The following is a 288,358-nucleotide window of genomic DNA, read 5'->3' as shown; positions in this document are numbered from 1 at the left end:
AATGAGTACTCATTATTTAAATGCTCAATGCATGCCTTCTAATCCTATGTGCAAAATTTAACTTGTTGTTGCAAAATAAGTTTGGAAAAGAATACAGATATGAGGAAAAATGGCAGAGAAAAAGTGTAAAGGAGTGCTGATAATATTTTGATTAATTTTTGTAGCTGAAAGAAATGTAGTCAGTTTTCTGGATCAGCGGAGTTATTTATTCTGGTAGTGAGTAGATAGCAATACCAGCTCTCCCCTACTCCAAGGTTTTGCTGGATACACTCTTTCATAGAATATTCCGTGGAAACAACTTGAGTTAATTTGCGTTCTGCAGTCCTTCACTGCAGCTCCTGCAACTGGACTTTTGTTTACTTTGGTACAGGAAAACTCAAAGCTTTGGGTGTTTTGTTGTGTTGTGCATCTCTTTCAGTGTGGAATTTTAGCACAGTTCATCATCTGGGTAACCTGATCAGTAGGCTTTGCAGTTAATATGAAATTAACTTTTTAAGTCTTATATTAAATAAATTGTTTTGGACTACAGCAAATGTCATGTTAAAAGAGAGAAAGAAATGTGAGGAGTTATGATCTGCTGTTATAATAACTGGCTTTGAATTAGAGAGCCAAAGAATGAACTGTGTGTGTTCTATTATGCAGAAACATTTGGCACTTGTCACCGAATAAATAAGATGTCATCTAAGTGCTTTGCCCTGATGTGGCTACTGAACACAAGTATTGTAAGTAAATGGTAGAGGAAATGATCTGAGTTGAAAAATAGGACATGTAAAAGACCACCAGAATTTTCACCTGGGTTGTCAAAGACAAGCAAAAAATTTAAGTACCGCTTACATTTGCCATCTAAGCAGTGAATGAGGAGGAAGACAATCACGATGCCCTTAACTTCTAACTACATCTGGTTCTGTCACTTGTTATGCTTCACAGTTTTTAATTAAGCTAATTGTTAAGGAACTTCATCATGCCAATACACTATGAAGCCGGACAGAGGATGGAGCCTTCCAACAAATGTGAAATGCATGAAGGATGAATGTTAAAAAAAAAGTCTGAAAATATGTAAGAATCTGTTAGTGATGCAGAAGCCAAATATGTAATGCCAGGAAAGAAGAGACACGTGATAAAAATCCAGATTGAAATAGGAAACTGGAATACACAGCTGAAGATTCAGAATTAATGTATAAAAGCGTGACATAGCTAGCATTTGCTGAGAACTGAATTCAGGAGGACCAATTTATGCTTAAGAGGCCTACAGTGCTCTGAAACTACACGGTTAAAGGACAAGAAAGATGATAGGCATATGATGGAGACATGCATGGGTTGAAATTTTGATGCAGACCTGCTCATACTCCGGTAACAGGAAAATTAACTGCCATGCCAAGTAAGAAGCAAAATTGGCCCCACTGCTGTGCAGAAGTTAGAAGTGATGACATAGAAAAAGATTGTGCCAGTCCCATCACTGGTTCTTGTTAATCCATCAGTACAGCAGTATATAAAGTTCTCTAGAGTACTGGGACATTCAGTTTGTCTTTTTCACTTTTCTAGGGAGTTGTGCTATATCAAAACATGACACTGGGAGAAGCTGGAAAGCCACTTGGTAGTTCCAGGAAGTTTAATATACACTGGGTCCAGGAGACTAAGCCTCTAACATTTTTCAAAGTCAGGACAATATGCTGGGAAAGCTTGATACCACTTTAAATTTTTTAGGAAAAGTTCTTTCACCTTTCATCTCTGTAATTAAAAACCTTTTCAGCTTGACTTTCTTTCTTTGAGAATGGGAGAGGACAAGATAGAAGGAAATTACATGAGTCTCTACTGCAGCATGTTATAGGACAACTTATACTTGACTTGCCATGAATGAGCTGAAAATCCAGATAGTGAAGCGATTTGTTTTGAAAGTGTGATTTGCTGAAAAATGTGTTGCCTTTGCTTGAAAGACCACAAATAAACCAATTATGCTAATTCTGAAGAAGACTGCATCCTAATGTTGAACTTGAAGACAACATATCCAAAGTGGATTATGTTAGGCATATGCTTTATGCCTGAGGCCTGCTCAAGAACAAATGTCCTGCACTGCTCACCTCTGAAGTACTGATTAGTGAACAAAACCCTTTGCAGAAGAAAGCGTCTAAATGTCTCCATTCCCAAGAGAGTTTGTATTTTTTTTCATTTTGATGCACAGTACAATAGAGTGAATTAAAGTAATTTTCATTTCTGTAGCTGGATGTCACTGCCTTTAAATGAGATACTGACAGTTAGATGGCTTTGATTGCTGCCAGCTGTCAATGCCCCTAAGGAAAGCCCAGATACTTCTACAGTGGAAGATGAACAAGAAGCCTGCTGATCAGACACATCGCAAGTTGTGTCAGAGGATTAGCAAGTTAAATAAAATAGATGTGTGTTTATGCTCTTCTAGTCATAAACAGGCTGTTAGGAGTTCTCTTTTTTTTCCCCCCTTACCAAGAAGGAAATACATATATTTCCAGTATGTGAACTGGTTTTTGTAGTTTGTTCTTGCTTTATGGAATACATGTCTCTAGACAAAGAGGAAAGGAGCTAAAATAACCATTTTCCTGTTGTTCAAATGTCTGTCTAATTTACTTGGATAAGTACCATTTAAATAGACAACAAGAGTAAAAGTGGCTTGCTCGTTGCTGTTACTTGTAGGAAATAGATACATGGGCTAAATTTTCAAAACCAAACACTCAAAACTTGAAATATGTAGTTCATTAATCAAATGCCTGCTGTGCAGTACAAGTCAGGTACTTGTGTTGCACATAGTCTGTTACCTTGTATTAGTTTATGTATGCATAATTTAGACATACACACCAGATTTTGCCTAATTTTGTAAAATGTAGTCTGTATGTTTTGTGAGTCCTCTTCTGTTTCTTCTTATTACACCTGCTTACTGTTAGTGTTCAGCAGAAAATTAGCTGAAAGCAGTAAAAATGGAAGTGAAGACTAGCAGTACAGTTTCAAAAGTCCAAGAGCAATTGTAAAAAGTTTAAATCTATATCTGTTCACTGTCAAGTGGCTGAGAATATAAAGTGGTTTTTTGGGTTGGTTTATTCTCCTTTATAGCCTTCAGTGTTAGCCAAGTGACATGTTGTAAAAGTCTGTGGAGCTGATTAGTGGTGGATGTAGATGTATAATCTCAACAGGGGTACTTCCTGGGAGGACATGTCCAACCTTAACAATCTTAATAAAGAAACAAATAATATTAAATTATATTACATGGTAAGGGAATGTGAAGTTTTTATGTTTTACTCCTCAAAGAAAAAAAAAAAACCACATTTTTTCTTTCTTGACAAAGAGCTACATTTAATGGAAATTAGCATAAATCAATATGAGAATTACATGAACACCAAAGTGTCTAAAGTCTGTAAAAATTCTTAATATATCCTACTGTGCCTTCTGGGACACCAACCACTTCAAAGTTGTTTGTTTGTTTGTTTGGTTTTTTTTTTCCCTGAGTTTATTAAAAGCTTCTGAGGCACTTTTAATGACAGGTAGTCATTAGGTAGCAGACACAGTAGGGAGTCCTGTAGTATAATACATCTTATTTGTCAGTTGTCTTCCTACTTGGAGAGACATTCTGGATAAGTAAGGAGGCTAATCACCAAGGCCCCCTGCCCTTTCATGAGGCAGTTCTTAAATCTCTTTCAAGAGGAAGAGAAATCCTAGACAAACTGAAAAGCAGAGACCAGTCAACCAACAGCAGTCGTGTAAGAAGGGAGCTAGAGAAAGGTTAAGAGCCAGGCCTATCAGGTGTGTATCTGAAGGGAGGGAGAGAGGGCATCAAGAGGCTCTTCTCTCAGTGGTGCCAGGCAATAGGGGATAAGAGGCAATGAGCAGAAAGTTCCACCTCAATATGAGTTTAAACTTTTTTTACTGTGCAGGTGACCAAGCACTGGAACAGATGGCCCATAGAGGCTGGGGAGTCTCCCTCATGGAGATAGTCAAGAATTGTCTAGACACAACTCTGAATAACAAGCTCTAGCGCACCCTGCCTGAGGAGGAAGGTTGGACTAGATGACCTCCCATTGGGCCCTTTCCAACACTAACCATTCTATGATTCTTTGATTTTGTGTGATTTCATATTCTTCACAGGCAGGTGGTCTATATGCTTTTCTTAGTGATCTAACTTAGGCCTAGCTATGTGCTAAGGCATGAGAGACCAAGGCAATATAGACTAAGAATAGAAGTTCTTAGATGTGTTTTGTTTTATTAGTTTTTCTAAATGTGAAGGATGTGAATACATTACTGGAATGGGATATAGGAACCTGTTCAGTTTTTCCTCAGATACAGATCCATGGTGACTCTGAAAAAGTAAGCGGAGGCTGTAAAAACCAGTTGCAAAGGCTGTGTTTACACCTCTCTAGAGTGGTTAATTTTAATGTCATTCCTAGCTTTCTAGTTAAGGGAACAACTGACATGTGCTGTGTCTGTCTTCCCCAAATGCACATTCCTTTTCTGTGAGTACCCAGAAGTAGATGAAGGGCTGGTATGTGTGTGCAGTCCAGCCATGGCAGTCAGTGAATGCCTGGACGAGGGAAGGCTTCTCACTGTAGATGTACTGTGAATGTAATTTCCCTAACAAGTAATGACACATTACATAAATTGCCTTCTGAGCTTCATGAAGGTTGATTCTCTTTTACCTCTGCGATGTCCTGCTAATGTGGGCACCTGACTGAGGCTGGGTGAAAGGAATTCCCTCCTCCTCTTTTGTGCTTTGAACCTCTTCAGTGTGGTGCCTTTTTTAATCTTCCCTCTTGCTTCCTTTTGCTTTGAAGGGAGCTTTTGTTCAGTATATTCATCAAGGTATTCTCTTTTTTTTTTTTTTTAGGCCTTATTATTTAAATGTCTGACAACTTCTAAACTTTAGTGCTCTGATCTTTAGAACAGCACAGCGAAGTAGGAGGGCTCACCACTGCCTTGGAGAAAAAGAACTGAGGACTAAAGTAGCTCAAATGACCTCTCAAAAGCCACACACTGAATCTGTGATGAGTAAAGACTGTAGTTCTAAGTGCCATACCTGCCCCGAACCATGTGTATGTGCGAGAGGTGTGCGCTCCCCAGCAAACTCCAAGCTGTAGCAGCCAGGGAGTTGGGCGCCCTGGGTCCAGACAGGGTTATCAGGTGGGCAGAAGGTCTGTGCTGGTATTTGGGAGAACCTCTGAGTGTGGGACACCCATGGGACAAGTGTGTGAGTGCTGAATGTGTGCAGTGAACGCCCATCGAGACCAGCCAGTCAGGGGCCTGTGGGATGAGAAAGGGGAACGAGATGTGGGAAGGGGTGCCAGGTGGGCAGAGGGGCCATGCAAGTGCTCAAGGGATCCATAAATATGCGCGTACTTGTGCAGAGCTAAGGAAGTGTGGATTTGATGAGGGGACAGTGAGGGGGATTGAGAACTGGCTGAATGGTAGGTCTCAGTGATCAGTGACACCAAGTCTAGCTGAAGGTCTGTAGCTTGGCAGTGAGCCTCAGTACTCAGTACTGAGTCCAGTCTTGTTCAACTTATTCATCAAAGACATAAATGAAGGGACAGAGCACGCCCTCAGCAAGTTTGCAGATGATACAGAACTGGGGGGTGTGGCTGACACACCAGAAAGCTGTTCTGCCATTCAGTGGGACCTGGACAGGCTGGAGAGTTGGGCAAAGAAGAAGCCAATGAAGTCCAGCAAAGGCAAGCTCAGGGCCCAGCACATGGGGAGGAATTACCCCATGCCCCAGTATGGGCTGGGCGCTGATGTGCTGGAAGGCAGCTCTGTGGAGAATGACCTGGGCGCCCAGGCAGACAATAATCTATCCATGGGTCAGCAGTGTGTCCTTGTGGTCGAGAAGGCAAATGGTTGCCTTCCTCGGCTGTATTAGGAAGCGCATTTCCATCAGGTGCCCTCAGCTCAGCCCTGGTGCAGCCACATCTGGAGTGCTGTGTCTAGTTCTGGGCACTCTACAAGAGAGACTGGAGAGGGTCCAGTGGTGGACAATTAATGTGATTAAAGGACTGGAACATCTCTCTGCTGAGGGAGCTGACACTTTTTAGCCTGGAGATGACAGGGGGCAGATCTTACCAATGTATATAAATATTTTAAGGAAGGGTGTAAGGAGGACAGAGCCAAGCTCTTTTGAGTGGTTGCCAGCAACAAAACAAGGAGCAACAGAAAGAAACAGAAACACAGAAAGTTCCGTCTGAATATGAGGAAAATCTTCTTTACTGTGAGGGTGGCAGAACACTGGAACATGGTGCCCAAAGAGGTTGTGGAGTTCTCCTTCCCAGGTGTTCAAAACCCGCCCGGACATGATCTTGTGCCACTTGCTGTAAGGTGCCTCTTCTTTAGAAGGGGCTGGGATTAGATGATCTCCCAGTGTCTCTTCCAACACTAATCATTCTTTGATTCCAAGAACGTGGGCAGTGTGGTGTCTGTCCTGTACTAGTGACCTTCTGCCTCTGCAGCCCAAGAGGAGGATATGTGTCCCTGTGTGCCTGTGCCTGCTGTGAGTCCTGAATGGGGGGGCTGCTGGGGGCAGTACCTTCTCTGTGGCTCTCTGTGTGACTGGCTTTCTCTGGGAATGTGTGTGTCCACGTGTGTCTGTGTGTCTCTGGGATATGTAGTCAGCTTTGCTTCTGGCTGAACCTGCAAAGAAGAAAGTTTCAGTCATGTCCCTCAGCCTGGACAGAGACCCTGGGTTCCCTGGGCTGCGCTCCAGTGGCCAGACAGGAGGAATCCCCAGGCCTGGAGCTTCTAGAGCTGGTTAACTCTTCTAGGAGCTTAACATTATGCCTATGAAACACTGCTTTAGCTGGATACTCCCCAAAACTAACTCTCCCCACCCCCCTCCCCCCACTGTCCTTTAAAGTTAGAAAAGTATTATAATTATGGAGACACCGACCACCAAGATTAAGAGGAATATTTTCAGTGACTAGTTTTTTTGGTTTCCTCCACTTAAAGGAAGAAAAAGTTTGTCATAAATTACTTTCATTGGGTTTGAATCTTGTCATAATGTTGTAGTTAATAAAGCTGGAGACCCCCTAGGGCACATGAGGGCCTTAGAGCCCTGTAAATAAGGAATTTAAAAATGAGGGATGAAAAATTATTTGACATGTTTTAAAATTTGGCTTCTGATATGGTTAATATTACAGAGTAGATGTAACATGCCACAGAGGTCACAACTTACTGCCTGAGGTGAGCTAACTGAGCAGAAATCACAAGCAGAGATTATACCCACAGAAACAGTTTATTACACAGAGTTGAAGGGCATTGGCTAAGCTAGAGAAATTTATGCTGTGGTTTAACCATCACTTTAGACTCCTGAAGCTGACAAAAGAGACATTCAGCCTTCCCTGGATTACTTTTCCTGCTGCTGTGCCCACACAAACAGCTGTGCTGGACAAAGAGAGGTGATGGCAGAGGAGCAAGCAAAATAAATGTTCAATTTTTAACTTGGACAAGTTTTTCTGCCTAGTTTACTGCCTGCAAAACACAAACTTTTATGTTGGCACAAGTGAGAAGTTAAAAGGATGGGAATGAATGGCTGAACAAGGGAACCATAATGGATCTCTTTATTTAGCAGGCCTATGCTACATGAAGATTACTGCAGAATTATGACTTTGTAATTGCTTTGTGGATAAGTAAGAAACTGGGTTTCCTAATAGTTTCATAGCATAGTTTCCTAGTTCACAGCATAATTCAAGAATGGCTTCTGATGGTTACCCAGTCCCAACTCCTGATATTAGCAGAGCACTTCCATGGTCATTGAAGTGACTCACAGCCTTCCCCAGTTGGGTTTTGTTTGTTTCCATGGTGGAAATGGTACAAGGCCTTCAGACAGGCTGTTTCCAACTCCTAAGCCATCTTTGGAAATATTTTTTTTTCCTTCTGTCCTGTTGGAGTTTATTTTGACAACATATCTCATCTGGGGGAGCCCTGACCTGATCACTGCATTTCAAATGCAGCCTCCATAGTGCTGACTAAAAAGGAATAATTGACTTTCTTGACCTGCTGGCTAAGCTTTTGCTGGTGCAGCCCAGTATGTGTTAACCTTTGTCACAACAGGGTGCATGGCTGTCTCACATTGAACTTACAGGCCACCAAGATAGCTTCCCTGCTGGTCCTTCTCTGCAGAGATGTTTTCCAGCCCTGTCTGTCCTGTTGCATGGAGTTTTTTCTCTTACTTTGCAGATTACTAGCATGTGAGTATGTTGGATGAAAATAGCAAAGTGATTCAGAAAACTTTAAACAAGCCACACTGAATTTCCTGTTTTCTAGAGTGTGTCCTAGTCTTTTGAGGTCCTCAAAAATCTGCAGTTTGTTGTCTTTCCATACCTTGCTCAGTCTACTGGGGTTAACCTTGCCACACTTGCTTTCTACACATCCAGGATCCTCCTCTTTGCAAGTTAAGAGTAAACATAGTAACAATAGTAACAACGAAACTTCTAAAAGTTGAGAATATAGAAGAGAAAGGAAAAGGACAAAGCAGAAACATGGGATGCTTAACTTTGCAATTTTTAGGATCCTGGCATACATAATAGATTGCATAAACAATCAAAACAGAGACTAGGAAACTAGGATGTGTTACTAACATTAGAATAGTGCTGCCATGTCAGATAAAGCTCTTTTAAAAGTATATTTTCTTCCCGTTGTAATGATTTTGCTTTTGAAATTACGCTGTATGAAATTCTGTTTAATCATTACAAGTGTGACTATCCCTGCACTGTTCAAATGCTTTCTCCTACTTCATTTTATTTCTTATCAGGAGCAGCACTCCAAACACTTGTCTCAGTGTTCATATCAAAGAAGACAAAATCCAGACCTCTGAAGGACTGAATTGCTTTATGCATTTTTGTTCATCACAGAGAACAATCCCAATACTTTCAAGTGCACTAGGTGTACTTGTAGTGCCTTGGCAATTGCAAGGAAATTTTTTCTACTTTTAATGTTCTGCTTTGCTCATTCTTTCCTCCATTGTCATAACTGAATTCATAAAACAGTTTGGTTTGTTTTTTTTTTTTGTTTTATAAATGGAACATTCTTCAGGAAGAGATTGAGAATGTGTGCACAGAAATCATTGAAGAGTCACCTGTATTGAAAAAAACCCTTACTTTCAATAATGAAAAATAATAAATTGTGCAATTACATGTAAAAGGTAAATTTATTGTTTACTCACCTCAAAAATACGATTTCACCAAGCAAAGGAATTTAGGAGTAACTTATGTCACATTCTTTTACTTTTGTAATAATTTAAAAATAGAGACAAACCTAATTAATATATCATTTTAAGTGTGAAGCAAATGGGATGATAAGGTTCAAGAGTGAAGGTTAGATTCAGTAGGTGCTCTTTATCCTACAATACAGTAGCTCTGAGAAAAAATCTATTGTGTTCCTTTTCTCAAGTTCTTGCAGAAGGTTCTGAGGGTATTTTGCTATTATATCTGTCTCAAACACACTAAGAGACTACTTAGTCGTTATATCCACCCCAAATAGCAGCAGATTATTAGACCTGGATTTAACAGGGTGAGACTAAGCTGCAGCAGTTTGGGAAATGATAACAGTTAGAAAAGTTTGTATGTCTGGGGTTCTTTGTCTGTGAAGACCTCCCACTCATTTTGTTCCCACGTTTTCTTTCCAGCTATATAGAATAAAATGTGAAAAATAATAAATGCAAAATTTTTTTTCAGAATAAGTATAACCAGTTTCGTGAATAATTCATTTCTGTCTTGTATGACTTCATTATGTCATGTATAACTAGCACTTTGTACTGTGAGGCTGAAAAGTTACAAAAAGTGTTTAACAGTGCAGCATAAATTCATAACTTGTAATTTGAAAAGTGACATGATATTGCACAAGTCTCTGCATTCTCAAACATGCTTTCTCAGATAACTTATTTAAGATTTTAAAATTACAAGACTTAGAGATTTTTTTTCAGTCATAGAGGTCTGCTTTTATTTAAAAAAAATATTTATTTCATAATATTTACTGGCCCAACAGCTCTCATAAAGGAAGGACTTTCAGCTATTGGTCTTAATTCTGCAAGATAATTAAAACCATAGCTAAATATTTCATCAGTTATGTCAGATACCTGATACATCATGGTATACCCGTCTTCTAAGTGAGGAGTCTCTGGCACTACTCACAAAAATATTGTTTCCTAATTGCCTAAAGGAGTCAGTAGCACAGCTGCGAGTTTGCTGTGGTTTGAAGCCCAAAGAGTGACATGGCCTATCTGGTACCTGCACATTTGGTTAGTTGGTTGGTCGTTCCAGTGAAAAGAAGATAAAAGTTTTGTTCAAGAGTACAAAGGTTTTGTATTTGCAGCTGCAACCGTTTGTTTGTGTTTATATTAATATTCTTTCACTCAGTTTCATAGGTGCTCACCAGAGAATGTGTTTTGGGAGAAAGTGTTCCTAGGTGGATGGTAAATAAGCATATGGGTCAGTTTGTCTTAGGATGTCCTCCTACAGAATAAGGAAAGAAAGCAAGCCAGCCTTCTTCTTCTTGCATCTCTCAGACTATGCAAATGAGTTACAAGTTCCTACCATCAATCCATTGTAATCATAGAATTGTTTATACTGGAAAAGATCCTAAAGATCGAGTCCCACTCAGCACTGCCAAGTCCACTGCTAAGTCATGTCCCTTAGCAGCTACATGCCTTTTAAAGATCTCCAGGGATGGGAACTCAATCCCTTCCTTAGCCTTTATACTCACAGTAGAATCCCCAGGGTTGTAATGACAAAGGGCTTTCTTTCTCACCCAAATAGTAGAGGGAAAAAAAAAAAAAAAGCCAAGATAAAGAAGGATAAAGGTGTCTGCACTTAGACACCAGAATTAGGTGCCTGAAATTTCCCTGTAGAAGTTTTTTTGAAAGCCAAACTTCTCTCAATTGAATAGAGATAGAACCTGAGGATTTACTTTAATATTGCTTCATTCTAACTTTTGCATTTGTAGCAGGTGCAGAGTAAATCTCATACTTTGTTTTTTTTTTTTAACAGTGTGAAATACACTTTTCTAAGATTGCTATTCATGGTTACTAACAGTTGCTCCTCTGTACTGTTTAGAAATACCTACACTCAGGGTCAACAGTTTCATTACCTAGTCATAAATTCAGCTAAGAGCTGTATGTACAGATCCTCACTGACTTGACAGTGCGTCCAATAAGGAACAGAATCAGGATTAATTGTCTCACCACTCTAGTGTCCTTCAATCTCAGTGCTCCAAGCAAACTTAAAAAAAACTTTCTGGTTTTGTTTTAATTGCCTCATTTTTTCCATTACAATCTGGAGGCGAGGAGAATCATAGGCATTGATATGAATTTCTTTTTCTGGTAAATAGGATTTGTTTTGCATTTTAAACTGTTGAACAGGGTCTTTTTCTTTCAAGCACATGTTTTTCCCTTTAAGCATACCATTATGTATATATCTCACGAATGCAGAGAAAAGATCACTACACAGAAATGGGACATGAATGACATTTTGCTATCCTGTATCATCGTGGTTTTAAAAATAATATGTTTGTTCAGATTTTTCTTTGCACAAACTGTGATCCAAGAGCAAGGCGACCTCATGACAACCAACAATTTCAGGCAGAACATCTCAGAAGCAGTCTTTAAAGGATGAAGCCTCAGGCAAGTTCTGTTTCCTATAATGTCAGAAGAAAAGTTAATACAAAGTGAGTCTTCAAATGAACAGAAACTAATTTGATACTTGGCAGTAGCTAAGGAAGAGCTTATTTCTTCTTTAACTTTTTTGTTTTGCTTTTCCTCTTCCCACAGAGAGATTTTGTAGTTTTCCATACTCCTTTATCAAACATTTAAGGCAGAAGAGTCTAGATAAGACAAGTGATTCATTGAGTCAGACTTCCCAGGTGAAAAGAGTCTGTTAAAACTACATATGAAGAATGCAGATAGGAATTTTATATTCACCTATTCCCTACAACAGCCTGGCATGTGAGATTATGCAGGGATGCAAATTTGCTCTCTAAATTCCATTTTCACAGTCTTTGAACCAGCAGTAATACTGGGAATGCAACTACTGCTCTTCTCCATTCAGTATGCAGGTCACTATAAAATTGCTGGTTCAGAACCTCCTCATCTGACCTGCCATCACCTCTTCATGTCAAAAAAACTTGCTAAAGACATCAGTTCTAAACCTGAAGAGGACAAATAGATGACTGCCATTATCCCTTTGTGGAGGGGTTAGCAAAATGCTTCCTTAGAACACCTGACCTTGCAATGTCATTGCAACAAATTAATTCTGGCCTATAGGTAACTTATTTGTGTAGAAGTTGCCAGAAATTGGATGATTTATCAATCTCATCCTTCATTTGCAATTGTAAATAGAGTATTGAGTAGGCAAGTTCTATTTTCATCATACAAATTGACTGTCTGGTACAGAATTATTCAAATACTAATCCTAATTTGCACCCAGTGCAATACTATTCAAGTCGAGGGGTAAAGTTGGTTTTTTGACCTCACACAGAAATTGACCCATTTATTTTTCATTGTGTTCTCTTTGAAGCTTTGTTTATTAGAAAGTAAAGACTGCAGATAGCCTGCACTTGTAATTCCAAAGACAAAGAAGAAAATTTGAAGTCCTTTTCTGAGGCAGTGTTCTACAATTGAGTTCTGTGATCTTCATTGCTGAGGTGTGGTTGCCACCCACTAATTGATCTTACTCCTAGTCCAAGTTTTAAAACAATGTAAATATCACATGGTCCACACAGACCTTGGAGCCTTCTTCATCCTGCTGTGTTGCTGGAAGGATCTCTGGCTTTAAAGATGTAGTTGCATAAAAGAAAGAGTTTGGAATTGATTACCATGTTTTTTTAAGCAAACATATTTAACATTTTACTGCATCTTCTTTCCTGTCACCTTAGTTATTCTCCCTCAGAGAGATTTCTTCTAATCTGTAATACATAGATTCATTATTTACTTGAAAAATTTTTTAAAAAGCACCTTATTTTTTCTCGAATTAACCCCTCTAGAAGGGATTTTTCTAGGTAACACTTGCAAATTCAGCTCACTAACATTCCTTAATTCCTCCAAAGACTTATTTCTTTTACTGCGAAGTCTACAAATTTGTGAAAACTGTTGGACAGTTTGTATTTTAGAACCTTGCTGGTTTGGTTGATGAAAATTGTTTCAATAGTTTCAAATTTTTCATGCAACAAACTGCCTATATCATTGTATCACAAAATGGTTTGGGTTGGAAGGAACCTTAAAGACCATCTAGTTTCAATCCCCCAACCATGGGCAGGGATGCCAACCACTAGATCAGGTTGTTCATAGTGCCATCAACCTGGGGCATCCACAGCTTCCCTGGGCAGCCTGTTCCTGTGCCTTACCACCATTGCAGTAAAGAATGTCCTCCTAATATTTGATCTAAATCTCTCCTCTTTTAGTTTAAAACCTTTCCCCCTTGTCCTATCGCTGTCTGCCTGTGTGAAAAGTTGCTCTCCACCTTTTTTATAAGACCCTGTAAGTACTGAAAAGCTGCAATGAGGTCTTTCCAGAGTCTTCTCCAGATTGAGCAAACTCAACTGAACTCTCTCAGCCTGCCTTCATAGGAGAGGTTCTTCATGTCCCTCCTCTGGTTCTGCTTCAACAGATCCATGTCTTTCCTCTGCCCAGACTTCAACATGGTTCTCCAGGTGGGGCTCCATGAGGATATAGCAGAGGGGCAGCATCACCTCCTTTGACTTGCTGGCCATGCTCCTTTAGATGAAGCCCATGGCATGGTTGGCTTTCTGGGCTGCAAATGCTCATTGCTGTCTGCTGTCCAGCTTTTTATCCACCAGAAAACCATGTCTCTTAAAGCTTTATATGACACTTTCCTCTGGATTTTTTTGTTTTAATATTTTTTAATACTGCCTTTCCCAGTGTGATAATCTGTGACTCTGTATAATAATGACTTAGGAAAACACAATGCCATGTGGATGGGTTTTATTATGTAAACAACACAGCTGGCTAATCTTGTTCTTTTTTGCATGATTTTCACATGCAATAAATATATACATAAAAAACAAAAAGGTGGATTTTATGTATTGTTCAAAGATTAATCCTTATCCCAGCAGTTAAATACAAGTCAGTAAGATGAAGGAAGACACAAGTAAAATGGCAAAGGTGAAGTCTAGCACCTGAATTCCATTTTTTCCTCTTCCTCACTTTACCTGGTGCCTCTTACAACATGTCCCCTAAAATAGTGTCCCACCCACCCACCTCTTTTCCCTCTGTTTCCATTATGGATTTTGATTTGAACTGTAATATACATGGACTCACTGCCATAAAGCAAATAAATGGAATGCTATAGAGAGGTTGCCTACCACTTCACAGCTTTTCTTGTTCGTGAATTTGTATCTTAAATTTATTGTTTTAATATCTCAAAGTCCAACAGCTTATTAACTGCTCTGACACTCAGAATACACTTTTTTTGATCATGTGTCACTCATTCTAATGACTTTGTTTTTTGAAGGACCACTAAATCTTATGAGCAGAGGTTTAATTTCCTCCTTTGAAAGAAAAGGAAAAAAAATGACTAAAGTACTTGATGTTGGCTCTATGGCAACGAGGTATTCATCTCTATTTCTGTCTGTTGAGATGCTTTTCAGGCTAATAATTGGGAATTGATCATTGTAAAAATCTATATTACAGCAACAAAAATGACATATGCATTGCACTGATAGGATTTTAATATTGAAATCAATTTTTCATAATAATATTGCATAGGGATGCATGAACTTTTCACACTAAAAATGTATTTTGAGAGTTTCAAGAATACTTAGTATTTCTAATTATTTCACTTAAATTTCAATTCCCCCACTTGAATTGTTTAGTTAATAACTGCTGGAATTTTAAAATTACATTCTCTCACATTTTCTTCATTATTATTATGAGAATTTTATCTTCCTTGGGCATTTATATTTCTGTAGGTAATAAGCATAGTCAGTTGCTGCAAATCTCCTGATTCTGAGCTGGTTTCTGCTGTTTTTCGTACTCTAAAATTAATTACAAAAGTTCAGTAGTAGAGCGGTTGGTAAGAATCAGGTGTTGGAGTAGGGGCAGAACTGAGAAATTCAAAATGTGGAGGATTAATTGAAGGAGGAAGAACCCGAAGAAGGACCTGAGCCACAGAGATTGAAAAGCTATTTCCTATAGTTACAGGTATAAAAGTATTTCAGGTTCAGCAGGAGAACAGGATAAGGTGGCCTTTGTGGTAGGGTGGTGTCCATCAGATGGAGCTCTTATCTCTGGTCTGCTAGGGTTCGTTTCCACCAGAAGTTTACAACAACTGGGAAAACTTTCTAAGTCTTGATTTTCTCTGCAGTAAGTGGTGGCAAACAGGCTAGCAGCAGCCCTGGCAAAGCATAACACTAGCAGAGAGCATACATGTGCAGAGAAGTCTGGGTCTGTACCGTAGCTCTCTGTAGAGACAGAGCCATCCTCACTGGCTGAAAAGTGCTAGAAGGGGTGCTGCTCTCCACAGGACTCATTTGGTCTGTATATAGTTCCAAGTCGACTCTTGCTACGTGTGGACCTTTGGAATCAACCTGAAGCATCTGCTGCTCTTCAATTTGTGCGAACCAAAGCTGTGTTTCTACCTCAGTTTTCCTAGAAGTGTTGAAACAAGAAGATAAATTCAACCCTCCCTAAAGTTTTGATGCTCAAGAAAAAGAGGTAGAGCTAGGATGACCCTCCTAGAAGGTATTTTGAGGAGTGGGCTTTGAATCTATGTGAGGCAGGCTTTGCATTTTCAATCTCTCTTCTGTTGTTCTTATATGTGTACTATTGGACACCATGGATCCTACAGGGAATGGGAGCGGGGAGACTGATTCTGTCCTTTAGACTTGAGTAGAGATGCCTGTCACGTACACTGGTGTCATTGTGTACGGGGTGTCCATGGGGGGGTGCTGGCAGCAGGGGCTGCAGGGCAGCCACTGCAAGGAGTGTCCAGGGCTGCCCCATGCTGGACACAGCCGGTTCTGGGCCCTGCAGCCATGGGAGTGGCATCTCAGGGAAAAGGTATTTTAAAAAGGGCCAAATGCTGCACATGCAGTGAGGACTGGGGGGAAAACATGAGAGAAATGTCAGCCCTGAAGACAGAAAAATGAGAGAGGGAGGAGAGAAAAAAAGAGGTGCCCCAGGACAGGAGCAGAGGTTCTCCTGCAGCCCCTGGAGGAGACCATGGTGGGGCATGGGAAAAGTGTGAGGAGGAAGGAGTGATGTAGTGAAGCTCTTATGGATTGACTCCAACCCCCCACTCCCAACCTCTGCATCACTCAAGGAGGAGGAGGAAGGAAAGGAGCTGGGAATGAAGGAGTGATGTGGAACCTGCAAAAAAAGGCAGCTTTGTGAGGAGGGTTTTTACTTTTTAAAAGTGTTTTTACTTTTGACCATGTTTTTTACCATTCTATTCAATTGTTATAACATTAATTTTCCACAAGTCAAATCTATTTTGCCTGTGACAGTAAATGGGGGACAATTTTCCTGTTCTCATCCCAACCCATGAGCCTTCTCATTATATTTTCTCCCCTGTCCAGCTGAGCAGGGGGCTGAGTAAGCAGTTCGGTGGGAGCTTGGCTGTTAACCACTGCTGACCCACCACACCTACAAGACAGAATTAGATGTGGTCTCTAGTTCTGTCACTGACTGATTGTCCATAACTTTTTCCTCTGTCTAAAAGAGATGCAAAGATACTTCCATTGCAGCAGCACCACAGGCATTAAGCATCTATAGTCTGTAAAGTGGCACCTCCTTGTTACTCTTCATAATTATGCAGTGAGCACATAGAATGTAGTGAGTTGAAGGTATTTCATTAAACAACCAGCAATATCACAAGCACAGACTTAAGGAAGAAAATATTTAAAGTAAAAATGTGCCAGAATATGCCCCTTGGTTAATGTGTTTTATGACTATTGACAAAATTATTAGCCACTTAAGAGCAGTACATTCATTTTATTAATAAGAATTAATACAAGCTATTGATACTAATTAATGATGTCATTGCAATTCAGATGACCCCTCTTCCTTTTTAATGTTCAACTGAGCCATGATTCCCAAGGCATTTTAAGACACTCACAAGATTAATTGTTTATAGGCGCAATTGCTATTTGTTCTGACTAGCAATGGCCTATTGACTTTCTGAGACAATGACATAAGATCAATGAGGATTTGGAGCAGATGAGTAAAGTAAGCCCACAGACACTGATGTCTTGAGTGACATAAATGTTGCTTATTGACATGGGGTTTTGGTAAGTTTTAGGAAGTAGAAACATAAGAACTGTACTTCTTTTCCTTTTTTATTTTCCTTTTTGAAATAGTACATTTGAGGAGGACATGCTGTTGGAGATCCTGTAAAAGAAACACAGTGAAGGCACACAAAGACAAATGACAAAGACAGGGAATAGGATGGTGCTTAAAAGGCAGTAGTTGAAGCTAGGGACACAGTGCAAAAAGAATATGCCGAAGCAGCCTGGGTTTCATTACAGTCACAATTTCACTCCTAAGTCTGAAAGGATTCCTAACACCCATGTGTTTCTTCTGTATCATCTGTTTGCACAGCTTGAGATACAGCTTATCCCTCCCCACTGCTGTTCAATTCCCCTGCCCACAGCCCTTCCTTGTTCTGCTACCTTCATGTCCCTTGGAAAATTCCTCTTTCCTATCTGTTAACCTAAGAATCCTTTTTCAGGATGTACCTCTCAGCATCAGGTAGGTAGTATGAGAGGTGCTGGAACCTATTCTGAGTGAAAAACAGGGAAAAGGGGAGCCTGTAGAGCTCCTGTATCTACTACAAAGGAACTTATTATTTAAAGCAGTGAGGCTGTGTTAGCAAGTCACTTGCCTTTGTCTTGTTTTGAGCTACCTTAGGACTCAAAGGTAGCTTTGAGTTGACTGCTGCACTGTGTAATCTGGGCAAGCCCTGTCCAGTCCCTCAGCTGAGCACAGGGAGAGTCTCAGTGTGCTGTGCACACACTGTGCAACAGCCATGATTGCACAGTTCTGGTGTCAGCAAGTGGTTCTTCCTTATGCTAGCTGAGTGAAGAGAGACAATAACAAACTGTTTGAATTTGTACAGTTCTCTCCTAGATGTAAAAATGTGTTTGAGTGTCTGTTAACTACAGGGTTCAAACATATTTGCTATTTGGCATGTGGACAAATAAATGGCAAAGCCAAAAAGGAAATATGAATTTTTTTTCTGAAGCAAAGTCATCCTCTTAACCACCTGTAATTATTTATCTAATGAATATTTCAAACAATAATAGGCTTAATTTTGAGAGTTCTATAAAGGTTATTTGTAAAGAAAAATATTTATAAACATTGTGGTTTTGGAAGTGTGAATGTATTTAAATGAAAGGTATGCATTTACAATCTCAATACCATTAAATTTTGCTGTGTAAGAATAAATATCCAGTTGCAATGTGTCAAGCACATAAATGAGAAGGATTGTCATGCATGTGAAACAACTGCATTGTTCTTCTGTTTCTGAAGTAAATGACAAAAATCACAGAGTAATTTGCATAACTTGGAGATTAGAAATGTATCTCTTTATTCTTATTAATATATTTGCCCTTCTTAATTATAAAGATTTGAATCTTATTTTAAAATAATTTCCTACAAAATATTCTTGGGGATAGAAGCTGCATGTTAATTCCAAATGGATAATTTGCCTAACCCTACAAAAGAGATAAATTACTTCTGTTTAATAATACCCAATTAAAAAAAAAAAAAAAAGGATTTAGGATATCTGTCAAAAATACTGATGCCTGTGTAGGAAAAGGGGACTCACGTCTAATGTAGCTGGTTTTGTCTGTCATGCATATACTTTTACACACAAAATTTGCATTTCTGTTGATTTCATTTACAATTTACTGTATTTTAAAAAGTATAGATAACTTAGAATTTTAGATAAACTTTTCCCATATTTTTGTAAAACTCTTAGTTTAGCTCAGTTCTCCTGTCAGTTCTTCTGTAACACAGAACACAGAGTCTGTAACACAGGGATCTTGACTGATTCACAGAGTCACAGAATAGTTTGGGTGGGAAGGGACCTCTGGACATCATCCAGTTCAATCACCAGGTCAGGGTAGGGGCAGCTACAGAAAGTTGCCCAGGTCTATGTCCAGGCACAGCGTAAAGATCTGCTCAGGTGGAAACCTCATAACTTCTCTTGGCCACCTATGCCAGTAAAAAATTGTAAAAAAAGAATTTTTTACAGTAAAAAAATTGTTGGTTTGTGTTCCAATGTAATTTTACGTGTTCCATCTTGTGCCATTGCTTCTTCTTAGTCACTGCTTAGAAGAACCTCTCATCTTTATTCCTGTCCATCAGGTATTTAAATACATAGGTAACACCCCTCTGATCCTTCTCTTCTCTGGGCTGAGCAGACCTGTCTTCCCAAAATATCCTCATATGAAAGATGCTCTAGTCCCTTAAAATTATTTGTTTTCTTTCACTGAACTCATTCCAGCAAATTCCTGTCTTGCACTGGGGATCTCAATGGTCCAGATGTGGCCTCACCCGGGCTGAGTTGCGGGTACAATAGATTCACTGGTAGATTCGTCTGATGGGTTCCAATATGTTGCAGATAGCTGGGGACAGCATCTCTGATTTGGGAGGAAATCTTAATGTTGTTTTGAGAGAAGAAAGTTAATGCTTTGAATGGGTGAAAGCAGGACACATCCAGACATCAGTGCAACAAAATAGGATGAACATGCCCATTCAGTGAAGGAAATGAGTGGCAAAAAAAGCTTCTAGAGAGGCCTCCGTGCTCCCAGGAAGACCTGTCTTCCACACAAGGAAAACCATTTTATATGTCTAGATGGTCAATAAAAACAAAACATGTGGTGTGTCACAGCAAGTATCAACAGGTAAATGTTGGCACAGTGTAGAAGATAGTCTGCCCTTTAAATAACACCATTTCTGCTCTGTACCCTACACAGAGTTCTGTGAACATTGCACTCAGCTATTTTTTTTCTACGAACTATGATGACATTAAAATAAAACCAGATTTTCTTTACAGTTTGAGCTCAATACTTCCCATCGGGGTAATATGTTTATTCATGATATTGTCTCTGAATCAAAGCAGAAAACTGGGGTTGAAGAAGCTTCATCCTCCTCCTGGCAAGGGACAATTGGTTGTACATGTAGACTGCTGTAATAGATGGGAAGTAGTTGTAAGAAACCTAACAAAATAGGAAGTACAGGCAAGAAATAAAAATGAGTAACTACTAAATTTGTCATTCTTAGGGGAAAAAATTCAAGTACACAACATTTGCAAGCAGCAGTTTTATTCAGAATCCCCAAGGTACAGTAGTACTATTGAAAATGTCTCACTTAGGCAAGCTTCACTGCTTTTAAAAGGCAGAAAAAGTCAGTGAACATCTGGCTGAGATCTATTATCAACATAATCCTTACACTGCTTTTGTCCCCTCATTCAGTTATCTGGAGGCTCCATCTTCTTAGCAGTATCTCTTTATCTTTGGTCTCCATAGGCTTTTCCATATTCTAGTGACAAAAAGGACCTGGCTTCAAATGCCAGTATTTAACGATAAAAACTAAGTGTGGGTGTATATCCTTGAATTTCAATGTGGCTGATAGTTAGAAACTGGAATATCAGAAATAACAATGGGAACTGGGATATTAACAGTAATATCATTTAGTTGATTTTATGATCTTAATTTACCCAGGATTTACAGAGGGAGCTATATGCCAATGATTAAATAGATCTCTTTGCTGTCTTATAAAAGTATTTACTTTGTATTTACAGATAGTATCTACTTAGTATGGGGTTCTGTATCAGATATGTCCTCATATTTTTCTTTCAAACAATCCTTCCTTTGCTAAAGAATGTAATCATGATCTAGTGGTGTCTGCATGATCAAATTTTAATCTAGTTAGTTTTGTTTATTCAGCTATTATAGCCTATCAAAATGAGATCTCGAGTAGAGCAATTATTCTGAAAGAAGAGTGTGTAGCTTTTTAAAACTGATATTGCATATATTCTACTTGTTATTTGGAATTTTTATTAGCTTGGGCATCTGCCTGGACTTGACAAGGATGATAATGAATCAAATGACACAATAAATAATCCTGCTATTTGATGGAGATGAGAAAAACAAAATAGCCATAATTAATTCCTAAAGAACAATAACAACTTTAGTCTTTTTCCCTGTGGGATGTGTGTATGTGTGTGTAAATTGCTCCTTCTTCTGCAGTCATTTGCACTCACAGTGTGAAATTATTTGGGATTACTGAGAAGCACTGATTCAGAATGAGCCAATATGGTGATGATTGTGCTAGCTGTGCCTCATGCTGCCAGTCCCTTGCTAGCCGTGCTGGCCTGGTGCTGCCAAGGCTACCTGACAGCACCCTGTACTTGCCACTCTTCCATGAGAAGAACCATGCGCATTATTGTGTTTAGAACAGAAAATGTAAAAATAAGCCCTTCACCTAATTGTTCTAATTTTTCTTATGTGTATGAGCATAAAACAATCAAACTATTTCTGCAAGCAGGGAAATTAAAAAAAAAAGTATTTTAAGTGTTTAGGATGTTGGATACAGTAATGGCAGATACCACAGAATTACACAGGTGCATAAGGTGAAATAAAATGCATGCAGAAATGAACAATGGACAGCAGTATGGATTTTGGATCTTTCACTTCCAGACTTTGCCTTTCACAGTTTTTCTTCAGTAAAGTCATTGGATAAATTTACCCTGAATTTGCATTCCTAATGATGATGAAGTTTTTTGTTGACTGCTCATGCCTGTCTGTGGTAAGAATTTTTTTTTCTATCCTTTAAGGAAAGCAAATCCTGCTAAATAGTATCTGCCAAGTCTTAGCATTTTTTATGTTATTGGAAAAATCCTGTAGGGATTAAGATATGAAAACTTTTATTTGAACTCTTTTTCTGTGCTGCATTTTGTCACTCATCTCTCTCGACTGCATCACTATTTTGTGTGATGTATAATGGTATTGCTTTCCCTGACAAAGCAAAAGAAATCAAAACTGAGGAAAATAGCAAATATGTCACATCCTTGAGGCAGAGCTGAAGGAAAACCTTTCAGAAACAAGTTGGCAGCATTTAATTATTCTAGGTCCTTCAAGATAAAATCCATCATATTTTTATGTTCTGAGGTTATGAATGTCTATTTGTTGAGTGCACATGAAAAGAAAGCTTTTGGATTTAGCATGAAAGGACAGAGATTTAAGAATGTCCTGATCAATGTGCTGAGATTGTTTGATGCAAGTCCAGAAAAAACATCAGCTGTACGATTGATGCAGCCTATACAGTGACTGGTGAGACAAATTGTTCTGCTGGCCAAAGAGAAGTTTGGGTCAGAAAGGTCTACCTCTGACATATTTTCTTATGATATTTCATTTTCAGCTTTGCCAACCACTTGACAAGTTAAACTCCGTTTGTACTGTTATAAAATAGTGAGTTCAAAATGAAGATCTGGAACCATAGGCAGATTTGGGCCATTACTTAAAGTATTACAAACTTGCAGTATCTTAGACTATTGTAACATATTGAGGTCAAATAATTTTCATGAGGACAAATGGTCATCCCTATTGCACATAGCTTGCACACTGGCCATGGGTAGGTGCCACACTTTTCAATTCTAGATAACATCTATAAAAATATTTTGTACTGTAATGTATTGTTTGGGTGAATTCCAGTTGGGGAAGTTTGAAGTCAGTAAAAAGCAGTTACAGTATAATTGTAAATAGAATTTGTACTTTGTGGTAAGTACTTTGAGTGTGATTCCTGGCGTCTTGTCTCCTGGTTTTGTTCATCAGATACAAATTTTGAGAGAACAGAGACCTCTTCTCCCACATCACAGGATGACTACATGAGCCTTCCTGTCTCTTTGTATTTGTGGGTGAAAACTGTTTTACCTTCTGAGCTGTGTTTTGTTACCTTTCCTTTGCCACATGGGAAATAGTGAGTAAGAAAAGAAAAGGTAGCACCTGATTGGTCCTAATCCAAAGATCTCCTACACTGACTGTACTCAAGCAAGGCAAGTTGGTTCCTGCAGATTTTCAGTCTCTGAGGGTTTGCTTAATTATTATGACATCTGACCCTTTTCTCATCAAGTTTAGATTTCCTTTCTACACATTCAGGGACCTTCATGCCCTTCTTTGCATATACTCATTGGCTTTTATGCTACTTTTTAAGCTTCTCCCTTTGCCATAGCCATTTTCTTGCTTTCCTCTCAGCCGAACTGCATGCCAAATCCCATGTCCTTCACAGCATACAGAATAACTCTTTTAAAAATGGGTCAGAAGGCTCTGATGACCTTTTCTTCCTCCAGTTCAGTTGTTTCATAGGTCATACCAAAAATCAGCAGATATCTAATGCCTAGACACAACAGCATTTAGAGGAATATCTAGTTCATTAAGATACATTAAGAAAAGCAACAGAAAAATGTTTTTTCATAATTTACATGTTTCTGTTAAGTTTTGGTTCTTGGTTGTTGCTGCAGAGATGTCCTGTCCTCTGTTTGGTGCCTACTGCACATTGAAGTCTCTTGTGAGCCCCCAAATGGCAGAGCAGTCCAGTGCTTCCCTGTGTGCCTGTCTCCATGCTGGCACAGCAGTGACAGATGTGGCAGCTCATCTCTCAGAGAGAATGTCTCTGACTTGTAGCACCTTGCAATTTAAAACCATTTTAGAATTACCTTGCACTGAAAAGTGGAGCACCCTCCTCTTGCCTATGAATCTCTGTGTGAAAATTGCCTTGTCAGACAGTACACGTACTGAACTCAGGTGCTTCCTGCTCTTTATGCTGGGTTGGTCCGACAAGGTCCAGCAATGAGGAATTGTGGATGGAAGAGTGATTTTTTTTTTTTTCTGTTTATGCTATTTCTGTAATAGAGCTTAGTTAATAGGTTTTGCAGTGACAAGGTTTATGAAGGTAAGGCAGGGAAATGTGACATTGCTATGGCTCTGCAGTGTCATTTGAGACCTGTAGGATACTGCTCTAATGTCAGTCACTATTACGAATCCCAACTACAATTGAGGATCTCCTGTGAGTTCTGTATCACATCTGCTAGCCTTTGGCTGATGTCTTTGAGACCTTAGGGCATCCATCTGAAATGAAGCTTAGCAGCTTCACATGGGTACCAAGTTAACCTTTGTTATCTGAAGTGAGACCTTGTGTATCCAGTGCATAGGTGGTCACCTCTATTTTGGTATCTGTAGTCTGGACCTGAGTCCTGCCCCATATGTCTTGTAGCCAATTTACACGTCAATTTAGGGGTTACTTGGAGAAATTACACTCTCTGAATCTGTGTCCTGCATCCAGAAGACTCAATATAAGACAGTGAAGCCAAGGGAGAGAAGCAGGAGCAAGAACACATGGAGTGGCCCACTCCAGCTGGCTTCTCTCCATGCAGCTGTGTGAAAGCTGAGTCCTAGGGCAATGCTGGCCTACGTGAAGGTGGGCAGTGGTGTAAACAAGTGACAGTATATGTGTCTTGGAGCTACAAAAAAACCCCTAAACCATTGGAAAGTATGGGAATGGTTGTGCCTTCTTCCAATACAACTATCTTGGCCTCTCAATAGGACTTCAAAAAGATATTTGGCTACCTCTTCCCACTCTCCCCTGGGGCAAACAAATGTGCTATCGCATCTGCTTGAATAAACACACTTTCAGTAAGACAACCAAAAGTTAGAAATGGAGAGGTTATTTGGGTTATTTGGTTGATTTTTTTTTCTTGTTTAAGGGCATACAAAAAAAATGCAAGCTCATAAAGTATATTTAATTGCCAATTTGAACTGTACAACATAGTCCTAGTCCATAGCTAGTCCTACCATGAGTTTCTTTAGGCTGACATTTCCAGGTGATTGCCTGCTGCCACGAAACCCACTGGCTGTATTTCAGTATTCAGTGCTTTCTTTTATATAACACTGTGACTTAATAACTGAAACACCACCATTTTTTCCATGCTTATAGGCTGCTGAAAACTCAGATTATTCTTCAGCATGAGCTCTGATCATTCTTCTAGACAGTATGTTTTCAGATGCCATCTTTAATTTGTGATATTAATACTGAACTTGATCACTGTTCAGTGGTTTTACTGAAGTATTTACATATAGATTGGTGAAGTATTTGTTCTAGAGTACTGAAAGCTTTCCCGGCCAAACTGGAATCATAAACTTAACCATAGTATCTGTATGACATGCATATGATTTTTGCTTATGAAATTGCCTTGGAGGTTTACTTTTAAAGCAAATTGAGTGCATTTCCTTGGCTTCATACATTTAGCTCTGAACTACGTGGGGAATGACTCAGCAAGTGAGTGTTTTGAATGAGCAACAGTGAGTGTATTCTGAGAATTGGTTTTTTTCCACATCACCACCCTTTTAAGAAAGATGAACTATTTCAGTGAGTATTACCAAAAAATTACATTTTAAAATGATGAAATAATTAGTTGAGACCTACGTTACTTTAATATGGAAAAAGAAACCTTTCCCAGAGTAATAGCTTAGTTACATAAGGTACCCTTTCATTTTAAATTAAAATGGAAAGATAGACCTGTTATACAAAACTTGGACCACTACTATTAATTATCTAATTTCAAGATCACCTCTGGCTGTTAAAAAGATTTATATTAATCTGTACTTGATAGATTCAGATGGATTAAAGGAGTGAAGGAGAGCAATAAAAAGAGAACGTCTTCCCGTCTTCATTGTTAGATGACCTTGTGCCATGGTACGTTTAAATTGCTTACTTCCTATAACTCTATAAAGTTCTGTGTTTTCATTTCTGGATTAGATTGAAGTGTCAACTGTTTTTGATGAATTGCTCTAGTAATATATGTTCATGTTCTTCTTTGCTCTTTTTTATTTATATATGTCCAGTATAATTTAGTTCACCTAAAAAAGGTTTTAGGAAAGATTTTTTTTTTTAATTACAGTTTTAGCAAAGTATTTTTTTTTTTCAAATGCCTTTATTGTTGTCCTGAAAAAATAAAGTGTATGTTCAGCTGTTTATAAAACCTCAGATGAAAGGTTTATGTCAAATGTCCTGGTTTTCCATGTTCTGAAATTCAGAATATTTTGTAGAAAAAAAGAAAGTTGTGGAAAAAAAAATAAAATAAAAAGGACAAGTCATTGCAGTTAGTACTTTAAACCTTTAGCCTTTGACTTGATCTGGGTGAAACTGCTGAAATAAGGTCTCCCTGCTAGAGCAAAGGGTTAGCCTTACCTTCAGTACTGGGGTCTTATTTATTTATTGCTGAAAGGTGAAGAGGGGAGCAGAGAGCTTTAAGTGCTTTACTTCCATTATTGAAGATTCTCACTGATGCAGAACTTGAAAGCAAATAAAATCAAGACACATTTATATACCGTATGTGTGCTACTGACTGGAATTATAAAGGGCATACATACACTGGTTTATAGACTCACATCAGAAGGGACAGAAGTATCTCTAGTCAAGTGCATTTTGTGCTGATTAAGTGAGATTAATAAAGTTATGTTATACCATTAAGTCTGCATATTTTTCATGTGAAAGTTGCACAAAGAGCAACAGCTTCTCTATACGTTAGATAGTCCTGATATCTTCAGCTGTGATTAACATTTTATGTGTAACCAAAAGAACAAAGTAATTTAGTATAACAATCAATAAATGATCAGTTTGTATTTCTTCTTAACTCTGGGATTTTAAAGAAAGATACTTGTGCTGTTTTCAGGATTTGTTTTGTCTTAAAGAAGACTCCAATCTGAGATAAATGCTTATTTTTCTGAAAAAAACAGAGTGAACTCAGAGATGTCTGAGCACAGGAAATCTGTGGTTGCAACTGTGAAAAATACTAAACAAATCTAATAAAAACCTTCAAATATTTTATATATTCTTTACATATTTCCTCATTTTAGGAGCTGTCATGAGGGAATTAACTGCACTATACCATACAGGGGAAGTGGGACCAAATGATATCTGGTGTGTGTGGTTCTCAGCTTTTCCCCCAGCAGCTCACAGGAGTGTGAGCACATGCTACAGTGAGAATAAAAACAACTGTAAGTTACAAAGTGTTAAGTATCAGAAGTTTTATATCAGTGCTTACTGAATCTCATGAATATCAAGAGCTTTTTGTATCTTTGTCAAACCAGTCTATGCTTTCTCTTGTGGCTTTAAGCAGCTTCTCTGACTATTATATTTCTGTATCCCACTGTGTGCTGTGTGCACATCTCAAACAGAACTGGAGCTGCAGATGTAGTTCCACTACAAATGGTGATAAGGAAGTACCTGTCCTCCTATCTGTTGTTTCCAAATACAGCATTTGATTGACTGGATCAGTTCCTCCAACTGTACGGCATTTCTCCAGTGGCCAGCTGTCATTTAACACTGTTGTTACTGGCTTTGGCTGTGTTGTATTTTTCCTTCCAAAACAATAGAGAATCTTGAATGAAGAAGATGTGATAAAATTTGCTCACAGAATGAGACATCTACACAGAAGTAATGAAAGTAACACTGTCCTGTGCAGTTTATTACTGTGGTTCAAACACAGGAGTAAATTAGGAGATACAGCCTTCTGCTTTTAGCAAATGATTTTCTATTGTGGACTTCACTCATTAATATTAGAAGCAGTGTGCTTTTGCTGGCTATTTGTCTATTGTTTTGTTTCTTCTTCCAATTGTTTTTAAATTACAACCATAGCTTTCTGAGAGAAACATGTTGCCATGGAGAAAAAACATAGCAAGTGTTGGCTCTAGGAACACCACTTTAGGCAGCTCAAAAACCAATTGCTCCATTCCTGAGAAAGGAGTTGATAAAGTCCTGTAAAACTCTACCAAGCAGATGTGAAAGATGGTAGTTGCTAATGCTGGAAGCTATAATGCTGCCAAGATAGTATTGAGTCCTCTGATCTGAACCACGCTACCTTGTCTTATTCTGGTAGTATGAGCTTAGATTATTAGCTGGGGAATAGAGATGGGAAGAGGCCAAGGACTGGCTTGGGGAGGAAGATCTGCAAAGATTTCCTCTGTTGTTAGTGAAAGGACAGATAAAGTGTCCCTAAAAGGATTTTCATCACAAGGACCCATGTCAGCTGTCTGAAGTAATAGAGAGGAGCACTCTCTGGTGTGGTAGCTTATCTATAGGTAGTTATCATTTTTCAGGATGCTTCTTGGGATGTTTTTGGCTCAGGCAAACTGTCTATCCAAAAATTACACCCCAAATTACACTCAAGCTATATTTCCCATTTTACTGCTCAAATTGGCCTGAAAGTACAAATGAGTCCTTCTAGAATTGTCTAGACCTTCAATCTCACTGCCTGTTATAATTTCTGATTTCCAGCTTGTGAAAAAGGAAGGTGGAATGGCAGTGAGAGAAGCAACTGCCTAAGCAACTTGCAGTATCTGCTAGGGATGATATGTGGTTACCTTTCACTCACCTGCGATGAACTGGGAAAGGTGGCTGTGAGATGGTGATAGAAGGATTGTCTTTCTTCCAGAGTGTAGTAAATGGAGAAAAATTTGTCTAAAAACAGGTGTTTCCAATTGTTTTATTGTTTTCAACCTTTCAGGAATGGTAAATTCAGCCATGACGAACAGAGCTTGAACCAATGTATGCTATCTTGCTGCTTTGGTTTCACCCTGAAAACCTTCTGCTTTCTGTGCAGAGTGTTCATTACATCTTCTAGGGATATACTCTGATATTAGTGTATTTCTGATTTAATCATCTGCTTGCACTTTTTGTATCCTTGTCTTCATTTATCTTAAATTTATTGTGTCAATTTTCTGTTCTCTCTCTGCACCTGAAATTTTATGCTGCTTATTTATTTATCGCTTTTTATTTATCTTTCAATATCTTTTTCAATCCTGTTTTTATTTGCTATGGTCTTTTTCTCACCGTAGTGCACATATTGTTGGATAATACGTACCACCCTTGGATATGCTGTAATTGCTTTCTGAACAGTTTCCATTTCCTATGTGTCCTTCCCTCCTCCCACACTTCCCATTAGGTGCTTAACCCACTGGATTGCCTCCAGCACTTCCCCATTCTTCTATGTTCAAAGTCCTTGGGGGCTTTTTATTCCTCTTGTAGGTTCAGTCTGCAGTAATGAATCCAACTGGATTATGGTCATTAGTGAGTCCTCCACCTCTGTGTCCTAACAGCTGCACAGTTGAAAGTCAGAACTTTGGTCTTTTTTGCCACCTTTTAATACATTGAGGATATAGTACATGACTGTTGCTTGATTTATTTCTCTCATTGTGTCCCTGTTCCTGTGTGTCTGGGTAGCTGAAATCTCCTCTTATTAGTTTTGACATTTTTCTGTATCTCATATGCTTCTTGTTCTTTCTGATCCTATTTTTTTCTGGTTTATATCCAGTCCGTACTGCCACCCTATTGCCTCGAATTTTGAGCTATGATGATCCTTTCAAACAGCCGCAAAAACTTTTGGCTTCTTCAAAGTTTTTGCCTGTTGGAAAGAAAGAGTTTTGAACCAAGCCATTACTACCTTAGCAGGGCACACTCCCCTGCCTGCAGCTCCCTCTCACAATGTTCACAGTGCTCTGGTGCCAAATCAAGCAAATTAAGCACATGCTCAAGTTCAGTCACATGAGGAGCAGCATTAACCCACCAGGACTACTTACTTACATGCTTAAGGCTGGCACAGGACTAAACTCTTTGTTAAATCAAATGTTGGAGCTGTAATTTTTATGCAGCTTGGATAATGAAGGCTGTACGTCCTGACACATGAATGGTGCACAGTAACTCATTCTGCTAGATATGTGGGTGTGGAGGTAGAGAATTCTATCCCACATCTACATCTTAATAGAGAGCATGTCTGTGTGCATTTGTGTGCACACACAATTGCAGGCAGCACGGCACTGTGTTTGAGAATATCAAGCACATTGTAAAAGCAAATGTAAAGAATCTAGACCTCATTCATTGCCTGTAGATGCAGTAAAAAAATTCCCATTGAGTTTAGTAGGCACAGTTTAGGGAGTAAGACCAACACTGCAACAGCATTTATCAAACAGCTCCATACCATGGACATATCTCTTACTGCAGTCGACTCTCCTATGCCTTACACTCTATGTACATACTTTACAGGGAGTGGTAGGTTGACTTAGTTTCCTTCTTCTGGGTTATGTTAATGCCCGAAAAAATATTTAATTAAGCATTTATAAATTGTCTAATTTTTCTAAACTTTATCCTATCTCCTGCTCAGAGTCTTTAAACATTACAGTGATAATCCTACTGAGCATTTAGATAATTACGTACCAACGCTTTCTATCATAGATGACTAAGCAAATAGTGGGTTTTCCTATTGTAACTTAGTTGCAGGGTGAGCATTGTCAAAATTAATACCCATATGAGACAAGGATATTTATTATAATCCGTGTCTTGTAGTTTTCAATAATGTTTTAAAGAAAATTAAATCACCGCTGAAAACTGAACACTCAGGGTGAAATTGCATATTGTCATAGCCATGATGTGTCACATTCATTTTGTTACAAATGAATATATCAGCTTAGATTTATTTTAGCATGGCTTATGCTTTCCAAATTCAAGTTTTAAAGGTTCACTCTGAAGAGTCTTTCAGCAAAATGCATCTGGAGAGACAGTTGGATCTCATTTATAAGCCTCCCTCCCTTTCTGCCTTATGCCATAATAAATGTTCTCAACTATAAGATTTTAGATGAGATCAATTGTACTTCCTGCTTATCCCCTTTTCTACTGGCAATTTAAAAAAAAAAAAAGATTATTTCTTTTTCACGGCTTTTAAAAAGGGAGGACTTACTTGATCCATTTTTAAAAGTAGATAATTTAATAATCTTGAATTACTGCTTGAATTCCATCTGTAGGTTGGCATTTATTACAACAAGCAAAACTAAGAGAACTGCTCACATCACAGCTTCTTTCTTTCACTGCCAAGAACTCTTTGCCATATCAAACAAATTTGCTTCCAAACTTTTCTTTTTTAATATGTTGTAGTTTTTAATGGTTATCTTTGACAGGTGACTGCACAAACTGAAGTCCTAGAATGAATTAAGAGCTCTAGATTCAAAGTATTAATTTTTTTTAATACTTCTGGATTGGGGAAAACTTTTAAATATTTATCTTTAGATTAAATTGCTTAAAATATGTACTATTTTTTTAAAGTGAAGTAATTCACATCTCATGACATAGTGAATAAGAAAATCCAGATGCAGACATTTAATATTTGCCAGCCTTAGTAAGGTTGTAACAAAGAGAAGGAAACATCAGATATTTTGGGACACACCATAAGAGATTTCATGTCCAGAGAGGTCACTAAGAAGCTCACTGTAGTGTGTCTGACGGGATGGAGTTATGTTCTTGCAGCAGCCTGTAGGGCCCTGTGATTTTCATCTGTGGCTAAACCAGCACAGATCACACGCCGGTGTGTTGGCTACGGCTGAGAAGCGCTCCTGCAGCAGCAAGGCCCTCTCTTGTTCCTTGTCTCTCACCTCCTCCCCATTTCCCCAAAGGCGTGTAGCTGAGGCTGGGCAGGAGGTTGGGAGGGGACACAGATCAGGAACAGCTGGCCCCAGCTGACCAAACTGACCAAACCAAAATGGAAAACATTGAAAGCCCACATTTTTCTGTGATTCCTGCGTAATCCCACGAAAACTTGTGGAAGTGTTGTAACAAAACAAAATAGCCTAGAATGGAAGGTGACATAAAAAGCAAACAAATATCCACCATATTTGTTTTGCTCCTCAAATGCCAATGCCCTATATATATATATATATGTATTCCTCAACTTCCAATAAAGTGTGAAATGCTAAGAAAGTAATGAAAGATTTTATAAAGATTTTTAAAAATATTAAAATATAAAATATTTTAAATATAATAAAGATTTTTTAAAAATATATCCCCAATGGCAGCAATGTGTCTGTGCTTAGTATGTGATGCCATCACTGACTGATTATGCTTTTTAAATTAATAGTTAACCATAACTCAACATATAACCACATAACATATTCTCTAAACTGGAGAGGGAAAATCTCTATTATATGACTACAGGGTTCATTTTCTCAGGCCTTCAGCAGTCTGAATGCTCTTTAGCCCTTCTAGCAAATATCCACAATTCTGTTTGCACATTCATTCCAGGAGGACTCTGCCCAAGTAAGTGAGGCTCCTGAAAGAAAGTGATTTTGTCAAGTTCTGACAAAATGTTAGCTAAGAGTTGGTGTGCAGTGCCACTTTATCATGAATTGGGAGGTGGCAGCAGGCTTTCTAAGGGAAAGTCTGAGGTTTAGCTACACAATGAGCTTTCTGAGATATACAGATATACAGCATAGCAATGGCAGGAGGGGACAATCAACTTCCTTCATTCCTAGGTCAAAGCATTTTCCCTCTGCTCATATAAATAAAGAATCTCTCTCTTGCAGTTGAGTGCCATAATGGAAAAACATCTCAGTGTTTTCACCTAATCACATAAATCAGTATAATATACATCTCTCTTGGCTGAAATGTCAACTTTCTGCAAAATCAAATCTATTTCATGTTTCTGATCATAATACAAAATTAAGTGAATTTCATGTCAATGAGACTGCAGGTGCAGAATATCTCTCATCTAGATAGAACCACAGCCACAGTTTTTAAGGCAGATTCATCAGAAATCAATGTCATGGAGGTAATGGTGGTGTAATAACATCCAGCAGGTGGCCTAGAGAAGGAACTGCAAGGCATGGGGAAACTTCTATAAATTACCATCCTCTCTAATGAGAAGAAAAGGTGAAGAGGAAACAGAGAAGAGGAATCTTGCTGCATGTGTCTTTCTGTTGAAAACCTGCTGCCAGGAGTTCTATTTGATTTGCTACCAGTAGTTGCAGTAAATGAAAGTGCTAGAGCAACCATGGCGAGTGTGTGTGGGGGAACTGTCTGTTAAAGAAATACATTTAAGTGATATTAAATAGAATTTAGTGTAAGAAGTTGTAGAAGCAGTTTCTGCTAAGCAGATCAGGAAAATACTCCTTGATAAAATCCTACAGCGTATTTCCCTAATTTCCTTTCATGTAAGGGTATATGACTTGGCATCTCTTGATAAAAAGATGAATGAGTGTGAGTGTTGAGTGTTCACAAGGTCATTAGTCATTTTTAGAGAAAGATTAAAATATGGGTTTTTTCTTAAGAGAAGGTAGAAATACTTATGCCACCTCTTCTGCCTGGTGTTTGCATGCAACTGATACCCTTAATGCTCAGGGAACCCCCCCTGAAGTGGGTGAGTGTCCAGCTGGGGGGTTACTCCCACAGGGAGAGCAGGGCACAGGAGCTGGCTCTGTGCAGAGGCTGTCACTTCAGACACAGCATTGCATGATCACAACTGCACTGCTTCCAGGGTCAGCACTAGTAAGTCAAAAGCAATTTTAGCTACTTCTCCATGGCTGATTGATCAATTCATGACTCCTACAAGCCCAAGCCTGCTCTTTAGAGTGAACCGAGAGTCCTGGGGTGCCTGTTTCAGAGGCAATTAACTGTCCCTCGGCAGAATCAGCCGGGCTCATTTGCTCTGGCTCAGTCCCAGCACCCTGCTGAGCACCACAGAGCCAGCCTCACGGCTTTGCATCATTCCTCCCAGGGCACTGAATTCCAGGAGGCTTATTAACTCCCTCAGCAGCACTTTGGGAGCAGACAGAGCCAGCTCAGATCTGCGGTCGTGTGCCAGAAACCATTGATCAGAGGGTGCTACAGGGCACAGCAAGGAGTCTGAGTCTCTTCTGTTCTCAGCTCCATATCATGCTGAATGCTGGCTGACTTCAGTGGTGCTTCTTCAGTATCCCAGCACTGTATTTTCTACTAATCATATTTTGGGGGATCAGCATTAGTGTGGCTTGATTTACCTCAGATAATGGAGAATTCAGTTGTAATATTTTTGGAGCTCGCCTCATTGGCAGATGGAAGAGAGAATTTTTCCAAGGGTGGTTGTTGGGTGGCTTTGTGACCTTATAGTGATCTCAGCCCTAAAGCCTATCAAGTGGGAAATATGACTGGATTATGTTAACTGTACGTAGACCATACAGCCCAGTACTAAGGCTGTGCTATTTAATCCGATATTTAAGAAGCCTGCTGCTGTTATCAGAGACTGCATATGAGAATCATCTCCAGGAGTGATCAAAGGCACATCTGAGGTGGACACAGAGCAGATAAAATAATTGTCCCACCCTCCTTTTAGATACTGAACACCCTGCAAGAGGAGGCAAGAACTGTCTGAGCTGGGTGTGAAAGATAACAAATCTTCTGCTTTGCATTAGGTGGATGCAGGTGTTAAAAAATTAAGTAAGGTATTGTATCAGCTTGTATCAGCTATTCTGTGCAGCTCCAGCATACATCAAAGATCTGTAGGCCAAGAAGTAAAAGTGTATCCTTCTATTGCTTTTTTTTTTGCTGCCTTGTGTTAAGGGAATAATCCTTTTGTGTCCTGCCAGCTCATGAAAGCACAAAGAATGAATTTATGTGCTTGTGAAAAAACCCTTCTGATAATACTTTCTGAAACCTTAAAATGAGCTCCCAAATTGGTCTTTTATGTGAGTAAGTGCTGTCAAAGTTACAGAAGTGCTTTCTGGAGCAACTGTTCTGTAGAAACCTGTCGTAGTAAACACTCTCTTATTTCTGTTGCTTAGTTTTTATGTTGTTATGTGCAATAGGGAAGATAATAAGAAAAACAAAATAATAGCTACTAGAACAATTATGACATTTAAGAAAAAGGAAAACAGCAGTGAAAATGTAGCTAAGGAAGCTTATTTGGTCTCTGTACTTTCTAGAAAATACCCAGTCTATGCATTACTCTGTGAAAGCAGTCACAACAGTTGAATTGTTGTCAGAAACTCCCTATTACTATGGAAAAAAATGGGAACAAAATAGTTGCATTAAACTGAGACGCAAACCCAATTTCTTTCCCAATACAGGACTAGAAAAAGAAAATCCCACTTTTTTTTTTTTTTTTTTTTTTTTTTTTTTTTTTTTTTTTTTTTTGTCTCAACCTCACAGCAGGGTTTGACTCATAGTTGGGAATAATTTGATAATCTAAATCAAATAACCATCAACTTCCTGATTTATTTGCCACAGTATTTTTAATTTGTTTGTTGCACTATCTCAGTTTTAGTTTAATAAGTAATGGTCTTTACATTTTAATGTGTTTATTAAATCTTTATATTGCAGTCTAAATTTCTTCTAATATGCAATAAGGAAAACTGTAGAGAGTCATTTGTTCTTTCAAATTGTATCTGTTTCAGCATGTCAAGACTAAAATATATCAGCTATAGTATTTGTGTACCCATTATTTCTCATCCTTATAATGAAAATGTTCAAAAAGAAAGGAACTGAGAGAAAGGAATTCTCAGTCTGGGGAGAAGAGAAAAAATTTTCAGTGAAAAATAAGATATCAGCAGACAAAGAGTTAACTCAAATGGCTTTGAGGAAAATCCCCTCTCACAGAAAATAGCCAATATATTGGAGTTGCTGAGATGACAGTGTTTGATTTGACAGGGTACATAGAACCAGAATTACAGAATGATAGAACAGTTGGGTTGGAAGAGACCTTAAGGATGGCATGGGCAGGGGCACCTTCCACTAAATCAGGTCTCAGGTCAATCTGACCTGGCCTTGAACACTTGCAGGGATGGGGCATCCATAGTTTCCCTGTCCAGCCTGTTCCACTGCCTCATCACCCTCACAGTAGAGAATTTCTTCTTCAAATCTAATTGCAATCCCTCTTCTTTTAGTTTAAAACCATTAAAACCATTTCCCCTTGTCCCATCAATAGCTGCCCACGTTAAAACTCACTGTCCCTCTTTTTCAGAATACTCTTCAGCTACTGGAAGGTGCTATGCTCTGAAGTTTCCTCAGAGCATTCTATTTTCCAGGCTGAACAGCCTCAGCTCTGTCAGCCTGTACTCATAGTAGAGATACTCCGGCCTTCTGACAACCTTTGTGGCCTTCCTGTGAACCCTCTCTAACAGGTCCACGTCTTTCTTGCACTGAGGACTCCAGATTTGGACATGGTATTCCTGGAGGGGTTCTTGCAAGGGCAGAGCAGATATTTCAGCAAAGTTGCATGGAAAACATAGATGTAGAAATGGACCTTTCCCAACAGCTAGTAGGAGTTTGTTACCATTATCTTCGGCAGGTAAATATTAATGACAGCTAGGGTGCATGTTACTGACCAGCAGTGGATGTCTCTGAGAAATGTGCCTTTATGTATTGTGTGCAAGGTGTGGCACAGGTGTGATTCCTTGCAGTTAGTGCCAGCTGACTGATGGCTCTGTGTGTGTTGGTGCCATCCATCTGGATAATGAACTGGGTTTTAGAGAATTGCCCCGAGGCTTCTCCATGTCAGTCCTTATTACTAACAAGTGAATCTGCTACAAGTGAATCAGCTGTTAGCCAAGCTTTGCCAGTTTGGACCACAACGGGTCCAACAGTGCTGCTGGGCTCACTGGCACCTCCCACAGCACTGCCGTTGGTCATGGAAAAGCCCACACAGAAGCCATGGAAATGGTGGAAACCTGTTACAGAGCACAGCTGCCACAAGTCCTCATGATCACAGAATCAGAGAATAATGAGGTTGGAGGAGACAGCTAAGATCATTGAGTCCAACCTATGACCTAACACCTCAACTAGACTATAGCACCAAGTGCCACGTCCAGTCTTTTTTTTAAACATATCCAGAGACGGTGATTTTACCACCTCCCTGGGAAGAGCATTCCAGTACTTTATTTTTCTTTTGGTGAAAAATTTTTTCCTAATATCCAGCCTATACCTTCCCTGACATAGCTTGAGACTGTGTCCTCTGGTTCTGTCAGTTGCTGCCCGGTGGAAGAGACCGACCCCCACCTGCCTACAACCTCCCTTCATGAAGCTGTATAGAGCAATAATTTCACCGGTGAGCCGGCTCTTGGCCAGGCTAAACAACCCCAGTTCCTTCAAACGTTCCTCATAGGGCTTGTGTTCCAAGGTGATGAGGGGGGTTCCCTGCTGTTTCCTTCAGCAATGGCCCTTTGCTTTTGGTTTGGGTTTTGTTGTTAGTTTTGGGGTGTGTTTTTGGTTTTTTGTTTGCTTGGTGTTTTTTTTTTTGTTTGTTTGTTTGTTTTGGTTTGGGTTTTTTTTTGTTTGTTTGTTTGTTTGTTTTGTTTTTTTGGCTTTTTTTGGTTTTTTTTTTGGTGAGGGGGTGAGGCAGAGATGGTTTTTACACTTCAGGCATTGCTGGAGCTAAAAAAAAATTAAAATTCACAGCTGTCCAATATTGGAGAGCATCAAACATATTTCAGCATTGGCTACTTGAGTAGGCTGAAGAATAATGTAAAAAGGAAAATAACTAAGTGAAGAGAAAGTCAGGAGAAGGTTGTTCAAAGAATGACCACAAGGAAACCTCTTACCTTTTCTGAAGATATGTTTCTAGAACCTGTTTCTCTGGTAGTTGAGTGTTTTTGTTTGTTTTCTCTCAGCAGGGCTAAAGGTCGATCAGTTGATGATCTCTGCAGAAGCTTTACCTGTCTTCATCTTCCTGTAAACCAAGACTATTGTAATAATATATCTGATAGTAGTTTCTTAGTATACAGGAATGGTTAGTCAGTTGTTATTACAGACCAAAGAAATGTAATTAAAGTCAAACTGAAATGAAAATCTGAAAGTTGAGTGCTGCATTAACCTGCCATGCTAGCCCAGATCCTGAATGCAATCTTAAAATTAAAAAGTGTCATTTGTCTGGCTGTAATTATATTTGACTAATAGTAGAAATTTATTCTTGGTCTCATTCATTTTGGATTACCCCTATTTGTAAAATGAGTAATTGAAAGGACCTTGATCAAGGAGTATTTTTAAATTGTTTGCTTTTTAATGAGAGAAGAGAGATCAAACAGTAAGCTAGCTGTACCTTAGAGAAATTAATCTGTTAAGGGAGTGCAATGATTAGGGAGATTTTATCTGTGGAGAGGAGAGAAATCTGAAACTGCTCATTCAGATTCCAGTCTACTTCACCTGTGCCACTTAGTTAGGCAAAAGCTTGACTTTAAATTTGTACACAGGAGAAAATCTGCATTAATATAAGCTGACTAAAAGTGGGGGAATTTTCTGTTTTCTTTATTGTTTCTTATAAATTTTTGTTTGAGTTAGGGCTAATAAATTGTGTCCGTGCAAACAACAAACACATACATTCACGTAACAAGAGCAGAATATTCTCAGTGTTCCACGGACACGTGCAATTAGTTGGCCCATTAGCACTTTTATCATGTGAGTGATAAAAGAGCTGTGTTAGGTCAAAATGCAGATTTCACCATTTGATGCTCCCGTGGGGGAGCATCAAATGGTGAAATCTGCATTTTGACCTAACAGGGCTCTGAGTCACTCACCCAGAGAGAGAGCTCCCTCTTTCCCTCAACTGCTCTTGCACATGTCTTTAATATCAATCCTCTCCATGGCCCACTCGTATTGTATGTTATATTTTATGAGTATATCTTCCAGCCATGGGAATTTACAATTAAAATAATCTTCACGTTGAGGACATTTCTGGTACTAGCTCTGTCCTGCATTATCCTACTCCTTTTTAAGCCTCTTAGATGTGAAACTGAAATGGTTAGTTATATGTGGTAAAACAAGGAAAATCTATTTTTATTTTCAAATGATGAAACTTTCTGGTGCATTGGCTGGGACTAAACTTGAGGGTGGTAAATTTTCAGCATGGTATGTAGGGAGTTAGCTACACGACTCATTAACATTAATTCCCATCTGTAAATAATTTTGAAATACTTTAACCAGCAGGGGAGCTATTTCATCTTTTATACTTAGCTGATTGTAAAAATGTATGCTGAAACCATCTGGCCTTAGTGCTTTGTTGGACTTCAAGCTTTTAATAGCCAGTCTGATTTCCTTCGCTGAATTGGGGTTTTCTAATCCCTGGCTCAATTCTCCTTCCAAACTAGGCAATACTGTGTTGCTATTTGTTTGTCAATCAATCCCTATCTCACCAATTGAGGTGAATAACAGAGTTGCTATAAAAACTTAGGAAGGCTTTGGGCCTAATTCTCATTCATGCTAAAGTTACTTTACACTACTCCAGTTGCTCATTTACTGGGTGTAAATGCAATTTACTGCCTGAGCAATATAAAGCGACTGTAACGTAAATGAAAATCAAGTCCCCTATGTTCAGAGCAGCTAACAAATTCAAATTGCTGAGTACTATTTTCCCACAGGAGCTAGTGTACTAGAATTTCAATGCATATAAAGAATGCAACAAGCCAATTAAAAATGAAGATATTAAACGAGAAATTGAATGGTTATTTCTAAGGTCTGTTTAGAGACGGTTGATCCAAACAATGAGACTAACTTAGGCTGGCTGTTTCAAATATGCCAACTTCATCTAAAGTTCAGCCCTGCGTGGTGCTTGGAGATTTGCCACAGTACATGGAACAGACTATTTTTATTACTTAGAGAAGGAGGACTACATTTCAGAGGTGCATGCAGGGCTCCCTGACTTCCCTGATAGCATTTCCCTCCCAGGGACTGTCACTGAGATTCAATGATTGTTAACTACTGATGCACAACACTGTGTTTTGGTAATGGTTGAATGAGGGGATAATGGCAGAAGTATCTTGAAACTGTACCTACAACAAATGCCAAAGCAGACACTGCAACCTCACTGCTTTCCCCATTTCTGAAGGCATGGTTTTTACTGCTTAAAATCTTTTAAAGACAGGCTTCCTTACAGCACTCTGTAATGATGGTGAGCCAATGTTGATGGCCTGTAGGAAGGAAGATATTTGATGGCACGTAGACTGTGGAGTGGGCTATTCCATTTAGACAGAGGTCAGCCATCTCCATGTTCTCCTTACACCTCTTACCCCTCTCTTACTCCTGCATATTCATATCAGCATGAACATCCACTTTGATGTGAAGTTCACATTCCTGTCCCTCTCCTCCTTTTCTTGTGGTCTGCTGAAGACTCATCAATAACCCACAAGGAGTTGTTCTATTGAGAAAATCCTAGGCACAAGAAGACTGATTTGTGATTTGCTAATACATTAATCCGTATATACCGTAATTTTCCTCTTTGTTCTCTTCAGTACTTCAGACCTATCAATCTGTGCCTGTTCTTCTCCCACCAGCTGCTAACCAGCTGATTTCAATCCTACCTTCACCTTGCTGAAGAGCACAGGAGATGTAGTGTATATATCATCTTATACAAAGGTTAATAGCCTTCTGTGGTTGCTCAATAACAGTCTGATTGTCTAACCTGGGGCTGTGTTAAGGTGTGCATGCCACAGTCCAGATCCTTCCTTTGCTTCAGCAGCATTCTCAGATACCGTGCTGTCTTTGCAGTACTCCTCGTGACAAGCAGCTCCTGAGGCTCAATTCAGTGAAGGAAAACCCACGTGGTTCCTGTCCTGAAGTAGCAGGTGTGTTCCTGTTGCACAAATAAACATCAACAAGCTTTGTCCATTTAAGAGTGACTTTTGTACTTTTCTAAGGAAGACCTGTGCCTAAAATTACTTCATTGATTTTTAAATGAAATATAAAATTCAGCCTATCGCTCCTATAAGTAGACAACAGGCCTTGGCTTATGGCTGCTAATAAACAGAAACCTCTTATTCTTTGACACTGAGCATTGTGATTTACACCATTGTAATTGATAGTGGAATATTTTCCTAGTTCTCAGTTCAGATAAATCAGTGTAAGACGTAAATTATTCTTGAGATGTTTCTCCTTCTATCGTAACTTTCCATTTTGCTGTGAGAAAAAATATCTATGTAAGTGTTTTAGAGCTAAGTTGATCATCATATATTACTTAGGCAGTTATGATTAGTTTTGCAAATGTTAAAATGCTATAACATTATTTAATGTTGTCGTGAATGTAGGAATTTGTAGGGCCATCTATTCTTGAAAGATGTAGACTTGTAAAGTTGATTTGCATATTCTATGGTAAAGGAGCATTAAAAATTTAATGTTTTAATGAGTTTTATTGCAAAATGAAATACTTTATGTAATTGTGTATTTGGAATATTTGTACTTTGCATTCTTTGAAATTTGTCAGCCTTCACAAAGAATATCTCTGAGTTTTATTTTCATTACTATCATGCATTGGAAACCAGACTCTATTTCAGTTTTAGACACAGAGTAAAAGCTTGTACTGATTTACTGTACAATAGGAAAGAAACCAAATTTTTGCTTGTTGAATACAGTTAATTTTGATTGGAAGATTCTTCAAAAGTGCACAGTAATTCGAGCCTGAGTGTTGTCATTCCTAAGCAGTGCTGGGATCTGTTCCACTGACTGAGAAACACAGGTCCACTCTCAGGCTCTTTCCTTCACATCTTTGCGGTGTTTGAAAAGTAGAGCAGAGTGATGTGAGGAGTGCAAGATGCTTGTGCTGGAGAGGGTGAGGGGCTCCAAATAGACCTCAGAACATCTAAATGCCATTCCTACATTTCACCATTGATGCAAAACGAAACCTCTGATGAGTAAAGCTGAAAGAGCAGACATAGAGACAGAGATTTCCTCACTTTCAGCATGCTTGTGATCTGTTGCCTTACCAGCGGTAATTTTTTTCCTGAGGGAAAGGTGAGACCTATTTCCTACCACTGTCAGAAGCCCTGAAGAATTGCTACAGCATATCTAGAGCTCTGTGGTCTCTGGCTGCCACAACAGGGGATATTTGTCTTGTTGACATTTGAATGATGATTTCTCAGTGTTATTTTCCTTATTGCAACTGTTGCTGCATCGATGCCCTCTATAGGAAAAATCTTTGTCAAAATGGGGCCAGTTTTACTCCAGAAGTGTTAATCTGCCTTGGAAATGCCTCTAAGCCACACACTTCATCACCTGGCTTTTGGAGGCACTCTTGCTTTTTGGCTGCTGTTACTGTACAATAAATAGCAGAAATATTTTATCTGTGGGAAGAGGGCAGTGACTCTCTACATCAATAAGAACATTTGCAGTATGCTGACATGATCAGAAAGAATGCAGTCTAACTAAACCCTTTTTAAATGAGGCTAAAAGTCAGTTATGTTGTCCACAGCCATCCATTCCCACTTGATCTTATCCCTTACTCACTCTAATTTGGTGGTGGTGCATTCCTGCCTGTCATTTCATCTTCCACTACAGTCACCACATAGAAAGGCATTCCTTTGGCTCAACCCAAACCCCCTCAATATACCCTGATTTTCAGACACGAGAACGTCATGACCTATGCACCATTACGCAGCTCAGCATAAAAAGACCATGTGGAAAAGCAGAGAAGCAAACCTAAATAAAGGATTGTGGATAAAGGAATAACCTAAGAGGAAAGAGAGCACCGATTTTCAGACAAGGCTTCCAGAACAGGAATGCTTACACTAAACTACACTTGTTTAAAAATACCAGCAACCTTCAGAGCAAGGACCAAAGCCTCCTCCCCATGTTCCAGCAGAATGCCCAGAACACTTCCTGTTTTAGCAGAAGAAGATTGGGCAGTATGTGTTTTTTTCTTTTTTAATATGTTGTCTTCATAAGAACAGACATGTAAACTTTGAAAAGTTGTTTTATTTCTTTACCACTGACAGGATTATTTATAACAGTTAAAAATAATAATTTAAGAAGAAATAACTGTATCACAGAATGATCAAAATAACTCTAACTGAAAAATATTCTATTTCTGTATGGCAAAATGGCTTTCTTATGACAAATCAGCATTGCTGTTTTGCTTGGGGATGTCACTTCATAAGAAAAACATAACATTCAAATATAGAATGATTTACTTTTAAATTACAAACTGTATGTTTTAGCTTTAAATGAATGTGCAATAATCCTTCATTGCCTCACAAATACATTTTTGTTTTTCCTTCATTTTGTAACTCATAAAATATAACATTTTGGAAATAACACTCTTCTTTTCTCTTACAGCCCTATAATAAGAAGAATAGCAAGACACAATTCCACAGAGATATAGCTTGAGAATTTAAGCAGTTTGAGACCTTTCAGATTGTTTTATTTTCCCCTGAAATTGATTTTGCAATCAGAAATGTCTTTGTTGTAATCTTGTTTATTTTTGAAAAATGTACATGGAATCCTATTTTCCTGAATATGGTGGAAAATAAGAAACAGGAGACACATCTTTCATCTGATAACATTTTACTCTGAATTCTCTTGTTTGGATTGCTCTCTGACTTAATTCTCTTGCTGTTTCCTGTGTTTTCCTTCTGCACATGCACACACAGTAATTTCAACTCTGGTCATCTATTAACACTTAATCTGAATTTAGAATACAAGTCCTATGAGGAGCAGCTGAGGACTTTGGATTTGTCTAGTTTGGAGTGAAGGAGACTGAAAGGTGACCTCATTGCTCTCTGGAGCAGCTTCCTGCAGAGGGGAAGTGGAGAGGGATGTTCTGACCACTTCTCCCTCTGACCCACTGATAGGACAGAAAGGAATAGTTTCAACCTGCACCACAGGAGGTTCAGACTGGATTAGGAAGCCTTTCCTCATAAGAGGGAGGCCAAACACTGGAACAGGCTTCCTAGAGAAGTGGTCCATGCTCTAAGCCTGTCAGTGTTTAAGAGGCATTTGGACAATGCCCTTAATAGCATGCTTTAACTTTTGGTCAGTCCTGACCTGGTCAGTCAGCTGGAATGGAATCCTGGATTATCCTGCTCCAGGGTTCCATTGCTCTCTGCCATTAGTAAAACAGTCAGAAATTGTACTGCATCCTTGTTGGGCTTCAATGAAATAGCTGGCCTTGCTAGCCACATAAGCTTTCTAAAATCTCTGGTCCTGCATCAGCTCAAGACCTAAGAATTATAAGCCATTCAGCTTCCTGCATAACAGCTGAATTGTGACAAAATATTAAATTTAAGCTTTTCAGTTGAGATATTTGCCTTCCTTTTATGTTTTTATGGCACTTGGGGCAACCAACAAGATCAAGATTTGAGTGTGTACAATGCTGATTAATAACAAGTTATGTCGTGCCAAGTTGCAGAAAGAAAAGACTCTCACAGACAAAAATGAGTTATTAAACATGAAATAAAAAGAAATGAGAGTACTCTAACTACAAATTCAGAACCTTTTTGAAGAAGCTCATCTACAAACTTTAACTTCATTTTTAGCATTATGTTGAAATTTTTTGCTTTGGTTTGTAGCAATAGATGAGCCAATGTCATAAATATAGAGGAACGGTTTTTTAAAAGAAATCTTATAAATGGCCGCAGGCAATTTCAGAAGTATAATTCCCATCTGTTTTGATGAAAAACATCTTAGCAGATTTTCAGTTTCCAAGTATTTTTAATGCCATTCTGAAATTGGATAGAAGTTAGATTGAGTTGGTTCTTCACTCAGAATAAAATTACAAATCTATAAGCACATTTTAGATCTGCTAGCTCAAATAATTAGGTGTCACAAGGCAAAACACAAGTCAGTGAAGAAGATGAGTTTTATGGATCAGATGTGTTCATAACCTCTATGGGGGCAATCCACTTGACTGAACACTGCATGTGAATAAGATCCATTAGAAACACTTCCAGATACTGTAAATATATTTTGGAATTTTTAAAGGTATGTAATATTGATGTTGAAATGTCTAATACCATTTGCAATATTCTTTGAATTAAATAGATACAGCTTATATTGGTTCCAAAGTTCAACCATACCACCTCTTACATACTGATTTCCAAATTTAAGAGCCCTGTTTATATTTGTCACTGATGTCTTGAATTGTCAGAATGCCAGCTGAAGCCATGTATGTATTCATGCTTGATTGGAGGAGATAATGGCAGAGAGTCTGAGCTTTAGAAAGAAAGAGGAAGGTTCACAAGGCTGCCTTGGTTCTGCTTGGCAAGTATGATGCCCCAGCAGGTACTCCTGGATAAGACATTAATGTAATTAGGGTTATGTATTCATATCTTGACAAATGCTACTTTGTGCATACATCTTACAGATGGAAAACATGTAGGAGGAACTGGAATTAGTTTTCAGATGTTATTTGGGGTAATTTGAATTAATTTCCAACCCTCTCTGTAATTAAAAATGAGAAATGAGGAAAACTACTAAGAATAACTTTTGAGAAATTAAAAAATTATAAGGCATATATACATGTCTTTTTCTGGAATGTCCAGTTTTACCCACAAAGTGTCAGGAGAAACCTTTCATGTACCTAACTTGAGAACATGAAGTTACATGGCCATATTTTTCTAGAATTGTGACTTTTTGAATACTCTCATTTGATACAGATAAATTAGAGATGCTACAAAGATGATACACTAGTATGGTAGATTAGCCATGGCTAACAATCTCCTACCCTGCTGCTCTCTCCCTGCTCCTCCTCAGTGGGATAGGATGAAAAAATAAGAAGAAAACAACCCATGGGTTAAAATGAGGGCAAGGAGATTGCTTACCAATGACTGTTGTGGGCAAAACAGACTTGATTGAGAGAAAATTAGTTAATATTAACAATTAAAATAGAGTAGGATGATAAGAAAATTAAACAAAAACTAAAGCACTTTCCCACCACCCTCATACCCCCTTTTCTCAGTCTCCACATCATTCTTTCATTCCCATCTTGCTTCTGCCCCCAGCCCGGTGCAGAAAGAATGGGGATTGCACCCAGGCCATAAGAGCTCCTCTTTCTCACACCTTCCTCCCCTTAGATTTGCTCTGCTCCAGCATCTGCCTTTCCATGGACTGCAGTCCTTAAGGGTAAACCTGCTTCTCCACGGACTCTTTGGGGGCTGCAGACTCTAAAGGGAATAGGATCTGAGGCTAATAGTTCTGCAAGGGTTTGAAGATAAAAACTCTCATATAACTTTTTACGTGAGCAAAGCTACAGATGGTGGTGCCATTTTGTGGCCATCTCCGTGGGTCTAGTTTTCAAGAGGGATATAAATTAATGGAGGTGGAAGAATTTTAACACATTGACTCACTGGTATAGTTGGCATTACTTATGGTACTATGGTTTTATTTGCATACATGAAGTTTGTTCATTTGTTTTAAATAAATGAAGACAGAAATTATGGGCAATGAATGACTGTCTAACTCTAGTCTTGGGTAGACCTGTAACAAGGAAGGGTATTATGGAAACCCAGGAGGAAAGACACTTCCGCCTCTGAGAAAAGAAAATGTGTTGAAAATTGGAAAAGGAGATGCTTACCAGCCAAAGGACTTACATAAATGCCCATGAGGAAACAGTTATTCACAGTCACTAAAGATGGCCAATGCCAGAGCTCTGGAAGCACATGTTTTTCACTGGGAGAGGATGTTTCTGCAAGATAAGCAATGGCCATTTGTTCAGTGTGGGATGGTTGTGACTATGCTGCTATTTTGTCTATTGACTTAGAGAAAGTTCAGTTCGGAGAAGTATTTTTACCAGCAATATGGTGGGACATAAGTGCCTAAGGATCAGAATCAGACTGAGATTTCTTTAGCTACAAGGAGAGGTTGTCTTTGTTGCTTGTCCATTCATTTCTTTTAATAGGTGATAGTGCCTCATGAAATCCATGCAATGGCCCTTGTGCAATATCAGTATTATCCTTCCTTTCCTCTTTCAGAGTATGCAGCCATAACGTTGCCCCCCACTGGGCACATGGCAAGGGATATCTTCTGTAGTTGTATTCTACAAAAGAGAGGATGAGATGATATTGTAAGCTATCATCTGCCAGGTTGTAGAATTTAATTTGCAAGACCAAACTTCCACAATATTGTGTTTATGTTGCAGTGCCATTTTCTGTTTAATAGAAACATTCAGAATGCTCTAGTTCCATCTGTTATAAATAGTGAAAGCTGATAAACACTCTGCAAACACAAGATGCAGCTTTGTGGCAAATTATGTTTAGTACAGCCCCCAAACATAAAGCAAGATTTATAATTTTTGCATTGCTCTTTTTTTTTTTTTTTTTTAATTTACTCTACAGTAATTACTCCAGAGCTTTAAGTAGGTGCATAAATAACACTCAAAGTTTTACATTAAGTTATGGTGTGAGAAGATTGGGACAAGTATATGCACACACACACACATTTCACACCTTCAGTTGTAATGCAGTTACAAGTCTTGTTATGGCTGCAGAGTCTTTGATAAAACTACTCGCAAATCCATTTTTTATCGTATCAATAGATTTGAAAGGCAAGTCCACACACTATTATGCATTGTATGGGAAAAACATTTCAGTTTTCAATTAAGAAAATGGAGATGAACCAGATGAGTAAGAAGAGAATTGCAAAGGGCTCTGAGAGGAATAGCCAAAGATAAAACTACTGCTGTTCCCTGCTCCCAGAAGAAGTTGTGTAACAACAGAGCGAGTGAGTCACTGAGTAAGACTGTTAGAATATGTGGGTGAGCTGTTGTAGCAAAAGAAGGTTCCTGGTAATGCTATTTGGGTGTGATCACTTTATAATCTGCCAAGAATGAAAACCAAACCTTTATATACAGTTAAAGAAAAACTAACTTATAATGTGAAACATCTTACACAGTCTACAAAGACACTTGAAAAGACAGAGTTTAAGAAAGTTTATGTCTTCCTTTGTTCAGGCTGTATTCCAGCAGGTGACTGATGCATCCACTCAAAAAGTGGAAGAAAGATTTTTTCTTTGTTTTATTTTTGAAGCCAAGATATTTCAAAGAAATTAACTGGAGAAACCTCACTGCAGCCACTACTAGTCATTAAGACTAGTGAATATTTCATCTGACACAGAAAACATTTGTTTTTCCAGTCAAGTTGCCCAATTTTGATATAGCTGCCCTTTCCAGGACATATTCGCACCACTTAAAACTTCTGGCTGAGTGACCAGATGATCCTATAGACTGGACCTTTTGACAGCTGAGGTAAAACAGCTGCTTTTGGAAAGAGCAGTAAAAAGTTTGGAGATTAGTTTTACACATCCATCTCCTCAATTATACTTGATCTTGGAATAATTAAATGGAGACATATTCTTTATGGCAAGAAGTATATTTCAGAAAACAATTTTTTCCCAGGGTGTCATCTCTATGCAAGACATTTCTTCCATATCCACAGCCTTAGCTGAGCAACACATACTGTACATGTATTCACAGTCTGATATTCTGTTTTCCCCACTGTTTGAAGTATTGACTTCTCCTGTCAATACAGGGACACGGCTTTGATGTGACCCTCAAACTGGAGAGGAAAACAGCAAAGAAAATGTGTATATTCACAATCTACTGGCCAATGTAGTTGTTTAAACCATTAACACGTTTCTCTCTTTTTCCTGCAATAGAGTATGTTTGGTTTCTGCAATAAAAGTGCAGCATTTTAGGAGTCACGTGAAAAGGGGAGATTTCCTTAACCCTTAATGTTTGTCTGTCAGTGCCCTAAGAAAGCCAAGATCCTTGTGCCCAACCAGTCTGTCAGCATCCTGTTATAGGGACCCTTCACTGAGCAATCCTGCTGGATCTGAGGCTGGTTTGACTGACTTATTCAGGGATACACACAGACACCATAATGGAGACTCCTCAGTGAGTCTTCCCCTCTATTCCAGTGTTTCCCCTCTGCCAGTGACTGCCAGCACCCATGAAGGATTCACACCAACAGTTTACAGAATAATACACCTCATTAATATAAAACTGTGACAGGTTAAGGTTCGAGGATTGCCTGTGATGGCATTTGACTGCAGAGACATATTCAAAGCAATGCAGAGACAAACTCTAATCCCCAATAAAATCGTTCAGGTCACACAGAATGTGGTTCTTACCTGTCCCTATGAGTAAGAGGACAGGTTCAGCCCATCAACTGATGCCAACAGTTACTGTGGAGTCTTCACTAACTTTTCCCCACTCTCAATGTATTTTTATAATACTTCTTTATGTTTCAGTGGAGCTTGAATAACTCTAGTCATACAGATGTTTGTTAGTGATTGGTAAAAATTCCCTTGCTTCACTCTTCAAGGTATAGTAAATAAAATTTAGATACTTGCTCTGTGAGAGGTGGTCATACCTTGTGGGCAGGTAGCTTTGGGATGGAGCTGTGTGTTGTATTTAATTAGGCTGTAATGAACCAAGTTTATCTGAGGAGAATGAATTCTCCAGAGCTGCTGGCTTGGCAGCAAGACACCTTCTCCTCTCTCCCCTGACTGACAGCTGCTATGGGGTTTATCAGCTGCAAAATGCCATCCAGTTCCCTTCCCTGTAAGGGTTTCCACTCTGCTCCACCCTCCATTCCATCCCCCTCAGCAGGTGCTTATGGTTGCAAATTCGGTGTGTAGGGAATCTTGGTGGAATAGGTTTTGAGCATACTGATCATATTCCATCCAAGGAGTAGCAGCTGCACTTTGCCATATAATTTCTGTACCGTTACAACTTCTGTTAGGATGTGACTATAACTTCTCTGTTGCCTTTAATTTTACCCCCAGTCATCTTTCCATGTAAGGCATATCAAATCAGAACATATAATCAGAAAGTGTCCTTAATCTGGAATACAGTAAAGTGTCAAGGAAAAAGATTTCTTTCAAACAGACAGAAACCAACAAAAAAGGCAGGCCACTTATCCCTCTGGCCATTATTTCTTTAAATTTTGGTTTGCATTCTTCTTATTCTTTCTTTGTGACCTTTCTCATAAGGACAGGCATTTTCTTATCTTCTTCTTCTTCCTGGAGTCAAGTTAATTTAATTTACTGATCATATCAAAGGCCTTATTCTTATGTATGTGTATTTCACTGGATTAGTTTAACTGGGTGTAAAAGAATGTTAAGTAAAGATAATAGGATGATTCTTTTGAACAAAACAGGTACAAATTAAGTTGTTAACTATATTATATACCTTGCATTGCTTATCATGTCTGATAAGCAAGCTCAATAACATTTAGCTTTGGCACAGCATGTAGCTTCATCAAGAACATTAGTCTTTGGACCAATTTTTAGTTGCAATGAAAAAACAAAAAAGAGGGCTGCTGATTCGAAATTGGTTTTGCGCATGGTTCTGCTTCTTCTCAATGATCTGCTCTACACCTGCCTTGGGGAAAGTCAGTGTTTTATGCAGGGGCTACTACTACATTGCTGGAAATTATGGCATGGTCTAGCATGAAGAACTAAAACTTGTTTTGCAGGACTGTAATTTATGCTAGTTTATCATATCAGGCTGTGGTGTTAAGTGAAGTAGTTTAGTTCATGCAGGGGAGACACGGATGGCCAAGACAAGCACAGTGGATGGGTGGATGAGGTGGACATTCAGCTGTTGTCTGCTGAATAGCATTTTGTTTGTATGAACAAGCACCCTGATAAAAATCTCTGTTCCTGTCAAATACCATACAAGGTCTTGTGCAAAGAAAGGTCTGCGCTTCCAGCCTAAATTACAGCATAGCTTCATTACACCACTGAGTTAGGCCAGCAGACCTAATTAATTAGTCATAGAGTTAGAGTAATGTAAACTGGAAAGAACCTTTCTCTGGAACAGATCTGCTCTGATCCACCCTTCAGAGTAGGTCTGGCAGGTTGATCGGAACACTCAATTGAGCTTTGAGTATTTCTAAGGATGGTGGTTCCTAATGGTGGAGATACCTCTGGCTGCTTACCCTCAGTAGGAGTAATTGTTTTGTCCTCTTAATATTTTACCAGAAATTCCTCTTCCTCATGCTTTCACTCTGCACCTTCAAGGACAGTTCAGCTTCATCTTCCCTACACCCCCCAATGGGCTTTGTAGACAGTGACTTCCCAAGCCTGTTCCAGGCTAAACAAACTCATTTCTTCTAAGCTTGTCCTCATAAGTCATGTACTTCAGGTTTTAATCACTGAAAGTAGATAAATGGTTTATCTAAATTTGTGCATTGAGCACCATATAGAGTTCAGTCCTTGGAATTCAAGTCCTAGATATATAGCAAATTTATCTTTGTGTTCAGCAGACAAAGGAGCCAAAACAAATTACAAGATTTATCTTAGATGCATGTAAATTGGCAGGATAACCTAATATCTAAAGTGTCTGAATTAATTGCTGTGATCCTTAGATAAATTAACAAAGGTGCATTTCTATGCTTACATATGGCACTATTTCAGAGAGGAGTAAGGAATAACATTATTTTCTTCTGTCTAGTCTTTAAAAATATACACCAAATACTTTCAGTTTTTTCAGAATCTTTTTCAATTTGGTAAGGTTTGGAAATCCATACCTTAAAGCCAGAAGTTAATGAGTTTTCATTTAATCAGTTTAGGCAACAGGAAAGTCAGGGGTTATTTGATTTGTTTGTACAGTGGGATGAGACAGATCAGAGAACTGTGGAATCAGTAAGACAACATAAAAAAGTTCTGTAGCTGGAAGAAAAATTCAAGCTAATATAATATACATCATTTTAGCATGATTTACAATCAAAGCAATTTACCTTGAGAATTAAGGAATTTAGCAATGTGAAGACTTTAAATTATGACTGAGTGTCTTTCTGAGAGACATTCTCCAGTCCAGTCAGAAATTATGGGTTAAGAATTACCAGGTGAAGTATTGTGACCTCTATTATGCAATAGCACAGAGTAAACTGTCTGCATAGTTATTTCAAGTTTTAAGTCTGTGGACCTATAAAATGGAATCAATTATGTGCTCCAAGGTCAATCCCCAATGTCTTCCTAAACTGGAAGAAACCCTTTCTTTCTGTGTCGGTACTGTCATCCTCTCCATTTTACAAATTTCTTATCACCTGCATTCATTATTGCAACATCTGTTCCAAAAGATGGATGTATTATTTTGGTACAACAACTTGGGTTTTATCTCCTATTGCAATTAACTAGATTTATTTTAGGGCAGTTTCTGACCACTAAGCATAATGAAAATGAAACCCATTAAATAATCTTGGTGGATTAGAATCCTTAATAACGTTTCACTTTCAGATCCTTTGAACTTACATGTTATTTCTCGAATCTACTGCATATGAAAATCTGCAAAACAAACTAAACTGATACATATAGCTTCAAAAGAGAACAGTGTTCCAAATCTAGGAAATAATTTGTCTCTCTATTATTGGAGACTTGTGGAAGCAGAGAAACATTTAAATCAGCCATAGAAAGCTCAAAGGGCAATTATGAGCTAAAACTTCTGCACTTCATCTTTCAGTTCCTAGTCAGAAAAGCATTAGGTTTCGTTTTGACATGGTATTCTCTAGAAAGCCCTCTCTCCTCCTGCTTTGCAGGACTGGGCTCTTTGTTCCTGGAGCTGTTCCTTCACTGCTGGAGTACCGTACCATGTGCTTTCTTCTACCTCCTTACACAACAGATAGCAGTAAATCCCCAATCTATTATCCTAACCCACCCCCCCCCCCCCCCCTTTTTTTTTTTTTTAATAAAGCACGGAAATAAGCTTTCCTTCAGTAAGTGATCCTTCCTCAGCTTTCCAAAAGCAACAACTAAGTTAAGAAACATAAAATAAATTGCATGCATGTTCTGTAGAAACCCTCTAAACAAATAAAACTGAGAGACACTTTATAGCAGTCATAATTTCTTACTTGCAAGTGTTTCAGAAGACTCCCACAGCAGCAGGTGTTAAGGAAGTATCCATCTGTTCTTGTTTCTCTGCACAGAAGTACATTGAATAGATAAGAGTTTCTAAATGTTCAGGGTTGTCATTAAAATGGGTTAGCTGTGATCGTCACTTAAGGCATTCCTGATATTGAAATTAAAATGAAGACAATCTCTGGTTCTGTTGCAATTTGAAAATGCGATCAATGGTTCCCTGAAGAAACATCCTGTCAACTGAGTGCTTTTTAAATGATCTTCTGAAAACCACTTCAGTATTCCTGTGACTGAACTGGAAATGCTGTATCAGCAACATTACTGTTCTCTGAAAATATGGATCAAACCCCAGCTGTTGCAGATATGTTAATTGATGAATAAAGTTAAGAGATCTGAAGCCTTTATACTACACTTGAAACTTATGTTTCTATTTAAATATTGAAGGCTTTTCAGCTTTCTCCTCCAAATGCAAAAAATCACTTGAGTCACTTCTAAGGAAGGCTTCAGAATCTCTAAACTTGAATGCTACAGTATAAAGACCAGAGGACTGAAGCTTCATCAACACAGCAGTGAAATCAGCATGAGAAAGGGGAGATGGCAAACAAGCTGTGAAAAACAACACATCACTTTTCCTGGAGTTCCTTTGGACAGAAAATATACTGGGCAATAGTTTGAATGAATAGTATGAATGAATCTACGAAACAGCTATAAAACTTCTACAAACTCCAAGGTGTTTTTATACCTTAAGTATTATATAAGCTACTACACTGTCCTATATTCATATCAGAAAACGGATCTTGGCAAGCAGTGTGAAAGTGTTAAGAATGAAAACTCCCTCTCTGCTCTTTCAGCATTGTACCCCACTCAACAGAAGGAAACAAAAGAAAGTTTTTGCATGTAATACACGTAACAATTACAATAGCTTTATAATTAAAGCTAAAATAATACCAACTGAGGTATTAAGGCTTTGCATTAGTTTGAGATTTGCAAAGTCTAGTAGCTTCCACCTAAGAAAATGCTAGCAGTACCTTGCTTGCCAAAGTTTGATCTGTTCATTATGTTTTGACTTTCTATATTTCTCTGATGCTTTCTCCTCTCAAGAAGACACATGCTTTAAGTAATTTTGCTATCGGTATGTGAGTGACTTGGTAGGCAAATATTCTCATACCTCGGTGGAGCAGTTCTGGTAGTCTCAACCACAACTGTTTACAGCTGAATCTATCTCCAAAGCTGCTGAATCTCAGCTTTGCAATCATCAGTCTAAAAAAAAAAAAAAAAAAAAAAAAAAAAAAAATCACACCTTTGCATCTCCCAAAAAATGCTCTCAAACAAGTAATAGCTGGCCAGCCTTCAGCTGGCATGGGATCTTTCCAGATTTTTAGTCCAACCCTAAATGTAGTTATAAATGTAAACTTCACATTGAATTTTTGTGATTTATGATTTTTTTTAACTCATTGGTTGTTATCTTTACTGCAATTGTTGGATCTATAAAACTGTGAGTAGAGGAAAAAGGGTGTTTATTTTAGAAAATTGTTTGTTTGCAATGTTATAGCTGAAAAATGGTAAAATTTTGAGAACAGCATTGTTATTCAGAAAAAAACCCCCAACAAATGGCAAACAAGAAACAACCCACCCTACCACAATATGGACACCAGTGTATGTGATATACTAATTTGTTTGATGGAAAAGTATAGATTGTGTGCTAGGATTGCTTTGGCACTCGGCATTTTGCTAAGCCACCTGCCAGGTTAAGTCACTCTAATCACGTAACCATGGCAATACTGCTGGCGTCAGCGTGAAGAACTGATTTGTGCAGCCAGTAGGACTGGGCACCTTAATGCACTAACTGGAGCTGTTAGGAACTGTTTGGAAATAAATATGTAAAATAGGAATAAAAGGTTCTTTTAGATTGTTTAGTGTTTTGCTTCAGGCAATATTTGTTAACAGCAGGCAGTTGTGTTTATCAGGCTAAGAGAACATGGTTGTGAGCACTGAAATAGATAACAAACTGCTGGTAAATAACTGCTGGTTGATTCTCCTCTGCTGCTTTGCTTTTTGTGCTTTGATGGGAAACAACAGTTTCAGTTTTAGCAGGAAGTGCTAGCCTATCCTTGTTCTCTGCTAAGGTAAACTGGCAATTTACAGCCGTAATCACAGAAAATCTGAAAATAAGAGAAACCCAACAAATTCAAACATTCAAAAAATATTCAAACCCCAAATTTGAATGTTTTAATTAGATTCTATAAAGATGGTCAGAGAGTCGGTCAAAGTGTTGCTACCATGTATTACATCTCTTCTTCCTATCCCTCAGTTGTTTTCCAAATGCATTTCCCACACATGTTTCCTGTCCCTCTCACATTTGCCTTTCATATGCCCCTCAGTTATGTGTTTTCCTAACACCTTTAATTTGCAGCTACACTGCTCCACAAGTAATGGGTTTGGTTTTTTTTTTTCCCAGAGAGGCAATGATCTGATGATATACTGTCTCCAGCATCAATGCTGGCTTAATTAATTTCTACCCCCATGTCAACAAGGTGCAGGACTGCAATGTGAATCAGACCAGAAAAGGAATCCACTTCAAAGTAAAAACTTCAGCATCCCTTCTCTCCAATTTCCCTTTTTTCAGCCAGGTGCCTGGTTCACACAGCAGCCCCACAAGCATATAAGCATATGTAAACATAATTAAAGGAATGCCTCAGTGAATTTTATAGAGGGTGGAACAGAGTACTGATTATTTCTGATTTTGTGTCCAGATGAGGGAAAAAGATAAACTCATAAAATCTGTATTCACTCTCCAAGCCAAAAGCCTCATTTGCAGGAGAAGAAAAAGGGAGTCCTTAGTGACCTCTCTACACATTTTTATGCTGTGTCTACTTTGGTTTGCTTACTAGTAGCATTTCTTGATGCATTATTTTCATGATAAATTATTTTCATTCACATTATTTTACTGGTCTGAATCCCAGTTGACACAGGTAGCCCAAATTGTTGTTCTGTGCTGTGGCCCAATTGTTGCCAATTTTTCTTCATTCTCTCAATTTTTTATGGTTCTCCTCCACAACTTTTTCTTCTAATCTCTCATTCCTCCATTTTTTCCCCTTTTGGTAATTTTTCATGGTGAGTGCCAGTTTTCATTGGTTCACTAATCTGCCAAACAGCACTGTGCTTTCTGGAGTATATTCTTGTCCCTCAGACTGGCAACTGTTGGACTCTGTAAAAAGGACAGCTGCTTCATTAACACATATATTCACTTTTGTACTAAATCATGATTTTTTGTAGGCTGTGAAAAAAGTAAAGTTATGATTTTGTACTGAAATAAAGGAATGAAAACTTTTAAAACAACTGTGGCAAGCAGGAGCTCACTTGAGGATGTGGGGCTATGAATCTTTTTTAGTCCCTGAAGCTCTTCACTTTGCTCTTATGGCCCCATTTCTGTATTGACTCCATTTGAAATGTCTTAGCTAGTTAGGATAAATACGCAAGCCAGGGAAGTTTCAAGTGTATTCCTGCAAATAGTGAGAAATTGTTCAGGGCTCTAGCATCTCTGTTTCTTTTCATCCTTCATCTTTGAGAACAGCAAAATTTAATCAAAAAGTTAGCTGAAACCTAGTTGGAAAAAGAAAATGTTGCTTTTAATAACCTAAAATATGGAAGGCTGATTTAAGGATGATTCTGTAATTTTGTAATTTTCTTCATAATAATGCAGTTACTCAGAAAATAGGGCCCAGTTCTCTCTTGAAAGAAGATTAAAAACCTACCATGAAGATCAGATGATTCACATTCTTTTGGTTTGTTGTGTTTTGCTAATAGGCAGGAAAGAAGGAGCACAAAGGACAGAAAAACCGAAATCAACAGATACAGAAGAGATACATAAATAAATAAGAATTAGAAAAGGAAGGAACTGAACCACTCATAAGTGAAGATCAGCAAACAGCATGCCCAGTTATTGCACTTTATTGTTAGAAGCATTGATTTTGCTGCTCCTTGGAAGTTCTTAAGAAATTTAGTTATCTTTCCAAACTGTACTGCTTTGGGCCTGCAGACTACAAGGGAAGAGCAGTAGTAGGCAGAAGCTGCCACATCTGAACAAGAAAGATGCTTAACACAGGATATTTTCACTGTCAGGAAATAATGAAGAAGCATTCTTGCCTGTTTAGTGGGTATTAAATCATGGATAGAAAGTCAACTGCTTATCTGGAGCCTGGCATAGATTTCCAATAACTCGATTTTCCTCAAGCATAAACATACGACAACACTTGAGGAAAACCACAGAGTGACTCTTTTATAATCCAAAAAGAATCTTTTTAGATTTCCATGAGAAAACAGCACTTATTTATTCAGTCTTTTTCTCTCACCTTGCAATTAAGTCAAGTGCTGACACAGATTACTGGGTAATTTATGCCCCAAACTGTTCAACAGAGATGATGCCTTCTAGTACTGTGGATATACAAAAGAAAACCTTTATGACTTTTAATAGCAAATCCAATATATAGAATTCCTACACAGCCACATACACATGGTGTATAGATAATAGGTTGTGCATGTAATAGGTGGTCATTGTAGTCACTGCTTTGCTGCACAGCTGTGCTCTCCAATCTAATCTGTGTTTATAGTTAAGGACATATCCTGTTTGTGTACTATGCAGGATAATGGTGTCTGTGCCAATGTGGCTCTGACAGGCTGATCTACAGCTTCCATTACCGTGGTGTTCGGGGTGTTGCTGTCCTACCCTAGAGAATTTGGCTTAGTTTTAACAGGGATGTCCATGTGGCTTGACAGGCAACACTATAATGTCCCACCCTGCAGGTTCTTAACATCCAGCTGAAAGCTCCCTGACACTGTGTGAGGTGTCCTCTTGCATGGCACTTACTCCACAAGGCCTTTAGCCTCCACAGTAAAAGTGCTGTCCCTAACTTGTCTACTCACGTATAGGCCACAAACTCTCAGCATGCAGCCAGCCCCTCATGAGCAGCTCTGCCAGCAGTGCTTGTAAGCACTGACGTTAATTTCACCGAGACAAGCTTTCAACTTGAAACCTGGGGGAAGCATGAGGGAAGCAGAGGCCTGCAGAGAGGACCACACATTCCCTGCCTGCTCTCTTCCTATTTGAGGGTGCTGTTCTGTCCTGTACATTGAGGGACTGTATGGCTGGCAGCTGGCCTCAGCAGTGTCTCCACTGTCAATGAGCTTTGTTCAGTTGGATCACAGGTACTGATTTCAGACACCAGGTGACAGCCAATGGGCCACTAACTTCTCCATGTAACACCATGTTCATGGCTCTGGAATAGCAAGCATGTGTTGTCCCACAATAGAAGGAAGCCAGGAGCTGAGGGCAACAGCAAGGCAGGTAGGGCAATGATCCCACCCAGGAGGGCACGATCCCACAGTACCTGAGCAGGTGCCATACTGGGCAGCAGGGTGAGGCAGTATTCAAGGTTACTAGACAAGTCTGTAGTGGTGAAGCAGGTGAGAGGTCAAGTCAGCAAATCAACCCAGTGGTTCAGGATCAGCAAGGCACATGGACAGCACATGCAAACCAAAGACAAGTCTCAAGGATGGAAGCCTGAGCTTCAATGCAGCTCCCAAGCAAAGAGCAGGAGGCCCCCATGAGGCTTTCCATAGCTCCTCCTCACACAGCTCTGTCCCCAGCACCCTGATCCAAGGCTACAGCTGCACCATATCAGATCTGCAATGGAGGATGGGCAACCAAGCCCCAAGGAGTGGAGAAGAGGCTGCAGAGCCTCTTGGTGCACTCAAAACCCTGACAACAACATGCTTATTTCCAGATTTTCATCCAATCCAGAAGGTATCAGTCTCTTAAAAGTAATCTTGTTAGAGACAAGGCACAGCTGTTCAGGGCTGGGATGTTTACTGCAGCCCAGTAAAGTCTGCAAAGCCATATGCTGTTTGATCCTCTGCTCCCTGGCTATTTACCAAGTCAGTGTCCAGAGGGGCAATAGGATGAGCTCTGCCAGAATGGCTGACAAACACCAGCCCTTCTGCTGGCCCATGAGGGGCCCTGAAAGCATCACAATTATATGGAATTACATTCTGCAGTACTTACTGAATCATCATACCCTAGTGATCATTGCAGTGGCTCATCTGCACTTTGAGGTCTGAACTGCTGAGATTTTGATAGGCAGCCATGCACAAAGCCAACAACAGCATCATTGTGTCATATATAAATGCCCCTATCCTGACAGCTACAGTGCCTCACCAAGTGTGATGCTGTCTTTTTGACTGACATAATGTGTGTGAACTATAGTTCAGTGTGAACTATACCTTTAAGATGCCTGACACACACTTGGTGATTTGCATGAGAATGTGGGGAGTGTGGTCAAACTGAAGGGTTCCAGAAGAGGATAGCCAGGTGGCAAAATCAATTAGAGCAGCCTGACAAAAATGTTAGCCTTGGCCTTTAGTGGAAATTATCTCTCCTTGCAACACCATCTTAACTACAGTCTGTGGCTATAGGTGATGGTGTTATGTCTAAGACTTCATAATCCTTTACCACTTCTGTGAAGGATATGTACTTATTGTTTGTCTTTCCTCCATCCTGCTCCTTTCCAAGCCTCTCTCCTTCCTCTCCCCCATGAAGAAAATCTTTACTTCTGTAATTTTCCCTTCTTCTCTTTAGTCTGTGAAAAGTCCATCTCTTCTCCAGCTGCCATGTAATAAAGACTGAGTGCTGAGTACTATCCTTCAGATAAAACATACACAATATTTTAGCTGACATGCAACAATACATGTAGGAAAGCTAATCCTTCTGACTGCAGTCAAATCAGTTCAGGACCCAGTCCATCACAGGACATGGAGAGGTAACCACTTTAGTTGAAACTCCAGCACACTCCTAGAAATACAGTGACGAGAAGGAAAGGCCTTTACATTCAGTGCCCAGTAACTTTCAGCTTCAGATCCAGGATAAGGATCGTCTGCTTTTGTGTTCAGTAAGCAGGCCTGTTCCCTTCAGAAAATGTAATGAAGAAAGCATATTCTATGGAAGACAAAAATTAAAACCTTTCTGCTACTGTGGGGACCTTCTATTAGATCTAGTGTTCAGGGTCTTCATCCCAATGTTGTTGCTTTCAGCACATCAGGCTGGGTTGAATGATGCCATAGCTCATGAGGAGTGTTACAGGTTTTTGCTCTTGCCTGTTTCTGGAAAGTGCGGTCAAAAGTTTCAGTTCCCCAGTTTTGTGGGCCTACTGCTAACCAAGAGGACTGAGCCTGGAACTGGCAGGAGATAAAGGGAGCAAGGAAGAATCAATCCAATGAATCAAGAAACCTGCAGGGCTGCTTCAAAAACTGGCTCTTGCTGTATTGTGCTGTGTGCTAGCTCTGTCTGTTAGAGCTGTCTCACCAGGCATGCTCAAGTAGACCAATGCTTTCAGGTATTTAAAACTACAGAACATTGTGAAATAACCTCTTCTGGCATAGATTAAGTTGTCCCAGGGCACATGGGCAGCAGTCAAACAGAACTGCATTTTAGGCAGTTTGGACAGAAGTCCATGCGAATTTTGTAGACAGTGATGCACTGATTCACCTTGAGCAACAAGCATTTTCCAGAGAAAGCTCTGAAGGTACAGAGCCCCTAACAGGAGTGCAGGGGTTTAGGTCAGTCCCTGTACAGCCCCAGCTACTCTGGTGCTCATGTCATTTATTCTAAAAGTGATCGATATAGAGAATATGCTCTAAGAATGTTTTATCACAAACAGCTGGTACAGAGGGTCTTATCTGTGGGTTTCTGACTGCCTGGCAGGCACTGCATCACCTTCTGTTTTACAGTGGAACTAATTGCTCACCTCGGTGCAGCACAGCCAACAGCAGCTACAAACGACAAAGCTCAGGCAGTGCCCTCTGTGAGCAGAAAAACACCCACTAATGGGGACTTCTCCTGTACAAAAGGAGGCACATGTGAATACATATACACACAAATCTCAGCTTGCATATAATGAATTTGTTAGAGCAGAGGCCTGCAGACCTTTAAGGACGACAGCACCTACATTTTCTTTATACTAGACGGCATTTAGTGCCATGAGGTGCAACAGCTAGCCCTATGCCAGCATAAACTGCTGGCATAATTGCCTGGTGATTTTAATGAAGATTTAAGTAAGCAAAACCTTCCATGTCTTAAACTAACACAAGGCAATGCATAAAGTCTATAATTCTCATTATCTTCTCCTAGGTCATACTCCATCCCTTACTAATTGGTTCTATGGGCATCCCATTTTGAGTTACAATGTTTACAACCTTTTCTTGCTAATCTAATGTGCAGACAGGTCAGACTCCAAATGCAAGGTGTTTTTATTCCCATTTCTTTTCCATAATAAGTTCTCAACTGAAACCACACTTACCCGCTAGTGCTTTTCCATGTCAATGGCTGCTACTGTTGCAACACAGGTTTGACTTGGCCACTGATATTTCAGTGTGACTCCTCTGCTTTACGGTATTGCTCGTCACTAATTCAAGAGTTTCTTTGGTACAGACATACAGTAGGCCAGATTCAAGGCTCTTGGGTTAGTTAGTTCTCCTTGACATTATTCCTTTTGCAGATCATGTTCACCTGGAGCCTTGACATGACATAGGACTGCACAACCTCTGACAATCCACTTTCCCAATTAATAATGCTTCCTCTGCTAATTTTTTGTTGAGGTTTAATGACCATCACAAGGATTAACACTTTCTTATGGCTATATTTATTATTTTGAGATTTTGCTGGCAGAAATCATATGTTAGTCTTCTATTTTCAAGCTGCCTTTTTTTTTTTTTTTTAGATTTTATTTTAGGTTTATGTTAAGACTCATGACCAGGAAAGCTTCAAGGATATCCATAGCATTATGCATTGTTCAGCTGAACTTGAATAATATAGGTTTTGTTTCCTTCATCTGTGTCAACCTTTTAATAATTATCAGCTTAAAGATATACGTGCCTTCTTAAAATCAGCAGCCACACAGGACACCATACCTACTTATGACAAAATCTTTGTCCTAGAGTATATAACCTATAGACACAAAAGAAAATATAATGAATGAGCAGCACAGTGTATGTGCAAAAATCCCGAGTGATTTGTACTCAGTATAGCAAAGAGAGGTTTTCAGGTGGATCAAACAATGAAACCAAAAAAAGCCAACCAAAAAACCCCCTCAACGAAAGCAAAATTGTAAGCGTTGACCTGAAGATGCTGCATAAAAACTGAAACATCTTAAGGATGAAAATAACCCAGGAGGAAAAGTCCACCTTTAACAGACAAACAAAGCAGGCAGACAAGTTTCAAAACCTCAGTGGTGAAAAAAACCATTTGGCATTGACAGGTTACAGATGTAGCTGGATGCACTAATGCAAATGGTCAGTGTTTTCTGCAGAGCAGCTGACCTCACCTGCAGGCAGAAACCCTGAGCACCAAGGCCTTGATTGAAATAAATAGGGCAGGAGATCTTTCTCCTTTATAATGCCTTTAATAAAAGAGATTCAGCTCAGGTGGGGAGAAATCGATGGGTTGCGCCCACACCGTCGTGGTCCCCAAGAGCGGCACGGAGGAGGAGGGTGATGCAGCTCTGTCCGCTGGTCTGCAGGCAGAGCTGGGGACTGCGTCCTCACGGGAGATTCGCAGATTCCTGCTTTTCGGTCCAACACTTCGGGTCCCCTCCCCAGTGAACATCCTTTGAGGTCAGGGTGAGGAGCAAAAAGGATCCAAGCAGGCACTGGACTTCACGCCCATCCTTAGACATCACCTAGGGTCCCCTAATTCTATATTGGCTCGTTGTTTTTAGGGGTTTTCCTAGAAAACGGGAAAATTTTGGAGCAGTGCATTCCTCATCTGCATACGTGGTCTCAGGCCACTCCTATTCTCCTGGGCTGCCGTGTCCAGGTGTAGCTCCCGGGCAAGCATCGGGAGGACAATGGCTAAATCACCAACCATTGACGGGCAATTAAAGAAGAACTCTTAACAATTAAGCTAATTTAACAGCAACCGGTCCAACCGGTTTTAGCTCTGTAACCTTAAACAAAAATAGATAACTTTTTATTCATAACATTGATGAGCATTTTTTTTTAATTCCTGATCTGCTCATGTTCACCTTCTGGCCGTTTCTCTCGATACTGGGAGCACAGACTAAACAGGGGGACAGTGCTCTCACCTTACCTGCCACTGGCACCCGAGGACACTGGACACTTGTAACAGCAATAATGAAATAGTGCTATTCTGTTAAAGTATAAGTCCCTTTAAAAAGGCAGATTAAAAAAAAAAAAAAAAAAAAAAAAAAAAACAACAAAACATTCATATCGGTGCCCAGCATTTTAGAGCAAATAATTAAAGAAAAAAACCCCAAACAACAAACCGCCAAATATAAAAGAAACACAAGAATAGTCTTTCACAAAGAATCGTTAATGTTGGGAAAGACTATTAACAATGAGCCCAAACATTAATGAGCGCTGCCAAGTCTACCACTAAACCATGCCCCTAAGGACCACATCACAGCTTTTCTGAACGCTGGCAGGGACAGTGATTCCACCACTTCCCTGGGCAGCCTATTCTAATGCTTCACTCTTTCTGTGAAGAAGTTTTTCCTGATATCCCATCTAAACCTCCTGTAGCACAACTCGACGCGTTTTCTGACCATCTGCACTCGTCCTACCATTTGTTACTTGATAGAAGAGGCCGACCCCACACGGCAGTGGGCTCCTTTCAGGAAGGTGTCAAGAGCGGGAAGGTCCCGCTGAGCCTCCTCTTCTCCTGGCTAAACATCCCCAGCCCCATGCCCAGCCCCTCCTCATGTGACGTGAGCTCCAGACCCTTCTAAAAATCCCTCCTCACCCGCAACACGAGGGCACGGAGGAGAGCCTTTTCCAGAACAACGCTGCTGTCAATAATACTATTCATAGACGAAACGCGTTTAAACAAAGCCTTCCCCAACACTACACGGCGGCAGGGCCCGAGCCGCAGGAGCGGGGCCGCGCTCCCCGGCTGCGCTGCCCTCACTCCTTCCCTTCCCCGCCATGGCGGCGGCAGCTTCCAAGCAGCCGCCGGTCGCGGGCTTTGTTCGTCTCTGCCTGCGCCGCCTCCGCCCCTTCCTTCCCTCCGCTCCCTCCCTCCCCCCTTCCCTCCCTCCCCCTGGCCGGCCCGAGCACCCGGAGAGGCCCGCGGGGCGGGGGAACGAGCGGGCCCCGCGTCCCTCCTTCCCCTCCGAGCGAGTGCCGGGGGTCTCCGCAGTGCCCGCCGGCCTCGAGTGCTGCGGGCGAGCGGCGGGGGAGGCGCCATGGCCGACCGGGCGCGGGCGGCGCTCTCCGAGTCGGGCTGGTAAGTGGGGCCGAGCTCGGCCGCACCGCCGCCTCCGCCTCCGCCGGTGACTCCGAGCGGCGGGGCGGGGTGGGCAGTGCCCCGTGTTGGAGGCGTGCGGGGCGGGGGGGTGTCCCCGCCCCAGCTCCGCTCGGAGCCCGTCGGTGGCGGGCAGGGGGCTTTGCCGACCCCGGTGCGCTCGGGGCCTGGCGCTGGCTCGCCCTGGAGAGGAGCTCCCGGCCCGTCCCGCTGGCTCTGCGGGGCGGGCCGGCGCCCCTATCCCGGGGCCGCCCCCGAGGTCCCGCGGGATCGGCGGCGGCTTCCCTGCCTGCGCCGGGACCGGCCTCGCCCGGAGGCCTGGTGCCCTCCCGTAGTGCTGTTAATGGCACTGTGCGCCTCTTCAGTAAGGGAGGCAAGATGAAAAAGTGGAGTTAAGGTAGGGTAAATGAACCACACATGAGGCTTGAACTCGGGTACTTGTGTTTTCTACGGAGTCCCAGTCGTGGGGCACACAATATCCATTTTGGAACAACGTGTTTCAACGAGTCGTGCTTTTCAAATACCTGCTGCAAACGCTTATTTGCTAGCCTAGAGGTGAGGCTGCATTGTAGGAAGTCTTTGTTTTGGTTTGGGGCTTTTCCGTTTGTTTGTTTGATTGTTTTGTTGACGTGATTCACTTATTAGTCAATGCTGACTTTTTTCCATAACTACTTGGAAAGTCTTTCACCGAACCTAAAGTTTAGTGGTACTTGCTAAAGCACAAAGCAACATATGCAAAGTTATTTCCAGTGGCATGTTGAGGATATTTCTGTTTTACTGTTTATATTAGTGGTTGTCCTGGATTATGGTTTCATGTATATCTAAGATGGAAAAGGTTAAAGTGGGTAGCCTGTGATTTAGAATAGAACAGGATAATTTACTTCAAAGGGACCTATGACAATCATCTAATCAAGTCGCTGATGACTTCAGCTTTGACCAGATCTTGCTGTGTTATTAAGGACACTGGCCAAATGCCTCTTAAACATTTGACTGGCTTGGGACATTGACCTCAGTAAAGAAATGCTTTCTTATGTCCAGTTTGAACCCTTCCTGACACAGCTTTGAACCATCCCTCTTCATCCTATCACTGAATCCAGGCACAAAAGATCAGGACCTCCCTCTCCACTTCCCCCACTCAGGAGCCTGTAGAAAGAGGGCAATGAGTTTGCCCCTCAGCCTCCTATTCTCCCATGGAGACAAGCCAAGGTCTTCAGCTGCTCCTTACAGGACATGCCAACAGCTTTGTTGCCCTCCTTCGTATTTGAAGACTTTCACATAGTTTTCCAATTGTGTTCACTGTAGTCCAGGTAAGGCCACACCAGTGCTGAGTACAGTGGGATAATCACCCCCTTTAACCCCCTGGTAATTCTGTGTTTTTTGGGCCAGCTTTTGCTACTTTGTGGTAATAGTAACCAAACAGTAATTAGGTGTCCTTTGGTATGCTTCTTGGATAAGTGTATCAAAATCCAGAAATACTGTTCAAAGTGGTTCTGGAGTGCACAATCCTGTGGCTCCTGGCTATTGCTGAAATGAAATAATCATAACTATTTCTGCTACTTTTTATAACATTAGCTTATTTAACGGGAATTTTAGAGTGTGACTTGAAACTTGCCCCTATCCTCTTCTGTACTTAGACCTCTACAAAAATGCAAAAGTTTTCTGTAAAAGTTTTATTTTCTTAGTTTGCTTTTCTTGCTTTCTATTGCCTATTCAAAAATTTTTCACAGTTTTCATCTCTTGAGTTGTTTTACTGCCTTTTCAGCTGAAGCCATTGGTAAATGGCTTTCAGGTTTTTGGCAGTATAAATATGAGGTGCCTCTGAAACAATCTGTCCCTGTGCAGTGTTTGCTGCCCTCCTTGGGGGTATAGACTCTTGGATGGCTGTCAACACTCGTTATTCTTGCCGTTCTGTAGGGTGAGAGCCAGAGGCTGAAAGTTGAAGGGGCAAGCAAGGGCTCATTATCAGGTGCACTGGAATTATGCCTTGACCTAGTTACATTGGGAAGGGTGGTATAAAGGAGAGAGGAATGAATATATATACTTCTGAGGAACGTGGAGTGGAAAAAGAAATAATGGTTTGTAAATCTTGCTTAGCTGTGTTCATGCACTTTAAAAAAGAGTAGTAACCTGAACATCCATGTTTCTAACTGCTTGCTGTTGCTCTTACTTATGATTTTTCTCATATTATTATATCTTAGAGTTATTTAGCACATCTGTGAGTGAGCCTTCAGTGGTGTTTAATGTAGTGTTATGTGTCGGACTATAGTGGTGATTAAATAATTTTTTGTACCAAATTGGAGGTTACTGTTGCTGTCACCTGATATCAGAATGATAAGTTTTCTAGTACAAAAGCAAAACTGAGTTTATGTGTTAAAATCTGTCCCCACTTAAACTGCAGAAGCACTGCATGGCACATCAAGTAAAAAAAACCCGTTGTCCTTGCTTAGCTTAAAATCTGCTAGCTTGTAAAATACTGCCTGTACTGATTGGATTTTACAGTAAGTTTCTTAAACCTTACAAGGTTAGAGAGTTAAGGTAGACATTTATGTCAGTTTCTGCAGCTAGTGTTTACCTTTTATAAATAAAAAATAAAGTTATTTTTCAAGTAGAACAGTAACAAAGTGTAGATAATACTGAACAGTAATTATATATCTATTCCCCTCCTCCAACCAGGTATTGTCAGAGTAATCTGTTATAAGATTGTCTCTGAATTTGTAATGTTTGCCTTCAGTATATCAATTACATTTTTGTCAGCTTCTGAAAGGTAAAGTAGCCCTGCCTAGTAAACATAACAGTGGTAGGTAAAGCTGGGAGACTTTTTTTTTCTTTTTTTTGGTGATGGTGGTGTTTTACAAAAATGAGTAAAGGCCCCTGTAGTTTGAGTGCAGAATTGTAGTTTTTCTGAAGACAGATCCCTGCAGCTCTCATTGGAAGTCTGAATTTTTCGGTGCTTGTTCTTTTTGTTACGCACTGCACTGTTCCTTGGAATGAGATATTGGCTCCAGCTAGGGGAGAGATAAGGTGTTTGTATTACGTGTCAGTGAAAAAGATATTCTGTCTTGGAACAGAAGTTCTGTATTAACTTTTTATTTAATTATCAAACGTGAGGAAGGGCAAGTGGCAGAATTGCCTTTGTGTATTGTTATAGTTACATTAATGAATTTCAGAATCAGTTTTTCAGTGTTCTTATTAAAATATGGGCCTTAATGCAGCATGAATTAGTGAATCCAGTTTTATTACTAGAAGTGAAGTCCAGAAGAACTGCTGAATATGTAAACAATGAGTTGTAAAGGACTTCTTACTGGCTTGCAACAGAATTTTTTGTGCTGTATTTTTTGGTTTTTTTTTGTTTTTAAATTTCCTGGGTGGAATTTCACAAGAGAGTATGACAAGCCAAGATCTCTACAGTGTTCCTAGATCTTTTCAGAACTTGGGAATTTATTACATAGAAATGCCAACATATTGTCAAAAATGAAAAATATGCCATGGCCTACAGCAGATTTAGCCTGTGGTTCACAGATCTCAGGTCTGGTGATTGATCTCTGTAGGAAAGCAAGAGGTGCAAACTGGATAAATAAAGATTTTTTTTAGTACAGCTAAATGTATTTGCAAGTTCTTTGTCAACTAGTGGAGATTTTTTATTGCACTGTGTGATGCCATAGAAATTAGTGACTCTATGGCAAAAAATACCATCTTGTAAAACATAATATGTTTTGAAGATTATGTAAACAAAGCTGTGACTATGAAAAGTTATTCCCAGAGATGAGGAGGAAATGGAATTGTACTAGTTGTTTTGAAACAAAAGAATACTGCTTAACAGTCTCTGAGAAAACCTTTATATTAATGTCATCGTGGTTGTATATTCTTTGTAAGTGGAAAATATCAAGTTGATGTAGAACAGACTTTTAAACTGAGTTTTTGGTATTTCAGCAAGTGAGTGACGTGCTGCATACCGGCTAACTCTGGGTTTAAGATTGGTTTGTTCACATGTGTCCTCTTGTAGGACTAATCATCTGATATGATCCAAGCCCTAAAGCAAAAATAGGTGTATGCCTGGAAACACAAGGAAGTTCTCAAAGGGATGAATCTAGCACCACTTTCTAAGAGCACAGCAAGCATTTGGCAAAGTAGTCAGTTCCAGAATTCTGCAAGATGATCTGCTTTTCCCTCATGTTTTTTTGCTATTCCAATAAAACGTTTTTGGAAATCACAGCTGAAATTGGTTCCTGCATATTGGGCAAGCTCAGGCAGGAGACAAAATTTTCCTTAGACACAAGCATAACACACATCTCGTGTTTCACAGGGGAGATGCATCTGTTTTGAGATTCTTGAGACTTTTTTGTGATGTGCAAAATCTTTGTGAAGTGTGGCTGGTACCATAAAATCTCAAAATACCAGTACAAACCAAAATGCCACATTGTTGCATTTTTTATTTGTTCAGGTGTATCCCTTACTGGCTGATCTGATCAGTTTGCATTCCTGCTGGGTCACCAGTAATGGGTAGTTAGAATCTTAATTCTTCATGTCATTTTCACTCTGGAGGAGTGCAAAAGGTCCAGCATTTTGCATTCTGTTAAGGGAAGCAACCCCAAGAAACTAATTCAGATGCTATTTTTTTCCTTCTTTTTAAAGAAGATGCCAGGTGTTTGAAAAATAACTGTTACTAGCTGGAATTGTTACAACTACGAGAAACAAATTTAGGGCTGTAATTAGAAGTTGAAAAAAAGAATGGTAAAATAAGGAGATTGAAAGAGGTGGGGGACAAACGTTTGGAACACTGCAGTTTGCAGAAGAGAAAACTGAAGTGGCTGAACTTTGTGAGGTTTACATAATCCGCAAGCAGGACATAAAATGAAAGTAGATCTCTTACTCACCAAATCCTACACGGTTATTACTCACTGAATGCTGCAACGCTAGAATTGGAAAGCACTTACTGAAATCAGTAGCAGATTGGTTTAAAAGTGGGTGAAATTTTTGACTAAGGGCCTCAATCAAAGCTTATTTGCTGAAGACAAATGGTTATACTGTGGGTTAGTATGGTTGGTTAAAAGATGAGAAACGAGGCAGATAAATGATTGCTTCATGTTGGAACAATGTTAGCAGTAGGTTTCTGCTAAGATTAAGGGGTTCAGTATATTAAAAAATATTCTTAGGGAGTGACAGTACTGTGGCAGTGTAGTAGTTTGTTAATCTTTGGGGATTGGTAAAATCTGAACTAATTTGGTACTTGCAGCAAACTCTTCCAAAGCCATTGTCCAGTTCTTTCACATGCAAGTGTAGTTCAGTTCTGCCAAATAATGCTCATACAGGGGAATATAATGCAAACCTGTCTACACAGTGATAAGCTCTAAATTTTTTCCTGTTACATATATATATACATGAAAAGGGCAGTGGTCAGACAGCTCTTGGGAATTGTTCACAAAGAATTAAATCATTATTTGGTCATTATGTTCATCATCAGCGGTGTGTCAAAATCATTAACAGTGTGCATTAATGTAATCATCCCAGCACAGCAAGGATTTAATAGATACTGAAAAAGTGGATGAGAGGTGTGGAAGATACTCTGTACTGGAAGATATTCTGTGCTGAGAAACGAAACACTAGGGGGAGAGATGATAGAGATCTATAAAATCCATAGTCATAAAGAAATTATGAGTAGAAAGCAAGAGTAGCTGTTTTTGTTAGGACAAGAATTAGGCCACATGGTGAATGAACTTGCTATGTGATGAAAATTAGAGTAGCTTGTCAAGCAATGTGTAATTAAATTGTGTAACTTATTTGCCACATGATATTGTGGAGCAGAAAAAGTGTGAGTGAGTTAAAATTGTAATTAGGGAAAGCCAGGTAGGGATAGTTGCACTGAATACTGAACTCTACAGTAAAGTTGGACTACCAGCTCTAAAATGGCTGATAGCCAGGAATTACTGTGGACACTTTATGTCTATATACTTGCTGTGGTTTGCATTCTTGTCTTGGATCATCTGCCTCTGGCCACCCTTGACAAAAATGGAACCGTGTTAGACAGCCCTAGACTGCATAAGCTAACACATCATTTATGTTCTTATTTTTATATTGTTAGGTAAGTGTCCTCACAACGTAGTTCTAAAGAAAAGGATTTTCTCCTCTTGGTTGGAGATAAGGGAAGAGGGAATGAGGATTTGGAGAGAAATGAACTGAATTGTTGAAACAGAGTGAAAAGGCAAAGCAAGTGTGACAGTCCCCTATGTACTCCATCTCAGCTGTGATTTCCACTGCCTTGCTGCAGCTCACCCTTCTGGTTTTCATCAGTTGCTGGGAGAGACTCTCTCTGCATCTTTTAATGTGAGATCTCAAATCGATTTATGCACCGTCTTGGGGAACAGACTTCACCTGCTGGTTTCTCTGCAAGGAAGCTAAAGCACTAATATAAGATGTCCTTGATTTATAAAATTGTTGCAACTTAGACTGAAGTTGTTGCTACTGTGAAAAAAAAAAGAGGAAAGAAAAAAGCTTACTCCCAACACATCTAAAGTTAAAGATCTTTAAATTGCTGCAGTTCTCTTTTTAACGCCTGCCTTTTCAGTGTCCTGACTTTTCTTGGTATAGTGTGTCTCACATTGATTCTTTCCAATCAATGCGTTCCCTGGAAATGTGTAGGTTTCCCATAGCTAGTCTCCTTTTTGGAGTTCTTGGAATTTTGAATGTACTGAGTCTTGTTTCCGAAGTTATTTACTTAGCATTGTAATTTGTAGGCTTAGCCTTCTTTATGGGATGCAAATTGTTAGGTTGACTCCGTGACATTCTAGTTTCCTTCTTTCTACCTCTTTTTGTGTTGGTGCTCTTTGAAGAACTCATATTAAACACTGCACATTATCTCCTGTCTGCTGAGTTTCATAAGACTTTCTATAAATTTTTCTAGTTTATATCATCACACAAGCAAGGTCATGGAGTGGAGCTTGTTACACAATTGAGATTTATTGTTCTGGCTTGATTTACCTCTTCCCTCAGAGCAATTTTGTTTCTCGGTGTAGTGTTAATGGGATTTTGGTAGGATTCTACCCTACCACCAATCAGATTTGAGGGAAGGATAGAATTAGTACCATTCTTGATTATTATTTGCCTTTTCCAGCAAACCCAAATGAACTTCCCAATGAAAGGGTGAATTAATAAAAACAGTTGTGTGTTCAAGAAGTCTAAAGTTTTCTGAAGGTCAGTGACTTACCATTTGAGCAAAAGTAGGTTGTTTTAAACTTACATTTCCTGGTAATTTAAATTATTAGTCAGAAAGCCAGTGTCATCTAGAATGTGGAAATTTGAGGCATTTGGAGTAGATGTTGCATATAGATGAACCAGGTCTCAGGAGAAAGACCTTTGCAAAGTCTTTTTGTTCTGAAATCATGTTATAAGACTCTTGAAACAGATTTTTTTTTTATCTCTTCCATTTCTGTGTGCTCACACTCCCCAGAAAGTGAGTACCTGAGCAGCAAGCTGGTGGGAGGGTAGCTGGTGATCTTGGAGTAAGGTACTCTTATCATTCATACCGATAACAGAGTGGGATTCATTAGGATTTTCTATGTGTATATTTTGTGTGTTACTGCTGGTTAAAATACAGCTTTATGTAAATAATACATGTAGGAGTACATAGGAGTAAGAAGCTGTCCTGAAGTTTTAGTTAGAGAGAATTACACTTGGAAACATTGGATATTAAATATCCTATACATCAGGGTTGGTTTTTTTTTTTTTTAATTTTTTAAATTTTTTCTGTGATTGTCATAGCAATAAAATTAAAATAAATTTAAGACTGATTCTCCAAACTATGCATATTGTTCATACTTTCAGGAATAGTACATTTTCTACTTCTTTAGAGCAAAAGGAGCATATTTAATTCCAGTAAGAGTCATTCTAATAGATCTGACAGGAAGAAGGAAAGGCTCTCTAGGGGATGAATAGTATATGCGTGTTTCTAATCACTTTTTATGTACTTAATATAATGCATAGTCATGAGGTGTCAGATTTTAGGAGGACTGGACAGCTCTAGGACTGATGTACAACCTTTGAGCTTCTTTGCACATTTAAGGAAAAAGAAAGTGGTTTAAATAATCTTTGTACCATTGGTAAGTATTTGAAGCATGATGGGTGTTCTTGTAGTGGTGTCATTTTGAACCCTTGACTTTGGGAAATGTAGCTTAGGTTTTGGAAATGACAGTGATGGCATTAACTGACAGCAAGTGAAGACTTACTGGGGAACAGACTGCTGCGCTTGCTTCTTTGTGAGGGAGTGCTGTCTGGGGGTGGTGGTCAAGACTGGCTTTTTCTTCTTGTTTGTCTCCTAGTGCTCCAGGAACAGCTCGAGCTTCTAGTGCTGTGTCATATCCGAAAAAAAGCTGTTGAGGAAAGCCAGAGGAGAAAAAGCCATGTGTGTTAAGACAGCTTCAAGATACTCTCTGTGGCATGGCAGCTGTGTCTTTGGCACGGCCCCAGCCTTAGTATATTTGTGTTCGACTTAGCGCTTTAGGATGGCTGCCAGCATTTTCTTGGGGAGATGTGAGTGAGAAAGTGTTCACAGCTTGTATCTGTGAAGAAAAGAAAAAAAGAATTTTAAGAATTTAGTTACATGAGCAAAATAAACCCTTCACAGTGGTGTGACTTTTGTATGCCAAATTACTGTGGCCTGTTGGCCTGTTATGGAGCAGCAAATCTTCTCAAGGAGCAGAAAGCTTGCAAGAGCTCTTGTCCAGCAGTTTCTGACTGCAGGGGCTGTTTCTAGCATCTGCTGTTTTACAGCAGTGCTGCTTGCTGGAAGCTTATCTTATCAAAGTTTGGAGTTAGTAAGGTTATCTTGGGCGTATCTCTGTGTGTTACCTGGAAAAGTTTGACATTTTTGCATCACAGCTATTACTGTTAGATAAGAGTATGCCTGTGCTATCACTAAATCTCTTCTATTAAGTAGTTGTTAGAGACTCATGTTCACTGTTTTTTTTCAGTCTGCTGAAGTTTCACTGTGTTATATTTTTCTAATGTTGTAAAATACAATGTGTGATCTTAGTGTTGAAATACTTATAGATGCAAATTGGGATACAGCATTAAATCACAGACTAGAAGTGTGCATTATCCAGTACCCTTATGAAAGGCATCAATAATATTCTTCTGTTTAATGAGGATATGAAATCACTTAGCTCTGATATTGATGGCAGTGTACTGAATAGGCAAAATACATCTTTCAACAGGTGGGGTCATCTTGTTTCGTGGTATTGCTTCTTAGAATGATAGAAATGGAAATTACCTTTTTGTGGTTGTGTTCGAGGGTCCCAGGATGAGGGAAGAGATGAGAATATTGACTCCATGTTTCAGAAGGCTGATTTATTATATTATGACACTGTATTATATTAAAGTGCTATACTAAAACTATACTAAAAAGAATAGAAAGAAAGGATCCATCAGAAAACTAGAAAGGAAAGGAATGATAATAAAATCTTGTGACTGCTCACAGCCTTGACACGGGTGGCTGCTGCCATTGGTCATCAACTAAAAACAATTTCACATGCTGGGTAAACAATTCTCCAAATCACATTCCAAAGCAGCAAAACATGAAGAAGCTGAAGCTTTCCAGCTTCTCAGGAGAAAAGATCCTGGCAAAAGGATTTTTCATAAAATATGTCTGTGACACCATTTATTATGGAAGCACATTTCTACTTCTTTTGTTTGATGTAGCTGTAATTTCTATTAGGTTCATTGTACAGTGGTAGTGCAGGAGACTTTAAAAGGCATCAGGGCAGTTAAGTTTACTCAGAGTTTCCAAGTACATAGTTTATTTTTTTACTTTTGTAACTGTGATAGTGTGTCCAAGACAGTTTTAAATACAAAGCAGAAGTGAGCTTTAAACTACTTTTTAGAATTGTAATGCTAATGAACATTACATTTTTCCTGTTAGCACACTTTCTGTTATACAGTTGAAAGTACTAGCGAGTGTGAAGTTTTTGATTTAACTGTTATTTGGAGAAGAGCGGAAGGGGGAAAAACATCAGTGAAGGAGCTGAAGAGAAGGTGGGTGATTTTCAAGGGTCTGGTTCTGACTGTGCAGAGTAGTGATTTCTGAATGAGGCACACTTTGTGTTGAAGTAATGAGCTGCTAAGGAATGCGGAGAGGATCCTTATGTAAAAATATGATCCATCAAGCTGCTTTCATTGAAAACAGAATGTATAATGAGCACAGTCATGATTCTTGGGTTTAAAACTTAGTTAAAGTTGTGTTTTTAAATTCAGATGTAAGGTTTGATACACAGTCATGTGTGTAATACACAGGTAGGTTTTGACAGAGTAGAGAATTGCAGTTCAGCTAGTGTAAGAAATAGCCTGCAATTCTGCCTTTTGGCAAATACTTGCCAAATACCTCTTCAATTTCTCACTTGAGTGCTATCTACAATTTTTGATAAGAAATAACATCAGATTTGTTTGTAACTATGAAAATCAGAGTAAGTGAAGGAAGTGGATGCATCATTGCTTATACTTAATATTTTAAGATAAACAGGTTTGGGTTTGTTTAATAGTTAAATCATTCTTGAATATGTAGCATAAAGTTATTTCAATCAATTTCTGTGTCATTCAATAGTACTAACAGTTTGTGGTAATCTCTTTGTTAATGGCCAAGAAAATCTCTCACTCTGAGTTTGGTCTGAAAAATTTCAGGCGTACGTTTCAGAATTTAATTTTTAAGAATTGTCTAAAATAGAATTGCTATGGAATAGGCAAACGAAGAAACAAGAACTTGAAGGTTTTTGTGCTTGAGGTTAAGTTTTGTAAATCCACTGAGTTTTCAGCCTTGATCAAATAACTGTTGCAGAAATTTTCAACTGATGTTCATTTATGATTTTGGACACTTAGGGAAAAAGATTCTCTATTCATGGTTTTGATATGGAAAAGATTTCATTCGAGAAGGCTAGTTTACCAGTGTGTAATTTTCTCTGGGTTTGGGAATGGGGAAGAAAGGAAAGAGAATGTCTTTCTGAACACTACATTAGTCTCTGTTCTGTTTTCTTAATTCATGTTTTAGTTCCTAACTAAACCATGCTACCATATGATCATAACATGATGAAATGGAAAAAGCTTAATTTAGTCTAGAAGAGTAACTGCTGTTATGTTTTAGCTGTGGTCATATTTTCCTCATGCTGTTGTGCTAGAGATGAACTTAGTGCTTTGTAACTGCATAATTCTACTCCTAAGTGTCTTGCAGTATTTTTAATCTGTTCAGAATAATTACTGTGTGTCAATGTTGTTTGATTCTTATAATAATAACATAATTTTTATCTTTTAATAACCAGAATAACTGTCTGTCCTTCCCCTCCCCCCCAAACTTACTGACAGAACAGAAAGTAATTTTCTGTCAGGTGAAGCATTTCTGTGATTGACTTGGGAAGGAAAGGAAGTGAGAGCTTGAATTAGAGGATCATTCAGAAAAAGCAGGAGAATAAAGAACATGTGTTGTTCTCTGGTTACACATCATCTCGTTGGGAGGTTAGATGAATCTTGAATGCTAAAGCCCTTAACTTAAATCCTTTCTCTTTCTGAGCCTGCAATGCCAAAATACTAAATTGAAAGTATTACTTAAACCAAAGATTATGAAAATAAATCTTTATAGTGAGCTAATTCAGCACCTGATTTTTACCTATTACTCCAAAGAACATTTAGGTAAACAGTATGAATAGTAAGGAATGTAAGGAACAGTATGACAGTAAGGAATATAATTTGGTGTCTTACCATGGCAGATTTTTTTACACTTTATTTATAGCAGTAGTAGTGAAAGGCAATGCATACTTTCTCTTGTGCAAAGTAGTCTTTAAATTTTTACTAACTTTGAAAAAATGTTTTCTCCATTACAACTCTGTGGGCAGAACTATAAACATTGTAATGAAGTAACACAGTTCATTTTTAATGAAAGAATTCAGTCAGGAGAAGTATGCACCTGATAGCATGTTTAGACTGCAGTTATGGATGGTTAACTTGGTTTTGCAGTAGTTTGGATGATCACCTTCACATTTTTTACAGTCCTGTACTGGGATTCAGGATGAGAATACTGTTGATAACATGCTGATGTTTTAGTTGTTGCCAAGCAGTGTTTGCATTGTCAGGGACTTTTCAGCTTCTCAATCCACCCTACCCGTAAGGAGGCTGGTGGTCCCAGGGAGTTGGGATGGGACACAGTCAGGACAGCTGACCCCAGTTGTCCCAAGGGATATTCCATACCTTATGGCATGATGGTCAATATATGTACTAGGGGGAAAGCTGATCAGGGTCTGCTGCTTGGGAAGTGGCTGGGCCTTGGCCCATAAGTGGTGAGCAACTGCATTGTGCTTCACTTATGTATATATTAATTATGAATATAATTTTTATTATTTTTCTTCCTTTTGTGTCCTATTAATCTACCTTTATTTCAACCCACAAATTTTACTTTTTTTTTTTCCCCCATCTCTTTTCCCCATTCAATGGTGGATGAAGGAATGAGGGAGAGGCTGTGTTGTGTTCAGTTACCTGTTTTGTTAAATCACGACACTCCTTTTTTGGCACCCAGTATGGGACATAAGGGTTTTAAAAAGTGGAAGATCTGACTGGAGCACGTTGAAACAAATTTGTTGTAATTGTAGAGTTATAGAATGGCTTGGGTTGGAAGGGACCTTAATGATTACCTGCTTCCATCCAACCCCCTTACCACGGGCAGGGACAAATTCCACTAGACTCTAGATTGGATCGCTCAAAACCACATCCAGCTTGGCCTTGAACGCTTGCAAAGATGAAGCATCCACAGCTTCTCTGCACAATCTCTTCCAGTGCCTCATCACAGTAAAATATTCTTTCTAATATTTTATCTTCATCTACCCTTGGTTTACAGTATTGATTTGTGTGTGTAGAGCTGTGTTGTGTATCGACAGCACTTGCTTTAGATGTCTAAGTGTATATATGTATAAGCGTCTATATGTTGTACAAGTAACAATACTGTGCTGTTGATCACCTCTGGGGGCTGGGTTGAGGTTTTCGTTGTGCTGAATTTTGTAGCGCTGGCTCCCGGTAACATTGTGGTTGTGAGACTGCTGTGGTGCTTGTGCTTGCGCTGCCGCCATCTCTGAGCTTCGGGAGCCATCTACGGGAGCCAGGAATAATTGCACTGTGTCCCTTTCCTCCTCAGACAGTTTTGGCTGCAGGGGAGACACGCCTCCATCTTCCCCCTCCCTCCAGGCTAATTGCAGTAGCTCTGTGGAACTTTTAGTATCCTCAATATGTTCAAACCAGCGTGTTCCTATTGCTGTGTTTCCTGTATATGTTTCAGGTCGTTCAGGTTGAAACAACTATTTAAGAATATGACACAGACATTTCCCCTGAGTTCAGGTAGCTGTGGGTGGTAGAAGGGTGTGTGGGATGGTACAGTGGTCACCTCTAAATTTTGCAATTTCACCCCAAACATGGGCAGGGAGTGTTTGGTTTTTTGGTGAGTGTGGTGTTTATCTACCTGTTGGATAAAACACCACACTCATACTGATGAACTGCAACTTGGATATAACCTTTGGAATATCCCATAGGTGCAGTCGTATTTTTTTAGTTTCAGGAATACATTAATTTCTGTTGCTGTAGAGCTTTTCAAATTAATTGTAAACAAGCCTTTGTGTGTCTTCTTTTACATTTGCAAGAGTGCATGCCTTCATGCTGCTTACCTTTGAGTCACATTTAATATATATGCTATAAATCTAGTTTTAAAGGTCTGTAGAAATGGTTATTTTAACACAAAGTAGAATAAAAGTAAATAGGACACCTTTGCAGGGTTGAAAATACTGCTCTGTATCCAGAATTTTCTGTGCTGAGTTAAAATTGTGCAGTAATAGTAATAAGGATGTGTGTGTTTTAAGCATTGGTGACCACAGCTGTAACAGAAATTACTTTCTGCCTGGTATTTCAGTTTTAGTGTGCTCCATTGTTTCAGTAGTGATCCTCATCTTTCATCCTTTTCTTCTAAGCAGATTGTAACTTCTTTTTTTGTTTGTGCCAGTTTTGATATGTAGGAGGGAGGGATGTGCGTTGGGTATCTTGAAAAGCTAAGGTTTTTTTAGTTAGAGCACTTGAATTGATTCTCTAAGAGCAGTACCCACTATAGCAGCTATTCTTGGCATCTTTGTGTTGGTCATAAAATTCTGTTTAAAATGTTTCAACTGAAGGTATTTTCTTAGCATCTCGCTTTTTGAGTCAGCGAACACTGAGCATGTTAAGCTTTTATTATTTCTGAAATTAATATGAAGTGTCTTGAAGCAGAAGTAGTCCAGGTCTTTGACACTGGTATGGAAGACATGCTTTAATAACAAAATAGTAATTAATAATGTTTCCAAGTTTCATTTTGTAGTTTTATGGTTCAGTGCTGCTTTTGTGTGGTAATAAAGTAAGATTTTACAGCTTGAATTGAGAAATATTAATAGCCTCCTTTATGAGTACGGTTGATAAGCTAAATAAGGTGATTAAAAATGATCAAATTTATACTTGGTCTACTAAAGATTGAGTCTTTTGTTATTTATATGTAAGAATATTCTGTTACATATTCCAGTCTCAATAAGCTAGCTTTTAAGTATTCTTGCTGGGACAAAAGTGTAGAAAAGGTTCCTCTGAGAAAGTATTTTTGGAAATTTAGTATTATAAAGATGCCAGGCTTTGCTTTTTTTTCTCAATATATAAGTAAAAAAAAAGTTTACTTGGCCAGATTCTGAAGAGGCAATCCTAGTCCCGGGCCTTGCTCAGAGCAGAGCTAACTTAAGCCAGGTCACCTTGCTCAAGGTCTTGTCTAGTTGAGCTTTGAATATCTCCGAGGTGGCCTGCTCTAGTGCTTAGCCACTCTTTGGGAAAATTTTTCTCTCTATATCCATTTGAGATTTCCCAGGTTTCAGCCTGTGTTTCTTGCACTATCTTATTTCACTTCACAGCACTCAGAATTGGCTTTGTCTCCTTAAACCATGTTTAGATGGTGGGCAGGGCAACAACAACTTCCTTCTTCTGTCTGCTCTTCTTTGGGATGAACAATGGTGCCCTTAGTGTCTCCTCCTATGAACATGGGCTGCAGCCTCCAAAACACCTCAGTGGCCTGTCTTCAGTTTGGGGATGTTCTCTCATAATGGGGAAACTGGACACAATACATTAGACATGGCTTTGTGCTATGGGGAGAGAAATAATGACATTTTTTGATTTGCTGACTAGAGTCATGCTGTTGCAGCCCAGCAAGTCCTTAGACTTTACCACTCTATGGGGACACTGGTTTGTGTTCAAATTGTTCTGCACCATGGACCCACAGAGCTGCTTTCTGTTCAGCTACTTCGTAATCTCAGTCGTTGGAAGCAGGAGTATGGCTTGGTTCTTATTGTTGAGCTCTGTGATGTTCCTTTTGGACAAGGAATTGCTGTGGTGGTACATCTTGCATAGTTGAATTTTTGCTAGCATCCTCTACACTCTCCCCACCACCCAAAAAAAAAATTCTGTTACTTTTTTTTGATGAAAAGTTGTGCATCTATTTTAAACTTTAATGCGGTCATATTAATAAGGTTTCGACTTGCTTATGCCAGCACAAGCTATGCTGATGTGTAGGAAAAAAAATGTAATGTGCTTCTTCATTGTAGAACATGTATTACACGGAAAGTCAGTACTCTATAATAACCATTACTAGAATGACTTTTTTTGGTCTGACTGCTACCTAAACTTCTGATTTCTCTAATTTCTGAACTGGAGTGTGTGGAGACCAGCACAAAAGAGCTCTTTATTTCAAGTGAAGTAGTATTTTGAGTTGACTTTGCTACAGGTCCAAGAAACTTAAATCATTCTGTTCATGCACACCTTTCCTTTTTAGTTTCTTTGGGGGATGATCTTCAGCTGTCCTTACTGTGTCAATCAAAGTTTCTGTCCCAGAACTGTCTCTAAGCAAGTGCAATAACTTATGTTTGTAGAGGAGCCTGAGAGTGTGACAAATGTGCATAAATGATGCCTCAGAATGTTTTCCCCATCTTTTAACTACTGGGTTTTTTTTCAGTGATTACCTCATGTTTTCTTTCTAGTAAAGTTTTGATGAACTTCTTTTGCATGGATCTGTGCAGTGCTTTCTTGAACCCATGTTAAATTTTAGCAGCCACAGAATAGTGAATAACACCTTTGTATCCTATATGAAGCACCTTCTTCCCAAGTTTGCTCAATTTCCCACCTGCTAACTTAGGGATGATGAGTAGCCAAAACCTTTTTATCTCATTAATGTCATTTTTAACTGTATGGATATGTTAAATACCCTCTTTGGTCTTTTTCATGGTGAAGAAATCTGGTATTTATAGTCTTCAAAAGAAAGGTGTTCTGTTGATCTGCTTTGTTACTGTTGAGTAGAGAAGGGCAGACAGGAGGGAGAGCTTAAGAAAAGCAGATGAGGCAAAGGAGAAAGAAGAAGATGAAGGGAGATATGTATTATTACATTATAGAGGAGAGTACCACATGACTGAGAAAGTGTGATGTGATGCAGTTACGGTATTATTCAACTTTGTAGCCCTCAAAGAAAGTTAATTACCAGCTTATTAAATTAAATACAGTGCATGATAAATTACATCAAAGTTTCAAAACTACAAGTGTGTGGCCTTTGCATGGAACCTTTTAGCCTGTCATGTACTTGTGATTTTGGGTAGAAGAGTTGGGTGTAAGAGTGACAACAGTCATTTGCAGTTACGAGAGGTAGGACTCAGCTTGCACAGTTCTGTGAGAATTGGTGTCTGGATGTGGGTATATTCCTATGCAGAATGAAAAAGTTTAGCATTACCATGCCATCTCTCTATGAAGATGATATACCTGTTTTACTGTTTGACAGATGGAGGGTGTCACCCGTTCCTACTTCTCAGCTGAGAGTTGAATATTGCTTGAGATATCTTATCTCTGCTGGTTCTTGCTTGCCTGCCAGCTCCCATTTTTCTACAGGATGAAGATGCATATTTCACTATGTACTTTTTAGCTTAATATTACTTCATAAATGTTGTGGCACAGACTTGATTTAATTATTTCTTAATCAGAATATTAGAACATAAACTTTGAAACTCTTGTATTGAAGGAAGTGAATAGTCCAGCTTGGAGTCATAGCATCATATGATTACTTGGCTCCATTGATGAAATGAAAAGCAGGTAGAAAATAATCTTTTCAGAACTGTGGACATCCGAAAGTGTGGTTGTCTTCAAGCTCCTAATACTAAACTAATTATTGCAAACTTTCCCCTTCGACTTCCCCCATGATGGGGCTGCTGCACTGCCCTTGGTACTCCCCAGCACCTGTGTACAGTCATGCCTTCATTTCCTTCATGTGGCCTGTCCTACCCCAGAACGCATTTGGCTTCCTCTCACGTCCCTCTGCATTTGGCAAGCACCAGCCTGTGTTATGGCTGGTTTGGAACTAGGCGAGTGCTTCAATTGACCAGTTGATTGCTCCTGCTGGAGATGGATGAAAGCCAAGTTCTGTTTCCTTTTTCCACAATGCAACTGCTAATTTGTATGTCTTGCTCCTACCAGGCAGCTGATTTCTGGGAAACTTAGGGGAAACTTAGGTATCTTTGAGATCTCTGTTTCTTTGTCAGTTTTGGCTAAAATTGGCTTGCGTGATTAGAATTCATCTGTGTGACATGGCTGTTGGACAAACTGCATAATATATAATCATTGTTTTTCTAAGACTAATTGAACGGCATTTAAAAAACTTGTGGATTTGGTCACTAAAACAAAAATGAATAAACTAGATTTCATGTGAAAAGGTTTATCTATTTAATCTTCAAAGTGTTTGCTTCTTCCAAATACTGAATACAAAAGGAGGGGAGAGAAATTTGGCAAAAGAGCCTGTCTCTGCCTTATGCTTTTAGTTTAGCAGCTGGAGTGTTTCAGTCTAGGTAAAATGGATACCAGCTCAGGCCCTGGGGATTTGAGACATGTATTCTGCCTCCTGTGCTTTGTGAATCTGTAATACACACTGTTGTGAATAGTCATTCCTCTTTGATGCCATTCCCCAATTTATATATAATCAAACTTTCTTCAGTTGCCTCAGGATCTCAGGCAAATTATGCCTTAGGCTTAGTGAGTCAGTCTGTGGGTTTGTTTGATTGTTTGTTTTTTTTCCTTTGTGTATATTTTAGCATTTAGAGCAAGTTCGACAGAAAGAAGTGACAAATGGTCAGATACCTAGCCCTGAAATTGTGAGGAGATGCTATGTTTATGCAGTGTTCTAAGATGAATTCTAATTTTTGTGTACAATGATATTTGGTGTTACAATTATCCACTGCAGTTATTCTTTGCTACGACAACTTGCAGCTGTGGTAAAATGTTTTTTAATCCCTTCATGCTTTCAGAAGCAGAAGCTAAGCTCTTCATTCAAGACAGGTTGAAAGTGACCGTTTCTTGAAATATTGAGGTAGATAAAATTTCAGCAGGTGCAGGAAGGATTTTATCAGAATTTGTCCAAAATGAAAATGGCTGAGACGGATGATGTTCTCTTATGATTTATTTTATAGAACATATATGGTTATTGGCAGATAATTATCCTGCAGAACAGAAGAGAATAATTTTTGAAGGGGACTGTCTTCATAAATTCAGCTGAACTTATCTTGATTTATTCAAAATAAGGAAGATTATGGTCCTGAGCATTATTTTTAAAATTTTACTTCTTCCTAACTCTCATGATGAGGTACCATAACTTGTCCTAAGTCCAAGTAGCTGTATTCTATTCTCCCTGGAAATCAGAATGCAGCAGTTGTAAATTTAACTTCTCTATTTTTTCTGATACATTACTTTTGCCCTCTAATACCTCCCTCAGCTGTCAGAGATCAAGAGCAGGTGTGTACTAAGGTTTTTAGCTCTTAATACTTCAGATGAAAGTAGACTGGAATTTAACTATCTGTAAAACTTGTAAGAAAAGCAGAACCTGAAGTGGTTGAGCAGGGTTGGGTGTGTATTAATGAAGGATGGCAGAATTGCTGGTAATTAGAAGTTTCAGTTAAACAGCTGTATGCTGAACAGATAACAAGAGCATGAGTCTCCTCTTAGAATGTTTTCACATTTGCTAACATATTAGATCCAGTCAAATAACCCTAAAGCAAAAAGGGAAAAAGGAAAAGCATTTTTAAAAAGCAGCTAGTTATCTGACCAAATGGCTGTCATACTAGTTACCTGTTCATGACAATAAAGACATGCCTCATGTTGCTCCATTTTTTCTGCATATCCTTTCTGAACTCTGCTGAAAAGACGTCAGAGTGCAGAAAAATTGTCGTAGTTGAAGTAATGTTAAAAAAAAAAACCAAAAAAACAAAAAACCAGAGACAAGTTTACTTATTGTGTTGTTTTCTTCTACTTTTGTTCCTCACCCTTATTTCTCCTCTATCATTATTTTTATCAGTGTCCTTTGCATTTCTGCGTACCAAAGTTTGCAGTTTTCAGTTGTGTGAGGAATTTAAAGAGATGTTTTTGGTCAAGGGAAAGTTGGAGTGTATGAATGCTGCTCATGGCTGGAGGTAAAAATCTCAAGCCTTAGTACCTGTGGAACACCACTCTGTATCCCAAGGCTTGCTCACAAATTACCCCATTTGACCTCACTGATAAAATAGGTGGAACTATGAATACACTCGTAGTTAGTTATGTAAGTTTTGATGATATATTGCAATTTTCCTATAGAAGGTAGAGCTGGAGTTGAGTTAATTCAGACTCATTAAAATTTTCAGAATTAGAAGCAGAATGTATGAATTTAATTCATGTCAAGAATACTTGGATGTGTACTATTGTGCAATTTTGTGAGGTGGGACTCTTCACAGTAAATTTTGTGATTCATTGTTAGCACAGAGATCAGGAATTATCCAGTCTATCCATTAAGAAAACTTCAGAGGAGATACAAGTGTATGTGCAGATAGGCAAAATGTATGGCAAAGACTGGTGAACAACAAGATGGTGCCTGGTTGAGGAAGAAGTCTGTGAGTAAGGAGGGAAGTCTCTGATCAAATTTGTATGGGCAAAGCAACTTTATGAGATCAGCACTGTGGCTATGGCTATTTGACCAGTCTGCATGAAAGCCAAATTTTTTGTTGTCAAACCATTAACTTCTCTTAACTTCTCATTAGTAAGCAGAGTAATAGTATTGCCAAAGTGTAGGTAGTGACTTGATCTTTCAAAGAGTTATGAGTAATATCAAAGAAAAGGGAGCAAATTATATTTGTGGAGAGGAATGGGAAAATGGTCTCATGAGAAGCATTTTCAAAATTTTATTTTTGAGCAGACAATGTCTAGATCCTTAAATCAGTCAAGACAAAATAAATAGTTGACCATAAAGGGTAAGTATAGGCTGAGTGTACAGCAAGACAGAAGCCCTTACTGAGTTGTATAATTAGGCATTCTTGGTTTGTCAGTGGACTATAGAGAGGGAGGAGTGGGGTGCCTTCTGTTGAATCTCTTTGTGAATTATATTGAAAGTGTTCTCCTGTGTTCAGTGGGAATTAAAGAGCTCTGATGTATGACAAATATTTCTGAGGCTTTAAGGTCATGAACAAATTTTGTAGCATGCATAGCTGACTTCATGCCATTAAGAAAATAATTGAATAGTATGGATCAGAATGGTCATTTAAAGGACCTCTAGTCCATCCCCCTGCCATGGGCAGGGACATCTTCAACTAGATCAGGTTGCTCAGAGCCTCATTCATGACTATGAATGTTTCAGGGATGGGACATCTAACAACCTCTCTTGGCAACATGTTCTAGTGTTACCTCACCCTCACTGTAAAAAAATTGCTTCCTTATGTCTAGTTGAATCCCACCTTCTTTTTGTTTAAAACCATTACTCCTTGTCCTGTCACAATAGGGGCTGCTTAAAAACTTGTCCCTATCCTTTTTATAAACCCTTTCACATATTGAAAGGCTGCAATAAGGTCACCCTTCTCTTCTCCATTCTGAACAACCCCAGCTCTCTCAGCCTTTCCTCAGGTGAGATTCCATCCCTCTGATAATTTTTGTGTCCCTCCTTGGAATTGCTCCAGCAGGTCCACGTCCTTCCAGTGCTTAGGACCCCATAGCTGGACGCAGCACTCCAGGTGGGGTCTCAGTAGAGCAGAGGGACACAATCACCTCCTTCAGCCTGCTGGTCCTGCTTCACTTGATGCAGCCTGGGATACCATTGGCTTTCTGGGCTCTGAACATATGTTGCCATCTCATGTCCAGCTTTTCATCCAGCAGCACCCCCAGGTCCTTTCAGCAGGGCTGCTCTCAGTCTCTTCATTCACCTTCCTATACTGATACTGGGGGTTGCTCCAACTCAGGTGCAGGACCATACACTAGGCTTTGTTGAACCTCATGAGGTTGCCACAGGCTATTTTCTTGGGCTTGTCCCTCTGGATGGTGAGTTGACTGCAGTGCTCAGTTTGGTGTTGCCAGAAGAGAAAAATGGTTAAGCCAGATGCCAAGGTGCTTTGCCTGAGTAGACACAGTGAAGTGCTCTTTGTCTGCCTCCCTGTATGTGTTACTGAGTATCTCTGTAACAGTTCACTGACGCTGTCCTCATTTTCAGAGAGTGTCTGAGAAAAGACTGTTTCCCATCAGATAGGGAAGGTTAAGAAGTGAAAGAGTGGGAATTCTGACTAGGAATTAAAGCAGAGCAATGGAGAAAGCTGGAGTCAGGATTTTCAGACATGTGGTTTGCACATTCAGTGCACATCTCTAAATTCTTATCAGAATGATAACTTCTGAGGCCAAAAAAACTGTAGGTGTTTCAAGCAGGGCATTCAAAGTTAAAGCTTGTCTTTTTGATACTTTTAACTAAAATCTAACTGTGCTTAATTCCACTTGTGAAAGAAGATGGCATCTCATCTTATGGAAGCCCTGATGGCATGTTTATTATTTCATATTGTTCACTTGGATCCTGTGATCACAATATCCTTACCAAAAAAAAAGTAGCAAAAAAAGAGCAAAAGACAAAAAAGTTCTAAGGGTGGCATAATATTTTATTTAGTGTGGACTACAAATAGTAGCTATTTAAGATAAGAGTTACAGCATATTATGGTACTGCCTGTGCCCGAAGTGATGTGAGTAAATACACCTAAAAATACTGTTTATGAAACCTGTTTGACATTTAATGTTTATATTTTCTCTCTCTTGGTATTGTCTGTGTCTTTAATGTAATTTTTGTGTAGTAATACACAGGCTTTGAAAACAACATGTAGTTTTTCAGTCTAACATCTTTGATAAAATTACTGAGAGCTTTATTTTCCTATTCCTGAATTTTCTATCTACATGTGAAACTATAGTTATAAAATCGACTTCAGAAACTGCTAGAGGCAGTGCAAAATGGAAGAATTTTTGTGGTGCACATAGGATGAAACAGAGTAGGAATTGTAAGATTTTGCATTATTGATGCTGTGAACTGTCTGCATACCATTTGTTGCAAGTTTGAGTCACACAAAATAGAAGTTTATGGGAGTGTCTGTTAAATGAAGAAATTTAAAGCAAGTTTTTAAAAAGCAGACACCTGAATTTGCAGACTTTCAGAGTCTTACAGTTACATGCATTATTTGCTTGTCAGGGGTTTCTTTTAATGTTGAGGTGGTCATTTACTTTTTGGTGTAAAAATGTTCTACACTGGACTGTGCAAGCATTTTATGGCTATACCTGTGCTGTTGGCTGTTGTGGTGCTGCATGTGCTCAGAGATGATGACTCCCAGAAGGACATAATGCAGTCATCCTGATGTACATTTTCTCCCTTCTGCATATTTCTGGAATTTGTGGCAGCAATTGGTGCTCTAGATATAAAAGTAATTCAGTGTTGGAAGCAGCAGTTTCCCTGAAATCATCCAGATCAATTTGTGTCATATTTCTGAGTCAAGAAAGTCACACATTGAAGGGTGGTATAATGATGGATTAACTTCTTGGGCAAGTCCTCCTCTACAAGACTGACTGTAGTAGCTGTTTCTGTCTTCCTATTAGAGGAAAGAGGAGGAAGCACACGTTTAGTTCCTCTTAAGAAGAACTTTTTCTTTGACATTCAGGAAACTAGGAGATTTCTTAGGATTCTCAGAAGAGTTTGAATGTGTCTATACGTATTTTTAATTGCTGTTTATAAGGACAGAATTTTGTTTTCCCTAATGTCATGATTCTGCCTGTTTTGCAGAAGCTTTATCTTTTCTGACAATACTGAAAGCTCTTCTTGCAGTTGCATTCAAACACTAGGTAAATATTAGTCTGTTGCATTTCAAAATGTAGCACTTGTGCTCTTGTCTTGATGCCTGTTGTCAGGAATGTGTAGTCTTGGAGTTATGGTCCAACAGTAGACACAAGTTTAATTCTCTGTCCAAATTTAATTGCCTAAAATTTAGATGCCTGTGTAGAGCTGGTTACTCTTATATCTCCATTAAATTTACAGAAATAATTGCCTCCAGAAGGCCATTCATCTCTTTCTAAGCTAGGTGTCCAAGATAAGAAAGATAAATAGCTGTGGTGATTGCAAATGGGGCAGTGACTCATTCCGATTCAAATACCCAGCCTACCCTCTGCAGCGAGGGTCACTGAATCTCATCAGAACTGTTCACATGGCACTGGTTAGTTGCAGATTGCTTTTGCCTGTTTTTAACGGTGAAGGTTTTATTTTTCTCTAGATGTATTTTTTTTTTAATATTTATGTATTTATGTATGCATGCTGGAGGTGTCCAAAGAGGAGGAATGAGTCTGGTGAAGGATCTCCGGTAAAAGTCTTAAGAGTGGCTGAGAAAGCAGGGATTGTTCAGCCTGGAGAGGGGGCTCAGGGGAGACCTCATCGCTCTCTACAACTTCCTGAAAGGGGGGGGTCAATCTCTTCTCCCAAGTAATGAGTTGTAGGACAAGAGGAAAAACCTCAGTTTCTTCCCAGGGGAGGTTTAGGATATTAGGAAAAAATTTCTTCACAGAAAGGGTGATTAAGACTTGGAGTAGGCTGCCCAGGAAAGAGGTTGAGTCTCCATCCCTGGAGGTTTTTAAAAGATACATAGATGTGGTACTCAGGGACATGTTTTAGTAGTGGACTTAGCAGTGTTTCATTAATAGTTGTACTTGATGGTTTTAAAAGTCTTTTCCAACTGAAACGATTCTGTAAATTTTTATTTCTTTTTGGAGTGTAAGGCCTCTCTTTGTGCATTTGAAGCTCTGGAGTTTTGGATGCATTCCTGTTGTTTGCCTCACCTTTGGTTTTGGAGGCTCAGTTCAGAGGGGCAGTGGTAGTTCATAAAGTGTTCCTTTTCATCTGAGCCATTTTTATAGTAGTATTTGTTTTCTAGGTTGGTTAGCCGTAGTTAAGATGGATACATGATACAGTCCAGTGATTTTTTTTTTTTTTACTATAGTGGACAATATTAATTGGTTTTGCTTTTTAATTATGTTTTTAATTATGGCATCAAATGCAATATATCACTGTACATAAAATAAATGTGCTTTTCTGTGTGGCATTTCCTTGGAGGATGTGAAGGAAGGTAACAGACTAAGGACTGTGGTTTTGTGTATGTGATCTTTGCAGTATTCTTGAATGCAAGGTGTAATAACTGTGTTACTTCAAATGTTTAGTTGTTGATTAAAAAGACTCCAAATTTGCTCATAAAAATATCCACCTTTTGTCTCTGAATGCTTCCCACCTCAAATTCAATTTTCCCTGCAGTACTTTTGTGAGGCAGAGATGTTGTTATCGCTCTTTTATGGATGGCAGCTGTGGCAGAGGCTTTGCTTTTCCATTGTGAGTGGAGTGGGCAGCGTGCCCATGTGAGCCAAGTGCCAGATCCTGCCGGCGCCAGGGCTCTGCCGTGCTACCTGAGGGCAGGTGCCTAATGCTGGGTGAGACTGAGGGCTGCCAGGTGTCACACAGCACCCTGCCCTGCTGCAAGCTGGTGCTGTCTTTCGTGCTACTACTAGGTGCCTCCACAGACAGCTCTTTAACTTGAGCACATGAAGATTTCAAGGTCCTTGTTCCTGGAGTACCTTAATTTTTGGCATGTTTCTGTAATTTCTGAATACTTCAGTTCCCTGAGGAAGCTAAATCTTCAGTCTGAACTGCCATTTTTTGTATGACTTGTTGATTACGGTGAGCTGGTAAATAAATTTCTTTTTTGAAGTAGAAAACTTTTAAAACTGCAGCTATTTATACAAAGAAAACACTTTTTACAAACATAGGCTCTTTTCATTTGTAAAAAGCATGTTAGCATTCTTTTGTGTTTAGACTTAAAGCATGACAGCTTACTTATTGGGTTTGTCTGGCAAGGTTTTAGTAGCAGAGGGCTACAGGGGAGGCTTCTGTAAGAGCTGCCAGAAGCTTCCCCCATGTGCATAGGGCCAATGTCAGCCGGCTCCAGGACACACCCACTGCTGGCCGAAGCTGAGCCCATCGGTGACAGTGGCAGCACCAGCATTCATCAGAGTTAGAGTAGGGGGGAAAATTACTGTGCCAGAGCAAATGCTCTCTGACTGAGCATTCTCACTCCAGAGAGAGGAGTGAGAATGCGTGACAGAATCAGCTCTCTAAGGTAGATACACATCAACACGGATGCAGTTATTCTCAATCAGCAGCTAAACTTTTAAACTTAAGATCTGTTGGGTGGAGGAGTGAGAGGTGTTGGGAAAGGGAAGTTAGCATCCAGTAGGCAATGGGAGGAAGAGGTGGAAGCAGGGACACTCTTTGCTTGAACATTGTGACTGAGATTTTTAAGATGTATTATTTGATTTATGAAAAAGGTTTTTCTTGGTGTCAGAGAGTTTTGTTTATTTATTGTTTGAATGCCTTTTCTGATGTACTAGCTTAGTTTTGTCTAGGAAGTTTTTCTCAATACACCGAGACTCTCAGATGTGACTACTTCTATGCTTAGCGTGTCTTGGCTTTATGGATTGATAAATCCTCATGAATGCTGGGTCTATGGTAAAATCTAATCTATGGGTAAAATTGGAATACTCTGTTTTGTCATAGCATGATGTTATTTTCTACTTAGTAGAAGGAGATGAATATTAGTATATAGCTGCATATCTCTAGCAATGCAAAGCTGTTGAAGTATGCTGAAAATGAATTTGCGTTTAGTTTATACCCTTGCTGTTTTAGTAGGATGAGAATCGAAACAGACCTTTGCTCTAGCACAGCTTGGACTAATAAGTGAGCATTTTTCTTAATGGGTTGCAGCAGGGCAAGTTAGAACCAGCATATTTCATAAATCTTGATTAAAAAGCTTGACAAATGTATTTTAGAAGGTTGTGAAGTCCCTGTACTTCCAGTTAAAACCAGGCACCTCCTGGAAGTTTGCAGGGTCTAGGATCGGGGAATAGTGCTGAATTGCCTAACAAGCTTAGTGTTTGTACACACTAAAGTATTTTTATTGCAGAAATATATTGCTTTGTTCAATGAAGGAAAGGAATGGATTTACCTTTTGTAGCTAAAGGTGGTTGTAGCTACTTGAACTACCTTCAAGCTGCTCTTTTGATGGCAAAAGCATACCATGTCTCTATAGAAAGGATTGTGACTGCCACTGAGAGGTTCCTGATAATCTTTGCCCTGAATTTCACTACTACAGATAGACAGTTTCCTTTTTTTTTTTCCCTGGGAAAGATATATTCATTCTTCTCTATTGTACTGGTACAGTCGCCTGAATTAGTCATAGCAAAAATTTTGCTGTAGATGCTGCCAGCAGGTACTTGGCTGCCATCCCACAACAAGAACAGACTGCATCCAAGCTCTGATGCCAAATCATGTGTAGGTTAGCCTTTGTAACCCTTCTCAAATCAACACGTGCTGTCTCTGGGGAATAAATCTGGTCTATTTATAGGAATACTCTGTCTGTATTCGATAGCTTGCATGCAAACTATGCAATTAAATCCTCTAGCAGTTGTTGCTGAGAGGTTTCCCCACTGTGAGGCAATGTCTGTGAGAAAATACCCTTGTAGAAAGTAAATCCTTTTTTCACCTTAAGATTCCGCATGATTGAGTCACTGAATAGGGAAGTATCAGTAAGGTGTCTGTCGCTGAAATAGTGTCATGTGCAGGAACAAGTTACAGTTCCTGTCTGTTCACTTTCATCTGGCAAGTGACATGAGTGGCAACACCTAAGTGAAAGATGTTGGGACCTGTGATCTGGGATGTCATGCGAGGAGAGGACAGTGTGAACACTGGCACTGTGAGGTGACATCAGTGAAACTTGAGATGCCATACTTGAATGCCAGCACTTAACACAGAGTAAAGCTCTGGCCATTAGCAATTAGCACAGAGGGAAAGTTTAAAAAGTGGTCTCCAAAATCTTGAGCAATAGGACAACTCTTTTGAGGCAAAGCTTGGTGAAGGTTTTGTGTTGTGATTTTAGTTTTTTCCTTTCTGTAAACTTATATTAATTTGGGGTGAGAAATATTCTTTTCTTTCCAAAAGATAATTCTTTATGTCCTCTTATATTAAAGAAGCATCAGAGGGAACAGGTTAAGACAGGGGTCTTAGTCTATGAAGTACTCTTCCTTTCTCATTTTCTGTCTTTGATCTATTCATCTGCATTCTCTCCATCCAGGATAAAGTTAGAATTATGTGCCTGTAGTTGGGTAACAAGATTACCTCCAAAATGCCTGCTTTTTACTTTATGTAAAATTAAATGATTCACACTTCTGTAAATGTGGCAGCAGAAGAACATTGTGAGAAAAGATTAGCGGGCTTCAGCTATTGTTACTGCTCCTTTAGTTTTTTTCCCTGTAAAAATGAGAATCTTGAAACACTCAGACTAAGATGGTGTTCTGTAAACAGTTTAATAATTTTCAGTGTTTTTGTAGACAAACATAATAGGATGACAAGCAACTGCAAACAGAAATTTAAGAAACAAGGCAAGACAAGTCTTGACAAGGAAAAAAACAATGCTGTCTTGTTCATTTAATGAAGCTTTGGGTGGTTTTTTTTTAGGTACTTAAGGGAAAATGTAGTTTATATATAGCAGACACTGTTGCTTGTGAGATGGGGGATTACTTACAGTATGAGACAATGTCTAACCTGAAGGGTTGCAAACACTTCAGCAGCAAGTCTTTAGAATTTAAAATTAACTTCGAAAAGGGTCTGGAATAGAAGAGAAACAAATGTATTTCAGTAAGCTTAATGCAGATTTTTTTGTGGGTGTAGGTAGGAGTAGTCACCTGCATATCATAAGGGTTCATGAGAAGCAGCTCTGCAGGAAAATATTTTGAGGGTTCTTTTTTTATATTTTGTTATATATGTAGAGAGTATTATGAAGTATCATGCTGTTGAATGGGGTATAAAAAGCAGCTGTCCTGCTTGTTAGTTATGGTGTTTGTAAGATACATTAAAAGGTTCTTTCAGCTTGGTCAGTGCTGTAAGGCATTAGCTGGAGTTGGTGTCCAGTTTGGGTACAGCACTGCATGAAAGCTGTGTGGGTGGGGAGAAGGGGAGAAAAAGAAGTCTAAGTAGAGGACTAGAAAAAAACATTACCTTCTAGGGAAAGGCGAAAGGATAGGGGTAGTTTAGTTGAAAACGAGAAGCCTAAGAAATTCAAGAGTTCAAATATTTGAAAACTATAATATCTTCTCATAGATGTCTATAATACTTGAAGGGTAGTAATGCTTGAGGTGTGGCCCAGGAACGTACATCTGATTTCTGCACCTAATTTTGCATCATCTTCTACCAAGTACCTTTGGATAAATTTATTTTGCTTGTGTGATTAATGTGTGTCCATTTCTGAAAATAAAAATAGCATTGAGTAGATCAATTGCTATATGACTTAAAGGCTAGAACATAAATTCTGTATCTAAGAGTATAATAATACTGCAGTGAGATGGAGAATGGTGTACTTTCAGGGAAATGTATTTATGTTGTGGAACTTCTCTCTCAGAATATTTTGAACTACCCACTTGAATGCTGTCAGGTCATATCTTGGTTTTAAAGCCCTGGTATCTTACATGCCTTCTTGCATATTATTATATAAGATCAGCTTATTTTTTTTTTTTTTTCTGCAGTATTGCAGTTTAAGAATAAGAACTGTGTAAACCTATGGGAAAGAGGAAGATAGAAAAGGGAAATAAATAGAAATAAAAAACTGTGATTAACTCATAGATGTGTTTATGTTGGAACTGCTTTTCTTTTGTCTGAATTTTGATTTGGTTAATGGAATTTACTTTTTCCTGCCATTCTTTCATGTTTCAAATTTTTAAATGTTTCCTTTTGTTTTGGCAGAGAACTAGTTGTTGTCTTATGGTAGACTTGGCTTTCCTATGCAGTGGAATGCCAGAAGCATCGCAGCCTCACTTTGTACCTTGTAATAATAATTTGGGATAAACACTATAATTGCTGTATTTACCTTCATTTTATAAGCTGGAAAAGCACAGTTATAAATTACATGAATTTAGAAGGCAATACCATTAGCTTGAGTGCAGGAGAAAAAGAGAAACAGTACTAAATTCATTTAAAAATGAAATAACCAAGGTGGTTCTGGAACGATGTATTGACAAATCTGTGTTTGTCAAGATGCAAGCCAGAATCTGGCAGTAAGATAATGACTTAATTGTATGGTTTTGTGCCCAACGAACAGGGTTTTTGGTAATTTTTATGTCATCAGGCTACTGCTGGTAATACTTGATCACTTGATAACCTTGCTTTCATCTTTCTCTGCATCCTAATTCTAATTTTGCCGTATTTTGTGCCTTGAGTAAGAGAATGGTTTCTGTGGATGACAGACTTGCATTGGGTCAGGTTTCTCAATGCTGACATCTGATTGGAGACATCAGAGATGGTGATGTTTGGGGTGCTGTGTGTCATCCAACAGCAGACTTCTATTATTTGGTTAATTAAGTGGTAGTGGGAACTTAGTTTGGGATGACTGATGGTGTTGGTAGACTGCAATGAACTGGTGTGTTCCTGCCAGGGACTGAGCAAAGTCACCTTACTTGAAATCTCCAAATATCAATTGCAAAATTGCATTCAGATTCTTAAAAGTTGTTTTTATAAGACTTAGAACTTGTAATTGGGACTCTTGGGGAAGAAGAGAACAAATCAATATTGGTAACAGAAAGACTCAATTCCCTACATTTATCTATGTGATAGTTTCTTACACATCTGGTTTAGTGTTGAAGGGATTACTGATTTTCCATGGCTTCCCAATTCATTCATTAGTTGATCAAAATACATGCTAAGTTTGCTGTACAGTAAATCACCGGTTCATTGTTTCTGTTGTGTGTGCTGAGAGCTGGTCTTAGTTAATTCTTGTCTGGCTTTCTATAAGAAGCTGAGGACTCTAATCTGTTGTATAATCAGCTTGGTTACACAGAGGCCACATGGGTATCAGCTGTTTGCTGTATGTCTTAAAAAGGTTAGTGAGCTGGCGCACTACACTAGAAAAGAATTGTAACATTTGAAAGCATATGCATTGAACCTATGCTGAAGCAGCAGTGCAAACAACACTGCTTGCTCTCAGAAGGATGGAAAGCCTACCACACAGAGTGTTAAATGTATTCTGAACTGGAATTTGGTGTATTTGTCTCTCTTTACCAGTATTAGCAACAGACTTTACATTTCTCTTGTAGTTAAACGTGGAATGTGTATTTTAATTAGGTTATTTGTTAAAAGATCACCAGTTCTATTTTTTATAGACACTAAACAGCTTTTGAGCTAAGGTATGAAAAAACATACAAAAAAACCACTGACCTGAAGGGACAACAACATAACCTATGAAATTGTGCCAGAATTCCAGTAGATTTTAAACCAGTGGAAATAAAAATAAATGTAAGTATGTAAAGCCAGCATGGAAGTAAGAATAAAGTGTGTTAACCAAGGACAGCATAATTCAAGGATTTTTAAAACTAAGCCTATGTTTTTGCATCTTAAAATGTAATATGTTAAATGTAATATGTTCAAGGGTTGCAAATTGCATTGAGTTTTTGAAATATTCTAAGATATTTCTGAAAGTTGTCCTAATTAAAGCTTCTGCTCCAAGAAGGACTCTAGATTAGATCAGCTGTAGCTTTACTTAGCTATGTCTTGGAAGATGTCTGTGGATGGAGATTCTGCAGCTAGTCAGGAGAATATGTGCTGCACAATGTGGTGGAAGTCTGTGTTAAAAATTAAGCAACCTGAAATTTTATAATAGAAAGTTACATGAAGCAACACTGTTACTTAGTAATTATTTGAATTGCTTTGTTTTATAATGTTGTGTCTTGTATTATTTTCAAAACAGATCCTAGTATTCTTTGTGATTTGGACTGAGCCATGACTTACTGTCCTGAATGACGACAAATTTTTCATTAATGATAATTAAATTAGAGCTCAGAACTGTACACATTGTGTGAGTTTTTTTTCTTCTCGTTGTGCAGTGCTTTGTGTTTATTGATGTTGAAATTCACCTGACAGCTTATCCTATGGTCACAGAAAGCAGTAAGCTATAGATTTTTGCATCATCTAGAACTGTATAATCATCACCAATTACCACCTTGCTATCCAGTCCTTCGCCTTAAAATTTGTGGTATTCTGTGTGAACCAGAGGAATATATCCATTGTTAACTAATCCCCTGGAAGAGAGACCATTGTGTTCATACCCTTCCTTTCCCATGTTTTAGTATGTGAGAAAGGATTCTTCTCCCTTCTTGTGCCTTAATTAATTCTTTAAGAACTTTTGGTGAAGGGTCTTGCCAAAGCTATTTCAGCAAGTCTTTCTACCCTCTCCTTCTTGCATCCTTCTGTTCTCCACTCATTCTCTTCATCTTTTAGAGAAGTCTAATAGCTGTGGGTGGGACATCTATCTGCCAGAAATATTGTCTTCCCCCTAAAACCCAAAAGGTTCTCATGCGTCTGCAAATTCTAGTTTTTGTTATAGCTCATATGAGTTTGCACGTGTGTCTATGTAAATCCTAGGATTTCATGTGATCAATATGTCTGATGTTCTATTGTTTTCCATTCTTCTGGTAGAGGTGTTCATTTAAAACATGTCAGCAGTTCTGGATTTCGGCTGCTGTAGAGCTATTGGGTAAACACTTGCTGATCCCAGTGGGGTTTGCTGTCACTGCTGTGTATATTCTAAGGCATTTTATATTGAAATATCAATTTGAGAAACATGCTTAGATATGTATTTGAATGAGAACTTTAGTTTGGTGAACTTCCAAATCTCTGTAGAGATTTAGTTTAGAAAGAATAATTAAGAAAAAAACCTGAAACAACCAAAAACCCAAAGAAAACCAACTTATATAGTATAACTGTTTTTTATCAGTCGTTTTGGCACTCATACATTTGTCATCCTTGTCACCTGTCAAGATTTTTCTGTCTGCTTTGAAAAGTCTTTATTATTAACTTTTAGCAAATTAATCCTCCAGAATATTTTGTTCAGTCTTTCTTTCGACTTCTTTTTGTTTGGTTGATATAATTAACCTCTCTTTTGCCTTTGAAAAGCATCCTTTAATATTTTGGTTTTAAATATAAAATCCAGTACCTCTTTACTGTTTTGTCTATCAGTAATAATGGCCCTTGAATAAAGTTTGGAAAGTCACAAAACCCTGAAACCATGTTTATTTCATCATGAAAAAATAATTTCTTACTGTTTAAATATAATTTTTTATTATTATCAAAGTTTCTGATTTGTCCTGGGCTTTTGATGGTTTTTTGAGTTTGTTTAACCAACTCATTCACCCAGAGATTCTGTATATAACTATATGGTGAAGTGAGAGCTATATACCTTTTTGATCTTCAACATAAAAGAGTGTGTAGCCACTGCAGCAGAATAGGGATCTCAGTTTGACTCAGACACTCCTTGTCTTATATACATGGTGGTGAAATAAGTAACTCCCATGTCTGCATTCTGATGTGATTGATGATTATGGCTGCATTGTGGAGCTTGGTTGGTTACTTCCAGCAGAGAAAGTTATGCTCTGTGTCTGTTGTGTTAATGCAGGGCTCCAGAAGTGGAAATAAAGTAATGAGTGAGATGGGTGAAAGTTCCTTCTAGACTGATGCTAAGCTGGTGATTTCATCTTTTATTTGGGGGAAGTTGTTTGCTTTCTTCTTTTCAATCTCCTTCATTCCCCACTTCCTAACTAGTGCTTTGGATCTTGCCATCTTTAATATGAAAAAAATTATAGTTTTTCAGATACATTTTGAATGTAAATTACCTGTCAAATTATTTATCAGTGGCTTTTGCAGTTTTTTTAAGTTGGAAAATTTAGTGGCTCTTTACTTATGTAGTAGTTACATTTGCATATACTCACAGTGCTGCTAGTGCAGTTTAAAACTGTATCTCAAATAAGACCTAAAATTGCAGCAGTAGAGGTTTTAAAGACCTATCACATGTAGATTTGAGATCTCAATTTGTAGCTTTTTTCCTGACCTTCAGTGATTTCTCACACTGTTTAGAGATGCCAATGAAGAGATAAATATTACTCAGTGAAGTCCATCTAATTTGAGCTTTTTGAAAGCATAAGGAAGTAAAGTTATTGTCTGTGCAGCACTTTCAGAGAGTGCCCTGCTTCATAGCTCCTTGTCAGTCCAAGACAGGCTTTTCCATGTGCATTTCTCGCTTGCCCAGTTATCTGCTTGTAGAAGAACTTAGATGTCCTGAAACCAGCTTCTTGTAGACCTGTGTTGTGAGACATTCTCCAGTTTTAGGATTTCTGACTCTGGGTCAGGGCTTTGCAAATGATTATTTTGAATTCTTTTGTTGGGAACTGAAATATTAAAGGAAGGTTGATTCTGGTTTTCAGTTTTGTGTACATAGCTTAGGTAAAGCACTTTGGTGAATGAAGTATATTGCATATGTGTAAGAGAAAGTGGAGAGTCTGAGGTTTTTGATGGTGATGTTATTAGAGATGTGGTTGTAAGCTTTTTTTTTTGTGTGGTAAACAAGCTTTATGTTTTGTTCAAGAACCAAACTTTCCCTTTTTTTTTTTTAATTGTGAAATACTTGTTAAAGATGTGTTGCCAGTCTCATACTCTAAATATTCCCAGCAGTAGGAATTTTATAGAAGAAAATAGACTTAAAAAGAGCACACATCACTCTATGGGAGGTGTGATTATAAAGACTTTACTTATGCAGCTGTTAAAGTGTCTTAAAATTCGTGTTCTGTGTGCAACAACTTGATGCAGAGTATGCTTAAAACTTGCTTTTTGATACTTCATGTTTGGAACAGAGTAATTTCAGAGAGGCTGTGGGGGGAACCCCAAAATAATACAAGTTCTAGTAATTAAGAAGTGAAGGGTGGTGTGTGGGGTGGATGTAGAGAGGTGTGAGAGTGACTGACTGTCAGGCTAACCCAATAATAGAATTACAGTTCTTGCTGTAATTCATACAATGCTTGCATGTCAAGCATTTTAAAGATTAATGCTAAAACTATCACTGTTTATTCCAGATTTTGTATGACAATAGTCCTTGTCCTTTGGAAATGGATAAGAGGCTGGTTTGATAAAGGTGATTAAAAAAATCATAATAGAAATATGACTTGGAAGCTCTTGAGGGATTGCTGGGGTGCTCTCTGCTTGTGACACCAAGCAGAAATGTCCTTACCACCAAATCCTGTCTCAGGACTTATTGACCCAGGGATAAGACAGCTCTCCTCCCCAGTGTTACTGTAGGAGAGACAGCAAAAGCTCCTTGTTAGGGAGAGCAGTTCCATCTGGGCTCTTTGCCTTTCTGGTGTTGGTAGGAGGGCAAGGAAGTGGCTCCACTCAAGATGGGGTAGGCTGGCTGAGGAGCAGGAGGTTCCAGAAGGAGAAGCACAATGGGTGCTTGCGCTGGGCCTCACCATCAGCGCTGGACTACTGTTGCTTATGCAGTGAAATAATATTTTTAGTGCTTGATATTGCATATGTTTAGAACTGTAGTGCTTCTAAGTTACTAGGCTTTATCCCATTCCTACTGAAAGTGTCAGGTAAAAGTAAGCCAGGAAGAAGCTAATGCACTGGTGGTGTTTAAGTGCTGCACTTTCGATTTTGTTTTCATTTTGGTTTTTCTCCTTTTCTTTGGCACTGAGCATTTGCTGTGCTTTCTTTAGGTCAGGATTTTACTGTCAAAATAGATTTTAGTGCTAATTAACTTGGGTTTGATTTCTCACGTTAAAAAAAAGGTGGGGGCAGTAATGACAGTCATTCTGCTTTTATTATATAGCGTAAAAAAACACCAACCTTTTTTATTTGTTCTAAAAATACATGGACTTTCTTAGTTCATGTTTTTTATTGAAAGTCAAATGTCATAGACATCTGAGAGAGGTGTAGGCCTTAAGTTTTGTCAGCTAAACATCTGAGAACATGAGCTTGTGAATGTATATTTTATGAGTTTCTTTCTGGGGTTTCAGCTTGGCTTGGGTTGGAGTCTGCACTTAAGGAAGCAGTGTATTCCCAGGAGTGAAAAATTAGGTAGCTGAGATGCAAGTTTAACTGCCTGGGGAACCAAGATGATGTAGTGGCTGTGCACCAGTTTTAGAAATGTCAGTAATATTTTAAAGATAGGCTTAAATACTTTGGTGCCTCTTCATCTACATGCTTACCGAGTTGGAACCAAAATTCTGTATTTCTTAGTGTGCTTTTTGGATTATTCAAATTGGCTTTTGCTAGCATAAGTGCATTTAAAACTTAGTGGATTTTTAATAGTGATACAATACAGTCCATTCTGTTATTTTAATATGTTGGGTTTGCATCTTTAAGGAGTGAAATAGAGTAACAGTTTAGATTAAGTTCCGGTAAGGCAATTATCAAAGTAGTTTGACTGTACTAGGAAGAATGGCTGTGGATGGTTCACTGTCAAAACCTGAGGCTACGTGAAAACGTCTTCTGGGTCATGCTTGATTTGATACTATCATGCAAAACCTGGGCGAAGTACTCAGCTCAAACTTGAGATAAAGCTCCTTAAAACTGCAAAGCTGTGAGTGCTCAGGTCAGAGTTCAGAGTGTTGTTAAATTGAAAAAGTGGTAGGAAAACAAAAATACAGTTTATAGCAATAATCATTGGTGTATGTGCAAAACACAGAGGATGATATACCAAATGTATGAGACAAGAACAAGATGTAGAACATAAATCTTTAAATGCAATTGCAAAATGAAATGGCATTTCTTGGTGTGAGAATATTGATAGTAAAATTGCCAAGAATGCCACTTGAATCTAGGTTTGTCATTCCTTGCAGATGTTTGCCTTGTGGGTAAAGGAACAATTGACTCTAAATTTTGCCCATTTAGAAGCTCAGAAGCTGAAGGGAAGAACAGTGTCAGTTGCTTCCCAGTAATAGTTACGCAGGTTAAAGGATAAACTTTATTGGCAATCTGATTTTTGTATTTGGATAATAATGTCTTAAAACGTGCTTTGTTTTTCTTTTTTAAACAGCTGTAGTGGATAGCCCCTTAGTGAAATTTCTAACATTTAATGTAATTTCTTTGCACACCTGAAATTCAGCAAAATACTTTGAAGCCCTATTAAGAGAACGCCCAAGTTTTTGAAATAGCTGGTGCGCAGTTTTTGTGTTATGGAACAACACTGACATCCAGTGGTGGTGTTGTACTACTGCGGTCTTTTAAGCTGCTCTTTGCTTAATTGCTTCAAGTGTTCTCTTTTCTATTGAGGTGTTATCAAGTAAGAAAAATTTGAAAGCTTTTTGCAATTTTTTTTTTCCTTTGAAAATTATACCGTTTTATGGCACGATTGTATAAGTCTGCTTCTGTAGCAAAGATATGTAAGGAACATTCTGATGTTTGCATAAACACAATGAAAATAGCTATATAAAATTTGCTGTAAAACTCAAACATTGATTTGTGTGGTTGGCACTGAATTCGAAGTGGTAGTGCAGTTTGTGTTTGGTAATATCACTGTGATTCTGGAAGAGCTGGGAATCTGAAATGGATAAATTGTATAGAACATATTTATTTATATTAATTTTCCTTTTTTGCTTCTTCCCTTAAAGAAAGCTTCTACTTAATAAGATGTTAATTCTAGATACGGTGGAAGAAAATTACAGAGTATTTATAGAAAAATTATGTGATAGAAAAAGGATGGAAGATTAAAGATTTGTGTTGGTGCATGAACTGTTAATTACAAAGAGAGAAAATATGCTTTTCAAGAAAGCTGCTCATGACAAATAAATATTATTAGGAGAGTTGTTTACCTGGTGGATTTAATTAGAGAATAAGGCTCTCATTTAAAACCTTTCCGTGTGTGTGTGCATGTGTATACACGTGCGTGTTTGTCTGCAGATGAAGTGTTTGATCCAACAGGATAGAGCAGACAAAAAATGCATCTTGCTTTGATATTGCCAATTTCTTCAGTGTTTCAGACATAGGTAATACAGTAGCAGTACAGAAATCTGTCTATTCAGGCCACATCAGGTGTAATTTGTTCTTTATGAAGTAAAGCAGAACATAAAGTGAGATAAGTAGAGGCATAGGCAAGGTTGGTACTGTGGTTATATTCCATAGCAGTGGGAGATACTGAAAAGGAGAATGCACACCTATAATGTACAAAAGTGATTATTAAATTGATGTTATACTTGATATGAAGGAGCAGTGGGAAAACAGCTCTGCCTGTCACTGATGTGTATTTTTGTGTATTACGAAGGAAGAATTACTGAAATCTGTTTTCTTAGAAGGTTGTTGAGAACATTTTGACAGAAAAATTGCAGATTTGGATTTATATGTGAATGGTTCATGTAGAAAATGCTGATTCATTACTAATGGTTTTGTTTTAATGTCTCATTTGAAGGTGGGAATGCAGGTACTTTCTAGGAGATGGTTTTTCTGACAAAAGCTGTTGCTAAGAGGATTGTACTGCTTCATGTCTCAGATGAATGGAGCTGGAGTGGGGGGAGGAATAGGTGACATATCCCTCAGGTTTCAGCAGGCATAATACAGAAGAATTGCATTAGAAACATTTATTTTCCTTTCTCTTCTGATCTTCTTTCTCTTGAGAATGCTTCACAAATAACCATCTCAACCATTTGTGGAAGTTTTATGCCCATTTTGGTTGTAAACTGTGATGGTTTTTTTCCCCCTCTAATTTGTATTAATGTTCCAAGGCCACAGAATCCCTGTGTGACTCCTGCAGTATTATTTGCTAAAATTCCCTTGAAATCAATGTAGTTGTTTTCATAACTTCAATATGTAACTTTTAAGATTGTTTTGAAAGTTATAAGAAAGAAGTGTAGTGAGTACTTTATTTCTTGGAAACTAAAGGTACTTTTAATGTGTCTTAGTTTGGTTACCTACCAGTCCTCATAGTGGGAGGTTATGGGGGAGGTTGTGGGGGATTTTTTGTGTCGCTGTAAGATGTCAGTGGTCAGCCAATGGCTTGCTTTGGACTTCTTGGAGAGCTTTGTGGAGCTTGGCTGCTGCTCCTTATGCTTCTTACCCATTTATTATACCTTTTATTTATTTGCTGCTTCACATTAAGCAGAAGTGCTTAATTCTGAAATGTTTGTTTACAGTAGGAAAAAAGGGAGTTTGTTGATTATGGCAGCAGCATTTCTGTGCCAGGTTATTCTCAGTGTCTCCTTGATTTATAAAGGAATGCTGGGGGAGACGGATTGGAATAGAGGTGTGGAGAGCAAGAAATGACAGACACTGCTTGTACAGCACCAGCACAGCCAGGTAGATCTTGGAAATTGGGAGGCTTCTGGGCACTTCAGCAGAGTGATCTGATTCATGCCTGGTTAGGGATTGCTTCCAACAACTTGGCAATAGGAAATTTGTTGGATTAACGTAATAGGATCACACTGGAGGTCACCTTTTGTTATCTAAGGTCATGGTATTTTGCAAAACGGGCAGAACAGGTAATGCAGATGATGTGAGGCTCTTGAATGAATATAATAGAGACACAGAGCTGCAGGACTGTTCTCTTTGACTCCAGAGCAGGTTTTTACTGCTTTTGGTTTTCTTCAGGGTCAGGTTTATTTTTTTTCTCTTCCTTGATCTAATACAGAGAACAAAGGATTGAGTGGCCCTATGCTGTAAAGGTCCTACCTTCAGCATATCACATGCCTTCATTAAGAACAGATAGAAAAAGGGAATCTGATTCCTGCAGAGTCTGGAAAAAGCTCAGACTTGATAATCCTTATGTTGTTGGGGGAAGGATTATGCCATCTGAAGAGGTAGCTTTATCTATTTTAACTCCCTTTTCATACTTGAGCGAGGTATATGTATTTTTTTCTGTACAAATACATTTATTTTAAAATAAATTTAATAAAAATACTTATTTTTATTTTCTTAAATAATTTGTGGGCCTATAGCAGGAAATACTCAAAGCTAAAATTTAGATAGTTCTTATAGGAGACTGTATAAACAGGAGAAAATAAAATAGTTTATTTAAAATAAGTTTCTTTAAATTTGTTAAGAAAATATAAACATGTTTGGAGTACTTATTGCTATATGAAATATAGCAATATAAGAATGTTATTATGGCAAAATGGAAAAGACTGCCTTGATATATCCTGGTTTCAAGCTTCTGTTACAGCAGGAGAGATCTGTGCTTTGGCTGAATCTGGTGTACAGTTTCTCCTGCTTGCAATTTGCTTCTTGGCCAATTTCTGACCATTTTTTACTAAATCTGTAGTTTTGCATCCTGTTGCACAGAAGCAGCACCTGACACATTACTGGAAAGCTCTTTTTCCTCTGTTGAAGTTCTTTAGCAAAATTCTGCCGACAGAATTGTTGATTAGATCTTTATTCCTTGAAAGTAATTTTGATCCTGATCTTTTGCATTTACCTAATTTATACTTTCATATAATAAGCATCTATAATAAATAAACCAACCAAATCCAAACTATAAAGTATCCCCCCTTACACTGACATTCACAGATTTTGTTTTTTTGAAAATTCTTAAAACAACCAAATCAGTCAGGCTTTTGCTAAAAAGCTTTGATGTTTGCTTAAATCAACCTAACAGATGTCCTCAGTAGTATTTTATGATTGGTGTCTCTGTGAGGTTGGCAGAGATTTTGGTCAGATAGGCAATGTTTTTGCTAAGTGCTGTTGCTTAAATTAGCACAAATCAAAAATTAGTGGTCTATCTCCCATGAGGTTCTGTTTCAAAAGCTTTCCTAAATAATGAGACAAACTAAACTGAAAATTCATATGTAAATTTATACAAAGAAAGTTGTAAACTGAAATTTTTGACTAAACCAGAGTGCTATTTTGACAGCTGTGATTCAGTCTTCTTCACTTTGAGGTGCAAAAGTAAAACATGACTTAGCAGTGAATTTTTGTAATAGCAGAATTAATCTTGTCCTATATAGAGAAAGTTTAATTGTAGGTCAGATTCTTGTTTACTCGTTCTTTAAAAATGTGTTTTTCTTGCTGGAAAATGGCAGCACTTTTGTTGAAGTACTTGGCTTAAATAACTCTGTCAGAGAATTGCAGTCCCTCTAGCTTTAGTAGAATGAAGAATGATTTCATTTGCATTTGGAGCAGTAAAAGAAAAATCCTTCCATGACTTCACCAACAGTCTAAAACTCAGCTTATGGATTTTGTACTCCCTCAGCCCCTGCTGTTCAACTTCTGTTCAGTTTTATGCTGAAGATGGCAGAAGGCAAACTTGTAGAGTTTGATACTGCTCTTTCTAGGAAGTCTGTTGGTGTAATTAAGCCACAGTTGAAGCCTCGAGAGCAGGATAGTGTGTTGGATGTATCTGTTTCCCCTGGCACAGAGTGAGAATGCTGTTCTGCTTTACCTTCTGACTCCAGCTAATGAGAGCTGCTAATGCACAGGAGTTGCATAAATCTTCCCATATCATAGTACTGAAGCTTAGAATTACTCAGCTGGGAAATCCTGTATTCCCATGCAAGGCAACACGTCTTGCTACCTTATTCTTCTCAAGCACTTGTCTTTTATTAAAAAAATAGGATTGTTTCTTCTTCTGTTTCTATATATATGCATGGGGGTTTTTGCCATCTGAATTGTTTCATTATTGGCTTTTCTTCTTTTTGGCGATGGTGGGGACTCAGGATTTGCTAGATTCCAGTGTCTGACATGAACAGATAAATCCCATCAAGTGTCTGGGTTAGAGCACAGCTGGGACCAGTAATTAGTCTTGGAACCATGGCAGGACTGAAAAGGGCAATGTTAAAGTCACCAGGGCTAGAATCAAAAAATTCTGTCAAATGTACTTCCCTTCAAATATTGTGCCTTGTTTGTATGTTACACTGTGTATGTTATTTTCTTCAAAATGAAGTATTTTTTAAAGCACCCGGGAATATTTATTTTATTTAACAATTAGTGTATATTACTCTTTGTTTCTTAAATCATTTTATTATTTGGGAAAAGGTTATTTCTTGGTGAGTAGTTATTTCAGTGTTGAGGAGGAACTGTGTTTCAGACTGGGTGTCTATCAATTATGTAATGGTTGCTGTGATGTATTTGAATAAAATGAAGAGCTGTGAAGGAGAAGGCAGGTTGCCAGCTACGTAAAATTGAAAACTGGAACTGCAAATGGGTTAGATTAGGCAAAGTGAACAACAAATGTCACAATTTCTGATCACTCAAGTTAAAATTATCCTTTTTAAAAGTGATTTTGAAGGTTAGACTAGGCCAGCGCTTTAAAATGGATTCAGGTAATCAATTAAAAATTTAGCGTTCAAAACTTATTGTGTACTTAGAGAATTTTTGCGGAAAGGTACTGATCCTGCACTACCACCATCAGTGTAAGGAAACTACTTACATTGAGTTATTTTTCATGTATTTTTGCATCTATGCTTCACCAGTACAAAAGATAGGAATTAAAGACAATCTCATAGACAGAAGAAATATTTGTCTCATTGATGCATCATGTGATATTCTATTTTTTTTCTTTAACAGGTGTCTTTCAGATGAAGGAATTGAAGCTTGCTTAAGTTCATCTGAAAAAGTTGATACAAATGATATTATCCTAGTTGCCCTTAATGTAAGTTATGGTAGTGAAAATGTTTTTTCTGAGAAATCATGCTAAAAATGATAGATGTAATGGCTCAAGTATAAGTTTGTGTGTCTAATTAAGTGTGCTATTGTCAGTGTAATTTATGTAAAGGAGGGACTTACCTCTCTCCTTGCCTGTATGAATTGTGAGTTTTATTTGGAAAGAACATCTATTCCAAACTGCAGAATGTATAGGACAAAAAATGAACAGATTTAGCAGTAGGAAAATATTTCTTTTGTTTATGAAATGTAAAACTAAAGTCAAACTACCAGCTGTAATATAACCAGAAGTGCTATGTAATGACATGAGTATGAAATTTTAGTATAAGTTTGTTGGGATGAATAAAGCACCCTTACTTTGACTTCTGGACATGGTACTCCTTAAAGCACATTCAGACTACATATCCATTGTTGTCTAAATATTTATGTAACTAAAACCTGGGCTTTTTTCTTTACTATAGAAATCTGGATTAGTACTCATAATTTTGGCAAAAAATTAACAAGGAATGTACAAGATACAGCAACACCTTCAAAGCAATATATCATAACATTTTTGAGGATATGAGAAAAGTGTGCATGTGAATCCCTGTTTTTCAGAATTCTAGTACATAATTGTTGGTAAACATTAATAAGTCTGCTGCGTTTCTTAGTTCATATATTTGCTATTTTATTTTAACATTTTATTAAATCCATACTCAGATGTTTTAAGTGGTTTAATATAAACTGTACTTTATTTTGTTTAATATAAACTTTGTAATAACTATATGTAGTTTCAAGGGCGAAAACAATGTAGTCAAGTGCTTAAGAGAAAAGTATTCTTCCTTGATGAAATTAGAAATAATAAAATAATGAATTATGTGAAAGTTGTTGGGGATTATTTTGTCCACCCTCAAGATTTAATCACTAGATGGTTTAGATGATACTCTGAAAAAGAGAGTCCCCTCTGCTCCTTTCACTTATTCTTTAAAGCATGTCTTCAGTCACTCATGTATGCAGGCACCAGTTCATGTAAGGAGTATGAAAAGAATTAAAGCAAAATTATAATGCAAAGAATGTAATACAAAACATACAGAAGGCAGGCATTTGATTCCTGGACCAGAGCAGCATGTCCCTATGTTTGAGAATGCATTGCTTCTTTATACAAAACCCAAATAGAGTATTTGTGAGTTGCTGGGTATTACCCTGCATGTAATCATATGCTGGAATGAGTACTGACATGATAATTTGTGACTGTGTTGGTATTTCAGGCTTATTTAATAAATAATAAAAATAAACCAGAAATGTTGCACAAGTACTCCAAAGCCAGAATGAATGGCTTATCACTTTTAATCATTAAGTCGGGGTTTTTTTGTACCTAGAAGATTGACTTGTCTGTTGAGTAAGTAGAGGGTAGCAGTGTGTCTTTAATGGAAGGATAACAATGAATTTATGTTCCACTTCTTACAAATTCTTCCGTGACTACTAGAGGCACCTTTCAGGCAGAAGAAATCCAGAAGTCAGCTGACCTTTTTTACCTTTTTTGAATGTGTGTGTGTGAGCTGCTTAAATAAGCATGAAGTAGGCATAAATATATCTTCAGTTCTTCAAATGTTTTTATTTTGCCTAAGAGCTTAAAAAGTATTTGTAAAAGTTGTCTGCCCTTCCCACTACTCTGATGTGAAGCTGGAGATTTCAGCAAGGGCAAGTTCTACCTGAGCAACCCAGTAGCCTTCTGTGATGGGGTGACTGGATCAGTGGACAAGGGAAGGGCTACGGATGTCATTTATCTGGTCTTCTGTAAAGCCTTTGACACAGTCCCTGAGAATATTCTTCTTTCTAAGCTGGAGAAAGATGGATTTAATGAATGGACTGTTAGAGGCATAAGAAAGTAGTTGGACAGTCCCATCCAGAGGGTAGTGGTCAATGGCGCAGAGTCCCAATGGACATCAGTGACAAGTGGTGTCCCTCAGGGATCTGTATTGGGACCAGTGTCACTAAATATCTTCATTAATGACAGATGAAGGGTCCAAGTACACCCTCAGCAAATTTTCAGATGACATCAAGCTGAGTGGTGCAGTTGACACACCTGAAGGATAGGATGCCGTCCAGATGGAGCTGGACAAGATGGGGAAGCGGGTGCATGGGAATGTCACGAGATTTAACAGGACCAAGTGCAAGGTGCTGCAAGTGGGTTGGGGCAAGCACCAGCATCAACACAGGCTGGGGGATGCACAGATGGAGAGCAGCCCTGCTGAGAAGGACTTGGAGGTCCTGGTGGATGAGAGGCTGGACATGACGCAGCCATGTGCACTCACAGCCCACAACAGAAAGCCAGATATGCCCTGGGCTGCATCCGAAGCAGTGTGGGCAGCAGGGTGAGGGAGGGGATTCTGCCCCTTTGCTCTGGTGAGACTCCACCTTCAATGCTGTACCAAGCTCTGGGGTCCCCAGTGCGGAAAGGACATGGACCTGAGGGACATCAGGATGATCAGAGAGATGGACCAGCTCTCCAATGAGTAAAGGCTTGGGATGGTTCAGCCTGAAAAAGAAAAGGTTTAGGGGTGACCTAATTGTGGCTTTCCAGTGCCTGAAGGAAGCTTATGAGAGAGATGGAGAGAGAAACTTTTTAAAGGGACATGTAGTGAAAGAACAAGGGGGAATGCCTTCAGTCTGAGAGTAGGTTTAGGCTGGATATTAGGAGGAAGTTCTTTACTATGTGGGTGGTGAGGCACTAGAATAGATTGCTCAGAGAAGTCGTGGATGCCCCATCCCTGGAAGTGTTTAAGGGTGTGTTGGATGGGCTCTGAGCAATACTGTCTTAGTGGAAGGTGTACCCTGCCCATAGGAGGGGAGTTGGAATTAGATGTTCCTTAAGGTCCCTTTCAACCCAAATTATCCCAGAATGATTCCATGGTACGGATATGGAACACACAGGAACCATTTATAGAAGCCTGCGTGCTATTCAGAGACACACAACTGACAGATGAGTTTCCCCAGTTGTGAACAACTCAGATTTCCTCAGATTGAAAAACTGAATGTGCTTCCTTGTCATTACCTGGCTATCTTGTGTAACAGAGAGGGGATTGGGCATTTATTCCCTCTATATACTCAGTAAATATGCTAAAAGTGCATTCTTATGATTGTTTTCTAATTTGTAATTTACCAGTGTTTCTCACTGAAAACCAGAATAAATCAATTGTTTACAATGTTTCAGATGCTAAAATACAGTCCTGCTCAGTTTTAGATCAGGGTGCCAGAATAGAAGACCGTTGACACATATTAATGGCAAAGTATTGTTCAAGTTCTTGTAATAATTACATTTAGCACATTTACTTTTGAAAGAGTTGTTAATGATCATAATAAGTAAGGATTTGTGCATGTAAAAAAACAGGAACTAAAAATACTTTTCTGTAAGTGCCAGATGGAGAGCAAAGATGGATGTTTTACCTCTATGAAACCTCACAGTTATGTTTAACCATTAAACATTGCATAGCCATTTGGTTTTGTTTATTTAAAAGCACTTTAATCAACATTGAAAATGTAATTAAAACAAGAATATAATTTAAAAAGCAAAAAGATTTCTTTTGTAAACTCTTGAGTTGTTGAATTTTTTGTCACACAAAGGAGTGGATTTCTGTTGAATAAGTAGTTGTCATTATGGAAAAAATGCTATTCTTATTCCTATGTTATTTTTTTTTTAAGTGCATATTTGTAGTTAATATTATCTTGTCTTCTGTAATCATTTCAGACAGATTTAAGAACGATTGGCAAGAAATTCCTCCCCAGTGACATCAATGGTGGAAAGGTGGAAAAGGTAGACAATATTTTTACTTCACTTTTCAGTATTCTGTGATTTCTGTGTTATGACAGCCTTCTGTGACACATTAGTCTAGTTTTGTCATTACTTCAGATACAAAACCCCCCAATGTTTGAATCTATTATAGTGTAAAAATATGAATGTAAGCTCCATAAAAGAGGACTTCCTGGGTATTATTTCACAACTTTGAAATTATTAAATAAAAATCTGAACAATCCTGGCAACTTCATTTGTTGCTGGAAAACCATTTAATTGTTTGGTTTTGAAATTGTATCAGAATTTCATTTTTTCCCCTCATTATCCTGAGAGGGCAACAAAGCAGGTCAGAAATAAATCGAAGTAGCAGTTTGATTCTGATGCACAGTGATATATGTTAATGCTGGGTTACTTGCCTACTGACATCCATGGCTATAGCTATGCACTTTATGTAATTTTCCTATAGCTGTGTATCCCACAAGTCATTTGGATAAAACATATTAGATGGGCTAACACTTTGTGCTAGAGAAGAATATTACATTTGAAACTTGGGTGTACTAGACTTTAATGCATGTTGTGTGTTTAGGTAAAAAATGAAATTTGTCTTCTTCTGTATACCCTTCCTGTTTTGTCCCTTACATGCGATTCAGGGAGTGGGTAGCTTAAGGAATTTTATTTTAAACCTAGTAGTGATTCTCACTTCAGTTCTTTACCCCTTACTTCAAATATTGAGTCTATTACTGATGTGAAAGTCTTGGGGAAACATATTCCTTTACTGTTAAAATTCAGATAGTGGCAAGTTAAGGTGGGTTTGTTTTAAGAAAGCCAGATTGATTGATGAGGGAGGCTGCCAAGAGCTGTTTGGATTTGTTTATCTTGTTGTCTAAATGGAGTAGTCACTGCTGCAAGCACAGACTTCTACAAGAAAAAGCACAAACATTATTGCAATTTATGCAAAGCACACTTGAGAGAGAGTCCATTGCAGGATCATAGATATTAGCTAGGCAGCAGTCAGTGCATGCAGCATATTACTTAGCAAACTAACTTTATGGGAAGAGTTTTATTAACTTTATCTGTATTCACAGATCTTTAGAAAATTATTCAAAAAAAATCCCAAACCAGACACTTGCAAACCATTTCCTGGAGGGTGATAATCCTTCACATTTTGGGAAGAATTACACAGAAAAAACTCTGTTTGAGTAGGACTCCTATTTATAATTTTTACCTCAAGCTATTAGATAGTATGCTGAATCCTTGCTTTCTTAACTGTAATTTCCTTTTTTTTTGAGTAAAATAAGGTGCATCTGACTCCTTAATCAGTGCTGCTGTTTAGCTTTCAATGTCTGAAAATACATTATGTTATAGAGCTACGTGTTTACAAAAAAATGTTTTCTTTAGGGAGAGGAACAACTTTTTAGTATAATCTCTCCACAGAATGTGGTAATTTGTTGTTCAGAAATGTTTCAGTGAAAAATAGAAATTATGTGCTACTATTCTTCCTCTCAGCCAAGACTAATATCAGTATTATTTATTTATATCTTGAGAACCTATGATGTGTTTCTGTCTTGCATAGAAAATATCTTTATTTATTTAAAAAATAACTTTTTATGCCTATTTTAGAATAGGAAAATAGTTGCATAAAAGCTGGGAGAATCCTAGTATGAAACGTGGGTATTTGACCACTATAGATGGTTGTCTTCAACTTCAGTCATTAATACACAGAACTATTTCACTCATTCATTTAATATCTGTGTTTTCTATGGGTTAGAAAAAAATCAATATTACCAGCATTAACCACAAGATGGCCACATTTGCATAGGATTTGGGAAAACGGAATCCTTCCATTTCTGTCTAGATGACTATATACCATAGAGATACATTAAGCATTTTTGAAGGAATTGAAGTGCAAAGAAGACTATAATGTTACAACATATAATTTAATAGCTGTTACATTTAAGGTGTTATTGGTTTTCTTTTGAGAACTTGTGTCATTACAAGGGAAACATTAACAGCAGAAGAAGCATTCAGAAAGGATTAAAGTTGTGATCTCAGAGTTCCTTTCTGAGTACTAGCAAATTGATGGTAAGCAGTTGAAAACATAAGGTGCCAGCAATTTAATTCCTGTTAAAGGTTACTCATATGCTTCCTCATTTCTGTTTCATTTTTTGATTGTGGATTTTTGTTTCCTACAGCCTTTCAAATTTTATTTTTTTCCAAATGATGATTGGATTTGTGGTTCTATTTAAAACTGGTCTGCATTTAAAAAACCTTCCTTCAGTGAGAGTGATTGCTGCATCAGATCTTCTACTGCCACCATAGTAAAAATACTGTGCTCCTGATCTCTTATTTATTAATTTCTCTTTTTTATATATATATACTTACCTACTGGTTATCTGCTCTTATTTTGTGTTCTTCTGGCTACCTATTCTGTTTCTTCAAGGTTAGAAGCTGATGAACTGTGCACTTTTTCATCTTTTTCTGTCATTTTGGAGCTAGAGATCAATTGAGCAGCCACAGACAATTTTTTTTTTTTCAGAGAAATTAAAATGACTTAGCTATAGCTGAAATGTGATAAATGGTTGAGATGATTGGTTTCGGCTTGGGTTTTTCAAGTGGATTTATTTAGCTTTATTTTGGGGGGTTTTGTTTGTGGTGGGGGTTTTTGGTTTTTAGTGGGGCTTTTCTTTGTTTTTGTTTGTTTGGTTTTTTGTTTGGTTTTTTTTTTTAGTTATAATTTTTATTTTTTCTGGCATAGAATTGTGGTGTGTCTAGTAGGGTATCCACTTTTACATAATCAATAGACAAGTGATGTCCCTTCAGTTTGTTATGTTTGGATTGGTCCATTGTTCAAAGAAGCTATGTTTCTAGTTGGTGTTTACAGAGTAGTGGTACTTGAAATTTCCTCTTGATCCAAAGACAGAGTCTTCTCAGCTGTTTTGTTTTGTTCTTTAGAAGACTTTGTCAGTGACACCCTGCAGTGAAATCTTATCTGGACTCCATACTATGTTCAAAGTGACAGTATCTATGTTTTTGCTTGTTTGCCTCCTCAGCTGTTTTCATTCACTTTTATTTTCTAATCGGTATCTCAGAGATGTGTGAAGCGTCACAACTGTTTCTCTGAAAAACCCATTTTTTTCATGTTTTTAGAACACAGAGTTCATGAGTGATAGAAACTCAACATGACTGCCTGATCAAATTACACTTTTCTCTGCCTGGGGGCATGTGTTGATATGTCTAGATATTGCAGTGTGCTTGCTTAACAGTGCTAACAATTTTGTCTTTTCTGTTTGACTTATCTAGCTGGAAGGGCCATGTGTCCTGCAAATACAGAAAATTCGCAATGTTGCTGCACCAAAGGATAATGAAGAATCTCAGGCTGCTCCCAGAATGTTACGTTTACAGATGACTGATGGACACACAAGCTGCACAGCTATAGAATACAGCAGCATGTCAAAAATAAGGTGAACAGCTTTCTTTTCCATGTTCTCCTTTGATATGTAAATGTCCTTGAAATAATGGAAGTGTCCTTAGTAATTTATGAAAAAAAAATTGCTCGACAAAAGAGACTTCTTTTTGGATTTGTATGTAAAGGAGAAATTTAAATTCAGCATGCAAAGGTACATATCAATGTAATTTATAGTTCTTTTTATGCTGAACTATGTAATGGAAGAAAGTGGATTTTTGCATCTACTGAGTTGTAGTTTCACAACAGACAGCAAACTGGGGTTGTGTGTATACTTGGATCAAATTCCCAATTTTTAGTAGTAGCAGATCTTTTGCCTTATCTTTGTAGCAGGAATGTCACAGGCTTGACACTTCTAAGCCAGTGCAACTAATGCTGCTTAACCATGGGCAGGTCTTTTACTTGGATATTTCTTCAGTTAAAAGTGAAGGGCAAGAGAGCTGATTACTGCTGAATATGGGGTTGCTTTATGTGTTTGTTTTTAGCACCCCCATAACCAATCTCTGGTGTTTAGTCTGCAGAGTAATGGTGTGCTCTGCACTCTTGTTCAGGTAAATCTGGTTTAAAAAAAACCCTCTTTCTTCTGTCTTTCTCTGCTAGCTGCAACAGTTAGATATAGATATATATCTAACTTAATTAGATATTCTTCTACTGTTAAACTGTTCCTTTGGAGCAGGAGCCAGCTTGAAGTTTAGAGTGCTGTCAAAACATTTAATGATATTTTAATTTTAGCTTGAGCCAGCAGAACTTGGAATATCATATTCCAATGCAAATATAAAGAGAGCAATAAAGGAAGGCAAACAGAGTCCTGTGTAAGTAGACTCTAGATCAAAATGTTTGAAGATGAATACCCAGTACAAGACATAATTTGAAAGCTTTTTGATAAAATCTCAAAAGTGTTAGAGAGCTAATCACTCTAGTAATGTTGTGAATGCTTCTTTTTATGTAACATTTAAAGATTTAATTTGTGTTATATATAATTTTTTCAGGTCTGATGTTAGACTATTAAACTGCAATGATATCGTGTTTCAGTACGTAGTGTTACTTAAATAAAAATCACAATTTTCTTTTATATTATAGGCTTTTCATGACTATGGCTTCCATTAGGCAAGGGTTTATCCCTTTCCCCTTGCCTAATTTTAATTTTTTTTCCTGTATTTCTTTCATGTCTCTTTTTTGATCTCATTTTTTGCCTTTATCAGAACAATCCAAAATCCATTAACATTGCTAAGGTTGAATGGCACTGGTACTGTAATTGGCTGACTCCATTATGAATTTTCCTCACCGTGTGGTATAAGCCTGTGATTGCAACAGTAACTCTACCCTATTTTGAAGAGATTATTGCCTCTCAGCTGAAAGGTTTTAACTGGCTGTGTCCTATTTCTCACAAGAAGAAGCAGTTTCCAGATTGCACTGCTTGTCATATAGTTCGATTACACATTGGAAGTACATGATTCTTTTATGCTTCTGCTGTTGCTATTGCAAGGGTAGATTCACGTGAGAAGACGATAAGGTGTCTCCATGTGGGAGCTGATGACATAAAGTATTCATATGTTTTTAAATTGTAGAGTAGTGAGAGAAGAAGCACTATGAGATGCATTGTTTTTATGTTTATTCTAGTATACTCCTAACTCCTAGCAATGTGTAGAAAGGTTCCTTTCTGACCACTCTATGTGTCTACTGAGTTAAATGTCTAAAAAAAATATGACATGATGAACTATTTGGAAATACACTCTTAACTGTAAATATGAGGAACCTGCCTCAAATCAGTTGTCTAAGAATATCATCTGCTAATCAAAACAAATCGTAAGCTTAGTTTGGTGTTACAAAATTGGATATTAACCAAACAGACAATTTGCTGGTGTTCATCTCTGTTAGAATCTAATTTGCAGTATGGCATTTTTGTATAATGGATGGGAAGTATTTCAATAAAGCTATTGAAAAGTACTGTGCTTTTTGATGTTAATTTTTTATTATGGCATATATAAATGTTGGAATTACAATAAGAGTAGTTTTTTTGTATGTTTCTTTGTGACAGAATATTAATAAATCTGTTTTAATTTTTTGACTTTGTTTCTACCTCTAGCCTGAACACTCCACCTGGAACAAAAATTAAGCTTTCAGGAATTGTTGAAGTGAGAAATGGATTCTTGCTGTTGGATGACAGCAACACAGCAGTTCTTGGAGGTGAAGTGGAGCATCTTATAGAAAAGTGGGAATTACAAAGGGTGAGGTAACACCACTGGAAATTCTTGTCTTATAAGTTGCATATTACATTTAAACACGTCAAGCTTATTCTGTTGACTGTGAACTTTGTATAATAAGCTTTTAGAACTGTACTGTCCAAATAGTTTTAGGGCTGCAGCCAAATGTATGCAAGTAGGTCTTATAGTATAATATTGCAAATTAAAAAATTACAAGTGATCTTTGCATGGAAACTGATTCCTTTCTGCAGGGATTGAAAACATTAATCAAATATATTAAATTTATGTTGGTAAATAGTCATGGATGGTTGCTTTCTTAAACAGTGTGTTTGGTGCCAAAATATTATGGAGTTCTGCCTTTTACAGTTACTGTCTGCAGACTGTATCTTTTTTGAGGCAAAAATAATAGAATAAATGTACAGAAAGCATTGAAGTTGGTAACCTTTGGAATGAGACCTGTACTCCAAATTCCGTCAGTACTTTAGGTAAATTGTGGTTACAAAGTCAAATTGGAGGTTTAAAATTCTTCCAACAAGGCATAAATATGTGTAAGCTCCTTTACTTTGGTTTCTGTCCCAGTAAAACAAAAGTGGCTGCTGGAATATTTTTTCATACATTTTCTCACAAACAGGTGGAAGTTCCTAGGGCAGGAGTTGTGACTCTACTACCATTAGTCCTAAATACTTGCCAGATTAACTATTGCTGCTACAGCCATGCATATCTCTGTATTTTTGCATCTGCATCTCGGAAACAGAGTAGCTGCTTATGAACATGGTGGTTAGTTCTGTATGAAGTACTCATTTTATTGTTGTTCCTGCTAAGTTGGGCTCAGTAATTTTTAGCCTTCTTTGGTGTTTGGTTGAGCTTAATAGATTCGGGCAAACTGAGCCAAAATTAACTTGAATTTTAGAGTTACACATTGTACTAGATTCTGTTTGTCATCCTTCAGCCTTTATAGCTGAAAATAAGGGGTCTTTTTGAAACACAAAAGCATTCCTGGTTTTAAATGGAGCTTTCAAAATAAAGAAAGTTCTGGCAGAACCATCCCATTTTATGATTTTTATTCTTAGTATTAAGTCTTGTGAGTTCTCTCTTCAGTTAAAGAAGGTAGATGGGGCAGAAGAGAGAACATAGAGCTAACACTTTCTTAAAAATTCACAAGACAAGAATAGAACTGGTTTGCTCTCTTGGTGATATTTTGGACAGTCTGTTTTCATATTTCTTCTACCTGGACTTCAACAGATAAATTTTGCTTTATACTTAATAATTGGTTTTTGAAGTCAGTATCAAGAAATAACTTCGAACAGACTCTATTTACATAAATAAAAAAGCAAAGCATTTAATAACCAAAGGCATGCTGCTGACTACAACTTTAAGCACTTTTTAGCCAGCTCTCTTGGCTGTATGCAATACATAAAACAGAGTGGTAGCTGTCACTGATGTGCTCTGGTAAGACACAGAAAGTTAGCTATTGCCTGCTGCTATTACCTCAGTGCTCTGGTTCTCAAACTTTTGGAGTTTGCCCAGAGTATTTTCTTTTTCTTGTTGACCAGCTCACAGCACATGCATGTGGCTGTGTCAGAAAAGCTGTGGGTGACAAGGAATCAGTTTGGACAGGTGAACCATGACCACTGGAAATTGTAGTTCCAGTTCTATATCCAGACTGACAGGTAGACAGATAGGGCTCAAACAAAACTGTAAAAGCCAGATGCTGCATGGTAACAGTTTCCCTATGAACTCACTCGATGCTTCTATACTCTTCAGAAGGGTTTGTAGAAGAGTACAGCTGACAAATAAGCATAATTGCTAAAATATCTGAGAGGTGATAAGGACATTGCCACTCCTTGTCTAGTCTTGCCATGGAAGCTTAAATAAAAATGCTGAATTGAGTTTGCATAAAAAGACATAAAACTTTTATTTGTGTAACTATTTCAAATTACTTTTTTTGAAGCTAATTTTTTAGTTTTCATGGCACTTTTATATTTCCTCTCCACTAGGAGGTCTAAGATGTGTTAATTTGCCTTCCTCTGTAGATGATGAAATAAGAGGGTTTTATACTTAGCCTAAAATTAGTGTTATTAAGCCAAATAGCATGAAACTTTAGAATAAAAGCCATTTATTCTGTCTTAAGGTATTGCCCATGCCCAGCTTCTACTTGTTCAATTGTATTACTGTTTTGTTTCATTCAGAGCAGTGTTTGAAATTGCTTTCAGGAGGAATCAAGTTTTATTACTAAAAGACTCATACAATGTAGCATATGTGGAATGAATGAAGAGAATGTAAGATTTGTTTTTCTAGACTATTTGGAAGTATCGTGGACATCTTTAAGAAAAAATACAGTTCCAAATAATTATTGCTTTATGGTGTTCCTCATGTTCTGGTGCTGACTTAGGTTCCAAACATGAAGGATCAGTATGTGTATGATATTGCTGGTACTCTTCTTATGAGGGAAGAGGGTTTTGTATTGCTATTAAACACAACACCAGACAATATGTAAGTGAAGTCTGAAGCAAATCTGCTGAGATGATTGGTGAGACTGTTGATGGGCTCTTAAATTTTTAACACTTAGAATTACAGATCATCTAAAAGTAAAGCTGTTTAGTATATGTCACGATATTTCTGTTTTGGTGAAGGTGAGGCTAAATATTGAGATTACATTATGGGAAAAGGAAGTAGTTTTAGGTATACTTCAAAATGCATGTATAAAGAAAGGCAAGGGTACAATAGTATGTAATATCTAGCAATCTCATATTGTAAACTGTAGTTTCTTAAGAGATTCTCTAGGAAATATGTTTTTAATGTCATGATGCAAATAGAGCAAAAAGGATAAAAGAAGTACACTATATGTATTTATAACAAAGTTTATTGTGAATGATAGTTACTGCTGGGTTATGAGGAAATATTTAATTATAAGTTAAAAAAATTGTGTGTGTTGTCAGTTTGCTTTTTATTCAGTGCTATGTGAAACTTGGTTTCTAAAGCAGCTGCTCTCACTTCTCAGCAGAGAGTGCTCCTTGAGAAGAAGGTTTCAGAGCATTAGAATTCTTTCATTATGGATAACAGTTTTATGCAATAAATTGTTGTGATTCAAAATTCATGTAGGTAAATGTTGGTAAATAGGCAGTCAGTTTATAAGGGCTTTTTTGCCATTTGCCCAATTGCACATTTGGGCACTAGATTGGAACGGTCTTTTTCTTCTATGTGATTTCTTGATTCTGATTTGGGAAAAAAAGAAAAGAGTGCAAATTCAGCTTGCTTTTCCTGATTGTAGGACATGAAGAATTAATCCTTGTTTGAGTTCTTGTCTAGCCTATAATTACTTCTTTTAATTGTAATTTGATTAAGTATGGGAGTTCATTCCAAAATTGCCTGCATTTCTCTAGGTACAAACAAACAAGCAAACAAATAGAAACACCAGAATAAGTGCAGGGTTTATTGCACCTGCAGTGCCTGCTCTGGGGAAGTGAAGTGGCTTGACCGTGAAATCTTTGTTGTACTGTGCTGCTTCAGTTAATAGGTACAGGGAGTGTGAGCTTGCTGCAGCGATCAGCCCTTGGTTAGCTCGTATTTCTAAGGCAGCATTTTAAGTGAACTGGTTGAAACTAAAGCACAAAAATTTTATGATTTCTGCACTTCTAAGTGTTTTTTTTTTAATAATTTATTGAATACTTTATCGGTGTTTTTTGCTCTAAGGTATGAGAAAAAGGGTTATTCTTTTTATTCAACCTTGAAAGGAATTAATAACTATAAATGATTTAGAAAGCAGTCTTTGGCTCCTGAATAAAAGCAGTTAACTTGAAAGGAGTGGACCAAAAGTTTTAATTTGGGTATGTGTTAGCTAAATTAATCTATTCCTTAGTTTAAGAAATTCTCTGATAACATAGTGGCCTAAAGTTTATTCATGTTTATACTCCATTTCTCACATGATGGATTTAAATCAATTCTACATCAGGGTAATAAATATATAGGTAAATGTCATTTATAGCCTTAAGTAACTAAGGCTGTCTCTGACAACAGAGAATGCTTGTAGTCATGCGTGAATGTCCGTTGGGGGAAAGGGACAATGAGAAATGAAGCTGATAACAGAGATACATTATAGGAAATGCAATTTTGGTGCATTTTATCAGCATTAAGGACCTGTTCTTTTTCTTCTTAGTAGGACAGCATTTTGTTTCCAGTAGTGGCAAAAAGGAGATTGTTTCTAGGGAGAGATCACAGTCTGAGCACTTATACAGCCTTGACATACGGAATTGCTGTATTATCAGGGGATACAATTCTGATTAATCCTTTCTGTGTTTGCTTATGCATGGGATCATGAATTTCACATAATCGTTGACGATGGAGGTCATCTGGCTGAATCAATGCCACATACAGCAAATTGTCCAGGACAGTGTCCTGGCAGCTTTTGAGTATCTCTAAGGATGGGGACAGCCTCCCTGTCTCAGTCACCCTCACAGTGAAAAAAGTGTTTCGTGATGGAGGGAATCTCCTATATTTCAGTTTCTGCCCACTGTCTCTGTCATCTTACTGGGCACCACTGAAAAGAGCCTGTCTCTGTTGTGCAGATTGATAAGGACCCCCTAAACCTTCCCTTCTCTAGGCTGAATTGGTTCAATCCCTTTTTAAAGGTGCTGTGTGCCTTTACAATCTCTACTGGCTGCAATTTCATTGGACATTGTATGAAAAAACATCTGCTGCCTATTTTTGTTCTGCTTTGTTCTATTAGTGTAGATTTTGATGTATAACTGAATTTTCTACTTGTGCTCTATGTGCCTTAGTAATTTTGCAAAATTCCATAATTTTCTTTGTTCCTCTGCCTCTCCTCCAACCCTCTTCTTAACTTAGGTGACCCAAGACTTAAAAATACTAATTTCTTTTCTGCTGAAAATACCCATCTTGCAAGTTTCATGTTCTTTCTGAAATAGAGACATTTATAATATAATCTGTTTTCTGTTTGCAATTTATTAATTATCAATTTTCTTTTACAGAGTTTGGCAAAACACAATAGGAGTAACATTGGAACAGAAGGTGGCCCTCCTCCTTTTGTACCTTTTGGGCAGGTATAGTGTACTTTTCTTTGTCACTTCATAAAAGTACCTGTATTATGATATCTGTGTACCTTGTTCCAGTTAGGTAAAGGCTGTCAAAACACCTTAGGTCTTGATAACTTGTGTATAAAAAATGTGCCTGTTAAAAAAAAACAAACCCAAAACCGTGTTAATCCTGTCTCTTTGTTGTGCCAGTTTCCAGTAACATTTTTCCTCTCAATTTCAAACTTAACTTTATTTAGTGTATGGAGCCTTTGATTTTGCTGGTGAGATCGTGTAGGCACGTATGCAGCTCCTTCTTAAATGCCAAAGAATTTGGCAAGGATCAGCAAATTTCCAAGAATCATTGTGATTGCATCGTGATGTCTTGCTACATGCTCATACTCTTTATCTGAGGGTCTGCTATGCTAATGGAATAAAACTTAGGTGGGTCTTTTTGCAAATGACAGCAGGCCGAAGAGTAATTAAACATTCCTTTTGCATTTTCAGAAATGTGCTTCTTATGTGCAAGTGGATAGCAGAGATCTTGATCGCAGAAAGACTCTGCAAATGACAAATACCGTAAAACCTGTTGCGGACAATGATGAATTTGAAAAGCAGAGAACAGCTGCTATTGCAGAAGTAGCAAAGAGCAAAGAGGTTAGAATGCATGTGTTGCAGCATTTTACTTACCGTGATTGATCTTTTCTTGTCAAGTATTTATCTCTTAAGTGACAAATGCTTTCTGATATTTGCCTGCGTATAATTCTACTCCCATATCTTTAAAAAGATGAATTAGGCTTAGAGTCTTTTTAAATTGATGGCTATGTTCTTATTTTAATAGAGCTAATAAATGTATAATAATGTTTTATTATAGATATGATTTTGCTACCACTACTAAAAAATGAGGGGTGTACAATTTTGCTAATAAGATTTAAGTAATAAATACAGGTTATCAATTTTCATCTGTTCTTTCTAATTCTCAAAACCCTCATGATTCACTGAACTCAGTCTGAAAAAAATAGCTAGGAAATTTAGTTCTAATGTGTCAGGTTTTTATGTTCTTCTTTAGTCTTCTTTTTAGTTTATTTATCAAAGTGCTTAGTAAGTTGTAACAGCTAGAATTATATACCCTTTTTACAACCTCATTTGGGCACAGGGGAAAAAAATCCTGACTAATAAATTAATCTTTTCCTGTGTGTGTGTAAATTAATGCTTTATTTGTTGACCCAGAGCATAATCAAAAAAACTCAAAAAAACCACTGCAACAAAAGTTTCTACTTTTTCTACTAGCTAAATATTTTCATTATTTCTGGTTGCTGAAATGTTATTTTGTGCTTATCTAAAGACCAAGACATTTGGAGGAGGTGGTGGTAGTAGCAGAAGCAATCTCAGTGTGAGCGCTGGAGGGAATCGAAACAGGGAACTGTTCCAGAAAGAGAAGATAGCAAAACCAGAGGGGAAGAATGAAGGGGTCTACCGAGAACTGGTAAGATGGAAGACTTTAATGGAGTCTTGAATGTGTAAAATTAAAAACAAAACCCCAAATATGACAAGAAAAAAATCAAAATACCTTGAGGAATTATGACTTTCCTTTCAATTAATTTTGGGGTCTGCTTAGAATACTAATGGTGCTTTTGTACCTTACTGAGACAGCTATGAGCTTCACTGTGATTCTGAGCTAAACATTTATTCAGTAAAATGTAAGTGTGTATCTCAGAGTTAGATTACATTAGGCTTGGGATTTTGTGGGTTTTTGGTAGGGTCTTGGTATGGCTATTTTTGAGCCTGTTACATTCATGAATGTTACATTCATGGTGTTCCAGTTAAGAATGTTTTTGATGGCAGCTGTTGAACTAAATGGACAGTTGGTATGATTTTGGTGCAGTGCAATGTTATTTTCTGTACTTAATGCTTTGTGATTCCCATCTTGACTTTTTGACGTCATGCTCTATACAGTTTGGAATAACAGAGCCTGCATTTCTGCCCAAGTAAATTGTTTGCATTTCTTTGTTTTCTTCTGGAAAACCTCTAGCCAAGTATGTTTTATCTATATTTTAAGAAGTAACTGGGTTTTGCATTGTCTGCAAAAGTTGTGAAGGGGTTCAAAACGAAGCAGATGGCTAGTTTTGGTACCCATATTATTTTGAGATATTTCTTTTAGTTTTCTTATAGACCAGGAGAATTTGTGCTTGAAGGACTGTAGTAGTAGAACTGGAAACTAATTAAAAATCATACTATTAAAAAAAAAAATCCCTTGTTTATCTGGTCCTTTTGAACATACATGCAAAGATTTTATATAAAACTAAAATATTAAAATAAACAAGAAATATTGTTTCAATTAAAAAGAAAAGAAAAATTAATGTAAAAGCTGGTGTGTTTATAGAGTGTTGTATTTATTACTTTTGTGTGTGCCTTTTATTTCAGGTTGATGAAAAGGCTCTAAAACACATAACAGAGATGGGTTTTAGCAAAGAAGCAGCAAGACAGGCACTTATGGATAACAGTAACAGCCTAGAGGCAGCATTAAATTTTCTTCTGAACAACAGTAAACAGAAACCCATTCAGGGACCACCACCTAGAGGTAAAGCTTGCAAAGAGATGCTTTAAAACTGTTTACAAGCCAAAGAATTTGTGTGTGGTGGATTACTAATGTAGTTATAGAAGGGCATATTTGCATGTTTTTTTCCTGCAAGTTAGAATGCATTGCAAACCTGAAAGCAAATCCCTAAGAAAGGTTTCTGTGTTATTATATTCTTGTAAAAATTTTTGAATTGGAAGATAGATGTTTAATTAGCCTTAAATGGGAAATGTGTATTCTAGAATCACAGAAGAACATGGGTTGGAAGGGACATTGAAGAACATCTTGTTCCACCTTCCCCACACCCACCTCCCAGACAGAGAGGCCACCCACTAGACCAGGTTGCTCAGGGCCTCATCCATCCTGGCCTAGAACACTTCCAAGGACAGAGCATCCACTGCTTCTCTGGGCAACCTGTTCCAGTGCCTCATCACCCTCATAGTAAAGAAGTTTTTCATCACATCCAATCTCTCCAGTTTGTAGTTTAAAATCTCCTCAGTTTGTAGTTTAAAATTGTTCTCCCTTATCCTATCACTGCCTTTCTGTTACAGATTTTTTTAAAAACAGAAAATACAAACATTTTGTAAATCAAATGAAAGCATGTGTGCGCTTTTTAATTTTTTATTGCCCATTCACAAAAAGCCTTTAATGCTTACAGGTAAGGGGAAGGGCCGAGGCCGAACAAGACCTGAAGATGAAGAAGAGCTAGGAAATGCCAGACCATCTGCACCAAGCACACTGTTTGATTTCTTGGAATCCAAAATGGGTACTCTAACAGTAGAGGGTGAGTTACTGAAATTAATGTATCTGGAACAAATGTTGGATAGTGTAGGTAGAATTATTTTTCCTAACTCTGTCATCTAAAAGTTGATTTCTAGAACTTCCTCCATAGTCAGTCACTAAAAAAAAAGAGTGCTTGGAGAATTATTCCTCTCAAGAAAGGTCAAATAAGTTGCTCAGTGGTGGTTAGATGTCTAAAAGTCAGTAATTTGAAATAAAATGACATAAACCACAATTTGTTAATCTGACTGGATTCTTCCTGAATCATGAATCTTTATTTATGATATCATAAGTCTTCATTGTATTTATCAAAAATCAAAATATTCAAAGAAAACAACTTTTAAATACACCAGCATTCTGCATTAGCTGATAAAATTTTGTAAACTGGTCAGGTAATGAATATAACCACATTTTCTGAAAGCAGATAGAGGGAATGATATTTGAGATACTTCTTGACTACTCATTTTACTTACCAAAGATGCTCTGGATTTTTTACAATGAGCAGAAATGAAAACAGTGGTAGTGTTTTTGGCTTACACTGCAAGCATTGATTTTTCTTTGGATATATTTTGTGCTTTATTGAGATATTACAGGAGACTTTTATGTTTGTCTGAAAGACATTTAAAGGAAAAAAAATAATTCCTGTGGGTTATATAAATTTCTTATTGTCAGTGTTTTTGTAGTAAGTAGTAATAGTAGTTTATCAAGACTCGTGAAATGAGTGAATTGCTTTTTTAAAATGATACTACTGATTGCTTGGGGGTACTTATATGATCCTTTGGATTTAGTGCATGTATGTAGACAATAAAGCATAGTGTTCTGTGAGTAAAAAAACAGATATATTTATTATATTTACTTCAGTTTACAATCTTCAATATTGTGTATTAAAGAAAAATACACATCACTTTTATGAGTTTTTTTTCCTCTTAAATGAAAACAAAAAGATTCCATAAATGTCATAAGAAGAAAAACATAATTCCATTAAAACTTTTTAAAGGTTTTATACTCCTTGAGTTACTGAAGGTTCTGGCATATTCCCTAGCAGGACACGCAGGGTTTTTGCTTTTATGTTTTTTATCACTATGTTGTTTTTTCTCATTTTATCTGAGTAATCAATATGTAGTCCAATGTACTATTCCTGAACCATAGTTTCCTGAAAAAAACCCAAACCCAACTTGTTAGCATTTTTGAGGAGTTCACAAAGTGTTCTGATTATTTTGTGAAATTCTTTTCAATCTTTCTGCCTTGTTTTTCTGCAAAAAAAATAGATGTTGTACTTTGTAAGGCTTTGAAGTGGTTGCATAGTTTCATGTTCCTAGCTTTTATTTTCCTTACTGAGTTTGTATAGCCCATAGGATTGCATCTTGGTTTCTATGCCAGGTTTTAGTTTTGCTTGAAGCGTCTTTTAAATGAATATTTCAAGAAGTATGTAGTCATATGTATTTTTTACTTTCAAAAGTGATTTTTTCCTTGCCAAATTTGAGAAAAATTCTGCAGTCTGATGAATTCAAACATGTCCTTAAAATAATATATTGAAAGTTAATTTTCTGCCATTTTATTGCCTCTGCCTTTGAAAATCATTTCAGTTGAATTCTTAATTATTAGTTGTCTTAAGTTCCTTTCAAACTGAGATGGCAGGAGTTTTAAAAGTATTTGCTGAGTGATCTATCTGCAGTAACCATACTTAGCACTGTGCACTCTTCAGTCATGAATATGCATCCAAATGTCTGCAGAAAACAGGATATACATATAACTAGTACCTCCTAAATTTAATTTGATCCTGTCATCTATAAGCAGTAGAGAAGCATTCTAATCTAGTTTCACTTAGAATTAGAAAAGTATTGGTCAGAATCAAAAGGCACGTGGGACAAACTGATCAAAACAACTCAAATATGTAATGTTACCAAGCCAAGAATGTCTCTTCATTGATTTTCCTGCACAGTAATACACTAAGGAGCACACAGGCTGGCAGGTTTTCCTCCATTTGTATTCACCAAACACTGTGCTATACTACGTATAAAAGAAGATAGATTGTTCTGCAGTATTTCTGGCACCTTACTGTCCTGTATGGTCTCTAAAATCTAGTATTGTATTTTAGGTATTGAGAAAGAAAGGGGTTTGTATAGGGACCGTGGTTTTGAATAAATGAGTAAGTCCTGACTGTTACATGTTTGTGTATGACCAGGAGCAGATAATTACCTGGAATGGCCGTATTTATCATTATTGAAAGCATTAATGTCTATACACTTCAGACAGACTTAATTCCTTCTAAATGACTGGAAGTTGTTGTAAAATCCAAAAAACAAAAGGCGGTTTTGCTGAAATCTTATGTGATCTAGGGAGAGAAAGTGTCTGAAAAAAGGAATTGTTTCTCTTTCCAAGTACACAAAAGATTGATTTGCTTTGTGCATCCCTCCTTGTTTTTCTTATCTACTGTTATTTAACACCTGAAACCTTAGTAGTGATCTTAGTAGTATGGTGAATTTCTAAATTCACTTCTGCCTGGGTGGTGCTGTTGCTGAACAGGACCTGCAGAACTATTGTTGAATATTTTTTTTTATTTGGTACTTTTTCGTACTTGCATTTAGACCAAGTAGAAAAACATTTATGAGTTGAAATTCCTTTGTATTTTTAGGAGGTACTTATATTCCTTTTAAAAGTTAAGACAGCACATTAAATTTCTTGTTGTTTGATTTTTATTTTTTTTTAAAAAATACTTATTAGTTACAAGAAAACATCGTAGTGTTTTGCCCCATAAGTGATATCTTGTGATGTTTTTATGTTTTATCTCCTCTTTTTCGTTAAGGAAATATTAAGTAATTACAGCTATCAAAAGTATTAAATACCTGACTCCATGATCTGCTAGCTCTTTAACCGTAAAACACAGCATACTTGAAACATACTTTATTTAAATGAAATGCAAAGAATTAAAGCAAACATATCTTTAACTTTAAACTGCATGTTTGTTTATTTATTTATTTAATTTATTTATTGATTTATTACTGTGAATAGTTGGTGGCACCTACAAAAGTATTTCTGTGTTGAAATTAAGTAGTTTGAATTTTGGCAAGAGAAACCTCCTGACTGCAAGCGATAACACAAATAGCAGACAAAATTGCTTTCAGTTAGCTGCCTATGCTTCTTGCACTTGGTTAATTTCTGCTACTGAACACAAAAGATTTTTTCCATTAATCTCCTTATTGTTTTCTTTTGTTATGAGGAACAACTCATCTATCTTTGCCAGCTTAAATAACTAAACACAGGGAGTATCAGAGAGAATAAGATGATACCAAGAGCTCTGGCTGTAGTATTAATGAATAATGAACATTATTCTTTATCTAGTCCCAAATAAATTAAAGGTTTAAAATAAATTGGTAATGCAATACAATGTAATTAAAATATTTGTTTCATTTTGTGGTCACACAATTTATTTGAATATCTGGGAGTAGGAGTGCTTGGAGGGGAAAAAAGATTCTGACTTTTTGGAGTTAAAAGATATTTGTAACATTTGAAATCTGCCATGCAGTAGCCATTTTTCCAACAAGCATGGAATGCTATTGACAAGAGTTCCAAATTGAATAATAGTTATATTTCTTATTCAGCCTTTCTTCTAAAAATCAAACTTAAGTCAGAGCTAATTGTGACTAACAAGAAAATAACTTCTATTTGTTGTATTCGTATGTTAGCAGTGGTGATATATGTTACAAGGCTTGTACTTTTATTTTGTCTTTAAATGTAAAAGGGACAAATATAGTACATTTCATACATTTTAAAGAATAATGAATTGTCAGTTTTTGTTTGAGTCCTTTAATCCAGTTAGTTAAAGTTTATAGTGAATACAATGCAGAATGTTTTGAATTTTTTTGTTCACTTCTTTATTATAACTCTTCTGAGCTTGTAATTGGTTTGTTTCAACAGAAACATGCACTCAGGTCCCTGTTCCTCAGTGTTGCTACATTTTGGAAAAAATTATATTGATATTTATTTAACTTGACAAAGCTCTTGGATAATGGGAATTTTACTTCATGACATGAAGTGTGTGCAAATGTATCACTAATTATCTTCTAATTTGTAGATCTTTTGGCCAGTACAAGATAGAACATGCCCTGGAGGTAGCTGTCTCAAAGATATACTTCATACAGTTACATAAAAGTATTACTCAGTCTGAGAGGAGAAACCCAAAACATTGCCACCATGGCCAGAAGGGCCATGGTCATTGAATTTAGCCACATTATTAAACATGGTACAATCCACAGGAGAGGACCACAGGAAGCCGTACTCTTTAAATTCCACTATGTATTGAGCAGTGCTTTGTAAATTGTGTTGGCTGGGATTTCCAAGTGCAGCAGGTCCTGCTGGTTCTTTGTAATCAGGGAAATGTAATTGGTCCTGTAGTGTCCTCTTGCATCATCACATACAGAAGCCAAAATGAGTAACGTGAGTGAGTGAGTGTTCCATACTGACAAACACTACTTGTCATCTCAAAACTTCTGAGCAGATGACAAGAACCTTATCATTAATTTTTAAATGTATTTTTTCCAGACCATGTTCCCAAACCCCCTCTGGTTGCAAAAATGACGACTGGGCAAACCTATCCCACTGTTTGAGAGTAGCTTACTACATCTTCTTGTTAAATGCCAAATTAATATTTCTTATAGCCCTGTAGGAGGCATTACTTTTCTGGGAACAGTTGGTAATGGTTTGTTGGAGTTGGGGCAGGAAGTAGAAGCAGTTGTGGTAGACAACTTTTGAATGGGATCCCTTGATGCTTTTTTTGATCCCTGTTTCTCATAAAGAAACTTCAGAATCCCTTCATTTTTTTGGTGATCAAACCAGACAGCACAAATACACGAAGAGCCAGTATTATTCTCATCTCGTGGCTTTTTTTGTTGACTACTGTTGACAAAGTACCATTTACTGTTACTTGGCAATTTCCATTTGCGAGTGACTTGTGCTTGAATGTCAATCAATCGGTTAATGTGTTCTGCTCATTTAAGGCTGTTGTGTATGATGCAGTCCCCAGGGAAGCTTTTAGGACAAGAATTGCACCTCTGTAGAAAACATAAGTTTATGGGATTTTGCATACCTTAGGCTTAGACTAAAAAAACTCAGGTGTTTCATGTCAGCCTTTATATGTCACAGAAAAGAGACCTAGAAGAAATAACTGTGTTCACTGTTTTGAAATTCTCTAGTCACTTTACCTGCTGTAGTATTATTTTAACTTTCCACTGCTGTTTAAAAAAAAAAAAATCTGTAATAAAAGGATGCAACACAATTTCAATCAGCTTGTTGCTTTTATGTTACGATCACATTATGTTGTGTAGACAATAGCTAAAATTACTCCTTCTATGTGGTGAAATTGAATAGAAATTTCAGTAAACTTTTTTGAATTATAGAAGAATATGTTTTGGTTTTTCCTTGAGGCTTTAACTTCAACTGCTTTGAATGCACTTTTGCTGTATAGAGTCCTTGTACCTTGTATGTACTAAGTACTGTCACTACCCATCTCAGCTCAGGAGATATTTATTCATTTAGAAAAAGGGCAAAGGACAGCCCTTAAGAAGAAACATTTTGAGTTTAAGTCAAACCTAGGAAAGTATTACCATTCACAATCTAGTCATGAACCTATTCCTGTTATTTTTCTGTTGGAACAGTGACTTTAATTAATTTAATGTTACAAAATATTAAATAAGATGATTTATAGTGAGTTGTTAGATTTTTATATGCATTTTTCTGTGATGGTGTGTACAAGGGAGTAAGCATTCAGGAGTCATCGAACTGTTCAATCATTTAGTATGTAATTAACATTAGGATAGACCTAAGAGCTTAGGTTGGGCATGTGAAGAGTGGAAGCCTGAGCATTTTACAAGAAGAGATGAGATATAAATTACGAATGTTGTGAACAAAGACTGTTAATTAATTAATTTGGAAGTGAAATCTTTCTAGATGATAGGAAGTCTGTATGATTGGTATTATACAGGAGTGGAAGAGTATAATGAAGCTATTTAGTGAAAAGTTACAGATATAAAGAAAAACAGTATTCTCATATCTCATTTGTAAAGAAGAAATAAAGAAGTACTTCTAACTTTAAAAGTGTTATTCTAACAGAACAAAATTAATTATACAAGATTTAAAGTCATCTTTACATTTTTAAAAATAAAATGCATATTTATACTCTTGTGTCTTTCTGAGTAGTATATATTTACATATTAATTCATTAAAATGTGATTGGTTTCAAACTAATATATTATAGAGTAAGATGTATTTTTACCAAGATCGTGTTCAGGCTAAGCCATATGTATCCTTATGCCATGTAAAAAAAACAAAAGCACCAGGTCATTTTAGTAAAGCAAATGTGACTTTTATAAGTTATATGTAAAAATTGAGCTAGATTCTTATTGGGAAATTTAGTAAATTAAATTGATAAAAATTCTGTGAGCTACTACTAATCATGTGATGCTTGAAAGGGTTTTTATAAAAGAAAAATAAACCAGGTAAAATTTACATTTTATTTTTAACTTGCAATCTTGCATGTAGTTATGCAAGTTGATACATTTGCTGTCAGGTATCAGCATTCATTGTTTGTAGTGGTAACATTCCTTTCAGTGGGAATGTGTGAGAGCCTGACTGCACAGTCCCACCACACCCATGCACATGCCAGGCTCATGGACACAAGCAAGAAAATGACACCTTTGCAGCCACCCACATGGCACAAAATTGCTCATGTAAACATGAATCCCTTTAATGGGTTTATGTTTTCCTTTTCCATCAGGTTTAAAGTCTGCTAGCAGATCTGATACCCAGCCACCAACACGCACACACCCATGTGGGTCTGTCCTGGCCAGGAGACCCCTGACCTGTGGTACCCACTTCACCTCTGCTCCAGCTTGTTGGCTGGTACAGCCTGGAGCTGGTAGGAGGGTTACATGAATGTACTTTATATAGCTTTGGCCACTGTGTGAGCCCAGACCTGGGGTCTCCCTGGCAGATGGCCTTCAAGACCCATGGTCTCTCCAGTGTTCATGGTTTCTCTTACTGTTCCTTGTCCCAGTTACCAGCTTATCCTATCTCAAATTTGCTAGTTTAAAAACATGTCCCCTCACATACACAACAGAGAATTTAGAAAGAGAATTTAATAAGGAGATGAGACAGGTTACAGTGATCACATGCAGGACTCTATTGACCAGGAAACTACTTATTTGCAGCTCTCCTGTTTAATCTCATTTCTTCTTTATTTTCCCCTGGGTTCATCTTCATTTCTCCCCTCCTTTTGCTCTTCACCTAAACAACCCATTACAAATTTCATGTTTGCCTAAAAAGCTCCTAATTCCATAAAAAGTTCCACAGATGTTCACAGCTCCCTTCCTCTCCAGCAGGCCATAGCATGTTTACTCTCTATTTATATTCATGATAATCTTGTCTTTATTCTCATCGGTTAAGAGTTCTGGTTGAAGCTCTTAAAGGTGGCGCTTGAGAAAGTCCTGTTACAGCTCACTGATCAGAGTGTCCAGATTCCTGGGCTTTGCTACTATTTTTGTTATCTACATTTTGCCAGCTCTGCTCATTTAATCATTTCTGATTCTTGTCTTTTCTCTTGTATCCTGAATAACTGTTAACAAGGTATTTTTACAGAAAGGTTTAATTCAGATTAGAAGTATTCCCTTTTCATCCTCATTTTCCTCTCTCCTCCTTTCTCCATCTTGGAATTCTGTTTTTCTGTCTTAAAGGGCTCTTACTCAAGTGGGTTGTTGATGTCCATAGGGAGGAACAAGTAATCTCCTGGAAATTTATGTCTGGCTTTTCTCTTGCTCATAGGGGCTTGGTTCTCAGTACAGCCCAGAGTAGAGTATATTTTCAGATAACTAGGAATTGCAGTTCAAATGTGTCTGGTAAATTCTCTGTGTGTACCATTCCATTTCCATGTCACAAAGGTGCATATATTTCTGAAGAATACTGTTCCTTTATCAAAGTCTGAAACAGTATTTATAAAATGTATTTGTGTGAAATATGTTAATTGAAATAATTTTTTTCTTTGTAGAACCAAAATTGCAATTTCAGCCAACACATCAAGTACAGCACAAAGTTATGAATATGGAACAGAATGGCATCAAAGAGAATCATTCAAGACACGTTTCTCGCAATGACATGAGACAACCGAGGAATGAGAAACCCCCTCGTTTTCAAAAGGATTTTCAGAATTCAAGGCAGGCTTTGGAAAGTGGTGGGTTACCAAGAAACAGAGGTCCTGAGAGGCACAGCTCTTTAGAACACTGGACAGATGAAAAAAATAAAAGTGACAGACATTATGCTAGAAGTGATAGGTCAAAGGATTTGGGTTATCCCATAACCACTCACCAGAGTGATATTACTTTCAAAAAAAGGGATAACAACATGCAAAACAGAGTAGGAAAAGGAGTGTCTTTCTCAGAATTCAAGGAAAATTCTGCTGCTCAAGATGTGACAGACAACAATAACCAGAAACGTGGTAAAAGGGACAACCAAACACACAATTCCGAAAATTTTTGTGATAGGAAGGCACGAACAATAAGTAGTGAATCCTTTATGGTAAAACGTGAGCAACATTTTGGTGTTAATAATGACTACCAAAATCCCAGTAGGACTGATAATTTTAATGCTGTACCAAATGGAGATACTGAGCATCATCAGAAAGGAAGACGAGTAGGACCTATCAAATCATCAGGACCCACTGCGATCCCATCTTTTGATGATAAAATGTTGTATTACAACACCGGTCCCAAAAGGAGAACTGGGCCCATCAAACCAGAGAAAATACTGGAACCATCGAGTCACATGGAATATGGAAAAAGTTGGAGACCAGGGGATCAATGTTTTGCTCTTTATTGGGAAGACAACAAGGTATGCCTTTGCCAAATGAGAACTATCTCAAATTGTACCTCTGGTGTTCTCTTACTCATGCATGAGAGATATTTATCACACTACCACAGAGACATGGTCTTTGTTCATAGATGTGCAGTGTGCTTCTTGCCTAGCTCCATGCTTTGTTTTTTATTTTATGACCTATGTCACTTACGTTCACTGCACAAAACTTTTAAAGTCTCTAAATCAAGTCCTTGTTTCTCTCATGTACATGGGAGGTTAGGATGTCTTAAGCTCCTTACTGAAGCATTTGACTTAAGTGCCAAAAATTTGAAGGGATGAATGTATGGATCTAGGTGCCCATATTCTTTGCTGAGAAACAAAACCTGTGTGCTGTCTAGACTATCTGTAGTGGTAGAGGTGTAATACCTTTTGCTGGAGCAAGTCAGCACACAACCTTTAGCAGCACAAAGAAAGAATAAAGTCTGCAGGAGTGGAGCTGTAAAAAACCTGCCAGTCTTCTTTCGATCATTACAGAACAGAAACGCAAAAGGCTTAATTTTGATTAGCACTTATATGCTATTAGCTAAAGAATTTGTGGACAAATTAATATGCTGCATGATAGTTTTGTATTACTGCTTTTTTATAAGTTTAAATACTTCATTTTCAGCTCTTTTCCCCATTAATAAGATTTCTCCTGCAGCAGGACATTTTGCTTTCTTCTCCTTTGCTAAGAAAGTTTTACACTGTTCTCTTTGATTTGTTATCACCTGTTCTCTGCCACTCTTCGTGAATAGTTTCCTTGGGTTTTGGCCCTTTCTGATGATCTGAGAATTACCTTAAATATTATTGTTCTTTAAGTATGTTTTATTCACACCTTTTTCTGCTTTTAAAGAATTTTTTGTTACATTTACTTTATTATATTTATTAAAAGCATTTTCCTTTTTTTTTTTGGTCTGTATTAGCTCAGCAGCATAACTTGATTTTTTCTGTTTTTTGCTGGTATGACTAAAACCAATGATAAAACATGCAGGATTTTTGGCAGTGGCCACATATAGTCAGTTGATTCCATTAAATAGGGATATGTAGCTTGAGTTGATGGATTGGTGTGAAGTATAATGGCACATTACTGAATTGTTTCCTATTTTCAGAGTACTTGCATTACTCTGAAATGAGATCTTGAAATTTTTGAAATTACAAACCTTGCAAGATAAATACATATGACATAATCCCAGACTGTATTCAGCAGATTAGAAGGTGTGTTTTGGGCAGTAATTGGTTTCTTGGTAGTTTAAGTAAAAGCTGCTACTCACTTCTAAGACAATTCTACAATGTGATGGTAAAATACAGTACTGAGCTTAACCATGTTAGGAGGCAGTGATATTTTTTTGTGTTCAGTCAGATAAAAGTGATTGAATACCTTCAAGAAAGCTATGTTTGCATAAATGTAAAAACCCCTAGTTTTGTGTTTAGAAAACACACTCTATGAAGAGGCAGTTTTATAATATTTTCATGATATTTTATCATGTTCTGTTGTGTGATAAGATAGGTATACTAGTACATACATACAAGCCATATCAGTATATGGCTGATAAGCACTTACAGATGTATATTTTAAGTAAACATCTTACTATAGCATTTCTCTGTATACAGCAGCATTTGTTCTAGTGATGAGTTTGTTCTGCTCTCAGGGAGATGAAAACAGATCTTTTAAATGCTCAGTCTACTTAAATAGGCTGCCTGTCTTCTCAGTGAGTATTCTAAATACGTTCTGCCATGTCCTTGGAGTCTGCCATGTGGAATTTTAAGATATCTGGTTTCATATCTGGTACAAATTTAAAACAAAATGTAATATTGACTAAGACTAAGTCTATATACACATACACACACACACAGACATATTTGAAAAAGAAGCTTTTAAGTGTTTGTGGTATTTCTGGTTGTGACCTTTGAAAATTTTTCTTTTTAAGTTCTACCGGGCAGAAATTGAAGCTCTCCATTCTTCTGGGACAACTGCAGTTGTTAAATTCTGTGATTATGGAAATTATGAAGAGGTGCTTCTCAGCAACATCAGGCCTGTTCATGCAGACACATGGGTATGTGATAACAAATTGTATTAAAAAATATAAACTACATAGTCTGTACAAAATATGTAACTCTTAACTAATTAATGCCTACTCATGCAAAGAATGCTACCTACATGTGTAGAAAATAGTTGCAAAGTACACGCACAAAATCTCTGATTTTACTTGTCTATATGAAACCTGATAGACATGTATTATGATGTGGTATTCTTCCTGTATAATAAATTTCAATTGTATTATTTGAAAATGAATAATTGATCTGTGAACCAAACAGTTTTATGCATGTTTTCTCTCTTAAAATTTGTTACTTACTTTATTCAACCCAATTTTTTGTTTTATTTCATGTACATTGTATGTCGTTCTGTAAGGGTTAGGAAACAGTCATTTAAAACATATGTTCTGAAGCTTTTCACTACATGTGTATGTATGACTAAAAATACACATCTGTATCCCTTTATTTTGTATCATGATTTTATTCTTGTTTCAATGATTTCTTCTTTGCCAAATATTGTAGTGGTCATGTATGCATCAAAATCTGTTTTATGAAGTTTAGAATGTATTAGCCTTATGGAAGCTGGAAATTTTAAAAGGCTTTATTAGTGAATATCATGGAAGCAGAGATACATTTCAATTAAAAAAATATCAAGAATGCACAATTCTTTGCTGTTTACTCTTACTGTAAAAGGCTGCACAAAAAATATACATCTGCATATTGATTCCTTAATGATGAGTTGACTGGGCTTATTTTAAGCTCTTACTTTTGGGTCATAGAACCATGTTACTACTGCTGCAGAGGCTGGACATCAACTCCTGTTTCCCAGTGGTCTTTTAACATGCATTATTGACTGTAGCTCTCAGATGCCTCCGAAATGGCCTTTTTGTACTTAAAAACATACCTGAAACTCCTCCCAGCTGATGCATTGCTGTTTGTATGAAAATTTACCCTTTATCTTGCCTTCTTTTTGTCCTACTAGCTGACCTGTAAGATGCTAGTTATGTACTGTATGATTGTATTATTTTAACCCTTTTTCTGGGTTAATAATCAGACTTTTCTTCATTTGATTGCAGTTTTGGGGAGTGACTTTTGTTTTACTTTAAGCCACTGAATGTTAGCTCTCACAGTCTAAGAACTTGGCCTAGTATTAAGACTAAGTTGATCCTGATAGTGAGGTGCCATTTCCCACTTGATCCTAGTAGTGAGGTGGTCATTTTCCCTCTTCTGCCTATGTCTGATCATGTGTTCTTCCTCATCCCTCTCCTCCCATGTTGGATTGTCAGTCATGTAGCCACAGGTTGAAATGGAATGAAATGGACCACGTTTTTGTTCCCCCAAATTGTCTTAATTTATTTCAGAGTTAGTTTGTTAAAGCTGACACAAGGGTGATTCTGACAGTAAGTACCATAGTCCTGACATCATGCTGTGTCCTGATTGAGTCACTAAGGCTTTCTCTGTTATTACTGGAGACAAAAGAGGAATTTCCAAGGACTTTCAGTCCATTCAAAAGTGAAAAATACCTTTCTCAAGGTTCTTTTTTTCTCTCAAGGTAACCTAGTTGAATTACATAAATTTAAACAATGAAATTTCAGATCATTACAGTTACACAAGGTAAATGCCAATCAACATCTTCACAGTAAACATAATTTTAATGAGTTGTTTTCTGACAAATTACTCTTTTGTTGCTCAAAGTTCCTTGCAGCTATAGGATATTTGCAGAAGAAAGTTGGTTAGGACCTACCTCTTCTTTATTTTTGGGTGCTAAGCATAATCCTCATTATGCATTTGCTGTTCTTAATCACCCATTGATACTCAGATTTGTCTTTTAAGCTGAACACTGTTGACCATTTTTCTTTGTCTCAGTGTTCTTATTGTAAAGAAATCTAGATAGCATGCACGAATGCAAAATAAAGTTATAATGCTGCTTAGTTCTTCGACTTAAGATTCAAGTAACTTGGGTGTATTTCCTATTTACAAGAGAACAAAACAGATTTTAAACTGACTTCAATGATTACTTTTCTTTCACTGATCAGTGCTATTGGCCCCAAGGAGCATGTATTACTGGAAATATTATGCTGATTTTTATTTCAGTTGTTCCAGATTATTTCCAGAGAGCTAAGTAAAGTCCCTTTTGCAGGTGCTTTTGTCCATCAGTGCTGGTCACTTTTAAAACATCCTAGGGGCACCGGAGCAGGCAATTCCCAAAAGTCAGAAGTCAAGCAGGCGAGGCAGAATGCTGGCTTGGCTGAACAGCAATCTTGTCTTGGAAATATAACAAAAACAGGAAGGTGTATGCCCAGTGGAAGCAGGGTCAGGTGGCATGAGAGGAATACAGAGATGCTGCTTGCCACTATAGAGAGAAAATTTATGCATCTGAAACTCAATTGAAGCTGCCAGAAATGTTGGGGGCAATAAAAAAGAAGGTTTTTTCAAATATATTGATGGCAATAGGCAGTGTAAAAATAACATCAGTTCATTACAGGATGAGGATGGTCACCTCACAAACAGGGACAGGGACAAGGCAGAGGTATTTAAGGCATTCTTTGCCTCCATCTTCAACATGGGTGATGGACCAAGGGTGTCTCAGTGCCCGGAGCTGGAGAACCATGACTGCTAGAATCAACTCACACCTGACTGTGGAATTGTGTGGGATCTGCTCCTCCAGCTAGATCCCTACATATCTATGGAGCCTGATGGGGTTCATCCAAGAATCCTCAAAGAACTGGCTGATGTAATCACAAAACCTCTCTCAATGATTTTTGAGTAGTCTTGGGAATCTGGAGAGGTCCCAGCTGACTGGAAGCTGGTCGGCACTATCCCAATTTTCAAGAAGGTCAAGGAGAACCATGGAAACTACAGACCTTTCAGTCTCACTTCAGTGTCTGGTAAAATAATGGAAAAGATTATTCTGGGAGGTATTGGAAAACCTGATGCACTCATCAGTCACAGCCAGCACAGCTTTGTGTGGGGAGAGTCCTGCTTGTCAAACCTGATTTCCTTCTATAACAGGGCAGCCCACCTAGCTGGCCTAGGAAAGCCAGTTGATGTAATTTTTTTGGACTTCAGTAAAGCTTTTGATGCTGTCTTTCACAGTACCCTCCTGGAGAAAATGTCCAGTTCACATTATGTGGAGTGTGAGCAGCTGGCTTTCAGGTCAGGTGCAAAGAATTGTAGTGAACAGAGTGACATCAGAGTTTTGGTGACTGGTCACTAGTGGGGTTCTGCAGGCTTCATACTCAGCCTCATACTCAACATCTTCATTTTACTTAGACATACAACTTAGACATAGGTCTCAAAGAAATAAGTTTGCCAATAACACCAAATTGGGAGGAGCTGTCGACTCCCTCGAGGGCAGAGATGCTCTTCAGAGAGACCCAGACAAATCAGAGAGCTGGGCCAAAACTCACCAAATGTATGAGGTTTAACAAGGGTGAGTGCTGGATTTTCCACCCTGGATGGGGCAATCCTGATTGTGTGTATACACTAGGTAATGAGAGGGTGGAAGCAGTGCTGCAGAAAGGGACCTGGGGGTCCTGTCAGTGGCAAGTTGAGTCATCGCTGTGCCCTTGCAGCCAGGAGGGCCAGCCGTGTCCTGGGGGGCATCAGATACAGCATCATCAACCACTCAAAGGAGGGGATTGTCCTGCTCTGCTCTGCACTGGTGTGACCTCATCTTGAGTACTGGGGGCAGTTTTGGACACCACAATATAGGAAAGACATCAAACTATTCGAGGGCATCTGAAGGAGGGCAGCAAGCATGGTGAAGGGCATTGAGGGGAAGCCGTGTGGGGAACGGCTGAGGTAATTTGGTTTGTTCAGCCAGAAGGAGACTGAGGGCAGACCTCGTTGGTGTCTTCAACATCTTTATGAGGGGAAGGTACCTACCTCTTCACTCTTGTGACCAGTGAAGGACCCAAGGAAGTGACATGAAATGGCATGATTCAGGGGAGGATATCAGGGAAAGATTTTACACCCAGAGAACACTAGAACAGGGAAGTGGTCACACTGACAGAGTTCAAGAAGCATTTGCATAATGCACTCATGCACATGGTGTGATTCTTGGGATATCCTGTGGTGGCCCAGGAGTTGGACTCGATGATTATTGTTGGTCCTTTCCATTCAGTATATTCTGTGATTACACTATTCTTCATCTTTCTTAACTGTCTGCGCTGAAAACATGTATGAGTTCTAATTCAGACTCCTTTTTGAAAGAGTTGCTGATACTGAGAGATTTAGTGAACTCTATCAAGGCATAAATTTAGCCTATGTCTTAGAATTGATTATTCTTTATTGTTTGTTTCAGTATTGTTTATTTAGTACTCATGTTGAATTTAATTTTTGTCCAACAAATACAAACCGATGAAAGCATACCACTGGGAGGAAGAAAAAAAAGCAAAGCAAAACATTGCTTGGCTAGTCACTTGAAAGAACAGCCAAAGTACCACAGAGACCTTATTTTGATGACATTACATATTATTTAAGCACCTCATCTTCTGGTCTGCCTTTGGCAACCTTTATAAGTGATTTTTGGTTTGTTTGGGATTTTTTTGGGTTTTTTTGCTTTGTTTTGTTTTCTCTTGTCTTAACTGTATATCAACTTTGCCTCATATTCTCAGAATACATTGTGCTTACCACCTTAATGAAAAAAGTATAATAATTGATTGTGTACTGTCCATTACCCAGTTTGCTCAGAGTTCTTGTAAGTTTTCAGTCTGTCTGACACCTTACATGTAGCTATTTATTTTTCTGATGGCTAGAAGTAGAAGATAAAGCTGAGTTTTACATGAGGTAAACCAAAAAGGTAGTGGGGATTTTTTTTCAATAATCACATACAATAGCAATATAAATACATTTAAGAACACTAGAACAGCTTATTGTTTTTCTTAGTGCCTGAAAAATATGTCCTAGGTATGCAATTCATAGATATTTTTAATAATAAAACTGCATTTGGGTTCCACTATTCTAAAGTTCTTATAAGTGTCCTGTATGTAACACTACAATATTGTATTCTGTAGCAGGGGTCACTTAAAGTATTTTAATAAAATAATTTTAAAAAAGTCACTGAAATGCTATTGTAGAAGTAAGAACTGCTTGTTTTTATTTGTAAGCAATGTAAAATTATACTAACAACTGAAAAGCTTTGAAAGGACTTTCCTGAATCACTTAATAATTTGTTCTGTGGAAAAAAAAAATAAAGTCAAGACAATACTTTAAACTCTAAGTCTTAATTTTATTCTCTATTTTGTAGGATGTTTTTCCCTTAATAAATTATGAAAATGTACAGTCTAAGTGTTTATCTTGTGACATTTTCCCCCAAAGGCAAGTAAGTCTTTGCTTTGTTTTCCATTCTCTATTTCTTTAGTAATGTCATAGGCTTTTTTCCACCCTATTTACACTACAATTACCTTTTTTTGTTTTCTACTGCTGTATAAAGGAAATAAAGATCGTAGTCTTCCCTCTGTATGTAGTTTCGCTTACATAATGGCCTTAACTGCTTGTTCTCTAAACAAGCTGGAATTCTTATGGATTCTTTGTTTACAAATATTCTAATTCCTTAAGAATTCCAATTATGAAGTGAAGCCTAAGTTTAACTTAGTTTCCTCTTCTTGCAGTATCTTGCTCTGTATTTCTGCATAAAGATAAAACAAGGCAAAAATTCTTATTGAGACATAAATATTATATATATTCCTGGGTTTTCTAGAGTTTGTTTATTCTGTGGAGACTGAAAATCCACTTTGCAGGTTTTCTCAACTCATTCCTCCAGTAAGGAATGAGCTGAGGAAGGAAAATAACAGGATTGCAGTTAATTCTTTCCGGTAGACAGTTCAGTGTTCAAGTTTGATAACATTGTGTCTTGTCACAGGCTTTAAGAGCTTCTGTGTCTGTTGAATTACCTTAAACTGTAATTCAGGGCTTGGTCGTAGCTTTCCATTTCAGGTAAGTGAAGAGGTAAACTCCTCTTAGTTTTCTGAAGGTGTTTGAACTGTCCCCAGCAGTGTAAAGAGCAGTGCTGAAAACCACAAAATGGTAAAGGTTTTCTTTAAGCTGGAGAAGACTTTTGCTTACCTGTTTTATGGAGGTGTTAAACCCTTCAAATGTTTTTATGACAGGCTAATAACTACTTGAAGAATTGGGTGCTGTTTCTTTATGGCTCTTAGGCCTGGATGCCCTTGGCAGAAGACTGTGGTCTTCTTGTGTTGTGTGTAAAGCAGGAAATGTTTCCCACTGAATAATTAAGTAGGTGCAGTAGATGAATGTGTCCTGGTTGGATCTCTTACATAGCTTCTGTCCTCATTCACTACACAAGAACTGAGGCTGGTAAAAGAATGGTACAGTCAACTTAATTAGTTCTAAGATTCCTGTAGGAAAAATGTCCCTGAGTATTGCATCAGAGAAGACTTTGGTGTCTTTAATTCTTTGGCTTCTGTACTGTTAGGAAAATCTTTAGAATAATTTTACAGTTCAAAATAATTCAGTGACTCAATTCATTAAATGAAGGATGAGTATTTTGGGCTACTCACCTTCCTGATTGATGGTGGACATTTGTTGAATTAATCTAAAACATTACGAGTGTGACTTTGGTTTCCACAAAGGCTATCTTTTGGCTTTAAGAAAGCACTTGAGATGTAGGCAGTAAGTTTGTTGGGATGTGCCTGAATTTCCGTCTTGTCAAGATATGGTGATTTTCCAGTACTTCCTAGGCTGAAAAATTGCTTTCCATAGTCTACCTTAAACTTTTTTTTTCTTACCTGAGACTTTTTGTACTCGCTGGAAATACTGCCTGAAATTCCATTGCATCTTTTACAGTACACCATCATACATGCCCAACACACAGTTAACCTTCAGGTTCTCTCAGGATAATTCTTTATGTAATTATTTATTTCCCCAGCCTTCTTTTAAGGGGAATTATTTTGAGACAAAGTTTTTGGAAACCACTTACCCTGATCAACTGCTAGTAAATGTTTTTCTTTAGCACCTTATCCTCTGAGAAGCTACATAGTTTTTGAGACTTTAACTTCTTGTATACATGTTGCAATATAAACAGAAAGTCACAATTTAGCTATTCCTCTGAAAGTTACTAGGCCGCAGTTACTGACATTGAAATGGTGGTTAAAGAATAGCGTTTTTCTTTTTAATAAACTGAAAGGAGGTAAATTTCAATTGAGGAGGTAATTTTTACCAAGTGGGCATAAACCAGGGGCTTTCAATTTTTTTTTTTCATTAGGCATTGTAAAATAAATTTGAGTCTTCACCTTGAGCATTTAATATTCATCAGACTGTGAAATATTGTTACTAATAATTACCAGCTCTACAATTCAGATTAAGGACATATTCTTCTTGGGGTTTACAATTATTGCAAATAGTTGTGACAGTTAAAGCAGGACTCTTGGAACATTACACTGTTCTTCTCCTCTTGTTATTAATTGTAATTGCAAATTGCATATAATGACAATTCATTATTTGGAAAGTGCATATGGGCGCCTTCCTTGGGTTACTTTGAGACTGTTCCTCACTAAATGTTTTCCTTTAAACTGAGTTGCAATTTTGTTTTAAGATAGCATGGCTTTATCTGCTTAAAGTATTGTTTTTGATCCTGCTCTACTGTGATTAAAGTTCTTCAGAATCTCGTTTTGAGAATTCTGAAAGATTTTTTGCTTGGATTTCTGTGTATTGCCTGTGTTGAGATTGAATGTGTTGAGTAAAAGAAGTTAGTCATGTAAAAATATCTGGATTGTTCTTGCCATCACTGTTTCTCTCCTGATTTCCCTGTCTTCTTCACTTTCGATGTTCTAAGTTTGTCCACATTTCATGGATTAATTCAAAGGATTTTAATTAAAGAGGAAATGAGAGGAATTGGTGTAGTATTCCTGACTGGTTGCTTACTAAGGTTGGTTTGGTATTGCAGAATAGAAGTGATGATGAATATAATCTGTGGGGTATGTGGGGTATGCGTGTGCGATTCCAGATCTTACTCGTTCGTATGTATACAGCACATATTCAATAGATATGTTACTTAATGTACTGAAACTTCCTTATACAGGGATGGTTAATATCTGGAATGCTGGAGCATTATTCTTCCTTGTTTGATGGCCTGCAGGTGCTATCAGTGATAATATCTAGGAAAATAAGTCTTTTATAATATAAGAACTAAAAGTAGAAGTTTACCGTGACAGCAGTTTTTTCTGGCAAGGTGATTTGTTTTTCTTCAACCCACTTTGCTGCAACCTCCTTCAAAGTAAGTGTGGAGAGTGATAAGGTCTCCCCTCAGCCTCATTTTTTACAGGCACAACTCCAGCTTCTTAGGCTGCTCCTCATTGGACTTGTGCTTCAGACCTTTCACCTGTTGCCTTTCTCTGCACATGCTCCAGCACCTCAATGTCTTTCTTGGAATGCAGGGCCCAGAACTTGACAAAGCACTCAAGGTGTGGTCTCTCCAGTGCCCAGTACAGGGGGACTGCTGTGGTCCTCCTGGCCACACTATTGCTCATGCAGGCCAGGATGCCATTGGCCTTCTTGGCCTCCTGGCACGCATTGGATCATGTTCAGCCACTATCAGCCAGCACCCCCAGGGCCTTTTTCACTGAGCAGCTTTCCAGCTACTCTGCTTTCAGCCTATGGAGCTGCCTGGGGTTGTGATCCATGTGCAGGACCTGGCACTTGGTCTTGTTGAACCTCTTAAAATTTGCCTCAGCCCATTGATCCAGCCCATTCAGATCCTTTGTAGTGTCCTCCTACTCTCCAGCAGATCAACTCCCACTCAACTTGGGGTCATCTGCAGACTGACTGAGGGTGCACTTGATCCCCTTGACCAGATTACTGATAAATGTATAAAACAGAACTGGCCCCAGTACTGAGTCCTGGGGAAGACCATGTGTGACCAGCCACCAACTGTTCTATCCTGTAGCAGCATAAAAATTCCTAATATTTTTAAGCATATTTTGCTCATCATCATCTTTTGAACCTGTTGTAGAACTTGCAGGATGATATGGTCTAATTTTTAAAGTCATGGTTATTAGCTAAAATGTAGATGCCGTTTGGAAAATTTTATTTTAAAATATAAAGTGTACAAGGTATAAGAAATGTAGAGGTCCTGACTTTCAAGTTAAGATACTCTCTTTTTTATGGGGCTATTCTGTGTTGTCTCATGGGCAGATTCTGTTTCAAGACTCTTTGAAATTGCTGCCTCCATGCACCACCTGTATGCAGTTTTGTTTTAGTTTTTAATTAGGCATTGTTTTATACATATTTCTTTTGAATTTTTCCGTATATTTATGGAAATAAATTTTGCCATGTTTAACTTGCTAATTTTTTTGTGTGCGGTCAGTCATTCACAAATCAATTCACATAGGTGTTTGTTTCCTAAATATACACCTCTGTGTGGACTTGGGGGATTTGTATGTCAAATTCTGTTGTGAGTGAGGTTGTGCACATGGCCTTCTTTTTCATGTAAAATGTGACTAAAACTCTCATATTCCCTGTTAAGATTTTGATAGTGATTTTGTGTCCTAACAGGAAAACATTAGATAATTTCTCATGGCATCACTGAGTGCTTTCTTTCTGAAATTTCTGTTGGCAGGACTTTCTGTTTACATGCTAAAACAGGTTCAGCAGTACAGCAGATGTTTCCCCCTCCCTTCCACCCTTCTATGGACTTGTATGCGTTTGCTCACAAGTGCGCCTTGTGCAGAGAAAATGAGTGTTGATTTTTTTTCCTCCAGTCTATGCAAGTATGCTTTTTGCTATAGTTTAGGACTCAGTCTGTATTATCAGCCTGGCAAAAACATTTCCAGTTTGTGGCTTTTTTTCTGGGTGAATGGAGAAAACCTGATGTGTCCATTAGTTCTGTGCTTTTAGAAATTGAAAGTAAACCTTTAAATATTTAGTTTGATATTGATAGTGCTCAGTGAAGAAGCTTTTCACTGGTGAAAGGGATATGGTCTGAATGGCTTAAATATGTACTTGTAAGGAATTTTTAAAATTCATTACTTTTTCCTGTATTGAGAACGTAGTGACAAATTTGCAGGAAAGTACATCCATTTCCACACAAACTGTGCAGTATGAGTTGAGTGTTTATTTCCATGAGTGCCAGAGGGAATGACTGCAAGTGTGAATAAACTGTTCAATACCCTTAAGGGGAACCAATAAGCCAGCAATATGTCTGTGGGATAATCATGCCCCAGGCTTACATTATTGTAGTTTTATGGAAATGTATTCGAAAAATTGTCTATTTAGAAAACGAATAAGTGCTTTGTTTCCACAGTTGAAACAATGAAGTACAAAGAAATGTCTGATTCCAAGTTAACTGTTGTTGTTGCTTTTAGTTGTTTCAGATTAAGTATGTAATTCTTTTCCTTGCCCATCCATTTATTTTCCATTTCTTGATTTTTTTTCTGAAAAATTTACTAATTTTCTGCTGCTTTCTTTCTAGTGTTTATTACTTCATGTGAAACTCGGGATGTTTATGGTTTTAGCAGAATCATTTAAAAATTAGCTGGTTTTGAAACTCAGTTTCTTTGTATTTTCAACAGACGAAACATGAGATAATTCTAATTAAAATTAATAGTGTATATTAAATTTTTCAGTATTAACAAATAATTTTATTATAAATCGAGTATCTTTAGTTGATGTGTAATAAGGCATTAGTTGAAAAATTGCTGGTCCTGAGAGAACTTTATAGAATTTTACAAAAACTGGCCATGAAAATACAAAATTTTCAGAGGTTTGTTTAATGAAATTCAACAGAAAATATTTATTATCATTAATTTATTTCAGATGCTAAAGAGAAGACTATTCAGGGAAGGGTCATCTTGAAGTTATTATTTGGAACAGGGGAAAGCAACAGTTATTATGGGATACTTCCCTGCCATATAGTTTTACATACCATAGTTAGGAGCATATTTGCTTGTGGCCCATCTGTGTTCAGTGGAGAAAAAGACATACCCTCATAAGGATAATTTCCTTTTTCTAAGTGTAAATAAGGGTAACAATCGCTATATATTTTACTGTTTTTCTATTTATTTTTTAAGTGCCATTACAGCAAGTTTGTTGTATGGTGGTCATTAGCTGTTGAAATTGACTGCTCTTGCATTAGGGAAATATTAACTGTTTTTTTCTCTTGGATAAAAGGTTTTGTACAGAGCTTATTTGTATGGTACATCAAAGTCTCATAGAACTTGAGAAGCAGTGAAGGAGAAAGATGCCACTAGTATAGTAGATTAAAACATTTTGTAAAGGGGTAGGAATTATTCTGGCTGCATATAGAATGGCAACAAACAGTAATTGTGTAGTTGCAGTTCAAAATCACAGGGTGTTTTTAGTAAATAATACAGTACTACAAAGCAACACAATTTTATCCATTTGAGAGCAATTAAATTTCCTAATATTTGCATGATACATTTGACATTTCCATTTCTGCCACTACTGTTTTACCTAATACATAATGTTACTGGAGTGAAGCTTGGGCTGGAAACTTCAACAAAGCTATTGATGCCTGAGACACATAAGTCAAACCAGAGTTACCTATAGAGGACTGTACATGCAGCCTATATGGGTTTATACTCGCGTATCTGTACTAGTTACCTAAGGCTTGCAAAGTCCTATATGCAGCGAGGTGCTTATTGGGTCATGAGGTTTAAGTAGGAGAAGAACTTATATACCCTTTAGATCCTTTACAATTGCTTACCTTGCATGTTCTTTACAGACAGAAGATAAGGCAATTATAGGGCTGAGAGTTTATATTAATGATCTGATGTCAGTGAGAGGTCAGCTGTATACTGCAGGTCTAGCCGTATAACCTCGAACCCCACTTGCTCTTCTCATCATAATTTAACTCAGGAATTTGCCCATAGGCCCAGTTTAATATAGATGTGTTGTGCACTGTGGGAAAAAAAGTGAGCATCTGCAGGCTTACAAAGGTTACTCTGTGAGAAGATTACTCTGTGAAAAGAACTGATATTTTAGGTAAGAAGCCTATCTTGCAAAGAAAATTGATGAAGAACAAATATGTTGAATTATTCTGTAATAGACACTTCAAAAAAAAGTCAGTACTTGGTTAAGACCCTTGAAAAATCTCCCATTAGTCATACTTCCTCTTTTACTTAATTTTTTTACACCTCATTTGATAGTAATTTTTGAAATTATGGCCTAAAGCCACTCTAAAGTTGTATAACAAACCCTTTCCCCCCCCCACAAAATCCTGCTTTATTCTTAGTTATTAAAGAATTCAAATAATCCATTTAAGTATTCAGATAAAGTAGAAGTTCCAGAGAATACTGTAAACACTTCAGCAAATTATTTTTTTCCTTGCAAATACAGGATATATAATATATTGCATATAAAATAATTAAAAATTAATTACATGTAGCTATTTTTAGAATACTTATGAATTTTTCAATGTAGCTATAGTATGAATTTCCTCTGCTTTCTTTTTTTGATTCATCTGGATAATCTTGCAGTCTGTTTTTGGTTGATCCAAGCACTGGTAAGTAGAAAATGGAAAAATCAAAACAAGTATTCAAGGAGCTCAACACTGGATGATTAGGCAAAAGAAGCAAAATCTGAGAAAGGAATTTAACCAAGAAAAAAGAGATCACTTGGTGTTTTAACAGCAGGAGACAGCTGTTGCCTGAAGAGTGGGCAGTGCAAAGAGGCATTAAATCTGGATCAGGAAATGGAATTTGAAATGCACATGAAAGACAAAGTCATTTTGCAAGGAAGCCAACACTCTCTTTGTACTGAATCAGCAAGTTCCCCATGCATTCAGTGTGTGGGTGAAGTTAAAACTACAGCTTAACTAAAACAGAGATTTGACACTACCTAAATGGAAAATATCTTCTGCTTTCTTTGCCTTCTGTCTCCTCTTTGTCCCAGAGTCCCTGGCCCCACACTGCTTCTACATGCTGCTTCTTCATGCCTCCCTGCACAGGCTTGGGTGTTCATCCCTTAATAGCCCACAGAGAGCTATAATTGAAAAGCTTCAGCAGAAGGCCCCAGTGAATGGAGCAGAATTTTCTATCTGTAAGCAGTAATAGACAGAGGTAACTACTTCGTAAGTGGCAAAAGTGCAGGAGCTGATCAGCTGTGACTTGCAACTGCTTCCTAAATATATGTGGGCACAGCATTCAGCACAGCTTTTGTGTCAATGCCTAAGTTCTGTCTGGTTCATTACTGTAATCCTTCTATTCATTCTCAGAAGTTATGTATGTATGAAGTATTCAGTTCAAATGACTGTGTTTTAAAATAAGTCTCTAACCAGTTCTTTTGAATGCAATGAAAGAAGTCTTGCAGTTGAAATTCAGAGAGAAAGCTTTTAATGAAGTATAAATTTACTCTGCTCTAATATTGTTCATTTGACGAATAAGTTGATTGGTGAAGTATGTTAAATGTATGCTGGATTTATAACTGTTTTCTGCAGCTATGAAATCCATTGACCTTTTTGTGTAAAAGCAGGCTGGTAGTCACTTGTCTGCATGGAAGTTACTTGCTGATTCACTAAGCTCACCTGGTCAAATATGATGGTGGTACAAGCTCTTCAGAGCATATGGGTACAAAATATAAGCACTGGCTGTGCATGTGCTCCCATTTTACCCTTCTTTAGTTGTTGCTGTTCTTATGAGATGGAAAAAAGCCATCAAAAGTTCCCGCTTTTCTTATGAGATGGAAAAAAACCATCAAAAGTAACAGCAGATTTTTACAGCAAAACTTTGAATGGAAGATGAATTTTCAAATTACTTATCCTTCCCTGTTTGTCCTCTTTTTTTAAATACCTAAAGAATGCTGGCATGTTCCATCCTCTCTCTCTTCATTCTAATCTGTTAGTGCAGAAATAATTCTTTGTGTGTTTCACTGTTTGCATTGTGAACCTTTCCTTGCTTTTTCCTATGGGTCTGCCAGTTTCTCCTGTATTTAGCAGTTGTGCCTAGTGCTATCATTTAATCTCAGTGTTGCTAGTCCGAGGTGGGCGTTGTGTAAGTACTAACAGAGTCCTTGATCCTAGAATTTTAGATAAATAATGAAAAATAAGCTGAAGTATGGAGATAAAATACATAAGTTTTTAGAGCAGTGTTCTAACATAAAGCTTCTACTGATAATAGAAGGAGGATGAAGATGCTCTAAGAGAGTTTTGTGGTCACCTTTGCTTTATAAAATGTAATCTAGAGCTTATATAGATAAAAATAATTTAGTATGAGTCACAAGCAACTGATAAATTGAAAGCAAGCAGTGAGAAAGATTGGAAAAGTAGAGTTGACAGCCAGATGTGTGACCTAACTGCAGTAATTATGGAAGAAGTATAGACAGATAAAATTTTTTGGTTGAAAAACATTAAAAACAAGGAAGTGAACATAAGATACACATAGTTTTGCCTACAAAGAGTGCATGCTGTTCCAGAAAAAGGCAGTTTTTAGTAGGGTAGGAGAAATTTTAAAATAAAGTGAGATAAAAGTCCATAAAATGGAATTACTTGTTTCTTTAAGGTAGTAACAATTTCCTTAAAATAGAAATAAGGATAAATAGGCCGTGCCTGTTTTACTTGAACAAGACTGAGAGTGAATGTAGGAAGGGTGTCCAGAGGAGGGGGCCAGGCTCTTCTCGGTGGTCCAGCCAATAGAATGAGAGGCAATGGGCAGAAACTGAAGCACAGGAAGTTCCACTTGAATATGAGGAATAACTTCATCATTGTGCAGGTGCCCGCACAGAGGAACAGAGTGTCCAGAGAGGTTGTGGGCTCTCCCTCACTGGAGAAATCAAGAACTGTCTGTACACAATCCTGTGCAGTGTGGTCTGAGATGAGCCTGCCTGAGCAGGAGGCTGGAGCAGATGACCCCCAGTGGTCCTTTCCAACCTTTATCTGTTCTCTAATTCTGTGGAAATAAAATGGCAATAAATGGTGAAAGATCAGCAGTAGTGAATTGAAAGTCAATGATTAAGAAATTATGACAGAAAAGAAATTCAGTTACTTGTAAAGTAAGAAAATTTTAATAAAGATATGACTTGGCAAATTGTTATTTTGGAGAACATTAGATCCATTTGGGATCAGATGTGAATAGGTAAGATCCAAGAAATGACAATGTATCATGTGGTGAGATGGCAGAGTTTAACAGAACAGTCAGTAACTGTGCGGAGCAACTGTGCATAGAAAGGAATCAGGGAACACTTGAAAGGTGTTCTGTAACTCGTTTTTTATTACCATTTGCTGCATTGCTCATATCCGCATTATTCAGAGCCTCAAGAAAGTGAATGTGATTTCACATTTCACTCTTGTCTATTGTAGTAAAATTTCTTACGTTTCTTTCAGTGTGTAAAGACAATTACACCAAGCAATTACACCAAAATAGAAGTGTGTCAGACAAATACTGGTTTTAATTTGGGTTTACTGAGTTCAAAGGATCAACAACATTAACTTTGAGATTTGATGAAGATTTGCTGCTGTAGAAATTTACTCTGATGTGCTTACCTTGGAAAGAGGTTGACTGTTACAGCTGAGATGGTATACACAGAACTTTAATTTCTGTGCTATTTTCAGCTATTCATGTTTCTCAGAGTATACTGAAAGTTATACTCTGAAAAGGTATACTGAAAGGTATTTAGACCACTTCAGGTATTTAGCTTACTTTTTTACATTTGCTGCTAGTGAAATTTGCATTGTCAGTGATGGGAGATGATCTCATATACTAAGTTGAGTGTTTGAACTAGGGCTAGCAATTTTGCAAACTGTGTGAACTTTTGTGTTAGACATCTAATGCTCTATTGATTTTTTTCTGGATAATCAGTGTCTCTGAACCACTTTATGTGAGGGATTTTATAGTACCACAGGTGGTAGAAAAGTTCACTGAGAAAGGTTTTATGGCAGAACTCTGTTTCTCAGCCTTCAGCTACAGTAAAACTAAGAGATATAAATCATTTATGTTGTATTTAGTGCTGAAAATCTGTTTTCTTCTACAGTCATTTCAGGCTCTCTGTAGTAATGCTTAATCTGGAAATACAGCTGTGACCACAGATATGCCCTCTAAATAGGAGACCTTACCATGAGGAATGTGGTTGTTTGTAACTGTTACTTTAAAAATGCATGTTTATTCATATTCATGCTAATTCAGAAAGAGAGGTTTCTTGAATAAGATCTCACTTTTCACAACAGAAAGAAACTTAAGTTGTAGGTTTTCCTTTCTGTTTCTTAAAGTGAAATATTTTACTGCTTTGACTTGCTTAATCTGTTATGTGCATGCCTCACTCTGACAGTTCCTGTGTGTTGGAATTGTTGATAAACTTCTAATGAATCATTCAATGCTCTTGCTTTGTGTTGCTTTGTGTTCCTATGTTGTGAATAAAAGGGACTGAGAGCTACATATCCAGTACTTTTTCCCAAAAGCTGATTTCTTCCAGCAAGTTCCCATTAGACCTGGTGTCAGCTGCAGTATAAAGATATTAAAGAAATTAAATCAAGCCTGTTTTTCTGAGACAGCATTTGACAATCATACTCATTCTTTGGGAGCTTTTTTTGTTATTTCAGCCGATAATTTTTTCTTTGATATAAACTCTTAACAGTCTTAAATTTTTACTCTCTCTTCAATGTGTACCACCTTCAGATATTCCATTAGATGAATGTTTTTCCATTCGATATTTCTTAACCAAAATAAATACATAGTTATTTTAATCTTTGTAAGTCATTCTCCAGTATCTTGATTGTTTTAAAATTTATTATTTTTTCACATCTGAATTCTATATACTTTGTGAATATCTTTCTGGTATAAAGATGCCTAAGAGTAACTGAATATTGCAAAGACATTTACTTCCCCTCTCATTATCCAGAGCATATATTTATTGTTGCTGCACATTGAAAATACATCTCTAAATTGTTCACTCTACTTGTAGGCTTTTATCATTAGTACTGCATCATAGATTTTTATCTAGTGTTTCAGATGTGTGTATTAAGCATGCATATTTCCAGATGCTGTTCCTTGTAATTCTATTTCCTAATTCTTTTATTTCATTCCACACACATTTGTGAACTCCTGACAGTTGATATTTCTCTTGCTCTGGCAGGTTATTGAGGTTATTTTGCTTCTTGAGTTTGTTGCCCGTATGACTCTTGGAAAATAATTTTTATTTAATAGATATGATTTTTTTTCTTCCCTTCAAATATTTGATAACTTCTGTTGCCCTGGGGATTGAGTTTTGAGATTTGCTAGCTTGATTTTGTTAGCTTTTCTAGGTCTGAAAAGCCTGCTTCCATCCCTCACTTATTTTAGTAAGTGGTTATCAGCACAGAAGAAGCAGTTGCTATGTATGCATGGATTCTCCCTTCCATGTAAATGTCTGTATGTTGTGTGTGTATGTATGTGTGCATATACCAACTCATGTATAATGCATTTTCTGCCTCTTTCATTTAAAACAATGCTATTTACCCACAGGAGGAGGAAGAAGAAACGTATGAGCAAACTCTAGAATTCCGCAGAGGAGGTGATGGTCAGCCACGGCGGTCCACACGACCCACTCAACAATTTTATCAACCCCCCCGAGCTAGAAACTGATTAATAAGAAAAGAAAGGTAAATATAAGGTACCAGCTTTATATATTGGTTTAGATTTCACAATAAACAAATCTGGATTGTTCTTTATTTTCCTTAAGGATATTGGTATATTTATGATAGAAGTTGGATATCTCTGTTTCTCTGAATTTTGTGTCTTAGGAGAGCTTAATATATCTGTGGGAAGAGGGAAAGCAATAAAAACACTTCAACAAATAGCTTTTGGCTTTTTCTTTATGTCATATCATCTCAGCAAGCTTTTTCCTGGTGCTTTTTCACCTGAGAGCAGCAGCAAGATCCTCTGATTCACATACATTTGAAACAAGCTTATTTGAAACAAGCAGCTGCAGTCCCTGCTGAGCTCAGGACTGTCTAGCTCTGTCCAAGGTCCCATATTCTACTTTTTATAAGCCATTTATGTGAATAAATATCCTTTCTGTTGTTTTGCTTGCATGAGAAGGAGAAATATAAAATCTGTGAGTTCACCATTAAATAGGGAGGTGCACAGACGAAGAATATTTATGATATTTTGAATCTTGAGGATATACTTGCACCTATATTTTATTAATTACCAGAAATTAAGGGATTATATATCATCCTTAGAAAAGACACCTGCTACATATATTAATACATTTTAAAAGGTCAGCCAGATTGAACAGTTACAGTAATTTCACTGAACAAATCTCATAAACTGTGCTGCTTTCATTTCACTGATTGACCTTCTAAATCCTTAATTTACAAAAGACGATCAAAAGTCTATCCTGAATAAAGAAAGCTTTGATAAGTCACATAATATTTGATGTACACCCACAGTGTGTCTTTATATTGAATCTGATTTTCTTTTTACTAGCCAGTTTGTTTTTACTAATTTCTTTTTTCTTTTCATTACTGTAGTCCTCCACGTTTTGTTGTGTTTAGCACACGCAGCGCATCTCTGCACCTTTTGGTATTTCTGACATGCAAAAACATGATTCTACTTTTTGGAGTATATCTTAAAATGTATTTTTCATTTATTCCAGTACTGGCAATTTAAGAGAGGTGATAATTGTTCTATTTTTGCCAATATAACTTGAATTTCTACTTTAAGTACTTGTATCAATCACTATTAGTAAACATGTACTGTGACAGTTCATGTAGAAATTATTCTGGAATATGCACTGAGCAGAGTTTTTACCAGTACAGTTGGGCCTGAGCAGTGTCAAGGTGATCAGTTGAATGAGAGATGTGAAGTGTACACAGAAGTCAAAGCCAAGGAATTTTTTGGTTTCTTAGGTAATATTTTTGCTATTTCTCTAATTTTACAGTATAAATCTGGAAAACTACTTAGCTTTGGTCAGCCATGAGGCACCAGGGAGAGTGGTAGTAACTCCTGTATCTCAAGAACAAGTTACTTGTTGGCAGATAAGGAACAACCTTTCTAAGGCACAGATGATTTTTTCTTGCAGGTGTTCCTATACTTTATTTTAAAGATTATAATGGGATCCTGATTTAAATAGACAGCAGATCTGGTATCAAAACTTACCTGGTACAGAAAATAAGCCTTCACAGCTTTTCCTTTCTATTGGGCTTTCCCAAAAATAAGTTGGTGTAATCAATTTGTCACTGGTTTTAAATGGAGGCAGAACATCAAACACAGTCCTTTTCTAAATTGTTTTCAGCTTACCTGGACTTGTACAACAATGTAGCTTTACTGTCTTTACATGTAAAAGTTCAGGAATAGTAAATGTCACTTCCCAGAAGTGGATTTCTATATGGATTCTGCCTCCTTTTCATTTCTTAGAACTTTTGAGAGCATGGCATACTGTTCTTATTTCAAGTTTTTTATAACCTGTTAAATGAAAACAAGATTTACTGGGGAAGTTTTAAGGGATCCTGTAAGGCACAACTTTTTTTGCAGGATGCTTTACCTCTTCAACAGTTCATTTATTAGAGACACCTTTACTTACTGAAAGGGAGTATCTCTCTGTTATGTTAAATAACTTAATGTCTTTTTCCTAAAGAGATGAAAAATCATTTATGATGATTATTTTATGTTATAAATTGGTAAATTCCACAGAATTTTAATGTTGTAGTTTGTAGCATTTAAAATTTCAAGGTATCTTGTTCTCAAAGGCAACTTAAACAATACAAAACCTGGAGTTTGCTGGCCATATTTGTATTCGGTAGGAAAGGGATGTAACAAAGATGAAGCATGAGGTCCATACAGTCAAAGTATCAATTCATACCCAAAACCTTTTAGATCTACCTGTATTATATCATTTGACAAGGAGGACTTAGTAAGGCAGTGGTGCAGAAATGAGGCTGTACTGATTCTTGGATTAATGTTCAGCACACTCATTCAGGTGTTGAATTTGGGCATGCACATCTGGAATTAGTTTTGCCAAATAATCAGTTCAAAATCTTTGTCTGTACTTCAAGGGGTCTTAAGTGGAAGAAGGTTCAAGATTTTAAAATTCTGAGTTGTTTTTTAAAAGTGGAATTTGGATCAATGGAGCTGTTCAGTCTGGGGAAGAGAAGTGTCTAAAGGGATCTTATTGCAGTATTTCAGTATTTGAAAAGGGGGCTTCTAAAAAAGATGGAGAGGAGCAAACACTGCAGATTTGCAGTAAGTCTTGACCTGGTGATTTTTATGAAGACAGATAGATAAAGTAGAAGTATGGGATAGTCAGTACCTCACTGTGGTTGCAGTTGACCTAGACATTTATTAATATCCGGCAGTGTGAGGTGGAGAACACTAAGTCAGCATTTTAAGTCAGTCAGAAGGAATTTTATGTGGGTATGAGTCAAACACTAGGTTTAACGGGTCTGTAAAATAAGAAAATCATCCTGGAGAGTCAAGATACAAGAATTAGAATCTAACAATAAGAAAAATACATCCTGAGGTTACATTTCCTATGTAGAATGTCTTAATAGTCTGAAATTGAAGCGGAGCAAATAATCAGAAATGAGTGTTTTGAAGGGTCAGACCTTTTGGAGATTGAAAGAATCTGAGAGTGTATACCTGTAAGTGCTTGATCCTTATATGCTTTTTGGGTATTCCTTTACTCCATGACAGAACTAATCAACACCTTGTCACATTTGCTATAAAATCTGTATTGAAGTCCTTAACAATGGAGAAATTGTGCTTTTGTGAGAGAGAAGTCTTAACCAGCAAGTGTTCTTTGTATTAGACCGATCATATTTATTGCATTGAAGTGCAGCCTTCTGATTTTTATTCTTTTGAAGAATTGTGTCTCTGTAAGTACTGAAAAGCAAATATTCAGTCTTTTGGAGGAAGAAAATGAAGTGACAGTGAAGCCTGTGTTGCACAGAGCCTAAGGACAGGGGGTACTTGTGGTTTCTTGAGTGCCAATACTTTTTGTCCTTATCTGTTGTATTTTAGTTTTTTTCATTTAGAAATCTTCTTGGAGTCTGGGGGAATTCACTGGCAGCTCCCAACTTGCTGAACACTTCTTCTAGAAGAAATTCTGGGGTTTTCCAAGCAGCAGGATGGAACAAAGAAAGCTCCTGTGAGCAGAAGGAATTTGGACCTGATACCACAAAAGACTTTTTTAAAGTTCTTAGTTAAATGAAGCTGAATACTTTTTACATATGAAAGAGGCAAATTGTCATTGCTACCATCAATAAAACCACAGTGCACTATTCTATTCTTTGCCTTGTATTCTTTTTACTGAGCCTCTATTGTTAGTTAACATAATAATGTATCATGACTTTTTTCTTAATTTTGAACTGATTTTACTTGCAATATTGCTTCTAGTAAAGTAAAACTAAAACATGTTTTCTCAAAAGCTGACAGGGTTGAGCGTTTAATTTAGATTTTTGGTTAGCATTAGTGAAACATGTTAAAAAAAATTCAGCTAATTGTACAGTAAAATTCTGAATAGGCTTTTGACTATGTTTTTTGTGTTTACTTTCCAAAGTTGCTGAAAGATAAATTACAGATTTGCTTATTATGTTTTTTGTGATTTGTGACCAGAGGGTCAAAGGGGAGAAAAAAAGAAAATGATCAGCTTCAATAGTAATTTTCTAAATAATTTGAGGTAAATATTTTCTTTATAGGAATATTTATATTAAAGAAATAGAAACATTTCTAAAAGGTACAGAAAAGTCATTTAAACAAAAAATACTGAGAGATGCACATTGGTATTTTAAGCATAAGAATGGGTATAAATGCACACGTGTGAGCTGTTGGATAGTAGGTACTAACTTTCTTGTAATTTTAAACTACACTTTCTCTGCTTCATATTACTAGATTTTTTTTGAATTGTCATTGATGTTTGAACTAATCTTATGTCAAACTACTTTTCATTCTAAGCTGTATCTTTGAATCTTATGTGATTATGATAAATAGTTGAAATTTCACTATTTCTTTAGCTGAGAAGCACTCAAAATCTAGGTAACCTGCAAATTCCTTCTAAGTTTTATGCTGATCATTTAAGACTGAAATAGCACATATGTTTTGAGATAGTTTTGTAAAGATAGAATTATACCTGAGAGATGGATTGATGGTATAAATTGTACAGTTAATTCTGCTGAATTTCTCTCTGAGTGCTCATACAAAACTGTTTGAATAGAACCTTGTTTATTTGGATGATAAGAAGTTTTATATTGAGGATGTAATTGAATGTATCTGCAGTACAGAATGTGGATTATTGTCTGAATGCAGTCAAATCTTACCAATCACGTAAATTTTTGCAGAATCGTAAGCAACCAAATGTTTTGCTGTTCTAACGGATCCTAAGCAGCTTCTTCATAATCATGATGAACCTTACTAATAATTCTGAAGAATTCTGGAAGTTATAAACATGAGCTGTACAATGGTAAAGTTCCTCACTGTCAACTAATAGGCAACTAGTTTTATGAAGTTAGATTTACATTAGAAAACACTTTCCAAATGGTATGAAACATCCTGATCAGTTCTGCTAAATTGTACCAGCAACTAAATAAACTGTAGATCTAATACATTGCATGTTGGATACTTTGCTTCCAGAATTATTGCTAAGACCACTGACAGCAGCTATTCAGCTTCATTAAGAAATGCAGCCATCACATAGTTTTGAAGAGCAGTTTTGACTTTCCTTTGCAAAGAGGATGTGCATTAAACAAGCCCTACAATCAGTGTACCAAAGCAACTTCTGGAATTAAAATAACTTTTATTTTCTTTTGAGCTTTCATTCTTGCTGTGAACTAAAACATAAAACAAAGAAAACTACAGTCTGATTTAGTGAACTTTAAAAAAATAATGCCTAGTTATGAAATTTTAAGACTACAAATACAAAACAGCATTCTTCTCTAGTGGCTGTGGCCTTCTGAGATTATGACATGTATGTGCAGCTGTAGGCAAATGAAATATCCTTGAGAATGTTGTTTTACTTTGTGAAACAGTAAAGACCATTTCCTGATCTTTTTACTGGGGCTGTGGATCTAGAAAGCCAGAGTAAGCAAATATCTCTAGAGACTTCATGAAAACTCATGTAGTCTTTGTATATTTTATGATTATTTTCTGCTTTGGCTTCCATTGAAATAATATATGCTGAAAGTTCTGCCTTTCAGGTTCTGAAAAACTGTTGTTTGAATAGTTAAAAGCTTATTGCATCAACCTGTTTTGAAAAGCAAGAATTTGTATATTCATGCTTTTTGATTCCTGTATCTAGAAACAACATGACAATAAACTAGGTAGGTATATGAATTACATTCTTGATTTGCATAGCCCAGCAAAACCAAAAATACAATAATTTGCCAGTCATACTGTAGTAAATTTTGCATGCACAAGAACATTAATTTATTTAGCTTTTGTGTTCAGAAGAAATTGCTGTGTCTAGATAGATCTTCAAAACTGATGTTAAAATTAACTTCCAGTTCATCAAAAGCAACAGCAAAAGCAAGCTTCTGAACTTGATGTAGCCACATCTGTGTTTAAAGGGAAAAAGGTGATAAGGGGCACTGGATCCTGGTCATGCACACTATTTATTTATTAGCTTGATTTGTGCTTCTGTATTGCAGTGTTCTTGGCTAGCTGTTGCTAAGACAAACCTGTTACAGAGGAAGTTTGCCCTTTGTAAGGTGGGCATGAGCCAACCTGTGCTTCTTGACCTGTGAACCAGTAGGTCCCTGGTTCCTGGCTTTCCTTTGCTAGGATTATAGATGAGAATTTCTGTGTTAAAATTAGGAGTGCAATTCAAGTGAGGTGTTTTGCCTTGGACTTGTGTATAACATCTTTACCAAATGAAAAACAAAATCAGAATTTCTTGTTTAAATTATTCTAAAAGTTATATACCAAGTTGATAATACTATCATTGACTAGGATTTTTTTTCCCCTTTATATTCTTGAGAGATAAAATAATTTTGAAACAAAAAGTGGAAATGATGTGGTTTTATCTTACAGGTTTTCAGAATTTTGTATTAAAATCTGATTGAAATTGTCATGTTTGCATTTAAAATTCTTCCTTGGTCTAACATCTTCTGGTAGATACACACATGCATATTTTAATATAGCTTTTCATCACTAGCAGGTACTTTCTTTTTAAGTCTTTGGCAACAACTGTGCAAAGCATTTTGAGGATTGCTTGTCAAAGTCACTTTTCCAAGAAACACTGCTGGAATTTTCTCTGCAGAATCAAGTGTCTTTAGCCTTATGCAGATGAAACTTGTTGGAATGTGGCTTTCCAAGGCAGTCTTAACAACAGATATTTTCATTGGGATGCAAAATGTTGATATCACAGGAAAGACAAATCTTATCTGTAAGATGTACTTGGCATTAGATACATGAAGATTTAGTGTGAGGTAAATCTGATGGAATATTTGCAAAAGAGCTCCCAAAGAGCCGAAGTAGCTAATGAAAATTGGTAGCTGAAATAATCTGGTAGTATGGGGTGTACAGTCCCTTTTTAGCTTTATGTTGGAAGGAGCTTCATACAGAAGAATCTCCAGTGCTTTTATGCAGACACAGGAATATATAATTTGGAGTGATTGCCTATATATGCTTTCTTGAAGAACAATTCTATTTTAGTTGTCTTTTCATCACATGACTTGATCCAACTCTAGTAAAATGCTGTAACTTTCTTGAGAGTAGTGTAAGCCTGAATAATGAATGACCAACGACACAACTAAGTTCAGTTTAGCTTTCTGCTTGCTATACAACTATTGGTGCATTCTCTTGTTTTTTGGTTTTTTGTTTTTTTTTTTTATGGAACATTTTTGAGCGACTTACTGTAGGAGAGCAGCTAAACCATGGAAGGTACTCCAAACTTGTAGGCACTGGCCTTCTCATAGCATGGTATGCATGTGAAAAGCTTTGTGGTGCTATCCTTAAAAACAATGGTAAAGACTCATAATTACTCTTATTTTTAGTATATACTTCATATTACCTTCTTTATATTGGCCTGTTCTGGCTTTAAATTTCAATTTTGTTCTGAGAATGATTCAAAATAATGTAAGGGAATATAAATTATATCAATACTTAATTTTCGCACAAGATTGAGAGGCCATAAAAAGTCAGTTTCCATGCAAGCACATGGGCTGTTGATGGACAAAATTATGTCCTGGAAATTATGATGTTATGAGTGAAACCAAAATCTAGTATATATTGAAAAAAAATCTTACATGTATTCAAGTAAACAGGAACTGTGGGGAAGAAAATTATTAGGCATATAAGACCAACAGAGAACTATAGATTGTGTAAAAAAAAATTTGGCAGCTGCTTCTGTGGAAGATGTTTATAGTCATTTCATTGTGCCTTGCAATTTTTCATGCAGCTTGACTATTTCTGTCATAAAATGAATGCATAGGTAAATTTTGTGCAGAAGATATTAATGTAATTTTCAGACAGTTTAGTTTGTCATGGGATCTTGAATGCTTTGCATTTATACCATGTGTTTCTAAACTGCAAGGTTAAAGGAAATAAATAATATTTTATATTTGTTTTATAGTCAAAATAGTCCCAGGCATATTTTATTAGTCATTTGATGAATGGCTGTGACTCTGCTAAAGCAGCTATAATCTAAATTGACTATGCACACATTTAAGTCTCAATCTAACTCTATTTGTGCTGAATATTTTTCTGTAGGTATTTTGCAAAGGAACTTGTTTACAATAATAATAATAAAAGTGAAAAGCAGAATAAAGAAGGAATGCTTATCATTTTGATAGGCCATGAAGGAATCCGTGGGGTTTTGTTCACTGGGGGACTAGAATAGCATATACAAAGCCCATGTTCCATGTACTATTTGAATGCAAAATAGGTTTCTTCCAAATTGATATTTGAAATTTTTTTCCTCAGTCTGCTAACTAAAAAATATTTTAGCCCAGTGTAATACATGGGATAAGACAGGTGATCTACTCTGACATTTCACTGCTCTTGATCACTGCTCACAATCTTGTGATCAAATGCTCCTAATAATAGATATTCTTGATGGCCAGGTACTAAGTGTGGTTTTTATTTCAATTTATTGCATTAAAATATTTATCAAAACTTGAATTAACTTTGTACATGGCAAAGATGAGACATGCTATATTGACTTCTATCGCAAGTAGGAGCTACAACTCAGTTTCAGTGTGCTTCAGCTGCAGAAATGGCAATAGAATTCGGTTGTGCTGCTCCATTTTGTTAGTTGCGTTAACTTTTATCTCTCATTTTCCTAAAGAAAACAAATTCTTACAGCTGTACATAAACTACTGAAATGGAGTGAGTTTAAAACAAGAAGATGATGCCTATTATATCTTTAGAAAGAAAGAGAAAATTGCAAGAGTTGTGAAATGTGAAAACTTGCCATGCATATCGCCAAGAACCTTTATGCTCTGTGTATGTAGAATTGGGCAATTTTTTCCAAAATAATGAAGATCTGAACAATTCCTGTATAGAATAATTGTATTTGAAAACAGTTTATTCCTGTATTTCAGTCTCTGTATCCTGTGAGAAACCTAGCTTTCATTGCCTCTGGCACTTTATCTTTCTCATAGCACTTTGCAAGAAGCCAGGCAGTGATTGGAAGTGTCAGATGAATATTGATACAGAAGTTAAGATACTGATGTTGGTATGCGAGTTCCTCCAAACTTAATGTGAGAAGCTGTACCCTGGAAAATGTGAAAGAAACTGTGACACTATGGTTAAATAGGTGTCAAAGGTGAATGTTTTATCATTAATGCATCATTAATGTGTTGCAAAGTGCAGTTGTGCACACTTGAACAAGGACAAGACAGGTGGAAAAATAACTTTAAAGAATGATACAGTAACATTTTTTTCCTAATAGAGTTTGACATGGGCTGAAAAGTATTTAGTGTCTTGAAATGCAGATAGTAATGGGCAGAATGTACAGTATTTGTAAAAGAATCTCAGATTTAAGATGGTTTGAGTTTGTCATCCATAGCACCACCATTTTTTTGACTTCCCTGTTTTTCAGTAATGTGATTTTTTTTGAGGCAGGTGTTAAGAAAGTCTTTAACACTGTTTGCCTGACATGCTGCTGAGATGCTCTTGCTTTCTAGTAGGCTAATAAAACCAGTCTGCCACTAGATTATTTATTTTCTCTTTTCATTGTGGTAAGAGATAGCAGTAGCTATATATTATTGTTCCCTTGATACAATTGGAGACCACTCTTTTAGTATGGGCAGACCATATAGTCTCTTTTGGATGAAGTGTGGGTCTTATGCTGAAGGCCAGGCAATCTGTATAACTGAATTTTTTTGCTCGTCTGCCTTGACGTCTCCTCCTGTAATTTTTCTACCACCTGCAGTGGAGAAAACATTCATGAATGATGAGTCATACTCTTTCTTTGTTATGTGCAATTATGGTCTATTTAGGCAACAAGTTCCCATGGAACCCTGTCAAGAAAATGTGTGTCTGAAGTGTTTGGGCCACTATGTTCATTTGGGCCATTTCTGCTCTGCAATCTGTAAGCTGTTAACTGCTGCATTTAGTAATTTTTTTTTACTTTTCCCTAAGTAACATAACACCTTCAACTTTAGCCCAGTGTAGTACAGAATACTAATGATACTTGGTTTAGATTTTGTATGTTGGTTTTTTTTTGTGACAAAAAATCTACTTTTTCACAGGGAAAATATTCTGCTTTGGGATGGACTGGGCAGGAGTAATACTACTGTGTACTTTTGTCTCACATCATTTCATCAAAGGTTGCTTATCACTGCTATTTAGCATTTTAATATCATATTTTTAAGGCAATTTTCAACGTTGATCACATAGGATGTAGACTTTTATCCAGATATATTTTCAACATAGCAAATAGCCCTCTCCTGAGTCCTTTGCACATGAGGTTTTTGTTAAGTTTTTTTTTTTTTTTTATGGGCATTGATTAACTTATCCCTTTGATAAGGTTCCTTAGCTCTTGAAGGCACTTAGCTCTAATTCCCTATTACTTCTATTACCAGATTGTTCCAGAATTTAATTCCCTAGAAGGCTAAAAATCTTCTAATTACAACCTAAAAGTATTCAATTATACACACTTGTGCTTGTGTCACTGTTGACCTTCATATGATGAGAGCTCTCATCTGACCCTTGAGGTATTTTTCTGGACTGTGCTGAGTGCTGGTGTGAAAGAAAATTATTCTGTGAATCATGCTCAATAGCCATTTGCAGTGTGGTAGCACACTGTCGCAGCATGTTCTGTGATTCACATGGTCCTTCATGCTTATAATGCATGCAGCAATTTCTATTCACTTGTATATATCTTCACTGAATTTATTAATTCTTTAAACTTATAGTCTTGTGTGCCCTTCTAGTGGGCACAGAAGAAGACTCTGTAGTGCTACAGCAGATTAGATGGGACCTCAGGAAATGCATGTCTAGGTCAACCTCCTACTCACAGCCATGTCAGCTGTAAGATCAAATAGGGCTCATTGCTCAGGGCTTCAATCAGTCAGGCCTCAGAACCATTCAGGCACATGGAGGCACAGCTTTCTGTGCAACCTGCTCCAATGTTTGACTCGCTGTCCTCAGGGGAAAGAATCTTTCCTTTACATACATGAGTCTGTCTTTCTTCAGTGTGTGGTGGTTGCCTTTTGTCCCCCTGCTGTATAAAGCCTGGCTCTATCCTGATAAATCTCCCTGTGGGAGATAGGTTTCCCAACAGCTCTCTTCTCTAGGCTGAACAGGCCCCTCCTCTGACCACAGCAGTAGCCCTCCACTAAAGTCTTTCTGAGTTATTGATGTCTTCCCTGTATTTTCAAACCCAAAATTGTATGTGGTACTCTAGTGGGGTCTAATTAGACCTGAGTAAAGGAGGATGATATCCTTTATCTATTGTCTGTGCTCCTCTTGATACAGCTCAGAATACTGTTGGCTTCCCTTGCTGCCAGAGATACCATTGGCTCATGTTCAACTTAGTGTCCACCGCTGTCCACAGGTCTTTTTTTCATAGAGTACAATTGAAAGGGGTTCCTCCTTGCCAGGTATTGGACCTTTTATTTATCCTTTGTTTAGTGAGATTCCTGTCAGCCCATTCCTCCAGCCCGTCCAGGTCCATCCAAATGGTAGCCCTGTCTTTGAGCATATAATTTTGTTCTCTCAGCCTGGCTGCAGTTTGGTTGCCTCCAGCGAACTTTAACAGAAACCACTTCACTGCCTCTTTCAGGTCACTGATGAAGATGTTGAATGGGACAGATTCCAGGGCAGTCCCCTGTGGTACTGCTGTTGTTTGTGGCATCCAGGACAGTAGGTTTGTTGTCCTCTGGCAGACTCATAGCATATCAGCACTAAGTGACCAGAGAGAGCAAAGGAACAGTGGTAGGACAAAGTTTGGTTAATGTTCTAACAAGATGTAATCAAGTAGTTGGGGCTCAGTTTATAATAATGTGTGCTACAGAAGGCAAGTGAAACCTTTGCTCAGTATGGCAGATCTGCAGTAAGGCTCTGTGGCAGGGACTACCTGTTACCATACCCTGTGCTACTTTCTATTCTAATTACAGTTACTCTGTGAATCTTTTTTTCCTATCTTAAAATGTCATGTCTTCTTGTAAAATATTAGCAGTATCCAAACTCAGGCTATTTTTAAAATTATTTGAAGTAAAGAAAGATAAGTGTGTAATTGTGATGGAAAGAATTACTTGGATTGTTCAGTCTCTAAGCCTGGCTGATCTTGCTGCTACTGTGAATTTGCTCTGACATGTTTTTAAAGTACTCTGACTCATACTGCATGTATGCCAGGTGACTGTCACTCAACAGAACAAAATGGTGCTCTGCTGGCAAATATTGGAGTTCTGTTTCAATCTGCTGAATGTTTCTTGATGAGGTGTTGACCTGAGTGGTGGTTAAACTCCACTTTGAAAGTGAGCACACCTGATATGCAAACTTGGATGGTAGCAACTCAGCTTAGGGTAGAAGAGGTTACTTATTCTGTTTTTGATGTTGTCAGTATGAAGCAACTTTTTAAATCCTAAATATACTCTTTGGAATGGTTTGAAGTAGGGCAGGGAAGACATGCAGTGGCGGGGATATGTAATGTGATGTGAACCCAGAAGCAAAGTACTCTAGTGCTGTCAGGATAAAATCTCTCAACTGGCTACTTTTTTTTTTTCCAATGTGGAATAGAAATGAGTGTCTTGGACAATGTCAGGACCAGGGGTAGCCTTGGGCACAAGTTTAACAAAGTCTGATGAGCATTGACTTGGCAGCAGAGAAGCTGGGCTAATTTGTCTATTCCCAGCAGTGGGACCTGAGGAACAGGGAGCTCCAAACTGCCTCCAAAGAAAGTTGAAACTGTACAAATCATGAGGGTAGGCATATCCTGAAGTACCCATTTAATGAAAAATAAATGTTTGTTTCCTCCAGGATTTGCTCTCGATGGGTATGTTTTATTGCCAACAGTTACTAGCAGGCACTGTAACATATATATCTGTTTATCGTAAAACTTGGAATAGACTGTGCTGGTCACAGGGTAATCTCAAAGATTGGAATATATAATTTTTTTATTAGTTTACCACATCACTTTAAGTACATCTCTTACTCTCTATTTGCCTGTGGCCTGCAGAATTGAAGCATTACCTGAAGATTTATGTGAGAATAAACTTTTAAGAGCCTACATTTATTGAACCTTTTCTAGTCCAGTTCCTCCAGCTGCTTATTTGAGTGTTCCAAATATGAAAGTTGTTAGCATATTTAAAACTTTACTTTGCTTGGAGGTTTATACTGTGTGTTCATTTATTGTGAGCTATGTTATGCTGTGAAGAGAAATAACCCAAAATACTGTCTGAAAGTCAACATCTATATGTGTTTAATTGAAGGAATTATGAAGGAAAGACCTCAGCTGTGCTTGGCAAGTTAAAAAATTACTTCCAGTTTATCTAATGCCACGTAATATGAAATGAACAAGATCAAATTATAATGCTATAGTTCATTGGGCGCCTTTGATTAAGATCATTGTTCATTCACCTAAGAGCTGTCATTTAATACTTATATTGTTGGAGAAATGCACAACTTGGAGCCTAGTGCTGCTTGCCTTTCAAAAGAAGAGCTATTTCTAGAACATAGTTCCCTATGAATATCTTAGCATAGGTAAACATGAGCCTGGACTACATTGAAATATATTCTCTGCCTAAAAACCTTTTCCTTCCTGAGTAGTTATATTGGTAGAAATCCTCCTACTGCAAAATCTTATCATAATTTCAAGAGTCATTTCCTTTCCGTATGGAAACAGATTATGGTAGTATAAACACTGTGACTGTACCAGTGTAGCCAAATCAGAGTTGTGTGCTTGTGACATGTATCTGTGTCCTGTCATATCAGCACATGGGTCTGCTCTTGTGTTGGGTGATGTTTGAAAAAGGCTGCCTCACCAGCTTCAGGGAGCAGTAGGAGATACCCACTTCCAGTTGGTGCCTCTGCCCTGTGGGAAGACAAGGCTTTTTGCTACTCTGCAACACAGACAATTCCTTTGAATTCCTGTAAGTCCTAAAGACTTTTTTTTTCATAGTGCAGGAAAACTGCAGTATTAGGCTATATCATACTGTGATAGAAAAAAACATACCAAAAAGTATGTCACAATTGCAAATAAACATCTGTCTCAAACATCTGTCTCAAAAACAGTTTATGAACTCTGCAAATACATTGTTGAAATCATCACTTCTTACATGACAATAAAACTTTTGCTTTCAGAAATAACATTTCCTTGGGATCATGGGTTCTAGCATCAGTTTTAACACTGATTATGCTCTGGTTTCATACCTTTGGTTTTGAATTGTGGCTTCTCTGATATTCTTTTTGGGTAATTCTGATGTTCACTATGATTTATAGGATAATTTCTTCTTCCTGGGGCATAAGATTTCTCTTCCTGCTGATATCCCTAAATTTCAGCCTTAGATCTGTTAAAGATAGTTGAAATTTGGGTTTGTCCAGGATATACAGAAATGTGGATTAGAAATTTTCATATCTATATAGTAAGAAATTCTGAAAGGAGATCTGAATGACTTTTGTACTCCTCAGCTTAAGAGAGGTCAACTTGAATGACAGGAAGCTCATGGAATTTGTATGTTGATCTTGATTAGTGCAAAGCTCACATTTCTCTGGTGTAAGATAGATAAGCAGATAAAAGATAGATAACTCTTTTCCTGAAGCAAGCAGAGAAACAAATCAACCCCCCAAAACCCAAAATGAAACGATACCAATTTCCCACAATGTCCTTTTGTGGCTTCTCCTTGCTTTTTTGACTTTTAAAATATATGTGCTAATAAAACATTTGAAATTACCTTTCTGTTTGTGCTGTGCTTAAAACACAGTAAAAATGTGTCACTGATTATGAATGTTGATAGATTCACTATATAAGCTTATAAAACCAGAAATATTTTACCTCTGATCTTTTACTTACAAAACGACTGCTCATATGAGAAGCACTGTATGAGAATTTATTTTTAAATATTTAATTAGGAAGTGCTTAATCTAAACCTAAAACACTCCTTCCTTTTTCCCCCAAGATACATGGAAAATTGACAAAATGTTCCTCATTCTAGTCCATATTTTGAGGGGTAGAAGAAAAGAAAGGGGTAGTCATGTTCCTTTGGACAGAAAGCACTTAGAGTCAGGCAAATAGACAGGTTTTGCCTCAGACTTCTCAACACAGTGTGCTTCACATTTCCATCTCTGAGGGAAAGGGGAATTAATGGACTTTCTAAGGTTAGTACAAAGTCTATCCCAATTCTTCAACAGTATTTGTGTTGAGAATATCTAAGCTGCTGTCTCTGATGTGTGTTCTTCAAAGTGCTTATGTTGATTACTTGGATTTTCAGCACCTCTTCACAGTTTTGTTATTCTCTGGTAATTACTTTGAGAAACATCCAGGCAATCTTTCAAACTGAATCCCTTCAGTTCTAAATGAAAAATGTCTAAATCAAAGTTTCACAGATTGTGCAGAAATTTAGGAATACAGCTTGTACATTAGGGATAATTTCAAGCAGATGCTACTTACAGTGATGGAGAGGAATATGTCTGGCAGCTGCAATTTCCTTTTTGCCTCAGATGATTTGTTTCTGTAATGGCTTTGTAAAGGCATCTCACTTCTAGAAAAAACTTCTTTCAAATGGAAGGTACAGAAACATGAAAAAAATTTCAATTAATTTTATTTCCAATTTCAGTTATATTTGCCTTTTTTAATAAATGCAATATGTTATGTCTCTGTCCATGCTGGCTAAAATTGCATTGCACTGTGTTTCAACCAGGTGTGCCCATGATTCAGTCTGTAGCCTTGGTGTGTTTGTGTCTATTGCTGTATTAGAATGCTCCTCCCAAATCCTTGTGTATTCTGTGGTTTATGGCTCATCTAAAAGTAGTCATTGTCATCAATGCACCAGTTAAAATACAGTAGTTGCCTTTTTTAATTGGCTTCTATTTCAAGGACATTTTATGTCCTTTGCCATCCTTAATAAGCAGATTGTTGTTGATTAACAACAAATTTAACAGTAGCAAATTTAACAGTTTCTTTGGAAATGTGAGATGGAAACTGATCTACAGAGCATAACTACAAGGCTACCTTGAGGGCCATCCCTTCTTCCTCCCTGCCTTCTATCCCAGGGATACAAAATTAATAGTGCAAGCCAGCATTTTGGATATTCTGGCAACAAAGAAACAATCCTCAAAACATCCGCATGGAGCTTATTTGTTGCAGGGTATATAGTTTTGGGGAGAGGACCTTGATTTTTCACAGGGAAGTTTTAGCATAAGTTGTTACTGACTGAGTGAAGCCCTTGAACTTCCAAACAGAGTTCTGTGAATTGCTAGGTGGAAGCAACTCTGGCAATGTAGTTGGCATTGGCTGCCCAGCCAGGGGCCATGTAAATGCATGGTGGTTTGTGACAGCTGGTGTTAGTACAGCCCTTACTCAACAGCGGGTTGTGTTTGAAGGCTGTGCATTCCGTGGCTGTTCCTCTTGCAGGGCAGAAGGTCCTGGTGGATGGCCACAAGGCAGCTCTTCCAAGAGATTTCTGGGAGTTTCCTGCTTTGCACTCGCCATGTTTGTGTCACTGGACTTCTTAGTCTGAACGCTCAGAGGAAGCAGTGGAGGCTGACTGGCTTTGCAGAGTGGTTTACCCTCCTAAAGTGGTGTACCTTACTGTGAAAGGAAAGACTGGAGCAGGGAGCAGTAATGGAAAAAATGGCAGCACATGAATAAATACATGTGATAGAATGCCTTTATGTCCAGCTGAGGTGTATACTACTGTGTTGGGGTGTCAGTTTGAGTGGTCAGTATTTTCATAGGACATTTTATTTTCCTTGCTGTTTTGTTTTGTTTTGTTTTGTTTTTTGGGGTTTTTTTGTTTGGTTTTTTTTTTTTTTTTTTTTTTTTTTTTTTTTTTTTTTTTTTTTTTTTTTTTTTGTTGTTGTTTTGTTTTGGTTTGGTTTTTTTTTTTAACACTGATTCTATTTGTGAAGTGATTTAAAGAAAGTTTAATCGAACGTAATTGCTAGTTGCTTTTTCAATCCTGCGTTTAAGATTGTTCTCTTTTCTAGTAATAGAGCAGTAAGTCTTACTGTGAGTGTGTTTATTTTGCTTTGGTATTATTAATTCCAGGAACCAGATATAGTTTAGATAATTTGCAGGTTTTCTGTTACACAGAATTTTGCCTTTCTCTATATTCCTTCTCTTTCTGTTCTTAGAAGGTATTTCTTGCAGAACATTGCAGAAGTTTGTGGTTAAATGGATTGCAAGGTTGATATATATTTGTCCTATTTCCATTTTTATTGCACAAGGAGTCTATTAATCTGTATTTTTATTGGTTTATAAAATAGAGTGAAATTTAGCTACAAAGGACTGCTTTCCCCATTGTCTCTCTTGTTTTCATATAAAAATTGTTTCTCTGTTCCAATTTTCTTTAATATTGCAGGAAAAACCTTGCCTTTTGTTTAATACAACTTTTCTTGTCTGCATTTGAAGGGAGAGAATTTAATAAATTTTGGAGTTAGAATCAAGTCAGGCAAATGGAATTGAGTAATCCTGAGAGAAGATTTGCTAAGTTGATTGTATTAATGTGACTATCCAAGTTGCTATGAGTTTCCAGACATTTAATTAGTACCTCTGGCAGCACACTCTTTTCAGCTTTAGGTATCGTTTTCTGCTCTTCAAAATATCTGTAGCGACTTCAGTGCTTAAGAGGTGAAGCTCAGCTCCATCTCCTCTCTTTCTCACCAGGGTTCTGCCTTTGCAGATAATTTGATTTCTTTTTGGAAACACAACCCTTTGGGGAGCAGGGCAACCAGCAGGTATATAAATCTGCACACGCCAATGCTTGTTAGTCTGGGGAACACAGCATACAGAGTTCTGTGGTTAGAACAGAAAATTGAGATGTAAAGTTTCATTTGGATCACCCTGCTGCCAAATGTACCATTGTGTTTCCTCTATGGAGCAACACTATTTGAAAACTACTTGGTTTCATCCTGTGCTGGTGGCTTCAGTAGCAAGTTGTTGTAGGGTTTTGTGTGTAAGGGTCACATGTACACAGAGACAGTGAAAAAAAAAGACACTTACTGTGGAACTTAGTTTGAATGGTACATAAACATTGATATCTATGGGGTTTAGGGTGGCAGATGTGCAGGTCACGATCCAATTTCTAATGTACCACACACAGAGATCACATTATTAATATATTTGGAATTTAATTTGATAGAAAATAAAATACATGAATGTACAAAGAATGTACAAAAAATTACATCAGATAGGAGTAATATTCCCAGGAATTCCTGTGAACAAAACTCCCCCAGAGCTGGGAGATGATGCCATTACAATTTAAAGAGCTTTATAACAATGATGACTACTAAAGGCAGAAGTTTCTAAGAACATTAGGAAAAAAGAAATAGGGTGAAGTCTGTGTGTGAGAGGGAGGTTCACTTTCTCATATGAATAAAGTGAGGATTACACATGTCCTTAATGTCTGTTTGTGAGTATAGTCAAGGTTCCTGGTGCTGGGCTTGGACTGCTTGCTTTCAATCCTTTCTTCTTTTCTTTTGCTTCTCCCTCTCCCAACCCTTTTGCTATGTGCAAACTTTATGTGAAAACCCCCTGATTCTTGTGGAGCCTTGTCGGATTTACCTGTGATAAAAAAGGACTCTGAACCTACAAGCTGTGTTTGGGGCAGTACCAGAAAATTATAAAGGACAGTCCTGGTTTGAATCAGGAGAGTGGTATATGGCTTCTTCCCTTTGCAGGGGAAAAAATTGGAGGTTTTCCATTGTCTGGGAAATTTTTTCCAGGTCTGAATCATCAAGAGCTACCAGCTCCTTCTATGTACTGGCAGTTGTCCACAGACTGAGGCTATAGCATCATGCCTGAAAGGAGAATTGCGTGATCGTGCCTTCCCATTCCAGGTCCATTGCTGGTATTGCCATTCCTGGGTTAACACAGACAGCATCCAATTGAATACAGAAGCCGATGAGATTGACTCTGATCAAGTCCATCTACTCTTCTTTAGTGCTAACAGTTGCTGGCTGAGCATGCCCTTAGACATGGCTAGGCAGAACCTCAGTGTGTAACCTGCAGATCTGATCTTCTGAGAGTCAGTGAACTGGGTGCAAGCCAGGAGCTCTGTGTTGTTGCTGGTTGATTGGGGATTTTTTTTGGGTTTGTTTGTTTGTTTTCTTCCTTTGGATGTGCAACAGGACTTAGCTCTCTTCCAGGTATAACTTTCCAGATTGTCAAGTTTTCCAATTCTAATGGAGAAATGAGGACAGATTGAATGTAATTATGGCAAATAGTAACGAGTGGAACAGCCTGTTGAAGAGGAAAGTGCATTCCTGTTGAATTACTCAGAAATTTATTAAGAATTTATTAAGAGTGGGGTGATGATGGAGAGGAAATTGTTATAGGTCTGTTCCTCACAGATGGGATGACAGAAAGGAATTAGTATTATGGAAAGAGTATATGACTCCATTGTGTGAGTCTCAGAAAGGGGTATGGCTCTGATGACTGAGAAACAGGTTCAGCTGATAACAGTCAGCCCAGAAGAACAAAGTTTCAGTTTAGAAGTTTCAGAGTTCTCCACATTAGGTGGGGAAAGCTTTGGATAAAACAATCCTTGACTTCAGAGGGGCTATAGTCAAGAAAGGGGATTTTCAGGGCTTTGTTTGGTGATTTGAAGCAGAGCAGTGTGCCCTTGTTGTGCAGGTGTCTGGTGTTATCCTGGGCTGCCAGCAGGTCAAGGGAGGTGATCCTGCCCCTGTGCTGAGTACAAAGAGGCCACACCTGAGTGCTCCATTCTGCCGTGGCTCCCAAGTACAATACCAGTGTGGATGCACTGGGGAGAGGGCAGGCAAGGGCAAGAAGCTGACGAAGGGACTGGAATAACTCACATATGAGGAAAAGCTGAGAAAGCTGTGACTGTTGAGCCTGGAATAGAAAAGGCTCAGGAGGATCTTGCCACTGTGTACCTGCAGGGAGGATGCAAACAGGATGTGGCCAGGCTCTTTTCAGTGGTGCCAAGTGACAGAACCAGAGGCAATGGACACAAACTGAAGCACAGGAGGCTCCCTCTGAACATCTGGAAATATAAGGATGACTGATCACTAGCACAGATTGTTCAGGAAAGTTGTGGAGTCTCCATCCTTGGAGATACTCAAAAGCTTCCTGGACCATGTCCTGGACAGCCAGCACTAGGTGGCTCTGATTGAGTAGGGATGTTGGGCCAGATGACTTCCAGAGGTCCCTTTCAACCTCAACTACTCTGTAATTCTGTGATTTTGTGAAAAGAGAGTTATTTTCTTTGAAGATGTACTTGGTAGAAATGCCCTTTTTTCCCTTCTTCTTATCTCTCCCCACCCCACCCCAGCCTTTGGTAGAGTGGGGAAAAAAACCCCAAACTTGAAACTTTTCTTACTCTCATGGTTAATAGGAAACAGAACCAGTTTATACAGACTAAAATGCAATCAAAGTGGCCAGAGTAATGAATAATGAGTGTGTGATGACAGGAATAGCAGCAGCTCTTGTCCTATGTAAAAATTATAGCAGCAGTTCTTGTTCTGCCTAACAGCTCCTGGGAAAGGGAGACCTTAAGTGGGTGCAAGGACACAGGAATCTGCAATATATGGGAGAGTGTTCACAGCAGTGGATAAATTAAAATCTTCCTGCTGTGATAGCTATAACTATCCCTGAAATGGATTATCCATTTAGGGATACATCATTAACTAATGAGAAGCATGAGAGTCCTAAGACTATATAACTATTCTAGTTTGGTTTGAATTAAGATAAGAAGCCTTTTTGAAAGCTGGAGGTGATTAAGTACAAGGTAACTATGTCTTGGATTTTAGCCAGGCAGGAGAGACTAAGGAGTTACTAAGGAGAACTCCTGCACCTCTGAAGATAGAGATAAGTTTTCTCTGAAAGAGATACAACAAGTGACCTTAGAACAACTGACCTTAAAAAATCCCTCTGGGTATTCCCAAAGAGAATCTGGAATGAGATTGTTACAGTTGGATGCTGAGCCTAAGGATGGTAGCAGTAGTGATAGAAATTCAGCTGAAACTACCTACACAACAGACCACCAGAAGTCTCCAGACTCTAAGGCGTTTTACTTGTAGGAAGGGAAATTTTTACACATTTGAGACAGAATAATAGAAATCCTTTAAAAATCAAGGAAAATATCTGGAATTGCTGAATAACCTGAATAAGCCTATAAAAATAGGCTTAAATGACAATAGATTGAGAGCATAGATGTCTGAAACTTATTTGACAAATTTCAATCATCCATTTAGGAAAGAAAAAAGGAGTTTTCAACAAGGAATCAGTCTCATGTACAGGTTCAAATTCAGCCTCTCATGTTTGGGCAAAAACTGCATTTATCTTCCAGCTGTTCTGTATTCTGTGTTCCATTTCTCAGAGAGGGCTTAATTCTCCATTGAACTATCCCTGAAACTGTTCTTGCTTGGGGGTACTCACCCCTATATTTTTTATTTCTTGTGTTGGAATTTAGAAGAACTGAAGAACTGCTTTTTGTGGGTTTGTTTTTTTTGTTTATTTTTAAGAAAGATCCACTCAGCTGAAGAACTGCTTTTTGTGGGTTTGTTTTTTTTGTTTATTTTTAAGAAAGATCCACTCAGCTGAATGATGCCTAAGTAGTTATCTTCTGGGCTAGGAGAAATACACAGTTGCTGAATCTGAGCTCTCTTTCCTCTTTACTGTTAGTCTGAAAGTGAGGACCAATTCATTACTCTTTGCCTGTCTCTACACAGGCCTTTTCATCTTCTGTCTTTGTTACCTATGGACTGAAGACAACTAGAGAAAGCAAAGCAGAAGCTGTGCTGCTGGCTGTGGGCAGCTGCCTGCAGCCCTTGGAGTGACCATTGAGCTGTTCTCTTGTGCAGGGCTCTCTGGCTAAACTGGAAAGTAACCTTCCCAGGCTGCAAGTAAGGCCCACGCAGACCCTCCATCTGATTTAGAGTTCAAGAGGGTTTTTGTGAGAAGATGATTTTAATTGCCTAATAATTTGAACATGGATATAGTGATTCCTGTGTCATTGGGTCATTAACTGAATGCAACAACAAATTAATATAAATTGGTTATGAATACATGGAGGCGGAAAATTAGAAGTTACCTAAATTATCTTTGAAAAATACTCTTCTCAAGTTCTTTCTGAACCCTCCATAATTTGCCAAGGACTACCACAGACCCCCAAATGTCTTGTAGGTTATGGATACGCTTAATCTTGATTCTACAACTTAACACTACAGTCTATTGTGCTGTTATTATCTCAGGAGTCTTCTAGCTACTCTCCCTTCCTGGCAGTGGCTTTCAGCTTCAAGGTCTGCACAATTCAGTATAACCCTGATAGCTATTCCGTCTCCATCCCTTGTCTTGATTCAGCTGAAGCCCTGGATGCCAAATGAGGACATAGTAACCATAGCCTTGTTTCTGCCAGCACCTTCTTTCATCCTAGCCATGTTGGTCTTGGAGGACCTAATGTTTTTGTACTCCCCAGGTGTCCAATTCCTAACCCCTAATTTATTTAATTCTAGGTAGACTACTGGCTAGATCATCTCTCCTATTACGCAGACCCCTGACTGCTTCCTGGCACAGGTAACAATGTGTCAGTTTAGCTTTCCCCTTGTTGTTCCGAACAGAAATTCTACTCACAACTCTGACCATAACCTGAATATCCTGATTTTGTAAGTCGCTTCCTTGAGTGCAATTACTGTGACTGGAGAGACTAATCTGTCCCGGAGTTACTTGTCCCTGTTGGTTCTGTAAATCATTTTAGCTCTGTGTACTGCGGGTGATTGACTAAGAAATGGATTTCTTCCATTCCAGCCTTATAAAAACCTAAGCTCTCAGACAAACAATCTCATGTTTTCTTGGCGAGGATCAGGGTAAAAACCATTATTATCAAAAATCAGGTATTCTCTATTCTCTCTGATGTGTATATCTTACCAATCCATAACAGATTCTTCCTATCCCAAGCTATTAGAATTTCAGTCTAAGGCTAGAGTTAGAATTAGGAATTATATTAGGTAGTTATAACCATGAAGGTATAGAATCATACAATGGTTTGGGTGGAAAGGACCTTAAAGGTCCTCTAAATCCAACTCCCCTGCTATGTGTGGGGACCTTCCACTAGACCAGGTTGCTCAAAGTCCAATCCAGCCTGGTCTTGAACAATTCCAGGAATGAGGCAGGGAGAAGGAAAATGTACCAAAATGTAAATGGGCTCCTCTGGCTGCACTGAGAGTGTGTGAGACTTTGGGTTTAAGAGCTTCAGATCAGACCCCAGACCTTCTTTCTTCACAGCAATGTAGGCTTAACCTTGGCATAAATGTTCAAATGTGCACACAACTTCCAGCTTCTTAAAAGTATAGATGTGTAAATTTTTTTTTTTTTTTTTTTTTTTTTTTTTTTTTTTTTTTTTTTTTTTTTTTTTTTTTGTGAACAGGAAAAGGTGTGAATCTTCACTGTAGGGGTAAGGAAGGAGGAAACACACCTATAACACACCTGTTGCTTGGAGAGTAGGAAAGGACTTATCCAAATGAGGAACTCACTCTTACTTGGGACCATGGTGGGCTGGAAGTTTCATCTACTCAGAATGCCAGAATAGGGGGCATACAACCTGTCTTGTTATACCTGGGAGGGACAAAAACCAGTGTAATTGTTTAACAGTCAGGGTTGGGATTAAGTTTAGGGATACCAGGTTCTGAAGTGATTGATTTATTGGTGGATTTTGCAAGTTTTGCAGGGGTAAGGTGGAATTGTGTTCTGGTAAGTCAGAGTTAACTCTGGGATGTTGTTATAAGATGAGGGTTATGTTTGGGTTGGGAACAACATGGCATAAAACATGGCATAAAACCTCCTGTCTGCTGAAATGCTGAGGGAGAGGTGGACATTAAAGAGAGGTGAACTGAAATCAGATAGGAAAATGAAATCAAATTCTTTTGGATTTGCATGTGTCACTTCAGCTCAATTTATGTATTTCCTTAAAAATAAATTACCACCATAAGTTAAGGGTATTTTACAATTAACAGTCCTTGTGAACTTAACCAACCATCTGTAAATGGATGCAGAGGTCATGTGCAAGCCATACAAAACACACTGAATTTCTCCACTCTTGGTGTGGCAGAAGCTTTAGAATAATGCCATTTAGAATAATGTTTTGGAAAAAAAAAAAAAAACATAATTGAGTTTTTCCTTCATCCTTTATGCAAGAGAAAAACAAAGACAAGTTTGAAAGAATGAAATAGAAGCCTTAATAAAATTCATGTGGAGACTGAGAAAAAGCTCAGGTAGCTCGCTCCAGGGATGGATTTTCCCTGTTCTACAATGAATGGTGACTTTTCTACCTCTGCTTTGCTTCCTATGAAAGAACTGTGCAATTTTTTTTTCTTCCCATGGTGTGTAGTGTATATAATATGATTACATTTCATCATACAATGAGATTCCACATTGTTATAATTTCATTCTCATGTAGTTTTTTTTTTAATCATATCCATTTACCTTTTCTAAATCAATATCCAATCACTGTTGCTTCAGGGGAAAAAATAGCAATTTATTAAGGCTTGCCTGAAAGAAGAGTATGAGCTTTATCTCAGTAATGTGCATGACAAAGTTTAATGAATCATTTAAATATTTTTCATTATTTGCCACCTCTTACACAATGGAAATATAATTTTGCAAGGTAGCAGGACTAAACCAGAAAACCCATTTATAAAATAATTCTTACAGGGATTCCTGTCTAAACAGGTAATTTTCCCATTCTTGAGGAGGTCAACCTTACTGATGTTAATTTAGCAATCATGGTTTTTTCATGGTTTGAACCAGTCCTTTTTAGTTCTTGTGTAAGAGAATGTCTCAGTCTTCTGAACTATCACAACTGTTGAAATAGTGGTGTTTGGCTTTATCCTCATCTGTTTTCTGTGCATAAATGCATGTTTTCAGCTATCCAATGGGAGAAGGATTTGTTCCTTCTATAGTCAAGGTGGTCCCAGTGTCCTTCAAGTAGTACACAGGTAAGGGATGGGGGGCAATGGACACAAGCTGCATCAAGGAAAATCTTAATTGACATTAGGGAAAAAATCATGGGCAATCAGGTATTGGAAGATGTTGCCTCAAGAAAGTGTGGAAGATGTTTGAAAACACTCTGAACTCAATTGGATAAGGCCCTGAGCTACTTTATCTAATGGCAAATATTCCCCTGTTGCGTGGTCAGACCAGATGACCTTCTTAGGTCCCTTTTAAGTTAAATTAGCCTATGATAGTACCAAGAAGTAATCAGATGCCTGTGCTGACTAAGAACTGACCTTATCAGGCAGTACTGCCCCTATTTCAGTCAGCAAATTACTTTACCTGATAAAAAGTGCAGCATTTTCGAAGTCTAGAGCTGTTACCTGTAGCATAGTGAGGCTGTCACAGTTGATGTAAGTGTATCTGTATCTCCTTAGTCATTGCCAATAATGTGCAAATTAGTGTCTTTATCCTACCACATCTAGTTTTTGCAACTCGCTGGGGAGGGAACTGATAAGGATGGTAATTTTTTTTCAACTGTATGAATCTAGGCTGTACTGTCACATATTTGTAGGAATAAACAGGGGAGATTCAGCCTGAGACTAGTGAAAATCTCAGTCCTTCAGCTTATGAAAATACCAAAGAATTCAGTAAAGCCTCCTTGCCAGAATTTCCCTCTGCTTTTGAAATTGCCTTTTTCACATGGCAATTTTTTATCTAGCGGTGGAACCCAGGATAGCAACAAGGATGATTAATGTCTTCTGGGCATTTTCCGCAAAGTTTTGTTCAATCTTCTAAAAGACAAGAAAAATAAGAAGACTGGAGACTTTGACTGTAGCAGCCAAGGCCATTTCACATACATGTTTGCAGAAATAAAATTATAAGGCTTCAGGGATCAGTATGACAAAATATAAAATTATGTGCATTGGTACACATTTCCATTTAAAACTAGGAATAATTTTAAAAAATGAAACTAAGCGGAAATAAAATAGTAGTGAGTTGATCACTCTATGCTGTAAGTTCTTGAAGCATGGCCTAATGTGTAAGCAACCATAACCTTCAGGGACAAGAAATAAGGCACCCAAGGCTTTCTTGCCCTTGTCTGGGTTTTGTGGTTTGGCAGTGGGGAGAAGCTGTAGAGAGAAAATCTTGTAAGCTGAGTCGAGGCATTTATTTTTAGTTTTATATGAGGCATTTACTAATGGCAAAATGTCCTTGAGGTTAGGAAGAGGGGTTTTTTTCCTTGGCACAGACAAGTTTCTGCATTCCAATTTTGTTGTGATATGCTCTTTCCAATTAATAATAAAGCATTTTGAGAGGAAACAAGGGAAAGCAAGGAGACTGGGGAGGCCAAGTTATTAACCTAGTGTTATTTCGCCCTTATGAGCAACAATTATAGTCTAGAGCACACAGGTATCATTAAGTTTATCCCTTAGACCACAGCCAATTCCTTTCTACTACAGATTTACTCTCATATAAACTCTGTGAGTTCAAATTATTTCAAAACCCAAAAACTTGCACAAAGTGGTGCTAGGATGACCAGGGAATGGAAACTCACTCTTTCAGAACAAGTTAAAAGAAGCAGGTTTGTTCAGGCAGCAAGAAAAGGTCTGACTGTGCAGTAGAAGTATATCCAGGGTAAAAGCTAGGCATCAAGAGTTAGAAAAGAATGGTAAAAGGTGGGTCAGATGTATTAATTTTTCCATGGGTAAAGCTAGATTAGACTCTAGAAGAAGGTTCCTGGCCTTCAGAAAGGCATAGGCTTGAGATGAATTTGCTGAAGGTGAAATAGCTTGGTTGACTTCGTGAGAAGACACTGACCTTGATTCAGGAGGTCCTGCTAATCCATATCCAGGGGAATTACAGAAGGGTATGGAGCTGTATGTGACTTTTCTTACATCTCTCCAGAATCTTTTGCAGTTTAAAGAAGTTTCAGTCACTATGAGAAATTTTTCTTGCCTTTGATACACGGATGATTATTTGTTCTGCAGGGAATGTGATTTAAGCAGTAAAATGCCATTCACAGGTGATACAAAATGCAAAATTGTATTTTGCTTTGACAGAAAGCTTTTCAGGAGGTTTATTTAACTAAATCAGTCATTGTCTCTAGACCTAAGATAATTTCCTATTTTTTTTCCTGAAAATTCCAAATTACTTTTAAAGTATTTTAACAATATAGAGACAATTCTATTGGTCAGTCGCACTGAGTCTGAGCTTGTGTAAGTTTCTGAGCTTGTAATTTTTGTTATCTTCTTTTCCTTCTTTTCTCCTGGCCTTTAAATAAGAAAATATGTTTCCATGGATGTACTATTAGAATGACTTTTTTTACTTTTAAGCTAGTTTTGAATTGATGAATGTGGTCATATCACTGTTTATCTTGCAGTAGCTTTCCCTGGCATGTAGCTTGCTACCTTGTGATTAATTTCTTTATCTCCTGGGATGCAAATATGCATTTGTGAACTTTGTGTTGAAAACCTGTCACAAACTTGATCTTTCTTCTGCTTTCTAATCCTTAATTAAGCATATTGACATATTGTTAGTAGGGATGATAGCCTCCTGTTGAATAGCCAGCAACAGCACTGATTCTGCCATTATATTTATTTAGGAGACATCACAGTACATGGAATCATCACTTTGTTCACTGAAATCTTTGTAAATTAGGAGGAATTGATCTCTTTCCATGCAGAGAAATTGTACCATTCTCATTCTGTTTCAGAGAGAATTTGGCTCAGAAGTAGGTAGGGGTGACCTCCAAAGTTTGGAGAAAATTAGTAGGTGAACTTGGTATGTTTTTAAAGGACTTCAAGAGTATATTAAACACACCAGGGCAGATTCTCAGCTGGTATAAATTACTATCACTCTATTGAATTGGGTATAGCAAAAGCAGTTTAACCAACTGACAGTCCCTCATGTGTGCCTTTCTTTCTTGTTTTGCTGCTGATTTTGAAATGAGAGGACTCCAAGTGAACCTTTGGACCAAATTATTCTGTTGGGGTTGGAGCAGGTCACAGATAAAATAAGAGTACAGATCAAATCCAAGCTTTTCCACATGAGTTACACCCTAATCATGGCTTCGTGCATCCTCAGAATTTGATTCCCTGCAGCCTTTCTCCTGCTTCTGCCTGACCCTGATCTGGAATTAAATTGTTATCAGAGTCACTGTAGCATATGTTGTATTACTGTGTATATCAAATAAAAATTGGAAACTTGGCATATTCAAGCCTGGGAATAATCTGGTCTACCACAGAGCACTTTCTGAGGGCCAGCAGTTCATCCAGTGAAAGCACCAGCATCTCCCAAATGCTCCTACAAACAGGACTGCATCTTAATATTGATAAAGCAGTGAAGTATTAAGGCAACATATGCTGTAACTGTGCAGTCTGTAAGTGAGTTAACTCCTTCTAAGAGTCCTGATCAGATTTCCTGATGACGAAGCAATGCTGTGCTTTGTCAGATGACTGCCTCCTCATTATTCAACACATCACTGTGGGGTTTGTGTCATGCTTTGTTATGTTTGAAACATAAAGATGAGGATTTTTTTCTTAGAAGAGAAACCAACAAAACCAAGCAAAATTATTTATGTCTTTGCTGGAAAACATTTTAAAAATGATGGTGCCAACCATTCAAGTTTAAATCCTAATTATATGGATTCTGGCAAAACTGTTCTATTTGCCAAAAAATGGTGACTTTTGGATAAATTAAATTAGCTTCTAGAATTTTTTTTTTTAAAGTCAGTTCATGCTTTAATGGTTTTTTTTTTTTCATGTAAATAGTTTATAAAACTTAAATACACACCTGACTTAGTACCCTGTTTCTCCACTTAGTGTGAGAAATGTTTCAGTGGGCGTAGTTCTGTGTTTGCAGCAGGGCAGGCTGAACCTCAGGTGTGTGGTGAACTGCTTCCTTCTGGTAATTGCATTTTGTAGGGGCAGGGCAGCTCTATCTACAGACCCCACAACAGGTGAAGCCAAAATATCATTCAGGAGCCTGTGACAACATGATTTCACCAGTCTTGCCGAATTTTGGGAGGAAAGATGTAGAAATTCCAGGTTGGTCCTTAAAGACCCAAACCCCTCAATGCCCCATCTCCCTTCCTTGATCACACATCCATGGCAGGTATGTTCAGTAGTGTAATGAAGTTAAATGTTTTTAATTTTTAGCCACAGTTCAATGGTGGGATTTGTCCCAGGGACACAGAGTCTATGTGTGTGCACATGCTTGTTTCCTGCTGGGTCTGATAGCAGAAAAGGCTTAGTTCCCTTCCTGCTCAAGCAGAGAGGTTACTCTGCAAAATAAATCAGACAGTTTTTATTGTGAGATTAATGTAAGAATTAACTATTCAGTGTGAACTCCTTTTTAGAAAATGCTTTTTTTTAACCTTAATTTCTGTTTAAAATACTCTTCTATTAGAATATATTTCATTAAAAGTGTTTATGTATTAAAGTACTCTTCTATTAAAGTGAGAAGCTGTGCTGTATAACCATCAATAATAGCTATTAATTATTCTGTAAACTAATACTATGGGCAGGAATGTTGTGAGCATATGTTGAGAATATTATAAGAAATAGGAACTTCATGTTATACAGTGAAGTAATCCTCTTTTTTCCTCTATAAATTGATTTTTTTTTTAAATTTCCTTGGGGTTTGGCTTAGTTTAGAAGAGATAATTGTATAAATATGATTTTTAATGTATTCTAGTTTAATAAATTGATACAATGATGATGTAACCCTTCATTTTGCACAAGTTAGTTTTATTGACATCAGTGAAAGAAATTCTTTATTCTTTCTCTGTAATTATTGTGATTACACTATTTTATTTTTTCTGTATTGTGAGCGTTTAAGCACTGAACAGCTTGTTTCAACCTTTGAAAATTTAAACCTTAATGAAATATTTAAGTACAACCAGTTTTAGTTCTTGCTGAATGGAAAATAATGAAAGTGCAGAACAAAACCGTATTTTTTTTCTGACTTGCTATTAATTAGTCTTTGCCTTCTTTTTGAAACACCAATGTTCTGCCTATTTGCTCTTAGAATTTAAAACATTTTCAGTGCTTTGCCAACTGAGGCAGGCCTAGATTCTTCATAGTTTTTGAATTTTAGAGATATAGCATTAAGGAATAATTTAAGACGTTTTTCTCCTTTGTAAATCACGCAATTTAAACTACAACAGAGGTTTTCTTCTGTTGACACTTGAATATACTTGCACTTTATGTTGAAATCAAGAGGATGTCTGTGTGAGGGCTGAGCATTAAAAGTTTTGTGATGTACAGTAGTGGAAAGGTTTATATTCTGAAGTGACTAAAGAACCTGGAGATCAAACTGAAATCTGTGGAATTATAGGAGAAAATCTTAGGAAAACTGCATGCCTTCAAACACCTGAAAAGCAAACCATCTCAGATTCTGTTTCTTTGACCTAGTTTGTCCTTGGATATTTAGACACAAACACCCCTTCCCAAAGTCAGCATGAGACAAAATGAAATTGAGTGGCAACAAATTGAGCAGTCAGAAGTATGAAATTTGCTCTGAGATAAAGTATCCTCATAGGAGTGCTCCTCCCATGGGCTGTGGACACTGTAATGCCAGCTGACTGAAACAGTCCCTTGGTATTTCTTGTGGAGGCTTCCCTTGTTGCTGGAGATCTCTCTTGTGGCTTAGGATCTCAATTTAGGCTTCATTAAGACCCCTGAAACAGGAAGGATAAGAGTTGATCAATGCTTTGATCAGTGCTGATCAATGTTGGCATTAATCCACAGGCACTTCTAGCAAAAAAGTTCTGTTTTCTCTGATGCTGTTCTGACTCATTACAGTTAATGGCCTTTCCTGAGAAATGCAGCAGTGGTTATGAAGAAATGAGGCGAGGCCTCAGAAATGAGCCAGAGGAGAGCTGGCTGGCTGTGCTTTGAAACTTCTGTAGTATTTACATAGTTACACACGTATGTGCCTGTCTTCTTCTGCTCTTGGTGAATTTATTTTTAAAAACTCTCCTACGCAGCTGCTTCTCTGTCCTTCAGCACTGAGCAGGGGTTCTGGCCTCGCTCTGCAGCAGATCACACAGTGGCTTAACCCCATGGCAGACCAAGGACTTGAGCTTGTGCTCCTCCAACCAGGAGAAGAGGAGACTGAGAGGAGACCTCATCACATTCTGCAACCTCCTCTTGAGGGGAAGGGGAGGGGCAGACACTGATCCCTGCTCTGTGAGAAGAGTGACCACTCACTGGACCCAAGGGACTGGTGGCCTGAGGCTGTGTCAGGGGAGGCTGATGCTGGATGTTAGTAAAAGGTTCTTCATCGAGACAGTGTTTGGGCCCTGGAACAGGCTCCCCGTGGATTGGTCACAGCACCAAGCCTTGACAGAGACAAGAAGCATTTGGACAATGCTCTCAGGCACGTGGTGTGACACTTGGGGATGGTGCTGTACAGGGTAGGGAGTTGGAATCGATGATCCTTGTGGGTCCCTTCCAACTCAGCACATTCTGTGATTCTGTGATCTGTATGGCAATGCACTTTCCACAAAGTTTGAGCCAGAGGCACTGGAGAAACGGAGAAATCGCTATGATGACTGTATCCCACTGGAGGGCTCCCCTGCACTTGCAGTAATCCTCCTCTGTAATGGCTATCTCACTTCTAGGGCTGTCTCTTCTCTGCAGTGCAGTGCATTGCAGAGCTGCTCCCCTGCAGCACAAGAAATGGGCTTAGAGATGGGTGTGTGGGTGTGTGTGCATGCAAGACTCACTCCTGCATTCTGTGGGTATTTTTAATCACTGCCCTCAGTATTGCTCTCAAGAAACTGATGTGCTAAATCACCTCAGAATTTAGTATTACTCGTATTTTGAATTTCGTGTTGATTCCTCAGTGAGGTTGGCTAAATATCTTCTCTGCTTCTTAACTGATTACAGCTTTAGAATGGCAGTTATTCTGGAATTGTTCCCTTTATTGTACTTCAGTTTTTAAGAGAAGCCTTCAGTACAATCCAACTACTTAGAAGTACTCCAAAAGGAAAAAGTACTCCAAAGTGGCCACATAGCTACACTTGAAGTTGACTGCTTTGCTCTTTCATTGTTGTTTTGCTTTAATTCCATTTAAAGTTAAAATAAAATCATTGTTCAATGTAATTTGTGAACAGCTTTTAATTTTCTGTTGAGATTTCAGGTAGTTGTTGAGTCTGGAGGAGTCAAGTGCTTTAGAAGGATACTTCAACTAGAAAGCTTCAGTGATCTCACAGAAAAGTGTATGAAGGTGAGTTAGTGATCTGTTTTGTGTGTAGCAATGCAATAGCTTTCTACAGTTCTCCATTTAGTCTGAAATTAGTTAGATGAGGGAGGATGTGTTGGGAAAAAATCAGTAATTATAAGTGAACTTTTGTGACTATTGTAACAGCTGCTCTTAAAAGTTAATTATTGGCAATTTAATTTCTTTAAAAATACATTATTTTCAGACTGGGTTTTATACTAGCTTACCTTGAAATTTAGCTAATGTGTCCAGTTACTTTTGGATTTATGATTGTCTTTCCTGCATCAGTGGCACAGTGTTTCAAAAGTCTCAAATTTTAAGTTCGATGCAAAAATTCACTTCTTCAAGAAAGTCCTTAGGTCATCTTGGTCTTGTCTTTTAGAGATCACCTGAGCCTGTCTTACTGACTGTTAGATGATGGACAAGACTTCTGGTGCTGTTGACTCGAAATCATGATTCTATCCCACAGAAGTTCACTACTATGCTTTGCCTGTATTTACCCAGAAATAAGCTTTCAAATGCATCTTTTTAATAACAGTGACAATTTCTTCTAAGCCATCTTGCTGCTACGTCTTGCTTCTTACTCCATAAAGCAATTTTGTGTTGCCCTTTCCTTTCCCCAGCCCACTGCAAATGTTGAGGCTTATTCTGGGATTTAAAAAGAATTACCCTTCTTAAGGTATTTGAGTATTACCTGAGAGGGGCTTCAAATCATAATTTAAAAAAGTTTCCACTTGTACAAAGAATTGTTCAGCTGTGAGGAAAATTATTATTGGTGAAACTCCCCTTTTCAGCCAAGTTCTTAACCAAGGGATATTGAGTGAGTTCATGTGAATGAATTTTTCTTCATCGTTCTTAATGCTCTACTGATATTATTTACTTCCAATTTGTCCTGGTGAAGGAAAATATGCACAACAAAGTACAGTAAAGTTATCAAAATAGTTAATGTTCTTCACTTAGAGGGAACAGCCTAGAGAACCATTCCTAATTACTCTGACCATGGAGATATTATGATTGTGCATTAAATTGAAGGCAATTTTAGCATAATGATGAGTATCATCTGAGGATATTGGAGCACTTTTTTGGTTTATATATTCTATGTGCTTTGTAATTTCCATTTTATCCTAGTAGTCCACTAGAAATGCAATAGCTCATGTTGACTCTTTACAGTTGGAGAACAGTACCTGTGTTGTCTGGGAACTGTTAAAATTCACATTGCAATAAATGTACCAGGATTCTTTTCCATTAGAGACATTGCGGTGTCAGTGAAGTGTAACATGCAAAACAATAATAAATAGGTTGTGCAGTTTACAGTTTCTAAGCTGCACAAAATGTTAGGTCTATAAATATATTTTAAAAGACACATCAGCAAATATTTAAAAATAATTGCAAATTCTTCAGTGATGTAGACACATAAATGAAGGAATTTTGCTGAGGCAATTATAGTGTCTCCTGCTGCTCTGCCAAAGTTATTAGCACCATACATGAGACCTCCCAGTGTTTGCAGTAACTGGAGATTTAAGGTTTAGAACTTGGAGGTGTGGGGAAAAGATGTTGTAAATAACTGCACAGGTTTCAAATCTGGCAGGATGACTCTGGTGCTTTAATACTGCTGTCCTTGTCCAGGAGCATTTGCCACTGTCTATCAAAGCTTTGGGATGGCTTGTCTTTGTGAGTACTGTAGGAATGTACTGTAGTCAAAACATTCAGGTGAATGCTTCTAAATGTGCTTGCTGACTAAAGACATGTACTTTTCAGAGCTTAAACTATTCTGTGTGTCCCCCCAACAGTTGATGGTGTCACTTAATTTACAGATCAAAGTGGGGAATAAGTCTTTCAATGTTAGAAGCTATCCTTGCATCATCTTTTGTTTCCTCTGAAAGGCTGAATCTGTTGCCTGTGGTCTTTGAACACCTCGTGATACCATTCTTTAGAGGGACAGTAAGGCATCTTCTTTGGGACCACACAGGCAGTGAACACACAGCTGGAAACTGAACATTCCTTGCCCCCAGCCCTATGTTACATTCTTTTCCCTGCTGGCAAGAGTACCATGTATATACATAAGTAAAGAAATCCTGGTAAGCTATTTAAATCCAATTATCTGTGACATTTAAGCTTACATATATTTCTCTGAAATTAAGAAGGTATTCAGAAATGTGCATTATTTTATAAAGCTGTTTGTTCTTTATATGTCTAAATTTCTCCTTTTTTATTTTTGAGAAAACATGGTTCAAATGTTGATTATGTCAAGAAACATTTTTGCATTTTCTAGTTATGAATTGGATGATGAGACTACTGGAAGAGTTTCTCTGCAAAAGTGAAAATATGAGTTTTCCTTGAAATTTTGCTTCAATGGTTATTAAAAATTAAGCAAAACATACATCTGTGTTTATCCATAGTTTATTACTCATCTTTTAATGAGAGAGCTAATTAAAAAAAAATTAGGGAATTATTATCTTATATGATCTACCTAGAGGGAATGCTTGAAACATGTCTCTTTTGTATGGAGTGGCTTCATGGGTCCTTCTGGTTTCCTTCATATGAGTTATGATATGGGAACTGGAGTGTGACCCTATCCAAGGCTTGTGGGTATTTGGATCTCCATTTACATCTTAGGACTGTCGATTTTACCTGAAGAAGGTTGTTGCTTCTTTAGAGGACATAGAAATAGATACTTAGATGAGTTCAAAGTGTACTGAGTTCAGCCTGTGTGTGCAGGAAGAATCTGACCATGTGGATGCAGATGTCAAAGTACTTTTGCTCCTACCTTGTAATTCTGAACTGGGGATGAATGAAAATTACTCTGATGGATGACTGATCATATTTCTCTGACTAAATTTTGTCTTGTTCACCAACATTTTAGGTCTTAATAGGTTCTGATACTGTAAAAAAAATTCTTGTCAGAGTTTCATTTTATAGGAATACATGGTTACATCTCCATTTATTTTTTGACATTGTTAGAGCAGAGAGTTGGTCCAACTGTGACTCTATCAGCTGTAAACAATGCTCTTTGCCTTTGGCCAAATTTTAGTCTCCTAATGTTTTCACTTTGCCTGGAGTGAGTCACTGTGACAAACAAATCCCTGAAAATAAGAACATATAATGGCAAAGCTGACAAGACCCTTAACAATAGCAGAGCCATGGGCTTTGGCATAAACAACATAATAACAGAGTGGATTTGATTGTCATCCTGGAATTTCACTCTTTTGTTGCATTTCTTGTCCAATTGCCTGCATGACTATTTCACAGCAATACTTCCTGGCATATTCCAAAATCTGTGGTTATTCATTGACAGGATCCTGCCATAACCCAGCAATAAAATTACATTGGTATGGTAACTATTCTTTCCTTTAAAATAGAGTAAATATAGAAAACCAAAGCTGGCTATGGGATAAAGTAGTGGTTAAATCAAGCCTAAACAACAAGCCAGATGTGCTGGGATATTGGGGCTTGTCAGCATTGGGGGCTGTGAGAATGCCTAGCTGTGTGCTAATGAGTCACAGTGTGAAGCTCAAAAAAACCCATAATCCCTTTTCTTCTCCTCTTCAGCTCCCTGTCTTATTTGAAATGAAAATATGCTGGATAAGATGTCTGTGATACAACTCAAAGACAGTCTTATTCCCCAAACAGATATCTGAGCTTCTTTGTTGTGGTGGGTTGACATTGACTTGGTGGGCGCCTGGTGACCAGTCATTCTGTCATTCCTCTCCTCAGTAGGACAGGAGCAGAAAATAAGATCGAAACAAACATTGTGGGTTAAGATAAAGGCAGTTTGCTAAAACAAAAGCAAAGGTCATGTCCATGCAAGCAAACAAAAAGCCCAAAAGATTTTATTCTCTACTTTCCATGAGCAGGTGCTGTCTGGCCACTTCCCAGGAAGCAGGGCTTTAGCCTGTGTAATGGTTACTCCAGAGAGCAAATATCATAAATATCATCACAAATGAATAACAAATAATGAGTGCCTGCTGCTTCCTCCTCCTCTTTTCTCTTAGATTTTATAGCTGAGCAGACACCATATTTTATGGAATATCCTTTATTCAGTTTGGGTCAGCTGCCATGTGTCCCCTCCCAAGATCCTGCCCACCCTCAGCCTGTTTCTGAGGGTGGAATGTTGGGCAGGCAGCAATGATGCTGTGCCAGCACTGCACAGCAGGAGCCAAAACAGTGGTGTGTTACCAACACCTTTCCAGCTACCAGTGCAGAGCACAGTGCTGTGAGGGCTGCTGTGGGGAAAATGAGCTCAGCCAGACCAAAATTCACCTGTACAATATGCTGGGCAGCCAACACCCCTAAGAAGCTTTACAGAAGGAAACAAAGGTACAGAAGAGAGAGAAGTTGTTTTGTATTTAGCTGTCAACTTCTGGTCTGTGAAAAACCTCTCCTTACTTTTCTAGTTTTTTCTCTCTAGACCAAGGTCTCTGATTTTTTTTTTTTTTTTTGTCTCACCTGCTTGAGATTGGGAAGAACAGTGCTTTGATTGTGGCTTTTCTTTTTAAATATTTGTAGCAGTTCCATGTCTATTGCCTTTCTCCTAGTTGGAAATGTGTTAATTAAAGCATTCAGGAAATGTCCAGTCCTGTGTAATTATCTCATAACTATTAAGATCACTGTCCCTATGGAACAGCATGGATGTTCCTATTGCTCTTCAAAAGAAAGTAGATCTCTGTTTTGCCCCAGCCCTAAATAAGGATAGCAGTGCTGAATAAAGATACAAGGTTTTAGTCATGAGCCCCACTTTAGGTACTGTATCCAGCCAAGGATCCAGGAATAATTCAGAAATAATTTGACTGACAAGCTTGTAGGGTAAACGTCAAGTAAATGCTTCTGGTGCTTCGTGCTACTACTGCAACACAGCCACAGACGCCAGTTTGAAACCTATAGTGCTAACATAATTCCTAATTTTTGTTTATATACCATAGGCTAAGTGACTGCATTTTATTACCTGATAACTAATGAGCTCTTCAGTCCTTTGTGTGATGTGCAGAGGGAAAACCTCAGATCCCTGGAGATAGGGATGAGAGAGAAGGAAAAAAAGACTATTCCCAGACTGGATTATCTCCATTAATTCTTTCCTTTATTCATGTTCTCAAAGTTACTGTGCTGATAAATTGGAAAGATTAAGATTCCAGACTGGAGGAGATTCTGGTCATACTGAAATCTATTAAATGTAGATTTATTAACAAAATTTCCTGTTTTCAATAACATGCTCTCATACTTCACCTGTCCTTGACTGAGTAAGATACAAAAAAGCCACATCTGCAGTTGTTGTGAGGTTACAATTCAATAGATAATCCAATTATATGCCTTTCTGAAGCTAGGTCAGGATCACACATGGAATTATATTGATTACATTTTAATAGCAGCACTGTCATGGCAGCAGAAGGGAAGAACACCAGTCAGCTGCCGCAGAGCAGGTGGGTTGCCATGCAATGTATTGCAGTGATGTGTAGAGACTTTAGGCAGTTTCAGTGGTTGCTGAGATATTTTTGATAGCCCTGAAAGGTAACAACTTAATCACCACTTTAACTTGTTGACACTGTGGTTAGCTTTTCTCTATACCGGTGTCCTGTCTTGAAGCTGTGCATTTTACTGAAGAGTTCTGATAAATGTCATGATTTGCTCATGTTGGGAGTGTCCCAAAGGCTGAGAAGCAATGAAAAACCTCAATTCTTTATGCTAAAGATGGAGTGAAATTTCAGCATTGAAGTGCAAACTTTTAATCCACTAATCCTCTGTCTGATATGAAAGAGTGTGTTTTTTTGGCCAGTGCCTAAATTTTAAAAATGCCCTGAAGCATTTTATTCTTGGTTTTTATGATGGTGTCTGCCACTTGCCAAAGAGGAGTAGATTCCAGGCACTTAACTTTCTGTTTATGTTTCCCTTTTAAAAATGTTGCAGAACAGAAGCTGGAGCTGTTAATGATGTGAGAGAATTCACAGTTAACCTGAAAATCCCTCCTCTGTTTGATGGGAATCATATTTGCATCTCCCACAAATTGCCTTAGCTATTAGGCAATAGTCCATCTCAACAGACAATATTTCCTCTCCTACTGTTGAAGGCTTGCTGATGTGTAGGAAAAAACATCAGGGCTCTTCTGATCTATCTGTCTGTTCCTCTTACTTCAACATCCCACCTCAAATCACGTCTCTTCTTTTTTCTTCTAATGCTTTTTGTCACTCGATTTTGTGCTCTACCCTCCAAATGACACCGTGCACTTCAGAGCATTATGTGAGCAGAGTGCCAAGGAAAGAACCGTGGTTGGAAGCAATGATTCTCAAGCTGTAATTCTGGGAGTATCAAAGGTCTCTAAAGGCTTTTCTGAACTTATGTGAACAAGATGTCTTAAGAATTGGAAAAGAATAAAAAATAGTGACTGAGGATGCTAGGAAGGAACTCTATGATTTTCTCTGATTAAGATGTCTGTAGAATGAAATGTTGGCAGATTTGCTGGGCTGAAATAAAAGCTGTGTTCCCTTATGCCTTCTTTTCTGGAGTTACACAGCTGTGATGTACATTGCTAGAAGCTATCATATGTGACCTAACAAAGAATGCAGCTCCTCCATGGATGCCATAACCTACCACATCCCGAAAAGAACATGACAATAATGAATGCTCCAGATAAGTTTTGTTAGCTGCCTATGGAAATGGCAGTGCTATGTACTGGTATATTGCAAATTCATAGAAAACTATGCTATATTAACACTTCTTTTGTGGCAATGAAAGTGATTTAGCTTTTTTTTCTGGGAAACAAATAGGGTTTTATTGTTTTGATAGTTAAGGGTTCAGTTTGCTCATAACTGAGCTTAGTGGAATTCTTGATAGATTCTTTCGATAAGGGAAGATGAAATTACAAATTATATGAAGCACAGAGAACCTTGTCTGCACAGACACATACACACAGAAACATGTATGTGTGTGTATACATCTACACACACACAGAGAAATGTGTATTTTAGAAATATCTCTCTGTGTGTCTGTATATATACATATATCCATACACTCACACTCTTACATATACAAATATGTGTTTCCCCCTTTCATATTATGGTCAGAGTTGTGCTGAAAAAAATGTTTTGCAACTCTCTTACTGAGATAAATTTAAATCTGTTGAAATTGAAGCTGTAAAAATTTAAAACAAAGATGAGAAGTTATTTATTATCTGAGGAGTGGCATTGCTTTGAAAATGCTCAAGAAACTTGACTTTTTCAAATCAAAATAAAGAGATATTTTAACATTTACTGTACATATAAGCAATACAGCATTTAGTAGGCTATATTTGAGGACTGTATGTGCATTGTTCTGATTTAATCTTAAAATTCTGCTGGGAAATAATTTTCCTTAATGTTGAATTTAGTAACTAAAAAAAAATCTTATTCTCTGTTATTGCTTTTTCTACCTATAGTAGATTGTGAAAGACCTTTTGGAATTGTAGGCTATTCAGGATCAAGAGCCTAGTAGGTATTTGATGAATTTCATGTGATGTACTTGAAGAATAGGTTCCTAGGAGCGCTCAGATGAATAAGGAACCTTTATTTCTCTTTCCTCTTTAATACTATGCATTATGACACATGCTCAGAAAAGTAATTTTTTAGGGAAAAAAAAAAAGGAAAAAGAAAACTAGAGATTGAGCTCTAGTAATTTCTGCTCATGCTGCATCTCTCACTTTCCATTCAAAGCTAAATGGCCTCATTTTCTTGAGTATCCAGTATGAATGGTTCAGCAGGCTGTGGCTATGAAATCCCACTCTGCCTGGTTGCTTTGCATCATGAAGTTGGGTTATTATCTGTCTAATGCATTCAATCTCATGGCTTAAGGAGAGAGAAAGACAGGCGCTATGAAGTTAATTAGTGCAATCTCCTCTAGAGGAATAACCTGAGAAGGGGTGGGCTCTGCTCCACATCTGAAAACAGAAACAAATGTGTGTGCTGAGATTGAAGGTGAACGGGTTCAAAAACCACCGCTGTTTGCCAGAGAAAGTCCTGATTATAGCAAAGGGGATCCAGATAAAAACCTTTTGTTACCATTTGTTGTGGCTGTCAGCTATCTTTCATATCATGATGAAGGTAATCACTTAGAGTCTCAAAGATTAAAGTAAAAATCTTACATCAAAATCCAGCAGCTTTACTGAGAAATCAATTGGAAAGCAGAACTCCTAGGCAGTGAATTCACTCAAACCAGACTGTAGTAATCTTTATTTCCTGCCCACAGGTTCAGACTGGCCTTGTGTTTTAAGGCAAATTGTGTTCTATTTGGGAAGGCCAGCATACTCTTTCTGGGAGAAAATCCTGTTCTTGTCCATGCCACCATTTGGATGTAAAGAAGTATCTCCAGGTAAAATAATCAATTACTCATCTGCTTCAGTTTAGTTTTATTAACTGTTTAGTTAGGTTTAGTTTAGTTTTTAGTTTAGTTTAGATTACTTTACATGATGTTCATAAGAGAATGTTAAAGGATTATTCCAGATTTTCAAGACAAATTATACAAAAAAGGTGGGAAGGTTATGATCTACTACAGACAGTTTCTCTCTCAATTTTCCTCTGGCTAATGCAAATATTTAAACCTCATGGTTGTGAGGTGAAGCATCTCTACTTAGCCCTCAGTGGGTAAGTTGTTTGCCTCTGCATTAGATATTTTAAGACATGCATTAGAGCCACTGTCTCATCCATCTCAGAAGTACTGGTAACATTAATTTAATTATTTGTGTATAGACAAATCAAAAGTTTTTTTAACTTGCTGACACTGGTTACTATATTTTGTTAGGCTTCAGGGTTTTTAAAAAATAATTTAATCTATATCACTTTCACAAAGGGTATTTATTTAAGGATTAGGAAATATTGTCCTTTATAATTTTGTGCAACAGTCCACAGGGCTAATAGGACTCATAATGGAATGCAGGTGAAAGAGCATTTTGGTATTTATGTAAAACTTATTATGGATATTTTATGGGAATTGTTACAATGTAACAATGGATTGGGGAGAACTAGAAGAAGCGTTTAAAGGACCTCATTGAGTTTATTCAATTTGCTCGTTGATGGAGTTGTCTGACAGAACCTTGTGCTTAATTAACACAGTTTGCCATATCTTCCTAGAAAGCGCTATTTTTAATGTCTGTGTGGATGAACTCTTCATCCTAAGAGTGCAGATGTGTGAATATGAATAAATTTAAAGCTGTACTAGCCAGTGAGTAGGTAAAAAGATCTTTGTGCCACCAGCTGGAGTGAAACCATGAACCTCCAAGGGCTCACAGGTTTGTGCATCCACAGCTGGGTAAACCAGAGGATCAGGGACCAGCTACTGAATAGATTGAGTTTCTAGGCCAGCGACTGGCAGGAACAACATTGCAAATGCACATATACAGATGTGCATGTTTATAACTGCATGTATGGTCGCCTGTGGTGTTCTACTGACAGCCTTCAACTTCGATCAGCTGGAGAGGAGGAACAGGGTTCAGGCTGCCTGTTTGTGAGTGTCATGTGTTCCCTGCCTGTGCTGCTCTGTGTGGTGTGTGAGAGAACAGATATATCTCTATCTGTTTGCTGCATAAGACAATTTTATGCTTACAGGGAACGACTGCTGAACCTCACTGCTGGCTGGAGATGGGCACACAGAGTGCAGCAAGCTTGCAGCTATCAGGCTGCGAGGTTTGGCAGCTTCTAAGACAGAACTCCGGTCTGAGCTAGCAAAACCCTTTTTTAATTAAAAAAAGAAAGAGCTTACGTGCTAGGATCTATTACTGCCAAACAGGTTTAAACCTCCTGCTTGTTGCTGGTGGTTTGTTCATATATCCACTAACATTTCTCTCTAATCCTTAGAGACTTTACTTAAGACTGCCTCACAAGCTATTTTCATAGAATAAGCAGACTTTGAAAACAGCTGACAAGCAGAAGAATCACAAGTCATAAACCATAAAGAATAGGGGGACTCACTTTAAGCTGCCACTTTTTAAAAAACAGTAGAAAAAGCAACACTTCTGCTCCTTTACGCTTGATATTATAACAATGATAACTTTGCTATTAAAAATTATTACTGCAGCTGGGGAAATGACTAGCATAGGTTCATTTTTCTGGCAGGGTTTGGACGTGGGATGGGAGGGTGCATGCTAAACTGTAGGATCTAGTTTACCTGTTTCCTGGGGCTAGAGGCAGTTCATGTTCCCATGAAACCAAAAAAAAGTTAAATTGCTTTTCCTTTTGAAGTACAGTGGTATTTCTCTTGCTCTACCTTCACCCAGACACCAACATTACTGGGCACAGAGAGAAGGCACCTGATCCAAGGACTGCTGGATCAAGCCTCTTCTCAGCTTAGTAGGCAGATTAGCCTGGCTCTTGTAGAAAGGTAAAAGAAACTTGCTGTGTTCAAAATGCAGAGGATTCTATTAGCTGTGTCTTTTTATTTAGTGTTGTGCTATAGAAATTCACTGCAGGTGGTATGAACCTGTATAATTTTAAAGCTCTTCTAAATCTTCTCTGCAGTGCTTCTACTCACAGTATGTGTGTACTCTCTGTGTGGTGCTCTCTGGGTGATCTAACCAACTGATCTAGTTTATCAAGCAAAAAATTATATGAACCGGGAGAAATATGGTCTAAAAGAAAGCTTTGCTAAATCATACAAAGCCAAAGGAGAACAGCCTTGACATGGCCTGGAGCTCCTGATCCTGCTCTCCTTTCAGCACTGCTGTGCCCAGCCCTCTCAAATGCCTTGCCTTGATCCCCTGCAGAATGCCATTGTTGCGTGCCTTGGATTTTCCTTTTGGCTAATTCTTTCGGGCACCCAGAGTAACAGGACTTTTTCCTTTTGCACAATCACAGGTCTGAAGGCAACATGCTTTCCAGATGAGGTCTCCCTTTGTAGGACTAATTACCTTGCATGTGAAGTCTAAAACAGTGTCTTGCTTTCTCATTCCTGCAGCACACTGTTTCCCACTACTTCAAAGAGAGAAATTTTCATAATGGTTCATATAAATGTGACAGGTCCTGGGCCAACACAGCCCACCACTTGCTGAAAGTTGGTTGGGCTGGCAAGTATGATACCGTGCTCTGGGCTTCACAGTCTGTGTACCTAACCACCTCTGCTGAGAGTGTTTCCTCTTCCTTCAGCCCTGAATTTTTCTAGTCACAACTTTCTTGCCTTCCTGCCCGTAGAATTATTAACTAAGAAGTCATGATCTTTTCATTAATCTCTTAGTTTCTACTAGGCCTGCAAGATTTTTTTTTCATAAATTTTTGGCAGTGGTCTAATTCTTTTTCCTACACTGCCTTCTCTAGTTTTCTTATTTTTGCAGTCAAATCAGATGGTTTCCTAGATCATTACACTTTTCTGCATTGAGGCTAAACTGGTTGCCTCTGATACTAGAGGATTAGGATCTGCCTCAGGACCAGATTCTTTGGTCTTAATGTTTTTTTTTCTTGCCCAGATAATTCCATAAAACATCTCTTCAGCAGCTTCTAAGTGGAAAGGGTCAAGGTTTCCATGTGGATGGAAAATGTAAAGTCTATTTGGTCTTAGAAACTTTCTTAAAGCTTTGTCAGTGCTTATAGAGTATTTCATGGTTTTGAACATTAAAATTGATATCACAGCTCATAGAAAATTTTAGCTGGAACTGTTCTATTTGTTGAGGTAATAAAAAGCTGATTCCCACATTTTTGTAATAGAAAATGTGCAAAACTTTCTGAGTCTTCTGATCTGTTACAGTCTTGCAGGAACTGTGATTCCATATTTGTTTAATTCTCAGCTGGATTCAGAACTCTTGAATGAAGCAAGTTCTCTGAGGGTCAGGTAACAGTTATTCAATTAAATTGTCAAGGAAGACACGTTATAACGAATAGAAAAAACCCCAAAACCAAAACAAATCCAAATCACTGACAGTTGCCGCAAAGGACATCTGTCTTTGAATGGGGGAAAAAGTTGCTAATTTGAGACACAAGCTTACTGTGATCATTTAGGTAATTACATTAAATTATGGTTAATGTAAGTAATTATAGTTATTTAGCTATGACATAATTCAGCACACTTAGACTCAGCCATGAGATGTGTTTGGTGTCTTGCCTGCAGAGAGGGAACACACTCACACAAAGTGTTGTCTGCATCTTGTGTGAGCCACTGCATCCAAATCCAGCACAGAATCTCTAGTGCTATTCACACAGCTAGGAAGCTCAGGGAATAACGAGTGAAATACAAAAAGGAATCTATGAACCTTGCTTTCTAGCCAATGAAGTCTTGTCCTGGGAGTAGTTTACCTAACATTATGTCTGATGGCATTTAAAATCCTATGCACTGCTCTGCTTTTTTATTCTCTCCTCTAAACTATTATGCCACAGCCTAATATTTCTTCTTATCAGGATATTTTTCTAAAAATCCTTCAATGTTTTCATTTTCAATAACATAATTATATGGGTTTTTTTCCTAATTATAGCTACTATTTTTCTTATCTGAATAAACCAGAGATGATTATTTTCTCCTTATTTCTGTGATGTGATGCCTCAATCAGAATTGCATTGCCTGTTTTGTTTCCCTGTCATATTACATACTAATCTAATTTATTCCCAATTCAAGGATTCAGGGCTCTTTTGGAATCAGTGCCTTTCAGGTTCTTCTCACCCACAGGCTAATAGTTAAATTATTTTTCCCACATGTATTAAAATCTAATTGTGCAGAGAGACTTACATAACTGCTTGTTTTTGTTCTTCGTGAGTATTCCTGTTGGAGCAGATAGGACTACTAAGAGTGCATAAGAACTACTTGTGATATCAGGCTTTTATTAAAATAAATCTTGATTAAAAGTAAAAATCATGTCATAATATCAGCTTCTAAGTCTCTTAATGCTTTGATGAACAGGTGTTCATAGTTTGTCTTAGTTAAATATGTTATATCGATATTTTCTGAATAACACCAAAATGAATTGTTTAATTAATATGTATTGCTTTAGCCTAAGAATGCTTTATGTCTCTCAAGGCATTTTTATTTTCTTGAAACGAGAATGTAAATTTAAAGTTCTAACAAAAATTCTTCTTGTTTTTTTTAAGGAAGTTAAAATAATTTTTTCTCTCTTCATGCATTATTTAAAGCAGACAGATGCTTTGGGTATGCTGGTTGCCTTTGGAAGGAAACTAACATTTCCAATTTAGGTTTATAATTTAAAATGAAATATCTAGGTCTCTCGTAGTTAGTGTACTTTATTGCTTTCTGTCTGATTAAACACATTAGACTGAATTATCTTTACAACTCTCTAGTTTGGCTCTCTCTAATGTTCTAGACTACTTTGTTGAGATATATTGTCTTCTATGTCTCTAAGAACTGTCATTTCTCAGCAGCTTGGGAAAGTTTAGTATTTTGGCCCCATTTATTTTTTAATTCTCTTCTTGCTAAAACATTTTGATATTCACTGGTTCATCCTGGATTCAAAGCAGGATTTAATATCTGTGACCCATGTCACACAATAGAATTGAATTTGTTCTAGCAATGGTGCCCCTCTTTTCTAAATCTCAGAGTTTATGTAAAACTCTGATTTATAAGGAAGTGTGTCGACTGGAATCCTGATTCAACCATTCATCCTTGCTTTTCAAATCTCTAAAATGTTTTTGTAATAGAATGTTTGCTGAATAGATAAGGATGAAAGGATTTGCTTATGTTTTGTTGTGCTACTTTATAAGAATGTCTAGAATAGCTGAAGGTTAACAAATAAGGGAATCCCTTGGGAATTTCCATAGTTCTTTGGAATGTCTCAGCTTTTACTTCTTGGAACACTTTGAATGACCAGGTGAAGAATGTGACAACAGGAAGTTGAACAAGTTTGGTAGCTGGTCCTGAATCTAGAGATTTTTATCTCCACTAAGATTATAAAAAGTCAGTGTAAGAGATACAGATTAAATCTCTTTTTGCTGACCTGTTTGCTGGATTTTTCATTCTACCAACTCTGCCTATAGAGGGAAACAAATTTTTCATTTTATATTCTCTTTGTAATACCTCAATCGAGACTTTTTCAAACACTCATGGTTTTCCATCATGCTTATCTGGGCTCACTCTAGAGAGAGTCAGTCACAGATTTTCTAGGATGTCAGAGTACCAGGTAATATCAGGTCTTCCTTGTAGTCTTGTAAGACTATTATGGCTATGACAAGAAAGACAAAGATGTATCCCTATCCTGTGTCAGTGTGAATATCTGCTAGCCAACAACAGCCTAAGGAAGAGTACATGAAGAAAGTGAGCATTTGGTATTTTCCAGAATATTCTTTCAACTTCCAGTTGTTCACGACAGATGGACTTATAGACTGAGAGGTGTCTTTGCATTTATTAGTGCTTGATGATTTTTTTTCCCCATGATGTTTTCCTGTTAGTGTTCAGCCTAACTAGACTTTTGGCATTGGTGAGTCTCAGTAGCAGCAAAATCTACAAACAGAGGAGATAAAGGAAGATGGTTGATTTCTTCTGACAAGCTCTTCTCTTTCTTAACAAAACTCTTGGTTTCCTCTCTAGGATGTTAGCACCTCATCTTTTGGTACAATATTAACATTCAGTTCTACTGCTACAGTCTTTGCTATAAACACACCCACACCCTCACACATCACTTCCTCAAGGACTATTCACATAAAACTTGCCATGCTTTGGTGGCCAGCATTCAAATTCAATCAGCTCTGTCTGTCCAAATTTTTTCATCTCAGATTGCAAGCCTCGGTCTATCAGCTGCTGAATGAATTCTCCTGGGCAGCTGAAGGAGAAATGAGCCAGCTGCTGGCCCTGCCCTGTTAGAGACCAGGTTATGTCACTAGAATTTAAAGCAAATTGCTTCCTTCCCAGTGCAAAGCTGCCTCTCTGAGCAGACAGAGTGAAAGTGGAATTTGCTTTTTATTATTTCAAAAATAGCAAAGAAAGAGTGTTTTAGGCTAGACTGGCTTGGACTGAGCTGCCCAATTTTAGACACTTAATCTATGACTGTTCTCACTGGCCTCTCCCTGGTCAGCAGAGTTAGTTAATCTGCTCAAAGGATCTCTTCTATTTAGGCTCCTCTTCCAAATTATTCTGTAGAAGCTTGTCTTTTCCTACTGACTATAAATAGAGTGTGAGGAAACTGGAAAACTAACTTGAACATTAAAATCTGTTCAGTAAAATTAGGCATAAATAAGTGTAGGCAAAGGAGGACATGAGATGTTGAGCATGGCAAAGTATGGGGAGATTTCAAATGTATTATTTGTCTGATCTAGGTTGCTAGTTATGGGATGTAAGCCTAGTAGTACAGTAATGACTAAACTGGCTCTGAGATTTTTGTGTAGTAGCTCATGACATGATGTCTGAAGTCCTTCGTCTGGTTCTGCTATGCAGTCCAGAAGAGGAACTGTCTTGTCAGCATCCATTTGAAATATTTTAATCATGTATAACTTTGTTCTCTGCTTCCAGCAAAACATCATGGCTTTTTTTTACTGTGTTTTTAAGACAAAAACTTCTTTGAAAGCAGAGCCCTCCTTGTTTGCTGCTGTCATACTTTGATATTCTAATCTCAATTCTGCCTCCTTTATCCTTTTAATAATTCATTATAATGTAATTTATAGGTGGTGGCAAAAAAAGTGAGATCATAGCACAATGACAATTTAGAAAGTTAAAGTTTAATTACTATTCATTCACTGTACGTTAAGTCTACTGAAAGAGCAGTATACTGGATTGATTGTTCTCTATTAATCTGTGTAGGAGAAAAAGTTTAGGCAAGTACATTTGAGCCTTGTTCTGACTTTCAACATCATAGCATAAATTAGCTATACTGTGTGATGCTGCAGATGGTATATGTGCTATTTTTATTGACACAGTTTTTTACTCTTAGCTTTAGTTTTCTTATTGCCCTTTATAATCACAGGGCAATTGATATTAAAAAAAGTAAAACACTAAAGCCCACAGAGAGACATTTTTAATGGGATATATTTTTACAAGGATGAGCTGATCAAAGGCAGTGAGAAATAAAATTTCGAAATGAGGTGCATACCTCAAATCAAGAAGGCAATAATTCTGCAGTTGCCTGGTGATGTTGGCAGGAGAAGACATGAAACTTATTTCTTTGTTAATTATACCTTTTCTCTAAATAGCTAAAAATGTGACACTGTTCATCTATGAGTGTCCCAGTGAAAAAGCTCTCCTGTGAAGAGAGAAAGAATAGCAGAAAAACAGACAAGAACTGCCTTGTAATTCTGTGATATGAGAAAATGTACTACATAAACAATATGACTCAAAAGCTATCAGCAGCAAGATATGCAATATCTCAGTTTCCTTATAAAATTATGCAAACCATTATTTTTGTGTGTATTTTTGTATAAGGCCTCTGTACCTTCTATTTATTGCTGTACTACTGCTATTTGGCATTTCTGGTCACTGCTATGGCCAGCTGAATAGCTGCCTGATGGAAAAGGACCTGGGCATGCTGGTTGACAGCCAGGTGAACATGAGTCAGTCTGTGCCTCGGTGGACAGGAAAGCCATTGGCATCTTGGCCTGCATAAGCAATAGTGTGGCCAGCAGGACCAGAGCAGGGATTGCCCTTCTCCGTTGGTTGCTGGTGATGCTGCACTTGAGTCCTGTGTCCAGTTCAGCTCACTGCAAGGACAGTGAGGTGCTGGAGTGAGTCCCGAGAAGGGCAATGAAGCTGGTGAAGGGTTTGGAGCACAAGTCTTATGAGGGATTGACTGAGGGAGCTGGGGGGTGGTTAACCTGGAGAAAAGGAGGTTTTGGTGAGATTGTATCTGTTTCCGGCAGAAAAAGCGCCACACTTGGTTTGTGCAAAGGTATACAGAAGGAGAGTGTCCACTCCTTTAGGATCTAGTTAAGGATTTTTTCAATGAAAAAAAAAGAGAAAGAAAAATAGAAAGTCAGCTACTGGGAGCAGTGAGGTCTCATAATTAGGTACTGTAAGCAGCGGGGACTTCAAATTTTACCCACTGTGTGGGAATAGTGTGTGTCCTGAAAACCAGATATGGGGATACAGGTATGAGAGAGGTGAGGGAGGCGCTCAGTGCCAGTGGCTGGATCAGGACTGCATACCACAGCCCTTGTTATGAGTGCCACCTCCTGGGGGTGTCTGTACCTGCCCCACACAGTGTGTCTGGGGTGTGGGTGTATATTTCCCCATAAATCCCAGCTGGAGAGTAGAGGGACCTTGGGTCTGGACACAGGTATCAGGTAGATGGAGGGTCTATGCTGGTATTTGCGGGGACCTGCCATTGTCAGGTGCCCAGGGGACAAGTTCTGTGTGTGTAGTGAGCACCCAGCGAGACCAGGTGTGAGTCAGGGACCCATGGGATGAGTGAGGAGGGCCAGGATCTCGACAGGGCTGCAGGGTGGGCAGAGGGACAGTGCTGGTGCTCAGGGGATCTGCCAGTGTGTGTGTGATTGTGAGCCCAGGGAGTGTGGTGTGTGTGCTGCACTTGTCACCCTCTGCCTCTGCAGTGCAAGAGGAGGAGGGGATGTGTCCCTGTGTGCCAGTGTCTGCTGTGAGTCCTGAATGGGGGAGCTGTTCCTCGTCTGTAGCTCTCTGTGTGATCAGCTGTGTCTGTGTCTTCTGTCTGGACTATGTGCTTAGCTTCACTCTTGGCTAAACCTGCAAAGGGGGACAGCAGAAGACACAATTTTTAGCCTGGCAAGACACCTGGTCTCTGGGATACTGGGTGGGCTCCAGCAGCCAGGGTGGCTGGAGGAGGTGACCACTCTAACTTCCCTTAACATTACAAGGCTGGCCCTTGTGTTTGGACAGGCTAAGCCAATTCTATTGAGCGCAGATAGGCAGAAGCTGAATGGAGACACCTGCATCTCCTCCCCGCTCCTACTTCAGGTTTTGAGTAGGAGGAAAATTAAGATGGTCTTTCTCTGCCAGGTCTCTGCTTCTGGGCTGAGCAGCAAGAAATATAGGAGCTGAGGTTTGGGCCAGCTTTGCTTCTGTCTGATTGCTATGTCCTCCTGCTTTACATAGGGAGTTTCAGACAACCTCCCAGAGCAGAAGGATGTTCTTATTTTTCAACAGAGATGAGTTAAGAACTGTCTGGAATTACTATTCATGAGCTCCATCTCTGGGGTGGTCAGCTGACAGTGTGATCTGATCTGCTGGCCAGCAGCAGCATTCACAGAAAACATCTGGGAAAATGCTTTGTGGGCTGGTTGTGGTCTGCTGTTCACATTTCAGTCGCCCCTGCTCTGCTACCTTAGGAGTAGGAACTATTATGTCTCAACTGAGACTACCATGAGGAATGGATCTGTCAAAACATTATCTTTAAGAACTAAGCTTCTTTTTCATCTTTGAACATCCAATTGCTGCTAGAGACACATTTATGTTGTCTCTTGCCTTGGGCACACATTAGAACACCAGACATTTTTCCAAGAAACTGCATGAAGAACTAAGTTTTCTTTTTTTAAATTCCACTCCCCCCCTTTCTTTCTTCCTTTTTTTTTTTTTTTTTTTTTAAATTCCCCCCCCCCCCCCCCCCCATTAATTACCATTTCCTTAAACTGCTTTATTTCCAGCACCTGAGTGAGAACATGCCTCAGCTGGAAACCTGAAAAAGGTCATTTAGCTGAAACATTTATTGATAGATGTTTGGTTTTTTTTTTTTTTTTTTTTTTTTTGTGATGCTTAATACACAACATATAACAAATAAGATGCCACCTTCTTACATGAAACTGCCAGAAGTGAAAGTGCATAGAGAAATAAGAAACAGAGTTGTAGTAAGTGAATCATCTCCTTGTCAGACAGTAAATTAATTGGTAAAATCTTTTACAGACTGCTTGAGGTGTCTAGCTATGCATCTTCTTTATTTCCTTCAGGATGATTCAAGGAAACTCATTTCTTCAAAACAACTTTTATAATTGCTCCTTAACTGAAAGATACTTACAGTATGCTAAATTGTTCTCTGAAATGAAAAAAGCAGGAGGAACAGGAAAAGGAAAAAAAAATAAGAAGAAATACTACAGGAGAGCAAGCAATTTAGAAGCCTTTGGCTTTCCGTCAATGAGAAGAGATTAAACTTGCATCAAGGAATTAACATGTTGATGGGGCACACTGGACAGCTGAATCCTAAAGAATATATTAATTCTACAGAAAAAAATTCCTGTTACAATTCCCAGTGATCTAGACAATTAAGGCAAAAGAATTTATGCATTTTCTCCTGTGCTGGCAGAGAATGCTGCATGAGTTGCTTCATTAGTATGCATTGTGGTATGAACTGATTCCCTTGTGTAGCTGTAGACTGTCACTGGCAGACACAGGAGCTCTAGAAAATTATACAAGTATGGGTCACAGAATGATTTTTAATTAAATGTGGCAAATAGCAAGAAATCTATGTTTCTTTTGGAAGTAATATTGTTCTATTGATAATGCAATGACACTCTAATTCAAATTTCAAAATATTTTGCCTAGCAATTAATATTTTCAATCTGTTGAAATATCTATTAAAGCAATGTATATATATTTAGTTCTGTCTAAATTTTTATTTTTAGAAGTTAATTTTTCTATAAACCAAAAACCTTTGATTTCACAATATTTGTGGTACTTCTATGAGAACTTACTTGAGAACTGCATGTCCTGTGCATACTCGTGTATATTTATTATGCTTCTAAAATCACCCTTCCTGTATTAGTCTTTTGATTCATTCCTGTGGCAGTTGTTTCTGAGAATTTTTTAACAAATATAAATATGAGTCATCTAGACAAGAACAAGAATCCGTATGGCATGTACAATTTTGAGTAACAATTCTTGCAGGCATATTTTAGCACTTTACGCTGTTATGATGTGCTGACTGTTAATTTTAATCAGCATTTCAGAACTTTTCTAACCTAAGCCAGGGTGAATTTCATGCTGTAAACCCCTGCCCTTAGGACTTCTGTTCAGGTATGCATACATAATTAGGTAAATGTATATATATATTTACCTACACATAAGTATGTGCATATATATATATATATATATATGTATTTGTAGATCTTTAGTGAAGGGGAAGAATTTTAAAGGACTACCTTATTCCTATTCAAATTCACTATGGAACTTTTCTTTTGTCACTATGTTTCAGCAGGAGAAGCCATAAGGTCTCAGAGTGAGTTCCTTGTGATTTAGAATGAATCATGTACCTTTAAGAGCTGAGGTATAATCATACCTTTGACTTTTCTGCTTTCATCTCATTGATTTTCCAGATACAAATTGATTATGTAAATCAAGTACTTCAGCTTATTTGTTCATATCAGTATTTTTATTTAATTATTCCTTGCAGGATTTAAAGGAATATTTTATGAATCTGCAGTGAAAACTATACCTTCATCATCCTTAATTTTCCACACAATCAGTGTTGCTGAACCACAGTAATGCACCATTTCCTGTGACTAATTTTTCACATGGAAATGTGTCCTACTGTGGTCGTGCATCTACACTCTAAGATAGATACAACCAATGTCAAGAATTCCACTACAGTGTGTTCTGTCAATTGGTTTCTGTCAGTCTGTCAGCTGAACTTGAAACATGACTGAATGTGCTCTCTGGTGTGGATCTGTAAAACACATTAGCAATAGTCCACATTCAGTATTTGCAGCATTCTCAATCATTACAGTGTGTGTTGTTGAATGCATATTAAGAATAATGTGTTATGCTCACCTAACTTTTAACATACTGATTGACACTTCCCCCACCCCAAAACAAAAAGCTGCTGCCTTTTCTTTCTTTGACACAACATAAAATGCAAAATGCCTCAACCTGTCTTCACAAAATGTTACTGGTTTGATTTAGGGTCTCAAAAGCTACACACATTCTGTGTTGCTCAGGGGGATTTTAAAAAGAATACCCAGCCTTTAGCAGGAGCGTGTCACCTTAATTTATTACCATCTGAAGGCTGCATGATAGTTTATGCAAATTGTGTCAGTGGCTTCAGTCCTGCTCCCAGGGGGCAGAGACCCACATCATAAAACTGCCTTAACAGTTACTGGGCGTGTTTGATGAACTTCTTCCACATACAGAGTGTAGAAAAGTGATATTCTGTGAGCAGTTCTGAAAGCAAATGGCTTCAACACCCTCCTAGAAGTGGTCCCATCAAAATGGATTTGAGACACATTTAAGAAAAACATGGGAAGAGTTCATTCCCCTGTCTGATCCCCTTCAGAGGTGGGTAGTCATTTTGTTTTCTGCAGCTGACAATCCACATTTTAGAGTACATCTATTTTGATAAGATGTAAGAAGACACTGACAATGCTCATTGTCCATGCTTCTCAATCCTTTACCCTTCTATGGAGTCCCTTGGTCACCTTTGTCCAGGTCAGACCTGCTTTTGGGCAGGTAGGGAGCTGAGCTAGCCCTGAGCAGAAGTTATATGATCTCTCTGTCACACACATCTGTGTGACCAGAAACCAAGCTGCAGTGCTAAAAAACAAAGAGCCACTGGCACTTGAATGGCACTCCTCTAAATGCACATTTCCTATTTCTCTGTAAACTTTTACAGAGGCTGCAGCTGCTTTTTGCATGAGTACCATGTTCTAAGCTCCACAGAGATTCTAATATCCCTCAGTCTTCTTAGTGCCAATAAATATGATCATCAACTAGTCCATCAGGATGAAAATAAAACAGCAGCTGCCTAATGCTTTGGGGACTTCTTCCCCTTCTCCCCCACCATGCACTTTAGGGCACTCCTGAGCTGGGACTAACCTTGACTTCTCTGCCCAGTGCTCATAAATCTTGATACCTTGTTTAACTCTGAAATTTTCACTGTTCTACTTGGCTAATTTTAATTTTTCAATTTCTAGCTTCCTGTTATTCCTTTATTTCTGGGCTCTGTTAGTTTATATTTCATTCCACCATGGAATTCCACCCCACTGTAAGTTTTTTTTGATGGGCTCAAACATGTCTTACTTGTAGCAGCTTTTTTGTCTACATTAAATCCTCATAATTTCTAGGCAAGTGACAGCTGTTATTAATATGCTATTTTGAGCATCAAATAATCATAGAATTACAGAATCATGAAGAGTTTGGGGTTGAAACGGACCTTAAAATCATTTAGTTCCAATCCCCCAACCATAGATCAGGACTCCTCCCAGAAGACTAGGTTGCTCAAAGCCCATCCAACTTTACTTTGAACATTTCCAGGCAATGGAAATGTGGGGAATCCACAACTTCTCTGAGCAACCTATTCCAGTGAACATTCCAGTGTTTCACTACCCTCACAGTAAAGGATTTCTTTCTACTGTTTATTATAAATCAGTTTAAAGCCTCTCTTCCTTTCATTGTATATAGTAGTAGAAAGACCTCGCCCTCATGTAGCCCCTTGAGGCAGTGGAAGGAGCTGTAAGGTCTCCTCAGGGCCTTCTCACCTCCAAGCTGAATAACCCCAGCTCTCTCAGCCTGTCTGTGTAGGAGACACGTTTCCAGTCCTCTGGTTATCTTTGCAGCCTTCCTCTTGGACCCAGCGAGTCCATGTCCTTCTTCTGCTGGTGTCCCCAGAGTCCAGATTTCTTGCATCATCATGGTCTATTTGTAGCATTTTATTGTATAGCTCCTACCTTAGATTCAGAAACTAGACATTCCTCTTATGTCCCCCAAAGGGTCAGACCTACTTATGTCTTGAGGCACTTAACAGCATTTATTTTCCTTGCAAAACTTGGATGTTCTATCCTTATTTTGGAAAGGAAAAAAACAATCAATCTATCCTATCACAGTCTAGTGATTACCTCACTGATACCAGAAATGGGAGAGCTGGATTTTGCTTCTGTGGCTGTCTGAAGAGCCTCCTCACTGGAGCAGCTCCTTTCTGCAGGTTTTATGCTCAGCTGCAAGGGAACTTTCCCCTACTTTGTGCTTGATTGGTCTAATTAGGCAAAATAGGATCCTTGGTTATACTCCTTGCTCAAGGACTTCCCTGGCCCGCAGGACTCCATCTTAATGCTCTGGTTTATATAAAGCTCACTGTGAAATACCTGCTGGATTGTAGTTCAAAATGCAGTACTCTTTGAGACACACTGACTAAACAATGAAAAGATTCCAGTTCTTGCTGACATAGGTTATCATTTCCTGTGTTCAGCTTTCAAACTGACCCCACTGGACTGATTGGTTTTGTGATATGAATCTTCCCCAATTAAATGAATCCTGGCCAAAGAAGATGTTATGTTAACTAACAAAGTGTGAGTTTCTGGTTTGGTGAATTATCTTCGGAATGAGAAATAGGGATGAAAATTGAGTAGCAATGCCCAAAAGTTGTAGCAGTTGATTATTTTGAAATACATGATGAATGACCACAACGAGTGAAAGTGTATGCAATATTTGTAAACTGTCTTTGACTACTATTTAGTTCAGAGTTATAACATTGATTTTAAAAAACAGACCATACTCTCTCATTTTAAACCAACTTCATTTCTACCCTTCAGTCCTAAAGAAAAACAACTTCAACAACTAATAACATACACAATTAAAGAAAAATAGCATTTGGAGTGGTAAGCAGATAGTGATTTTGGTAACTGTGGTTCTGAATATAATTTATGACATTTCTCTGGCTTCAAAATGAGAGGTGTTCTATGAAGTCTCTGTGGGAATGAGTTGATTACTCTCTACCTAACTTATTAACTGCAAGAAAAAGAAGTTGCAATGTCCTGCTTCTGGGGATCAGTCTGAGATCCAGCAATTAAACAAATACTTATGTATACTGTATAGAATTTCACTAGGACATTGAATCAAGTTAGATCTTGCAGGAAGAATGGCTGTAAACATGTGATGTGGTAGTTTCTTCCTCTGACACTGGAACTGTGCTGTTTCCACTTCTCTTAGTTTTCTAACTGTGATGAGCCATCATCTGTCATGCTGTCCTTGGTGTCTACCCAGTGCTCCTCAGTTTGTAACGAAAATGAATGTATAGCTAACCTGAGAGGTACCTATCAGGTTCTAATACTTTTTTTTTGTTTGTTTGTTTGTTTGTTTACATGAATTTATTGATATTGGTCTTGGATCTTTTTGATTTATCCAAGTCTGCCTCAGCAGACAGATTGACCATCTGAGCACATTGACTCTAAAAATGACCTCATCACCTGGGTAACCTTGAGGTGCAATCAGTACTGTAAGTGGCATGGGGGGATAGTAGAAGGAGCTCTGCAAATCTCATGAAAAATGGTAGGAAGCCTACATAAAAATGGTCATGTAGCCTTGAGAAATACAATATGTTAAAGAAGTTAGAAGTAGTGTGTTGTCAACAGCACAGCTTTATGTACATAAGGAGACTTACTAAATTTAGTAGGGCAAAGATGAAACAGGCATGTTCAGGCTTGCAGGAACTTTTGTGTTTATCACTTTGCTACTAGTAAGCTTCACATACTTTCTTCAACTTTTTTGTGGGGGTAACCATATCCCCTCATTTGATGGAGTCACAGAATGACTGAGGTCAGAAGGGACCTCTGTAGGTCATCTGGTTCATCCCGTCTGCTCAAGCAGGGCCGCCTAGCACCAGGGCCGTGTCCAGACAGATATTGAAGGTTGCTAATGAGGGAGACTCCCTGACCTTCCTGGGCAACTCCCTGTTGATATGCCTGTCTGTTACCTTCTCTGAGTTTACTGTAATTAAACAACCTGCCTTTTTTTTTTTTTTTTTCATGCTTGCTGCACTGCACTCTGGTTAAGCTCTTTGTACTGGGACTTTCAAAAAACTGTTCAAAATCAGACAGTAGTTGGGACATATCTATGAATATGTGACCTGCAATGAAACACAGAAACTACAGGACTGAGAAATGATACATATGGAGACATCAGCCAGATAAAAGTTGAATGTGCAATGTTTAAATTTTTGTGGTACTTCTGAGAAAAGTCACATCTGACTCTTATTTGGCTGTTTCTAAACCACTAGCTCCTTTATTTGACTAGTTAGGAACATATACTTTCAATTTTTTTTTCTCTTTCTATTCATCATGGCCTGCTGCAGTTTTCAGTTTTTTAGGAAAGTTCTGTTATCTCTCTCACTGTGGTAGTATCAGAGGTTTATTTGTAAATTCTATTGCCATGTTTTCAATTAAGTAACACCATTTCAGAGTTATCTTAACACTAAGTGCTGGTGAAATTCAATGCACATACCTTTAGATCCTTAGCTTTTAATTAACAGCCCATTTCAAATCGTTCTACCTTTCTTACAGGTGAATTGTATTGTGGCTTGTTGAGTCAATCATTAAGAGGTTCTGGATTATTTAACTCTTGTTTCTCACTTTATGAGATGCTGGATTTTGTGGCTGGGAGGGCAAATGACAGATGCATTTAACTCAGTTTAAATCATAATGTAACATAAGTTACTACATATATCCAATATGTTATCTTTTCTGGTTACGTCACTTCCCTGTCAATCATTTTTGTTATCCTGTAAGTCTGTCTGATTTTTTTCTGACATTGTAAGTTAGCTAACTTTAAAAGATATATAGATCCATTACACTTACCAGTTTGAACAAGTAACACTAACCTTAACTATATTGTCATTTTCTTGTGCAGGGTTGATCCATTAGCAGAACTCTGAAAACCCTATCCTCAACCCTTTTCCTTAAGGAAAAGAAAAAGTAATCAATTTGTTTTTTTAACCTCCTTCATAAAAGAAGCCAGGTTCTATCTGCCTTCTTCATATTGGTGGATCTCTGCAAGAACCATTGTCAGCACTGTTGTGCTGTGTTATCAATAGTTATGGCTCCCTGACATAATTAACATTGTTCTAACAATAGAGTTAACCTCTTCTACACAAAATTAGATAGATTACTAAGAAAAAAAATTTTTTCTTTGGAAAACTTGCTTTGCCAAAGGAGATTAGCTGGCTTATAAACCTTGCTGAAGGTATAAATGTAACATTACTCTATGACTCTGAACTGCATGTTTTCTTATTGAGGCACCCATTTTATTATTCTTTCATCAAATGCCTCTCTGGAAGTTGCTGCCATCACTATTTCCTGTGGCTAGTATTTTGAACTGGAAAAAAAGGGAAAGAAAAATGTTGAGAAAATCAAGTCTCTGAAGAGATTTTTTATTTCATACGATGTCCACAGTTATGCTATTCCTGCCCTTTCATATAGCTATCTCTAGTTGTAGTGTTACTGAATAGTAAAGAAGATATGAAAGAGGAAAGAGGGTTCCTGTCAAAAGAAAAAGGAGGAACTATGCTTAGGAAAAAGATTACATGAAGATTTATATTTCAATCATTTAAGTTAGCCATAAGGCAAAACACAGGAATTCTGTGAAGTCTTGGTTAGTTTCTATGTCACAAACAGGGTTAAAGTAACATCTGCTTAGAGCTAAGCAGGAATTGTGTAGCTTAGCAGGAAAGAAGTTTATATTTTTGGCTTAAAGCACAGAAAACCAATCACTTCAATATGGAATGCAGGATTGCCTGTGGACGAATATTTGAAGATCCACTTGAACAGAAATTTGCAGAATACACTCACAGTCCAATGGGCAGATGAGTAACAAACAGCCCTGTACCTCACAGTAGAGTTTTTCAGCATGTTAGGGTTTATTTTTACATGGGCAAATTCTTTATGATATTGACTTTGGCGTTAAAAAAATAAGGTAGGTACTGAAATTTATTGATCTTAATGAGTACATGAATGACCATTTCTTTTTGTGTTTTTTTTTTGTCAGGGGATAGAATGTAAGAGAATAGTGGAGAAGGCAATCTTACCCCTGAGGAGTTGCAGCTGTACTAATTAGCAAAGATTAGGAACAAACCTGCCCATAGCAGTCCACAGCTGTGTCCAGTAAGGATGGGTGTTATAAAAGAGTGGGTTAGCTGATTGAGAAGGGTGCTGGAGTTTGTTGGCTGTTGTGTGAGGAGCTGCCCATGAGAAATCACTGAGAAGGTATGGAACTTTTGCAATGACAACAGTCTTTCTCATCAACTCAGAGAAAAAAGACTCTGCATGATGAGTACAGTACTAAAACCTGTGCATCTAATGATAATATTGGGGTGATCATGTAGAATGAGCAAAGGCTCCATGCAAAAAGGTTAGCTTTTACCCACTAATTAAGACTTGTTTTTCCATACAGAGGTATCTACAGAAATATCCATTTGGGGGATTTGGCTAAAACTGGGAAAAATTGATAGAAAGTGTTAACTGAATTAAAAAACCAAAAAAAATAAAAAACCAAAAAAAAAAAAAAAACAAAAAAAAAAAAAAAACCCAACAAATTGCAGATTTAACATGGAAGTTTTTGCTCTGAGTAGGATTAGCTTTGTACTCAACTATCCATGTCCTAGAGGATTTTGCAGAATTTTTCAGCTGTCTGTAGCTTGCGTAACTGCCAGCTGCTGCAGAGATCAAAGGTTGGAAAGGAAGGACAATATGTAGATGTGTCATGCTATACTTTGTGATCCTAAAATCTACAGTGATGCATCAGTATATGTTTATAATTTGTTACAGATGCACCAACTAATTACTGGTTGAGTGTGTAAATTTTAGAAGAAATAATTACTTTTTAAAACTAATATAATTTATATGTGAATTTATATATAATAGGTTATAAAGCTTTAAAAAATAGGTTATAAAGCTTTAAAAAATCTTAAAAATGGCAGATCTCACAAACTTGGGATATTTTTTACAATATTGCAAATGGCTAAAACATGTTTTTTATTGACATGATGCAGCCTAGGTAATTTACCAAGATGAAAGATATGTATAAACCATGCCTTTCCAAGTGAAGACAAATTACTTGTCCTGTTTGACCCAGTGTTTCATTAGACAATAGAGAAGAAATCTGCAGCAATGAATGACTTTTCATAATGCAGTGGGTTTTTCAAAGAGTAAAGTTCATCTTAATGTAAGTACTGATGAGTTTCATGAAATACATTTTGAGACTCTTGCACTATTATAATTTGATCTTCTGGCACATCTGTTGCGGACCTTGTGTGTCCAAATGTAACTGAGTCAAGGTCTGAGAAAAATGGATATTGAAGAACTCAAAAAGATTTCTACGAGTGGTGCTTCATATCTGGTCTACCAGAAACAAATGGATGTACCTGATTCTATGGCCTTGGGGTGAAGTATTTTGGAAAAGCACAATTTAAATACATGTACTCTCAAAGGATTATGTAATAGTAAGGTATGTGGACTTTGAAATAAAGGGAAGTTGGCAGAGGTATTATTAAAATGCAGGCTGCAAAAGCAAGGTTGTTTTGAGATAATTTTGCAGGGAGGTGAGTGTTTGCATGGTCAAGTAATGTTTTTTTAATCAGTTGGTGCCCCTCAAAGTAGAGATGTTTTTGTGCAGAAGTTCTTCACCCAGTAACCTATTTTTCCATTCTGAATAAAACATGTTGCTTTTTTGTATGAATCTTACCTAGTTCATTGCAGCTGGAACAGCTTTAAGCTGAAGAAATATCCATACAAAGATGCATCAGCAATACAACTTATGGGTGTTGACTTTCCTTTTTGCATCCAAGAGACACATTCTGAGAATAGTATCAGGTTAAACCAGATCTTTGAGCGTATTCGCAAATTCAGGGGATCTGCTATTTGAAACAGTTTTTATTGTTTGCATACTCATCTATCTGGTTTTTTTGACCACTTCTTAAAAAAAAAAAAAGAAAACAACTAAAAAAGGCTGTCAAGTTTTTGCTGTGTTTGTTACTAATTGTATGTGTGGAGTTTTTCTCATGTTATGATGACATTTCCTCACAGAAAACCAGTACTGGTCACTATCCTTCACTGGTGAAGGATGTAACTCATTCTGTTATTTCCTGCTACCTTGATAGCTGAGGGGAAGGTTTTGATTAAATTTAGATCAGTCACTGGGTTTGTTACTATCACTGTGCTCATTTCTGTCTTACCAGGAGAAAACTCTGATGTATTTAGATATCTAGGGGCAAGGACTGAACGGATTATATGCTGACTTTAACGGATGAGTAACAATCAGTTTCAATCTAATATGTGATGGACAGCTCTGTTACTATAAATACCAAGTGTCCCCCTTTGCCACCAGTTAGTCTGCTGGCTATTTTAAGCTTGAACATTGCAAGCCATTCCTTCTGTGGTAGGTGCTGTTTAACTGAGCATGTCTCAATATTGTAGATGTATGAAACTGTTATTCAGCTATTTTTATGCAGAAGATTTTGGGTGAGGAAGGACTCAGATTTTTCAGAAAAAATAGGTGAGTGTTCTGTAAAACAAGTTACTACTGAAATATCCTCTAAATGAAAAATTTCACTCTTCCCCTCCTGAGCAAATTTCACAGGAGAAAAGAGCATTTGAAATGGCACATTTAAATTCTGTAATCAAATGGGTAGAAATCCAATCAGATGCTTCCTTAAAAGTGTGTTGTAACCCACTGTTTACATAAAAGCTGGGGATGGAGCAGCCCTGCCTGTTAAGTCATGTCACATTGTTCTGCAAATACTTCATGAAACCATGGTTCTCAAAAGGAATTTGAAGAATATATATTTTGACATCACAATTGATCAGATTTTGCATCATGCTTGAGGATTGCTATCTTGTTTTTTTTAAAACCTTATACTGTGCTAATATTCCCTCTATTTGTTCTCAACGAGGTGTTTGACTCAGCCCTCAGTGCATTTTTAACTGTTAACAGGATGATAAGCTACTTGTGTTCTTGGACATATAATCAGGAACCACAGAGTTATACATCAGTCAAATATGCCAATTACATATGTATTTGCCTGGAGACATTTCATCCTTGCTTATAGCTGGGAAAGAAAGGAAGAGGATAAGAATAGTTCATTCGGCCCTTAGTTCTTCAACAGAAATTGGACAGAAATGGATCTGGAAAGCTTTTGTTGACAACTATTACTGGCTGCTCAGTGAGGAAAATGATAATTAAAGAAAATATTTCAAAATTCTTAAAGCCCTTTGTTGACTAGATTCAACACCTGGTTTGTAGAGATTTTGCAAGGCAACATCTCTGAGAAGAGCTCTTTGGCTCTGGCTTTCTCGCTTCAAACCTGAACACTTTAGCCTCCAGAGCCTGGGGGCTCCTTCCTTCTGTTTCTGGGTGGTGTATTTCACGTGTCTCCTTATAATTCCTGTTCAGTTCCTCTTGTGGGTCTCTACTCCCCTACATCTCTTTGCTATCTCCTTTATGCCAGTGGTCACAGTCAACAGACTCCTTTGCTTTATTACAGTGATTCAGAAGTTTCATACTTGTATAACTTGGCTGGATTAGATGACCTGTGGGGCAAAGTTCCTGACTGTGGAGTTTAGATATGAAGATGATGGGTGTGTTATGAATACCTGATCTAGAGAGAAGGAAAGATCTAAACTGGATAGATGCAATGCAAGCAAAAGATAAAGGGAGGGAAGCTGCAGTGGAAGAATATACTACTAGGGCACACTCTCATCTGCCAAGCCATTTTTCCAGCTGTAAATTTGCAACATAACTGTAGGGTTTTTGAATCAAGTCAACCTTAAACCTGCACCTTTTGTAGTTAGGTGGTACATTGAAGAAATAAGATATTTTGCACTACTATTCAGTAATTTATTTATAGCTCATCTAATCTGAGGGTTATTAGGTCTTTGTTATATCAAAGTTATAAGAATTCAGGAAGAAGTCTAAAATTTTTAGGCCAATTTAGATGAAAAATTATTGGCTGGTTTTGGTTTTTAGATTAAAATGCTTGAGTGCTTTTGGCAAGAATGGACTTTGTGTAAAAGTATCAAACTTTTACTCAAATTGATTTTTTTTCCCCTCAAAGGAGCTAAAACCCTTAAAATCTATTAGTCATATGCACTGACATTCAGTATTATGTCCCACTGTATTGCTTTCTTCAGGGAAAAACTAACATCCATTTGTTGATCAGTGATATATAGTCAGCACAAGGTGCATGGCTGCTGATTAAATAAAAAGCACATTAGGTTTTTATTTTTTTTTTTTTTAGAGGGTGCTGACAGTAGCTGCTGCTGCCTGACAGTCACATAAGGCCAGTTTGCTTGCTGCACTGGTACGCCATCATTGCTCAGTGTGTACTTTCAGCCAATAGCCCAGATTTTTTTGAAAACTAGGAAGAATCACCTCCTTCCTCCATGATGGAAAGTAAACAGTATGGAGGCTTTCCTCCCAGATTTGGTACTAAAATGTAAGTTGCACATTTATCCCATCTTGGCTAGGCATCTTTGTTAGATAGGCTGAGGAGGAGGAAGGGAGGAGGTGAATGAGAGACAGAGCTTCAGAGAGCATTCAGCTCTTGTGGGAGTTGTTTCCTGGAGATGCTTTCTGTCCTCTGTGGGTCAAAGGTGTTGTGTCCAAGTCAGCTGGAATGGTTACAGCTCCTATTTGATGTGCTTCATGAAACAAAGTGGGCTAAAGGTTGTTTCTGAGCCTCTGAACTAAAAGGCTCAGGGCAGAGGTGTGTGACAGCGTGTCTGCACTGTGGCATTGCGAGTGACACCTGTATGGGCCAAGGCAGCTCTGAACACAGGATAAGAAAACTCCCTTTCCAGCTGGGCTGCTAGTTCAGCCACAGACCTGCACTGTGCTGCTTTTCCATCTTCCAGGTCGTGGAAAACTTTCCTATGATCCTGGTGCTCCTGTTGGCACATAGTCCCTGCTGCCCTGTGACCTTATAGAGGATTTCTCTCTCACCACCAAAAAGTCAGCTATGAAAGGTGACAAGGACTCCTTTTTCTCCCTGACTAAACTCGTTCATGTTCAAACACTTTATGGCAGTTTGCATTGCTCCCTCAGTGGCAGCTTGACCTCTCCAAGACGGCATCCATTTAGCTTAATGCTCTCTTGTGATGCTAAGCCTTCATAAAAAAACCTCAAAACACTCATTGCGTGCTTAGCCAAATCTCACCCACAAGGATTTTTTTTTTCACTATTTTTGGTTGGTTACTTCTTATTCTTTAAATCTTGATGTTGTGGTCAAAAGCAGAGAAAAGAATGGTTAGTTTTATTTCAAAAATCTACACAAATTCTGGGTATCTGGTTTGCACAAATCCTTGTTTTATACTTGTAAGTGCTCAAATGCAGTTATAAGCCTTTCAAGATAAGGCTGTACCTGATGCAGTGCAAATGTTTTGTCTGAGGCTTAGGAAGGGAATAGCTTCAGGGTACATCCTTTAGTGTCACTCCGAAGGACCATTTTATACCAGAGATTGTTGTTTGGTCCAACTTTATACAAGTTAGGTGAAATACCAGGCCTCCATGGCAGATCTGGACTTTTTGTAGCCCAAAAGACCTGCTCAGATGAGGCTTCCTCTCCCAGGCCTCCATGGCAGATCTGGACTTTTTGTAGCCCAAAAGACCTGCTCAGATGAGGCTTCCTCTCCCAATGTAAAAGACACAAATTTCTTTATTCACTTTGGTGAATGGATTTACTTCTGATACTTCATTTTTTTTTAAATGGGGACTTATTTTTTCAGGAGGCTTATTTATGCCCTCAAAGAGTACTATTTCAATGTTTACACCTATTGTGTATTTCATTGCTTCTGTTGGTCAAGAGGAATGATAAACTCTGCATCTCTCCTAATATGTATTGATCTTCCTGGAGATGATTTAAACACCTATCAATACTCTTCTGGACTCCATATAAGATAAAATGCTGTGTCTTCTCTGCATGTGCAATTCTTACTGTGGCATGAAATCCTATCACAATTCTTTTCATTCTATTTAGCAACATTTAAAAATATTTATTTATTTTAACAGTTAATCAATTAATAGAAAATTACTGGATTTAGGGTTTTTTTTGTGGTGTTAACTTCATTGTTAATGTCAGTGTTCTCTTTTGAGTAGTTTTCCTACAGCTTTTGGGCTTTCCAACAGTAGAACTCAGTCTGTCTCTCTGGTACTGTTGGTCCAATGAAGAGACCACAAATTGCTGATAAAATTTACTTTTCTGTGACCAGAGTGTCAATTACGATGGATTGATGATGATCTAGATTTTCAGTGTAATGATGAAACCTTTTACTGTTTTAAACACCTAACCTTTAATTTGCCCCCAGTTTTCTCTGCTATTTATTTGAAAGTCATGCCTGGATCACTGTATTCATAACTGCATTATGTAAACAGTGTAAACAGCTGCAGAAGCAAAGGAGTCCTGACCTTCATCTCTGCCCCAGCAGCTCCATGGATACTTGGTTTCCTTCATTGTTCTCCTCAGGATATTGTTCACTTGGATAGGTTTTCGCTGTTTTGGAATCTTTTTTAACATAATTGATTAAAGCGCCTCCATAAATTGAATTTTCCATGTGGACTTTTTAAACCCTCTGGAACTTGATAAGCTTTTGTAACAAAAGAAATGTTTCATGTGGCTTCAAATCCTCCTTGCATAAAGGAGCATTTCATCAGCCACGGTCTGCTCTGCTAAGCTCTGCTGGCACAATGACACCTGAATCCCACAGTCTAACTAGTTTTTCTTTTGTCCTTGCCTCAGGGTAAGAGATTCAAGAAAGTTGTTTTGTAGTTCAGCAAGGAAGATACTGCTGAGCCAATGAACTAAACATAAAAGTCCCTCTCTTCTTGGAGAGAACTTTGCATAGACTCTAAAGGGTTTGCCACTCTCTGTTTGGGCTCTTTGGAAATAGTTGCTTTAGAAAACTTAGAGCAACTAGGAAACCTTCAAGAATTGCAGTTGATATAAAAAAGGGAGGGGAGACAAAAGAGTATTAAACACATCTTAAGTTTAATTGAAAGTAAAACTCAGGAAAATAAGCTTAAGCTTCAATCTTCAGGGCAAAAAAGCTGCAGTCTTCCGGGGTTTAGTGTTTCCAGCAACAGTGACAAGCAACAGTTAAGGAGGAAAGCAAAATGTATGGAAAGAGAGCATTTTCCACTGCTCTCACTTTGAAATGTGCCCATTCCTGTGTCTGATCTGCAGCCATGAAGTGGAAGCTGTGCATATTTTAAGGCAGCAGGAAGGAATTGTAATTATGTCCTTGCAAGGTCTGTGAACATTATGTTTTTATCTCCCCAGGAGTTAGATTTTCTTAAACACTTTCCACTGCTATAGCAAAACTCAATCAAAGAAAAGTCTCCCCTCTCCTTTCTTTAAGACCTGAGACAACAGAGGAAAAGAAATTGAAAAGTCATAGGTGCAGGTTTGTCTCCCTGATTTTGTAAGACTTTGTTAAGCCTTCTGATGTTTACATTCTTTCAACAAACTTTCTCACATACAGTTCTGTAAATAACCTATGTTTTGCATTCTTTCATGGAGGTGGAGAGAATTGATGGACCCTTGGTCTGTCCAGTGGCATTGGAGAGGTGGCACTGTCACCCTCCAATCCACTGTCACCTTTGGAAAACTATAAATGTTGGAGTCAGAAAATAAAGGTTCTTCTTTTTTGTTCCCCTTGAGAGCAGCAGTGGCTGTGTCATCATTTCGTGCCTTATCACAACACAGGTTTATCTCATGTTTCTTTTATTTCAGGAACGTAAGACACCCCTGGTGATTCTTTAAAATCAGGCTTATTGTTCAAAGACTGAGAAGCAATGACAGAGGTGTGTGATGTAAAGTGTCACTGACAGATTAACTGAGATATGAACATATTTTGACCAGTATCAAAAGAGAAACCATAGTTTGGTACAGATAAAATTGTAAGACTTCTGAAAATTTTCTTCATGTTCTTCCACATCTTATACACTAAATAGACTTGAACCAGTTCAATACACGATGGGCAGTCACATGGCTGCATGTAGGTTATCACTGCTTGCCAAGAAACACAGCTCTGTCAGTATTAGCCAATGTGACAGCTGGATTAGAGCACATTTCAGTGCTTGGAGTGTCATGAATAGGGCAACCCATCCGTGCAGAACCTGGGAGTGCTGATTGATGGCTAGGTGAATGTAAGCCAGCTGTGGCCAAAATGGCCAATGGCATCCTGGCCGGTATCAGCAATGCTGTGGCCAGCAGCACCAAGGCAGGGATGTTCCCATCCCTCTGTACTGTGAAGCATTCCCCTACCCTGTGTGGCACTGGTGAGCCTGAACCTCAAGTTCTCTGTTCAGTTTTTGGCCCTTCATTACCAAAAATGCATTGAGGTGCTGGAGTGTGTTCAGAGAAGGGCAACAAAGCTGGTGAAGGGTCTGGAGCACAAATCCCATGAGGAGCACTTAAGGGAGCTGGGGTTGTTTAGCCCAAAGGAAAGGAGGCTCAGGGGAGATCATGTCACTCTATAAAATGTACTAGGTCTCTTTTTCCAACAAGTGGGAGGATGATTCTTTACTGTGAGGATTGTGAGACACTGAAACAGGTTACCTGAGAAGTTGTGGATCCCTGGAAGTGTCCAAGGCCAGGTTGGATGGGGCTTTGAACAAGGGGAAGATGTCCCTGCCCATGGCAGTGGGATTAGAAATAGATGATCTTTAATGCGCTTCCCAGCCCAAGACAGTCTATGTGTCTATGATTATATGACAAGAAGAAATGTCCTCAGGCTGTGCCAGAGAAGATTTAGATCAGATATTAGAAAAAAATTTCTTCACCAAAAATGTTATCAAACATTTGAACAGGCTGCCCAGTGAAGTGGTTGAGTCCCCATCTCTATTAAAAAGTATTAAGAAGTTGTGTAGGCATGACACTCAGAGACATGGTTTAGTGATGAACTTGGCAGTAGTAGGTTTACATTTGAACTCAATGATTTTAAGGGTCTTTTCTATATAAATGATTCAATGTTTCTTTATGTATGATCATGGATTTACTCAGATTTCTTGCATACTTGAGATATCAGAAAAAGTTGGAGTGAGTTTTTATTGCTCATGTTTTTCCACCTGCAGTCATGAATAGAACTTAGGTTTATTGTCAAGAAGAAAGGAAGCAATATTCCAGTGGTGCACAGTAGAAAAGGACAACAAAACATGTGCAGATGCTCCTCTGTTCAATTCATTGAAATATTGCCAAAGGCTTGGGAAAGGCACTTATTTAAGCTGTCAGCAGAGAGTTTTAAAAGGTTTGCCTGCATCCCTGCAGACAAAGGAGAGGGAAAGATCCAGACCAAATATTCAGACAAGTATTTGTGTCATCAATTTTGAGATCGAGCTCTTCAAGCTGGTGGCTAAGTTGATTCAAATGCTTCATCACGTCAGCTTGAGTCTTCATCCAGCTGCATAGCTTTTCTGTAAGGATTTCTTGTGGTGCTAAGAAGTAGCCAGGCACGTTTCCTTTGGGCAACTGGCTTCAAATTTTTGTTTCTTAATAATTCAAATCCATTTGTATATTTTACAAAAAGAAAAAAAAAAAAAAAAACCAAACCAAAACCAACAAAACAACCAACAAATCAACAACAAACCCAAAAATCTTCAGGGTGTAAGTTGCACTTGTTTATGCAGGCCATCCTTCCCTGACCCTGAAAAACTGCACAAAGCACAACCCAAAACAAAAGTAAGTAGGGTAAATGTTCAAAGCAGGGAAGGTCTTTCTCAGGGCACATGGTGTTCAAAGGCATTGTGTGTGTTGAAAAGAGGAGAGGATTCAGAGGATGATTTCCCACCATGCAGGAGGCACCCTCAAAGCACAGCAGCACTATCCTTTTCCTGTTTTACTACAAAGGACAAAAGCAATTCTTCAGTTCATTGGTCTCACCCTATTGATAATAATTTTAACTGAAACAGACAAAAATGTCTGTTCTGAGAATCGCAGTGGATGCTTCAGGATACTCTTGAGTTTCTGTTGCTATGATTTAAATGCATTCTTTGTGCCATGAGTCCTTGCTATTGCTTTTAACCACTCAGAACAAATTCTTGTGCAGAAAGAGTAGTCAAAGACATCCTTGCTCATGATTCTTCAAAAAGTAAAATCTATTTTCTCTAGAGGTGTTCGTATAGGGAGATGAGATAAAAACAAAACAAACCATGCACAATATTTTTGTACACATAAGGAATATAAACTAAGAGAAAAATGCACATAAACCAAAAGAAAAACAATATCAACTCTGTCCATGGAGTATCTAAATACAGTGCAGGATGAGAAGAATATTCTCTGCCTGGTCATGAGAGCAATGCGACATTGTATGATGAAGTTCATTCTCCTGGTCTTGCCACTGTTCAGCAGCAGTACATTGCTCCATTGCTTCTGTGAGTTACTCATCTTGTGGGGTAAGTCATCTTTCATGCAATAAATTGATTTCATATTTTATGTATGCTTTATATATTCCTTATATAGCCTTCGGTTTGCTTTTGTAAAACTAAATTGTCTTGCCTTTAAATTCGCATGCCTATTCTATTCTGGTGGCAGTGAGTTGCTACTTTACCAGACTCTCTCACTGCACGAGTTAACTTGCACCAAAACCATAATTCCATGAACTTACCCCTGGTGAGAGGCATTCTGAGGTGTGAATCAGGACAGTGCTTGCATATCTCCAGCTAACTGATCAACTGAATACCTTCTGATACGTATTAATTTCACTGCTTGGAAAGCACCACTTTTGAAACTATTATTTCTTTAGATTCTTTTTTCCCCAGAGAGTGAAAGAATAATCCTGTGTAAGCCTGGTAGCTTGAAGCCTGAGGGGAGTTGATTTTTTTTCCTGATCTCTAGTGAGTTGGAAGCCTGTAAGGGCTTTCGAGTTTTACTAGGAAGACAAGCCTATGGGTGCACTGAAAAGGGCTGATTTATGGGTCTTGAAACATCTGGGGGTGTTTCTCTTAAAGCCAATTAGTTTAAAAGTTGGAGAAAATGTGAGATTTACAATTGTGCTGGAGAAATACAAACCAATTGCTCCCCATGTGTAATGATAGAAAACAGATACTTTAACTTGATGGCACAGCTTTGTGGTCCATATGTCAGAATTTTAGAAAAGGAAAGCTTGGTATTTTTTTTTTGTGAAAGGAAAGGACAATTTGTTTGTGGCCTCCCTTCACTGCTGTCCTGCAGTTAAGACATAAAAAATTATGAAGGTGGACAACTAGTTTGGTTCATTAGACATACCCACAGCTGGTGGGGAAACTTCTCATGAGGAGGAGGAGCACAGAAAGCAGTTGGTGTCTGGGCTGGCAACAAGCCTGGACAGTGAGGGGTTTCCTTGCTAATCACACATACAGGTGATGTACGACACCCCGGCCAGAGGGCAGTGACAGGCAGCACAACACATGATTGAATTGAGCAGACCTGAGCAGGACCCCTTAACCTGACAGCACGAGCCCAGAATAAATTGTTTTTCATGTCATTAACACAGTGCCAGTTCGGCTCATGAGAGCTGGAGATAAAGCAGTGCCTTGTGGTTCACTGCTACAGCAGTTACACACAGCTAAAGGAGAAGGGCTCATTTGGGAGTATTACCCCTGTATTCTGGAAGGTAATTTGCTTTTCAGATAATATTCATATTGTCCCAAATGTAGCATCATCACGCTTTCTCTTTTACCCCTCCAAAAATATTCTATTTATTTAAATATTTTGTATGTTTGTTTTAGATTATTTTTTGTGAAGATACTATTTAATGGGTGATCAGAAAATGTAGTTGCTGTGCTTAGCTTCTTGTGCAGGGATTGGGGCAGTAGTTCAAGAAAATCTGGAAAACTGTTCTGTCTGTAAGTGCCTGGCAGAAAAGTTGTACTTCTAATATATACTTACTTTGTGAAAGAATAAAGAAAAACAAAAGAAAAGGCATAGTAATATGGAGTTCATCAATCTAGTGGGCAGTAATAATTTGAGTGTCACTTATCTTTTGAAATTAAAATAACAGATTCTTGCCAGGAGGTGAAAAATTCAGTTATTGCAGGTAAGAAGCTGACAACATGCATATTTCAACTCAATTCAGTTCAATTTTAGTATATTGATGGCCAAGTTGCACTCCATTATGAGGAGGTAAAATACGGTGCATTACAATATTTTTTTCTTGCAAATCTCTTAAAAAAGTCTTCATGTATCCTGAGGAGTTTTGAGCTGACATTTTCAGAATGGCTGATACAAAATATAATCAACATTTCTAGGAAAAGAAGAATGAAATAAAAGTTTTACTACACTCTTTTTCAAATAACAAAAAAAATTTGTCATACATATATTTTCCTTTTTTTTGGCTGATGGTTTTAAAGATCTGTTTTCTACAATTTTATTGGAAGTTCCTGCCTTATCATTAAGTAGAAATTATATTTCAATATGATTCTCTTCAAAGAATAAATAAGTAAAGCACATTGCCAAAACTGTAGACAAACAGTGAAAGTAAGTGCAAACATGCTGGAATAAACAAGCATGCATTGTCTGTGCTGACTAACTTAATAGTACTTTAGTCATTTTTGTTTTAGAAATTTGTGGCTTTCTCCCTCTTTCCCCAGTGAATCTTCACATATCCTTTAAATTGTAAGTCATCATCAAAATCAAATACCATTTTCCCCTCTGTATTGTGTACCACCAATCTGATCACCAGCAATGTGTTGCCTAAAGAACTTATAATACTTCCACTGGAAAGTGCTATTTTGTGTTTCCATTTTCTTATTACTAAAATTTCTCAGAAATAGGGCTTACTCTTGGGGTAGGTATGCATGTTAATTATGGGAATCTGCTGGCTGATTCATTGGTTCATCCTAAAAAAATGTATATATATCTATATATATTGATTTCAATCCTGAAATATTTGAAGCTATCAATATCTTCGACAGTCATAGGTAGTAACCAGGGTTCATTATTTCAGTTCTCACAGAATTACTTGTTTTAAAGCTACTCTAAATTTAACTTTATTACCAAGGTTGGTCCTTCAGAAACTATGTTAACAGCTTTCAACCAGCTAAAATTTTGAACTATTCTTTAAGACTGCTCCACTTTTTAAAAGTTAGCCACATAGCATGGCATAGCATTTCAGGGCAATGAGTAACCCCTTCCTTTATGTTCAACTTCATTGTATTTCTGTAGAAACCTTCACTTAAGGTGCAAATGCCTGGCATCAGGGGGACTCTAAGTTAAGCAGGATGCTGGCTTTAGGATTTAAATAATTTGATGCTGTGATGGTGAGAATAATGGAAATAAATAACTTCAGTAGTCACCAATCTTTCTCTAGAATTTTGAGCTGAAGACTAGTGTACTCAGATAAGGTTGTTAAGTATTTTCTTTAAAATCCCATGGAAGATACTGCAGCAGGCACAGTTAGCAAGAACTGAACTAGAGATAGTAACCTCTGTGGAAGAAACAGTTCCATTATCTTAAATAATGGAGTTCAGAGGAAGGAAGATAAAGGCATTTCCTTTTTTTTTTTTTTTTTTCTTTTTAAATCCTCTAAGCATCAGGATCAAAAAAGGGAGATATATGTCTCTATGGTATGAATGCAAAAAAATTAGAAAGCACAACAACTATGAGATTTTTTTTTTAATGCACACAAGGTTCTTGACATTAATCTGTCATTGCAAAAGTTTTTCAGCTACAGTACTTGTCTTCTGTAACTGGAAGGCTTGACTGACTTGTTCATGAATGTGATGGGTTTGGGAAAAAAAAAAATCCATAAGTGGAAACAAAGGTCAAGCTTTTTTTTTTTAAAGTCAAAAAGGATGTGACAGATACAGGTAGAAAGTGATTTATAGCAGCTGACATGTGAAGCTGTTAGTCCTGCTTTGATTCTGTATATCTTTTTGCCTCTGGTGTTAACCCTATGTCTATCAGTACTTTCAATCAGTTGTCCCAACATAAAAGCAAGAATCCAAAGTAACATCAACCCACCAAAAATTGATGTGATTTGTCATAGCACAGAGATCTCTAGAGGGGTGACTGGTGAAAGGCTGTCATTCTGTGACACTCTCAGAAAGATTCTTTTAAAAGTCAGAGGAAATGCAAGGGTCACTTTGGCAAAATCAGTGTTTCTTACTGAAAGCTATAGAAGTTTCTATTGCTTGCATGCATTTTGTGACTTGTATGGTCACACAATTCCTGGTGGAAGCTGGCAGTGTCAGATGTAAGCTATTAAGATGCACTGACGTGCATGTTTGTATAAAGATGCAGACAGACATGTTTGCAAATTTGGCCTTAAAGAGGTAACACTCTCTCATAATGGAAAGAGTCCAACATTATTTAAAGGCAAATTTTTGAAAAATGGTTAAAAGTGGGTCCTAAGCAGGTCTGTCTCCATTACATAATGAGACGTTGTTGTAGGCAGATATACTTGTATCTGTGATTCCTATTCAACTATATTCAGTGGGAAAAATGCTTAGTTCTCCCTCCCACACAAAATCTAAAGTAGCTCCTTTTAAAATCAGATAGCAACCACCAGCAACTTTTAGTATGAGTGCTCATTTTTCATATATTTTCAATTATAAATGAATTTAATTATATGAAAGGTTTAAGAAGATTATCAGCAAGAAGATATTCTCTCTACACTTTTCAGCAACAGAATGGAAGGCTTTGTTTGGTTTTTTGCCCTTAGAAATGGTTCTTTTGTAGGAATGTAAAACTAAGGTACTTGGTGAGTATCTACGCTCTGTAGAAATAGGTGACAATGGTACAACCATGATGTGATCACAGAAGTTTAAAGTTTTTTGTAAATCATGAATTTATCTAAATAAGGCTTTTTCTCTAGCAGATGGGCAGAGATTTTATCTGCTCTGCTTGTCTGTGAGATGAATCATAGTATGAATATACTTATCTTTTCTCTATTGCTTAAACTATCTCTTATAACAGATTATAATGTTTAGACAGGAAAGGTTAGATGAGATAAATCTTTCTACAAACAGTTGAAGAGAACAGTCAGCAGATAATGAATTCTTCTGTAGTGTAGCATTTGTAAAATTAAAGAAGTAAACTCTATGGTTTTTAAGGAGAATAAAAAATATGATAAAAACTGATGACACTGGTTTTGATTTTTTTTTATTGGCCACCTAGAGAAATTTTAGTAAAGCTGTACTCATACCAAGGGAAATTAGTGAGGAAAATTAATAGTGTTCCTGTGTCGCTTAAGGCCAGTTTTTGTTGCCATAGGGTACTTTCCTCAGAAACACATGGATAAAAGGACTTTTTTTGATGTAGCCTCCCTTTTATAGAGATATTTTCAGTGTCTGTGGAGTTCAAGTGCTGTTGTCCATTTACGATATGCTCTGCCTCAAATAACTTGAACATCACTAGGGCAGAGAAGTCTTCTTTCAGTGGCTTTTAGGTGACCACAAAGCATTATGACTGTGCTGATTTTCATACAGAAGCTCCATGGGTGAGGTAAGTTGCAGGAGCATGGTATGAGTTCACAGTAAGCGGTGTTGGTCTTGCGAGGAAAGGAAGTAAGTGACATTTTGGCATGTATCTCTTTGCCTATGAGTTATTTCACTGAAGAAAGGCCTTAGATTCTATGTTCCCATCATCACTATTTCAAAATGGCTTTTCTGTCTCTCACAGCTGGGGATTCTCTGTCCATGGAGGTAGCAGACCGTGGGCATTCAAGATCACCTCCAAAGCTTCCGCTTAAGCAGAGGGGTACTGATTCAGTAGCAGTAATAGGCAGCAAATTGCATCCTAAATCATATTGTCAGAGAAACATTTAGGTTGGAAAGAAACTTTAAGATCATAATGTCCAACTGCTAATCTTAGTATTCCATTAAACTGTATCCCTAAGTGTCACATGTACACATCTTTCCATTGTCTCCATGGATGGTGACTACCCTGGTCAGTCTGTCACAATGCTTGACAACACTTTTAGTGCAGAAATTTTTCCCAATATCCAATCAAACCTCCTTTGGTGAGGCCAGAAGAGGCCATTTCCTTACCTCTTATTGCTTGTTTCTTGGGAGAACAGATTAACTCTCAGATTGCCAGAACCTCCTTTCAGGTAACTGTAGAGTGATAATGTCACCCCTGTACCCCCTTTTCTCCAGGCTAAACAACCCCAGGTCTGTCAGCTGCTCCTCACAGGATTCTCTAGATCCTTCAAAGCTTTTTTTCCCCTTGTTGGACTTGCTCCAGAATCTCAATATCCTACTTGTATTGAGGAGCCCAGAACAGGACACAGGACTCGAGGTGTGATCTCACCAGTGCCCAGTACAGAGGGAAAATCACTGCTTTTGTCCTGCTGGCCACACTGTTTCTGATACAGGTCAGGACACCTCCTTTTTTTTTGTTAATGTATTTAGAGAAACAATTTTTATTGTCAGTAGTCAGATTAAGTTTTAATTGGATTTTGTCCTGTTTAGCTTTCTCCCTGCATAACTTCACATCATCTCTCTAGTTTTCCATAGTTGCTGACCCCTTCTTACAGAGGTGATGCACTATTTTTTCCCCTGAGTTCCAGCCAAAGCTCTCTGGTTAGCCAGGCCAGTCTTTCCCTCTGGCTCATCATTCAGCACAGGCGGACAGCTTTCTCCCATGTCTTTAAGATTTCCCTCTTGAAAAATATCCAGCCTTCTTGAGCCCCTTTGCTATTCAGGATTGCCTCCCAAGGGACTCTCAGTCAGGTTCTGGAACAGGCCAAAGCCTACTCTCCAAGTTCAAAGTGGTAGTTTTGATAAGCTCCCTCCTTACTTCTCCAATAATTGAAAACTCCATATATTTCTTTAACATTTTGCCCAAAACAGCCTCCAATGGTTGGATCACCCACTTGCCCTTCTCTGTTCACAAAGAACATGAAGCATTTCTCAAATCCTCTGAATGCTCATCAAGTAGCCGTCTCACTGAGGCCACAAAGATTCTCTGACTATGACTTAATCAAAACCTTGTAACTTTGACTGTAATTTCTAGAGTTTTAAACATGGTTAATTAGGTGTTTTAGTAACAGGGTGTTTTTTACCATGGTATTGAAACTTCCTAGGCAACTCATTTGGTTGCATTCTGAAAACTTCTTTGATAGAATAAGGAAGACAAATTGGAAAGCCCTTTATAGTGAATGGGTAAAAGAAAAGAACTGTCCAAGCCAGTGTAGCAAAGAATCAAACCTCTGAGTTAAACTGTGGCAAAGAAGCAAACAAAACCAGGCAGAATGTTATATAAGCATTCAAAATTCAAATGCTCTGATGTGTGGTGGTTTTTTGTTTGTTTTTTTCTTTTTGTCTCTTAAAAAAACGTTGAAAAAATAGTAGTTTTTCAGGGAAATTGAATTACCAGCCTGTAATGATTTTGTTTTGAAAGCATTAAGGCCAAGCTATTTGCATTCATCTATGATGAAGAGGAAATAGGTTTTGTCAACTAGTCATAAAAGCAACAATAAATTAGTCTGTCATCACATAATACATAAAGTTATGCTCTACAGTAACAACTTATGCTGGGATAATACAGAGAAGACAATGCATGAGGAGAACTAAATTCTATGGAATACAAACAATGAGGATTTTAATATTAGAATTAAAGTAAACTGTTAAAAGACACGGAAAAGAGAATTTTGAATGTACTAAGTGACAAGATGTCAAAAGAAGGATCTGTAAAAAGAAACTGAATAAAAGATCCGAGATGTTTACTAAGTATCAACAAAAATGAAAAGCATCCTAAAGACAGAAACAATGCAATTTGTGAAGGCAGCTGTGATTAAATTAAAGTAAACAAGCTGGAACAAGGAGGAAAGGTCTTTCTATAAATTGCTTTACTTTGGGAATATGTCCTGATCAAATGAGATGGTTACATAAGACTGTCAAAAGGCACCATTAAAGCTATTACCCACAGACTGCTCAGCTACCATATAATCAAAGTTTGTTAAAGGATTCCTTTTGATAACACTGGCATTAAAAGATATCATCAGACTTAGTTATTACTGTTTTTAATAGAACCACAAGTAATATGAAGTGAAATGTGCTCAGTAAGATCAACATGTTTCTCATCATGGCTGAGGTTTGTTGTGTCATATTGCTTTTAAACAGACTGTTTATTTCATTTAATAGTTATAAAGACATACCATCCAATGTGAATGTTCCGATTTATCCTTTAAGTAGTTGGTAGAAAAGATTGCATTAAGTCAGTCTTTCATCTCACAGTTCTATTTTCATCTTTTTTTTGCTAACATGACAGTGAACAAACTAACAAAAAATCCAAATTCAAATGCAGCTCAAATCCATCATAACATGCCTTAGCAAGCTGTCATTTACTTCCACTAAGCATATAAAGCACTGCATCAGATTAGTCTGTGCTTACAATCTCTAGAAGAAAATGAGAGTTAAAAAAACCTCATTGCAAGATTTCATTTTTCTTTTGAGTCAATTGCAAGAAATGAATCCATAGCAATTAGCAATGAAGCATTAAAGAGTTGCAAGAATTTCACCGAAATTACCTTTGCAAATAGATTCAAAGTTGAAGATCTTGAAACCGAAACACAAAAGTCTTTTGAATGAATTCGTGCAAATAATGTGTAATGGGAGATCTTGGGAGATAAATGATTGTCAAGAACAGTGGTAGATAAGCAATCGATTTTCAATTTTGTAATCAAAGAATCAGTCTGATTGGAAGCAAACAAAGATTATTCTCTTTTTTTGCTAAAATGTAAAGGTTAACATACTTCAGGTGGATTTTTTTTAAGTTCTTATTATATTTGGGATGTATTTTAAAATAATGTAAAATAAGTGTGTGCCTACTTTAATTAGCTCATTACCAAACTACAGGTTCATTTTCTGTCTTGGCTATGATTTCCTTTGACATAAATGGGAACCCAATTCCTAGCTTATTTGTTGATATATGTGTTTAGACAATGAAATGTAGGTGAACTGTATCCTGTCTTTCCATTATACACAGTTAAGTCTGTTAGGATGAACCCTTTCCTACTTAGGGGGTGGAATGAATTACTCTGTGGAGGTTTCTCTATTTACTTCTGTGGCAGAATGTTAAATGAGATCTCTTAAAAAGTGGCTCTTAGACTAGAAATTCCCGTGTCAGGATGATACTGACTCCTGGCTGCATGTAATTACCATTGACACAGTTTCATGTCATACGTGGGAGAAAGGGAACACAAGCTTTTGCAGAATATTCCAAAAAGTAAGAATAAAAGCATTTATCTGAACAGTGGGCCCAGACATCAAGAAACAAGGAAAGATGTTGAACTTTGATCTTGTGTATACTGGATGAATACTTTAGTTCTTGGGTAGCTGTGTAAAAGACTGGGATCATCATACCAGTATCTTTTAGTATATAAATTGGGGGGGGGAAAAGAACTGTTCACATTTTTCACTGAAGCCAACTTCCCTTTGCCAAAATTTCTAGACGATCAAGCAAAATGTTTTCGACTGAAGCAAATTGAATTATTAAAAAATTATAGTTTTCAAAAACATTGCAACACTATATGAGAATAGACTCCCTACTGGCTTATTTTCCCTTCACATGATTTCACTGAAGGTAACCTGCCACTTAAATATTCTGTGTTTTATTAATTTTGAAAAGGATTTCACTTTGCATGAGCAAAATATTTAATTATGTCAATTAAAAAAAAAAAATTACCATTAATTTTTTGCATTATTTTTATTAATTTGATTGTATTACACATGAACAGCTTGATTAGAACTGATATGAAATGATGTCTGCTTGAAAAGTTGTGAATATTTGCATAGGCAGAAAATAATTAGCAAAGGAGGTGCTAAGCTGAACCTCTTACTTTGAATAAGTTCTAAGAAACCAATTTTTGCCTCATATATGGATGACAATTTGCAAGCAGTCACCCTTTTTATTACACTGAGTTGCTTGCTCAAAGAAAAATGCCATGCTATGAATTGCTAACATCACTTCCCACAGTAGCTGTGGTCTCCTTGGGGTTCTTTTAGCCAAGTACCAAACCAGCTCTGCTTGTGACATTTTGTTTGATAACATCGTAAAGTGGTAAGGCCATAGAATGTATAAATAGCAGTATACACTAATAAAGTGTTTATCCCTTAATGTCTCCCAGATGCTTGCCTATAGCTTTTTCCAGAAGTAAAGAGAATGTGTTGGCTGGATGTGATCTTCTGTTTATATTGTCTGCTGGGTCTGTGTGATAAGACACATTCTTTCTTCCTCTGCTTTTGTAGAATCAGTAAGGCAAGTGCTGCCTTAAAGGTCTGTTCCTCCATGTGTAACAAATGCCAGGTCCATTAAATAGCAAGGATCAAATGGTGATAAAACCAGAGGAGAGAAGGACCTCACTGAGGGGAAAGCAGTCAATAATTTCTGTGTTACATGAAAATACAAAATTGTGTTGAGACTCATAATGTTTAACTCCAGGGAGTATTGGAGTTATTAGAATGAACAGAAGAGTTCCCAAATTTAGGAGATTGTTCAAGACATAATATGTTTATTCTGCCATTCAGTAAGGAAGGGCTTGGGATTCTTTATTACTTACCTTTTGACACTGTTATTTATGGTAGTTGATACAGGTGAAAATGGCAAGTGTTGTGACTACCTTTGTACTTACTGTTTGCACATCTATAAATCACCAGCAGGATCAGCTAGTGCTGTGGGGCAGCAGAAAAATGAAACCCTGAATCTTACCCAAGCAAGAGTAGCTGCTCAGATAAGGCAGAAAATCAATCAAAAAAAATCAATTGAAATATCCTTACAAGTCAGTAAAATGAAAATATAATGTTAGAAGTTTTTCATTTTTTACTCTGTGTGCTGGTTTTGGCTGGCATAGAGTTAAGTGCCTTCTTAGTAGCTGGTATGGAGCTGTGTTAAGGATTTGTGACCAAAACCATGTTCATATCACAGTGATGTTTTAGTTACTGCTGAGCAGCCTTTTCTCTTTGTCAACCCACCTCAGCAGTGAGGAGGCTGGGTGTGCACAAGAAGCTGAGAGGGGACACGACCAGGACAGCTGACCCCAAGTAACGAAGGAAATTCCAGACCATATGGCATTATGTTCAGCATATAGAGCTGGGAGTAAAGGAAGGAAGGGGGAGACATTTGGAGTGATGGCATTTGTCTTCCCAAATCACTGTTACACATGATGGAGCCCTGCTTTCCTGGGCATGGCTGAACCCCTGTCCCTGCCATGGGAAGTGATGAATGAATTCCTTGTTTTGCTTGTGCAAAAAGCAAAAGCTTTGCTTTACCTGTTGAACTGTCTTTATCTTAACCTGTAAGTTTTCTCACTTTTGCTTTTCTCATTTTCTCTCTCATTTTGATGCATGAGGAGTAGGTGAACAGTTGTGTGGTGCTTAGTTGGCAGTTGGAGTTAAACCAAAACACTTTGTCATGAGGTACCAGGTAATATTTTTGAAAATGTTTAAATGCTTTTCAAGCCCAAGTACTCTTTCAATTGCAATACAGACATTTAGGCCCAGACTATTTACGCTTGTCAAAGCACTTCACAGTGTATACAATTTATTCTGTCTGTTATAGCAGCATCTGCCAGCATAGTGATCATCATCAAGGATGTGATCTTTGGTTGACAGCAGAAACTTCCATTATACAAACAGTTGTACTGTCAAAACTGAACTTTTGCTGAATTAGCTAATTTTACTTGAAAGGACTGGAAGAGAAAATGTTAGTGTAGGCACTGACTTGTCAGGATGACACCAAATACCTTCAGGTCTGAATTTTTCCTAGTCTAAAAATAGTTTTAAATGTGTGTGTCCTATTTCACAAAAGTGCAGAACTGCAAAGGCTCACTGCACAAGATCCAGGACAGGGTTGTGGGTCTTCAAGTTTACCTGTGGAATGTCTAAGTGTTATGGACATGGTCCTCCAGAGTCCCACATCCCATATTCACATGCCTCCCTGTGCACACTCTCTGAAGCACTTTGGAAAAAAATCCACACAGTCAGCACCTTTAAAAAATTGTAGCTTAAAGTCAGCTTTCTAGTGGGAAAGTTTTCCTGAGAGAGCCACTGAACACCAAGCACAGGGACAATCCCCAGATGCCACCTGCTGAATATCCCAATAACAGTGCAAGAACATAACTTTGTCTACTGAAGAGCCACAGGTAAACAAGGATAATGCAAGCTCATGATCTTTATTTAAAACTCCACCTTTTTGGTGTGGCAGAAACAGTAGCATTCTAATTCACTAACAAAAATATATAATGATAACAAATATTTGTCTGTAGTGCCTGAGGAGATCAAAACAGCTGTTTCTGCCTGTCACGTGGGAGGCTATAGATGTTCTACATGTTGCACCCTATCTGTGCAAAGGATGATAACCCCATGTTGAAGAACATAGCAGCAATCTTATGGTCAGGATTGCCAGCTACAGGGGGGAAAGAAACATCATGAACTATATTTTCATTGCCTCAGATTAAGACTTTTCAAGAAGATATGCCATAGTCATATGCAAACTTTTTGTTCAGTTTTGAAAAGAACTAGATGAAATATAATCACCATTTATATGCAGACAGTCAGTTTAAATGATCTAACAGGTCCCTTTTGGCCTCTATTTCTGTGGTTCTATATGCCAAAGTATTAATATTAACTGGAAATTATCAGGTAGAGTGAATAAATTCTATAAGGTTTATTTTACATTGGCCTAGATAAGAATTAAATAGAGGTGAAACAGATTTAAATATATGAGAAGTTAAAAAATGAAGTAAAAAAAAAAGGTAAAAAATATAATGCTTGCATTATTACTGTTTCCCCCTCAAAACACTTGGTTCAACTTATTTTAAAGTACATTTAGTGTTTTAGGAAACAACTGCCTTAACAGTAACAAAAAAAGGAGGATATTTTCTGTACTGAGGATAAAGTAACAATTATGATTAGCTGGGTTTTTCTAGAATACCATAGAATGGTTTGGGTTAGAAGGGACCTAAGCGGTTATCTAGCTCCAGCCCCCCTGCCATGGTCAGGGTACATCTTCCACTAGTTCAGGTTGCTCAAAGCCCCATCCAGCCTGGCCTTGAACACTTCCGTGGGGCATCCATGAGTTCTCTGTGCAACATATTCCAGTGCCTCACCACCCTCACAGTAAAAAATTTCCTCCTTATGTCTAATCTAAACCTACCTTCTTTCAGTTCCTCCTTATCCTGTCACTGTATTCCCTTGTCCAAATTCCCTCTCAAGTTCTCTTTATGCCCATTTTAGGTACTGGAAGCCTCTCCTCTCCTCTCCTCTCCTCTCCTCTCCTCTCTCCTCTCTCCTCTCTCCTCTCTCCTCTCCCCTCCCCTCCCCTCATCATCCTGTCTTCATAGGAGACCTGCTCCATCCCTCTGATCCTCTTAGTGCCCCTCCTCTGGACTCATTCCAACAGGTCAATGTGCTTCCTTTTCAGGATCCAGAGATGAATGCGGCATTGAAGGCAGGATCTCCTGAGAGTAAATAATATCTTTTATGCCTGATCTGGAGAGGGGAGACAACTGAATCAACTGATTAATTTTTTTTATGTGTATGCTGAATGCAATAGAAGAGATATGCTTTTTAATACTTGTTTATGGGATACAGGCAGTCCTTTGCATGAACTGGATGGATAACACAGTAAGTATATTGGTTTAAAAAAATAACATCCATGCAGTGTTTTTTTGTTATTATTGCTCAAGACTGTGCTTAATAAGTCAGTTGTATTCATAAGTCAGTACTATTAAGATATCTCAAATGATCCCTAGCAATCAGATGGTTGACTTCCTTTATTAAAATGAGTAAGACCTTCTTAGCCTGGGTAGGAATAAGATTTCAGTAGGTGCATATAACTCGGTTAAGTTGGTTTACTTCTTGTTTTCCTTCAGAGACACAGCTCTGCCAATAATCTTCACAGCACACGTGTTAATTCAGTCATGGATTCCAAGCAGCAAATGGAGCAGTAGAAATCTGGCTATGAAAGAAAGAGTAGTTTTTTGTGGCAGGTTGCATTATACAAAGGGCCTTGATATGAGCCAATTCACAAACTTTTCCTGGTAACCAGTGTTCAATCTGTGCCATCAGTAACAACGTCAGTATACATAGACTCCAGGCAGCTAAAAGTTCACTCAAAAGAATATATTAACTATATTTAGGGACTGTAGCTGTAATCAGATCCTATGATGAAACTGTGTATGAGACAAAACAATCACATAAATTTAATTTATAAAAATAAAAAATGGCCATGAACTTCAAATATTTTAAGGTCAGAAGTCACTGTTTGATGTTCTAGTTAATATAGGTCATAGGACTTCCGTGAATTAATTAGCATTGACTTCTATGAGACTAAGACCTTTACTGTTTGTGTTTTCCCTGTAACTGTTGAAATCACCAGATCAGAAAGAAATTTAAGATATTTTTCAGTTCATTCACTTTGAACTTTTCAATGTTATTTGCAGTCCACTGCATCAATGTCATATGCTTCTATACTGGGAACTCATATGCCCTTTGTCATCTGGGCTCTTGCAAGAGCATGATTCTTATCAGCTCCAGGTAACTGTGTAACTATGTGAAAATAAAAATGATAGCAAGCTGATATTTCACGGGGAAAGGTAGGGAGATGAAGAAGAATGAGATAGACGTGGAATGGCATAAATGTGTTTTCTCTTTTCTCTGGATCAATTTGCAGACTAATGGGATAAGCAGGTGAGAAAGAAAATATCCTTATCTGTTTTAAAAGGTCATTGAAATGGACATCTCTGGATTGCTTATTGCCAATTACTCTTCTTTCGCTTTTTAAAGGAAACTGAAATCTTCAGTATGCAAAAATGGAAGGAGTCTTTTATCTAAATAATTCAAAAATTGATACCTTTGTGACAATATATGAATATGTAGATTATGTGGGAGTTTTTCCCATGTATGTTCCCTTTGCCTGTGCAGACCTGTAAGCATAGGGAAATCTATACCTGAAAAAGTGGCAGTTGCATTTACTGACTACTACTGGACTTGTATTTCTTTTTTTATTAATTTTTAAATTATTTTTAAATTGCTTTGTAAACAGATATAAAGTTTGGAACCCACAGCAACTTGTGGCAACTAATTCAATGTGTTAAATACATACTCTATGAAAGCATGCCTCTTTTATTTATTTTGAATCATCTTCTTGATCATTAATCTTGATGATCTAGTTTATTTGATAGTTTCTTATACTGGACTTTTTCTTTATTTTTATTGGGTATGACTGAGCTAGTGATAATTTTTCCCCACAGCAGCATGTATGATGCTGTGAATTTGTGATCTAAACAGGACTGATAGCACAGGGATGGTCTAGTTACTGCTTAGCAGTGCTTGCAGTCAAAGCCATTTCTGCCTCTCACCCCATGCCGGCAGTGAGGAGGCTGGGTATGCACAAGAAAATGTGAAGGGACACAGCCAGGACAGCTGATCCCAGCTGACCCAAAGGGATATTCCATACATAGGGCACCATGGTCATTGATAAAAGCTTGGGAAAGAATGAGTTAATGGCTATGGAATTTGTTTTCTCAAGTAACCATTAAGTGTGCAGAGATTCTGCTTTCCTGAAGATGATTGAACACCCGTTTGTATGTGAATTTGTTTTGTGTGTGCAGCTTTGCTTCATCCATTAAACTGTCTTTATTCTGGTCCATTCTACCTCAGCTTTTGATACTCAGATTTTCTCCCTGATCCCACTGGAGGTGGCAGTGAGTGAGTGACCTAGGAGGTGCTTATCTGCCGACTAGGACGCAACTATCTGACAAAATTTTCAGCTTTCTTCATGAATCTTCTAGAGTTACTACATTCCTTTCTGAGATTTGAGAACTAGAACTACATATGATTTGCAAGATGCGTCACAGAATTTAATGGTGAAATAACATATTTGTCTGATGTGTTATCTCTTCCTTTTCTTATAATTTTTATCATTTTGCTTTCCTGTGTGATAGCTACTGGTAATTTTCTTAGATTATCCATTGTAGTGCAGAGATTTTTTTCCTCAGTGGTAATTAACTAGTTCAGAACTCTTCACACTTCATGCAGTTTAAGACTGATTTTCTCCCATGGGCATAATTTTGCATTTATTAAGACAGAATTTAGTTTGTTAATTGCAGCATACTTTCAAACCTCCTGTAGGAGTCACTGGGCCAAATAGTACATACAGGGTACTCTTGAGAGATGCTATTCTATATCAATCAAGGTGATAAACACTACAAAGAAAAAAGGTTCTGGGAATTTGAACTAGATTTTTCAGAGAACTATGGCAAAGATCTTTTAGTGCATAATTTTTCTCTTGGAAAAAATGTATATGTCACAGTGATTTATACTGACAAAAGAGAGTGATCCACTTTATCTTCAAATTATGTGACTATTATCTCAAGTTATTAAAAAAGAAGGTTGGTGTTAGGCAATTCTTTTTCTACTTTAATAATCCAAAAATGAGCAGATAGTCCTCTCACGTTAATGAGCAATATTACATGTCTTTCACTTGAGCTGTGTGGTCACTTTGAGCTATACTTTTCTGACACTAATACCTGAGTTCATAGACATAACTAAATACAATTCAGAGTGGAAATATACAAGGGATCATATGACTGAATAGTTTGTTCAAGTAAAATAAAAAGGAGATTAATTTCTCCTTGAAAACATTGGGAGATCCCTTATTAACCTAACATATCAGACCTAAGGAATGTGCTCCTACTGATATATGTGACAGTTTTGTAAAAATATTTCAAATTTAAATTTAAACATATATAAAAAGAAGTTGTCTCCATCAGTTGTGATTGTTTTGCTGCTCCTGCAAAAGCAGTTATTTGTTCTTTTTCCAGAATGGAGTAAATGATAAAGTCATGGTTAAAGACTGGGTCATTCCTGAACAAAAGTCAAGCCTGTAGCATAATAAAGGTAACAGTATTTGCTGAGGAGGCTGCATATTTATAAGACAATGGCCTAAGAATCTTTCAGATCTAATTTCCTGCTTTTGTTGAAGAGCAAAAGGTCAAAGCAGGTGCACTGGAAGATGATAAAGTATTCATGGAGTAAGTTTTAGAGTAGAATATCAGGGGTAGTTATTTTTATTTTTCTTTATCAAATGTTATAGTTTTTACTAATCTATGCCCATTGACACCATTTCAGGTCCCAGAAGTGTTGCTGTTTTGTTAAACAACAAGCAGCTCAACAGCTGAAGGGGAGGCGTAAGATGTGGGTTGAAAAATAATCAGATCTTCATGTTCTCTTTCCAAATATCTATCCCTAATCCAAATTTTTTCCTGCCTCTCATAATGCATTAAGTGTTTAAAAACATTATGTTGGACAGGCTCACCCTGTAATAAGAATCAAAGACATAAAAGACAGAGACATCAAAGACATAAACATGGCCAAATACAACTTGATCACAAGTGTAGTGGGAATGCACTTATCTTGCTGCACTTTTTTAAGTAAAAAGCATTAAATGTGCATTTGGTGCCATGACTGTCCACCAAGCATTGTGAATTGTGGTGGCTTTTCTGTCATGCTTCCTCCATTTTTCTTCCCTCCCCAAACCCTGAAGTACTCAGCATAAGGTGCACATCAAAGATGGAGAAAAAGTAACAGGCATGATGTACAGGCTGGCAATGCTCAGCTGGTAGCAGCCTGTTGGGATCATTTTCAACTTGCAGCCAAAATTGCCTCCAGGCTTTGCTGTGATCCACGTTTGGGACTTGGCCCAGGAACAGAGTCAGGATGCTGTGAAGTTTGTCTTTGATGCCCCTTATCGGCTGTGCCCACTGCAATGCGCCCACAGCTGAAAGCAGGGTCCGGCAGCTTTCGCACTTCTAGGCAAGTCTCTGATCAGCTTTCCAGATTTTATCTTCCTGGTCTCTCCCTGATGCAGCTATGCCTGCCTGACACTTGCATTTTTCTCTACATTGTAGCTTTCAAGGAGACCTTTTCCTCTGTGACTTTCTGAAATAAGGCAGCTGTGAGTCTTGGAAGCAATGATGTTTTCTGTTGGCACGTTTCCCCCTGACCAGGAGTAGCACATGCAGTTACATGATGCTTAGAGCTGACAACAGACAAGGTGACAGCTCTCACAAAGGACACTTTGGAGAAAGCTTCTTTCAGCCTCCTCAGCAACTCCAAGGTGCTGAGTTGCCTGCATTAAGATCTGTTGACTGTGAGTGTGCTGTGCTCTCTTTCTAGCTTTTTTTCTCATGTGGGAGAGTATTCCCTTCTCCTCATTAGATTTATGCTCCAGTACTTGAAAATTAAGGGGTTTAGCTTCAAATTGCTTGGCTACTGTACTGAAGGACTATGTGTGAAAGCTCTTATCAAGGACACAAAATGTGTGTAACAATATCTTATTCAATATTTCACAGTACTGTTCCACTTGGCTTAAGCTTGAGCACTGTAGGAAAATCCAGACTTGATCCCACTTTGTCTCCTAAGTTAAATCCTCGGGAAGCTGCAGGTTAGCTACCGTCAGTTGTGAACCAGACAATGACACTACAATTAGCTCTTTTGTGGGCTGCAAATTGAAGACATGGGTTCATTAGGTGACCTTGCTCTCCTAGCTTCATTTCTTCTGAGAAAACAGAGGAAATGTCTGTGTCATTTGATATTTGTGATTGGCAGGCTATAGGTGTTCCGGTTTGAGCTATTTATTCTAAACTCTCTTACAAATAATGCAAAGAAATAAATATATTTATTCTCATCCTAAAATGTCTCTCTAAAATAGATCAAGGGAATGGTGCTACAAGAGTACTAAAAGAGCCTACAGTGAATCTCTCATCTGTTGACATCTAAGTGGCATAAACTTAAAATTGAGGTGAATCCAACTGTATTCTATTGCTTAAATGTCAACTGGATTCCATATGGTAACATTTTTATGTAGGAAAGCGCTAACAAATTGGAGTTTGGTGCTTAGAAAAATTAATGAGAGAAGAAAAAACTTAGGTTTCAGTTCCAGGTTCAGACTTCTGACTACATGGTCTCTGCAGGGCAGATATCTATATATGAGCTACGTATTATACAGTTAAGGGGGATCTAATTAATATAGGTAGGGCAGCTGAAGCAGCTCTTCATCTGAGGAGATGAACAGGTCTTCTTTACACTGAGCTCTGAGAGCTCTCTTTTCACTGGCTGTAATAAAAGCTAAGGCACCATATAAATAAATAACAATGATATTTCATCCAGTGATTTAATCCTAGTAGGTGGATGAAATGACTGTGCCTTCCACATTTTTACTCACAGTCAGGCTTGAAACTGAGAACATGGGCATGTGCTTTTATCTGTTGTTGGCTTAGTAAATAATGTCTCACTCATGCTAGGCCAAAAGGTCTTGTCCAGTTTAGCATTTGGATGCTTGGAAGGTATAATAACCTACACCATACTTTTGCCCTTTTTGTGATGTATATATCACTCTAGGCACTGTTATTCTTTGGCAAAGGAATTAATATGCTTTTTTATGGCTCTTTGGAATGGTCAGCTATGACACTGTCACTGTTTAGGCAAAATTGCTGTGTTAGAGTTAAAAATGTTGAATAGTGTAGATATACTATAGGCAATTGATGGGTATAGGGCGAACAATATTAGTTCCCAGCTGGAGACCTTCAAAAATTTTTACAATAAATGCACATCAACAAGAAAGGAAAAAAAATCATGCTGGGAGAACATTTATTGTTATTTCCACTATACCGTTGGCTCAGGAGTTGCAATAGCTCATGCTAACACCTCAGAAGAACTGCATGGCTCATAAGTGCACAACTTTTGTGGATTCATAACTCAGTTGAGATCTATTGATCTTCATAGTTTCAAGGCTGGGTGGCCTTAGAAATATATAAAAGCTTACAGTATATGGAGTTCAGAGTATCTTCTGAAATGAGTATTTGGCTTCTGAAATTTCTAAGCTTTAACTTGTATTTTTTCACATACTCATCTGCATATAGATCCTGGGAACTGATTGAGACATGGAAAAGATTGAGAAGTCTTGCACCTGGGTCAGTCAAACACTGGTATCAGTACAGGCTGAGGGATGAATAGACTGAAAGAATCCCTGCTGAGGACTGGTGATTCTGGTGGATGAAAAACTAGGCATGAGCTGGCAAAGTGTTTTTGCAGTCCCGAAAGCCAATCAAATCCTTGCCTGCATAGAAAGAAGCTTGGCCAGCAGATCAAGGGAGGTGATTCTGGCCATCTACTGTGCTCTGTTGAGACCCAGCCTGGAGTGTTGCATCCAGCTGTGGGGTCTCCAACACAAGAAGGACATCAATCCATTGGAATGAGTCCAAAGGAGGGCCACAGAAATGGTCAGAAGGATGGAACACCTCTACTATGTGACCAGGCTAAGATGGTTGGGGTTGTTCAGCCTGGAGAAGAGAAGGCTTTGAGAAGATTTTTTTGTGGCCTTTCAGTACTTGGAGGATGCTTATGAGAAAGATGGGGACAAGCTTTTTATCATGGCCTGTAGTAATATGACAAATGGTAATGGTTTTAAATGAAAAGAGAGTAGATTTGGACCAGATGTAAGGAATCAATTCTTTTAGGGTGAGGGTGGTGCGACACTGGAACAAGTTGCCCAGATATGTGATAGATGTCCCATCCCTGAGGCATTCAAGGTCAGATTGGAGGGAGCTCTGAGCAACCTGATCCAGTTGAAGTTGTCCCTGCTTATTGCAAGGGTGTTAGTCTAGGTGATCTTTAGATGTCCCTCCCACCCAAAACTATTCTGTGCTTCTATAGCTGCGTATTGCACCTCAAGTATTTTCCATGTCTCTCTGTGCTTCTTAAAATCAAGTATCTCCTTACATGAAGTTTGGCTGCCTAACCATTCTCTTCCAAAGTCCATGGTCTAGGTTATGCTAGTGAGTACATAGCATAAAATCATCAATATCCATGGATATATCCGTACCTGTGGATAAAATCATGTCTTCATCAGTACCTTGGAGGTTTACTTATTCAAACTCTTACTTTCTGGTCTGTATTTCTACAACCAGACTGGAAAGCTAGTGTTACTGTGTTATTTACATGCCACTTCCAGTTCAAGAATTTGCAAGAAATTACACCTGAATCTTGAGTCTTGTGAGTAGAGCAAGCAAGAGATGACTCAGAGAGGCCTGGGAGTTTTGATCATGTGCAAGGTGAAGTAATATACTTGGTTTTTTTCCTCTAGCAGTTTTTTTTCTCTCAAGATTTTGCTTTGGAGGCACCTAAATTCTTCACTTTTTTGAGTTTTATTTATACAGATATGAAAGTCTGGCAGTGATGGCAGAGTACAGTAAATTAATGTTCTCATGTATCAGTTTTGATGTTTAATTTCTAACTATGCTACTAAAATTAAGCTGAAATATTCCCTTCAACTTGCTGAAAACCCCATTTTTTTAAAAAATAATATTAAAATTGTACTTTAGAAAGATGTCTTTTCTGCTTATGAACTCTGCTCATGATAGTGTTGTTTTCAATTCAAAGCTCTATGAAGTACTGCCTGGAAATACCCAGTTCTGTGGTGACTTTGGGTGATTGTTTTCCAAGGCAAACACAGTTCTGCACCTGAGAAGGTGGGGAATAGAATTGTTTTGTAGAAAAAGACTTGAGGGTCCCAGTGGGGAGGAAGTTAAGAGAAATCAGCGCTGTGCCCTTGCAGCAAAGAGGGAAAACCTTGTACTGGGCAGCAAGACTGTAGGCAGCAGGTCAGGGCAAGTGATTATTGCAATGTATTCAACACTTGCAAAACTATATTTCATTCCAGTTTTGAGCTTTCCAGTTCAAAAAAGACATTGACATACTGAGGTCACCAACCCAGTGAGGGGACTTGAGCACTTGGAGTACAAGGAGGGATTGTGGGGGCCGAATCTATTCAGCCTTGAGAAGAAGTCATGAGGAGACCTTGCTGTTGCCTATAACTTACTTATAGTAGGGAACACAGAGTTCCCTACTATGAGAACATAGGGCAAACTCTTCTCAGAGACGTACAGTAGGGGCACTGGACACAAGCTGGATTATTGAAAAATATTATTAGAGAGAAGGAAAATTTCTTATTACGCTTAGCCAATTGCTTAATTTACCTTGCTTTGTGCAGGAGTGGGTTGGCCTCAAGAAATCACTTCCAATGTAGCATACTTTATGGTTTTGTAATTCTGTAAGGTAGGAATATAAAATTGCAGAGAAAGTATATTCTAAAACTTGTGCTGAACTGAGGAAAACAAATGTTTTATTTGAACAAATGCTATGTTTGTTCCCTGGTTATATAAGCCATTTAACCTGTCCACCGTGGAGAAATTGGTAGGTGTTATCTCAGCCACATGTTAACTTACTAAATTGATTACCCAGCGGGTATGGCCACACAGTTCATGCCATGTCGTGCAGGGTTATCAGCAACATCTGGTAGGTCATCCTAAGCATCTGAAAGGTCAGACATACATGCAAGATACAAGACAGCTAATCAGCAATTACAGCTTGCTACAGGTCCACATCTTGTATGCCTGTGTATTCAGCCTATAGGGAGTGCACCAGGGAATGAATGAATGAACTAAAAGTACCCACCATTTGTGGGGACTAAGTGTTCACTCTTCTGTCTAGCTGACATGGCAAATTATCACCTTCATATCCCTACCTAGTCTCTTTTTTCTCCTTTTCTTCCTGTTATGTTTTTGTTGCTTCTACTGTTCTCTATTATTTTTCCTCTATACTCTTTCCTCTATGGTTCTTACTGTTTTTTTTTTTTTTTTTTTTTGTTTTGTTTTTTTAATTTGTGAGCTTTTTAATTTTCTTTCAGTTCTCTATTAAATCTCAAAAATCTTTCAGAGGTTCTTCCTAATTTTCCATTGTCCCCAGTAGTTCCTCATATAAACTGCTACCTAAATTATCACTCTGTATTTGGTTTTCTCTTGCTTAATCTGACTGTGAGTTCTTTAGGGTAGATATCAAACAGATTATGTTGAGTATCATTGAATTTATTAAAGGAGAAAAAAACTTATTTTAGATATTTAAGCATGTGTTTTTCAAGTACCATGCAAATGCATAACAATAGCTGTGATTAATACTAATAATATTACTGTTGTCATGGTTAATAATAACTGTGATCAATACCAATATAAATATAATTTGTCACTAGTGCAGTTGCTCAATGAAGATGGTTTTGAGAATAATAAACACTGTCACCAAATATTCTTCTTGATTATAGAGGAGACATCCTAGTAATTTGCCTTGCTCATAATTTACCTCATGTAGGTATAATATTAGATGGTTCAGTAATTACTCATGTACGTCAAGCTACTCCTTTATTGAGACGAATAATTACTGTTTTTTTCCATTCGTCACTCATTTTGCACTGCAGCATGGACATGAACATATGAGAATGTACATATTCAAGAGTGGCTCACTGAACCCTTGAGATTTTATTTTCTAGTGATTTAATTGCTTAGCTCTGTAGGGTGTATTTAAAAAAAAAATTATTTAATTATTATTATTCAGATTTTCCTTTAAGAAATCTACAGTCATGAAAGTGATGGCCCTGACTATGATCTATAAGGTGGTAAATGTCTACATGAATTTTGTTATGTCAAAAATAGTTGGAGCAGGGCAAGTGTTAAAGAAAAGCCTTACACACCTTTTGTGTTACTTTTCTCGGAATATCAGTTCATGGCTAGCATGGCACGCAGACTTCTATGCTAGATGGACTTTTGATCTGACTATGAAGCAACTTGTGTGAGCATGAGATCCCTTTTCGTAGACACCCCAAAAGTCAGCCAACAGCTGTACCTGAATGGTACATAATGAGAGGGGTATGGAAAATACCCTAATTCAGGATAGCTCATGGTCTTATGTGTTGGGCTTTCCTTCTGGTGGAATGGAAAAATGGGTATGAATATTGTCAAGGAGAAGTGGATTAAGCCTCTACCCCCTTCAACTGAAGTGTGCATTCTTGGCACTGTTTTAAAATGGGGTGGTGACCCACCATGTCCTCAGTTTGGTGCTAACTGCAAAGCTGTGTAGGGTGTTTGTTATCAGCCTGACTAGGTTGGAGGAAAATGCAGTTTTTGAATCTTCCTAAAGTACAGGTCTCGGAGCACTGTTCAGCAGCTCAGCTGTATCCAGACATTTATAACAAATCAATCTTTGCACACCTGGGAAGCATTAATATTAACCAGCCAAGATCTTGCCAGGAATAGAACCTTGAATTCTACTTTTGTCTCATGAGTTTATTTTTCACCACTTGTCTCAAGAGTTGTGGCTCAGCCACTGATGCTATTAACTATAGTGAGTAAATTAATTAAATAAAACCAGACTAGATTTATTTTATAACATATTAAACCAAAATTGCTTGCACATTTTCCCTTATAAAATATTTGATAATAATTAAAACAAAACCCAGCAATTTAAAAAATAAATGAAATTATATACATATATATATATTTCGAAACAATTTTACCAAGTTATTTAAGTTACTGTTTCATATTTGGTTTGGTATGAAGTACTATCTTCATATTTAATGTATTTTACAGTGCAAAGTTGTTCTAATTAGAGTAAACAAGTACATCACATTTTAAAAATAAATAGAAAATGTTAAAATTTATTTTGAAATGCTTAGTGAAGGAACAAAATCATCCTGTGGGAGAGGAATTTAAAAATTTGAAAGCACAGCTCTACTCCAAAGACAAGTTGAAGCCGAGTATCTGGGACATCCCTAAATTGTGGATTAGCAGAACAAAGAAGGTTTTTCTTTTTCTCTGAGCTTGCCTTGCCTTTCTTTGTGTTAAAAAAAAAAAAAAAAAAAAAAAAAAAAAAAAAAAACCCCTCCAAAAATCCCAAACCCTTTTGTAAGTCTTTGGAACTTTTATGTTTGGACAAGAAAAAAGGAGGAATAGGCACCCCAGAGACTTGACAATGATGGACAGCAACTGGTAGTTACAATTAAACATTAATTAGATAATCACTCTGCTTTATTTTGAATGTTTGTGCCATCTCAGAAATCTCAATGCGCTATGGTAATTAGATAGACTTTCTGCATAAATTAGGCTATATTAAGACAGTTTATGTGGATAACACTATCTTCATAGACTTGATTCATGATCACTTCCATTTTAATTAATTTATTTTTATGTGAGTGATAGGAAAGTCATTCAACTGCACCCCCGCATTGTGGACCTGGGGGCCTTACATGGAAATGTTTTTCAGTAACAGAGGTAAGTTAATGCCTGGGCAGACTGAATTTACATAATAAGTGCCATTTTTATGTACATGTGCAAGAAGAACTCATTTTTTATTGTAATATGACTCAGAAACATTCCCAAAGGGAAGAAATCTGTTATTGCCTTGTATACTTGTTCTTATACACGATAATCATTGCATGAGCAAACATATGCACCAAAAAAATCCTGTCTCTTGGATTATGAGCAGTAATTATCTCTGCTTAATATATCTGTCACACTGTTGGTAACCATCTGATGGAGAATGCTTGTGCTACTTGGCATTCATTCAGGCTTTCAGTAATTTTTTGAATACTTGAGAAAAGTCAGTAAAGCTCATCTGTGCCTGAAATATTAGAGAGTGCTACAAAATCTGCTTGATTATATCAGTCAATTTTGCATCAGAGATTTGCAATTTATGCACTGCAAATGGATAGTTCAAGTGTGCTCCCAAACTGAAACAGGTCATGACTTGTACTCTGCTCTACTGGAAATTGTCATTTACATGTTTGTTTTCCCACTGTAATAAATATCATGCAATAAGGATAATTGTTTTTAATTCTGGGATGACTTGTCATGAACTTGATACTGTGAACTTGAAGAGAGGCACAAGATAGAGCTTCTCTCTGGTGGTTTGCCAGGCTGTCTAGGGACAAGTTCCACTGATGTCCAGAGAATCTCCAAAAAGATGTGTCATGAAATGGGCAGCAGCAGACATTAAGGTTAAGATTCCCAGAGGAATTTGTGGTAGCAAAACCTAGCTTTTAGGTACATTGCATCCCTGCCTGAGGAGTTCTCAGGAATTAGATACACAAGCATGGGAGCCTTATTTTTTACCAATGAGACGCTTCAGAATTAACCACAGGAAAGAGAAAAAATTCTGGTGATAGAAATAATTTTTCTTATTGCCAAGAAAGTAAAATCTTTTCTGAGACTGCCAGAGGTGCCTATCTTCAACTGGGACCTCAGTCTCTTTTCAAGTGGGGCTAGAGACTTGTACCAAGGTATGATCATAAAATTTCCCTGGGACGAGTATCTCCTTTTTTTTTTCATGAGTTCTGTGGTTACAGTGCACACTTGATACAGGAAGAATTTTTTGAATATCTCTCACTATATGAGTAGTTCTCAGAGTGCTTCAAATGAAGACTTTGATCATCTCATGAATTGCAACGTCAAAAGCCTTCAGCACACCTTGTTATGTGTGGACCTTGAAGATCTACCAACCCTTTGAGAATGCAAACACCCCTGGGGACATGAGAAGGGGTTAGTATGCCAGTGCCAGAGCAGGGAAAATAGCAGGCACGTTTGCCATAGAACAACTTCTATAGGCAGAAAATGTAGACAGTTCACAAATCTGTGGTGTTTTTGGTTTGTTTTTTATTGTTCCTGTTAGCCCATCTATTTTTCTGACATGTTGAGCTCAGTAAGACTGTAGGAGTGATTAGGAAGGGAGGAAAAAGTAATTCATCCTGAGTTAGTCCTTATGTTCGGAAAGCATTTGGGAAGAAAACATTCAGGAAGAACTCATAAAAATATTCAGCTCAGATTTACTCATTCCATATGTCTGAAAGTGTCTGATTCACAATGTGCACACCTAGGAGTTGTGGTGTACTGAGCATTACAGTGCAGTCTCACTACATCAGAAAAGAAATTTGAAGCCTACTTTCCGGCTTCAATTACTGATTTTAACTGTCTTTAAAGAATTTTTTTTTCATATTTAGGTGCAAAACTGAGAATCTTTCTTTTAAGTCATTCTGTTTCTTGCAAACTTTTGAAAAGGTTGAAACTGATGGGTTTGTATATATATGAAATAGACATCTCAGCAAATATGAGTTCATTGCTTTTTACAGTGTGAAAAGTGCATGCTAAAGATTAGTTCTCCTAGCCTCCGAATTTTTATTCTTTATGATGTTACAGACTACTATCAATAGAAAGAGGGAAGGTTATCCCTTATGAAACAGAAGTCATAATCAGTCTAGGACCCAGTTTTCCCGCTCCATTCCATGGGTATTTGTTAGACCACATCAGTTCGATTGGGTTCTATCTTCTGAAAGTAATCACTAGTTCTTACTGTAATTAACTGTGCCAGTGAAATAATGTTCCTACACACTTAAATTTCTACTGCTTATACTGTACCAGTTTCCAGTATTCAAAAAGACTAGGGGCATTTGAAATAGTTGTTTACTGAGGTCATCTTATTTTCAAGGGTTTAGACATTCAATATATGATGTGGGCAGTTCTGTATGAATTACTTGGACATCAGAGAACAGTTCTGGACTTACTTCCGTAGGCAATACCCTCAATGGACAAAGTTGCTTAACATTCAGGGGCTTAACAGAGAAATGCCAGTGAAGACACACTGGACTGGATCTCTTTCCATTTGTCCATCTCTTAAGGAGGCTCCCTGTTCAGTAAGTGATCCACTGGTTGTCATGTCAGTTCACTCTTTCCTTCCTTACAGCTTATTTATTCCTGTTATGTTGTATGTAAAACAGTGAATTAGAGAAAATTCTCATGGTAAAGAGCTGAGTCGAAGCTGCCGGTTAGCAAAAGCCTTTTCTTCTTACGTTATGTTTTAATCTGTTGTATAAATGTCACAAGAAGGATACCCTTTAATCAACAGGAAGACAGGTGATGTGATACACTATTCAACTAGAAGTGGGAGAAGCAAGAAGCAGATATTGATTGATTGGAGTATAACACTCATCATGGAGATCCAGCATGAGAGCTATATCAGAAGGGTGGGGCGGAGCAAAGACCTTGCGCCCCTTTGATAAGATGTGGCAAAAATGCCAGTAGTGAAAGAAGCTAAAACTGGTACCTTTGCCTACTGCTGTGACTGACTGGGCTCATGTAACATTTCACTAAACACAATAATTAATTATGAGTTTCAATGTTTTTGAAGTGATAGCAAGTACTCTGAACATTGCTTGGCTTCTATGCAGGGTGAAACTGGCAGAATCAGAAATTGCTTCTGCATAAGCATGGATATTATTCTCAGAAGACTCTTCAGCAACACTCCAACACTGTACAAGTAGGTTAGTCTCTCTGTCTGAAATATCCTACCAGTAGGTTCCACGGCAGCTGCTTTTGCTTTCATGATAATATAAACAGCAATTTGACTGTCTTGCTATATTTAAAACCAGATGGCTTGCCCACTTACCCCCCACGCAAACATTGCAATTCCTCCTTTTTCAGATTTTAGTGTTTGGTTGCTGACTGAAGCACAAGGGTTTAGAATAATTTCTGTTACACAGCACCACATTTCCTGTATAAGCCCTTTCATGTCTTGTACACATATATTATATCATAGAAGCATATAAATTCTGCTGCTAACTAGAATATATGAATTGTAATCTAAAATACATGCATGAAACATTAAAAAAATAAAAAGCTCTGTAGCAGAAAAATAATTCCCTATTTGCAAGTGTAATTTGGTATCACGAATAGAAGCAAAGACTGATAAAATAATGACATTACGTTTTGAATCAGAAATTACCAATTATGATCAGTTCTGTTGTGTTTAGTAGTAGAACAATTCCAAACTGTTTGTTTACAAGATGTATAACTATTTGCAGCTCTCTTTTCATTCTCATTGACCTCATCTCTTGTTTTTTCTGCCAAGGGAATTATAGCATTCAGTATGACACAGAAATTATATATGATGCTCACTTTGAGGCTAATGGTAGTTCACAACAAAATACCTGCTGGCCAGAACTGTTCATAGAGAGCTTTTCATGTCTAAGATCTGTTATGAGATTCCCATCTTTCATTGCAGTCTTTTGATATCTTTTGTGCTACAAAATCCATCTGGTTTCTGTGTAAATATCAAAAAGCATTGGGGCGGACTTTGACTTTTATTCCATGGGACTTAATAGTTTTAATTAAAATTGTCTCTCATTCTGAGGCTTTGGAAATATTTTTATTTGTCCTGATGGATCAGTTCTCTGTTCCTTCTCTGGCACTTACAAGTTCTCTTTTTCTTCTGTGTTACTTTTTCATTGAGGATCCTATGAGCTCCCTTTAGTGTCACCCACCCTTCTAGCCAAAGGCAACAATCAGCAGCTCAGAGCTGCTTCATAGTAATGGACAGTTGTGTTTGCCAAACCAGGCACTATTATTCCTAATAGAAAAAGCCAGCAAAACCCAAACCTTGTAAAATATAAAGTGGAAACTTGTTTCAAGTCTAGTAAAAAAAAGTCAGGAAACCCCCAAAAAGAGAAAAACCCTCAACCAAACAAAAAAAATCTTCCCACAAAAAAATACCAAGTAGCTGTGGCTACTGCACATGCAATCTAAACCTATAATAAATAAATAAAGTATGCTTCACTTATTGCTGTAACCTGAGAATTACCATGATTGCTTCTAGTTGTGAATAAGGGTAGCAAACTTCATAAAAACACTTTGTTAGCTATTCATATTGTATTAGAGCTGGAACAGGCTATGTGACTGGACTGACCTACAACAAACTAGAACATAACCCTTCAAAAAGAAGATGTAATCACTCTATAGAAGTGAAGAAGTGCTAAGTACAGTCCCTGACAAAAAGAGCTCTCTTAGTGAAAACATGCCCAGTCACTGACTACACCCCATGTACACTACATTTGCATTTTGGAAATGCTCAAAACCTTGTTATAGGAAAAGAAAACCAAACCACCTTATATGTAAAATAATTTATCAGTAACATCTAAACATTTTAATCAGTGAATTATTATTAATCCAGATGTAACTATTAAAAAATAAAAAAAAAAGGAGTCTGACAGAAAGAGAAGTGTTAAAAATTGTATACACACTTCTCCTTTTCATAGACTCATAGATTTACAGATGATTGCAGAGTCCCAGGATGGCTGAATTAGTGAAGCACCCCTGAAGAGCACCTAGTCCAACTGGCCTGCTCAAAGCAGACTGAGACAGGTTGCTCAGAGCCATGTCCCACCAGGTTTTGGGTATCTCCAAGGATGGAGACAACCACCTCCCTGTGTCACCTGTGTTTCCCTTATGGTGAACAATTTTTTTGTTATGCTTAATTGCAATTTTCTGTATTTCAATTCATGCCTGTTGTGTTTTGTCCTGTCCATGAGCACCACTGAGAAGGTTCTGTCTCTCTCTTCTTTACTCCCCTTAAGTGGTATTTATACATCTCTTAGGGGTAGGATCTCCTGAGCCTTTACCAGGCTGAGCAGTCGCAGCTCTCTCTGCCCTTCCTGGCAGGACAGATGCTCCAGGAGCTCCATCATCTTCATGCTGTCTTCACAAACTCAGTCCTGTCTTGTGGTCCATGTGTTTCTTGTACTGAGGAGCCCAGAACTGGACCTAGCAGTTCAAATATGGTGCCAGTATGTATGTAATTTTGTGTTGTTCTTTGCTTATTTGATTTTATGCTGGTGGTGTGGTTACTCGTACAATATTCTTCTGGATTCTAAGCTGAATTATTTAATTTCCTATGTGTGTGGAGTGTACAGTCTGCTGTCAAATTTTGAACCCATTGTTGGGAGAAGTATGATCATAATGATAGTTTTTTCTACTGTACTGTAGGAGCCATTTGGGATCTTGGTTGTTTACTTGATAACAAGTGCTACACCTTGCTTTTTTGTATCTGGTCTCCAAGGTCTCATTATATCTGAACTTATTTTAGATGGTGTTTTTATCTGTGGGTGTTTTTTTTCTTATTTTTTTACTGCTTTTACCAAGCTTCATGTCTGTAAGTTGATTTTAGTCTTCCAGTTTCTAGATTTCCAGTGAAACGGAAATCTCGGTCCATTTTCTTGTCATCCTGGTCTCATAATCCCTTTACAGACCTGTTACTAGCTCAAGGTCCTGGCTGCACACCAGACCCATGTTCTGCTGCACTCCGTCATTATCTCAGTGACATGAATATCTCACTTTGTAGGAACCTGTTAATTACTGACTTTATAAAATTATTCTTACACCATATGGAAATTAGTTAAAGGAAAATGAATTAGGTTTAATCCACTTGTTCATTAGGAAAATAAAAACCCAAAAAATCTAAAACCATACTACATTTAAACAAACTAGAGCAAAGCAAAGACTGGTCAAAATATTTTCAAGCAAGGCAAGCCTGACAAACTTCAGGCCTAAGGAGCAGCAAACCCACTTTGAAGCCTGTGCTTCTAGTACTGCTAGCAGTACCAATATTATATAAATTCCACTTCAGAGGATCCAGAGGGTATTTCTGGATCTCGGGGAAAGTTATAAAGGGTGAAAAAAGAATCTGAGATGTTGGGAAAGGAATATAAGTACATGATTTTTCTCTAGTCATGAACCAAATTTTCCGGTGTGTTTTGAAGTGCTGGCTTGCTGAGAGTGTGAAGAAGTTGTTGCTGTGACACTTAGTGAGCAAGCATCCATAACTGAAAGCTTGAACTTGATTTCTTTTCTTTTAAGACAGAACTTGAAGAACTGAAGAAATCAACAAGACTCAATTAATCAAGTTGGCAACATCAACAGAAAAGACTTAGCCATTGTATTTATGTATGAATCATGAGTAGCAAAATGTACATACAATTGCAGAAAATGCACAAAAGCTGTTGTTTTGAAAGCAATAGAGCCTGAAGCGGCTATCTCAACAGGGCCTTTGTCAAATAATAGTTTTCTGCAGTGAATTAATTACTCAGCTAAGTATGCCAACATAATTATAGGAGTGGCCCTTAGTGCATCTGTTCCAGCACACTCAGTGGAAAACTTAATAAAACATCGCCAGAAGCAATCCAAGATTCATATACCTAAAAGATTTACATGCTTCAACAGTGCTAGAGCAAGATAAAAGCATCTTGGCCACACAAGTAAGGACAATTAAACTTAAAAACTCTTGGCTTCACTCTTTTGCAGTCCACGAAATTCTTACTTCTAAGTTCATACTTGGAAACCAGAATTAAGGATGAATGAAAGGTGTGAGCTTCCACAAGGCCATCAGAGAATTTTTGACTTGCTAGCATTTCTTCATGGTTGGGCTATGATTTCTTTTGTGAGCAACTTTTCTTTGCAATCAGCTGATGAGCCTGTCAGCAGAGGAGGCCTAACGAGATTCTTTGAACTGGGCTGGAGGTTTCTCTAATGACTACCATTTGTTCTTAGCTAGTGATCCTTTCAAAAATTCATTTTGTGTGCTGCACCTAATCTACCTTCTTGACAGCTCCAAGCACTTAAATGAGCAGAACTTTTCTCTCCTGAGGCTGAAACGGAACCTTTGTTTACATGTAACCTGAAAAAAGCATTCTTCAGAAAACTTAAAGGGGGTTATTTCCTAGGCATATAGAAAAAATAATTGTCTTGTATAAGATCTCATTGACAAAACCCAAAAACGGCATCTGAGAGTGTTATGGATCTGATATTCAGTAGCAGATTTTTTTTTCCTGATGGAATGGGAAAGAATTTATTATCTGTTGATTTATCTGAGAAGTTGTTGGCTGCAATGTTTTCATGGGTCATTTCAAAGTGAATTGTAAATTTCTCCTAAGACTGTGGTTCCTGCGTGACTTTTTATTTCCCGGAAGCTCAGAAATCTTCCCTCTCTGAATAGGAACCCAAGTTTATTTATAAAAGCATTGTCAATTCTTATGTTTCCTTTTTCTGAATCAGGCCTCTTTTACATCACAGAGCCAAAGAAATGAACTTGTTAATATTTTTGGTTGAAAGTGGTTATAGATTAAGCAATCCTGCAGTTTTATATCTGTGTAGAATATATTTTATTATCTTGAAAGATTTACCCATCACCATATTTTTACCATATTTTGAAGTGTTTTTCCATTTAAAAATTTTCCTACTCCCAAAAGGATATATTACATTTTATTGTTATTTCCAGTATTGTAAGAATACCAAGATAATTCCAATAAAACATTCTCTTCTCTGCAAATAGAAACTTCCATTTAAAAAACCTTGTGAACTCTTGTTCTGCTATGGTTACAGTCATCTTTGTCTTCTACTGGAGTTAATTTAGCATTTAGAGGGCAACCTCTCAGTCTGTACAAGTACACAGAAAAAAAATCTGACAAGGAATGAAACTCCAGACTCTGGCACAGCTGTACTGAATGCCTCTTCTGTTCTGCCAGACCAGTGTAACTATCTTGCTTTTTCTTCTGTGCACTCTGAGAAGCCTAAATCTAATTAAGCAACAGACAAAAACTACACATGCAATTAATCTGTGAGAGGAGAAAGGGGAATAAATTAGCATTGAAAAGTTGAAATTGAAAGTAATTTCAGTATATTTATCAGATTTGCCTTTGAGGAAATCCATTTGTTTTGGAAGCCATTTTTACATTTAGCCAAGAGAAAATCCACCATTTTCCCCCCACCATGCTTTTTCCTTTCAAAAGGAGAAATCAAATGCTCTTGATACACCTTCAGCATTTATCCTACAGAACAACAAAAATAAAAGCCTTCCTAACATCCCATTTTTGTTCCAATTTTGCACCTAATATTCTTCCACAAGAAACATACCTTTGTCAAGACCTTTTTTTTACAGCTACATTTTATGCAGTTTCTCTTTGTGAAGTACCACCTGGCCTCTTAAATTTGGCTTTGGCAGAGCACTTTAAATATTCTGATAGAGTATATCTAACCCTTTAAAAGGCCAGGTCTGAGTTTCATGATTCTTACTGAGAGAGAGAGAGAATGAGATTAGAAGGAGCTTGAACTACCTTTCATATTATCACATTGTCATATTCAAAAATATATTAAATATCAATCTTATTATGAGTGTAGTCTGCAGCATTATCTTTACAGATTGCACAAACAGGCATAGAGTGTATTTCATGGTCTATTTTTAAAGGGGCTTTTATTCCATATCTGCTTACTGAATATCTGCTCTGACTCAAAGCACATTAACATGCAAATAAGGACATAAATCTCGAGGAGAAGGATACGCCACAGAAACTTGGCTGTAAATGAACAAAGTTCAACAATCAGTCAAATATGTAATATTACTTAATATTTGGAACATCACATCTGCTTCTAATCTCTCTAATCTCAGCATGTTCAATTTCTCCAGAGCTTTTATTTGACTTGCTGATGACATGGTCAGAGATGTCATGGGATGCAGCTAGGCAGAACAAATGAGCACTGGTAGGGATGCTGTTAGGGCTGTGGTAAATCACACTTTTCAAAATGTTTGATAATATGCCCTTGTAGTGTCATAATCTCAGTGTCAAATATTAGCAATTTTTCAAAACTATGGGATATGATAGATTAGCTCTGCCTTGCCTTGTATCTTGCAGAACAGGATCTCTTGTAGACCTCTCAGAGTTTCTTCAGATGCTATTGCACAGCGGGATCTTTTAATACCTCCAGTAAGTTACATGGTCACTCTTATTACATAGCTTTTAAAAATGCACACTTAGTTATTTTTCAGGACTTCCAGTGATTCACAATTCATTTAGAGGTGTATGCAGTGCACAAATTATCATTCATATGGAGGAAACATAAAAGAATGTTGTACTTCTGCCCTTGAAAGAAAAATGGTTCTCTTTTTAGTAGAATTTTGAGATAGATTGTGACTGGAAATTGGCTGGAAAAAATGGCTGGAAAATGATGTAAAAGGCTGTTATTCTCTCCCTCTAAGGAAAGGAAGACTCAAGGAATCTGCTGCAACTCTAAGAATGAGACTGAATTGCATATACAATTGGTGAATCATGTTGGAAAGTTGTGCAGTTTGTTATTCATCATGGGGGCACTGGAATTTGGAACCAAAGGGAAAAAAAGATCTGAGTATACTGAGGTATAGTGCACAGACAACTTTGATTTGGAGATTTTTCCTTAACACCACTATTCACTTAATCTCTTGAAGAATGTGAGAAATTTTTCCTGAGAAATTCTATAATATCTCACTCCAGGCCATATTTTAGTGTACATGATTTTACTTTGACTGTATCTCTCAATTTTTTTTCTTTTGATAAAGTTGCAAAACTAGAGAAACTAGAGTTGATACAGAGACAGAATGGTAAATGTTAGCAGATTGAGACTATAAATGTCTCCATTCAGAAGAAGGAAAATGTTATTTTTTCTGGTGATAATCCATACTTTAACATACTACAGTATCTAATCCGATGCTCTTGTGAGTACAGGAGAGTGAATTCTTACTGAGCAGGCTGTCAAGGTGTAGAATACTTGCAGTGATGTCTATGGTAGAATGAAATATCAAAATAGGTGAATAGAGAAGGAGACTTGTGGTCCTATAGTTAAGCTTTCCACTGTAAGCAATAAACTATTTCTGCAAAATTTTCTCTACTGATAATCAGAGAATAAAAGTATATACCCTAAAATAATCCAACATGATCTACAAATTTTGATTAGACTAATGAAAATATAATAAATTTTGAAGAGAATGGGATAGCATTCTTCAGTCTGTATGTCATACTTCAAAAACACTTTTCATGGGTGAATATTTGCTATTTATTTTTGGTATGGATATGTTCTTGACCTACTCACTAGGCTGCTGAATTCTCCCTATTGTGTCCCACTATGCTTTCTGTGGTTTGCAACCTAACTGGCTTTTGTCTTATGTAAGGTATTTCTGTGGTGTAGTCTCTCTGGCTATTTCTTCATAGAAATGGGACCTAAGATCTACCTGTCTTAGACCTACAGATCAACACTGTACAGATTTTCTATCAAAGAACAGGCTTGTCTTGTAGGTTTAAAGGCACTGACACTATTGAGGTTATATGAATTTGTGGAAGAGTAGAGATTTGCCTTAGTAGTTTAGATAATAAAGTAATGGCATGAAACTGTGTCAGGGGAGGCTTAGGTTGGATATCAGGAAAAAGTTGTTCACCCAGAGGGCGATTGGGCACTGGAACAGGCTACCCAGTGAAGTGGTCACAGCACCAAGTCTGACAGAGTTCAAGAAGGGTTTGGAAAATGCTCTCAGGTGTGTGGTAGGATTCTTGGTCTGTACTGTAAAGGGTCTGGAGTTGGACTTTGATGGGCCTTGTAGGTCCCTGCCAACTCAGAACAATGACTCTTCCACAGAAAATTTAAAAATAGCAAAATATCTTTAATCTGTAAAATAAAGTGGATGATTTATCTTGAAATAATTGTTTTATTTATATCTTCACAGAATCACACAATTTTTGGGTTTGGAGGTGACCTCTGAAGATCATCAAGTCCAACTCCCCTGCCAAGGCAGGATCACTTGGAGCAGGTTACACAGGAGCACGTACAAGTGGGTTTTGAATATCTCCAGAGAGGGAGACTCCACAACCTCCTTGGGCAGCCTGCTCCCATGCTCTGCCATCCTCAGCATAAACAAGTTCTTCCTCATGCTAAGGTGGGACTTCTTGTGGTTTAGTTTATGACCTTTGCTCCTCATTACATTGCTGGACACCACTGAAAAGAGTCTGGAATCCTCCTTTTGACAACAGCATTTGAAATATTAATGTATTGATGAGATCCTTTCTCAGTCTTCTCTAGATTAAACAGGCCCAGCTCTCACAGTCTCTTCTCCTAAAAGATCCTCCAGGTCCCATCATTGTTTTGGTCTCTGCTGGACCCTCTGCAGTGGTTCCTTGTCTTTCAGGTACTGGGCACCCCAGAACTGGTCATAGCACTCCAGATGTGACCTCACTAGGGCCAGCCAGAGGGGTGCTATCACCTCCCTTGACCTGCTGGCCACACTTTTCCTGATGCACTCCAGGACACCACAGGCCCTTCCAGCCACAGCGGCACTGCCAGCTCACGGTCAGCTTTTCATCCCCCAATACTGCCAGGTCCTTCCCAGCAGAGCTGCTCTCCAGTCGGTCAGTCCCCAGCCTGTGCTGGTTATTCCTCCCCAGGTGCAGGACCTGACACTTGCCCCAGCTGAACCTCATCAGATTTCTCTCTGCCCAGCTCTCCAGCCTATCAAGGTCCCACTGAATGGCAGCTCTGCCTTCCGGTGTGTAAGCCACACACCCCACTTTCATATCATCAGCAAACTTGCTGAGGGCACATTCTGTCCCTTCATCCAGGTCATTGACAAACAAGTTGAATAAGGCTGGACTCAGAATTTATCTCTGGGGAATGCCACTGACTACAGCCCTCCAACTGGATTGTAATCTGCTGATCATTACCCTCTGAGCTCTGCCATTCAGCCATTTCTGGATCTAATTTGGTGTCCATTCACTTGATCCACATTTCCTGTGCTTACCTAAGAGGATATTATCGGAAACATTTTCAAAAACCTTGCTGAAGTTGAGGTAGACAAGATCCACTGCTCTCCCCTCATTGTCCCATTGTCCCATCCTGCGATGTCATCACAGAAGGTTATCAGCTGGGTCAAGCAGGATTTTCCCTTTGTGAATCCATGCTGACTGCTTCTTATGACCTTTTCTTCTATCTTAGCTAATGTCAGTGTGGGAATTCAAGATGAGCCTCTACAATTAAGCACCAGAAACTCAGACAGAAATGACTATAAGGACACAATTTTTAAGTGTTTAACTGCAATTTTTGGAGATTATGATGATGGAAAGGTAAATTTGCAGTACAGCTAAATCCACATTGAAAATGAAGTAGGTAATATGAAAACTAATGCAAAAAATTAATAATTTTGGTGTTGGTTTCCCCCCTTCTATGCAATGTTTTACCTTTTCTTTTTTTTTTTTTAATTTTTAAATTTTTTAAAGATTTTTTTTTATATCCAGGTGTCCTTTCTTGCTTTCCTATGTACTGAATAAGTAGTCATGACTTGTATTATCTGGCTCATCACACAGAATGAAAAAAAAAGGCAATGAAAAAAGGCATCACTGAAGTACTGTTTTGGCTCTACTGCTTGTCACATAGTGAGTAACTTGGTTGAAATGAAATGCTTTCATTATGAAAGCTTCACAGTCCTAGGATCTCCCTGCTTCATTATCTTATGTAAGACACACTGAGACCAAATAAGTTTGATGAGACCAAATAAATGTGATATGATGTGTGTGCCACTTTATTCTGAAATAAAGACTTCATTTCATATTTTAAAACATCCTCTTTTTACTGTAGCTAGTACTAATTATTGGAGGATTTATTTCATCAGGAAAAAGAATTGGAATTAATAAGAGAGGAATCTAGCTGCTTTTATTTCCTGTTTGCCTGTAAGAGAGGCTCACCTTTTCTTAGGACAGCTAAAATGGATCAGGACTTCTGTGAACAGCTAATAGACCAAATAGTTCTGGAAAGCAGGAAGTCAAATGGGAAGCTCAGTCTAACAGATCAGGTGCTAAACAGTCATTATTTTAAGAGTGTGGAATTAATGAGGAGTACAACAATAACATCCCTTAATTAAATGGACTCCTTCTGAAAATTAGAGGTCAGACGTTAAAAGTAAATGGCATCCAGTTATGCATTTGTAATTTGCATACCTATTTCTTTCACTCAGTACAATTTTATGTCCTCCCTAGTGGAGGACTTATTAAACCTTTTTTTTTGTTTTGCTTTGTTTTTTCAATTTGAAAATGTTTTCTCTCTATTTATATTGATATATTTAGGGTTTATTTTTCATTAATTTAGAAAATCTGAAATAAATCAGGGTGTCATTTTCATATGCATTAGAAAATAATGCAGTCATAGAATAGTATTTTCTCTTGACAGAGATATTAGAGAAAAGAATTAGAAAGAAGATTCTTTCATTAAGGCAATTGCAGCACTTCTAACACAAACCCACTTATTTTCCCTGCCCTTGCCATTGTCACCTCTGAGTTGAATGGAGGCATAAGTGGTTGCAGGACTTCAGGAGTCTGGTTGAAAAGTAAGTATAAACAAAGAAAAATAATAAATGCAGGCAGCACTTGCGTAAGTATATAATACTGTCTTTTGAGATCTTATCAGTCTTTCACCTATGCTTCATTTTGTTTTGGCAAAGGTAATAAGCTTTAATAAACTAGCTGAATGGCTTGAATGGCTGACAGGCTTCCAAGCATGCAAATTTTCAGGATTTAAAGATTTTCTGCATCTGTCTTCTCTAACTGTGTCAAATGGTCTAATTAAAGAGGTTCTTTTTTCGTATAAACCTGGCTGTACCTTTATCCTTAAAGACAGTTACCATAACATTACTAGATTGTTTCTCTAGCATGGTAACAAATTCCTTTATATATTCCAGGTTTTTCTAGCTATTGTGCTGATCTTCCAAGTCAGAGAGACACTGTGTCTTCAAACTGTAAATTCAGTCTGGTAAGCCTGAAGTGTCCCCCTGTTGCCTACAACTGTTACATAAGAATATGGAGTATAATCCATTTTTAATTTCTCTTCTATAGTGATCAAATATATTGTACTTAAGTGGTTGAACATCCAAATTTTTTGAGCAGTAATATTTCAAAATAACATTGTGAAATTGTTTCTCTCACTGGTACCAAGTCCTTATACACATATAAATATGTATACTGTAAGAACTAAGTTTAATAAATCTTATAATTTCATTCAGTTTTTGAAAAGAGGCATATTGTACAAAGAGTGTATGTCCTTGGCAAATAATACCTACCTGGGAATAAATGGGTTTGAAGAAATCAAACAGAAAGAGGGATCATTAGGAAACCAGCAAGCTGTTAAAAGAACAGTCAGGCAGGCACTGTCATAAAGATTTGAAATGCTGCAGCATGTTCTTTTATGGCAGTTCTCATTCAGAAAGGTCAAGATCGTATGGAGAATGAAGGGTTATCTTTTATGATCTCTACCTATTTAAAATAGTGTAAACAAATAAATCCAAGGAATTGGAAAATATTTATTAGTCTTCAGAGACTTTGCAAGATTTTAGTTGAGATACTGAAGTGCTATGCATATCATAGGAGGTGGTGAGAAGATCAGTAGCTATATCCTGCAGATTTTAATATCTCAGAGAAATGTTAGCACAAATTCCACACAATAACTTCCCAAGGAAAATCGTCTGACCCTAGTTCTCTAAATGTAGCCAATGACTGATCATGCATTCAACATTAGTGATTTGTCTAAGCATCTCATCTGTTGAATATTCTGGCATCTGCCTGTAAAGACTGGTGACCAAAACTTTTGCCAAACGACTTGCAGAGAAAGGGAGGAAAATTTTAAGACACCCTTCCTTCCCCCTCATTTACCTCTGCTGCCAACCATCCTTAATCTGGTCAAATTTTAAAATTATTCAGTGTGGAATTACTATATTCTTTTTCATTTATAAGGATGATGCTATCCTCCATGATTTGGTTCTTGAAATATTTTGAACTAAGGAATATCTAAACTGCTATGAAACTCAAACTACCATGTTAAGCTAAACAAATATATTTTGCTACATTGAGTATAACAAGCAAGAAAACAGTCCAAGCTATGTATTTCATAACTAGGTTCAAGGATTTATTATAAGTCAGGTTTGAAAAGATGGCAAAATGTAGAGGTGTTTTTCTGTATTTTTGTTGTAGGAGTTGGTTATTGTCAACAAGGTGCTTATGATAAAAATATTAGCTAAAAATATGTCTTGAAGAAGTAGAAACTATAGCCTGTAAGTCTGTATCCAAAATACACACTAAATTGTTCAGGTTTAATGTATTTTTTTAAAAGAAGAAAAACACCTAGTGGATTTTTAATAGTCAGGTTGGTAATTTTTGAGTTTACAATTTCTGTTGATACCAAAAGAGCTGTAGTGATCTGACCATGACTGGCCCCCAGCTTCCCACCAAGCCACTCTACCATACCCCCCCATCAACAAAATCGAGGAGAAAATACAACAGAATATTGTGGATTGAAATGAGGGAGTTAGTTCAGTAATTAATCTCACAAGTAATTAATCTCACAAGACTGATTCATCTAGGGGAAGCTATACTTCTCCAATATTGGTCCTTCCCATGGGCTACAGTTCTTCACAAACTGCCTTAGTGCAGATCCCTACTGTGGGGTGCATTTCTTTGACTCTGTTGGACATCTGGAATACTTCTGACAGCTTCTCAGAGAGCCACACCTGCAGCACCCCCCTCCCTTCCTTGTCTGCCACTTTTCAGAGTTTATCTATGCTTAAAATTTATTCCATCATAAAATAGAGCAACTGAACATGTGTGATATAACTCCACATTGCAGTAGACAGGATTATGCTGTTATACATAGAAGACGATGGTTTAAAATGAGGACACATAAACTCATAAAGAAATAAAGTTCCTGTATTTTTTTTTGTTCATGCAAATGCCTCTAATAAGAGAAGTCAATAAAAGAAAATTACAGAGAGCCTGTGACATACAAGTTATTTTTTCAGAAGAAAAATATTATTTAAGTATTATCTGGCCTCTAGGAAAAACAGTTAAAGTTTTCAAAAATCATTTTATATTAGCAAAGTATTAATATAATGCAAGCATGATTTTATTTTGTGAATTTTGCAAGATCCAAAGAAGAAGAACCCAGTTAAATATAGATTTTGATGTTTTCATTACCTGGGAATTTGAGAGGGCTCATTAACAAAACAAAGTAGTAAAAGGGAAGTGTAAGAAATAGCTTGTTACTGGATAGGATTAAGGGAGAGTAGTGTGTTGTAAGGAACCTGGTCCATATTTAGTTCAGCCCTGACAGCGTTTCTTTGAGATGATGTCACATCACTTCCACTGAATGTCTTAGCTAACGCTTCAGTTATACTTCTCTGTACTAACCCGAATATAAAAACACTATAATTTTTTTTTGAGGAGTACTGCTTTTATTTTCAGCTTAGTGTTGTCATACAATCATGATGACCGTGGAACCATGTTCTTAAGAATTTAGAAACGGAGTGTTTGAATTTATATTGAATTTTATCAAACAGAGAGTTTTTTTAATATAGCCAAGGTATGTGATAATTATCTGCTCTGACTAATGTTTTATGCTCCCTTAAGGAAGACTGTTATTTAGCCACCATTTACTTCCTGTTTCTTTTCCAGTAGAGTATAATGCTGCTGAATGCAATATTTCTGTAATTCAATGGAAATCAGTGGAGACATGGGCCAGTATTTTTCTTTCTCATGTGCTCTTGGAGATGACTGAACAGAAATCTACTAAGAATCACTGCCTATACACTTGCAGGGTTTTAACTTGGTCAAAATTCAGCACAATGTTTTTGCTTATTTCACACCACTTCCTTCTTGTTTTCTTACTATGTGTTGCTAAAATGCAGTTCTGTGACTTGCATTCATGTATCAGAAATCAACTCTATTTCATTGAAATCAATAGCAGTTCTCTTAAAAATGTAAGACTGACATAGCAATGAGTCTATTAAAAAAGAAAAAGGTAAGTTCTCATGGCTGTGCAGCTGTGTTCAGCCACTCTTTCAGGCCAGCCCAGTGAGGGTGAGTACACTCACCTGCTTCCTTCATGCCTCCCCTGCTGTACTGGGTTTGTGTGGACAGGTTTTGGTAGCGAGGGCCAGGATGCTACAGAGGTAGATTCTGTGACAAGCTGCCAGAAGCTTCTCCCATGTCTAGCAGAGCCAATGCCACTCAGGTCCGAGATGAACCTGCCACTTGCCAAAGCCAAGTCAATCAGAGATGATAGTGATGCCTCTGTGATAACCTATTGAAGAAGGAAAAAAATTATTGCACAGAGGTAATTGCTCTCAGAGAGGAGTGGAGTAAGCATATGTGAAAGGAACAACTGTGTAGACACCCAGATTAGTGGAGAAGCAGGGGAGGAGGTGCTCCAGGCACTGGAGTTGAGATTCCCCCGTAGCCTGTAGTGAAGGCCCTGCCTCTGGAGCTCATGGAGATCAATGAGGGTGTAGGGACCTGCAGATCCATGGAGAGAGGAGTCCATGCTAGAACAGGTTTCTTGGTAGAACTTGTCATCTTGTGGGGGACCCATGCTGGAGCAGGTTGTTCTTGATGGACTGCACCCCGTGGAAAGGCACCCATGCTGTAGCAGTTTGGAAAGGATTGTAGCCTGTGGGAAGGACTCACACTGGAGAAACTCATGGAGAATTGTCTCCTGTGGGATGGACCCTGCGTTGAATCAGGGGAAGGACTTCTCTCCTTGAGCTGTGGTAAAACCAGGGTGTAGTGAACCGACCATAAATCCCACTGCCTGAGAGGAGGGAGGAGGTAGAGACTGGGAACAAGTGAGGGGTGGGGGGAAGGTATTTTTAATATCTGTTTTACTTCGCATTTTGCTGCTGTGATTTTGATTGGCAATCAGTTCCATTAATATCCCCAACCTGAATCTCTTTTGATGGTAATTGGTTTGTGATCTCTCCCTGTCCTTGGCTCATGTCCTTTGGCTATGTTTTCTCTCCCTTGACCACCTGGAGAGGGGAGTGGTAGAGCAGTGATAAAGGGGCTTTGGTGGGCACCTGGCATCCATCCAGGGTCCAGCTACCACACCTGCAATGCTGCCTGTCCCAGTATTGCCCACAGGCATGAAGCAGTCCTGGACATAAGACACGGGCCATGAAACCTTTAACATCATACATGCAAAAAGCCTTTTAGCAGCAGTCTCACTGTATTTATTTTCTTCAAGGTTGTTGCAGGACTTATACTGTTAGCCATCTCCATTAAAAGCAGTCCGTGATTTACTCTTATTTATTGTATTATGTTTCAAATCCTCACTGATGACTATGGCTGATTTATGCAGTAATTGTGAACACTAGTGATGACGGCCAAATCTTTTGGAACTTCAGCCTCTGTCTCCAGGGCAAAATTAAACTGTGTTCACAGCAAACAGCACTAACATTCATTTTCTGGATGATCAGAATATTGATATGAAGCCCAACTATTCTTTCTTACAAGTTTTAAATGTATTTTCTGCTAATTCAAGAGTTGTTAGTGCTGCCTATAAGAGCAAGATGATCATAAAGTCTTCGTAACACAGAGCATAGAGTTTTAAAACCTGTTCAGAGCCCTGTGATGGCTGGATGTAGTTCAAACATAAGGAAAGCCATCAACAGGCACATCTACTGGGTCATCCAGTGCTGTCTGCCAGGGTTCCTCCTAAAATTTGCACCTCTTCCTGAATTTGTGAGAACTGTCCAGGGATTTTTCTTCTGCACATATATACAAAGCTGCCACAACAGAGTGAGAATGCAGCTCATGTGAAGATCAAATTAGTGCCTGTTACAGAAATGAAAGCACCGTAGGAGTCTCACTATATTTGTTACCAAGTTTGGAGACTAAAAGAATTCTCAGTGCTAAGATTTATATGTTTGTATTTAAGAATTCTGGTTTTTATGTTTTTTTTCCACAATACCTTGTATACAAAAATTAGATGGATGGCTAAGATTAACACTTGCTAGCAATGAAATTTGAAGAATTCTGAACATGATTCATCAAGAATTATATTTATGGTTTGTAGGCACTTTTAAATAAGTAATTCTCTGCACCTCATACATTTATTCTATAGGCAGCTGTTAAAAAGACTTAATGCTGATTTCTGCTTTAATGTATTTCTCCTTGTAGATACAAATTCGTCAAAGTTTTGTAAATAAGTAATCCAGTAAGCTTTGGGGAGCTTCCAATTGCTAACACCAGTTGAGATATTATTTTAAAAAACAAGAGTTCATAATTAACATAAAATCCTGGCTTTTTTATTATTATTACTTTGGAGATGAAGAAACTGATGTGGAAAAAAGGGAAAAGTTTTCTGTTCCCTTTTGAAGTCTTCTGCTAGGCTCAAAACACATGTTTGGAAATTTTGAAATGTCCAAATGTGGTCCTTCAGCCTCTATTCTTCCTGGTGCAGAGATGAAGGAAATCTAACTCTTCCATTTCTTCTGGTGAGAGCTTGCCTGAAATAACTCTGAAGTAGAAACAACTCCTGGATCAGATGCTGGGATGGGAAACAGAGATGAGAAAGAGAGAGAATTTGGATAAAGTGCTAGGAGTAAATAGGCAGGCAGAGGGGAGAATGGAAACAATCAAGCTGTATCAGCTGAATCTCCCTGAAGGCAGACAACCCCTGATGGGCCAATTACTTCATCTCAGCAGCAGGAGACAGACATTTTCTGTGGATCCTAGGCTAGTAATACTTTAATGTTGCTGAAACTTGTTGTCAGGTGGCTGCACATAGCACAGCTGTGTTCAGAGATACAATTTCTGCCTAACAGTGATTGAAAACCACTCATCCATGGAAGATGTGGTACAGAAACAGACCAGGCAAGACTTCTTTGACAAGCAAAGTAGTCTGCAACAGATGAACAAATTCTGATTCCTGTATTTGCTGAGAGGCTGAGGGGAGAGAGGAATGCTATGCATGTACTAATAAATAAATGGATTCAGGGCCTCTGGATTTAGTTCTGAAGTCGAATGGGTTTAAATGTCCTGGCACCTTGTCGTGACCACACAGCAAAGGTCACACCAAAGTGAGGTGGCTACACCTAAACCAAACTAAAATGGAGTAGTCCTTGTCTTCAGCTGTCCTTGAACTGTGTCTGACGTTGTCTGGGAAAGGGGTAGGTGCTGTGGCCCAGGACCCATCCTCTTGAGATCAGAAGAATAAGAAGCCAAGCAGTGTGGATGGCTTCAGTGTATGCCCAGCCTATCTGTGCCCTAGCCATTTCCCGATACACTCACACAGAGATAATCGGCAAGTTTTGTGACTGTTGGGATCCTTTCTCCTCAGTGATGGTATCAGGTGTGTGCTGTCTGTGCCTTGATTACATGCCCTAACTATAGAATTGACATCAGAAATGTATTTAAGTGAAATGCAGGGAGAATTCTCCCGTGCTTGGGCAGACACGCACAACAAAAAAACCTATCACGCTACACAACCTGTTATACCTAAGTTGCTTGCAACCTTTATTAAAAGTGAAAAAATTGCTTATATGCAGGATACATATGAATAGAAGCGTATTTATTTATAGCTATTTTGTTTAAGTGAAGGGAGTATTTTGCCTAACTGAAACAAAACTTAGATAAAGACATGCAGAGCTTTAAGGAGAATATATCCTCCTGGCCCACAAATCTACACTACTGACTCATAGGGCCAATTGCTGTGTCTAGAATGCAGTTTGGAAACCTCTGGTTAGTTGAAGATGTTTGTGTGATTTATTTTACAAAGTAGTAGAATTGAATATTTGAAAATATTTGGTGTGCAATACTTGATGAGAAATTTTTAGTTAGAGTTACGTAAAGCATTTGTTAATTGCTGCTTTTCAAAATATTTAGTTAGAAAGCAAAATTTCATGAGCAATGGAAGATCAGTGGCCAGGCAATGACATTATTCCAACAGGATCTCAGAAATGAGTAACATGTATGACAGTTTTCTAAAATACAGAAGATAAAATACTCTATGAAGAAAAACTTCCTTCTTCTTGTCCCTTTTTGTGTGCCCTTCTTTGTTCACAAAGTAAGCTTCTCTTTTGACCTGATGTGGAAAGTTCCAGGAACATTCTTTTTAAAAAGTCATTTTTGCAGATCATTTTGGTCTTGGAGAATCCATTGAAATAAGTTTTGCTGGAAAATAGTTTGTTTAAAATATTTTGGTTGTTTCATAAATACTTATGAATAGAAGAGCTTCTAGGGTACATTTATTTGTTATATTTGTAGTCTAACAGGCCTCTTCTGTAAATAGTTGGATGGTTAATTTATAAATAAAGTCACCTGATAGTATTTTTGGTTTCTAAAATAAGAAATCTTGGTTGAGACTGTTTATTTAAAATGTGGTATAACTAATTGTACAGCAACATGAAACAGTTTAGCTTAAAAAAAGAAATGTTACTTCTCCAAAAATGGTTAAGAAGAGGAATTTTCCCTTTGTATGTTAAATGTAAACTTTTTCAGCCATCTAAGAATAAAAAGGGAGCATGTTTGCAACTATGAAACTGAACTATAATTGCATACCCAAGGCTTTTCTCAGGAATGAACAGAACATAACAAGTTGCAATTCTGAACTGTAAATACCATGTGACAAGTCACAGCTTGTATATAAATTGTATATTAAGAACCAGAAGGTGGTATTAGCTCTAATCCATCAAGGTCAGACCCACCTGTGCCTCCCTCTTGACTCCTTCCTTGCTTCATTAGCTACACAGCAGCACAATTTTGAAGGCACAGTGCCATCTCTCCCCTTGAGTCTGTGGTTACGGCTATCCTCTTCCACATGGAAGCTGGTCTTACAGTACTTGTGCCAGTAACCCAGGCTAATGAATAAAATATAGAGGATGCTGATTTTACCATCTTTTCAAACAACGTCTATACTCAGAATAACATATTCATATGATTGCACAGCCAGATGTTTTTTGTTTCTTATATACTATATTTTATTCTTATTGATACCCAACATGTTTTCCTCATAGAGGAACAGAGGCAGTCACCTAGAGAAGTTTACCTGTAGAAGAACTCAGCTTCCCACACAAGATAACCTACTTATTTGGTCTGAGTTGTCCTTCCCAGGTTTCAAAGGCCCTATCTAAATGATGTGATTAAAGAGTTCTTCCCAATTGTCACGTCAAGGTGTGTAACACAGTCACACCCTGACTATGTTGTGGGACAAGACTTGGTGATATTCCCAAGTGTTGTGGACAGAGTCTGTTGGCAAGGAAGTGCAGTGCTGGTGATCAAACCCAGGACTGGCATTCAGTCCTATGTTCACCATTTCCACAGCAGCCAAAGAGGTTTTTTTTCTGCTTTCATGGCACTGAACCAAGCTCATGAAAGGATCAGTGTAGCATGATTTAACTATAAGCCACTTAATCTTTTTTCCTTCCCTTTTAGTGTGCTTGAGATACAACAGTGCCATTAAGTGGAAACAGTAAAGGAGAGAAAGCTTTTTAGGGCACAAATGAAAAGTGATGTGGTGCAATAATAAACCCGTCTTTTCACATCTGTATCCAGAAACACAATACTTTGCTCAGATTTAATTTTTCTTTTATTGCTTAAATATGCATTGTCAGTGCTTACAAAATGTTTTTATCTTTTTATTTTCACAACGGAGATTTCATGCCTTCTGTATAATTGAAATGTGTAAAATTACTGTGAAATCTTACTGAAGCATATGCTGAATTTAATATGCATAATATTTTAATTTTTCTACTGAGAAAGAAAAACACTTAGTAGTGTTAGTATGAAACTTAGATTTCATACAACCCCCCCCCATTATTTATGCTATCTGTCCCTGATTGTGGAAGATTCTCAATATTCTTACTTATTATGTGAACTATAAAAAACTTTGGCATTTGTATTAGGTGTTACTGTGGTTTGCCTTACTTGCACATATGAAGTACTAGTTTTGACTTTCAGACCCAGCATCTCTATTTTGTGAGTGAACATGCTCTTGTCTTTTCATGCCCAATGCTATAGTCCAGGTCATGTATTTCCTGGCTAGAGATCTCAACATCTCTTCAAATATGGCTGTAACTTGCTGCATAACTTGGTTATGACTACACTCAGATGCTGTCAGCTCCTATTTTTTGTGCATGGCTGCTGTGTCTGCAGTCCTTTCAGGATGCTGCATCTCCTGTTCCTTGTGTTCCAGGAAGGGCAGCAGATTTCAGAGGGGAGATGAGAACAGTGATAGATAGCATCAGGAGGATTAGCTGCAAGGTATGGCACGTCTGAACAGTTTGAAATACAAGCAGGAGGAAAGTGCTGTGAAGAAGATGATGGAGATGACAATGAATGGGAGAAAACATCAATTGCATTATTTGTGGAAGAGGTTGATGTCATGATTTAGGAATGGTCTTCCTCAATTTAGTAATTCCACTAAAAAGAAAACCACAAACTGCTCCCCTCCCTGCTCTGGTGGGAGACACAAAAGGCAGAGATTATGATTTAATGGAAAAAGCAATGAGATAAGAAGCTGAACAGTAGCAGCAACAACACTGATAATAGAAAAGAGAGGATGATTTACGTGCACAACGAAGCTGAGACAATGGACAATAGCAGCAGCCATTGCATAGCCAACCCTACATGCCTATGCTTTTGCCCCACAACTGCAAGCTCAGCTCCTTCTCAGAAGGAGAAATCCCTTACTTCCCCACCCTAGTGATGAAGTGAAGTGGTATAGAATAACAACCTAGACATGCCCACATGGCTGCAAAGTCCCCCTCCGCATGGCTACTGCGAAAAAATTGTCTCTGTCCTGCCTAACATGAGGACAGTTGGGAAGCGTGAGAAGGTAACATGGAAAGCTAGCTGATGGAAAAGATTGAGAAAAAGAAATTATGTGTGAAAATGGAAAACTGTATAGTTCATGTAGGATTTGCTGCAAGACATTTTGAAATTAATGAATGTGATTTATCTATAATGATAAAATATACAATACAAATAAGTATTTCATTGCACCCTATACACTTGGTTCTAGAAGGATGGAAAATAAGAAACCATGTATACTAAAATTTGATAGAATTGCTGGTAAGATTTGAGATATGAGAAGAAAATATGAAGGTTTTAGGAACTGCATTTGTTTCGTGATGAGGAAAATAAATGGAAAAATAAGTTTTAGTTAGAAAAGGAATAAGAGAAATACGAAGTAATTTTGGATACAAAAAGTCTGGAGGATGAAGTTTTATCTAATTTCCTTTGATTTAAGGGCAAGAAAATTACCCAAATAAACAAAAATTATTTTCTATATTCCTGATTCCGGAATTATATAACTTATGTTTCAGTTGTACACATTGTTTCCAAGTAAATTAGGTTATTTAACTTGGAGATTGCAGACACTTAAGTCATGATTTATTTAGATTGTCCTATGCATACATAATAAATTTTACATCTTTATTGTGCTAAGATGCGAGCTAGGCTGTGCACTGTGGGCTTTATTTTAATGAAGTTCAATGGCAGAGTTTGGAAAGCATTCAGATCACTGGGGAAAAAGATAGAAGTCACAAGGTAAAAACAAGCAAGTTCTCAGAGAAGTTTCATTTATAAATAGATATGTATGACTGATTCTTCTTAAGATTATTGCTAACTTCACATTATGCAGACATGTAGGCTGAATGTATGAAGATTCTTTTTGGTAAGATTAATAAGAAAATTTTATTAATAAGAAAAAAGTAATAGTTTTTTATCTCCTTTTTTTTTTATCAGATGGGCTGCATTTAATTCTGTGGCAACAACTGATGAGACTATATTTATGTTAGTTTCAATGCACTTTTAGACCTGTCACTGTATAATTGTCAAAAGTATTACATTGTATCCCTAGACGACCAAGAACAACAAATATATGGGATCACCATTGCCTCTGAAGCTTTAACGATTTTATTGTAGCAAAGTCATAACAGACACATAGATTGCTCTGTCCCAATGTACACAGATAAAGTCTTACACATTTTTGTTGATTAAGAGTTTTAAATCTAATAGTTTATAACTATTGATAGGATGGTTTTTTGGAAGGGACTATTAAAAGCTACCTAGTATAAACCCTCTACCACAAGTAGGAACTTCTTCAACTAGGCCAGGTTGCTCAGAGCCTCATCCAGCCTGACCTTGAACACTTCCAATGATGGGGCATCCACAACTTCTATGTGCAACTTGTTCTGTGTCTTATCACCATCAGTGTCCTACTCCTGCTGGCCACACTATTTGTGATTCAGGCCAGGATGCCATTGGCCTTCTTGGCCACCTGGGCACATGCTGGCTCATGTTCATGGCTGTTCATGAATATCCCCAGGTCCCTCCCAAAGAGGTCTTGCAGGAGAGATTGGATGACTGTATGCTATTCCTGCAGACAAAAGCAATTCTTCCACCTTTGAGTAGGTGCCAGGCAGTATTGGAATTGTATCATGAAAAAATGATTGAAAATATTTAATGAAGCACTCTTTTTACTGGAAACCAGACCTTTGTTGGAACTGGATCTTTCATTTGGAGCATGTCCATTTCAAGAGACGAAGATGTCAAATAATCAATTTTTACTTTTCATTCTTATTTTTTTAACACTGGGTGTTTTGTTTTGGACTCTATATTGTATGTTTATTTCATTTTGGTTAGTGTATCACATGGTATATGTTTTTTCATACCTATTTTTGACACTAAAAATAGAAATTTTCTATGAGCTTTTCTAGAACTTTTTACTTAGACTTTTTTGTTTTTTAATTTCATAACAGTTTACAAATACTTTATTTTCTTTAATATAGTATATTTTTTTCTTCTGATAATTTAAAGAAATTCTCAGCTCACAAAAATCTTGCTCCTGAACTACCACTGTATATCATTCTAATGAAGACGAATAAGTTTTATACTTGTACCTTGGAGTCTTGGCTTGTTTGCTATTTACTGTCAGTGTACCTGAGTAATTGTCCTTTTTTTGGTACTAGACAGTTGCAGTAAAGGCAGACTACTTGCATACATATGTATGTCTATACATACTCACTGCTCTGGCCCTCTGACAGGCTTATATCTGTGTGTGTGTTTGTGTGTTCATTTTCAGTTTGTTTTTTGCAGCCAATGACCTGTAGGTGATAATCTGGTCTTGGGTTAAATTAGATGTATATTGTCTACTTCTTTATGTTTTTCTCTTTCTATCAAGGATTCAACAACACGGCTTCCGTTATGGTATGACAATATATTTTTTGTTTTGTTGAGGGAAGAGTTTAGTACAAACAGAAGATCACGTGTCATACAATTGATAAAAATCAGATCATTTCATACAAACATCAGTGGTTAAGTATCTTCTTTTAAAATATTTTTGCATTTGTGCAAAATATATTTTCTTTAGTCTAGGTCTCTGGCATGTATTCATAGTTGTGAGACGCTATTCTGATTTCAGCTGGGAGGGAGTTAATTTTATTCCTAGTAGCTGATGCAGTGCTGTGTTTTGGATTAAATATGAGGATATTTTTGATAACATGCTGATGTTTTGTTTATTGCTAAGTTTTTTTGGGTTTTTTTTGTTTATTGCTAAGCTCTAAATCAAGGAATTTTTAGTTTCCCATGCTCTGCCAGTGAGCAGGTGCACAAGAAGCTTGGAGTAAGCATAGCCAGGATAACTGATCCAAACTCATCAAGGGGATATTCTGTATTACAGAATGCCATGCCCATTACACAAACTGGAGGCAGTTAGTTTAAGGACGCTTGCTACCTGGGGATAGCATGGCATCCCACAGTCTATTATTATTATTATTATTATTGTTGTTGTTGTTGTTGTTGTCGTTATTGCTATTACTACAATATTTTACTCTATTTCAATTATTAAACTGTCATCACACTGCAGAGCAGCTGTGTGGCTTAGTTGCTGGCTGAAATTAAACCAAGAAAGATACAAAGTGCAGTATTTGCACTCTTCCTGAATATGGCTGTGTCATTATAGGAAACCCGTTACAAGACAAAATTGTTGTTTCTTACCTTTGAATACTTCTGCAAAACTGTATTTTGCAATCTTTTTCTCATATTCTTCTCACATAAAGGTAAAACATTAAATATTTGCTTCTTTTAGCCCGGACAAGCCTCCCATGTTTTGCTTGTAGAATCACAGAGTGGGCCAGGTTGGAACGGACCACATCTGGTCCAACCTCTCTGCTCAGGCAGGATTATCCTAGAACACATGGCACAGGATTGTGTCCACATGGTTCTTGAATCTCTTCAGTCAGGAAGACTCCACAAACTCTCTGGACAATCTGTTACAGTGCTCACCCATTGCACAGTAAAGAAGTTCATATGTTCGGGTGGAACTTCCCATGCACCAGTTTCTACCCATTGCCTCTTGTCCTACTTCTGGCCACCACTGAGAAGAGCCTGGTCCATCCCTTCAGACTGCAGACATTGATGAGGTGTCCTCTGAGACATCTCTTCTGGAGGCTGAACAGGCCTGGCTCTCTCAGTCTTTCCTCATAAGAGAGATGCTCCGCTGAAGGGGTGCCATCTTTCAGGGACTGAGTGTGGCTGGCAGAGCACAGGTGGTGAGAGAAGGGTGCTTTGACAGCCACTGGGATGACCAGTAATGCACAGGTCTAGAATGCATCCAGGGGCTCCAGTGTGAAGTTAAAGGAGGGTGGTCAAGAGACAAAGCTGTGGTATAGATCAGGGCCAGAGACAGTGCTGGAGAGCTGAGCTGCTGTGGGGCTTCTGGAGCACAGACTAACAGCTCCGGGAGGAATCAAAATGTGGTCCTGGGACATGGGCGGGGTGGCCACAGCACTGGAGGTGGTGGGAGGGGATGATGAAGTCTATGAATGACCCCAGGATCCTAACACTGTTACGGATAGATCCTGAGTTCTTGTTCCAAGGACAATGTGTTCCTCTGGAGCTATATCCCAAGTTCAGTATGTGAGGCTCAGCTTCCACTACTGGAATCTGCATGTAAAATAAAGGACTAGGCTTACTGGTAGAAAGATAAGATATGATCTGTTATCAGATAATGAAATCTAAAGCTATCTTAAAATTTGCATTTATAAGATTTCACACCAGGTGTTCCACAGTCTCCTTTGGGACAAAAAGCTATTGAATCCTGACAAAGGGTGCTACCATTGGTTTTATTAAGATTAATCTAAAACTTATAACTTGTCTCATAACTTTCTTATAGAAAGTTAAAACTATTATTAATATTTTTTTTAATCCTTAGCATCTATTTTCAGCTTTCTTCAGATAACTGTAGGTCCAGGCAGCTATCTATCTAGTAGACTTTTTTGTTTTCAAATATATATATAAACTGCTTTCTTCCATATGGATTTACACATCTGACATTCTTGTATCCATTCTTAATGGATACATTTTTCTATACTGCACCCTTTCCATTTATTTTTTGTTTGTTTGTCTAGAAAAAAAATGTAATTCTGTTCATTCTTGTCTGAGGCATGTGAGAAAAGAATAGTGCATATGCTACAAATATAACTGAGGCTTTAGCTGAATTCTCTTGAATATTTTAAAATTTTCTTCCTAAATAAATTTTCCACTAGGATAACCTACAAAATTGCAGAAGAACACTCTCAAATCGAAATGGACAAGTCAAATGGAAAAATGATTTTCAATAACAATAGCTGGACATGTGTTATATTATGAAATATGATGAAATGGTGTGCATTTTTAAAGAAAGCTGCATTACATTGCTTTATATTCTTTCACTGCGCTTTATCACCGTCATTTTTAAAGTAGGAATCACCCTCTGGTGGTTCTGATCCAAGTATCATGATTTGTTTGTGTTTGCTATAAGCTAGCCCTCAGCTATAAAACTAATGGGCCTAAGGTATATTTAAGTACCTAAATCATCATGCCTAAATGCAGATTTATTTCTTTAAGCACATTATATGAGAATTGGTTTCCTTAAAATACATTTATAAAATACAAACTCAGGGATTATAATGTTTCAGTTTTACTAAAAATGGTATTTTTAAATTCTGTCTTTTCAGTGTGGATGTCTCACATACACTTTGTTGTGCATAAATAGGATTTGAAACTTGTGTGTAATAATGCTCTTGAGAGGCCAGAATGTTTATTATTCGTGGTTATTACAATCGGTTCATGTATAACAAAGTTCTGCACTTACTTGATAGTTAAGAGTTGCAGCTTTTGCATTAAATGACAGCTGAGAAAGGTGTTTTTTCAATCTGCTGTTCTATACAAAAACGTATTTACAAGTCAATGCTAAACAGATGTGATATTTTCCTTTTCACTTTTCTTTTGTTTTGAACATCATGGTTCTGAGTACACACAATTGCAAATATATTTTTTCCTGGGTTGTCAGTAGCTGTACAACAAAGAGCAGTCTAGAGAGCTGCTTCTCCTGCTTTTACAGTTCAATGATGCCACATCAGATCTCTAAAATGCTCTGTTTTTCACAAGGCAGCAACAGATGCCCAAGTTAGGATTCCTTGCAGTCTGGACAGTCTTCTATTGCATCCCAAGTCTCTGAATCTCACATAGAAAAGGAAAGTGTGTGGAACCCTGGATTGCTATTATGTAGTAGAACATTTTGACTCACATTGTGTTAATCCTAAAATGAACAAACTTCCGCAATCTGAGACAAAAATAGAATGCAAGTTGCATATTTTTACACAACAGATTTTTAAGGGGCTCTCTTTAGGACTTTGGTTTGATATGCTTGACCAAGTGGCACAAATGTTGCCCAAAGACTTTCCTGTGTTTCTTTTCAGTCCTTCTCAATGTTTCATTGTTTTGCATCTGTGTGGCATCCCACTCTTAAGGGGAAGGGACCACACAAGATTTATGGATGGTCATGATGGAAAGGAATGATAAAAGTCATAGGGTCTACAAAAGCTTACAAAGTTTTATTAGTAAATTGCACACTTGACATGGAAATTGGTGTGTTTGTCCCTGATCTCTCCTTATGAGAAAGAGGCAGCGGATTTTGAACAGAAAGAAAGGTAGGGTGAAAAGGAACAGAGAGATGGATTTAAGAGGGAGAGAGAGAAAGAAAGGAAGAGTGAAAAAGAGATCAACAATCCTGCCTCCAGTATCATTCCAGCTGAGATGTTAAGGGTCTTGTGGGTGCTATCTGGGCTCTGAAAGGTAAGTTTTTATAGGTAAGTTTTCTGTGCCCTGAAGATATGTTTCTCACTTTCTATACAAATGAGTTATCAGGCATAGTCTGTTTTTTTAGACCTTTATAAAAATGGGTCAGAGGGCTTTGTGGATGTTTGGTGGTCTTGATCATCCCCTGTAGTCCATGCCCACTTCTTGACCTCATATCTGTGTTTGCACTGTACTGTGTTATGCTTATCTCCAGGAGGCAGAACAACGTTGTCTGTCCCAGGAAAGTGCTGCCCTCTGTATGGCCCCCCTTCTTCAGCCACATATTGCTCTTACTTGCACCACATTTTTATCAACCATCCTTGGCTGGCTCTACAACTATAGGTGTTTGAGGCATACAAAATAGCTCCCTTACCTTCTAGGCTGCTACAACCTCCTTCACCTCCAAGACCTTTCCTAGGTAGCAATCCTTCCATTCCATAGCGTATGAAACTGCTTGACTGGTTGCAAGGAATTTACAACACTTTGCTTGTTGACCAGCAAGGGAGTTCTGGGCCTCCCACCACCCTCCACATTTATCAGTGTGGCAGTTAATTATTTAGTACCTATTTTTCAGCCACTTGCTGAAACAACAGTAGCCGTGTGACTTTCATAGGTGCTAGAGTTATACTTTTACTAATAAGCAGTAGATAGGATAGAGTCAGGGAGAAAAGAAATAACGCATTCACTTTGCACTGTGCTGCTTTTTTTTTCTCCCAAGAAATCAGGTATTTTTTTGTTTTCAGACAGTTCGTCCTTTGTCACTCATGCTAAAAAATGCACGTGTAAAGAAAGAAAGGGAGGCATTGCATAGATTAAGGCACATTATTCACTTCAGCAATTTTGCTTCTGTTTTGCAGCACAGGAGATTTACCTTGGAAAATCAAAATAAAATTTCAGCATAGACAGTGAGGAATACAATAGGAATACTGTAAAATACTGACATTGTTTAGTTTGCTTAACTTTGAGAAATATCCCAGTCTTTAATAAATATAGCTTAAATGTTGAAATCATTATTATTGGTGAACAACAGTGACCTTATGGCTTCAACACATCTCTAGACATGCAGGGAAAAGAAGGATCTACAGTTGCAGACCGTGGTTGAGAGAGTTCTATAAGCGGACCATATTACAACATCTTTGAAATCCTGTCTTTTCTGTCCAAGATTTACAATTAATTACACACCAAAAGACTTAGAATCATGTTTATTTTTTTAATAAAGAGTAAGATTTATGCTCTAACACATTATAAAGAAAAGAAGTTGAGAAAAGGATACTGGCAAAGATAGAAACACAGTGGTCAATAGTTTTGTAATTTTGCTTTAGGAAATAATTTTATCTTTTAAAAACTAAGTATGGTGCTCAGAAAATCCAAAATCTGCATAATTTTCACATCAACAAGATCTAATATTTAATTTCCTTTGCCCTTGTGTGAACACAAATGAAGATTTTAGGATTCATTATGAAGTTTTTAAAAAGTCGTTCAGCTGTATTCCTCTAAGTGATTATATTCTCTCCTACTACATCTACAGAAAAGAATCTTATTATAGTTACAGGGATGTGTTAGCTTCTGTGTTAATAATCTAATTTGCTTATTCAGTCCTTTATCGGTTAAGATTAGAAACATTGTAATGGCAGAGTAATTTAAGTGGTTCCATTAGTCTCTTTTGAAGGAACCATTGATTTTTAATGCTCTTACTTCCTAAGCTCATTTTGTCAAGGTTTTATTTACCATTAGCTTCAAATCCTTGCATGTTAATGTATTTATTAGCCTCTGGAATCCTGTAAGAGTCTGTTTTAACAAAAGCAATGAGCAAAACAAACTGTTTGGCTTGGAATTTACATGCTCCATGCAAAGACTTATTCATGAACATTCACATTTCTGAAATTAAAGAGCTTCTGTGTTTTAGGAACACTGATGCAAGGAAACTGCAGAACACTACAGAGAAAAATGAATTTTGCTATATATTTTCTAGCCCTTACCATTTCTTTGGTCTGGTCATCAACCAGAGCTGCTAAGAGATATTCTTTTATTACCTCACTGCATTTTATAATAACAGTTCATAGTCTGGCATGCATCCAGACAAAGGGTTCAAAGAGGATTGGTTAAACAGTAAATTTAGCCCTCCTCCAATCATTGCATTATTTCCACGACTGTATAATCATAATGTAAGAGGGAAAGATATGGAATTAGTAACTGCTTTAGACAGCTGGTTTCCTCCCCCAAATCTTGCCACATAGCAGCCATTTGTTTCATTCTGCAAACCCACAGAGAAACTGCTTCATGTTCAACTGGCAATGGCTGGGGATGATTTGAGAACTGTGGAAGAAAATGCAGACTCCCTCCACAGGTCTCTCAGCCCTTGTGCTCTGGAAATGGATTATATAAATCTGATGTAGAAAAGGAGTAATTTTTGCCAAGCCCTGAACACAAGTGAAGCAATGACATAGCTCTGACTGGACAACCTGAAAGGTGGTAGAATGTATGTGTCTGCAATCCCCATGTTCTTTGAAAATTAAGGTCTTTTCTGCAATGCTGATATAAATGCCCATCTGATAATTAGGGTTAACCTCATATGCATTGTTTTATAAGTATTTGTCATCCTTTTGACCATAATAAATTAGTTAAAACTCATTCCTTGAAATTTTATTTTGAAAATACTCAAAAAGTAAACAGTAATTCATTTGTCTGGGATGTAAGAGAATGGAAGATCTTCACTGCCTCAGCCTTTGCTTGTTTTATGCTATAGCTCTGGTTTAAAATGGACCGATGACCTTTAAAAGTGGAGATCAAAAGTTTGCTGTCATGGAGCATGACAAAAGTATGTAAACATGGCCTTTCTTGAATCTGTATCTGGTATTATAAACTCTTTGTTGTTGGCTTGCCTCAATGACTGCATTTCATTGGAAGGCATTGACAGAATCGGGCCTTTATCTTTATTTTAAACTTTTTGGTGGCCTGGGTAAGTAATTGTATTGTAACCTTTTTAGATAAAGCTAACAGAGTCTAGTTCTCAGCTGCAATCACGTGTCTCATAAAAGTTATGAACTGGCATTGCTTACTTCACACATTTAAAATGAAAATTGAACAAATGGACATACTTTTTGCTAAATTCAGTGACTTGTGTTTTGGTAGATGGCAGTGCACACAGAGGATTAGTCTCTTCAAGAGGTGTCTGAACCTCAAATTTGCATGTTTGTAAGAATTCCTGTGGTGGTCAGCTTATCCAAGATGGGAGCTCCTAGTACATGCATAAAGCTTTCAGTATGTTAAATAATACAAGCAATGCAAGCAAAAATCTTAGGTGATACAGAAACTTACCCTAACAGAGATGCTTTAGGTTAGATGAACCATATCCTAAGAGTGATTGTTTCTCTTCATTGACTGGAAAGAGAATGAAGATATTTAGCCAGGGATGTCTTTTTGATAGGTAGGATACATTGCACCCCTGGTATCCAGAAGGTGTGTTCCTGAATCTTGCTCTTGATCATGTAAATTAACAGTCCAGGTGCTGAAAGATATTTAAATTATAATGAATGCCAACTGGAGGCAGAAATTTGGAAGTAGGTACTACAGTCATGGTGTCCAAATGGCATTTGTTGGATTTGATTAGACATTCCTCATCCTCACAGAGCATCTGTGCAAAATGGAAAGAATTAATTTACTCAATGCATAGACAAAACATGCCCAAACAGCTCAACATCTGGAACCAAGGCATATAGGGTCAAGGTGTAATGTAGCTTTTTTATGAATGAGAGAATTTTCAAAATCTAATTTAAATAGCCTAAAATGTGAGTGCACTAAATTGGTTTAATTTAAAACGAGTCTTGCTCAAAAATGAATCCATTAGTTTCAGTGATATCTTCTTTTCTTTAAATGAATCCATGGACATGAGTATACCACTGGCTGACAGTTACAAGCTTCTGTTTACTGATCTGTGACACATGCCAGTTTCTCTTTAAATTAAATGTTCATTATTACCCTGTTCTTCAGGGTCCTTTAAGTCATGCCCACAGATTAGCCATCATTCACTGCTGCCTAATTCTTATTGCAGTCTCTGGGTTGCTCCAAAAAGCCTTCTCCAAGAGCAAAGAGCTTTAGGAAGGGTTAAGTTCTAAATGATGTAAAGGTGGCCTTGGCCTCTTCTTTTTCAGCAGCAAAATCCCATCTTCTTCCACAGATGGCACTGACTGGCTTAACTGTCTCTTAACTAATTTGCATTGAGTAGGTGTCTGGTTGGACTAAACTGATATAAACTCATTTCTTTCCCTTCAATGAAAGAATAACTGCTGAAATGCAATCTTTCATGACAGTTCAGAAAGCATGTCAAATTTCACAATTGTGAAAACTATTTTTGATTGACTCATTTATTGCTGTTTAAAAAGCTCATTCATCATGTAAGTTGTCATGTTTCTGCTATTTTGTTATTATCAAGCTCTGAGGATTTATTTGACAGTTCTAAAATCCACTGCCAAATTAAGGTGATTTATTTAAATATATATATGGGCTTCACAGTTTATGAGCTTGTGATTATTCTTTCCAACTTTTCAAAATAACTATTCCTTGAAAATTACTAAATTGCATAATATCCAATAAAACTTATATAGCAACAGAAAACATAATCATCTGGATTCATGGTGTCTTGCTGTTTGTGCCAAATTTGCTCACTGCAGGAAGTTACAAAGTCATGAGGTGAAAAATACTTTGAAATACTTTCAAACTCTTAGAGGTATTTCAGAAAGCTTTAATTAAACAGAAAACATGGCATGATTTCTTGGTTTAATGACAGATTTTTGATATATTTTTTTAATTAAACTTGGTTTACTATTAGGCACACAGTGATCTGAGGTATTGTGAATGATTCTGTCAGAAAATATTCAGGACTATTGGATCAGCTGGTATCATTGCTGGAAACTCTGTATCATCCTTTAAGAAAGGCACACCAGTGTGCTCTGAACTAGCACAAGATTCAGACTGCACAGTATTTTTGCACCAAACCAATGATGATGTGGAGATAAAATGAGCTAATTTTTAAAGAGAATTGTAATTAGCATTTCTAAGTCTGAAAAATATTTTTTCTAGGAAGTGAAATTAATTTGATAACAGGATGAAAACCAAATGTTAGATTTTGAAAACACATTCCAATGTTCTTCTTACCTTTTAGCATAACAGGAATTTCACTTATTTTTTTCATTTTTCATTACTAAAAGGTAAGCAGATATTTGGCTTTCAGAAGTACAAAGTCATTCAATTGATGAACATCATCAGGCAGCAGAATTAATTAGGAAACAAGCTGGAAATGTTTTTAATTCTAGTTCTGTAATGAACATTGGGATCATCTTAAGATAGGAGTTCCTATCTTAAATAGTTAAAATAGAATGGCAAAAGGTATGCAACAAGGAGATTCTGCCAGCAGGTCTTTCATGCCTTGGCAGTTGAGTATAAGTCAGTAACAACGGAACAAGAGCACTTCATCTTCTCATTTCTGTAAACTCAGTTACAGAGGAGTGAATATGTCACAGGTCATTGCATGGTCTTGGCACTAGTCCAAAATAGAGGTCAATAAGGCATAACCCCAATTTATCAACAACATGATCTCTGGCTAATATGTCACAAAGGCCATATGATGACAAAAAATTCAATATAATTCTAGAAGGGAGCTGTGGTGCTGCACCATGTAGTGATCAAGCTCTGCCATTTGTTGAAATTACTTTTCAGGGCAGTAGAACTCAGGCGGAACAAGAAACTTTCCACTATAGATACTTTGCTATAGGAAATCAAATATTTACTCAAGGCTATAGTAATATAAACAATATGGCTAGATATGTGGGGTTTTTTTTCTGTGTCTGTGTACATGAAAGCATTATACTCAATACCTCTTGAGTGAATGTATGACATTATATTAGGCAATAAATATATGATACTGTGTAACTTATCTGACTTATTCCAGTTTACCTACTGCATTTTTTCCAACCTGGATAAACATAATTGCCTGTTCCCAAGGAGTTTGTGGGCTAGCATGGTGCTACACTGACAGGTTGGAAATGATTAATGACTGTGAGGTAGGAGAAATTGGGCTAAAATGGATACAGACTCAGTCCAATTAGAAAAAAAAATAAAGAAAATTTGGTGCATCAGGGTGCTTCTAATTTTTCACCTCATTATTATGGATGGCCATCAAAAAATTCACACAAAATATTTGCACAACAGTTATTGGATTTCTATGTCCTTGTTTTTTTTGGTGCCTTACAAGGCAAATGAGTTCATTTATAAGCTCATATAATTTTCACCAAGAAGGTACATCAAGACAGCCAGCTTTGCTCATCCTTGAGAATGTGTATCAGTCATTGAATTACAGAATCACAGAATGTGCTGAGTTGGAAGGGATCCATTAGGATGATCAGTCTAACTCCTGGCCCTGCACAGAACCATCCCGAGAGTCACACCATGTGCTGAGAGCATTGTCCAAACACCTTCTAAGCTCTGTCAGGCTGGTGCTGTGACCACTTCTCCGAGGAGCCTGTTCCAGCACTCAACTATCCCCTGTATGGAGAATCTCTTCCTGATATCCAACCTAAACCTCCCTTGACTCAGCTTCAGGCCACTCCCTCAGGCCCTGTTATTGGTCAGAAGAGTGAATAATCAGTGCCTGCCCCTCCTCTTCCCCTAACGAGGAAGATGAAAATTGAAATGAGATCTCCTCTCCTTCTCCTTTTGTCCCGGCTGAACAGACCGAGAGACTTCACCTGCTCTGCATTTGGCTTCCCTTCCAGACCCTTCACTGTCATTTGAGCCAAGCTTTCATGGAGTTAAAAGGTGCAGAACTACACACCTTTTAATTTTCAAAACTGTTTTTTCTAGAAGACCTGGATTTCCCAGGTACACAGATGCACTCCATTGTACTTGACGATATTAAGTTAAGCTGCAGTTTACAATTCAGCTGTAGATGTGTGGTGGACTGACTATTTCTTCTGCTACTTCAGTTACTTATATAAGTCCATGGATTTTAGAAAGCCAAATATATTTTCACCAAAATTTTGCAAAAACCAAAGTAATTTTTTAAATTGTGAGTAATGCCATAGTAAGTATAGTAGATGATACGCTAGTGATTGCAATGCTAAACTTTCCTTTCTTAGGTTCATATAATGAACAGGAAGCAAAGAGCTTTGTTCAGCCTTGCTTCAGATTAAAGTTTCTATCATTCATGAGCAAGTGGCATTTAAAATCTTTTGGCACATAAATCACAGTGCACTTATGTTATTTGTTTCTCAGGACATTAGTACTTTGTGCTCAATGTCCTGCATCAAAAGCCCACATAAGGCTGTGTGAAGTCTCCTATAGCTCTTCAGATCCAGATGCCTGAAATTTGTAAATATCCTTAGTTAAGGGCAGCAGGAACTTTTGCTGCTTTGTCTTCTGTGATCAAAGCTGCAAAATTCTTTGTGCTTTACATGATGGCAAGGCTTTGTTATACGGCAATTAGAATTGTTATAGGCATGTTTTACAGTGCTTCTAGCCATCATCTGATACTTAACTCACAATATCTGTCCTTGTAAATCGTAATTAAATACCTTCCCAGTCTCTAAATTTAAACAGTCATCTATCGTGTCTCAGCAGTTGTCTCTCTGTGCGTGAAAACCCCCCTCCCTCCATGTGTAACCTGCAGCACGTACCGGCAGCGAATGCAACGCTCACCTTCACAGGAATTGGCAATACTGGAAAACTGGAGTTATTTTGGCAACATAATATTCTCTGTGAGGAAAAGCTGGGTGATTGCCTCTCTTCTCTCCCCTGCATACTGCCTAGAATTTTTATGCTCTTACCAATTATCTTGAACATTCTTGATGCTTTGAACAATTAATAGAAGGCACAATTTCGGAAAGTAGATGTTGGCCAAGATAATGCAGTCATGATATGTAGGACCTGTAGCTGCCTGAATATATCAGTATAAAAGGCAATTAAAACATAAATCATGAAATGCACTCATTGTTAAAAGTTTAATTCTCCATAAAATGTATTTATCAGCATTTTTAATAGTGAGTACATCACAAATTGGGCATAGAGATTGGAAAAATGAACTTGACAAGGTGAGGATTAAAAAAAAAAAAGTGAAGAAGGTAATAAGCAGAAAGGCTAGGAGTGAAAAAATATTAATTTAAATCACAGAATCATAGAATATCCTGAGGTGAAAAGGACCCATCAGGGTAATTGAAGTCCAAATCCTGGCCCTGCAAATGACCACCTCAAGAATCACATCTTGTGTCTGAGAGCATTTTTCAAAGGTGTCTTAAACTCTGGCAGACTTAGTGTCATGACCACCTCCTTGGTTAGCTTGTTTCAGTGCCCAACCAACCTCTGGGTAAAGAACATTTTTCTTATATCCAACCTAAATCTCCCCTGACACAGCTTTGCGCCAGTTTGGAAAATAAAGAGTCTGAAAGCTGCTATTTTTACCACTGTATTCATAACAGTAAAAAACCAGATGTCATGAAAAAGGTAACAAATATTACTCTTGAATGTAAATTCTTAACACCTGAGAGCAGTGGCCCACTAACTGTCTTCAGTCATGTCACATCTGTAATGATTTCTTATTATTATCATCTTTCTCCAGAAAACATTTGATGATTTCAGTGGAAGTGATTCCAAACTGTAGTTTGCTGTCCTGCATGTTGCTTAATGATTTATTCTGATAGGTGATAATGAGAAGGGGCATCTGGATGAGTTCTATTTCCACCCACTGTCCCATTATATAATGCTTGTATAATATTGATCGGGTGTGGTTTACTTTTCAGGGAGCCTAATTAATTCCTCTTTAAACAATTGATGCACATATAATGCAATTTTTACAGCAAGATAATGTGCAGCCTGAACTCTTCAATATCAAATATACTTTCAGTGTTAGGATTGACTAATGTTTGCACAGATGCTCTGCTACCATGCCCAGGCTTGGCAGTCCTCCAGCCATCACTTGCTTGTATCGTGCATCAGTCAATGGCAGGTTTCTGTGTGACTTCTTTATTTTTCAGGTTTATATGGACTGTGTACAAGTTTCATATTTCAATACTATATGACAGCCAGATTTGGAGCATATGTTTGCATGTTCCTTTGATCAATGGCATTGATCCACACCCTTACAGTGTTAAAATATACTACAGATTCCTGTGTCTCTGCCAAAACTTCTAGGGGAGGGCTTTTTATTCCACTGGATTTCTTTGCTTGTCTGAGTAAAAAATGTTTATTATCAATGGAATGAGGATGATGTCAATGAATAAAAAAAGCAGAGATATCTGGAAGATCTGGCAATGGGAAAAAAAAATCTAGTATATGAACTTCTATTTATGTTGTGTGCTGCCCAGGTTAAGGAAAACTCACATTAGTTTCTTTCCTTGGGAGAAGTCTTGTGTTGTGGATAAAAATAGGGCTCTCCTAAAAGTAAGAGAAAACAGTTGTAGGAGACCTGTGTTTGTAGTGGCGTATGGTGCACTGACTATACATGCTTTGAGGGAAAAATTCAATGCAGGCAAAGCAGTGCCCTGGCAGAAGGTGACAGGAAGGTTCTGGGGGGGAGCAGTGGCCAAAGAACATTCACAACTTGTTAGTTTGAGATGCAGATGTGTAGTTTGTTGAGGCAAAGTGTTTTAGGTGTGTGAACAGATGACATGCTGGGATACCTGACATTAACAGCAATTTCTGATTTATTTGCTGATAGAGGCACAGCAATTTAGTTCATTCTCCTATCCCAAGACAAGTTTTGACAAGGAAGGTATGGTATTAGTGATGTGCACTGTCTGGCAAAAGTTTGAAGCAACTCAGAAGATGGTATCTTTTGTGAAATATTATGATGAATTTTCAAGACATTCAGAAATATTATTCAGAAAATTTTTTAAGTACTGTAAGATGGTTGGGTGCCATTTTATATGCAGAAGCAGGAGCAGGCTCAAGTTTTTTTCTTTCAGATTATATATTTGAAACATGAACAGGACCAAAGGGATTATTTCCAAAACACATTAGCTCTGGGAATTTTATGTCATCTGCCAGGAGTGAGATTTAACTTCTTCCAAAACATTTATTTATCTTTATAATTTTATATCTGTCCTCTTCTTGCTATTGTTTGAAACCTTCTCTCTTACCATATGTAAGTAGCAACTTACTAGTAACATAACCAAATTAGTTACTGTAAAAAGAAGACGCAATCCAAATATATTTTCTTTAGCATATAGTTGATGCTATGGATGAAATTATAGCAAATTACAGAATTTCTGAGACACATTTTACAGGTGTTTATACAATATCCTACCATAACGTTCAATCACAGCATTGCATCTGAAATTTTTTGCCTGTTACAAGGACTAGTATTGTAGCTCTCTTGGGGGAATATTTCACAACTTATAATTGCAAATAGATTAAGAGATACCAAGGCATAGATGACTATTTACAGAGATACTAAGATACAGTGGAGCAACTGGTAGAGAATGTTTTAAACCCCTATGGTTCTGGGCATAACTGAAAAAATATATTAATTTTACTTTTAGGATTTCAGAGGATTTAAAATGGTCACTAAGTGCACCTAGATTTAGTTTTGGTTACAATTTTTTTTTCCTAGATTTTTTTTTTTTTAACTCGAGCTTAAATATTCAGCTATAGTTTCTAATATTCTGGAGTGTGTTCCCTATGAGGGGAGACTGAAAAAACTGGTCTTGTGGAGTCCAGAAAATAAAAAGTTTCATGGTGACCTAATAACTTTCGCCCAAAACCTATAAGAAAGGTTCCAAGAAAATGTATCGAGGCTCTTCACAGTGCTGAATGGTGTAAGGAAGAGAGACACTGGGAATAAACTGCAAGGAGGAAGATTCACACAGAGTATAAGGAGAAATGTGCATCAAGCACAGAATTGACAGGTGGTCAATGGAAGAGATTGTCCTGCTCTACTCTGAGCTGGTGCAGCCTCAGCTCCAGTACTTTGTGCAGTTTTGGGCAAAACAACAACATAAGATATCAAACTACTAGAAAGAATCCAAAGGAGAGAAATGAAGAATGTGAAAGGCCTTAAGTGAAAACCATGCTAGGAGGGATTGAGGTCACTTGACTTGCTCATCCTGGAGAACAGAAAATGGAGGGAATACCTCATAGAAGACTACAGCTTCTTCACAAGGTGAAGAGGAGGGGCAGGCACTGATTTCTTCTCTCTCTCTTGTGACCATCAGTGGGACTCAAGGAAATGGCAGGAAATTGTGCCAGAGGAGGCTGAGGTTGGATATTAGGAAAGGTTTTTCATCCAGAAGGGTGGCTGGACACAGGAACAGGCTCTCAAGGGAAGTGGTCACAGCACAAAGCCTGCCAGAGTATAAGAAGTATTTGGACAATGCTCTCAGGCATGTTCTGTGACTCTTGGTGTGTCCTGTGCAGGGTTCCCTTCCAACTGAGGATATTCTATGATTTCTGGTCTGAATGGGCTATTTTTTTTTTTCTTCTTTTCTGGCAATGTGTATCAGTGACCTCTTCTAGTATGAGAAGTTTCTGGTTTCTGCAGAGATGCACATATGACTTTTTACCTGGTCTCCACAACCGCCCCACAGTTTGCAAAAGTATCATGTCAGTCAAGTTTCTTTGTTAACTTGGGAGTTCCTACAGTGACTCAGGTTGACTGGCAGGGAGTGACTCCTGTCAATCAACCAACCATTTCTCATGAACCAGCCAAGTGTATACTTCCAAGCACTTCCTAAAAGCAATGCACAGAGCTTCTATGAATTTTTCGAACAATTTCAAATAGTACACAAAGGCTTACAGCAGCATTTTTCCAAAATATAAGGTAGAAAATATCTTTCTGTTTCTACACGATACTAATGCTGATCAGGAAGAAGAGCTGAATGTGTTACACCAAAACTTAGGGTGATATTTACTATCTTTGATGAAAAATAAAATGTGTAGGGCATAATAACTTCTTTTTACTTTTTCATCACCAGAGGTCTGAAATTGTAACTGATCTTGTACTCAAAGATAAGTGTGTTTTCCAACCACTGTGACTAGGTAGCTAGGGGAAGCAAAAACAGTTGGGTTTTTTTTTTTTTCCTCCTAAGAGTTTCAAAGGACATGAGTAAGGTATCACTGGAATGGAGTTTCTGTGGGCTTGAGCAAGAATAAAGAGCTGATTCAGCAGAGCTCAAGACATTATAAAAGTGCCAAGGACAAATGACATGTGTTGAAGATTGCTTTACATGAAAACAGTTGTAGCTGTCTCCTTTCTGTCTACCACTGAAAGGTAACTCAGGCAGCCTATCTGGGTAAATACTACATATTGTATCTCATAGTCACCTCAAGTCAGACAGTGTGAAAATTACTTCACAACCGAGAGGCACATTTTTCTAAGGTGCATCACACCACAAGTTACTATAAAGTGTCCATATAGAAAGCCTGAAATACACATAGTAGTGATTTATGCGGCATGTAGTTATAACAAAACTAATAATAGGTGTGGAAAAGAAAATACA

The 288,358-nt window shown here is 37.8% G+C and overlaps 1 protein-coding gene across 8 annotated transcripts; it reads left to right on the top strand.

The window, feature by feature from the left end:
- The first annotated feature begins 63,443 nt into the window (after positions 1-63,443).
- TDRD3 (tudor domain containing 3) lies at positions 63,444-155,430 on the top strand. Of its 8 annotated transcripts, XM_041407241.1 has the most exons (15): positions 63,444-63,656; positions 105,427-105,511; positions 109,250-109,315; positions 112,595-112,755; positions 114,844-114,985; positions 119,950-120,021; positions 120,499-120,648; positions 121,337-121,477; positions 122,416-122,572; positions 123,228-123,353; positions 131,388-132,226; positions 134,158-134,283; positions 151,675-151,811; positions 154,251-154,252; positions 155,173-155,430. In XM_041407241.1, exons 1-13 carry the CDS (start codon positions 63,616-63,618, stop codon positions 151,792-151,794), a joined length of 2,226 nt encoding a protein of 741 aa, XP_041263175.1. In that variant the 5' UTR covers positions 63,444-63,615; the 3' UTR covers positions 151,795-151,811; positions 154,251-154,252; positions 155,173-155,430. The 8 variants fall into 8 exon arrangements, with proteins under 8 accessions (XP_041263175.1, XP_041263173.1, XP_041263176.1 ...); XM_041407239.1 differs by lacking the exon at positions 154,251-154,252; XM_041407242.1 differs by lacking the exon at positions 154,251-154,252 and having other exon boundaries at positions 151,675-151,822.
- Positions 155,431-288,358: the final 132,928 nt, after the last annotated feature.

This window comes from Onychostruthus taczanowskii, unplaced genomic scaffold, assembly GCF_017590055.1.
Source record: "Onychostruthus taczanowskii isolate IOZ18803 unplaced genomic scaffold, ASM1759005v1 scaffold26, whole genome shotgun sequence".
Classification (NCBI taxonomy): domain Eukaryota; kingdom Metazoa; phylum Chordata; class Aves; order Passeriformes; family Passeridae; genus Onychostruthus; species Onychostruthus taczanowskii.
The sequence above is the reverse complement of the archived record's forward strand: the minus strand, read 5'-3'. Positions and strand labels throughout refer to the sequence as shown.

Coding starts and splice junctions, on each gene's coding strand:
- TDRD3 (XM_041407237.1), top strand. CDS start 63,616: ATGGCCGACCGGGCGCGGGCGGCGCTCTCCGAGTCGGGCTG. Junction 109,316..112,594: donor ATGGTGGAAAGGTGGAAAAG/GTAGACAATATT, acceptor TGACTTATCTAG/CTGGAAGGGCCATGTGTCCT. Junction 120,022..120,498: donor CTTTTGTACCTTTTGGGCAG/GTATAGTGTACT, acceptor TTGCATTTTCAG/AAATGTGCTTCTTATGTGCA.